This window comes from Rousettus aegyptiacus, unplaced genomic scaffold (genome assembly GCF_014176215.1).
Source record: "Rousettus aegyptiacus isolate mRouAeg1 unplaced genomic scaffold, mRouAeg1.p scaffold_m13_p_5, whole genome shotgun sequence".
NCBI classification, from domain to species: Eukaryota; Metazoa; Chordata; class Mammalia; order Chiroptera; family Pteropodidae; genus Rousettus; species Rousettus aegyptiacus.
In genome coordinates, this window is record NW_023416308.1 from 13231793 (window position 1) to 13457683 (window position 225891).

General features: G+C 49.1%; 11 protein-coding genes, 1 long non-coding RNA gene and 1 gene segment (V, D, J or C); 8 read left to right on the top strand and 5 right to left on the bottom strand.

Annotated features, from left to right (window-relative positions):
• Positions 1–605: 605 nt before the first annotated feature.
• TOP3B (DNA topoisomerase III beta) lies at positions 606–54187 on the bottom strand. 3 transcript variants are annotated; one of them, XM_016127229.2, is made up of 20 exons: positions 54082–54187; positions 22362–22574; positions 17731–17764; positions 16512–16686; positions 15198–15329; positions 13736–13842; positions 12891–12965; positions 11422–11618; positions 10790–10946; positions 9923–10036; positions 8914–9004; positions 7214–7368; positions 6970–7075; positions 6044–6190; positions 5754–5927; positions 3837–3965; positions 3216–3365; positions 2746–2846; positions 1842–2043; positions 606–1190 (listed from the first exon to the last, which is right to left on the bottom strand). In XM_016127229.2, the coding sequence occupies exons 4-20, from the start codon at positions 16579–16581 to the stop codon at positions 709–711; spliced, it is 2589 nt and encodes an 862-aa protein (XP_015982715.1). In that variant the 5' UTR covers positions 16582–16686; positions 17731–17764; positions 22362–22574; positions 54082–54187; the 3' UTR covers positions 606–708. The 3 variants fall into 3 exon arrangements, with proteins under 3 accessions (XP_015982715.1, XP_036076915.1, XP_015982714.1); XM_016127228.2 differs by lacking the exon at positions 17731–17764 and having other exon boundaries at positions 627–1190; XM_036221022.1 differs by lacking the exons at positions 10790–10946; positions 11422–11618.
• On the top strand, positions 53119–54115 carry VPREB1 (V-set pre-B cell surrogate light chain 1). Its single transcript, XM_016127231.2, has 2 exons — positions 53119–53585; positions 53676–54115. Exons 1-2 carry the CDS (start codon positions 53540–53542, stop codon positions 54089–54091), a joined length of 462 nt encoding a protein of 153 aa, XP_015982717.1. The 5' UTR covers positions 53119–53539; the 3' UTR covers positions 54092–54115.
• Positions 54188–66018: 11831 nt separating the features above from the next.
• LOC107501268 lies at positions 66019–69694 on the top strand. The segment is given in 2 exon segments: positions 66019–66479; positions 69250–69694. Coding segments are annotated over 2 exon segments (411 nt in total).
• Positions 69695–80007: 10313 nt separating this feature from the next.
• On the bottom strand, positions 80008–88220 carry ZNF70 (zinc finger protein 70). Of its 2 annotated transcripts, none has more exons than XM_016127239.2 (2): positions 88175–88220; positions 80008–85304 (listed from the first exon to the last, which is right to left on the bottom strand). In XM_016127239.2, the coding sequence occupies exon 2, from the start codon at positions 85223–85225 to the stop codon at positions 83879–83881; it is 1347 nt and encodes a 448-aa protein (XP_015982725.1). In that variant the 5' UTR covers positions 85226–85304; positions 88175–88220; the 3' UTR covers positions 80008–83878. The 2 variants fall into 2 exon arrangements, with proteins under 2 accessions (XP_015982725.1, XP_036077230.1); XM_036221337.1 differs by having other exon boundaries at positions 88199–88218.
• Positions 88221–89479: 1259 nt separating this feature from the next.
• On the bottom strand, positions 89480–91014 carry VPREB3 (V-set pre-B cell surrogate light chain 3). Its single transcript, XM_016127150.2, is given in 4 exon segments — positions 89480–89966; positions 90718–90789; positions 90792–90822; positions 90824–91014. Coding segments are annotated over 4 exon segments (519 nt in total). The 5' UTR covers positions 90923–91014; the 3' UTR covers positions 89480–89649.
• Positions 91015–93521: 2507 nt separating this feature from the next.
• Positions 93522–96069, top strand: CUNH22orf15 (chromosome unknown C22orf15 homolog). Of its 2 annotated transcripts, none has more exons than XM_016127244.2 (6): positions 93522–93810; positions 94391–94477; positions 94570–94704; positions 94937–95011; positions 95100–95256; positions 95927–96069. In XM_016127244.2, exons 1-5 carry the CDS (start codon positions 93786–93788, stop codon positions 95237–95239), a joined length of 462 nt encoding a protein of 153 aa, XP_015982730.1. In that variant the 5' UTR covers positions 93522–93785; the 3' UTR covers positions 95240–95256; positions 95927–96069. The 2 variants fall into 2 exon arrangements, with proteins under 2 accessions (XP_015982730.1, XP_015982729.1); XM_016127243.2 differs by having other exon boundaries at positions 95958–96069.
• CHCHD10 (coiled-coil-helix-coiled-coil-helix domain containing 10) lies at positions 96042–97873 on the bottom strand. The gene is made up of 4 exons (XM_016127245.2): positions 97833–97873; positions 97353–97572; positions 96345–96492; positions 96042–96253 (listed from the first exon to the last, which is right to left on the bottom strand). Exons 1-4 carry the CDS (start codon positions 97871–97873, stop codon positions 96234–96236), a joined length of 429 nt encoding a protein of 142 aa, XP_015982731.1. The 3' UTR covers positions 96042–96233.
• A 2976-nt stretch (positions 97874–100849) lies between these two features.
• MMP11 (matrix metallopeptidase 11) lies at positions 100850–111073 on the top strand. Its single transcript, XM_016127205.2, has 8 exons — positions 100850–100985; positions 106085–106314; positions 107252–107395; positions 107474–107607; positions 107752–107993; positions 108115–108331; positions 109007–109264; positions 110209–111073. The coding sequence occupies exons 1-8, from the start codon at positions 100869–100871 to the stop codon at positions 110340–110342; spliced, it is 1476 nt and encodes a 491-aa protein (XP_015982691.2). The 5' UTR covers positions 100850–100868; the 3' UTR covers positions 110343–111073.
• A 1158-nt stretch (positions 111074–112231) lies between these two features.
• On the top strand, positions 112232–142748 carry SMARCB1 (SWI/SNF related, matrix associated, actin dependent regulator of chromatin, subfamily b, member 1). 2 transcript variants are annotated; one of them, XM_016127197.2, is made up of 9 exons: positions 112232–112507; positions 115758–115896; positions 117599–117728; positions 120375–120512; positions 122107–122234; positions 128824–128990; positions 134517–134707; positions 141806–141937; positions 142419–142748. In XM_016127197.2, exons 1-9 carry the CDS (start codon positions 112415–112417, stop codon positions 142456–142458), a joined length of 1158 nt encoding a protein of 385 aa, XP_015982683.1. In that variant the 5' UTR covers positions 112232–112414; the 3' UTR covers positions 142459–142748. The 2 variants fall into 2 exon arrangements, with proteins under 2 accessions (XP_015982683.1, XP_015982684.1); XM_016127198.2 differs by having other exon boundaries at positions 115758–115869.
• A 123-nt stretch (positions 142749–142871) lies between these two features.
• DERL3 (derlin 3) lies at positions 142872–147342 on the bottom strand. Of its 5 annotated transcripts, none has more exons than XM_016127202.2 (7): positions 147135–147342; positions 146957–146962; positions 146810–146883; positions 146596–146689; positions 145899–146094; positions 145385–145475; positions 142872–145279 (listed from the first exon to the last, which is right to left on the bottom strand). In XM_016127202.2, exons 1-7 carry the CDS (start codon positions 147225–147227, stop codon positions 145198–145200), a joined length of 636 nt encoding a protein of 211 aa, XP_015982688.1. In that variant the 5' UTR covers positions 147228–147342; the 3' UTR covers positions 142872–145197. The 5 variants fall into 5 exon arrangements, with proteins under 5 accessions (XP_015982688.1, XP_015982687.1, XP_015982686.1 ...); XM_016127201.2 differs by having other exon boundaries at positions 146957–146995; XM_016127200.2 differs by having other exon boundaries at positions 146957–147019.
• Positions 147343–147612: 270 nt separating this feature from the next.
• SLC2A11 (solute carrier family 2 member 11) lies at positions 147613–182876 on the top strand. Of its 19 annotated transcripts, none has more exons than XM_036220321.1 (12): positions 147613–147942; positions 158075–158787; positions 161602–161700; positions 163784–163944; positions 168427–168551; positions 170199–170328; positions 170895–171043; positions 173708–173895; positions 174026–174136; positions 174487–174588; positions 174661–174736; positions 174946–175496. In XM_036220321.1, the coding sequence occupies exons 2-12, from the start codon at positions 158746–158748 to the stop codon at positions 175374–175376; spliced, it is 1614 nt and encodes a 537-aa protein (XP_036076214.1). In that variant the 5' UTR covers positions 147613–147942; positions 158075–158745; the 3' UTR covers positions 175377–175496. The 19 variants fall into 19 exon arrangements, with proteins under 19 accessions (XP_036076214.1, XP_036076223.1, XP_036076228.1 ...); XM_016127182.2 differs by lacking the exons at positions 147613–147942; positions 158075–158787 and adding an exon at positions 153756–155794 and having other exon boundaries at positions 174946–175073; positions 175294–182876; XM_036220322.1 differs by lacking the exon at positions 147613–147942 and adding an exon at positions 155687–155794.
• A 57-nt stretch (positions 182877–182933) lies between these two features.
• Positions 182934–183737, top strand: MIF (macrophage migration inhibitory factor). Its single transcript, XM_016127204.2, has 3 exons — positions 182934–183160; positions 183314–183486; positions 183580–183737. Exons 1-3 carry the CDS (start codon positions 183053–183055, stop codon positions 183644–183646), a joined length of 348 nt encoding a protein of 115 aa, XP_015982690.1. The 5' UTR covers positions 182934–183052; the 3' UTR covers positions 183647–183737.
• Positions 183738–199470: 15733 nt separating this feature from the next.
• Positions 199471–204616, top strand: LOC118602989. The gene is made up of 3 exons (XR_004951063.1): positions 199471–199588; positions 201011–201165; positions 204567–204616. It is a non-coding gene; the product is annotated as an uncharacterized LOC118602989 (long non-coding RNA).
• The last annotated feature ends 21275 nt before the right edge of the window (positions 204617–225891 follow it).

The window sequence follows — 225891 nt, forward strand, 5'->3', positions numbered from 1 at the left end:
CTGGTTTACTGAGCTCCTGTTGCAACCCGGCTGGGGGTGGAGTTTCCGAAACTCAGTCAACATATGGCTTCTTAAGGTGGGTGCTCCACCAGGCTGGAGCCTGGAACTCAGGAAGGACAGGTGGGCAGGCAGCCATGGCTCGTACCCCGCCACCACAGGCTGCTGTGGCTGAATGGCTGTTTTCTAAACCTGGCATGTGAATGGCTCACTATGGCACCCTCGCTGAGCTCCCTGCTGTAAGGTATGGGCTGTCTCTGTATGAGATAAGGGCTTGTCTGGGAACGAGAATCAGAGCAGGCCCCCGGAGGCTGCCAGTGGCGCGGACTTGCCCAGAGATGCTGAGCGGGGAGCGTGGGGTCTGACTCTCAACGGTGGGCTGCAGCACTTCTCTCAGCCCTGCCCCCGCCACCAGGCCTCCCTCCTGTGACATCTGCCTGGGGTGACACAGCTGCCACTTCCACACTGGCCTCCCTGAAGGCACCACTGGGGCGTGGGGAGAGCAGGCATTTTAGTGTGTGTAGAACGAAGGGACGTGTAAGGGGACAGGGACGGGAGGTGCAACAAGGAAATGGGTGGGGAGGACACAGTAACCCTCTGACACCAGCAAAAGGTCCCCAGATACTTGCTCTGGAGGAGACAAATGTGTTTTAATGATTTCCATGGCCCAAAGGACAACCACCTGGAGCCAGGGCGAGGATGGCAGGGCCATCATACAAAGTAGGCAGCCAGCGCTGACATCTTGTCCTTCGGCCGCCTGGCACTGGGCTTCCCTGCAGGCCGTCGGCCCCGGGCCCGCCCTCGGCCCTGCCGCCTCCCTGGCCCATTGCGGTGCATGGGGTGGCAGGAGGCTGCGTGCTTCAGCTCCACCAGCTCCTGGAAGACAGGGTCACAAAAGACACAGCCCGTGTGCTGCGTCTCGTCGCCCGGGAGTGGGGACTTGGCCTTGTTGAAGTCCACATCGAGCAGGGCAGCCTCACAGGAGCTGCAGGTCTCAGGGGACACCCGCACACGGTGGGCATTCTCGAAGCAGTGCGCCACCACGTTGCACTTGTTACAGGCCATCTTCCACTTGGGGCCCGAGGTGGGGTCCAGCACCAGCACCCCGTTCTCGCATTCCACACACTGACCGATGCCCAGCATGCTCAGCGAGTGCTGGCAGGTGGGGTGCGTGCACTCGTTGCAGCCCATACCTGGTAAGGGGAGGGCAACCCGTGAGGCACACCTGTCCCACCTACCCAGTGCAGCATCCCCCACCCCACTCCTGGGGCCTCTCCCAGTGCCTCATGGTCAAGGGTCCCTCATCCCAGCAGAAAGTGCTTCTCTGCTTTGTGTGGATCAGCCTTTGGCTCTGGAGCCCCCCATTCTCTGTGTATCTGAAACCTCCTCACGCTTTGGGGCACCCCCTCCCTGAGCACACGTCATTTCCAGAAGGCCTTCTTGCTGGCCTCCAGCCAAGTCCATAAGCCCTTCACTTTGCTTCCGCAGCTTGTTACAGGCAGTTCTGTGTGGCCCTCATTCCAGTGGGCCACATGGGCCACTGGCTACCCTGGAAGCTGCTGGTGGAGGGCAAGGATGGACCTCAATGCCCCCAAAAACACAGAGCAGACTGTGTCTGCCCGATGGGAGAGGCTTGAATCAGGTGGGGTAAACCGAGACCCTTGAGGGCTCCCCAGGTCCCCTGGGAATGTGGGGAGATGCCTCCCTCTTGCTGCATCTCATTCCTGTTTGTAGTATGGGGTCGGGCAGGGGCTAGTGCTGAACAGAGACCATAGATACCCAGGGGGGATAAAGGCAGCCCAGCTTGGGATGGAGCAGCCGAAGCCCAGGGACAAGGTGCTCACCTTTCTTCATATCCCGGAAGGGCGGGTGGTTGTAGCAATAGGGGCACAGCGGGTAGCTCTTGCCTCGAGAGCCTGATGACCACAGGACCAGCTCGAAGTCGTCCAGTGGGCACCGGAGTTCCTTGTAGAGCTTGATGGTACCATTCTGGGGGAGTGTGTAGGTCTCATCACAGTGGGAGCAGTGCAGGCGGCTTGGCTTGGCCTGAAGCAATGCCAGGGGAGAGGCACAGAGTTGCTGGGACCACTCCACTCACCCGCCCTCATTCTCCCCAAAACACAGAATACATAACATGTAAGTTTTAGTATATAACACGTAATATGTGATACATAACACACAGTAAGTCCTATGTAATACATAATATGTAACATGTAATACATATTGTATAATACTAATACATATGCATACATATGTACAGAATATGTAAATACATCTGTAATATGCAGTACATCATATTGAATACATGTAAAGAATATGTAACATGTAATATGTAATACATAATATGCACTACATAATATATGACATACAATATATAATAGGTAATATAGTGCCAGGCAAGGACCTCTCAGGCAAGGATCCCGCCATGAGTCTCAGAACACTTGTTCCACGCATGAAGAAAGGCAATTCTAAACTCCTGGCATGTATGTTAATGCCCACAATAGCGAGGAATGTCCTGCTAGAAACAGTGGATGACATGTGTTTAACTGGCTTAACAGTTTATGTGTTCCTGGGGTCATGGGGACACTGCTTCAGGCTTCCGTTATTCTTGTATGACAACTGGGACAAAGAATATATTCCTGTAAGACTGAGGACAAAGTGGAAGCCTATAGAGGTGAAAAAACTTGCCTGAATCTGTGCACAAAGGCTCTATGGGTCAGAAGTGTTAGCCCTTCAACCCCCGATTACCTGGATGTACTTCATGAACCGGTGGCACTTCCCACAGCGGGAGAGGGGCTTGCCCGTGGCTGCCAGAGGTGAAAAGGACACCTCCATCAATTCATCCATGCCTGAAAGCAAGCGGTGTAGGACAGTCATGGCCTGCAGCAGTCCACCTCCCTGGCAGGTAGCCGGTGTAACCAGGAAGGCTGGATGGGAGGCTACCATGTGAAGTAGGAGATCTGTGGGTGAATATATCCCTCACCCCGAGGGTGATGGGGTTTCCAAGCCAGCAATGGGAACACAGCTGTAGCCCTATTTGTCAGACAAGCCGTGTGCCCTGAGCGTAAATGGCTCAGTGATGACCCATCATCACCCCGTCCTCCCAACAGAGGCCTGGGGCCTGAAGCCCAGATCTGGGGGCTGTTCTCACATGGGAGCCCCTGGCGCCCTGAGCGGTGGCAACCTTGACCTAAGGACAGGGTAGAGGCAGACCTTACCAGCGATGGAGTCAACGAAGTAGTGGAACTTCCTCTTGAAGACGTCCAGGGTGTGGCCCAGGACTTGGCGGTAGTCAGCCTTGCCCTGGGCAATCAGGTTCAGCTGCTTCTCCACGGCGCTGCGGATGGTGGGGAGCACCAGCTCCACATCTGTGGGAGCAGGGATGTTGTTGTGAGTACTCGTACCCGAGGGGCTTTGGTTGCTGGGGCAGCTCTGGCCAGAGTTGGAAGGCACTAGGCTGGCTCCCACACACCCAGTCCTTTCCCTATTTCCATCCAGAAAATCCCATGTGGAGCTGCCAGAAACATCTGTGTCTAGGGCTGCATCACAGATGTGCTCCTGGCAGTCCTTGGGCCATGTCTATGCTCCTCAAGACCTCAAGGGGACGAAACAGCACTGCAGACAGGACCCAGGCCTGGCAGAGAGCTGGTGTGTGGAGAGCCCTCACCTCCCTTTTTGGATCCTTTGCACTTGTAGGTTCACGATACACCATGCCGACCCTCTGCTGGGGGAGGTCCTGGGGTTGCCACTGGTGTGCACCCTTGCAATGGGAGTGGGGGGCTCACCACAGGGCCTGTTGGAGTTGACAGTGCCAGGGAGTGCCAGTCAGCTGGCCTTACCGATCTTGTAGTAGCCGTGCACCAGGACAATGCCAAGGTTGGTGGGCTTGAGCCGGCGCCCGCTCTCCACGACAACGTAGTTGCGCTGGCAGATGTTATTTATGTGCACAGGAATACTGGCATCTGTCCCTGCAATGCACAAGGCCCTGGTGTCCCTCAGCCTGCCCGACACTTCCCATCAGACTGTGGGCTCCCCTTCACCCCCACCTGTCATGGGCCCCTGGTTCTCAGCCCCTCTGGTGCTGCTCCCAGCCAGCGCTATGCGGGCACCACACCAGGGGCTGTTCCTGCACCATCTTATAAACCTGAGGATGATGCTCTCAGTGCCAAGTGTTTATTCCTATTTGACAGAGGCTCAGAGGGGTTAAGGAACTCTGTCAGGGTCACAGAGCTTGTTCGACCTGTCCCTTACAGCTGGTAAGTGTGACCTCCTTGGCCTCTCCTGTCTCCATCCTGTGGAACCCATCCCATTCCAGAGCCAGAGCCCCAGCCCCATGAACATGCTCATTGCCAAACTGCCCCTCTAAAACCTGTCGTATTTTGCCCACTTCTTGGTTATGTGTCTCCAGAGCAGTCTCCTGGTTCCAGAACAGACCTCCCCAAGGTACTTCAAGGTCACTTGGCACTGCCAGATGCTGTCATTATGGTTCCCGTGTGCTAAGGAGCCTCCTTAACTGGTGCTTGGAGGCCAAGAGGCCCCCTGAGGTCCCATACTCGCAGGATGAGGCCAAGACCGGGATCTGAATCTTGTGAGGCAGACTCTGAGTGGTGCTGCTCCTGCTGCTGTTTGTGCCTGCTAGACACCCACGGGGCTGAGCAGGGCTCCCAGCATGCTCCCTACTGCATTCTCACCACAGTCTGAGCGGTAGCTCTTGTCAGGCCCTTTATATAGTACTGGGGGCCCCTGGTGATAGGGCTGCCCCTGACTACTGTCTCGTTCAGGTCACAAGAGCCCTCTCCACCGCTGCAAATCCAATTTGATCATGGGGTCTGGGCTGCTGTCCAGTGTATGGCTGCCAGAAGCCATGGGTGTCCCATCAACAGGAAGGAGCAGAGGATCCTGGGTGGGCAGTGCCTGCACTGCAGAGCAGGCTGAGGACCACCATGGCAGGACCCGCCATAGGTCCCCAGAAGCAGGCTCAGCTCTCCTGCTGAGGTCACTGCTGTCACCAGGACCCCAGACTCAGGTGAACTGCTCCCTGGCAGTCACCTGTAGGACTGTCAGAGATGGAGCCGAGCCCAGGTATAGTAACCTGGTCTGTCTCACAGCTCACCAGAGCCTGTCAACCAGGAGGGGGCTGGTTGGCCAGGACGGTGCATCAGGGACCACGCAGTGGCCATTAGAGGGAACACTGCCTGGGGAGAAGGGTCCAGCAGTGAGGCCAGCCCCAAGTGTAAGGACATTGGTCACAGCCCCTGGGCCTGGGGACTGGCCAAAACCATCTTGCCTGTGGGGTACATGCATCGGCAACTATACTTCTGAGTTGGCAAGCTGCCCTGGGCTGCCCACTCTCACTGGACACCTCTGGTTATTGTGCAGGAGCTTCCAACCCTGTTTGGGCTCTCTGCGTCCCTCACACGGAAGCAGCACTTGCGAATGCCCCATCACTTGATTCCAGGACAATCCCCAGTTAGCCTTCAGGAGGACTCTGATCTGACTTTTGTGTTTTTCCTATAAATGAATCATTCAGCATCCTGGGTGTCAGTGCACATGAGGGAACATCTTGGTCTTTACAGGCAAGGCCAGGTCCTGACATGGACACCTTGGCAAGGTGCAGCCCACTGTGCTAGGCCACACCCTGGACCCCAGTTACCAGGTGCTGGGCACAGAACGGTCACTGGGCAGCTCTGGAATCACTGCCTCTTGGTGCTCAGTCCCAGGATGGGAACCCAAGGGCAGGTGGCAGGTGCACCTACCAATGCCATGCTTCTCCATGAGTGTGATGAGCTCAGCCTCCGTCAGGTAGTCGGGTGGGCTTGTCTGCTTCTCCAGCATCTTCATCTCATCCACGGGGAAGGTGTCACCCTTCTGGCAGGTGGGCAGGCTCTCCTCCAGGGGTATGCTCTGCCAGGGCATGATCTCCGTGAAGCCTGGAGAGACAAGGTGCCACCTGAGACCCTGGGCCTCCTGTCCCCAGGTCCAGTGCAAAATGTTCCATTTATCTATAAGGTGAGGAGAGGAGCGAAGCTGGGCCCCAAAGTTTTACCTGGTGAGATGACAGTCTTCCCAGTGCAGGTGAAGTGCTCGGGCCCAATCCTGAAGGAAATGGTGCTCTGGAGGTACTTGCAGTCATAGCTAACCGTGGCGATGAAGTGCCTGGTGATGTACTCGTAGAGCCACCAGGCCTCGCCTCCTGCAGCAGGCACAGACTCTGGTCACCAGGCGGGTACTCTGGCTCGAAGGCCCCCCTGGCATTCCTGCTCAAGCAGCAGGGCCACAGGATGCCTAGGCTGGCCTGCTCCAAGTCCGAGGAGGAAATGCACAGCAAGGAAAGTGAGTCTCCTGCACCCTGATGGCTCCTTTACAGCTACGGCTCCCACCTCCCACCCTGCTTCCAGGTGAGACTACTCTTCAGATGCCCGGTCTGTCCTTGTCTAGTGACATGCCACCATCACTCCAGATGGGCTGTGCACAAGCAGACAGTCTCCACCCGCACGGTTCTCTCTTCCTCTGCCTTCTCCCAGCATGCAGTCATAAGCACGACCCGGACCAGGTAGGAGATGCGCCCTATGATTGAGCCTTTCACTCTCTGTCTCAGTCTCGTTCCGTCTGTCCACGGCCACTCGCTCACTCTCCTTACCCTCTCACCTCCTGCCTGGCCTTCTCTATTGTACATACAGCTTCCCATGGGCAGCTGCCTGCACCCTGCACTACGGCACACCATCACACACTTGTCATCACCACTTTGCTCCTGCCTCATCCCAGGGTGAGAGAGCACAACTTTCAGGTGACCTTTGCCACAGCCAGGGGGAGGAGGGAGGCCTCATATTGCCCGTGGGGACACCACGCAAAGGTGCCACATTGCTGTAGCTTCTCGCCCTTCCCTACAGGGAAGCATGATGTACATGTATGTGTGTGCGTGTGTGTGTAAGTGTGTGAAAGTGTGAGAATGGTAGGGGAAGCACCTGATACCTAATTCAGCCTCTGTGGCAGACCTCATGGGGGTGATGGGCGGATGGTCACCAGCATCGTGACCTTTCCGTGGGCGGTTGATACCTTCTGATAACAACTGCTTCACCTGAGGGAGAGAAGACAAAACAGCGTGAGTCTGAGCCTGGTTGCGCTCCCATCTGCAGGGAGCCACTACCGGTCCTAGATTTGGCCAGTGCCTGAGCTGATTCCAAGGTCTTGGCAACAAGGGCCCAGCTCTGCTCACCGTGTCGGCCCAGTAGGGGTGATTGGCCTGCTGCCGCAGAAGGCCCTTCAGGTCAAAGTTCTCGGGGTAGTGGGTGGTCTCGGTCCGTGGGTAGCTGATGTAGCCTTGTGTATAGAGCCGCTCGGCAGTCTGCATGGCATGCTGTGGCCCCATGCCTGCGAGAGACATGAGGCTCAGCTGGCCTGGAATGCCAGGGACGGCCAGGTGCTTGTTCACGGGCGCTGACACTTAGGCTCCCTCAAAGGTGGATGAGGCCTTCTGAGGGGGGTGACGGTGACTCTGAGTAGGCATGGCCCAAAGAAGAGCTCCTGGCCAGGTGTTTGTGCCCATACAGCCTTATCCAAGGCTGAGGTCCTCAACCTATGAGGGTAGACCCAGGACAAGTATGCTCCAGTGTCACCCCTATGACCTTGGTAGCTGTATTGACTAAATGTGGCCTTCAGAGCTCCTGCCTCTCACTCTCTGGCATGAAGCCATAACCATGCCTTAGAGTCTGCTGACACTCCACTATGACAGCGGAATTAGCACATGCCCTCTGTTCTGAGCCCCTTGGGTGTTCCTGTCCTCACAATGCTTCAGGGCCGCTGAGGGAGGGCTCATCTTCCTACTCCTCCCTGACCCAGCATAGGCTGGCATTCAATGTCATTGTTGCCCTCAGAGGATCCCTGGACGTGCTGCTCCAAGAGGACACTGCCCATGATTCTCCAAGGCCACCGAAGGGGCCACCAAAGCCTAGAGGCCAATACCATCAGAGACTGCCAACTTTCCAGCCCAACCCCCTCTTGCCTCTGTGAAAACAAGGCTCAGAGGGGCTATGTCGTACCTGTCCTGGGCAGGAGAGATGGGCTTTGAACTCTCCCCTGCACCAAGGAAGCTGCTCCGGAGCACTAATGTCAGGCTGTCTCTCTCGGGCACGGGCAATCATTTCCATTGCTATTGTTAGGATGCGTAGTTTCAGTCATCTAATCCTTACAACCCAGAGAGATGGGTACTATTATCCCTCTCTTTTCCCATGAGGAAACCAAGGCTCTCGGACAAGGAAGGAAGCGGCTGAGCTGGGATTTAAAGCAGACCTGGGCTTTAGAGCTTCAGCTCCACAGTTAAATGCCTCTGAGAGGGCCTGTCTTGTGGGTGGGCCCTGCCAACAGCCTTCCGTGTGTTCAGTCCTGGCAGGGGTTGCTCGGACAGTAATACGCAATGCTCTGCATTTCCCCCATATACATTCAAAGAAGCTGCTGAGTATCAACCAACAACCCCATGACATGGAATGGCCCCTCCAGTTTGATTTTACTTGTTTCCACTCTATAATTTAAGAGAAATGAAATCTGCATGAGGCTCAGATTTCCTCTAAGCCTCAGGTATGGAGAGGGGGTGCATGGCACAGGTGAACACAAAAAGGGGGTACTGGCACAGATGATCAAGGGCAAGTGTTGGGAAAGGGTAGGATGAAAGGGGAGTAAGCAGCACAGGTGAGCCCGGGCTGGGGATGTACTGGTACAGGTGAGCACGGGGGCGGGTGCTGGCAGAGGTGAGCATGGAAAGGGGTGCACGGCACAGGTGAGCATGCAGGGAGAGTGCTTGTAGAGGTGAGAACACTGGCACTGGCCTGTACCCCCAGGTGCTACACTGGGGTTGAACGAGGTTGCCACATGCCTGCCGCAAGAAATCTTTTGGGGGATTTAGAGAAAAGCCCGTCATACCCAGAGAAGAGCTTGCCACACGCAGCATCTCCACAGTGTTCAGGGCCAGGGGCCTCTGCTTGGCCTTCTCTTTCCTGCTTGTGGCCTCCACCTAGAAGACAGACAGATTCAGTGATTTGAGGGGTGGGGGCATGGCGGGAAAGACACCATAATAGAATCACGATGTGTGGGCAAAGGATCTGGTTTCATTCCTTTGGGCTCCCTGCTTCTCAAATTCATTCCTTGCAACGGTCTCCAGATTTAAAGTAATATTGATTCAGGACAAGAAGGAAAAAACAAAAGAAAATCAGTTTCTAGGGAAAGAGAAAAACTAGAGGAATGAGGAAGAGTCAGGAGATAGCAGTGATGGCGTCTTTGCAGGGATGTGATCAAGGATAAAAGCATGGAGCAGTTTCAGAAGAAGTTCTGGAAGCCTGAGTCAACTGTATGGTGGGCAGGAGGGCGCCCAAGGAAGACTCGAGAAAGATAACAGAAGGTGCCTCAGTGGCTCTGGTAGCTGTCACAGCTTCAGTGCATTTGCTGCGATGGCCTCAGGTCTCCCCTACCCCAGGCAGTCAGCCCCTTGCCAGGTTGCACACCTTCTCCCTAATGGCTGAGCAGCATGTCCTTCCAATTCATAAAACCCTGAATAAGAAATATAGCATCATAAAGGCCATGAAAGCTGACTGAACTTGGGGTCCCAGACCCATCTGTGCTAGCTATGTGACCTTGGGCAGGTTCATGCATGGGGTACCATGGAAAAAGGAGCATGGAAGGGGTCTGGTGGGTCACGGAAGTGGGATGGTGCCTGGGACAGAATAGAAATGCAACATCCTGCAGTTACTATGATGGGCGGAACTATCTCAGTAGGAGCAGATGGATGAGTAACTATTCTTTCCAAAAGATATCTGTGTTTCAGAGAGGGGGAGGAAGACATGAATCAGGATCAAAAGCTATTCCTCTAGCTAGAGGCTTCCCATGCCTACCCCCACGCAAGAAAAGATGACAGATGTGGGTATAGTAGGCCCACCTGAGCTTCCTTCTCCATCTTGGTCATGTTTAAAAACATCTGTGCTATTTCCCGGTCAAACACTCGCACTCGGTCCCAGTCCAAAAGGAGAGATCTGTCTTTATCAATGTTAACCTGCAGGAAGAACAAAAGGAGAACACAGGAACGAAGGTATCCAGGTGAGCCTGTTGCCAGGGAAGAGAACTGGGGCAGATGAAGCTTATCCTTGTCTGGGAGCAAAATGGTTCCAGCTCTAAAGTCTTGTAGCTGTACCTGTGAGGGTACACAGGTATGCAGATACCAGATGTGCAAATATACAGCCCCTCCCCAGGCCAGGGCTGTTCTGACAGCTGTCCTCCTGAGATGAGGCAGATGGTCTCATGAGGGGTGCAGAAAGCCAAAACTGATGTGTTCGTAAGGAGCGTCAGAGCCTCCACCTCTCATGCCATCTCTGCCCACCCCTTAATGCCCTTTGTTGACTGGAGCAGCTTGCTACTATGTTCTAAATCTTACCAGAAGCTTCTATGGAGGCTTTTATTTGGAGAAAGGGTTCTAAGACCTTAAAAAAAGTTTTAAAGTCAGTCTTTGGACCTGACTGGCAGCTGCTGGCCCCAAGGGGTGACCTAACCTCATACTACCAAAGCTGAGTTCATTCCCGCTTATCCAAATTCAATGCATCCAGGTCAAGCCTTATTCTGCCTCTCCATGGAGCCTGAGGTCCCTTTCCTGGGCACCCTGCAGATCCCTCTCTGGCCTCCCTCTTCTGTACCAGTGGCCACACTTGTGCGCTTGGCTTTGGAGGCCTATAGCACTATGATGATGAGAAACTCTCAGAATCCATGCCCCAACCAGGAAACACCCAGTGGGAACAGAGAAGGGAAAGCAAACCTTGGCCTGCAGCACCCAGTAGGTCTCTGGTTTGAAGGACTGGATTTTGTCATGTCTCTCCACGCAGAACCCCAGGGTAGGGGTTTGACATGGCCCAAAGGAGATGAGGGAGCTGTCTAAATCACCGTATTTACCCTGGAAATACTTAGTCTGAAACCTGCAAGGAGGGGTGGGGTTGCAGTGGGGGAGAGAAAGATATTTCGGTCATGCATTTGCTCATGATAGCACCATTAACCACCCCTGGGAATCCAGGATGGGCTAGCAGGTGGGTACAGCGAGGAGGCCAAGGCAGCTGCTCCCCACTCGGAAGATAGGATAGGAAGACGTGCTCAGCAGGGAGGGTATGTGTGCTTGTGACAGAGAGAGTGGGAGAGAGGAGCAGAGGTTCTGATCATGCTGGGCCAGGAAGACTTTTTATGATATTCCGTCCCCTCCACTCTCCTCAAGGCCTGCACAGTGTGGATAAACACAGTTTTTCAAGAGGTGGCCTATGTGGTCTATTTTAGCTGAATAGACAGTTTTCTTCAGGGTTTTTAAAATGTTGGCAAACAGGGGGTGCTGATCAGGCCCAGGGGCCACAGATGGAGATCAGTAAGGGCGGGGGGTCTGGCTAAAGGTAGGGTGACCAGCACCTGGTGAAGGCGCAGCCGATGCGCAGGTCCAGCTCCTGCCGGGCATCCACCGAGAGCGCCTCATTGTGGTCAGGCTCGCCCAGGCGGGCCATGGCGTTGCAGATGTCTGTGTCCGTGATGGAGCTGAACCTGGCCCGGAATACTGTCTTCTCACTGCCGTGGGCCGGATTCATGACGGGCAGCACAGCATCTAGGACCTGGGGGAGGCAACTGGCTGTCTCTTGCTGGACCCTCCTCCATCTCCCTTCCCTTCTGGGAGCCTCAGTCTCTCTACATGGCTTTTTTCCCCTTCTATCTACAAATTTATTCAAACACCGTCTTCTTACTACCATCCTGCAGGCTGTCACCCTCTCTCTTATCTTCTTCCATCTCCACCAAAACAGGAAATGATATTGCCATGGATACACAGGAACTCAGAGTCCCCAGATCCACCCCACTTGACCCATTTCTCCTTATTTTAGAGTGGGGAGTATTAGAAAGTGAAGGGGTCTAACTTTTAAGAGGCTGGAGAAAAGGGAGGAGAGAAAAAGAGCGAAGAGGAAAAGAATGAAGAATGGGCAGCAGTGAGAAGGCCTGGGCAACCCCCACTCTGGGGGAACTGGGCAGCTCAGGGCTAAAGGCCAGTGGATGTCCTGGAGCCAGAGTCACTGAGAAGGCCGTGAAGTGGGAGGGAAGCCATGCTGGAGGCTGGCCATGCAGCTTCTCCACAGGAAAAAGTCTTCGAAGGGAGAAAACCCCATGAGCTGCCACTGTTCTCCACCCCCAGCTTCAAAGGCCCCCTGGGGAGGAACAGCCTTATAGGGGAAGAGGACAGAAGAGGTTTGTCTGGGAAGGATAAAGTGAGATCAACTTTGCTGAGGCTGCTACACTAATATGTGGGGTGCCCTGAGTTCCCCTGTAGTGTTAGAAGCATTTCCTGAGCCCTGAGGTGTGCCAGCCTCTGATGAGGGCTAGAGGTACAGAGTCAGGAAAGTGACCTGTACAGAGTCACAGCCTGAGGGGTGCCAGGTGAAACCTATAGTCACACCAGTCCTAGGACACCACAGTGAGGCAGTCGTGGAAGGGTATCCTGGGTGGGGACAGGATGCCTGAAGGCAGAAGGAAAATGAGGCAAGTGAAAGGAGTGAAGAAGATTTCTGGGTGTCATCTAACGTCCCTGAAAGGTGTTGAGTGGGCTGGGATGCTGAAAACCTACTTTCTCCTCAAGATAGCCCCATTCTGAAACCTAATCCATCTGGCAAATTCTGCCTTTACCTTCACTCACACAATGTGCCCCAGCAGATGAAGTAACACACTATTACCTTTAGCAGAGTCTATGCATTGTAAAATGTCTAGGGAATTTCCAAAATAAAGGAGAACGAAAGGCGTATTTGAGCCAGTGTAGCCGACTCCCTACTTTGGCCCCAGGAATGGCTGGGGCAGGTGCCGGGAAGTCCAGGAATGAGGATCACAGTGGGGTCCAGCCTCACCTCAAAGCAGATGTTCTCCCCTTCTTTGTCGCAGTCCAGCCACAGTACGATGTAGTCACAGCCTTTGCCTTCCACCTGCCACACAGGACACAGTGACTTGCACCTGTCACAGCCCGGTCCCCCACTGAAGTGCCCACCCATGGCGTTCCCACCATGCTTGGGAGCAGACCCACCCCCTCCCTGCAGCTGTTTAGGAAAACTGGTGTCCCCTACCGCCCCCCCCCCCCACAACCTAAGCAGAGGAGCTAGTTAGTTAGACTGGCTTAGCCACTTAGAAAATAATTTACTTCAGAACTGCTGTTTTGTGGACAAAAAATGTTAATACAATAAAATCTTAACCCCTAAAAATGTGTAGAAAAAGAACTGAAACAAAATAACCCTAAATGTTAATAGCGGTTTTCACGGGTAGTGTGATTATAAATAATTTTTTCTTCTTTCTATTTATATAGTACAGTTTTACATAATGTGCATGTATTTGTTTTTTTTTTTTAACTTAAAAATGGTTAAGATGGTAAATTTATTTTTTATGGTGACACTGGTTAACGAAATCCACTAAGTTTCAAGTGTGCAATACATATATATTTTACATTGTCAGTTCACTGCTCATAGTTCGGCATTTGTTTTAAATTTAGAAAAACAACGATCACAATCAATTTTAAAAGCAGAATTCAGGTGGCTGACTGTGTAGTGGGGGAGGAACAAGCCTGAAAGGAGCCTCCCGGGCCAGCAGGGGGCAGTGCTCACAGAAAGCTGTGAGGCCAGCCCAGGCTGGGGGCAAATACCTCCTGGGATGGGGGTAAGGGCAAAGAGCCAAGGGCCTTCCTGACTGCCTGTGCCTTGCGCACCTGCAGGAACTTCACCATGTTCAGCTTGGGGTTAGCTTCCTTCTTCTCCGTCGGGGCTTGGCTGAACAGCTCTGCGGGGTCCACCTTATCCCATTTGTTGTACTTTCCTACAAACCACAGGCACAATACAGCTGAATCACATTTCAGAGCTTGGCCTCTGTGATTGTCATAGCCCCAGGAGGACAGTGGTGGTCTCGTCTCACAAATGGGGAGAGGAAGGCTTGGAGAAGGATTGGCCCAGGGTAACCCCGACAGTTGGAAGCGGAGCCCTCCCTCTGCAGCCTTCCTCCTCCTGGCTACTGAGCTGACCCTATACCTCAGCCACCTATGGGAGCCAGCAATGGGCAGGGCTGCAGCTCTAGCCTTGCTTCCAGGACAGTCCCTGTGGCTGGAAGCACCACTCCTGGGCTGGCTCCCTTTGCCACAGCACTGAATCATGCCACTCATGCCTTTGTTTTCTTCCCTGAATTCTGTAACCCTCTCCCCTCGACCTAGCACTTGACCGGGTACACAACAGATGTTCTGTTGATACCCCTGGAAAATCAATCTCTTTCGGCATCGTGTCGGCACATCCACCTCTTTCTCTACTTGGAGCTCAGCGTTCGCATTCTCAATGCTCTGGCTTTCTTGTACGCTCCATTTCTTGTGGCCTGGGAGAATGGGGTCAGATAGAACTCAAGTTCAAATCCTGGCTCCCCACCTGCCAGCTGGTAGTAAAGCTCAGGGTTTGAATGCTCAGCCACATAACTGAGCAACGAGAAGTACTGAGGCTTTGCTGTGGGTCTGGCCTTATGCTAAGCACTCTACCTTCACTGTCACACTGAGTCCACAGACAGTCCTGTGAGGTGGATGGCTGGCATAAGACCCATTTCACACACGAGTGGCAGAAACTCAGTGAGGTCCAGTCACTGCCCCAGTCTCAGCCTGTGAGCCGGTGGAGTGTGGGTCAGAGCTGGGGCTGGATTCTCATCAGTCAAACAGCCCTGCGCCTCACCCCAGTGTATCATCGATCCTGGCCATTCCAAGATGATAGATAACAAAATGAGGATGATGATGACAGCCACTGAGTGACTGTTGGACAACAGTGGCATTCAGCAGGAGCAGCAGCCCTCTCCCAAGGACCTGCTCAGGCCAGGCCCTCCTGGTGGGCAGTACTGCTTCCAGTCTGCATAGGAAGGTGCACAGGGCGTGTAGTGATTAAGGGTGTCTGGCCCTATGCTAAGCACTCTACCTAAGGGTGCTGCTGGGATGGGGATCCATAAGTACTGAGCTTCAAAGCCTGAGTTCTGGGTGTCTCGCCCAGGGACCCCTAGTCACCCTTCCACATCTGCTGGCCTCAGGACTCAGCGGTTCTGGACTTTTCTGTCTGGAGCCCTTCCCTGGCTCCAACTGGACCCTGGGCAACACTGTGGAGGGCTTCCTCAGTGGGGCAGAGGGCGAACAGAGGGGGGGGGGGTCTCACCCAGGAAGTCTAGGGTCATTACATGACCACAGACAGATGTCATCTTGAAGCGGACTGGCTGGCCAGCGAAGGTTCCGGTATACTCATGCACTGAGCAGGTTCCGTTCAGCCCTTTGTGTGAGGACATGCTCCCTGCAAGGAAGCACAGTGATGGCTGCTCCCGGGAGCTGCAGCTGCGGCAGAGGCCCCAGGCCCCAGAGCTGCCTCTTGGAGGGCCAGGGTCCCCCTTCCCCAAGGCAGTCAGTGATAACACTCCTCAGGCCACTGCAGGGAACTGGGTGCCGAGAGGTCTCATGGTTCTCAGGGAAAACACCATCTGTGACCCCCAGCACGGCATGCTTGCCACACAGAGCCTCAGGCTGGCGGGGGGCCAGGAGCGCCCCACTCTGAACTCTCTCAAGAGCAGATACTCTCATGCTTTCTCTGCATTTCTGTGTTCACACTTGAATTTGATGTCTGTCTTGCTTCTGTCAAGCTTTTATCAAAGGTCCCCAGGGATCTCCTAATTATTGGATCCCATGGTGTCTTCTCACGTTCCCTACTACGGGCCCCTCAGCCACACTTTCTTGGCCTCTGGGAATCAGGAACTTCTGGGGTCTCCCCTACCCTCGGACCATGACTTCTCAGCCCACTGTCTCAGGGTCTCTCCTTCCCTTAGCTGTGAGACCGGGGGGAGGTCAAGGTAGACTACTGCCATTTCTGGGTCCCTGGCATCCAAACACCCTTCCTATTTGGAGTGAATTCAGAGACGGGAGGGGAAGCAGCACTCTAGCATCCAGCCCAGTGGCCCAGTGCCCTGGTGTCTCAGGAGGGCCATGGCCAAGGCTCAGCCTAGTGGCTGCTCTTGGTAACACAAATCGTGCGGGCTGCATCTGCAGCAGTCAGGGATCAAGGGCAGTGGCACGGGTCCTGTGGCATGGTCTCGTCAAACTTAGACCAGGGTAGGGTCCTGGCTGTGTCTTCCTCCTTCTAGTGAATTCCCTTTCTGTGTAAGTTACCAGGACTGGTTTCTGCTCCTTGTGACCAACAACCCTGACCGGCTCAGAACTTTCATGTTGGCCTGTCCACACCTGCCACCATGCTGTGAGCAATGCCTGTGTCTTTTGGGAGTCCCACCCCTAGCTCACGCTGGCTATGGCAGTAAGTGCATCCCACAGTGACCAATATCAAGGTGCTTCATGAACACCTGCTGTCCTGAACCGAGTCTACTCCAGGGGGCTGGAGTTGCACTTCAGAAAAAGAAACGATGTATAACATGGGAATGACAATGCTGACAGATCAAAGCCAGAGAGATGCCAGGTTGGTCTTTCCTACCTCGAGAGAGGATTTTGGCAATGGACTGAGCCAAGGATGGCTTTTCTGCAACCATGAGTACGGTCTTCATCTTGTCTTATAGTTGTCCGGGCCCTTGGCCCTTCAGGCTTCAGTGTCAGGGAAATAACAATGAAGATGCTCTTCTGCAGCACAACACTGCTTTCAACGCTGACTCCTAAAAAGAAGAAAAGGCACGAAGAAAATAGCAATGCTTCCAATGGAACCTGTACCGCTCACTAACAAGACCCAAAAAACCCAAGCAAGAAGAAAAATTAGAGAGACTTGAAGACAACTGATAGACAAACAACTGCTCAGGAAACTGATCTAGCTCAGAGATGGCACTGAGAATTGAGCTTCGTTTGGGAGAAGCTGAGATGACCCTATGACTTCAGTTCAATTTTGTCCCCAAATTTGTTAGGATGAACCTCGGGCCTTTGGACCTGGGCTGATGGGCCAGGGCAGGGTGGAAGCCTGGCCTTCCTCCTGGGCTGCAGTTCTGTGTTCTCCCTGGTGCTCAGAGTGGCACCTGCACCTTGGCTGAGCTTCAAGACTATCAAAATGCAGATACCCAGGCTGGGCTCCCCAAGTCCTTCTGACCCACAACCTAACCTGAGACCCACTGGCCAGAGGCTACAGTCCCCAGCAGAGCTCTCGAGGCCCTTCACGACAGGTTCCAATCTAGCTTCTCGCCTTCCCTAACCCCACCTCTTCCATTGCAGACTGTGCTCTGGCCGATTAAATTGGACACCATTATCTAAAGAAAAAAACATATTTTCGAGCTTCTGTTTCTTTTGCTTACAATGCTCCTCCAAGCCTGGAGCACGCTGTTCAACTGTCCGAAGGCCCAATTCAAGCACTAACCCTTCTTTAAAGAATTCTCCTAACATCCACTGGCAGGATGGATCATTTCCTCCTGTCCCAGGTCCCTGATAACACACTGCACATCATGCGACAGTTAGTTACTACTGCCTCATCTCCCTGCTAGCACATGAGTGGCTTGCTGTCTGAATCACTGTTGGCAAATGCAACAGCCAGTTCTGTTCCTGATACAGGACATTTAATACCTGCTGGCAGAGTAAAAGAAACATACAAACCCTTTCTGTCATTTTAATCATTATAAATATGACATCAACATTGATAAATATAACACTATATATAAAAAGACTTGTATTGAGATTACTAGGCAAACTTCTGGGAAGAAAAATAAAGTTAGACTTACTTTATAATTTCCGCCAAAACAGATTCCAGATTAGCTAAGATTTAAGTAAAAGAATAAAATCAGAAAAATACTAGAAAAACAAGAAAAAGAAAAACTCCTAAGTACTTCAAAGCTCTGAAGCACGCCCCTTCACATTTAAAGGCATTTGGTTTCTTTTTCTGTGAACTGTTGATTCAAAGTTTTATCAATTTTGGTCAACTGGATTGCTGTTTCCTTATTTTTAGGAGTTGTCTGTATAATGAAGTTATTAGCCCTTTGTGATATGATGTCCAACAAGACCCATTAAAGCAAATGAGAGCTAGAACGAGCTTGTGTTTATCTCACCAGCAATGACTGTAGGACTGAACACATGTGTGGGTGAGGGTGTGGGGACAGGCGAACTCAAACGTAGGGTGATGGAAGTTCAACTGGAACAACCTCTACGTGGAGTGATTTGACAGTATCTCTCAAATTATGAGTGCGCATCTCCAGCAACTGCACGACCAGGAATAAATTCAATTATCCCACAGGTGTTTACTGAACACTACATGCTCGGCTCAGTCCCGGGTGCAAAGAACATAACACTGGGCAATCCCGGGCCTGTCCTCTGGGATTTATGCCCCGTGTGACAAATGGGGAAAGGAGCGCAGGGCAGGGGAGGCACAGACAGGAGTGAGACATGTGGTGTCTAGTGGGAGAGTCCAGCTGAAGGACCAGGGCAGAGTGGAAGGACACTGAGGAAGCAGGGGTGCTGAGGGGAGCAGGCATGAACGCGGGCCTCAGCCGTGGACTACGGGTTTGCTCTGAGGGAGCCGGGAGGCAGTGCAGGAGCAGGATGGTCTGACTTCACATGTTGAAGGGACCCCTCTGGCTGCCCCACGGAAGGGAGTGACTGGGCTCTGAGTGGCAGTGGCGGAGGTAGGGGAGGTTGTGAGGTGAGTCTGGGCCGATTCTGGAGGCAGAGCCAATAGGACTGAGATGAAGGAAAGGGAGGAGAGTCAAGGATGTCAAGGCTCTTGGCTTAATTGGTTAAAGGATGAGATTCCCACTTGCTGAGATGGGAAATATCAAGGAAGGGGCAGTTCGGGCTGGGGAGGCAGGAGCCATTAGACAGCCAGGAAGGCTGAGGAGGAGGCGGTGGCCTGTGGAGCCAGCAGAGCAGGAAAGGAACCCAGGTGGGGGTCAGGAAGATGAGGTGAGTCAGGAGAGGTCGGGTACCGAAAGCCAAAGAAAAAAAGCACTTCAGGGGGAGACACTGCCCTGTCAAAGGCTACCGGCAGGCTAGGTGAGGTGACAGCTGAGACTGACCACAGGTCTAGCAATTTGAAGGACCCTGGTGACCCTGATGGGAGTTGTTTGATGGCTGTGACAGAGGTGAAGCCTGAGTGGAGTGAACTAAGAAAAGCCTAGAAGAAGGAAGGGGAATGGGTCACTGTTTCATTTCATTTAAGATGGAAGATATGCCAGTGTATTTGCACATGGATGGGACTGGTCCAGTAGAGGGAAAGAGAAGGTGCAGGTGAGAGGTCTCTGGGTGACAGGCAGTGGGTCAGCCAAGGGCTGCCCCTGGATGTGAATATGAAGAGGAGATGGTACTGGGGACAGGCTGATAGCAGGGGAGAGCTGGATTTAGCAGGGATGGATCTGCCAGGTATGTATGAGGGAGAGGGAGAAGTTGAGGGGAATGACTCCCTAAGAAGGATGAGGGGGAGGTGGGGACATAGGAAGGGTCCACACAGGGTATGCTCTAGAGGTTCCTACAACTGGGAGTCAATGGGAGCAAGATCAAAGGGCAAGGTGCTTGATGGGGCTCAGGCAGTGGTGTGGAGCCTGACGAGGGTGAGTGAGGTCACAGGGGGATAGGAGGCCTTGGAAGGGAGCATCAGACACTGCAAGACTGTCTATGTCTATGTGGACACTGAGTCCCAAAGAGGCAGGACATGATGAAAAACACTGCGAGGGAATTTTCTGCAGCATTATCATTCATAATAGAAAATTAGAAACAATCTAATGTTGGTCGATAGAATTGTTAAATAAAAGTATGGTGTGCCTAAACAGTAGAGCACCAGGTGGCATCCACTAGGTAAATACCAACATGGATCAGATCCCCAAGAGAAATGACGTGAAAATAGTTGGGTGCGTGAAGGTGTGTAGAGCGCTGCCATCAGTGGGGACACAAACACATTTAGGAAAACAAATGGTTAAAGCATTTGCCTGGGGTGGGGTTAGGGCCTGAAGGTTGGGGCTGGGGTGGGGCGGCCTCCTGCTCACCACATTGCCTATTCCGCCTTTTACATTTCGTGCTGTGGACAAATGTAACTGGTCAAATGAACTAAGACAATGAATTTAAAACTAAAGACAAAATAAGAGAAAACCAGAAAAATAAAGAAGGGCTGAAAAGGGCAGCCTTCAGAAAGAATGTGAAGGAAACCACCTCCTCCTTGGGCTGCCTCTTGGTGCAAAACACTGGATGACCTCAGTGAAATTGACATTCTTTATGAGAAAGCTGCCCCGAATGAAAGAATAATTTGCATTTTTCCCTCAAAATAAATACTTGGATGCCCCTCCTAAATGAACAACCATCCCAGAGACAAAAAGCTGAGAAGTCCTGGAATGACAGCCTGACAGTGTACAGAAGAGCTTACTGACCCAAGAATTGCTCGGGCCACATGACCTACTGCTCTGCTGTATGCCCCCACTCTCGTCCTCCCAAAAGCTGCTTCTCCCCTCCCTGTGTGTCATGGTTATTCCTGTCCTCGGGTCTCCACCCAGGGTCATTTTTCCTCAGATGTCTACTGGCTCTGACCCTCAGCTTCTCTCCCTGAAAACCACACTGGCATCATTGCTGTGTCCCGCACGCACATGGCTAGCAACTAGTTCACTGTGTATATGTGGCACCCAGCACTCACTAAATGCTTGCTGAATGAATGAATGACCGAGTGTGCCCGGCCCTGTGCTAAGTGCTTCCTTTAAGCATATGGAATCATGGTGATGATCTGGTACAACCACCTCAAGGAGGAAGACTCAGAAAAAGGATTTTCCAAAGGCAACCCAGAAAGTCAGTTGAGTTGGGGGCGGGAAACTCAAATTTCCTTACTTCCAGCTGGGTACATTCTTTTAAAAAACTGCATCAGGTTCTTTCCACCTCTTAAAAAAATTGCAGTCAGAACTGTTATTAATTTTATGATTAATCTTAGGGCATCACAATTTTTCTGTTAAGGCACATCTCCAATTTCAAATGGAAGCCAATGAACACAAAAACTGAAAGCAATGGTTTGCAAAGTTCATTTATATACCATCTTAACGTTTTTGCCCTACCAACACTGTTATTCACTTAAGAGTTGCTTTTTTAAAAGGTTTAAATACATATTAAAAGGAGAAATTGTATAGTCTCATAGAAACTGAAAGCCTGTAATCAATGGCCAGACTAGATTCTTTCTGGTAACCTACATGGTGTGTCAACTTTGATCTTGTTGTCCACCAAAACTGCCACTGAAGTCGGTCCTCTTATCTCAAGATAAGGGGGCCTTGACAGCAAACACTCCAAATTGAGATTGTAATTAGGAGGGCTGAAAGTGAAAGGGAGCAACAGGTTAGCCTGTTATCACACTGTCAGCTTTCACCAGCAATATCACAATAGTATGTGTTCTCTGGGAGATACTGGATTGAGCTTGGCAGTGGAGATCTAGCAGTGGTCTGAACAGTATTTAGAGCCCTAGGATTTCTCACCTTTGTAACTTTACCGAATGCCTGTGGAGCCAGGAAAAGAGGGAAACAACCATTACTTAAGCTCTTCCTCTGTACAAGGCATGCTATAGCTAAAAACACTATTTAATATTGCCCGACAACGCTATAAGGCTGGTGGTGTAATTTTTTAAACTATGAGTAAACTGAGGTTCAGACTAGTGTCAGATGACCTTTGCAAAGGCTCTAGTTAGGAACCCCACGTTGGCCTGACTTCTCACATCCTATTCTCAAAAGCTAGGGGATAAAGATGCAAGACAAGGCCATTATCTTTCTTTTTGCCTCTGTGAGAAATTACTACGCCTGGATTCCAGTTAATTAGTTCACAAAAGTAGCCTCCCTCATCTACACCATCAACTCAGAGAAATACCAGGACGCCCTCATGATTGAGCTGGCACCCAGACAGTTGGGAGTGAAACCTGCCTTAACGTGGAGCCTCGACAATCTGGGCCCAATCCTGGCCCAACTGCTGCACCGTGTCCTTGAATCTCAGTTTCCCTACCCGTGACAAGAGATCCGGACAAAAGGCCAAATCTCAAAGAACTGAGGGAGGATTCGATGAAGAGTATTACCTACAGCCCTTGATGCTTCCAGACACTTAGCTAAGCGCTGGCTCCCTCCACCTCCCTGTACCCCCAACAACAAATCCTAGTGTGTGTGTGTGTGTGTGTGTGTGTGTGTGTGTGTGTGTGTGTGTGTGTGTGTCTGTCGGGGAGTGGGGGTGGGGTCCCATCCCTTCAGGGACCAGGCAGTGAGAATGCAAAGAGCCCAGCCCGGGACCCTCTTCCCCAGTCACGGGGCTGCGGCCCCTCGGGGCTCGGTCAGCATTCTGGAAATGTGCCCGAGAAAGGCCTCCCCTTCCCACATCCCTGAGCCGCCCAGCGCAACACCCGCCGCCTGCCTCTCACCCGCAGCCCCACCGAGGATCGCGATTCAGCTCCCGCTCCCAGGGCGGCCACTGGCAACCCCTACTTCCGGGTCCGGCAGCCGCTGTTGTCACTGCCTCTGCCCTCCGGCACCCTCACGTCTCCCACCACAGGTTCCGCGCCTCGCGCGTTCCGGTAGCGCGGCCCCGAGTCTCCTTGCACGCCGCAATCTGGAGGTGGTACCAATTCTCCACCCTGGAGAGGCAATAATGACAATGATCATTACAATAATTATGAAAAATTGAATGTTAAGCATGAAAACATATATGGTGGTAATAATTAAAATAATTAAAACTACGGATGTATATATAGCAGGCTTTTTTTTAAATGCTATAAAAACATTTGTGGAATGAATGAAATGTAAAATATATCTGGAAGATGAACTGGAAAATAAAAGTAATTTTATTACTATTTTTTTGTGTTAGAGTATTAGTGTTATGGAAGGTTTAAAATAATTTTCATGACCATATTTTAATATCCTTTAAAAGAATACACTTCTTTTGGGCCCTATAGACAATTTCCCAACTTGCTTTTGTTGGAATACTAGCCCTGATCCATGCTCTGGATATAGAGGAGTTCTATGGTCAAACTAAGGCTGGGAAAAGCCAAAACTTTAGAGTCACAGCGAGATTTCATTTTCAAAATGGAATCCCTGATTCCAAACCCACTTACTGGCAGGCTCTCCATCTCCAAATGGTAACTCCATCTTTCTGGTTGCTCAAGCCCAATGCCTTGAAAGTATCCTGACTTCCTTTCTTTCTCTCGCTCATTATCTATTGCTGTCTTCAAAATATATTTAAGATCCAATCAGTCTTTCCTCCTTGCCTGCCATCACACTGATCCAACCCCCATCTCCTCCCTGGCTTCCACCCTCTGCCCTATGGTCTGTTCTTCACACAGCCTTGAGTTGTAGCCACCAGGGCTAAAGTTGGATCTGGGTCGTGTGACCAATTGACAGAGAGGCAGAACCAGAACCCTACTGCTCAATTAATCCAGCTCAGGAGTTCATTCTGCAGAATATGAGGAAGGACCTGAAGCTTGGGCCCAGAAGGGAGTGCTGAGTGCTCTGCTCTGGAGGCCTGGGGTCTAAAGAGGGTTCTCAGCTCTGCTGGTACTTTCTGCCAGAAGAACCCTGCAGCTGAGCCCTCCACATAGATCTACCTGGGAGCTGTGGGTCAGCGCCTACTGTGGACCTGGTTGACAAATGACCTAGATTTAGAGGAACCCTATGACTTCTTCACCCTTCAGAGGAATTCTCTGACTATCCTCACTTAACGCAAAGATGTCTGGTTGTGGTCGATGGAATACCTGAGAGCTCCTGAGTGTCTCTCTTCTCTGGTTGGGCATAACCTGGGCCATGATTTTGCTAATACTGTTAATAACTATTACCCACTCAGTGTTTACTCCATTCTAGGTGCTTTTCTATTATTAACACGTTTAATTCCCATTACAACATTAATAATAATATTAATAATAATTATTATTATTATCATTATTATAATCCTTATTCCACACATAAGAAAACAGGTCACACAGATGTAAATGGAAGAGTTAGGTTTCAAAACTGGGTAGTTTGATTCCAGAATACAAATTCTCAACCACTGGCTATAGGGCTTCTCACTGCTTTCTCATTCTTTATCTTTCCAGGCTCCAGGGTCCAGCCTCAGTGTTAGGTCACTGGGAGATATGGTCACCATATCCTTCACAGGAAGCAGCAGCATCAGGTATGCCCGAACTGGTATAAGCATCTCCCTGGTTTCCAAAGTCCTCATCTACAAAAACAACAGTCTGTACTCAAGGGTTCTGACTCAGTTCCTCGACTCCAAATTGGACAACATGGCTTTCTGGACAAGCCTAGTTGTTATTATCACTCTTATGACACCACAGTTAAGCCTGCATGAATCAGAGTTCCAGACTCCAGAGAAAATGAGACACATATCTCCCAGTTTCCTCTAGCACACCTGTGACGTTGTCTACTGGGTAAATTTTACTCTTTCTTGTTACCGAAATGGTTTATAAATCAATTCTGGCATTTTTGTATTTCTCGGACTCACATATTATTTATGCCAGCTCCCTGCATGTCTTTGTTTTATGGCTGACTATGATGTATTGATAACCATTTATCTGTGGCCCTTATGCTTGGAAGTCAGTTTGGCTGGACCCAAAATCCCTGGCTCTCATTTTCATTCCTTGAATATCTTAAATATGTCACTCCAACTTTTTCTGGTATAAAATATTGCCCTCAAAAAGTCTGATGATAATCTGGTTTTCTTACCTTTGTGAGTGATTCATTTTTTTTTTTGTTTGGCCTGGATGCCTGAAGTATGTATTTTTTTTCTTTTAAATTTAATAATATTACTATATTACATCTTGGTGTTTGAAATTCTGATCAATTTTCCCAGTTTCATAGTTTCTCTCTGAATGTATAGTTTTTCAAATGTTTTTTTTTCTAATTTCAAGAAAGTTTTCTTGCCTCTGTACTATTTGTATGTGAATTCGTACTATTTTCTTGTTTGGATTTTCCTTTTCAGGATCTCTTATTATATGTGTATTTATATTTTTGTCTATCTTCTAAACCTATAACTTTGCTCAATACTGTTTTGCTTATTTATTTTATATACTGGAAAGGAAAGAAAAAGGTTGAAAGGCTTAGATGATATGATCTCAAACCTTCCTATGATGCAGCCATCAAACGATGTGGTGCTGGCGTAAGGAGAAAAAGATCAAAAAAATGTAACAGACCTTCCAGTAAAGGACAGGCATATATAATATCAATTGGTTTTTGACAAAGGCACCATGGGAATTTAATAGGAGAAAGGAAAATCTTTTCAATAAATGATGCTTGAAACAAATAAACCTCAACTTCTAACCTCATACTCTTCTGGCGTCTGCCGCTATCCATTACTTTACCCATTATACCCATTTTGCCTGTACTTCCCATAAATGAGGAGAGAGAATTCCTTAGGCGGCAGGCTCCTTAATGGAACTATGACTTTATTTCTCTACAACTAAAAAATTATTATCATTTTACTAGTTTCTTAGCAGTTTTTTCCCCCTTAAATCAAAATCATATATAACAGTGATTGTAAGCTAAGGCTCCCCAGATTGTCAGAAAACTGAACCCAAAATGTCAATTTTTTCTTCATTTCTCATGCACAAACCCATGGACTGAAAAAAAGTTGATGTGAAACTTATATAAACAGAAACGTGCAGTTATCATAAATATACACTTGCGGATTCCATTCACGTGCAAACACCCATGTTACCATCACCCAGATCAAGACAAGGAACATTTCCAACATACCAGAAGGCTTCCTAGTTGCTCTCCCAGTCATTACTCTCTCCCAAACTCTTCTGTTAAAGGTTGAATGCCTGTGTACTCGCTCTCGTGTGTGTGTGTGTGTGTGTGTGTGTGTGTGTGTGTGCGCGCGCGCGCGCGCGCATGTGTGTGTGTGTAGTGTGGATTCAGGCTGAGTGAAGGCTAGTCAGAGGGCAGCGCCTGTAACATCTCCTCAGAAGCAGCAGAGGGCACTGCCGGCATGTCCCTGAGGGTTGCCGGAGGTGTTGCTGATCCTGTGCCCCTGACATAGCTTTACTGAGAAATAAAGGAAGAGGAGAAATAGCCTCTAGAAGGGGGTCTGGGGTTTTTCCTGGGTACAGCAGGGGCAAGGTTGGGGGAAGTCTTAGAACATGTTAGCCCCACACCTAAAGTTACAAACAGGAAGAAGAAATCGTCTTATCAGAAACAGAAAAAATCAAACAATTGCAGAGCCCAGAAACAGCTTACATGGCCTTGAGTGTAGTAAGGATTTCTAGGATATTTATCTGGCCCAGTCTTGCCCTCATAGCTCAAGATTCTTATTTCTCTTTGTACTTGTACCAGCTACTTCCTGTAGCCTCCACAGCCTTCTCAGGTCAAATGAGGATGCAACCACCTGTCCTCTCTCCAGATGCTTAGTCACTTGCCCAACCCCGCTACTTATTCCCTTTCTCCATCATGGTGGGCGATTATTACAGCTGTACTGATTAGGTATATCACATAATGAAGGTATATACAAAGTCTAAAACTAAACTAGCAAACCAAATCCAATAGTATTAAAAGGACAATATTATGATCAGATTAGGTTCATTCTAGCAATGTATTTTAATAGTATTCTTTCTTCCATTGAATTATCTTGGCAACCTTTTTGAAAATCAATTGATCATGAATGTGAAGATTTATTTCTGGAATCTTAATTCTATCGATTAATCTAAATATGTCTATCCTTATGCCAGTACTATACTGTCTCGATTACTCTAGTTTTGTAGCAAACTTTGAAATCAGGAAGTGAGTCTTCCAGCATTGTTCTTTTTCAAAATTGTTTTGCCTAGTCTGAGTTTTTCGGATTTTAATATGAATTTTGGGATCGGCTTGTCAATTTCTGCAAAGAAGCCAGCTGGGACTTAGATTGACATTGCACTGACTCTGTCGTAGATGAATTTGAGGACAATCGACATCTCTTACTATATACACTGGGTGTTGAATTTTACCAAATGCCTTTTCTACCTCTAATGAGATGATAATATGGTTTTCTTCTTTCATATGCTAATTTGGTAAGTGACATTGATATTAGAGCAATATAAAATTGATGATATTCGACCACTTTTGACCAAACACAATTTCACTTAGTTCAACCTAATGCATTTTCTAATATAGTCATGTGCAGCATAAGGATGTTTCTGTCAATGACAGATGGCATATATGACAGTGGTCCCATAAGATTATAATGAAGCTGAAAACTTTCTATTACCTAGTGACATCATAGCCATTGAAACAAAGTGCAACAGATTACTCACGTGTTTGCGGTGATGCTGGTGTAAAGAAAACATATTTCACTGCCAGTCATATAAAAGTATAGCACATACAATTATGTAAAGTACATAATACTTGATAATGATAATAAATGACTATTAACTGGTTTATATATTTACTATACTTTACCTTTTATTGTTAGAACGTATTCTTTCTACTTAAATTTTTTAAAAAGTTCACTGTAAAACATTATGTTGTGTTACACCAGTAGCAGCATCTCTTGACTGGATCCTTTTCTCTTGTGCTTGATTTAATCTTGTGTTGTTTTGTACAGTAACATGCTATACAGGCTTGTATTGTAGCCCAGGAGCTATAGGCTTTATTGTACTGCCGATGTGTGTAGTAGGCTTACCTAGGCTTGTGTAAGTACACTGTATGATGTTTGCGCAACAACAAAATTGCCTAACAACAAATTTCTCAGAATGTATCCTCATTGCTAAGCAGTGCATGATTGTAGTCTTTTGACCAAATGGTTGGGATAATTAGATATCCATACACAAAAGAATAAAGATGGACCCTCACCATATCAAAATTACCTCAAAATAAATCAAGATCTAAATGTAAAAGTAACAACTATAAAACTCTTAGAAGAAAACAAAAGGAGTAAATTTTTGTGACCTTGAATTAGACAATAATTTCATAGATATGATACTAAAGGTACAAGCAACAAAAGATAACGTACCTTTCTCCAAAGAGGATACACAAATAGAAGCACATAAAAAGATGTTTGGCATCATTAGCCATCAAGGAAATACAAATCAAAACTACATTGAGTAAGTCAGAGAAGGACAAATGCTATATGATTTCACTTATATGTGGAATCTAAAGAACAAAATAAATGAACAAACAAAACAAAAACAAACTCATAGATATGGAGGACGTTTTGATAGTTGTCGGATCAGAGGGGCATTGAGGAGATGGGTGAAAAATGGGAAGGGATTAAGAAGTACAAATTGGTAGTTACAAAATAGTCATGGGGTTGAAAAGTATAGCATAGGGACTAGAGTTAACGATATTGTAATAACTATGTATGGTTTCTGATGGGTACTAGATTTATCAGGGTGATCACTTCATGAGTTCTATAAGTGTCTAATCACTATGTTGTGTACCTGAAACTAATATATTTTATATCTACTGTAATAGAAAAAAAATTATTTAAAAAACTCATTGAGATACTACTTCACACCCGGTGGGATGGCTAGAATCAAAAAGACAGGTGACAAGTATTGACGAGGATGTAAAGAAATTGGAACCTTGTCTACTTCTGGGGGGACTGCGAAATGTTGCAACTACTTTGAAAAACAGGTTGGCAGTTTCTCAAAAGTTTAAACATATAGTTACCATATGACTCAGTAATTCCACACCTAGGAATACACCCAAGGGAAGTGAAAACACATGTCCACACAAAAACTTGTACACAAATGTTCATAGCAACACTATTCATAGTAGCCCCCAAATAGAAACAATTCAAATGCCTATCAACTGATGAATGGATAAATAAAATGCAGTATAGCCATACAATGGAATATTATTTAACTACAAAGAGTACTAATAATCTACAACATAGATGAACCTTGAAAACATTAGGCTAAGTGAGAAAAATCAGATGCAAAAGACCACATTTTGTAGAATTCCATGTATATAATATTCAAGGAGAAGAAAAATAATTAAAGGCATAAGGATTGAAAAGGAGGAAAAGACTGATAATTACTTGTAGATATGATATTCTACTTAGAAGATCAAGAAGAGCCAATTGACAACTCAACAGAAATAACAGGAGAGGTTTACAAGCTGACTAAACATATAATCAACATATGAAAGTCAATTGCATTTCTTTATACTAACAATAATTTTAAAAATGTAATAATAATAATAATAATTTGTTATACCAAAAAAATCATGTAGAATCTAAGGGTAAAGTTACAAAAGTTTTTGAAGATCTATAAGGGAATAATGATAAAACTTTAACAAATTTTTAAAAGCATAAATAGATCGCCCATGTTCATGGGTAAGAAACTTAATATCATAAGGATGCCAATTCTCTTCATGTTAATCTTTAGAAGCCATGCAATTAAAATAAAAAATCTCATAGGGTCTTTTTTGAAACTTAATGAAATGATTCTAAAATTTACAGGAAAGAGTAAAGGGCCAAGACTTGCCCAGGGACTTATAAAGAAGATTATTAGGTTGGAGTTGGTCTCTAGGGAGAGAAAGTTGCCCTATGAGACATTGACCAATGTGAACAGAAAATACAGAAATAGGCCCATGTGTATGTGACTTTGAAATATGACAGAGGTAGCGTGTCAGATCAGTGGAAATTAATGCTGTAATAAATAGCTATTTATGAAAAAAGACATCGTATCCTTACCTCTGACCATACAGAAAAATAAACTCCAGATAGGTTTAAAACTTAAATGCCAAAAGTAAAACTTTAAACTTTTTATTGGAAAATATAGATGCATATCTTTCTGACTTAAGGTAGGAAGTGATTTCTTAAAACATAAAAAGCGATAACTATAAAAGAAAAGATTGGTACATGTGATTATATTACAAATAATTTTCTTTCATATATATGTCTCTGTCCCGGGCCCCTGCTATTTGCGTTTTGACTCCAGATCCTAACATGAGCTCCTACAACCCTTGTAATTTTCTGAGTAATGGGAGTAATAGGAGTATCTTAGACAGAGCTCCTAACAGATAGGCGTGTCTTCTGGTCTGGGGCAGCTGTGGGTGGGCTGCTGGGTGGGGACTCGTCATCAGAAAGACTTGCATAATTAGAAGCTTGGAACTTTCAGCTCCATCTTCTGCCCTCCAATGAGAGGAGAGGGGCTCGAGATTGAGTTAAGAATCATGTTCACATGATGAAGTGTCCATAAAAATCCTCAGGGGTTCAGAGAACCTCCAGGGTGGTGAACAGTCTATACATGCCAGAGGAGTGGCGTACCCCAACTCCATGAGGACAGAAGCTCCTGTGCTTGGGACCCTTTGGGGCTTTACCTTATGTATTTCTTCATCTAGCTGTTCATCTGTACTCTTTATTATATCCTTTGTCATATAATAAATTGGTAAACATGTTTCCCTATGTTCTGTGAGCCATTATAGCATATTATTGAACTGAGGATAGGTTATGGGAACCTAATTTATACCTTATTGGTCAGAAGTACAGGTGACAACCTGGGATCTGTGATTAGCATCTGAAATGGAGGCAGTCCTGTGGGACTGAGCCCTTAACTTGTGGGATCTCACTCTAACTCTGGGTGATGTCAGAACTAAATTGAATTATAGGACATTCAGCTGGTATTGGAGAATTGGGCCAGGGCCAGATTGTCCACTTTCCAAGATACTCCCTGCTTCCAAGTCATCATCACAATTCTATAAGTATTCTCCCTGCTGTGGCTTGAACCTGCCTACAGCTGCTTCCAAACTAGAAGGCCCCCCGCCCCAGAGACTCCAGCTCCCCAGAAACTCATAGCCGAGGAAGCTGGTACAGCCTATGACCAAAGCACCCACCCCAGAACAGCACACACACCATTGCTGCAGAGACTGTGCATCCTGTATCATTAGAGGCTGTAAAGAAAAAATTCCGGCAGTTGTCTACTACTTACACAGAATGCTTCTGTGAGCTGAGGTGTGGGGTTTCCCACGCGGACCGATTCTCTACATGAGAAGAGAAGACGGGCACAAGGACTGTGGCTGCTGCGCCCCAAGCAGAGCCCCTTCCTGCCCTGTGTAGGAATCACATTGGGAAGCTACTGGGTTCAGGGCAGCTGGGCACAGGGGACCAGGACAAACTTCCCTCATTTGGGTGGAAGAAGCACATAGCAAGAGAGCACTGAGACCCTCTCCACCGCGTGTGGCTTCCTAGCTATCCATCTTTGGCTCCAGGGGTTGCGTGGGCAGTGCCAGAATGCTCACAATGGAGCTTCATGAAGGAGAGGAAGACTGGAGGTCACAAACACGCCAGAGGAATGAATTGAAGATGCATTCCTTCCCAGCATACTGGGGAGCAGACTGTGTAGCTGCCCAGCTGTAACTCCCTGGTGCTCTCTGGCCCTGCATGTCAGTGTGACCGGGTCATCTGGTGTTCCTCCTGCATGTGTCTTGGGCACTCATGAGTTCCCCTGTCTTTCTCTCAGGGCTCCATCCCCATCAGCCTTCATTACATTCTACCCATGTGGTGCTGGGGGTCTGGGCACCTCTGACCTCATGTCGTGTTCCCAGCCCCCAGTCCGCTCTGGCCAAGTGCAGGTCCAAAGCTCAGCCACTGCACTTGTACCTTTCCCAGGATGCCTTGCTCCAGATCTTTCAGCAGGTTCCAGCCTTGGCTCAATGTCTCCTACCTGGAGGTACCTCACTGGCTGAAAGAGCTCCACCTGGTTTTTCTCTGACTTTGCCCTGTTGTATGGACTTTCTGAATGGCTGTGTCCCTGCTATCAGTGTGAACTGTATGTTCCTCTGAGGACAGAGGCACCTGGTACCTAGCACACACTCGCTCAGTGACGGAGACATTCCTGGGTTGGGTGCCATGCGTGTGTGCACCTGGTTCCAGTCTCCCAACACACCCCTGAGCTGCTCTGACCCTCAGCACAGAAGAGGAGGCAAAGTTGGGGAGATCAGCCAAAGCCCAATTTCATTCTACTCAGAAACCCAGAGATTCCCCATTCCTTGCCCTAGCTGGTATTAATTCTCCCTCCCTTTCCTCCTGGCTCTCTCCCCGCCTTGGAAGGAAGCATTTCCCTCTGTGCCCCTGCCTTGGTTCCAACATTCCCATTACCTGAGACAAACTCTGTGGGAAGGGAAGGCCTCCAGCCCATCCAGCAGTTTGCAAGCTGTCTTGGTTGGGCCACTGCACTATTAGAGAGCCCAGACGGAGAAAGGGGAAGGGCCAGGCCTGAACCAGGGCCTTGAGAGCCTTCTTGTGACCCTTGGCAAATGCAGCAGTGAGCAGTGGTGGGAAGAGGTTGACTGTGAACTCTTCCAAGGCAAGTATGGGTGAAGCCTCATAGCTCAGTAGGCTGTGGGCTGCAAGTTCTAAGAACTTGCTTACGGCCAGATTGCTCAACCCCATGAACCTGGTGCAGAATAAGGTAGAAATCCTTGGAAGAGCTGTTGCTCAGCATCCCTCCCAGGCCAACATGAAAGCCTCAAGACTTTCATATCCATCACAGGACCAAACATGAATGAGCCAGAGAACTAAGGGGAAGCAGAGTTTGCCACCCTAAAATGTGATTTTTGGAATATTGAATATTTTAAACTGAGCTGGTTATTCTCAAGAAACCTCCTTTTGTTCAGCACCTCCATGCTGTATATACCATCTGCTCCTTAGTCATTTAGTAGCTGTATTGTTTATCAGATTGACTGCTGTGGTTGCCACGGTGCTTGGGTTCAAGAATTATTGTACTAAATAATGGCCCCAAAGCATAAGAGTAGTGATGCTGGCAGTTTGGATATGCCAAAGAGAAGCTGTAAATGCATCCTTTAAGTGAAAAGATGTGTATGTATAGGAAAACCATAGTGCATATAGGGTTTGGTACTATCCACAGTTTCAGGCATGGACTGGGGGTCTTGGGAATGTATCCCCCACAGATAAAGGGGACTACCGTATTGTAGAATAAGAAAGCTGTACTTAGTGAACTTGGCCGGCACTAATTTAAATTTTCTAGTTTATCCATTAATTTTTTGAATTCATTTGCATTAACTTACTAAGGCTGCCATACATAACAAAATACCACAGACTAGGTGGCTTAAATAACAGAATTTTCTCACAGTTCTGGAGGCTAGAAGTCTAAGATCAAGGTGTCAGCAGGGTAGAGGCCTCTCTTCTTGCCTTGCAGGTGGTCGTCTTCTCGTTTTGTCCTCACATGGGTTTTCTCTGTGTGTATACGTGCCCCCCGTGAACCCCATTTCTTATAAAGACACCAGTTATACGAGATCAGTGCCCACACATAGCCATATTCTGAGATGCTAGGGGATGAGGACTTCAACATAGGAATTTTGGAGAGGGGCACAATTGAATCCATAATAGCATTACTTTTTTAAAAAACCTCTTTTTACGGGGACACAAAAGTTGAAAAAAATAGTTCAGTAGACCCCATGTACACATTACTCAGCTTCAGTAATCATCATCTCTTGGCCAATCTCCTTGTATCCACACCCACACCCTTCTCCTGCCTTCTGTATTCCTTGGAAGCAAATTTCAACATCACATTCCTCCACCTGCAAATATTTCAGCATTTATTTCTAAAGTGCAAAATAAAACCACAACACCATTATGCCACATGTAAAACATTTAATAATTCCGAAATGCCATCAAATATCTAGTCCACTCAAATTTCCAGTCATCTCAGATTGTTTATTTAAATCAGGATCCACATGAGGTTCACATTGTGATTGGGTGATATATGTTTCAATCTTTTTTAATCTATAGATTTAGTCTTTTAAAAATGCAAAGTAATTTTAAAAATGCAATGTATAGATTTAGTATTAGTCTACCTCAGACACTATTTCTTCCTCTTTCCCAATTTCCTTCATAATACCTAATGCCTGTCATATTACATATTTATTTGTGTACCCGGTGCACTGTCCCTTCGCCTGCCCATCATTAGGCTAAATCTTCCATAAAAGCAGGGGAAACTCTGCAGGGAGTAATATTGAACGCGTCTGACCAATAATCTCTTCTAACAGGGTTTTTTTTCTCTTGGAACTTTTTCTGCTTGAGATGGGGAGGCTAGGAGAGAGGTATTGCATTGATTTTTAATGGTTCTCTTCTAAGATGAAATAATTTATCCAAGATGATAGGCTTAGCTTAGCAAAAGGGGGCCTTATGACTAGATGGTAATTTTTGTTTGTTCGTTCGAAATAATACCAATTAAAATGCTACCCTCAAGGTCAACTCTGGTAGGATTAGAGACGGGAAATGGAGAAAAATGTGGCAACGGATGAAGAAGGCTGTTTGGAAGGAGGATGTGGAAAATGGTGGCTTTGGCCTGGAGCAGGAGGTAGCTTAGTTTCGAAGACAAAATTACAATGGACAATTAAGGGGAAGATTTTATTCAGGCTATTGCAATAGAGAGAGCACCCCCAACCAAAGATCCGAGTGTCTCAGCAGAGTAGATTGCCTTAGACCTCTATAGTGAGGGGTAAACAAGTCATAGATGAGATTGTTTGTAAGTAGGGGAAGTCTCAGCCAGTTATCTCAAGAGCAAATATTTTTCTCTATGGTTAGCTAGTTTAAGGGGACAAATATTTCTAATCTCAGTCACTCAAAGAATGGGAATTTGAAATGTCTGTGTCTAGCTTTCGTCGGTAGGTTGAGGCCAAATAGTCTGTGTCTGGCCTTGCCACAGGTAAACCAGGGAGTTTTCTTTGGCTTTTCTGGTAGTCATGGAAGAGGACAATGAGTCTTATCTAAGTTACGTGGAAAAAGGTACTTCTCTGAGGTAAGCTGTTTCCTAAAACACAGCTTTTCAGAAAACTAAAGGTTGAGAAGATTTTCTAACTATAGTTGTTTTCTGGGAGCACAAGGCTCAGGTAAAGTTCGACATTGTCACTAGTTTGCCTGTTAGAGGACAAAATAGGAAACTGCTAGAGTTTCATTGCCTTGAAACAAACTATTTGCAAACCTGTACTCTGAACCAGATGTGAATTCAGGTATAAAATCCGGGCAATTCCCTCAGGCCTGGCTTGTGCTGAGCTGAGAACGAGCAGAGACTGATCTCAGGGAAGTTGCTTTCCTGTACTTCTACTTCCAAATACAGAGAGCTGAGTAGTTACAGTCTAAAAGTCTCTTCTAATGTTGCTTCTCCTGAGAGGCAAAAGCTGAAGATTAGACCCGAGTAGTTATTTATTGGGGTGGGAAGTAACTGGCTGTGGTTTTTCCTACCCTAGGGTTCATCCACTCCTCCATCTCCCTCACTTTAGCTAATTGAAGCTGACAGGGTCTCAGTCTGGTCTTCAGCCATTCCTTTGCCCCACAGTGGGAATACGTTGTTTTTACATATGGGAAATAATTTACAATTATATAATGGGTTCGGGAAAACGAATGGGAGAAAATCCACCAAAGCACTAAAACTTTCTTTGGGTAGTGATGTCATAAGTGGTCATTTATTTATATACTTCTAAAATGTCAAATACCGAATAGCATACACATCCCTCTGAGACCAGTTTTCCACAGGCCTTCAGCTCAGGCCTGAAGCAGTGCTCAGGGAGGGACTGGAGAAGGCACTGGGTGAGGGATGAGTTCATAAGAGCAGCTTCTCCTCTGTAGGCCAGTGAAGGGGAAGAAAGGCTTAGGGTAACCGAGTCCCAATGCGTCTCCCACAGCCTGCCTGGTCTCCTCCTGTGCTCCTCTCTCATCACATGGGTAGGGATAGTCTTTGGAAACCTGGGGGCTGCTCCCCAGTATGAGTGAACTCCCTCTGGCTCAGACCCCAGGGCAGATACAACCTGGCCCTGCCCAGTGTTCCGTGTGTCTATTCTCCCAGCCTGTACTAACTCAGCTGCCCTCCTTCACTGTATCCCTGGGCATAACTGCCCACACTCGCCATCACTTCTGGGGCAATGGCTACGCGATGTTCTGGTACAAGTAGAAACCAGGAAGTCCTGTCTCTTTCTTTGGACTCAAGGAAGTCCTAGGTTCTGGGTCCTCAGTTGCTGTTTTGGTCTGAAAGATGCTGATGCCGGGCTTCTGCTCATATCTGACTCCAGCCAGTTCTGGAATAATAATATAACTATAACACAGAGGGACTAGCTTTGCAGGTTCTGAGCACTAGGACTCTTTTGTTTAAAATAACTTTTAAATTGTCATAGGAACAGCCATTGAACATGAATTTGTACTCATTGTCATTGACTTTCCTTCTCCCTTCCCATTAAATATGTTTGAGACCCCAGAAGGTTGACTCTCAAGAGCACCCTGAAATGGAGTCCTCTAGTTAGGGATGAACCATTATTTTCGTACCGGTGGTACTGAAACAAAACTCACCAACACTGGAGACATCGAGCTGTCCCTTGAGAGAAGACCAGTTTCTTGAGAATGACAAGAAGTCAACAGAGCCTGCCTGTCTCCAGCAGATCTGGCTTATATCAGAGGTTCAAATTCTGTTTCCACCAGGAGACTCATGGGAAGTCTCACAACTGGGTGGCTCCTGCCCTTGGAGGAGGCAAGTAGAGAGCTTCCTTCCCGGCTCCCAAACATCTTCCTCAGAGCGTCTGCAGTGCACTGTATTCCAGGAGTAGTGCTTTGTGTAGAATCAGAGAAACACCCCACGGTGACTTTGAGGGGAGGCTGAAACCTTGGGAAGTACTGCTGCTCTGAGAGTCAGAAGGAGGAGCTCGGGGTGGAAGAGAAACAGGAACAGTGCAGACCTTGATGACCCTGATCCCACTGCAGAATGTATTTGTGTCCTAGGTCTCATGCGGGACCAGGGTGCCAGACCAGGAGAGACTATTCAGCTTTGTCAGGGCACAGTGACACTATGTATCCAGACTCTAGTTATCGTCTAAGAGTCACCCATTACCAACTTTTCTTCAAAAACTAAAGGGCAGTGGTTCTTTAAGCTGGCTTTATAAGATCAAATTGTTCTTTTTGATTGACTTAATTCACAAGCCAGATCAGAGACTCTCTAGTTCCGGAAATAATTACCCACGACATACACGTACTTCCTTATACACCAAATGTAGTGTTTACTCCTAGCCACGTGATCTTTCACTCTGGACATCACCTTAAGCTCTTGTTTTCATAGAATCATTTCTTCCTTTCATGGTTCTACATCCTGTTTCTTCTACAAACTGTTCTGTGCTGTTTCTAGCTGCTCTTATTCTGCATGGTCTTTTTAGGAGAATGTGCTGACCTTGAGATGCTCCTGAAATCAAGGTGGTAAGTAATAGCATCAAAAATCTGGTTCGAAGTTCCATGCTATCCCATAATGTCAGAGAGACTGAGGCCTATCTACATGGTGACCTATTTCACAACCCCCATAAGGAGCCCACATTCCATAAAATGCAGGGGATTGGTTATTATCAGGAGATCAGGAATGAGAAGAAAGCTAAAAAATAACCCCATTGACCCAAACAGGATGGGCCTGCCTCTAGTATGTTTTCCTAGTGACTCTCTTAAGATTTAGATCTTATGCATAAGTGAGCATAGCTGGAGGGGTCAGTGGCAACATCAAAGGTCAATGGGGCTCACTGTAGATAGAGTCATCTGTCCTCCACAGTGCTGGGGAGGCCTCTGTGGACATAACATTCCCAATTCATCACAGATGGATGGTCATTTCTAGATCAGGTACTCAAAAATGTTGGTTGGATTAATGCAGTAGAGGGAGAGCTGCTTTCTAGCAATTGAATTCGGCTGTGTCTGTTGAGGGGCAAAGCTTCCAGGGACTGTTCAAAATGAGGAGATGCATGGAGTCAGGAGAAGGTCTGAGGAACGCAATAGAAGAGTCTATATAGTACATAGCACTACAAGGAGAAGGGTTTTGAGATAGGGGAGTGGGGAGGCAGAATCTGAGGATCCTGAACAGGGAAACCAGAATTCTCTGCCTGAGACCTCAGCCAAAGTCACTCCTCCTGACTTCTCCCCATTTTGGGCAGGTAGTGCCAGGAACAATGAGCACAGGACAAGAAAAAAAAGGCAGGAAAGGGAAAGAGGAATAGAAAATTGGAGGGAACAAACAGAAGACAAACAATAAAATGGAAGAATGGGTGGCATTTTCCGATACTACATATATAGTTTTTTTCCTCTGATACAAAATGTATGTTTTCCGCACCAACCAATTCTCTGACACAAATTGGGTATCCCAAAATTCAACATTCAACTCAATAATGACACTATCTACCTAGAGTCAGCATCAGATCCCACAAGTTAAAGGGCTCTGTTCCACAAGACAATGTCCACTTCAGAGGCCAGCCACAAATGGGGTGCCCAAGCGACTCACACTTCTTTCCTACTCCCTATAAATTTTGGGGTTCCCACAACTCCCTCAGGTTTGGTAATGACTCGCAGAACTCAGGACAGCTTTACTTTACTTACAACTGATGCAGGGCAGAGCAAATTGCCCCCAAGTGGGCCTACCCCAGGAGAGAGAGAGAGAGAGAGACAGAGAGAGAGACAGAGAGAGAGAGACAGAGAGACAGAGAGAGAGAAGCGTTCTTTGAGTGCAAGAAAGAATTTAAATACATACTAAAGTTAGAGTCTAAAGGGAAGTTTATTAGAGAAGGAGAAATACTCCATAGACAGAGTGTGGTCTCCTCTCAGAGGCAGAGAGTGAGAGAACCTAAGAGAGACTCAGAAGGACAGAGAGACAGACAGACAGACAATGAGAGGGACAGAGTAAAGACAATGAAAACTGAAAGACACTGAGAGGCACCAAGAGGAAGACACTGAGAGGGACCCTGAGTGCTTGGAGAATTCCGGTTATATATCACTCTTTAGTTTCTTTGAATTACAGTTTAAAGACTTTGCCCATTTTCCTTTGATGATATGAGCACGCAGAGTAAAAGGATGAGAGTATGCAGCATGAAAAGGTATGACTATGTAGCCTGAAAGGCCTGCTGGCAATTCCACCCTCTCCCCCACACACACACACCCTCCCACCTCTGCCCTTTGATTCATAGGTTCCCCATGGTTTTAGCCATAGAGAATAAATGATTTTATTTTGTGTAGGGTGTGACTTAAAGTCTGTTTTCCTGTTTTCCCTTCACAGTGTGGGAAAATGGTACATTACCAATCCCAGCAGAAACCTTCCTTTGTTCTACAGGTTTCCTCCTGGACTGGCTACAGGGCTGATCCACATATTGTAGTCTATGAATATAGTTGATTTAACATTTTAGTTCTCTTGCTTCCTCCCTACATTACAACTATTTTGTTATAAAGGATACAGCCAAATTGAAGAGATGCACAGGACAAGGTATAAAGGGGCGGGGAGTAGAGCTTCTCTGCCCTCTCCAGGCCTACCAGCGCATTAACACAGAAGCTCTCTAAAACCGTTGTTTTAGGGGTTTTTATGGAGATTTTATTAGTCAGGCATGGTTGATTAAATCATCGGTCATTGGTGCTTGAATTTAATCTCTGACCCCTCTCCCCTCCAGGGAGTTTAGGGTGAGGCTGAAAGCTCTAACCTTCCAATCTTATGGTTGTTTTTCTGGCTACCAACTCACATTCTGAAGCTGCCTAGGTACCCCCTGCCCCATGAATCATCTCATTAGCATACAAAAGAGTACAAAAGGTTTTAGGAGCTCTGTGCCAGGGACCCAAAGACTGGATATTTATTTTCTCATTATACTACCACAGACATGAATCCAGCCATACCAATAATTACATTAAATACATATGGCTTAAACCCATCAATTAAGAGGCAGACTCTCAGGCTGTATTTTTAAAAAAGGCTCAACTATATGCCACCTATAAGAAACCTACTTTAAGTATAGAGATATAATATCAAGAAACTTGACCTAACCGACATTTACAGAACTCTCCACCCAACAACAGTAGAATAGCACATTCTTTCCAAGTACATGGAACATTCACTGAGAGAGAGTATATCTTAGGCTGTAAAACTAGCTTTAACAAGTTGAAGGAAATTTAAAAATCATACACGAAATAGGTTTTCGAACAAAATAAAATTAAACTAGAAATCGCTTGAAAAGTATATCTAGAAAATCTCCAAATATTTGAAGATTAAACAAAGCAAAGTCAGAAGAAGTCACAAGGAAAATTTAAAAATATTTTAAGTGGAAAGAAAAACAATACTATATATTGCCATTCATGGGACACAGCTAGACCGGTGCTTAGAAGGGCATTAATAGCATTAAATGCTTATGTAAATATACCATAGATAAAATGATCTAATTGAATGTAGAACAAAAAGATTATGACTCTCTTTATTGTAATACTTGCTTTATTGTGGTGATCTGGAGCAAAACCTGCAATATCTTCGAGGTATGCCTATACTTACTGGTTCATTCTAAGAGGCCAATATTACCCTGGTGCTAAAGCTAGACAAACACACTGCAAGGAGACTAATGACCAATATTCTTTATGAACACTGATGTCAAAATCCTCAACACATAACATCTGCAAGATGGTAGAAGAGGAAGCTCTAAGCCGTCATTCCCCCAAGAGAAACCAACTTAACAACAATATATAAACCAAACTGACTTTGTAAGAAATCCAGAAAGATTCTGAGGTTGAAGCACCTAGGTGAATAAAGCCAGTAAGAGTTGCATCAAAATGGCAGAAAATGTTTAAATAAATTTCTAAGCCAGAAATGGAGCCGCTCCTGCCTAGGGTGTCATGTCAGCAAACCAAACTTTCATGCTCCTGTATATGTTCCATTTGACCAGAAACGAAGTATATCTGGTCAGCCAATTCTCAAACACCAAACCAACTCTGGGCTCTATACTTACCTCTTTGTTCCTTGATCTTTCTAAATAAGGTCAGATATGCAGTCCTAGCCAATCATGTCCTGTTTTCCACATTGCCACATCTAACACTCTATAAAACTTGCTCTTGCCCCAAATCCAGAGCCCTTCACTGTTTATGAAACATTGTATTCCCCCAATCCATGAATTTCTTTCCCTTCAATAAAGGACATCGAACTCATTACTAAGTTGTTTTACTTTTATCATTTGACAAAAAATTTGTTGTATTTTTCCTGCCTTATCCCCTCATCCTCCCAAAAGCACAGTGCTATTGGGAGAAAAATCCCAAGTCTGGGCTTCTCCCTTGGGAGTGAAAGAGGAGTGGATCATGGATACAGTGTTCTGGCTTTTTGTGGAGATGCCCAAAGGACTGGTTTCTGTCTCACATGACTTGGAGCACCGACAAAATCCAACTACGTGCCGTCTAAACAGAGTCACTTTAAGGAGACACATCGGCTGAAAGTGAAAAGATGGAAAAAGATATCCCATGTAAATGGTGACCAAAAAGGAGCAGAGATGGCTACACTTGGACAAAATAGACTTTAAGTCAAAAATTTCACAAGAGAAAAAAAAGGACATTATATAATGATAAGAGGGTCAATTCACCAGGAAGATAGAACAATTATAAGTATATATGCACCTAATAGCAGAGTTCCCAAATACATGAAGCAAGCATTGACAGAATTGAAAGGAGAGAAAGATGGAAACACAATGGTTACTTCAACATCCCACTTTCAATAATAAATGTAATAACCATGAAAAAAGATCAATAAGGAAACAGAACTTGAGCAACACTGTAAACCAATTCTACCTAAAATACATATACAGAGCACTTTAACCAACAACAAAATACACATTCGTCTTCGGTGCATGTGGAATAATATCCAGGATAGACTATAGGTTAGGCCTCAAAACAGGTATTGACAAAATTAGGAAGATTAAAATCATACAAAGGGTTTTTTTTTTTTTTATCACAACGAATGAGAAACTAGAAATCGATAGTAAAAGGAAAACTGGAAAATCTACAAATATGTGAAAATTAAGACTCTCTTAAACAATTCATAGGTCAAAGAAGAAATCACGAGGGAAATCAGAAAATATCTTGAGACAAATGAAAATGAAAAACATAACAACCCAAAACTTACAGGATTAAAAAAAAAGCGGTCCTAAGAGGGAAGTTGCTTATAATGGTAAATGTGTACCTTAAAATAGAAGACTGAAATCAACAACCTATCTTTACACTTCAAAAAACTAGAAAAAGAACAAATTAAACTGAAAGATAGCAGAAGGAAGAAAATAGTAAAGCTTAGAGAAGAGTTAAATGAAATAGAGAATTGAAAAACAATAGAAAAGCAATGAAAGTAAGAGTTGATTTTCTGTAGCAAGATTAAGAAAAGCAAGACTCAAATAATTAAAATCAGAAAGGGAAATTAAACTGATGTCGCAGAAATGAAAGGGATTATATGAGAATGCTATGAACAACTGTACACCAACAAAATTTATAACCTAGGAGAAATGGGTCTATTCAGAGAAACATACAACTCACTAAAACTGAATCATGAAAAAATAAAAAGATTTGAGCAGAACTATAACTAGGAAGGAGACTGAACTAGTAACCAAAAACCTTTCAACAAAGAAAAACCTAGAGTCACATAGCTTCATTGGAGATTTCTAACAAACATTTGAAGAATTAATACCAACTCTCTTCGTGATCTTTCAACAATAATGAAGAGGAAGGATTACTTTCAAACTCATTCTCTGAGGATAGCATTACTGTGACCAAAGCCAGACAAAGACACTGTAAGAAAACTATAGAGTAATATCTGTGATGAATATTGATGCAAAAATCCTCAATGAAATATTAGCACATTGAATCCAACAGGACATGAAAAGCATTACACATCATGAGCAAGTAGGATTTATTCCTGAAATGCAAAGATTGTTGAATATATGAAAATCAATGTAATACACATTAACAGAAAAAAAGTACAAAAATGACACAATGATTTCAATTGTTGCAGAAAAAGTATTTGACAAAACTCAATTTTCTTTCATGATAAAACCCTCAAAAAACTAGGAACACAAAGGAACTATCTGTTTTGGACTGAATATTTGTGTCAGTCTCAAATTCATATGTTCAATCTCTAACCTCCAATGTGATGGTACTTGGAGGTGGGGCCTTAGGGAGGCAATTAAATCATGAAGATGGGACCTTGGTCTGAAAGTAATAGTGTCCTTATAAAAAGAGACTAGAGATCCTCTCCCTGCTCCCTTCTTGCCTCTCTCTCTCCATCTCTACCATGTAAGGACACAATGAGAAGGTGGCAATCTGCAAGCAAGAAAGAGCCCTTACAAACCTGACTACTAGCACCCTGATCTCATATTTCCAGCCTCCAGCACTATGAAAAAATAAATTTCTGCTTACAAACCTGACTACTAGCACCCTGATCTCATATTTCCAGCCTCCAGCACTATGAAAAAATAAATTTCTGTTGTTTTAGCACTCCGTCTATGGCATTTCGTTACGGCAGGCCAAGCAGGCTAAGACACTACCTTAATATAATAAGACCACATATGAAAACTTCACCGCTAATATAATGATCAAGAGTGAAAAACTGAAACTTTTCCTCTAACTTCAGGAATAGGTAAGGATGCCCAACTCTCACCACTTCTATTCAACATAGTACCAGAAGCCTTAGCAAGAGCAATTAAGAAAATTAAAAAAAAAGGCAAATTTGAAAGGAAAAAGTAGAATTACCCATTTGTGGATGGTATGATTTTCTACACAGAAAACCCCAAAGCTTCCACAAAAAACGTTAGAATTAAATTCAGCAAAACTGCAGGTTGAAAACCAACATAAAAAAATCAACTGTATTTCTACATTCTAGCAGTGAACAATCAGAAAATGAAATTAAGAAAACAATTCCATTTACAATAGCATCAAAAAGCATAAAATACGTAGGAATAAATTTTATCAAGGAGGTATAGACTTGTACAATGAAAACCACAAAACACTGCTGAAAGGAGGAACAAACAAATGGAAATATACCTCATACTCATGGATTGGAAGACTTAATATTACTATTAAAATGCCCATACCACACGAAGCAACCTGAAGATTAAATGCAATACCCATCAAAATCTCAACATTTTTTCCCAAAAAGAAGACAACATCCTAAAATTCATATGGGATCTCAAGGGATTTTGAGTAGCCAAAACAATCTTGAAAAAATAAAATAAAATCAGAGGACTCACATTTCTTATTTTCAAAACTTACTACAAAACTACAATAATAAAAACAGTGTGATACTGGCATAAAGACAGAAATATAGACCAAATGGAACAGAACTGAGCCCAGAAATAGACTCTCATGCATATGGTCAAATGATCTTGGATAAGGGTGACAAGACTATTCAGCGGGGAAAGAAAGGACCGTTTTTTAAACAAATGGTGCTGGGGAAAAAATAGTTATCTGCATGCAAAAGAATGAAGTTAGAGCCTTACTTAACCCCATGTACAAAAATTAACTCAGTATGACTCAAAGACCTAAACGTAGAGCTAAAATTATAGAACTGTGACATTTGATTTGGCAATTATTTCTCAGATGTGACACCTAAAGCACAGGCCACAAAATAGACAATTGGATTTCATGATTTTTTTTTTTTAAATTGTGCATCAAAAGATACTATTGATAGAGTAAAAAGGCAATCCACGGAATGGGAGAAAATATTTATAAATCATATATCTGCTAAATGATTAATATTCAGATATGGAGAACTCTTAAAATCCCACGACAAAAAGAAAACAACATGATTAAAAATGGACAAAGGACTTGAATAGACATTTCACCAAAGAAGAAATACAAATGGCCTGTAAGCACATAATAAAATATTCCTAATTAATTATTAGGAAAATGCTAATCAAAACCACAATGAGATATGACCCCACATCCATTTGGACTGCCACTTTAAAACAAACAAACAAACAAATGGAAAATAAGTGTTAGTGAGGTTGGCAAAAATTACAACTCTTGTGCATTGTTGGTTGGATTTTAAAATGTTGGAGCCGCTTTGGAAACTAGTATGGTAATTTCTTGAAAATTAAAAATAAGAGTTACCATATGGATCCAGCATTCCACCCCATGTATATACCCCAAATATTTGAAAGCAAGATTCTAAAGAGATATTGTACACTTTGTGTTCACAGCAGCATTATTTATAACAGTCAGTGGTAGAAGTAACTAAAGTGAATGGATAAGCAAAATATGGCACACACATACGATGAAATATTACTTAACCTTAAAAAGGAAGAAAATTGTGAAATTTTACAATATGGGTAAACCTTGAGGACATTATGCTAAGTGAAATAAGCCAGTCACTAAAAGAGAAATACTGCACAATTTCACTTGCATGAAGTACCTAGAAGAGTCAAATCCATGGAGACAGAATGATGGTTGTCAGGGGCTGGTTGGGAGAAAGAAATATGGTTGACTAATAGGCGTAGAGTTTCAGTTTTGCAAGATGAAAAAGTGTTCTGGAGATGAAAGTTCGTTGCACAATATGAGTGTGTTAATCCACTGAACTGTACAGTTAAAAATGTTTAAGATGGTAAATTTTATGTTATGTGAATTTTAACCTCCCCCAGAGGTGGGGGCGAGGGAAGGAGGGAAGGAGATAGGAAAAAAGCTCCATACTACTCTATACAGAAGATAAAGCAGCCCTTCTTATATCAAAGCCCACTTCTTCAAACAAATGTGAGGACACAATAAAAATACTTTAAAATACTTAAATGAGAGAAATACAGTGACTGCTGCAAGGATAGTGAAGTATCCTCACCACGCTGTGAGGCTAGTGGCCTACATTGCCCCAGTGGCTGCCCAGTACCAACTGAGCAATTGGGACCTGTCCTTCAAAAATTTGGGGATGTACATTTTTGTATATAGTAGTAATTTCCTGAAGGATGGGTACAGCCATCTTCCTATTTGGGGATCTCTCGGCTACAGTGGCTTCCCCCAGCGGCATCCATCAGGAGATTTAAAGGAACAGTATTTTTTTTCTTACTTTTTTGACATTAATGAAAATCTTCGTCAGGTCACTGGCTGACCTCAGAGATGATGGGACAGGAACTTCAGTAACTACATGTAATATGGAATACACCCCTTGCAATAACAGTTTAGAAGTCATAAATGGATGGCTTCGACCCCAAACAAAAATTGACAATCTCTGCACAATGGGAGAATTAGGTCTCCAGAGTTACCACAATTTAATATTTAGGATGTCCAGTTCCCAAGTTTACAAATATGCTCGATGAGCTAGAAAAACCATGAACAAAAACCAAAATAAATCAGAAAAACAATGTATGAAAAAAAATGAATATATCAGTAAAGAGATTGAAATTATAACAAGGAACCAAACAGACGATGACAATTTAGGAAGAAACAAGAATCAGTTGTTCTCCCTAGACAATTATATGTGGGCAGACTCTGTCTCAAGTAACTATTTCAGAACTCAGAAGTCTATTATAAGGCTTGCAGTTTCCAGGGGAAGGAAGGCTTGACTGATAAACTGTGGTTAAAATAATTGAAGAATTGTTATTTATTACATAATTTGAAAGTGAGTGGTGAGTCTGTGACTGCTGATGTGAAGACAGCTGACGAATTTTTAGAAACTCTAGATAAGCTGATTGTGGAGGAAAATTACTTGCCAGAGAAAATATTCAATACAGATGAGACCTCCCTATTCTGGGAATGGAGTCCTAAAAGGACTTTTCATCCAAAGGAAGGCCAAGTCAATGACAGATTTCAAGGCTTTTAAGGACAGGTTAAACATATTGCTTGGGGGCAATGGTGCAACTGCAAATTGAAACCCTTTGTGATCTGGCAGAGATAACCCCAGGGCCTTCAAGCATATCAATAAGCACACGCTGCTGGTGTACTACGGGAACAATAAGAAGTCAGGGTGACCCAGCTCCTCTTCCAAAATGCCCTCTTGAATTGTTATGTCAGCAAAATTGTGTAGTTTGGAGAATAACATACCTTTCAAGATTTTGTGAATTGTTGATAATTCACCTGGACATCCTCTCTTTATTGGTGATCTTCACCCCAATATCAAAGTGGTGTTTCTCCCTCCAAACACTACCTTTTTGATCAAGAAGTTATAGCAGTTTTTAAGGCCTACTACCTGAGGATGACTTTGCCGGCTATGATCCCTTCCGAAAGGATTATAACTCTACGACAGTATCAAGAACCTAGAAGAGAAGGTTATACCATACAGCCTAAGTGTGTAGTAGGCTACACCATGCAAGTTCACATAATCATGAAATCCCCTAATGATGCATTTCTCAGAACATATCTCTGTCGTTAAGTGGCACGACCGTACTTTAGTACAGCCCCCTGAACTAAGAATGCTAGTACAGAGAAACGTAGGTGCTGCAAATACCTAAAATTTTAGGTATTCCACAAATACCTAAAAAGGTGGAAGCAGCTTTGGAACTGGAGAAGGGATAGCGGCTGGAAGAATTTTTAGGTTCATGCTAGAAAAAGCCTGCATTGCTGAGAATGGCCCATTAATAGTGACTCTGGTGAGGAGCCAAAAAAAAAAAAAAAAAAAACGAGACAGAGAGCTGTAGAGAGAGCTTCAAACTTTTAAGAAAATACTTAAGTAGTCCTGAACAGAATAAGGTAGAAATATGGATGGTAAAGGCCATTCTGATGAGGTCTCAAATGGAAATGAGAAACACGTTATCGGACAATAGAGGAAATGCTATCCTTGTTATAAACTGTCGAAGACCGTGGCTGTTTTCCTGTCTGGGTGTTTTGTGGAAGTTAAAACTTGTGAGAAATGAAATTAGTTATTTGACTGATGAAATATCTAACCAAAATGTTGAAGGAGTGGCTTGGTTTCTCTTGACTACTTACATTAAAATGCAAGTAGAATAAAATGACTTAGAAGCAGAACTGTTCATCAGAAAGGAAGTTGAACTTAAATGTTTTGAAAAATTATAGATTATCCGTATTGTAAAGAATGAAGTGGCCTGTTCTGGAGAGAACTTTAAGGATGCTGCCAAACTACCATTTGATGAGGAGATTGCTCAGCCATCTAAACAAAAGCCAGTAACCACTGTTCCAGACAATGGAAGCATGACTCCTCTATCCGGCAAGGCAATCCAGAGATCATCAAAACAATATCAAAAGAAGGCGCACAAGGAGTCAATGCCCCTTGCCCAGAGTTGTGCTCCTTGGCCATGCCAAGCGTGGCTCAGTTGGACCAGTTATGGCACTGGCCACAATGGTTGCCTTTGGCAATATCCACATGGTGCTGCCTCTGCCACTACACAAAGTACAGCAGCCAAAAAAGCTAGAGTAGCAATACTTACACCAGACAAAAGAGAATTTAAAACGAAGGTTATATATAACAAGAGATAAAGAAGGACTCAGTTATCCCCCTTCTAGGTATTTATCCAAAGAAATCCAAAACACTGCTTCAAAGGGACATGTGAATTTATATGTTCATTGCAGCATTATTTACAATAGTCAAGATATAGAGGATACCTGGGTGTCCATTGGTGGATGAATGGATAAAGAAGAGGTGGTACGTATGTACAATGGACTATTACTCAGCTATAAAAAAATATGAAATATTGCCATCTGTACCAACGTGGATAGACATAGAGGGTGCTGAGTGGATTAGGTGAGAGAAAGACGAATGCCATATAATTTCACTTATGTGTGGAATCTAAAGAACAAAATAAACAAACAAGCAGGACAGAAACAAACTCACAGATACAGAAAATGTTTTGATGGTTTCCAGATGGGAAGGGAGTTTGGGGGTGGGTGAAAAAGGGGAAGGGATTAAGAAATACAAATGGGTAGTTACAAACTAGTTATGGGGATGCTAAGTATAGCATAAGGAATACAGCCAGTAATATTGTAATAACTGTGTATACTGTCAGATGGGTACTAGATTTATCAGGGTGATATCTTTGTAAGTAATATAAATGTCTAATCATTATATTGTATACCTGAAACTAATATAATATCACATGCCACCTGCAATTAAAAAAAAAGAAGCCAAGATAGCAAAGAGATATCTTCCCTTCCAGGTTCACTGCAGCATTATTCAAGATATAGAAATAACATAAATGTCTATTGATGGATAAGTGAATATAAAGAAATTCCTTTATACATATACAATGGCTATATATATATATGTGTATATATATATGATGAAATATTAGGCTTACCTATGAAATCCTGCCATTTGCAATATGAATGGAGCTGGGGAATACTATGTTAAGCAAAATAAGCAACACACAGAAAAAGATATATTGAATGATCTCCCTTTTATGTGCAATCTAAAATAGTCAAATTCATAGAATCAGAGAGTAGAATGGTGGTTGCCAGGGACTGGAGGAAGGGGAAAACAGGGCGATGTTAGTCAAAGGTACAAAGTTTTAGTTACACAAAATTAATAATTTCTGGAGATCTAATGTACTTCACGGTGTCAATACTTAACAATACTGTATTTTATACCTATAATTTGTAAGAGGATAGATCTTAAATGTTCTCACCACACCCACACACCCACACACCCACACGTTACCTATGTAGAAGTAATAAATATATTAATTAGCATGATTATGGTCATCATTTCACAATATACACATGTATCAAAACATCAAGCTGTACACCATATATATATATACATATCTAATTTTTATATGTTAACAATATCTCAGTAAAGTTGTTTTTAAAAAAGAAAAATAATGGTAAGAAAATACTACTATGAACAATTATATGCGAACAAATCAGATAACCTAGATAAAATGGGAAAATTCCTAGAAACACAAAACCTAGTAAGACCAAATCACAAAGAATCTGAAATTCTGAATAGACCTCTAATATTTCTAAAAGATTGAAACAGTAAACAAAAAAACTTCCAGCAACAAAAAAAAGCCAGGATAAGATGACTTCACTGGCAAGTTCTACTAAATATTTAAAGAATTAACACCAATGCTTCACAAATGCTTCCAAAAAACTGAAGAAAATGAAGAACTTTCTAACACATGCTATGAGGTAAGCACTCAAGAAAGGAAAACTACAGTCCAATGTCCTTCACGATTATTGATGCTAAAATCCTCAGAAAATACTAGCAAATGCAATTCAATGGCATTTTTAAATGATTATACATCACAACCAAGTGGAGTTTATCCCCAGAATGAGAATGATTCAACATTTGAAAATCAATCAATATATTAGTATTAGCATAACGAAGAAGAAAACCACTTGATCGCCTCAGTTGATCCGGAAAAAGTATTTGACAAAATTCAACACGATTTTATGATTAAAAAAAACAAACAAATAGTTAATACCTAGGAATAGAAACAAACTACCTCAACCTAATAAAGGCCTATAAGAAAATCCCACAGGTAACACTGTACTCAATGGTTAAAGCTTCTCTCCTAAGGTCATGAACAAGACAAGGATGTCCTCTCTCACCACTTCTATTCTAGGCAGAATAATTAGGCAAGTAAAAGAAATAAAAGGCATCCAAATTAGAAAGGAAGAAATAAAATTATACCTGCTCACAAATGACATGATCTTATATATAGGGAACCCTCTAGAATCTACACATACTCAGTAAAGTTGTAGGATATAAAATCAACAAATAAAAATCACTTGTATTTCTATGCACTAGCAACAAACCACCTCCAAAAATTAAAAAAACAATTCCATTTACAAAAGCATAAAAAAAAAGTTACTTATGAAGAAACTGAACCATGTAGATGACAGATCTGTACACTGAAAATCACAAAATTGCAAAACAAAAATAAATTAAAGAAGACCTAAAGAAATAGAAAGGTGTCCCACATTCACGAATTGGAAGACTTTATATTGCTAAGATGACATTTTCTGTTAGGGATTGAATTGTGTCCCCCCAGAATATATGTTGACATTCTTACTCCCAATACATGTAAATATGACCTAATTTGGAAATAGAGTCTTTGCAGATATAATCAAGTTAATATGAGGTCATACTTGATTAGGATGGCCCCTACTCAGATATGGATAGAGTTCTTATAAGAAAAATTTGGACACAGACAGACACAAAGGGAAGACAGCTATGTGAAGATGGAGGTCAAGACCGAAATTTATTGGATTTTGTTAACCAATGTCATCATAAAAAATAATTAATTAAAAAATAAAAAGACATTACTATAAAAAAATACCACGAACTCAATGGCTTAAACAACAAAAATTAATTTTCTATGTTCTATAGGCTAGAAGTTCAAGATCCATTCGCCATCAGGGTTGGTTCAGACACCAGATGTAAGCTCAGAAATTCCCAGGCCACCTGTTCTTCTTATAAAGTGGCCATAAATTTAAGGGATTCCTAAAAATCCCCTCAGGCTCAATGATTTATTAGAATTACACACTGAACTCACAAAAGCTCCATACTTATGATTATACAATTTTACTGTAGAGGATACAAATCAGGACCAGCCAAATGAAGAGATGTATGAGGGGAGGTCTGAAAAGGGAAGTTATCCCAGGTGGGAAGCTTCTGTATCCTCAGGATACATCACTATCCTGGCACAGGGATGTGTTCACCAGCCTTGGAGGTCTCCCTAAATCTCTATGTCCACAGTTTTCACTGGGGTTTCATTATGTAGGCATGATCGATTGAATTATTAGCCACATGACTGAACTCAATCTCCAGCTCCTCTCCCCTCTCTGGAGGTCAGACCCATATCACATGGCTCAAAGCCCCAATTCCCTAATCACATGGTTAGTCTTTCTCCATGCCCAGCCCCCATCTTGAATCATCTCACTAGCATAAACTCAGATGTAGTCCAGGCTCTGCCCATGGATAACGAAGATGCTCCTACCACTTGGGAAATACTAAGGATTTAGAGGCTCCCTCCCAGAAACCAGGGACAAAGAGCAGCCACATTCTTTATTATACAACACGCATGCTCCCTGCACAGTACCTCATTTGCGGTACTGAGGGGGGCTCCACACTAGTCGCTGCTGCAGCTCAGAAGTGTCAGCTGTCACCTAGGAGCCTGGGACAGGGTCTAGCCTCTGGTGGCGATGGGAGTCTTGCTTCCAGATGGAAGATGTTCTCTCCGCGATTGTGGGGTATGGGTGGGTATGTGAATGGTGGGCATGTGACCAGTGGGCAGCCCCTCCTCCTCCCCTTCCTTTCCTGAAATAGGATTTCTTTCACTTGGGCTGGGAGCTCATTGGGTCCTCGCTGTTGGTGACCCAAAGGACCTTCAGCACAGACACCAGAGGAAGCTAGCTGTCAGTCTGCCAGCCCCACAGGGAGACTGAGTCACAGCCAGGTGTTTCCCCATCCTCTGCCCTGGAATTTATTGCAGGTATAGATCTCCTTGCAGCCCATCTAAGATTAAAGATGTTCTCATCTCAATGGCTGCTTCTGCTCATGCCTCAGGAGTAGAAATGGCTCATCCCCCTAATGTGACCTTTTTTTTTTTTTTTTTAAACCTCCGCCTGGAGGGAGGCCTTGCCTTAGAGCCTACTGAAAATTGAGGGCACACTTCACTCCCTGGGCTTTCCTGTGTGACTGCGCTTTGCTGAGAAAGTTCTAGAATGCCATGAGGAGGGAAGAGATGATGGAGTGTGATGGTCAATTTTACATGTCAAGTTGACTGGATCAGAAACATTGTTTCTGAGCATGTTTGTGAGTGTGTTTCCCGATGAGATTAGCATTTGACCAATGGACTCAGTAAAGCAATCGACCCTCTCCCACGTGGAGGGTGTCATCCAATCCACTGAGGGTCTGAGTAGAACAGAAACAGGGAGGAAGGAGGAATTAGGATAAGACATCTCCTCTTATCTTCTCCTGCCCTTGGACCGGGATTCACATCAGCTCCCCTGGTTCCCTAGACTTCAGATTCAAGCTGAATTACACCACCAGCTTTTCTGGGCTCTCCAGCTTGTTGACAGCAGCTTATTGGACTTCTCAGTCCACATAGTCATGTGAAACAATTCTTCATAATAAATCGTGTGTCTACATATAATATCTACATACCTATATATATATATAATGTATATACATAGAGTATATATATCCTATTGGTTCTGTTTCTCTGGCAAGCCCTGTCTGAGCCCCCGGACAGCCTCCAGCTGCACAACCTGTGTGGCCGTGTGGGCAGCACCGAACAGAAAGCAGGCCCTGGGCCTCCTGGAAGTGCTTGCTGATGGGATCAAACCCAGGCAGGGCTGGGGCAGGACGAACAGAACCTCTGTAGGTGCAGAGTCTGGCCAAGGAGTGGGCCCAGGGCTCTGCCACAGCCGCTCTCTGGGAAGACCACTGCGAAGAGGAGTGGTCAGGAGGACTGGGGGTGCTGCTCTAGGTTCGGAGGGAGGGAGTGCTGGGAGTATGGAGGGGGACAGAGTGTCCCACTCACCTCAGGGAGCCGACATTCTCTGCTGCACAAAGCAGGTGTTTTCACCGCCCTCATGATGTATCCTCTATTTCCTGTTCAGCAGGCATGTAAATTTGGACATGAATCTTATTTCTGTGGGTCTCGGCTTCCTCAGGGAGACGTTGAGGTCACTCTCCCTCTGGGACCTGAGCCTGCAGGCTGGTCACCTGGGCACTGGCCCGCAAACTTCCAGCAGGTGCTTCCTCCCAAACACTTCCATGGGGCCAAGGCAAGAGCCGCAAAGGACACCATGGGACCGTTCCCCTAACCGATGCTGTAAACCCAAGAAAGTTCAGGATGGTGGTAGCTGGAACCGGGTGTGCAATGGCCCCACCCCTAGGAGAGGGGAGGAGGATGCTGCCCAGTCCCCCTCCCCTGAGAGAGCTCCAGGAGCTGTGGCTGCACAATTCGGGAGGCAGAGCTCTACATCTGCACCATGTTCTGGGTTCCTGTTCTGCTGGTGTTCCTTGCTCACTGCACAGGTAAGAACACCCCAAATCTTGCTGCCCCTGGCCCCTTCCCTTGCCCTTCCCTGCCCTGCCCCAGGTGCCCATGTGCTTCTGTCTCCCCAGGTTGTGGCCCTCAGCCCGTGCTGAATCAGCCACCGTCCGTGTCCTCGTCCCTTGGAACCACAATCCATCTGGCCTGCACCCTGAGCAGCGACCATGATGTCAGCATTTATAGCATCTACTGGTACCAGCAGAAGCCTGGCCACCCCCCAAGATTCTTGCTGAGATATTTCTCCCAGTCAAATAAGAAACAGGGTCCCAATATCCCCTCGCGCTTCTCTGGGTTCAAAGACGTGACCAAGAATACCGGGTATTTGATCATCTCTGAGCTGCAGCCTGAGGATGAGGCTGTGTATTACTGTGCTGTGGGGAACCAGAGCTTAGGGAAGGAGAAGGAGATGGAGAGGGAGAGGAAAGAAGAAAAGGAGCCTGATGGTTCAGTGTCCCAGGCACCCCCGGACATGCTTACCGTGAACTAAAGACCGAAGGGACGAGCATCCCCGTGGAGGGAGCAAGGACGAGGAGGGATGGTGGGCTGTGCAAAGCAGAGGCGATGCTCCTTGTCTAGCTAGGCCTTGTTGGAGGCTAGATTGGGGGATTAAAGCTGCTTGTATCTTAAGAAGTTGTTTTGCTGTGTTTAGTCTGACTGGTGTGCTGAATTGTACTGAGTAGGCCCCAGCTGCTCAGAATGGGTGGGACGTACCCAAGAACCAACGGAGAACAAAATTCCCAGGAGACTGGCTGGTCATGGTCTGCTTCGCTGGAGCCCTTGCGCTTGTAGGTTATGGAGGGCATGGGGCTGACATAAGCACATTGGGGGACTGCTCTGGCCCAGGACAGGACTCTCCCTCTGCTGTCACTTGATTATTTGCAGGAGTTACAGGGTAAACAAGCAGAGAAATGCCTTTACTGGGCCTCTGGGGAGGAGAGTGGTGCCAAGTAACTGTCTGGAGCAGGTGCTCTACCTTGGTACTACTGACATTTGGAATTAGACAGTTCTTTGTTGCGGGGGCCTGTCCTGTGCATTGTAGGACATTGAGCAGCATCCCTGGCCTCTGTGCACTAAAAGCCAGTACCTGCACATTCTCATCCCTAATTATTACAAGTCGAAATGTCTTCAGGAGTTGCTCGATGTCCTCAGGGAGGCAAAATCACCCCAAATGAAAACTACTAGTCCAGGTGAGAGAAATACATATACTCTTCTGTGCAGGAGAGCAGCAGAACTGGCAATTATATTTTCTGTAAAGGACCAGATTGTAAATAATTTTGGCTTTCCAGGCCATATGATCTTTTTCTCAACTACTGAATTCTGTCTTTATAGCATGAAAGCAGCCATAGATAGACAATATGTAAAGAGATAAGCATGGTTGTTTCTGTTCAACTTCATTTACAGAAACAGAGAAGGCTACGCCAAAAACGGCCACTGTTTGCCAACCCCTGCTCCAGAGACCCCAGTTATGGCCTCCAGGTTTCAACCAAGCCATGCTTGGTGGGCTAATCAAGGTCATCCTCCACTCCTCCTGCCTGACGACCCCAGGTATACTAAACCTCTGCACTCATGGAAAGACCTGGAGGCCAGAGGGGCGTGACTTTACCAATGGGTTTGTTGGGTGAAGAAGGAACAGATGGGTTCCTGCCACCTTGGCCCACAGCACACATTTATCACAGCAGAAAAGACTCCGAGTGGCCCCCCCAGAGAGGGAGACGTGTTCATATTGGCCCTTCCACATGCGGCCTCACTCTCTTGTGAAATAATGATATCAGCTCATGTCATGTTCCAGGTGCCCTCTGAGCTCCCGCTTCCTCAAACGCACAGAGGACACAGTCACTTGTATTTCATTCTAAGATGCATTTTTGTGATGTATGCACAATGCCCAAATTCGTTCGTTCATTATGGGATGCAAAATAGGGATATTTTCATTCTAGCATTCCTTCTTCATTCATTAGCTATAAAACTTCTGTGAAAGAAACGTTCCCTTATCAATGATTTAGTCACCTAAGGGACTATTCGTATAATAAAGGCAGAATAAACATTTATTTTACTCCCCTTTACTTACCAACTATAAAAACGACAGGTCAGTGTGCCAGCATCATCCAATTTTACTGTGTTAGTATCATTAGAAGTTTGTGGGCATAAGCATATTTGAGGTGTTTAAATCCATTGCAATTATTATAACTTTTTCTGTCTTTAGCCAGTACAAACCCATTCGAATTTGTCTCTCACCAAGAGCATATCGATGTGTCAAAAATAGTACATTTAATTTTGATTTCAGTATTTCAAAAATTTAGGCAAAAACACCAGCTAATTCTCAAAAGGATAATGATTAATAGCACACTGAAGGGAGAAAGAGTTTACATCTGGAAAAAGGGTAGTATAATGAGAAAATTATGATTTTGCAGCCCTCAATGTGATACTAGTAATTATTAAGGCAAGGATCATGTATAGATGTGAAAACCATTGGGCGATTGGTGATTGGAGCACAGGGCGTCTGCAAAGTTCCCGAGTGTCATCCCACAAACTGTAGTCTCAGGTCCCACATCCCTCTACCACAGCCCTGACTTTGGTGTCAATCTTGCTGGGGGTGTGAAGTTGATCACCTCATTTTCTCCATTACTCTCCCCCTCAAGATCCTGGCCTGCCCTCCGGCCACAGATTATGAAGGTCTCTAAGCTTTGCCATGGATACCATCTAACTCCCATATCAATTGGATTTCCTGAGCCTGTCATTTTCTTCTTCCAGGCCTCCGTTGACATTTAGCAACAACCAACCCACTTCACAGTTTTATAACAACCATTTCCATCCTATCACTGAAGTGCTAGAGATATTGCATTAGTCAGTGCAACCTCTTCCACTTAAACCCAACATGCCCACTACCTGTGAGGTCTTATTAGGTAAAAGTCATTACTTGGGGTACCCAGCACTCTAGAGCCATCACTACTCTACTTAGTAACACCAGCATTGGGTTCCTTACGTCGATCTGTCTGATGAGCTATCCAATTCCAGTATCTCATGGTGAAGACCTACTCTGCTTTTTATGACCTCTTGTCAGGACCAACTACTTAGTATGGGTTTCTTAAGAATTGAATCCTGAATCAAGTGCAAGCAGTTCATTTGAAGGGAGATCCTAGGAAACATGGAAATGGAAGGGAAGGAGAATGGAAAACAAGTTACCACTTCGGCCAACTGGAATTTAATCCCACTGGGGACCCCTGGGAAATATTCTAGAACACACACTTCAGCGATATCCCTCTGGAAGGGTGAGAGAACCGGGGTGTTTATTCACCAACTCTCATTCGTTATTAGCCAAGAGCTGCTCCTGGGAGGAGTTCGTTTCTTACACTTTTGTCCTACCTTGCACACAGGCACAGATGGAGCTGGTGGCCAGAGGTACCCAGGTGACGGCATCTAAAAGTCAAACAGAAATACAAGTGTCGAAAACATATGGATGGGTCTCTGACAGCGTCTCCTACAATATCCAGTGTCTGAATAAAAGCACAAGCATGGAGACCAAGAGGAATATGTTAATTTGAAAGATGCTAGAGGGAGGCAGAGAGTCCTGATGTGTAGACTGAGGGTTCTAGTGTAGGTGAGTGTCAGATAGAACTGACCAGAGAAGAGCAATAGCTGTGTGTGGGTGCAGAACAAGGGATTATTATAAGGATGGACCTTACAGCGTGGAGCGGGCCGGTGGAGCAGTCTGGGCAGGCTACTGCCTCTCTTCTGGTGTTGAGCCTGCACTCACTCTAGGCCACTCAGATTCATAGCCAAGTATGGACCAGAACATGGACAACCTAAACCCCATCTCTCCCACTTTAACCCTGTGCTGGGGTGACAATGGAAGAAGCTGGCACAGAAACGATGGCTGCAGCATTACATCTACCTTCCAGATCTTACATAATGGTTCTCTTATGCCCCACCCTAGGCAAACCATGCAGGGAAGAGAATTCTGAAAGCATAGCTCAGCTGAGCTCAGGAGAAACATTACAATGCCACCACCACAAAGGGACTGAAGAGAAGAAAGCTATTCTAGAGAAATCTGGTAATAAGTTTATTTCACTTTATATTTTGCAAGGTCGTGAGGCATATAGGGAAGTCAACAGAAACAGGAAAATAACAATCCGAAAAACGTGAACACATAGGTGGTGGCAGCAGCTGTAGGCTGGGAAGAAGGTGAAGCAGAGGAGCATTCGTCGAAATCGGCACTGATTCGGGATACCAGGCTGGCTGGGACAAGGAGGGAGAAGCTGCTGGGAAAATACACAAGTCCACGTGCAGCGGACTCTGCCACTGAGTCTGCTGTCGGTGAATGTGAAGCTCAACCCCCAGAGCAGAAGGCTGCTGTGACCTGTCCCAGGGCAAGCCCACAGCGCCCCCTGCCGGCCACAAGCCAAACTTCCATCTCTCCCTGAGGGGTTTCTTCTGCTACCCAAGACCGGGCATCAGAGTCATGTCTGCTCCCTGCCAATGCTGCTGTTAGAGATGGGGTGACCTGGATGAATTTCTTTCTTAGCTCCTGCATCTTGTTACATAACTCTCCCTAACCCTAGGTTTAATAATGCACTTCTTTTTGTTTCTGTTTATTTTGCTTTGCTTTCAGCTATTCAATATATCTGAAGTATATCTTTGCATACAGAGGAGGTGGGTATTGCATTCTTTTTTAATGTGGCAAGTTCTGGTAAGGCTTAATAACAAAATAATTACATAAATGTTTGTGATCACTGTATATCGTGTTTGGAATTTCATTCTTTCAGGGATTAATGAGTCTTTTCTAATCTTATTTGTTTAGAAAACAATTACATTATTAATGTTCAATCAGATATGCATCCCTTATTGACTGAGATAAATAAAACACTTTCAAGTTATTTTTGCTATTAAGAAGATTAGAATGTATTGACTTCTTACAGCTTAATTAAAGGGCAAAATATTACCACATGTTCTGAGAAAATCAGCCATGCATCTATCATCCAAGAAGTTGGACATCAAGATAAATATAGACATCCAAAAATTAACAGAATCCTGAATTTTATTTTTTAATACTTGAAATATCTTCCCACTTTCTACATTAAAGTATGAAATATTTCCCACTTTTTACATCATACTTCAATGTAGAAAGATAGATACATATAGACAGAGAGATAATTGACATATAACATCGTATAAGTTTCAGGTATATGACATGATGATTTGATATATGTATATATTACAAAATGATCACCATGATAAGTTTAGTTAACATCTATCACCACACATAATTACAATTTTTTTCTTGTGACGAGAACCTTAAAGATCTACTCTCTTAGCAACTCTCAGATATACAACACAATATTATTAACTACAGTCACTCCAGCACCTCCCTAGGATTTATTCATCTTATAGCTGGAAGTTTGCACATTTTGACCACTTCACCCATTTCCCATACTTCCCCACCCCCTTATTATCTTCCCTAATGGACAAGAGCTTTACTCTTTCATGCAACATTGAGCAAGTGTTGGACGACAAGCATGTCCATTCTTGGGGACGCAGCAGTTGTCAGCATACAATTTCTTTTGGGGATCTTTTTTTTTAATAAATTTAATTATTTTTTTTTAATGGTAACACTGGTTGACAAAATCTGATAAGTTTCAGCTGTACATTTTAACGGTATCTCTTGGGGATCTTACATTCTGGTATAAGACAAAAACTGAACAACTAAGTAACTAACGTCATTTGTAATGTGATGATGAAGCTTTGCAGAGAAATATAACAGAGTCAGGACAGAGGGTCGTGGGAGGGCAGTGTCAGAGGGCAGGACGGGCCTTTCTGGAGATGACACTTAAGCTCAAGCCACAGCAGGGCGAATGTGAGCCAGGCAAACTGGGGGAGGAGTATCTAGTGCACATGACCTCGTGACCTCAGGAGGGAGCACACTCAGGATGTGAATGTTCTCTGAGCATCAGTGAGCTCTGAGAGCGGGAAGAAGGAGGTGGTGGGCGGGCTGAGTGGCCTGAGAAGCCACTGTAAGGACTTTGGCCTTTTCCCTGAGTGAGTGGAGGGGCCTCCACAAGGCCTCTGTTTTGTTTGGTTTTTGTTTGTTTATTTGTTTTTGTTTTTAGCGTTCAAATTCTTTCTTTTCTTTTTAAAATTGAAATTGCATTCCAGTTCGAGGTACTACCTATATGAAGTTGGTGGTGGTCAGCCCTGGGGAGAACCCCTGGGGTGCAGGAAAGGGAGGCGATCAGGGAGAGGGGTCCGCACAATCCAAGCCCCCCCCCCACACTTGTTTGCACGTGTCAGGTTTGTATGTGTTCTAGTGGTTTCCGAGATAAATATTTTTAAGAGCTTTGCTCACAGTCTGTATCTTGGAGGAATCTTATTTTTACCACATTGAACACAGATGTCTTTTCAAAGGCTGTCCCTTGGGTACTGTGCTTTTAGTCACAGCCAGCATCTGTCAAGGGCTATTGCCTGGGCAATGGGCTGCATCTGTCTTCCTAATGGAGCTGGCAGGACAGGGAGAAGTGATCAGGGCTGGTCAACTGGGGGCATTTGCCCTTCTGACCCTTTGGGTCGCTAGAGTCCTGCAGAGCTGCTCCCATGGACCCAATCAGCCTCCAAGGAAATCATCTTTGTCCTCCTCCTGAAAAAGCTCTTCCAGAGCTACTGGAAATGGGGGAGGATGAGGGATATGGGATTCAGACGGACTCCTTCAAGTGGGTGGAGGGTGTAGCAATGAGAAAGGGGACAGCAGACAAGAGAGGCCCTTTATCCAGGGACCCTGTTCCCTAAGCTGGGAGGGGACGAGGAGGGCTTGGCCATGGTGGAAGCATTCCCCCCACTTCTCCCCTTTGCTGAATTTATTAATTCTAACATTTTTTTTTTTATGGAATCTTTAAGGTTTTCTATCTACAAGGGCACATCCTCTGTGTACAGAGATAATTTTACTTCTTCCTTTTCAATTTGGATATCTTTTCTTTCTTTTATTTGCCGAATTTCTCTGTGAATCGCCATCTTTCGTTGTTGCTGGTCAGTTTTTAATTAATATGATAACTCTAGTTTGACTCAGGTTAGGGTTTGGACCTGTAGTCAGTATTCCTGATATCCACGTGGTCTCAACCAGGTGAGGACGTCTTTCTCTCCTCTGCCCCCACTGCCATCACTTAAATTACAAGGTATTTTGGGGTAAAGGGAGCCAAACATGGTGAGGGAAGGAAACTACACTTTTGGTGGTGAGTACACAGTGGTGTATATGGAGATCTCCCCCTGGCTAAGGTCCTGATTGAGGACCCCACTTAATGTCCTCAATCCCATGGACCACCCCTCACTCTAAGCTTTGCTGCCCAAGGACATAGAGATGGATGCGATGCTGCCTGTGGCCCCTCTTCCTTGGTTAAACTGTCTGCTGCAAGGACAACATGAAGAAAATTGATTTTGTTTCCTATTAGTCTGTTTAGACCAAGGCTTAAAAAATACCTGAAATGCAAATGACCTTCAATAAATAGGATGACTGTCCCAAAAGAAATGTGATTTGGGGGCCAGATGACAGTGTTGGAGGCATCGAAGGTAAGCAATCTGAAAGATGAGAAGGACTCGTGTTCTTAATTCCGCTCTGGTGGCTCTGAGCCTGGCTGACAGAGGGTGTCCACAGTGGGCAGGTATCTGGATCCCCCAAATCCGACACTTGTCAGAAGTGCTCGGCCCAGCCCTGGGGTCAGGGCGGCTGGAACCAAAGGCAGCGCCATTATTATGGTGGCAATGAAAGTTCTGGGGTCCTGATTTCATCTAAGACCCAAAGACAGAGCCCACCCTCCCTGAGGCAGGAGGGCAGAGGGAGAAGCCCTGTGGCGTGTGGAGAGTCTAGTGAGAAGGTCCCGCTCCTAACTGCTTTGCTTGGAACCAGCCACTCAGATGCACAGGGAGCCCACCGCAAGAGACCGGAGCCAACAATAAGAGGTCCTGGGAGAGCCCTGCCCAGCAGCAGCTCAGGAGGAGGAGCTTAAGGTGTTATCACCATGACCTGGACCCTCTCCTGCTCCCCCTCCTCACTCTCTGCACAGGTGCAGCCCTCCATACTCTGCCTGCAGGCTCAGCCCCACGCACCCTGGCTTGACCTTGGCACAGCCTCAGGTTAAGACCCCTGGGAATGGGACCTTCATCCTCAAGTCCCCTCTCCTCTCTCCTATGACTCGATGCAGAGGCCCTGGAAGAGATGGTCAGGATTAGCCGCACTGCAAATAACCTCAGGGATAGATACGCATTTTGGTACCAGCAGAAGCCCGGCCTGTACCCTCTGCTGGTCATCTATTATGATAACATCCAGTCCTGGGGGATCTCTGACCGATTCTCAAGCTCCAACTCAGGGAACACAGCCACCTTGACCGTCAGTGCGGCCCGGGCTGAGGACACGGCTGACTATGACTGTGCCATCTCCTATAACACTTGGAGGAGCTGTCGGTAACTCATAGTGGCACAGTCAGATGGGGACATGAGGTACAAACCTGCCTGCCCTGGCCTGACGCTCATTACCCCTCCCCCTGCCACCTAACTGCTGGCACTCCACGCTGGACAGAAGGGTCTGGAGCTTTGGGTGAGGATTCTAGTTCTCACCATCCTCAGCTAGGCCTCAGCTTTTGCTCTGTCCCCTGGGGACAGCGACCCCTGGCCTCAAAGCTACATGATGACTAACCGGCATGGTGGCCGCTATGACTGGCTTCAGTATCACAGAGCTCAGTCCAGATCCGAGACGCTCCCAGTCATGAAAATGACTCCATGGACATCAGGGACAGAAGACACACCTCTCTGGCCACCCCCAGGGGCTGAGCTCCTGACACCAGCAAGGGAGACAGTCATAGGAAGAGAAATTCTAATTGTCGCATAGATGTGAGGCCTCAGGGCCTGTATCAGGGATGGGTGACAACACGGTGAACTGACACCCTGTGGTTGCCTTTTCCTTAGGACAGGAGACCCAGGGACCTGTGCTGGAGAACCCTCAATATATGCGTGCCCCACCCCAGCCCAGAGAGCTCTGACACAGAGGGGCCACTGGCATAGAGGAAAGGGAGAGGCTTAGGAGGTAGACAGACCTGGGATGTAATTCTTGGTCCTTCATTCATACGTCCTCTCAAAAGCCTTACTGAGCACCTGCTGTGTGCCAGGTTCAGTGCTAGATACCGGGGATGCAATAGTGAATGGGAGACGCACTGTCCACTCTCTGGGTTTCAAGTCTATTGCATCTATTCTTAACCATGGGGCCCACGAATTATAGGCAACATTGTATATGGTTGGGAAAATGAGCATTTTTCTGGGGAGGAATTCTGTGGCTTTTGCCACATTCTCAGAGATATCCACGGCCCATAAAATACTTCCAATCTTTGGATCTGGAGGGCTCTATACCTTCCCAGCTCTGTGATCTTGGACAAGTCACAGCACCTAAATAAGCCCCTAAAGATCAGTGTTCCCATCTGTGAAATGGGGATCATAATGATCACGCCATGGAGTTATTATAAAGAGACATAGCTAACTGTGTGAGTCAGGGTTCTCCAGAGAAATAGAACCAACAGAATATATATAGGGAGAGAAAGAGAGATTTATTTTAATGAATTGGCTTATGATCGTGGAGGTGTGAGTCCAAAATCTGCAGAGTAGGTGGACAGGACAGATCCCCCAGGAAGAGTTGCAGTTTGAGTCCATATGCTGGCAGAATGGTTTCTAGGTTAGGGGAGGTCTGTCTTTGTTCTATTCAGGCCTTCAGCTGATTGGATGGGGCCTACCCATATTAGGAAGAGCAATCTGCTTTACTCCAAGTGTTGATTTAATGTCAATGAGCCTATTTAAATGTTAATATCATCCAAAAACACCCTCACAGAAACATTCAGATGATGTTTGATCAAACATCTGGGCACTGTGGCCAGCCAAGTCGACACAAAATTAACCATCACAATGACTTTAAATAAACAAAGGCAGTTATATCATCACCCTCGTGTTGAATGAAACCTCTGGGGTTTGGAGAATATTTTGAACCTTCCAAAATAGCAGAGGCCATCTCAGAGTGGGGCTCTGGAGCCATACAGCAAGTCTAATGACCCTGAGAACCTGGGAGTTTTTAGAAAATTTGTACCTAGGACCTCGGGAAAGGGGTCCATCTACCTGTTCTGAAGATGGCCTGGGAGAGAGGAGTCCATGGTAGCTGCAGACAGCCTCCGGGGTATGTGGGATAGAGAATGGAAGGGAGACTGACCAGCAGGGGGCAGAAGTGAGGATCGCCTTTGACAAGGAGCAAGGCAGAAGCCGCTGGACAGGGTCACGCCCCACTCTGCTCGAAGAAGAGAGAAGGGCTGGGGCAGGGCACAGACTGGACCCAGCCCTTTCTAACTCAGCTTGAACCCAGTTTTAGGCATATTTCAGTCTGGGAGTTGGGGGTAGCAGGCCTGAGCAGACCAGAACTTCAGCTGCACCAGCTGGGAAGGCCCAGCCCATCCTTCCAAGGTCCCCAGCATCCAGCCAGACATAGATTTCTGACCGTGGCCACCACAAGAGAATGGGGTCTGTAGTGGCAGGTGTAGAGGCAAAGGTAGGGGAAGTAGCCGGGATCACTGAGTTTAAGGATAGCTCCTTCTCCCCCAAGATCTTGGGGAGTCCCCAGAGGAACCACAGCTTCTAGGCCCTGGGCAGTAGGTAAGTGTCACATCCACACAGGGGTTCTGGGAGGGAGCAGCTTCAGCTTGGACCCCCGGGATGGACCATACTCAAGCCCACAAAGTTTGAGTAACCCAGGCCAGAGGCAGGAGTGGGCCAAGTCCCTCCACAGGGAGAAGCCCCTCCGGGGGCTCCTTCATACCCTGCAATATTTGTAAGTCAGTCTGTCTGTCTGTAAGAGCAACCCATGACCATAGTAAAATAGATACCAACAGGATGTCTGGGATGGCCCGACTCTGCCAAGGTATGTGGCATTCATGAAATTCACTCTGGGGGACCCTAGGGAGAGCCTCACAGAGATGGATGAGCCATTGGGATGGCACTGCCCCAGGACACACTAAGCCTGGGTCAACTGGGACACAGAAGATATAAAGCAAGGGGCGGTTTCAAATATGAACTCCAAGTCAGCCAACTGTGAAGGGTGAGGGTGGATTTGACAATGAACTTTGTCTTATATGCACAACTGGACCAGTGTGCCTCGGGGCATTTGCCAAAGTTTTTTCATGAAAATTCTCAGTGAGAGATATATCTCTTGTCATTATGCAGGGCATAGCTACATATCTAGATAAATGAAGCAAAATCCCATGAACCATTACCATCCCTCCGATTGCAAAATACGCTCTGCATTCTCCTGTCTGCCCCAGGCTACTCAACTATTGCAAAACACTGTTTGCAACTGACTGAATTGACTTCACAGCCTCTATGAGTTGCAACCCAACATTTGAAAAGTGGCAGTAGAAATATTACCAGGGATTCATTTATTTCTTAATGGTTACTGATTTTTCCCAAGCCATGTCAGGTGGGCCAGCTGGTAGTAATAATAATAATAATAAGCTATCTTCCATATGTTTTATACATAGAACACTTCCTAGTTTAAAAAGCACTTTCAAAGGACAAATACTGAATGATTCCACTTACATGAGGTTCTTAGAATAGTCAAATTTGTGGGGACAGAAAATAGAATATAGGTTATCAGGAGCTGGGCAGAGAGAGGAATGGAGAGTTGCTTAATGGGAACAGAGTTTCAGTTTTGCAAGATGAAAAAGTTCTGGAAATGAATGATGGTGATGGCTGCAGTATACTTAAATATGGTTAAGATGGAGGAGTAGGAGGAAAGGAAGCCTGGAGACACGTAGGTGACCAGAGTTGTCACTTGTGGCAGCATTAGTGCAGAGTGAGGCCCCTGCCACCCAATGAGGACACTCGAGTCTCTCCTCATTGCTTACTGCTCACCCTTCACCACAGCACAGGGTCCCTGGGCTAACGGTGTAACTGGACATTGGGGAGGTGGCTGGTTCACGCTGAAGAAAGAGGAAAAAGGGGCCTCTCAGAAGGCACCGCTGTACGCCAGACACTGGGCTTGTGGTGGTGACCTCTGGATAAAATCTAAGAGGGTATGAGAGGGAGGGAGAGAGAGACCCGTTAAGAGCTAAACATGGCGCATTGAATACCATTTTTACTAATTATATCGTGATTCCCCAACTTGAACACTGGCTTCTTGCTAAACCAACACCTGTTTCCTGCCCTGCCGCCACCCCCACCCCAGGGCTGGTCAAAAGAGAAGCCCCAGCCCCAGCTTTACCCCACTGGACTCAGGCGACTCCTGATCCCAGGCCCCAGGGAGATATCTGCTCACAGACTGAGCGCCTTCGGGGGAACTGGGGAAAGAGGGCAAGAGCAGGTGTGACTCACCCCGGGCCCCAGGGGCGGGGCCGGGCTGGCAGCTGTGATGGGAGGCAGTTGAGCCCTGGATCCTGACCACAGCAGGGCGGTTGGCAGATGCTCCACTGGGAGACATGCCCAGGAGTAACGGCCACGGCCCTGGAGAGGGCGGGGCACTGGGACAGGGACCAAAAACAACCCAGGCAGAAAACAGGGCCAATCTGGCCGAAGTGCACTGTGACAGCCATTGACAGCGAGAGGGACCAGAGGTACCTGTTCCCTGCCCCCGCCAAAGAGGGTTTACACCAGCAGGTCAGCCAGAGGTGCCTTTGACTCTGAGGGCAGATGAGGCCCAGGACAGGCCAGGTGGGCTCTAAGAACCAGAGGGGGCGGAGCTCTGGCTGCTGGCCCGTGGTGCTGCTGGTTCTGGCCGTGGGCACTCATGGTCGGCTGCTCCCAACAGCAGCACCTCAGGGCAGGGCCCCGGGCCCTGAAGCCCCGACAAGAAGCAGCCTTTGGAGCCTGTGGGACAGGTAAGGGACTGAGTGAGTCATGCAGGGGACATGAAGGTCCCTGCAGCCCAACCTAGGAGCGGGGAACAGAGTTTCAGTGGCAGGAGGGGAGAGAGAAGCGAGAGTCAGCTGGAGAACAGAGACCTGGGCAGACACTGGCTTTGTTTAAAGAGTTGACATTTTATCTACTGTGGATTTGTTTGCATTGGTTTTTACTTTTTCATATTGTATTAAAATATTATTTATCTTAATTACTGAGTGTTTGGCACCTCTTAAATTTTGCAACCAAGACTAGTGCCTCACCCTAGTCCTCTGGGTAGGGCAGAAACGAAGTCAGGGCAGGATGTCCCATGGGTGGTGAGTGCTGCCCTCCCAGGGTGCTGGGTCCTCCTTCCTTGTGGTGGAGGTGACCTTCTCTGGCGTCCTTGGGTCACCAGATCCCAAACTAAGGACTCTCAGCCAAGGCTGCCTCCTGGGACTGGCCGCCCAGGAGTCTGAGGCCACCCAGGATGCAGGCGCCTCCACGGGAAAGGCCCTGGGCAAGGGTCTCCAGGGGCCATGGCTTGCCGCACCTTGCCGTGTGACCCCAGCTCCTCCTCTCTGTGTGTATGGGAAGTCCTGGACAAAGTGCTGAGCGTCTGAGACCACTTACGATCATCACTGACACAACCACACATTCTTTGCAGGCACTAATCATTTTAGGGGCAGAACCTCCCTCTCAGTGACCCTAAAGTCCCTCTGTCCTCCCTAATTTACATATGGGGATAGAGTCCCAGAGAGGTGAGGCGATCTGCCCAAGGTCACACAGCTGGTGCAGACTCCAGTGCCCAAGTTCAATGGCCTCCAGCCTTCCCCATCTCCATCCTCTAAGCTGGGCTGATGAGTCCACTGCTCTGGGCCTCAGTTTCCCCCTCTGCAAAGTGAGGGGTCCTAGTTGGATGAGGGCCTTGCAGCCTGACACTTGCCCCAGGGGTGCGGGTGTCTCCATGAAGAAGGGCTAGAATGGGGTGAACTGACCCTCTGCTACACCAGTGGTTCAGCATGGAGGTGGGCCAGCACCCATGGGTGTCAGGTCAGCACTATGGCTGTCAGGTCAGGACTAGCATCTCGGCGTCCAGCAGGGATCGGCCCCAGGGATGCCCCAGCCCGGCAACCCCACCCCCCCTTCACCCCAGGACACAGCCCTGCCTGCTGCAGCCCTGTGCCCATCATGTCCATCAGGTCCCTGCTCCGGACTGGCCCCCAGGAGGCAGGCCCCAGGTGTTGGGCCGGTGGGGTTTGGTCCAGTTCTCAGTCACCATGGTATGTCTTCGGCAGTGGGACCCAGCTCACTGTCCTAGGTAAGTGGTTCTAATCACCTTTTCCATCCTGTCCCGCCCCTCTGCGGTCTCTGGAAAGTTACTCTTCTCTCTCTGGGGGCTGCTTCCCCTCTGCCTTCCTAATCTTAAGGACCACCCCCCACTTTTCTCTAAAAGGTCTGGAGGAGGTGGGTTGGTCTCGAGGTTACCAGCAAGAAGAACCCAGCAGCAGGAGCAGCCACCTCCAGAGTCCAACAGTCTGGATGCAACCAGGTCCCAGGGGCCTGGCTGGGGGTTTGGCCCAGGAACGAGGCTCCTGCCAGGGCAGATGCCCACGAGGGAACCAGAGGCTGATCCTGATCAGGGGCATGGGAGCAAGCAGCCTTGGAGACAGTCCTGAGCCCCTGGGGTCTGGGCTGAGGGCTCAATGCCCATCCAAGCAGGGAGGGCCTCACAGGTGGCCAGGGCCAGGGCTATGACCCCAACCTCTAGGGACACAGGGTCAGACCCAGGGGAGGCCCATGAAGAAGTGAGAGAGGGGTCCTGCTCACTCTAAGCTGAAACTCTCAGGGCCTCTGCTGGGCCATGGGGACATGGGGACACAGAGACACAGGTGAGGTGAGTTGAGGTGACCAGAAGCCTGGCCCTCCTAGGACGGTGGTCAAAAAGGAGTAGGTCCTGTGGGGCAGGGATTCATCTGTCCCTAGAACTCCATAACTCGTGGGGCTCAGGCGTCTCACCTGCCTTACTCAAAAGATTGCATTAGAGTCAGGATATAACAAATGGGGAGCTCAGAGCCACACGGCTGCCCCGTGAAGTCGGGAGTCATCAGAGGTGCTGGGGTGGCCGTGGAGCCTTTGTGCCCATCATCTGAGGGAGCAGCCTCAAGGACTCAGCCTGCGGTTAGGGCAGGAGGAATAGAGAGACAGGCAGAGCCACGAGGAGGCCCTCGGCTTTTGGCTGGAGGAACCAGCCCTCACTGGAGAGCTGAGGTCGGGCTGGGGCAGAGCTGGGGGCTCAGAGGGAAGAGGGAACTCCAGGCCACACTGTGCTCTGGACTGAGGCTCAGGGCCTCCCCATACACCATCAGGATTTTCCTGGCAGGCCAGGTCGGGGGCCCCAGGCTCCCGAAGAAAGTGAGGTAGTGTCCTGATGCTGGGCTGGGAACTTAGGACATCAGGGCCAGACTCCACATTCAGACTCTGGAGAGTAGGAGGAGGGAGGATAATCTGCCCTGGTTACACTTGGGGAAACTGAGGCTACAGATGGAGGGGCTTGACCAGGTCACCTGGGAGAGGTGACTCGGAAAGGCTTCTGGGAGAGCTGTCTGTGATCCAGGGACTGAGTGGAGAAGGGGGGACAGAGAAGGAAGAAGGGTCCCTTTGCTGACCAAGCACAGACACTGTGGGGATGGTCACAGAGGCTGTAAATTAGTGGGGGCTGGCCCGACACCCTCACATTTCTGTCTCACATTCTCTCCTCTGTCCACACAGGTCAGCCCAAGTCCACGCCCTTGATCATTCTGTTCCCACCATCCTCTGAGGAGCTCAGAACCAACAAAGCCACACTGGTGTGTCTCATCAGCGACTTCTACCCCAGTGACGTGACGGTGGCCTGGAAAGCGAACGGCAGCCCTGTCACCGAGGGTGTGGAGACCACCGAGCCCTCGAAACAGAGCAACAACAAGTACGTGGCCAGCAGTTACCTGAGCCTGACGCCCGACAAGTGGAAATCCAGCAGTAGCTTCAGCTGCCTGGTCACGCACGAGGGGAGCACCATGGAGAAGACACTGGCTCCCTCACAGTGTTCTTAGGACCTTCCGCCCCCCACCTCAAGGGACTGGAGCAGAAGGAGACCCAAGAGGATCCCCCTCCCAACCCCCAGTCGGCCTCCTCCCTCCTCCTCAAATAACTCTTAATAAAATGTCCTCGTTGTCAATAGAAATCAAGCTCTTTGCTCATTTATTTCGTCTCATATTTAATTTGTGATCTCTCCCGGTTCTTGGGGTAGAGGGAAGGAATCCTTGGCTTGCAGTGGGAAAGTACTCCACAGGGAGAGGCTCACAGTCTCCCTGGGGTGCCTCCCAGGAAACTGGCTAGGACATGAGGAGTCCGGTCACCAATCAGTCCCTGTGCCCTTTCCTTCCCCCGCCTTCCTCCTCCAGTGCATGGCTATGGCCACTATGTCCTTCCTTCCTGGTCATGGTGGCCATGGCCAGTGACCTCCAGATAAACTCTCCCTTCCTGACCTGATTGGGACCCTTTCTGCTCCTGGCCTTCACCCCCTGGAATGCCCTGCTCCCTCCATGCCCAGTGCAGTTCCTGCCCACCTTTGCCCCTCCCTGTCAGTCCGTTAGGCTGGACCCCCTATGGGATCCAGGATACTCTAGCAGCATCAGTTTGATAGGCTCTTAAATCTGGGTCCCACCTTGATTCCTCACCCAATGGCAGATTCAGAGATGTAAGAGGACAGGAAAATAACTGTCATACAAAAGGCCTGCCAGGAGGTTCAGATACTTGACCAATAGGTTCTGAGCTTCCCAGGAACCAAAGCAAAGAGGGAAATTTCTCTGAGATTAAACAAAGGACTTTGCTGGTGGAAAATTGGTGTCTCGATGCTAAGGCCAGACATCTTGTATCACGATTAAAAGTGTCCCAGATCCTCTGAGCTGCTCCCCCACTCACAGCTCAGCTCTGCCCCCTGAGAGCAAAGGGAGGTGGGATATTCTCAGGTATGCAGCATGGAAAGGCTCTTGCCCTCTTCTCAGGGAGGGTGGAGGGTGTGATGCATTAATTGTTGGAGACTATCTCCATCTGCTCATGGACATCAGCAGAAAAACCAGGACCGTATGGGGACTTGGTGAGGCTGTGAGGCTCCCAGGGCCTCTCTGAGGATGAGCATTTCCCAGGAAAGTTGTCTTTAGGGGGTTGGATGGGTTGGGGGCAGTGGCAGTGGGTCAGGCTCGAGTCACCATGGGCGGGGGGCTGTGGAGGGGCCATGCTGAGGTCCCGGGTGAGTCTCTCCCTTAGCTTCTGCATTAGTTTCCTGTGGCTGATGTAACAAATCGCAGCAAACTTAGTGGCTCAAAACGACACACATTTATTCTCTTACAGGTCTGGAGGTCAGAAGCCTGAAATGGGTACTGTAGGCTAAAAGCAAGATGTTGGCGGGGCCACGCTCCTTGCCTTTTCGAAAAGCTTCTCTGGGCTCCCGCATTCGTTGGCCCGTCTCCCGTCTCTCCAACATCAAAGCCGCTCGTAGCATCTTCACATCTCTCTCCCTTCCTCTCTGCCCTCTGCGTCCATCGCCACATCACCTCCTCTCTCACTTGGACCCTCCTGCCTCCTGCTTTTCCTTATGAAGACCCTACGTGGGGCCTCTTGGATCATCTACCCTTCTCAAGGGCCTTAATTCCATCACGTCCGCAAGAGCCCTACTGCCATGTAAAGGAACAGGTTCTGGGGATTAGGATGAGACCCTCTTGGGGCCATAGTCGACTGACACAGTTCCATGTCTCAGTTCCCTTGGGGTCTGAAAGACCTTCTTGCACATTCCTCTCTGTTGCCACATCCGGCCCAGTCACCCGTCTGGGCCGCTCCTGGGGCCTTCCCAGCTCAGGCGCAGCTAGCTCTCCTTTCTCTCTGGTCCCCTGTGGCTCCTTCTTCAACTTCTGGGGTCATGTAGGAAGACATACTGATTTTAGCTTCAGTTTTGGGGCACTTCTTCCCACTGGTCCTGGCTAAATGCTCTCCTGGCCTTACATCCTGATCACCGAACTGCCCTTGGGGGAAGATCCTACCAGCTACTCCAGATCTCAGCTCCTGACCCCAAGTACCCACCGCCCTCAGCACCACTCATCCTAGCCAAGCCCACTGATTAGTCTAGCTACCTCCCTGGAGAGCTCCAAGCCCACCTGGACCCTGGTCCCCCACCCTGGAACCCATGACCTAAGAGGACATAGTTGTTCGGGCTGACGAAGGACCAAGGGGCCTTGGGTCAGAGTGGCTGGCTTCTTCAGCCCCCTTCCCCTTCCTCAGGGTCAGGGTCAGGGGACTTGGGGGAGGAGCCAAGAGAGGGTTGCCTCCGCCTGGGGACCCCGCCTCAGCCCAGATTCTAGGAAGGAAGATCATTGCAGGGCTTACCATGCCTCACCATCGAAAGGGTCAGTCCCTGACAATGCGCCTGCCCCGTCCACTCCCCACGTCTTGAGGATCAAGTCAGTGTCAAGCCCCAAATACGAGGCTGTTCAGTATCTGCCCCTTCCCACTCCAGCTGCATTTTGCGGCCTCCACGGCCCCCAACACTGAAGGACTTACATCCCTAAAGGGCCGCACTGCCTCACGCCTCTGCACCTTCGCTCCTGCTGTTCTTTTTCCTGGGTCTTGCTGTTCCCTCTGCTGACATGCCATTCCATGCCCCCCACCGTTCGCCTCTCTGTAGCTGATCGGGGCCCCTCCAGATAAAAGGAGTGCCTGGGGACTGACAGGAGCTGCTCCAGGCATTTCCCACTCATCCCTGTCCCCTCGTATCTCCTGGAGGCTGTCAGGAGGCAGCTTCTGTCACCACAGGATGGAATGAGGAATGAGGCTTTGTGCCTCAGCTCCTAGGGCACAGCTGCAGCATGAACTGGGCTCCTCACCCATAGGTTTGTCCTCTCTCCTGCTCCTTTGTCCTGCTGTTGCTGTCAGGGCCACAAGGACGCGGTCCCTTGGCTGCTCTTTCTTTCTCTAAGTTCATGAACTTGCTGGATCTAAAATGGGCTCGTTCCTTTACCCGTCCAGTCTCCCAGCCTTGCCTTGGACTTGACAACCAGGGCTGCTGCACAAGCCTGAGTCACCACCAGATGGTGGGCACCCAAGGGCAGGGGCTGCACATCCTTCAGTCCCTCAGAGGATCAGCTGAGCCCTGGGTGGGGTGGAGCTGAGCCCCCGGATGACTGCTGCCCGACTGTGGGGTTGTTCCCAGCTCACCTGCCACACCTCACCTGCCACAAGAACAGTGACGCTGGCCAAGCGCTGCTTGAGGGAAGTTCTGCACTGGTGTTTGATGCGCTCCACCGCCTGTGATACTCTGACCACCCAGGAGCCAGTGCTAACACTCCCGCACTTGACAGATGAGGAAACAGAGTTTCTGGGAGCTGAAGCAGTCTGCCCATCTCTCTCAGGTACTCAGGACTGAAAAAATGGTGGCCACCGGCCCTTCTGATCCAAGGTCAACCCAATGCTACCACATCTTCCCTGATCCCAGACTAAGAAGGCTGTGCTGATTGGGTCTTGCAGGTGTTCAGAGGCATGTAAATGGTGGACACCCGGGCCCCTTGACCTGTGACAGCCCCCAAGGAGGCTGTGCCTATAAAGCCAGAAGAAGGAGCTGAGCACATGGACACCCTGAGCCTCCAGAAATCTGAGGGATCTTAAAGGCTCTGTGGGGTGGGGGGACTAGGTTCCTCAATCTATATTGACTCAGTGGGTCACAGACCCTCTGAGTCCAAGCACAGCAGAGGCAGGTGTTATGTCCCAATTTCACAGATGAGCGTACTGAGGATCTAAGGGTGGAGCTGCTCAGGGTCACATGGTGAGTTGCTGGCTGTCCTGCCCCCCAGGCTCTTGTCATGGCTCTTCAGTCCTGCATGATGTCTCATTCATTCATTTATACATTCACTCATTCAACAACCCTAGGTGAGAATGGCTATAGGTACAAAGAAATGGAGACGAGCTGCCCTGCAAGAGCTCACATGCTGCAGGGGACAGACCACTGCTCACCCCAACCATTGTCATCAAGCTCCCGGGTCAGCTCCCAGCCCAGGGAGCATCTGACGCAGCACGAGCATCTCCCCGCACAGGTAGGACAAGGTTTCATCCACAGAAAGATCTGTGGGATGCCCATAGCCCCATGTGGTGGATGCCATTACTAGGCATCTCTCCAGGCTCATGCAGTCCCTCATGGACCCTCTAAGTCCCTGTTAGGGCTGTCATTGACTTTTTCACAGAGGGTACGCTGACCATGAGGGTTGTGCTGGGGCTCCCTGCTTAGCTTAAAGTCAGGGCAGTCCATAGGAGTGATGACTCCAGGGCACTGGGTGGATACATGCTGAGCAAGCCCCTCATGGAATAGAAGAATGGTAGGCGCAGGGAGGGGTCTTGGCCTGCTCCCAACTTGCCTGTCTGTGTGACCTGAACAGACCCCTCCCTCCTAGGCCTCTTTCCAGCTGGTGGCCAGGGATAAGGAGCCTATTGAGTCAGATGGGAGCAGGGGGATATGGCTTCCTGCTCCTGAAGAACTAGAGCCCAGAATAGTATTTGGCAGATAGGTCTGGGGGAAGAGAGGGGCAGTGATAGTAAAGGGGCGTCTGGCCCCAGTTTATGTTTCAGGAGGACTCAGACTCTTACCAGGAAATAGACAAACCAGACCTGGATGCCCTAAAATGATGCCCACTTCCCAACACTGTGTTCCAAACTCAAGTTTTCAGACACCATGAAAATACAGCTTCCACAATTATCTACAGAACAGTCGAATGTCCACTATAGTGCTCATAGGTTTAGTGACACACGACATAACGTGATGACAGTCACATCTCTCAGAGTGGGCTCTCCTTCACCCCCTCCCTCTGGACACGTCGGCTTCTTCTTGGAGTCTCTGTGACCCCTGACCAGGCTTTGAGTACCTCCGTTCTCCCTGGTTCATCCAAGGCCAGATTGCACATCAAACTCTTCTCTGTGGCTCCTGAGGGGAAAGTGTGGGAGGAACAGGGCCAGGTGGCCCAGGGCCCTGGCTGCACACACAGAGCATCCCAATCCAGCATCCACAGGGCCGGGAGGCTGGGTCCCCTCCAAAACACTGCTGTACCAAGTCCTTGAGAGGTACCTCCTGCAGAAGCCTTTGCAAGGACTCAAGGCCCAGTATGAAGAGACCCCAGTGCAAACACTGCCCAAAGCAAAGTCATTCATCTGACAGCTCTTTTTCGAGCACCTACTATGTGCGAAGATACAGGGGTGGGCAACACAGGCACAGCCTTGTTCAGAGCACTCGCATTTGAGGAACATGGGAGTCAGCCCAATAGATAAGTGAAGGGTATCGTGTAAGAGACAGAATCCATGAGAAGCAATGTCTGAGCTGCTGGAAGTGGCCAAGGGCCAGGAGGACCCCTGACTCAGGGCCAGGTCCCTGCAACAAGGATTGGTGGGTTAGGGCCTCAGTTTCCCTCTGTACAGCTGGGTTGATAATGATGGAACGTCACTCCCTGGAGGGAAGGATGGTCGGATGGAAAGTGGACGTTTGATTGTCTCTGTGGTTGACCATTGTTGCCTTTATTGTTGGGCTGCTCCAGCCCCAGCGGCCTAAGGCAGTGCAGCTGGCCTGGCAAAACTGAGTCCCTTATGCCCAAAATAACCAGAAATCCCAACTGGCACCAGCCCTGGCCTCAGGTGCCTCCTTCTCCCTAGGCTGGGAAGGAGGGAGGTGGCTCCAGTTCTGGAAGCTTTTACTAGCTCAGATAGAGAAGGGGTCCACGTCACTGCACCAAGGCCACCAAGCCCCTCGGCCCAGGTCTGAGCTGGGAAGGGTCTCAAGATCAGTCAATTAATAGTCAGAAGTGACACCTCCTATTTACATGCACCTTGCCCCTTCCTCAGGGACCCCCAGGAACCATTTTAATCTCCAGGCACAGAGCTTTGGCTGACTGTGGGCATAACCAGACACTCAGAGCTCAGAGGAGCCCTGGGTAGTTAGGGTTGGCTGGCCAGGACTGGATGTGGGACACTGTGGGTCACACCTGACCGGTGTGGTTGGGCCAAGTACAGGGAGGAGAAGAGAAATGCAGACCCTAGGATTCCTGCCCTGGAAGTACTAGGGCTTAGAATAAGGAAGAGCCCAGAAGCTTAGCTGTCCCTCAACAGACTGGTCAATCACTTGTCTGACCCTTTGTCCACCCACTCAACCACAAACCCTCCTTGAGGCCTTCTGAGGACTCTTGGCTCCTCGTCTCCCAGGAAAGGCAGGACTAGCCCAGCCGAGGCCACAGTGAGATCCGGAATGTGCTTGTTTCAAAATGGGAGGAGGAGGTGACGGCTCTGGCATATCCTGGGAAGACCTGTCTGTATACATTTGGAACTTATGGCATAAATGAGAGCCTCCTGTGAGAAAGACAAAGGGTGGGGAATACTGTGGGTCCCAGAAAAGATGATACAATGGCAGCAGCAACTTAAGCCACCTCAAACAGGGCCTGGGAGCTGGTCTCCCAGGGCTGAGGAACAAAGAGAGGAAGGATATCCTGGGGGGTCAGCATAAGCAAAGGCAAGAGGGGGCAACTCCAGCACCACTCAGCTGGCACACACAGGTCCCCAGGGAAGCATCCTGACCTCTCCAGCACAATGACCCCAAACTCCTGCCTCCCAGGCTGCATGCCCCACCATGCTGCTCACCACCCTGAAAGCCCTTGCATTCTGTGCCATGTGGCCAGGCCCTGCCCTGGAGAGGAAGGAGAAACAGGCATAGGCAGTGATGCCAGGCTAGGAGTGGACATGCGGAGGATGCAGGGCGAGGCCCCCAGGGGTGGACAGGAGTTCTCCGGGGTGGGTGGTCTGTGCCACGGGCAAAGGCAAATCAGGGCAAGGGCGTGAACACACGCATTGAGCACAGTCAGCAGGCCAGAGTGTCCAGAGCAAGCAGAGGTACAGGATGGGGTACAGGGGAGGAAAGGCCAGGGGTAGAGGTCCTGGAGGCTTCAGCACTGACCAGATCTGTGATTCCAAAAGTTGCTGCACCCTGAGACACTACCGAGTGGCCTATTGTTTCTGTGCCTTTTCCGTTATAAAAGTTGAAGTTGCACAGATGGAAAGTACATTCCTGTTGGTGGAGTCCCAGGTCGGTGAATGGCTCTGGGGGGTGGGGGTGGGGGATGGCATCAGGAAAGTGTTTTCCAGCTATGTTGTTACAATTGGTCTCTAGCATCACAGCGTTGCTATCCAAGAACATAATCTGTACCTCAGGCCTTTGATATCTGTTGCTATGTTCTTCACAGCCCAGCATATGGTGCTTTTTGTCTCATATGTGTTTGAAAAGAATGTGTTCTACACTGGGAGCATGCTTCACTCCATGGATGGCTTTGAGGTTGTCAGCTGTCTTGTTCGAGCCTTGCCTAGCCTTTCTCATTCATGGTCCGCTTATTCCATTTATTACAGACAGAGATGTGTGAAAATCTGGTAGCACTCATGCATCAAATAGGCAGAGTCCCCAAGCTTGGCCACCTGAGGCCCCACATATGAAGCTGGGTTCCCCCAGGGCAGGTCTGGACTCAGGCCTGCACAATGGCTATGGCAAAGGGGACAGAGAGACACTGGATCAGCTTCTGGGGTGAGGCCAGGGGGAGACAGCTGCTGGGCATCCACATGTCTGTGAACATCAGGCAGAGGTGGGGGTCCTGCTCCCCCTCTATCTACCTCAGCAGGCTCACAGCGCCCCCTGGTGGTTTCCACCACCACCACCCCCCCTAAACTCGTCCTCCCCAGCCCATGCCACACATAAACACCTTCAGGGACTGCACTGAGGTCTCACACAAGGAGACCCAGTTGTTCCCCCAGCCTGGTCCTCCATTGTCTCCATAGATCGGTCGGATCGTTTACTCCTCTTTCTCTATGTACTATCGGAGGCTGGCTCCTGCCAGCATCCTCACCACGGGTGTCTGAGAACATGAAATGACAACGTCACCAGCTGTAATCTTGAAACTGACCCTCTTCACTCTTACATGAACCAGACTTCCTTCAAATTTCTGTTGAGCCCCGGCTCCCATCGAACAGAGATAAAATCAAGGATGAGATGAGCTTTAGCCATTGTGAGGCTCTGCACAAGGCCTGGGGTGCCCTGGTCAGGAGTTAGGCTGTAGTAGATGAGAGCTCAGGCAAAACCATAGCTGGGGTGCTTGTGAAATCACTGTTTTTAAGAGATATGCGAATGGGTCAGGTGTTAAGATGCTGTGAAAGTGTAACAGTGGACTTTCTTTAACCTCTTATTCTCCATAAACCAAAGGGCTGGTCCTGATGCTAAACTTGGCCTTCTTCCCTGTTTGAACTGCACCTAACACCCAGAATACAGCACAGGACTGGGGAAGGGCATGGTGGGGTGCCTGGCATTAGAATAGCTAACCCGGGAAGAGAACTCCCCCTCTTGGGCCCATGCTCCTTCCGTGGATGGAAAAGGGGTGTCCCAGAGGGATGTCCTTCCGACCAGAGAAAGGCATGTTCGGGGAATGAGCTCCTCAATGTGGTTGGAGCAGGGAGGCCCTGGCTCAGAGAATTGGTGTCAGATCAGGAAGGGCCAGCGGGCTGGCTTTGACATAGCCGTAGATAGAAAACAAGGTGAGTGTTTGAGGAAGAGCGTGAGCCCATCAGACTGCAGGTTAGAAAAATCACTCTGGCTACTGAGGGAATAAAGGCTGGAGGCAAAATCAGGCCAGGAGTGGGAGGCCAGGAAGTAGTCGGTGCAGTAGGGGCCCACTGTAGCCCCAGGTGGGTATGAACAGACAAGCGGAGGCGGTTGCATTAAATGATATTAAGTATAAGACTTGTGCGGATCGACGAATGAAAGGTAGATGAGGAGGTGGCATCAGATTCCTGGCTTTGAGATGAGCAGATTAAAGGTAAAAACAGGCAATAGAAAGAGGGCCGACGCCACAGGAGGAGCTGCTCCCTTTTCCAGGAGACAAGGTAACGGACGTGAAGATTATGGAGGGAGCACATTACTCCATGGCTGCTTTTGACTCCCTCTCACTTCTGGGGTTCCGGGAGCTGGAAGCCTAAGTGACGCCCAGAAGGGAGAAAAAAAGGTGCTTCCCGTTACCTCTTGGGGGAGGAAGAGATAGCTTGGCTGAGGGCAGTAGCACAGGCAGTAGGGGTTGAAAGCCAACAAGACACTTCTGGGTTTGAGACCTAAGAGCCTTTCAAGTGTTTGCTGGCCACCAGCAGAGGGCGCTCTAGACCAACAGGGACGGGGAGCAGGTGTGACTGCAGTGATGGATACCTGCAAGGTCAGACCGGGTGTGGCGGCAAACATTGGGGCGTCTCCAGCCCGCACCACCCCCCACCAGCACTCCGATGACCTGTGCTGCAGGAGGGATGGCCCACCTCACCAAGCTCCAATTCCACACCCACGTGGCAACCTTCTGACTTGGTTTCCTGGGCTATCAGATGAAGTTAGGGTTCCCCCCAGAAGGAAAGAATTTCTTTCTCCACCCCCAGTAAATCAATGCATCAGCATTCTGGCAAATAAAATCCCCTCATGTGACGTTGGCGACTGTCCACGCATCCCCGAGAACTGAGCAACTATGAGCCGATTGAGGCCATTTGGTTTTCACCTTGGCCGGTGCCTAAATCATTTGCCACCCTGAGAAGCCCTGGCAGCAAATGGCCGGGGCAGCAGCATGACATCCAGAACTGTCATTCCCCACGCTGCAGGGTAGATATGACACTAAATCACCTTTGCTAAGTCGTTGGCCTGTTTCCCTACCTGCAACAGGAGTGGTCAGAAGTGACCATCTTCTGGAGCCTTTGCAATTGTGACAGTGCTGTCACCCTACCATGGGAAGAGGGTACGGGAGAAATGGGAAAGTTGAGCGGGGCCCGCGCCTGGGACAGTCAGGTGATGGGGATAGAGGGTACAAGATAAGGGTCCCCATCACTATTCAAATGACTGTAGATTCACTCTGAGAGGGTGGGATGGATCCATGATGTCTAATTTTTTGCTACATTTAATAGAATTTTTAAAAAGTAAAGCACAATGTAATATTCTGCTATGTTGAAAGAACTTTGGGAGTAAGAACAGAAAATTAAATATTTCGAAATATTAATAGTGTATTAATCATCTATGTCCTCAGTTGGCCACACAGGTTTGTATTCTTTAGTCCTTTGAGCTCCATGAGGCTATGAGGTGGCATCATTTCTCCATGTTACAGCCAAGGATGCTGAAGCCAGAGGCTGTGACTTAAAGAGTGGGCTCAGGACAGAGCCTGGCACGGATGAAGGCAGGGAGGATTGGGTGAGCCCAATGGCAGACCTGTGGTCTACCCAGAAATGATACTCCACACATGGTTAATAACTCATAGGGAAGGAGGGGAGCAAATGAGCATGCCCTTCTTGGGTTGAATTAGTTAATAGAAATTAAAATATTAAGGTGAACATAAATTATGCCTTACTTTAAACAATAATGTTAATGATAGAACTTACACAGCAAGGAAAAGAATTACAGAAAGAATCAGAAAACAAAATCCAACAATTTGGTGTTTATAAGTTACGGATATACAGCAAAATATATACACAAATTTCAAATAAAATGCTGAGCTAAATAAACTCTCATGCAAATGCAAATTCAAGAAAAGCAAGGGCTTCAATTATATTTTTTTAAAGAGAAGTTTAAGCTAAGAGCATTAAAAGAGGCAAAGAGGGCACTAAAAGGCACAGTTTTCAATATATCACTATTAAATATATATATACCCCAAATATCATGGTATTTACTTATTGACAATTTATACCCTGCCTATTTCTCAAAAAGGAGTTGAGATAATTGCACAACTAACATAGCAACATACATAAAAGAGGAACAGTAATTAAAGGTAAACAGAAATATATAAAGAAAACACAAAATCAGACTACAATTAGATCAGGTAAATGAGTGTTCTTAACAATTTTGGGGTCACCGAGCCCTTCCAAAATGTGTGGACTGCTACAGACACCCCTTCCCATAACAATTCCTTCATGCACATAACCAAACAGCTTTGTCCAGTCCCTAGGGGTCCACAACCTTTAAAAAACCCTGCATGCTCTCAGACTCCTAGGCAGTATATGGACCCCAGGTTCAGAACTCTGAAGTAAATGAAGGTAAGAGAAAGTATGGATTTGAATAAAACAATTTAAAACCTGGTTAACAAACTTCATGAAGTAAAAACATATTTCTTGAGAGTACACAAACGCTTTATAAAACTATTCAGGCCCAAAGAAGTTCTATGGTTACTTAGAAATGTTGACACCACAATACAATAAGAAATGACAGCAATGACTTAAGCATTCATCACTTGGAAATATATAAAAAGTAATAACACTTGGGCTAAAAGGAAATTCCTAATAACAAAAAAGCTGATGGAGTGCAGAAAAAGTTCTAAGAAGAAATTGTAGATCAAAGTACCCACATTTACTAGAAATATTAAAAATGTAATTAATAATTAATCTTAGAAATGTAAAATATTAAGGGGAAAAAAAGAAAGAGTGGAATACATATGCTTTGATGCAACAATTCGTTTACTAAACAAAATTGAGCTGGAGATTTAAAACACTCAATGGCGTCTGCCATGAAGAAAAAAAGGTAAGACAACAAAAACAAAAGCAAATAACTAAATTCAAGGACGATTATACTATTACCAGGGTGATCTCTTACAAGATTCCACTGAGAACCTAAAGAAAATGAAAGGAATCTCAATACATAATAAAACAGTAAAAGAAATAGAACAGAAAGAATTACGTTCTGTTCACACTTCCAAAAAAAGAGAAGTACCTGGTCTTACCATGCTTATGTGAGACTCTTCAACCCTTCAGAAAGGGATCTTAATTTCATGTTACATAAATTGTGAAGGGGAAGAAAAGAGACGGGGTTAGGGGGAAGAGAAAGTGCATATTCCAAAATATGAGAACAGCGTAATATCAGTTGAGAGAAGATGAAACTGAGTGGAGAGGACATCTGGGTAGGGGCTGGAATGAACCTCATGTGGCTATAAAGAGGGTAAACTAGATCAGCTGAAGTGAGGGTTTGTGTGCAGAAAAGCCCCCAGAGGTTGGTTTTAAGGAGAGTGGTGACATGTGCAAAGTGATGCTTAAAAAAAAAAAAATCAATTTGGCTGGAGTGTGCAGAAGTCCACGGAGGGAGACATTAAAGATAGGAAACACGACTGCCCAACAGAGACAGGCACGGCCAGAGCTAAGATGGAATGGGGCGGGGCTGGGCTGCCAAGGAGGTAGATCTTAGAGGGAACCTGCTGTCCCACCCATGCCAAGCAGGAGTCTCAGCATTCTCGCTCCCACTCCTGGTAAATGCATGAAGACCCCAGGTGCAGGCCACCTGCCAACAATGCGTGGGTGCCACCTGGTCGGGCCAGGACGTGGTGGTGCAACAGGTTCTGGTTAAATGTTTCACTCACACAGCAAAGAGAGGAACTGGACAGAGGTGATCTCTCCAGTCTATCAGACCTATCATTTTAAAATCTCTAGCTATCAAGCCCCACTTGCTCAGTAACAGTTATGGCTATCCTATTTTCATTCATCAAAACTACATATAAGTGCCAAGCTGAGCTTCTGATTAAGTGAAATAACCAGCATTACCATCAAGGGTTCATGGGATTCCAGCCATAAACTTTTGGAAAACTTCAAAATAGCTCAGACTGCCTCCTCCCACACTAGCTCTGAGGGGTCCAGGTTAAAGCCAGTACTAAAGATCCTCATGGCTGCATGAAGGCCTGAAGACCTGGGACAAACACTTATTAACCAACCAGACACGTCACTGCCAGTGTCCATTCCTGGGGGATTGAAACAGAGTGGCTGCCTTCAAGCTCTGCTTAGTCAGGGCTGGCAGCCTGATATTTGGGAGATGCTGGAACTGTATGGGTACCTAGCACAGGGCTCACAGCCTATGTGCTGGGACAATTATAACCACCTGGAGAGCTTTAAAACCACGCCACTGTGCCCACCTGTGGGGATGCCTGTTGAATTGGTTCACGTGGGATGTGAGCTTATTACTTTTTAATTAATCCTGGGGTGAACACCAGTTGGCAGGGTGGTAGTGGGCGGGGGGCAGACAGAATTACAGGAACATGGACCACATTGCTGCCACAGGGATGCTCAGGATGGCCTCCAGGAAACATCGCAGGGCACCTGCAGCCCGGATGCAAGCCTGAGGAAATGAGGGATAGCCTGGTATAATAAGGGCCTGCTCTAAGCCCTGCCATTTTGGGAAGGCCTCTCTGGTCTGCGAGGACAGTGTCCCTGGGTGAGGCATGGATCATCCTTGGTGTCCATCCTCAAATGTCAGTTGCCAAAACACTTTCACGTGTGGGCTCATTGTGAATGGGAGCCTTGCACCAACGTTTAGAGGTATGTGGCCAGGTCCCACTATTCCCATTTCATGATGGGAAAACAGAGCCTCGGGGCTTCCTCAAAGTCACACAGGTAGGAGGGTCAGAACGGAGACTCAAACCTGAACCTCTGAGCAAATCACTCTGCTTCCAACACCCCCTGGCACTGGAGGGTAGAGATGAGGCTGTATAGCTCCCAGACCAGAAACAGGCCCTGCTGACGTCCAAGGAATTCCATGGTCTCGGGGGCCTGGGTCTTGCAGAGGGGTTACTCATAGAAGGCACTAATGCCTTAGATGCGGGCTGAGTCAGTCAGGCATCAAATGTCCTCTGGCCTGCAGGACCCAATCTCTACCCTCCTGTCAAAGAGACCACCCTCACTCTAATGCAGAACAGGATTAAGAGACCATGCCAGGGACTTGCATCCTCACTCCTGATCCTAGAACTAATTCCCTCAACCCCTCCCTTTGCACTGTAACCTGTTTTGGTTGTCCCCACCAGTACCCAAGCCAAGCAGATTCCACTTTGTGGCTGAGGTATCTACATTTTTGGATTCATTTTTCTTTAGCTCACTTGGGCTGTGAGCATGGGTACTTCTTCTAAAAGCACCACACTTCACCGTGATGTTAAAGAGTTCATCTGTCATCTTCACGGGTTCAACTCAACTCTCTCCCTCTTATGTGTCTTCCTCTTCTGGATTCGGGAATAGAGGACAAAACTAAACCTCATAGGCTTGAAAGTCAAATGTGAGAATGAGAAAAGTGAAGGCCAGCTCTCTTTCAGGTGCACCTCCATTCCGGTGGCCTTCCTATCGCCCCACCCTCACCCTCAGTAAACCTGCTGAGCTCAGGGCAACTGGCTGGGGCCATAACAGGGCCTTGCTGCTGGTGTGAGTGCTCAGAGGCACCTAGGTTCAGCCCTGTTATCAGAGAGGTGGGCCGGGCCTTGTAGACAAAGTGATCAGGTGCAGGCTCCATCTGGGACAGGCTTGTAAGCTTTGATGTAAGCTCCTTCTTCTAGAGCTTCTCCCCAGCATGGATTTTCTGATGCCGAATGAGGTGTGAGCTCCCCCTGAAAGACTTGCCACATTTGTTACATTCATAGGGTTTCTCTCTGGTGTGGGTTTTATAATGCTCAATAAGAGCCGACCTGTGCCGAAATGCTTTGCCACACTCATTGCACGCATAGGGTTTCTTCCCGGTATGGATTCTCTGATGCTGAATCAGTGCAGAGCTGTGGCAGAAGGCCTTCCCACACTGGCCACACTCGTAGGGCTTCTCCCCGGTGTGGATCCGCTGGTGCTCGATGAGGGAGGAGCTCTGGCTGAAGGCCTTCCCACACTTGTGGCATTTGTAGGGTTTCTCACCGGTGTGGGTCTTCCGATGTTCGATGAGGTTAGAGCTCTGGCTGAAGGCCTTCCCACACTCTTCACATTTGTACGGTTTCTTCCCAGTGTGAATCCTCTGGTGCCGAATGAGGTGGGACCTGTGACAAAAGGCTTTCCCACAGAGATCACATTCATGAGGTTTCTTTAGGGTGTGAATTTTTCGATGCTGGCTCAGGCCTGAACTCTGGTTGAAGGATTTCCCACACTCTTTACACTGATAAGGTTTTTCTCCCGTATGAATTCTCTCATGTTTTCTGAGACTTGAGCTCCGACTGAAATCTTTCCCGCATTCCCTACACTCATAAGGTCTCTTCCCAGTGTGGGTTTTCTGATGTTGTGTGAGAGCTGAGCTCTGACGAAAAGCTTTTCCGCATTCTGGGCATTCGTAGGGCTTCTCCCCCGTATGGATTATCTGATGTCTGAGAAGGTGTGAGCTCTGGCTGAAAGCCTTCCCACACTCACAACACTCATAGGGCTTCTCCCCAGTGTGAATCACCAGGTGTCTGAGGAGGTGTGAGCTCTGGCTGAAGGCCTTCCCACATTCCCGACACGCATAGGGTTTTGCTGGTTGTGCAGTTCTGTGAGGTTCATTAGGTCCTGTGTCCCCCCTTGCCAGTATGTCACAATTATGATCACTGGGTTCTTCTCCACCATGGATTAACGGACACATACTAAGGTCTGATTTCTGGAAGAAGGTTGGGGCGAATATTTCATCATCCTGAGGTCTGTTTACTGGGGGGATACTCTGATGCTGAACAGGGCTTGAGCACAGACTGAAATTCCTCTCATAATCATCATGTTCCTCGTTTTGCTCCCCAAGAGGGATCTCCTTGTAGATAACAGACATTTGCTCTAAACCTCTTTCCTGAAGAAAAGAGTCCCCCAGGTCCTCCTCTGGGAAAAGTTCTTGCTGCATCTCTAACTCATCTTCAAACACAAAGGTCTCACCAAGCTTGGATGCTGGGGGAACCTCCATTGTGGACCTATTATTACCCCCAATGACTGTATTTCTTGAAAGATATTTTTCATTGACATACACTTACTGTTCTGACAATCTGAAAAGAAAACAAGGGATATTGTCAAGCCAGCAAGTCAAGCACCTAGACTCTATGCCAGAATCTATGGTAGATATAACAAAATAAGTATGAGATGCAATCTTGCTCTTAAGATGATCCTGACTAGTTAGAGACAAGTTTGATTTATCAAAAACAGCTGCAAAATAAGAAAGAATCGAAAACCATACCGTGGTGTCTAGATTTTAAAGGCTGAAGATGTTCTGAAAGGTGGGCCAGAACAGGAAGTGGAGCCACATAGAAAATGGGCATTACTCCACCTACTGGAGGATGTTGGGGAGGGGGTTTTGTTGGGAAAGAGAGAGAGCATACTTTCCTCCTACATTAGTTAGCTGTACCCCCTCAAGCCAGCAGGGTGCCCCAGCCAGAACCCTGAGAATCAGTCTAGACCTTCTCCCTCTATCACCTGCAGGTCCTGTCCTGTCCATTTCCCGAGGCTTAATTGAAGAGTCTCTACCTCTCTGTCCTTGCTGCCATTCTGCAGCTTAAGCCACAGTGTGACTCCCCTAGATTATTTCAATACTCACCTCCCAACTGGCCACCTACCTCCAGCTTTTATTCCTCCCTCTGGTCTATTCTCTACATCGACACCAGAGTCAAATACCAAAAACGCATTTCTCTTCCTAGGATCTTGCGACAGCCCAACTCTTTCACGAGGCCCTTCACACACAGCCTGTCCAGTACTACCTGTCCAGCCCCATCTCCCACCTCTCCTTCCACACACACCCAACCTTCCAGCTTAAGAACATGTGCACTGCTATTTTCCTCACCTACCAGGTCCCTCCACCTTCTCAGACTGCATATCCTTCTAGACTCAGTCCAAATGTCCTCTCTTCTCTCCACCCTCAGACTAAGGATCTCAGGCACGCCCCCTTAGTGACCCACGGAGCATGGTGCACATGTTGATCACAGAACTCATCACCCTGGATGACAGGACTGTCCCCACCACTGCCTGCAAGCTCCCTAAGGGCAAGTACTATATGCCTTTATTTTGGAACCCCCAGCCTCCAGCACAACAGAATCATCTCTACAAACACATTTGTTGAATCAATACATGATTGAATGGAGGAAAATTCATTTGATTTTGTGCTAGAACTGATTGTCACACCTGGACTTGTCACTCAAAAAATTTATTCTGTGGGCGATGTAAACGAATAAAACAGACAAAAGCATGGTTGCACCGGTTGAAGTGTTTTGTTTTTGTTTTTGTTTTCTGTAGGAACAAGGAAGGAGGCTAGAACACCCCACTCAGTCCCCCAATCCCACTGTGGTGGCCCCAAAAGACCTCATTCAGAAACTTGGGTGTAAGCTAAAGAGAAACTCCTCAAGTACCATAATAACGAGAGAGTGTATTTATTGAGCATCTACTCTGTGCTAGGCACTACTAGAGGTTTTATAAGCATATCTCATCTAATCCTCAGAACTCTATACAAAGTTACTATTATTCTTACCCTGAAGCTTAGAGAGTAACTGGCTCAAAAAACATAATAAACTAATCAGAATAGTCATGATGGAGCTCATTTCTATTTGGGAATCTTTTTAAATGAATTTTCAGCCAGTAGGAAGACCAGGTGTGAAAAAAGTCATGTATTCTCAAAACTTCTTTGCTCTCTTCAACTCCTCTTACCTTCCTCTCCAGTCCATAATCTCCAATCCTTCCAGTTCTCTTGCTGAACCTCATCACCATCCCCTCATTTTCACCCCATCTTCTTCTTCTAGATCCACTCCTCCCCTGTCTAGCTTAGACCCTCTCTATCTAGTCAGTTTAACTATAGATGTCACTTCAACTAACTCTCTGACTAGCATCACGTTCTTTACCTTCTGCCCTGTTGCGACTAGCTGCTAATTCTTTCTCTAATTCCTCCCCAAATATTACATGTTGCCAAGGAAAATCATATGACTGTGTATGGCACTGAGACAGATTTCAAGTTTCCACTTTCAGCTGGGACTTCAACATTCAGCTCTAGCATCTAATGACCTCCTTACTGCCAATCCTTCTCTTCTCAGTCCTCATTTCCCCACCCTTTCTGGCACTGTCACCAATACCTCCTTCTCAAACCCTTCATTTCAGAGGTTGCAAATTGGCAGCCTGGGGATCCTGCCACAGACATGTTTTTGTCTGGCTCTCAAAAGAGTTGGGCTTTTCCTTTTTTGTTTGACTAAGCTGCCAATATGGAACACTCAGGGGGTTTCTGGCTTTTCTCTTAAGCTGTGACAGTATGGGCCCACCCCTTTACTAAACCCACCTTGCCTACCTGGACGCCTCAAGGTTTTGAGCTCGCTGGACAAATCGCCCCCACTGCCATGCCCCACTTTATTCCCCTTGTTTCTGAAAGTTCCCCGTTCCCCGCAAATTTCATGCCCTTGGATCCCTCCTTCTTGGTATCTGTGGACTACAACTCTTCCTCTGTTCACCTGTTAAGTCATGGTGTTTCCAAGTTTCCCTCATTAGGAGTTTTCCATTCTCCCCATGTACCACCTACACGTTGAAGTCTCCACTGTGTTTAAAAAGTTGGCAATCCTTTATCTGTCGCAAAACAATGTTTTAAACGTTTTTGAACCGAAAAACCAAAGGTCTGGAACCCCATGCTTCCGACTGCTCTCAGGCCTTCCATGGCTCCTTCTGTATCCGTCACCCCATCCTCCAGCGAGCCTATTGAGCCTGGGCACCCAGCGGACCTTCAGTCCAGTCAGGGTTTACTGCCCGGAGGGCCGCGAGCGACCGCGGACCCGCACATGCCGCCCGGACGGCGACGCCAGTGCCCCAACATGCTTCCCACCGATGGGGGACGTCTACACCCGCGGCCAATAGAGGGACAGGTGGGAACATTGGCTGACTCGAAGCCACTCACCTGGGCCGGGGCGGGGCCGCTCACCTGGGCCGGGGCGGGGCCGCGGGCAGGCGGGGCGGGGCCGCACCTGAGCCGCTCCAACCCGCGGCCGACGCGGCCTCGCTCTACCGCGGCTGCTGACGCGGAGCCCGCGGCGGCCTGAACGCCCGGAGCCCCTCCCCTCGCCTGCGGGCACTTCCGGGACCGCTCTAGGCTGCGCGGAGGTCCCGGAGTCTCGGTGGTCCCGCCGTGTGGGTGGTTGCAGTGCGAGGCCTACGCGCTCGGGGTCTCAAGAACACATAGCTATGAGGCCCTTCAGTCGGCGCAGTGGCTCTACACTGCAAAGGGTTTCCCATCTGGGGGAAGAACAGCTGGGCAGACGTTGGCGGGAGTGCAGGGAACTGAGGCCGGGAAAGGCGAGCCAGCCTAGAGCCGCGGGCCTAGTTCCAGCAGCACTTGCTCTGGGGGTGGAGACAAGCCCCGGGCCGCTGGGGAACCTGGAGTCTTCAGAAGAAGGAGAAGGGGATCCTAGAGCGGAGCCCGTCACCCCGCACAGGCCTAGTGGTCCTGCTTGCCTGCCCTGCCCCCACAAAAACGGAGATTAACAGTCCGCTGAGGGCCCAGGAGATGGCTGCAAGTGTAGGCGGGACCCTCTCTGGACCCTGGAGATTCCCAACTCTTCATTTGAGGGATGATCTGTAGGCATGAGGCTTCTTTTAGGGGAACCAGGAGGGAAAAGGGGTGTATACTTGAACCTTCACCCCTAGCTCACTCCAAGACGCTCAGCTCTGCTTTTGATTGCAAGACTTCCCTTTCCCCCAATGTCCTCCCATCTCCCCCGCCCCATCACATTCCGCACAGGCCCATCTGCCTGTGGCAGAAACTCCCTCAGGGGACCACAGCCTTCTCACAGGAGACCTGTAGAAGACACAGATGGTGCCTGCTCTGCCCCTGCCTTCTGCCCACCTGCCTTCAGCACCCTCCACCCTGGCCCTCAGGTGCCTCTGAGTGTCCCCCCCACACACACACACACAATCACACCTGCCTCCCTGTCCATCAAGTAGTAATCAGGGGGTGTCCCTTCCCTAGCTAGCAGCATGAGCTCCATGGGTACCGGGTGAGTGTTGCACCACAACCAGCCATGCAGAGCCAGGAGCGACCAAGACTGGTTCCTTTTTTCTTCCTCTACCTCCTCCAGTCACAGGAAGGCCACACCACCAGTCTGAGCTCCCTGGGGGCCAGTGGAGAGGCTGGGCCCCACCCCAAGGGTCTCAGGTGCTTCCTCTGTTGCACCAAGCCCCAGAATCCCTACCCCACACCCTCCCAGACCAACCATAGTCACTAGCAGCAGGAATCTCATGGTCCTCAAAATAATTATTGTTAATATGCTGAATATTATTAACTCGTTTTATAGAGGAGGAAAATCAAGGCTCAGAGAGCCTAAAGCCAGGGACAGAAGTAGACGAAGGTAGGAGACACTCATCCCACATTCCACCCTAGGGTAGGTAGTCCACAGAGCAATAATAATCCGCATCGTCCTCAGGCTGCACAGGGCTGATGGTTAGGATACAGGCATTGTGAGCTTTATCCGTGGCTGCTGAGAACCGGTCAGGAATGTCCGGGGCCTGGTAGTGGTCCTCCTCTGAACGGTAGTAAAGAAGGTAGCGGGGGGCACTCCCTGCCCGTTGCTGGTACCAAGACACGCCGTAGTCCCCGATGGTCATGTGGCGGGGGCTGAGCATACAGGAGAGTTGGGCTACTTGGCCTGGGAAGACCAGTATTGCGTCTGGCTGGATCCGGGCTGTCTGGGAGACTGAGAGAAGACAGATCCACTCAGGCCTGGCCTGGGTCCCTTCCATCCTGCCTTTGTCCCATGAAGGCTTGGTCAGACTCCCAAAAGACGTCTATCCCTAAAGGACTCACGGCTTGGTGCCATGGGATTGGCATTGGATGGGGCACAGAGTTGGCGATTCCTAAGCCACCATTAGTACCATGCTCTCAAGGTTCTGTGTTCAGATGAGAGCTCAGAGTTCAGAGGGTGGGACTGGTGGCTTCTGGGCCCTCCTGTTACCCACTCGCACCCCTGCCCTGAAAACTGCTATCCCTGTGGTCACATTGGCTCTTCCAAACTCTTGGTATAGACTAACCACCCCCTGGGAAGCCGCCTGGGCTATACCATCCATCAGCTCAGCCTTAGGCAACTGGACACTGGGGACCTCCTTGGGGTTAGGTTGTTCCTGAGGCCCTGTGAGGTAGGAACCAGCCCACCTGAGCTTCTCCTGTGAAAAACTCAAAAAGTGATCAGTTTCAGACCTTAAAGAGTCTAAGTTCAAAGGGACCCTAGATATCTGGTCATTCAGAAATGGAGAAACTGAGTCCTACACAGAGAAGTAACTTGCCTCAGGACTAGGGCAGAGCTACCTGTAGCCAGTTCACCCTTCCACCTCAGTGCCCTTTCCAGAACCCTCCCACTGTTCACATCGATCTGCTTCCTTTCAGGGGCCTTCTGGAACTGATACAATCCCACCCCACCCTTGAGTGATCTAGGCTCAGGGATGGCTCACCTGCGAGGAGGGCCCCAGTCAGGAGGACCAAGCGCCAGCAGGCCATGGCCAGAGGTGGGAAGGCAGGCGGCAGCTGTTCTGTTGGGTGTGCTCCAGGTGCTTCAGAGCAGGGGCAGGGGAGGCCACTGGACCACAACAGGGCATGCAAATCAGCCCATTGATTGGGGGCGGGCACAGTGTCTGGGGCCCAACTGCCAGGCCCCATCTTCCCAAATGAGAGAGTCCTGGCTCCTCAGGACCGTCTGAAAACAGGAGCCAGAAATCCACACATGCATTATAGCAGGGGGCTGCTTTCGAATTGAGGTATAACTCAGATGTGGTGAAGTGCACCAATCTTAAGTGTATAACTCAATGATTTTATATGTAAGAAATTTATTCATGTATGTATATGGCTGTGGGTGCGCGCGCGCGCGCGCACACACACACACACACACACACATACACACACATCTGCAGCCTCTACCCAGAGAGAGATATAGGACATTTCCATGCCCTCAGAAGTCTTCCTCATCCTCCCACCCTTCTCCACCCCAAAGGGTAACCAGATAGAAGGGTAAGTGACTTCTATCACTTAGATCAGTTTTGCCTGCTGTAGAACTTCCAATGTGAATGGAATGATAGTGTGTCCTCTTTTGTTCCTGCTTCTTTTTATCAACATTGCTCCATGAGTGTGGAGCAATGTTTAATTCATTCTTCATAGCTGTGCGTAATCCAGTGTGTGAATACACCAGAATTAGTTGGTCCATTCTCCTGTTATCAGACATTCGGGAGCTTTCCAGTCCTTGGCCATTACTAACAAAACTGCTGTGAATGCTCTTGTCGGTGCCTTTGGTACACCCGTATTTTCATTTCTCTAGACACCTAGGACTGGAATTGCCAGGGGTTATGGAACGTACACATTTAGCTGTAGGAGATATTGCCAACATTCCATCATACTTGTACCTATCTGCATTCCCACCAGTGCATAAGAGAATTCCACTGACTTATCCTCACCAGCTCTTGAGGTGGTCAGTTCCTTTAATTTGCTAGATGGAGGGGAACTGGCTTTGGTTCAGATTCAGTTTCCTCATCTGGAAAATAAAGGTAAGCATAGTGCTAGCCCAAGGGTTGTGAAGATGCAAAGATGCAAAGGACTTATGTCAGGCACAGTGTGTATATTAACCATGCCTTTTATTTTCTGTATTCTGATGCTTCGACATCTGGGGCCTTGCTGACCTTGGAGGACTGACCCTCCTAGGGTTAGCTAGCACGTAGAGATATTTTCTAAATATTTTCTAAATGCAAATCAACCAATCCTGAGCCTACACTCCCAATGCAAATCAATCAATCCTGAGCCTACACTCCCAACCACCGCCTTTATGGGGCCCTCACAATTGGGGCCACTGTCTACCTACCCTAATCATCCAGGGCCAGGTGCCAGACAACCAGGGAAGCCCTTATGCCCCTGAGCCCACTGAAATTACTCAAACTTAGCCAATCTTGAGCCTGAGTCCCCTGCCTTGCAGTTCTCCACACCCCTCCCACCCCATGCCTCTTGATGGACCCCAGTGCTTCTCCCTGTGACCCCCTCCCCCATGGCATGGTGTGCCCCCTCTTCTTGGGAAATGTAATAAACTATCTTCTCAATGGCAATCACCTCCTGATCTGTTGACCTTACCAGACATAAATAATAATAAATTAAAATAGTGCACTCTCATTAACTAGCAGCCTGAGAGCTCCCTTGGGGGCAGTTAAAAACCACTCCCCAGGGTCCTACTCCTTTCCTAACACCTCCTTAAGATATCTCAGCAGCCATCAAGATAAGAAGACTCCCTCCGGGGCATCGCTGAAGACCACAGAGGAACAGAGCTGAGGCTCTGGGACCCAGAGTGGCCATTTCTTCCAGAATCTGGCTGCAACCACTTCTACAGGACTCAGGTTCTCAGATACACTGGTATCCCTAGAAGAAAGTGCCCTATGTTCAAATAAGTTTGGAAAATGCTTCCTGTTTCCACAGTACCGATTCTAAACACTCGCTACTGTTGAGCACAGATATAACACTTTAAAGTGTCATCACATTTCATCCTCACGACTCTGCTAAGTCCTGTTCTTACTCCCTTTTACAGGTGGAAGCATTGAGGTAAGTGCTGGGTGAATCTCAAGTGCATCATGCTAAGCGAAGGAAACAAGACTCAAAGGGCTCCATACTGTATGATTCCCATTATAGGGCATTCTGGAAAACACAGTGGTTGTCAACGGCTGAGATAGAATACAGAGGGGCATAAAGGAATTTTGGGAAGTGATGGAAATGTTCTGTATCCCAACTGTAGTAGTGGTTATATAAGATTTATAAGATTTGTCAAAACTCAAAATACTAAAAAGGGTGAATTTTACTGTATGTAAAGTTTACCTCAATAAACTTACCTGAAAAAGAAAAGAAACAAGAACAGAAGAGAGAGGAGGCTGGGAGTGAGAAGGAAGGCAGAGGGAAAAGAAAGAATGTAAGCACAGGCAAGGGGACTTTGAGCTGGTAGAGAGCAAGATTGGTGAGGATCCCATGCTTTGGTGAGGACCTATCAGCTCACAGTGGGGATTTTCTCAAGAGCAGCACCCCACCCCCAGGAACCTCGTCCACTTTTAGTTTGGTAGTCCGGTCTCTACTGGTGGAGGGATGTGCACATCCCTGGTTCCCAATGCTCCAGCCCTAACTATAGTGCTGCCTCAGAAAGTCCACATACACACACTCCCTCAGATCCTGTTACCAGGATACTGGTGGGAAGGCATTTCCTGCCTAGAAGTCTTAGCAGCTCCCACTGCCATGGAGACCAGCTTGGAAGCTAGGAGGGCCTATTTCCACCAGCTGCTCTGACCCAGCAAACAGGAAGAAGAGGAGCCCCAGGGTCCTGGACAACTGCAGGAGCCAAGCCCCAAGGGCGGCCGAGCAGGAACCTCAGCCTTGGCCCATCCACCCATCATCCGCCCATCCCTCCATCCACACATACATCTCCCAGCAGCGCCCCACCCGGAATAGATCTCAGCCCCAACTCCTTACTTAGTCGGCAAGTCGGAGTATCCTCTCCCCTACAACCATGTTTATCACAGTGATGTTTGGAGGTAAGTGGCGACCCTGTCCCAGCAGATGGGTTGGGGAATAGTACACTCGGCTTGCTTCCCTCTGCCATGGAAGGGGAAAGGCAGTGTGGGAAAGGGGGGGGGTGCACATGTGGAAGAGGGTGGGGGGTTTGGGGGAAGCAGCTCTGTGAGAAGGCAGAGCCAGTGCCTGGAGTCAGTCACTAAAGGGAAAAACTCTGTCTGGGTACTGGACAATTCACAAGGGCTCCTCTTGGAGAACACCCACCAGGTAACCATGAGCGTGTTTTTAAACTGCACATTCTCTTGGCTATTCAGTCAGTGGTCCTCAGGCTTCAGGGTGCATTAGGCAAGCACTTGAAGCTCTAGCCATAGTTGCAGATTCCAGACTCCCTAGTGGGAGGGGGTCCATTTTTGGAGCAGGAGGCATGAGTTGTGTACATCCCTCGCTGACATCTCAGAAGATGGGTGGCGATGGGTATAGACCTAGTTTTGTAGCCCTAATCACTGCTCTGGTTAGGAAGAGATGGGAGAGGCAGAGAAGAGAGTCTAAGATTGGGGGAAATAGAGGGTCCCTTTCACTCACCTCTGCTCTCCCCTACAGCAGGCCGCTGGGAGCTGGTGAACCCCTGGTGCAACCTGGTAACTCTCACTGCCCACCTGAAGCAGATGGGGCAGGTGCCCCAAGATGGTGAGGGGATAGGGAGGGGTTGTAGGGTGGGGATGCCCAGGGTCGCAGGAAGGAGGACCAGCTTTGCCTTGCCTCCCTCCCTGCCCTCCCAGCGACCATTGCCCTCCTGGCTGAGGATGGACACCTGGTGAGCCTGGAAGAGGGCCTGGAGGGGGCTTCCCAGGCCCCCTCCACAGGCAGCTCCCTGTTGCAGGAGCGTGGAACCTACGTCCTCGTGCAGATCATCAGTAAGTGGGGCCCGAGACACATCTCCTGCTGTTAGGTCAGAATGTAAGAAGGGGTAGAGCAGTCCATAGACCACCCAAGGCCTTTCCCAGCCCCCACTTTGGCCAGGACCCAGCCGTGACCCTTCCATCCAATGCACTGTCCTGCTCCCAGCCTGAGCCAACAAAGTCCAGCATGAGAGGTAGGGGTAGGGACCACCAGGCCAGCCAGGAGTCATTCTTATTCTGAACACAGATGAGGATGGCGGGGCTCCCACCCGCTATGTGTCCCTACTAGAGAACTTGGATGACTGGTGTCCAGAGCTTGCAGGTGAGTGTCATGGTAGAGCCTTGGGGCAGGGAGGGAAGGCAGCACCTTCTCCCCAGCCCTGACAGGCAGGCCTTCCTGGGCCTTCTAGAAGAGCTGCGCTGGCTGTCAGGCCTACCCCGCACAGGCAATAGCCGAAGGAGGCACCCAGGTACTCGTCGTGGCCACCAAGAGCAAGGCCCTTCTTCAAGGCCCCAAAGGCTGGGCTCCCTGCTGTCCAGGACCCGCTAGCTGGCACCAGGAGCCAGGTAAGGAGATGTAGGGACACACACTCAGAAGTGGGACTCCTTCCCAGATACCTGAGGGGTGGGTCCCCAATGTCAGCCCCTATCACACACACACACATACGCCCACAAAGATGGAACACACTGTACCCAGAGACAGGTCCCCACCACCCTTCTGGAGTGTAAATGCCCAAAGGTAGTGCCCAGATGTGGCACAGGGCCTGGCTCTCAGTAGGTGCTCAATGAAGAGCTGCTAAAGGAACCCCATGAAGGCAGTAGCATAGCACGTGTGGTGTCAGGGTTTGCACTTGGGTCGAGGGACCTGATCCTCTGTTCTGGAAGGCCCCGTGACTGAGTACCATAGCCAAGTGGCTGAGCTGGACTCAGGTCCAAAAGGGCTGGCCATGACCTCTGCCTTGTGTAATCCGGCCCCAAAAGAGAGTGGCCCAGCAGCATTTCTCTTACGAAATCTGGAATTACTGAGAAGTTGTATTAGCAAGAGGGGAAAGGTCACAGACAAAATATGAGGCTGCTGGAGGCCGCTAAGATGTGGGTGCAGAGAAGGAGCTCCAGAGGCAGAGACAAGCAAGGTGGAGGGCATCCCTGAGAGGGAAGGCGACCAGGATTCTAGCTCTCAGAGTCAGACGCCCTTGAGGTCACCTGCTAATGCCTCATCATCCGCTTTGACTGCCAGATTACAACAGGGCTCCTCCCTCCCCACCTAGGAGGCCAGCTTATGGTGAATCATCCTCACCCACCTCATCAACCAGGGTGCTCCTGGCAGGCCAGTAAGAGAGCACACAGCAAGCTCTAATCTAAAATAAACTTTTAATTGCACGTTTGTGTCTCGGGTCATTGGTAGGATGAGAAATCCCCTCCTCACTACCAATCCCAGCTACGTGGGTACAATCTGAGTCAATGTCTTGGTCTGGCTGTCAGTGAAGCAGTGGAGGTGAGAGCAGGGCTGGCCCACGAATATGCTCCAGTCTGCCCTGTTCTCTTCAGGGCAGGGAGCTCAGACCTGTAGAGGGAGGAGTGGCACAGGTCAGCCCAAAGGTATAGAAAGGCGGCCGCCCCTCCCACCCCCACCTGGGCCGGGGCTACTTTCTCACCATGGTTGTACTTGCACTGCTTCAGGGCCTCGCTGAAGCCTTCACACAAGGACAGGTCACTCTGAGTGGTGGAGCAGTCCAGGAACTGCCTGATCTCATAGGCACAGGGCCCCATCTGCAGCGGCTGTGGGGCAGCACGAGCTGGGGCCTGGGGTGGTGCAGACGTTAGCAAGGTCATCTTGAGGTTGGCACCCAGAAGTGGGTTCCAAAGCTGGAGGCTGCCTACCTCTCCCCGCAACCCCAGCCCGGGGGATCTCAAGGGTTCCAGGGAGGCTGAGTGACCTAGACTCAGCTGCTCCATCTGTGAAGCAGGGTGAATGAGTCCACAGCCTTCTCAAAGCTACTCAGCTGATGCTAGTGAGGGGTGTAGACAGCGTTTCCCTGCTGCTTCATAATGGACATGTTGGGCAGGTGGGAGGGGTGTGAGAAGAATCTAGAAAAGCCCAATGCTTTGCTAGTATTTGAAGTATGAGCCCCACCCCCATGAGTTCTAGCACCTTCCTGGCTCGGCAACATCCTGATCCCCGTAACCCCTGACCTTGCCACTAAGCATGCATTTGGCTCAGGTGGGATGCCCAGTGGTAACAGGCCAGCAGGAAGCAGGCCCCGGAGTCACCAGCTGCCCTTTGTCCTTGGGCCCAGGCACTACAGTGCCTGACCTGGGAGTGAGGAGACAGGAGAGTCAGGAACTTGAACATCCCTCCCTCTACTGGGGTTAGGTGACCTTGGGCCAGTCTCTGAGTCCTAAAGGCCTGCGTTTCCCCATCTCTAAAGGGCTGGTTAGCATCTGTCCCTGGGAGTCTAGGGACCTTGGCCTCAGGGGAGGGGCCGGGAGAGCTCCCCTGTGAGTGAGTTACAGGAGGGCAATGGGATCCTAAGTTGGCAAAGGGCTGGGCCTGAGGAAGCGCTGGATATTCCCAGTCACAACTCCCTGGACATTCCAGCTGGGCTCCCTGTTCTATGGTGTTCAGAGAAGTCGGTCTCAGTTTCTCCAAGCTCGTTGCTCACCTGCTGAGCAGCAGGCTGGGCGGGCTCTGAGCTTCCCCCGCTGAAGGCTCCAGTCAGAGCGCTGCCCACGACGTGTCCCACAGCTGAGCCCACGGCTACCCCAGCGGCGGTGGACGCCATCTGCGCCATCAGGCCTGGCTGGCCCGAAGGAGACGGGGCTGGGGCAGCGGCCGAGGGCGGTGGGTGCGCGGGTGGGTGGGCAGAAGGCGCAGCGGTACGGCTGCGGAGAGCGGGGGAACACGGGGTTAATCCTAGCTGGACCCCAAGTCAGAGGCCCGAAGGGCCCGCAGTCCCAGGAAATGCCCCCCTTTCCTCCTTCTGTAGGGTGGGCGAGCACCGTCTTAGACACATGGTTGTGGCACCCCCGACCCTCCCCCCTACAAGATGGCGCAGTAGTCGCCAAGGTCAGACTCTCACGCCCTTGGGGGAATGCCCTGGCTTCCCGAACTCCTCCCCGCGGGACCACTGTCCTTTTCACACCTGGCTGGCCGTGCGGCCATGCTGCGGCTCCCCCGGGGCATGGTCGTAGCGATGGGACTTGGCTGAAATGAGTCAGAGACGGCGACAGTGGCAGCAGTCTTGTCTCGGGGACGAATGTGGGACGGGTTGTCACTGCCGGCACAAGGGGCGGGGCCTCTGGAACACGCCCCTAGAGGGAGGTACCAGGCGTGCGGCGGTAGTTCCTTCCCTCAGGTCCCCATGATTTTTATCCTTTTCAGCATCCTCTCGGTTCGGCGGCCGTCTCAGCTGGCAATGTGACCCTGCGCCCTCCCTGCGCCTGGCCCGAGCTGTATGGACCCTGAGATATGGCCCAATGTCGCAGAGCGCGGAGGGTTTACGCAGGAGAGAGAGGCCTTCACAGACTGAGTTTAGGGAGTGGAGTTGGGTGCTGTCCAGTGGTCCAGGGCAGAAGGGACGGAGGCGATCGGTTGAGACTGCCCGAGGAAGGGACTCGAGGCTCCAGGCGGAGCTGTGCTCCTCCCCCTCCTGTCGGGGTTTGCAAATTACTGCGTGATCTCAGGGTCGCGGGGCTGGGGACTAGATTCGGAAAGAGGTGTTCTGGGGAAGGCCTGGCGCGACCCATCTCCAGAACTTTCGCTAGGGGGCGTCCGGAACCCTTCTTCGACTCCTTCATGGCCAAAATGCGCGGCAGGCATGGGCAGCCTTGGGCAGCACCGCCAGGGCTGCGATGAGGGCCCCTGAGTGGCCCTCCGCAACGCCTGATACACGTGTGCCACGGAGCAGCGCCGGACACCGACAGTGTTTACACGATATTCGAGCAGCGTGGTCCATCCCAAAGGCCATTCCTGAGTGCCTAGAGGCGTTTGCACGTGTTTGAATTTTATGGCCTCGTGATTTTACCACCTCGGTACCAGACCTAGAGGTAGGCGGAGGTGCGGATTTAGGATGCTTCCCAGTCCTTCGGGGACTTGAGGTTTTCATGGCCTCTTCTGAGTGACTTCACAGGGCTCATACTATTGCCGTTGGGGGAAGAGGCCCTGACTTCTTTTATCACGCCCTCCATCACTCTCCGTAGTGCCTGCGTAGTGCGGTAGTGCGTAGTGCAGTAGTAGTGCAGTAGTGCCGCTAGAGGACTGGTGGGACAGGGATTATGGGGAGGATGGAATCACCCAAAGCAAAAGCATGGCGGGGTGGCGGGGGGAGGTAGGGGGTGCTGGTCCAAATGGGGAAAGGAGGTTCCTCTGTGAGGAAGGGAAAGAGAGGGGGGCAAGGAGCCACATCCGGCACACTCAGTTATGTGTGTGAGGAGGGCTTTCAGGCCATGCAGATCTGCAAGTCATGTGCAGTAATGTGTTCTTACCACACGATCCTCTCAGCCAGCCTGTGAAGCAGGGCTCTCCGCTGACCCCTTTCTTGGCCTTAGTTTTTTACTCTCTCAAGTGAGGGCGACCACCCACCTCGAGGTAAGGTGAGCATGTTAAGGGTAGGCCATTCTCTTCACAGACATGCCAGGCCCGGTCCAGCCTCTACTCCTTTGCTCGTGCAGCCCCTGCCCACCTGGTTCTTATTGGCCAAATTGGCCTATCCTTCTAGGCTTATCAGGGTCCTCCTCTTGCAGGAAGCCCTCTGTGACCAGCCTACCTTGCTGGGTGTACGACTGGCTTGTAATCATGGCCCTCCACCTTGATCTGTACTGTGGGTGGCTGTTACTTTAACTTCCATGACTGGTGGACTGCAGATTCCCCAAAGACCACCCATGCACCCCTGTGGGCACTCAAGACCACTGAAGGAATGTTTTTATTTAAATAATTCTATATTTTCATGTATATCAGAAAAAATGTATAATTAACTAATCAAATCCATGATTTTTTGACCAACATCGCTAGGAATGAGGCTGAGGTATGCACTTCAATTTTTAAAAGTGAGTCGCTTTAAAGAAAAAAATTGCTAACAGTCCAGGTAGTAAAAATCACTGCTGTCTGCCCTCTAGGAGTCTCTGTGGAACCTTCCTGGAGAAAGCGGGAAGGATCCTGGCTGGGCTGGGACCTAGAGGGAAGGTTGAATAAGCCTGATTGTCCTCTCCTCCCTCCCAGCCTCCCCCTTTTCCCAGGCCAAGGCTGGGTGCCCACAGCCTCATCTTGCTGCAGTTCAGGACCCCACCCACCAAGAAGGGAGCCACTACTTGCTTTTTGGTTCAGCAGTGTTACCCATCATGGGGGAGATTGCCTAGTGAGGTGGTAAGGAATGTATGAGACTGGAGGACGCCTTTCCCGCATGGGATCACCACCCCTTACTTTGATTCTTGCCTCGTTTTTCCTTCAGGTCTCAGGAGGATGGCTCTGAGGAGCCCTGAGGAACCTATTCATCCTTGTCCCCCACTCAAACACTGTCCCCCATGGTCTCTGACAGCACCCTGACCAGCTAGAGGGCCTCCTGATCCCTCCATTGGCTGTGTATAGAAAAGCCTGATCTGAAGCCTTAGTTTCCCCATCTATAATTTATCTATGGTTCCGTTCCAAGCTGGGAAGCTAGCGAGCTTCCTCTACACGCCCTTTTCTCACAGGAGATATAGTGCCATCTTCCAGATGGATCAGCAAGGCTGAGGAGTGGGGGAAGTTGCCCATGGGCAAGACCACCTGTCATAGGCTAACAGGAGGCCAGAGGTCAGGCCACCAGGGAGACCATCTGCAGATGCACTTTCCAAAGGTGGGGGTAGGAACCAGGGGGAGTGAAACCTGACTCCTCTCAGACTCCCAATCGCACACTGGGGAAACTGAGGCCCGGAGCAGCATCAGCTGGCCAGGGTCACACGGTATCAGGTCTCAGACCTCAGGCTCGTCCCGCCCCCGGGGAGGACGGGAGTCTCCGGGTCCCCATCTCCTGTCCGGTCAGCAGGTCCTGGTCCACCTCCCCCACTCCAGTCTCCGACGCCACCGCGGGGAAAGTTTAGAACAAAAGACGCAGGGGGCGGGGCCGGGGCGGGACGGGGGCGGAACGGAGGCTATAAGGGGCGGTGGCCCGCGCGGCCCAGCAGGCCCAGCAGCCCCGGGGCGGATGGCTCCGGCCGCCGGGCTCCGCGGCGCGGTCCCGCGCGCCCTCCTGCTCCCGCTGTTGATGCTGCTGCTGCTGCTCCCGCCGCCGCCGCTGCTGGCCCGGGCCACGCGGCCGCCGGTGAGTGCCCGCCGCCGGCCGGCCGCTCCTTGCCCAGGGGGCGCCGGGCACGCGGGCTGGGCCCAGTGGCAGAGCTGGACCCACGGGGGCGCCCGGGGTTGGCCTGGAGCCGCCCGTGACCTAAAACTTTCTGGGTCCCTGTAGGTGTGATAGATAGAGAGCAACTCGTCTCTAGAGGTGTGCAAGTGGAGCCTGCGCGGGGATCGCCGCTAGACGCACGCCCCCTCCCAGCATGAGGAGCTGCTCCTCGGTGCCCCAGGCGCAGATGCTGGGGTGTGTGCTGGGGAAGTTAGCGGAGGGAGTGGTTAAAGGGCCCTCTATTCATCGCTAGGACAAAGCAGAGCTAGTGTCAGCCTTCAGGTGTGTGGCCGCAGCGAGCACATCTCCAGGTGTGCAGTGGGCTGGAGAATTAAGTAAGAGCTGGGGAGGGCAGCAGCTGTGCTGGAGGAGGTGCCACCACCTGGGCACCTGCAAGTGGCAAGTTCGAGAGGCTTGGAACGGGTACAGCATGAGCTAGAGAGCTACAGTGTGTGTGTGACAGAAAACGAGAGAGAAACGGCGCCAAGGGTGGGCAATTGAGACCCTCAGAGAACAAGGGACATCAAGGAAAGGGAGGAGAATGTTGGATCCAGAGAGAAGAAGAGAGTCCATGTGAGAGAGCAGCAAAATGAAGAGAGGAGGGAAGATCCTGGGGTGTGTGTGACAGCCTGTGAGTGCCAGGAAGGCTGCATGTTCCTCTTGATTTGGCTTTAATGGACCAGTCACAGAGGTGACCAGGCAGGGCCTGGGGTAAGAGCCTGGGCAACTGCAGGTCCACAGGCCCCTGGGAGCCCGTACCACCTCACCTCAACTGGCAGCTGAGGCTTCCAGATAGCTCAGGCAGGGTTGGGACCAGTAGGAAGTGTGACAGGCAGGAGTCATTGGACTGGTCCATGCGGAAGGAGGTCTGACCAGCTAGGTGCCTCTGTCCACCCACCCCAGCTCTGCCTTGGCCCGCTTGTCCTGCACTGGCTATGGGAACGGGAGGGGATAGGATGAGTTGGGGGCACCTCAGCCTTTCCTCTTCCCCAGCCCCTCCTAGCCCCCTAGGACTTGGGGCAGAGTCGGAAACTACTGTAGGTAGCAGTTGAACCTATGGCCTCGGGAATTGGAGAAATCTGAATTTGAACAATGTGACCCTAGGTGAGCACCTTTTGTACCGCAAAACCTTACCCTCTCAGTCTTATCAGGACTAGGTGGGAAATAACAGTGCCCACTGCTGGGCGCTGAGGATTAAATAAGGTAATTTGAGGAGAGGTGCAGGCAGGCACGCTGGAGACATTTCGTCACCTGTAGCTACCACTTTGATGCTTGTGTACCGTCAATTGGGGCTGGGTCTGAGCTGGGTTGTCTGTCTCTCTGCAGATATGCAGAGAGCATTTGGGGTCACCTCAGATGTGTTTTTCCCTGGCTGCCATTGGCAGGGCCAGGAAAGCTCTGTAAATATTTATCCATCCCAGTTTGCAGCTTTCAGGAATGATGAAAGCCCTGCAGCCCTTGGGACCGGTAGGGGAGGGGAGGAAAGGAGAAGGTTAGGCCACATGTGGGGGAGAAGATGGACCTGCCTGCCAACTGGCTGTGGATGACTCGGTCAGGTTGCTTGGCCTCTCAGCCTCAGAGGGGCTTGATGCTGTGTAGAATGGGATGGTGATTCTCCCCTGTCTTCCTCACAGCCTAAGAAAGTGCCCCGCCATCAGGGTCGTCTCCTGCCGACGACAGAAAGCGTAACTATGATTAATTATCCCTCTTGGAATAACAGCAAACTGAGGCTCAGGGAAGGGTACAACTACCCTGGCCTTACCCAGCAGTTACCTATCCCGGGGTCCTCTTTTAGCTCCCTTCTTCCAGGTACTTCCATTTTCTTGATTGGAATTTGTCCCAGAGGCTGATCTTGAGCCTCTAGCTCAGCCAGGAGATTGAGTCAGCTGAGAAATTCTTCGAGGATATTTGAAGCTGTGGTTTGGTGCCCGCCAGAGGAGGGTGGGGGTGACTGAGCTGGACACACACCACACGGCAGGCCCAAGGAGGCTCCTGGTTGAGGAGTAGGAGGGAGTGCACCAGAAGAAACTCTTCTCAGCAATATGGGTTTTGGAGATAGGCCAAGAACTGAGAGGATGCGGGAGAGCTCTGGGTGGGGAGGTATAAGCCCCAGGTCTAGGTAGAACTCTTGCCTGACTTGCTGTGTGCCTCTGGGCAATGTCCTTGACCTCTCTGGGAAATGCCTGTTCCCTGATCCCCTGGGGCTGTAGATGAGGCCACCACCGCACCTCACTGAATTCCAGCAAACCCTAGAAAGCACCAGTGAGCCATCTTAGAAATCAGCAAGCTGCCTTGTGTCAGGCTTTGCAGCTAGGGCATCTGGCCCCAGGCAAAGATTAATGGGGGTCAGTGGGGCAGAGAGCCTGTGTCTCATCCCTGTAATGGGAAAACTGAGGCCAAACACCATTAAGTGATAGGCTTCCCCAAAAAGGACCCCATTGTCTGGAGGCCTTCATTCTAGTGCCTTCTGCTCAATCTCTCTCCAAGACAGGGAGCAAGAGGCTACTGGCTTGTAAGGAGACCCTGCATGAGTCACTCTCCTCTTGATTTGCAAGCTCCCTTCTGGGACTCCTGTTTTACAATTTAAAGTGGAGACTTTAGGGGAGCTATAGAGAATTTGGTGAGGGCAGATTCCCAGGCGTGGGAGGAGAGGGCCCATGGGGTGAGGAGCTGGGCCAGGGAAGAGGCTCTGCCAGGTGCTGCAGCAGACATTACAGAAGGAGAACATTTAGTTCTTTGCTGTGGCATCATCTCCATCTGACAGATGGGGAGGTCGAAGCTAAGAGAGGACAGTGACTTGCCCAGGGTCACTTGGTCCAGAGTTGCCATTGCATAGAACTGGGTCTTCTGAATCTCAGACTGTGGCTCTTTCTACTGCATTGAGAGTGTTATGATCCAGGGGTCTGGGCATAGACTTGGTGCCTTATGGGGGGCAGGAGAGGAAGGGACAGTATATATGTCCATTATCCACCCTCCTTCCCAAGCTGGCTGCTCCAGACCTCTCTAGTGGGCAGAAGAGAGATTTCTACCCACGGGCATAAACAGAGCTGACAGGCTGGGCTCTGGGTAGTTTGGAACTCCCAGGGGATGACACAGTCCTGCCCTTCCTAGGGAGGGTGCTTGTACCCCTGCCAGGGTTGGGGTAAAAACCTGTTTATCCTGGAAGTGTGCAGAGGGGAAGGAGCAGGCTCTCATTGCTGGTCACACAGACCTGGGGTCCACATCCTCAATGTGAAACCTTGCAATGTATGGTCCCTACCTTAGGGGAGGAGTGGAGAGGTTCAATGAGCCAGCCTGCAAAGTGCCTGGGAAATAATAGGTGCTTAATAATTTTCTGTTCTTTGGTCACCAAAGTGAGGCCAGCCTGCAGCCCTCCCTCAATGGAAGGGTGACTCCAGCCCAAGGAACAGAGGTAGCAGGTAAGGTGGGCCGTGAGCGCAGGCAGCCTGCCACCTGCCAGCTGTTACCTGGGCAGTTGTTTAATTTCTCTGGGCTTTGTTTCCTCATCTGAGACATGGGCATGATGAAGGTAGAGTTGGTGATAGATCTCATCACAGGCTAAGAACATGTCTGTAGAGCTGTTGGCAGGGCCCTAGCCTAATAGCAATAGTGATAAGTATTTATTAGCAGTAAGCCTGGTATCAGCTGGAACCCACAACCCAGTGAGGGTGGGCTCTGCCAGGTAACTAATCATTCAATAAGGCAGGCTCTGAAACTGAGGGAAAACTAGTCCAGGACCCCACATCCCAAGTAGCTGGAGTTCAGAAGCTCCAGGTATTCAGAAGACCCCCTCATAGTGGGGCATTCTTGGGGGTTGAGTCTGGGCGCTTCTTGGTGGTGCCATAATCAGGAGCTTGGTGAGATTGGGACACTGATCAGAGCCCTGGAGCACATGGGGCCTGGGACAGCTGCCAGAGGCTGAAGCTGAAGGTGGGGCTGGGCTGCCCAGCTGCCACCCCAAATATGGCAGTGGGGAGGCCACAGCTGTCCAGACCAGACAGGCCCAGACCAGACAGGCGCTGAGCCTCTCAGCAAACAGCACTGCTCCATGCCTCTCTTCCAGCTTTGTATAATGTCCACAGCTAAGGCTTTGCTTCTGGCCATCAGAGTCCTCACCTAGCTCCTGCCAAGACCTTGCTGGGTGACCTCGCAAGGTCTCCCAAACTCTTTGAGCTTCTGCTTTTTTCATGCCTGAGAATGGTGACCCCCACCCTGGGACTTGGGAGCTCCACATCAGAGTCACCATTGGTGGTGCTTGGACTCCAGCAGGGCAGGGCTAGGTGAGGCCAGGCAGCAGGTAATTGCTCCCCACCACACCTGCATGCACGCTCGCATGGATGGAGGGGCCAGACAGACCACATCTAGCCCTATTGTGTGCCCAGCCCTGGTGGGGTGTGAGCAAAACTACCCTCAAAAGTCAGACTTCAGTTCTAGTTACCCTTACCAGGTTCCTGGCCCCCAGGCTAAGTGCTTTACATGTACTGCCTTGGGTCATCTTCAAATCAACACTATGGGGAGATACCATCCCCATTTTGTCTGGTGAGCAAATTGAGGCTGGGCTCCAGCCCCTCCACACTGGGGAGGGTCCTAGGTGGATGTCCTGGGCAGTAGTAGCTCACGTGACTTGGTGGGGGTGGGCGGTGGGGGGAGCAGGAGGAACTGTCTGGCTTTACCTCGCAAGCTTTGTGGGGCCCATTCCTGAGTGTATGTAGAATACAGTCAGTCTACTCTCATCTAGAGCTCACCAGGCCAAATGGCTGGAGTAGGTGACAGGCAGGCTGGGGCTGCTCCAGGAAGGAGTGACAGGCAGTAGGAGGCCTTGGAGTGAGTCGTCAGCAAACCAGTCATATTCTGCCAGTGGGCCTGTGGTGTGACAGTAGGCAAACTTTCTCTGGCTTTCTGCTTGCCTAGTGACATATGGGCTGGGGCTGAGCATGAGTGTGCTGACAGCCCACACCTCTAACATCGGGACACAAAGACTTGAGGCCTGACCAGGTCTCCATATCCTCTCTCCTGCTCAGATTGCCCACCGCCATCACCCGGTGAGGAGGGGGCCACAGCCCTGGCGCGAAGCTCCTTCAAGCAGCCTGGCATCTGCCTCTGTCACCCAGGAGGTCCCCCAGCCTGCTGGAGGCCCCAGACCTCCCCGCTGTGGCGTACCTGACCCACCTGATGGGCTGAGTGCCCGCAACCGACAAAAGCGGTTTGTGCTGTCAGGCGGGCGCTGGGAGAAGACAGACCTTACCTACAGGTAGGGCCCGTGGCCATGAACAGGCTCTAGACCCCTGCGTCCAAGTATATGCCTTCTACCTTCACACCTGCTTCTCGAGACACATGCCAGGGCTAGGTCTCCATGGTTAACAGACCTGTGTGTCCACTGACCCTTGAGCCACCCATGGACCAACATCTCTGAACCCCAAGTTAGATGCACACATGGGCAGCATCTCCTCCACACCCATGCCCTCCCACGACGGAGGAGCAGTGCTTCTGTAAGCACACATCTGGTCACCCCGTAGGCATGTCAGGGCACAGCCTTCAGTCCCACAGGCAGCTTCCATGGGGACCTACTAAGGGCCAGGCCCCGGGACTCCATGACCTGTCCTCTTGGGGAACGGGGCATTAACCATGTCATTGTTTAGATCTAGCATCACGATTCAGGATCCATGCAGGTGAGAAACAGTAGTGAGCAGGACAAGAAATAGCTCAGGTAACCTGAGGCTCCTGGGAGTGATGCAGGAGCTGAAACTTAAAATATCCCACAGTGGGGGGGACTCTGCTTGGGAGAGAAGGTACATGAAGACCTTTGTGGTATCATTGGCATTGGAGCTGAGACTGCTGGGGGACTCAGAAATGTCCTGCGTTGGGAACTGGGAACCAAGAGTGGGCAGGTCAAGGGGTTAAGGTCTCCCTACAGTGAGCAATACAGTCAGGTCTAGAAGGTGGGTCTTGGGGCTCCTGGTCCTGTGTTCTTCCTTCCAAATGCAGACACCTGTATGTACTTAAGGACACAAATCCACAAAAAGATGTGCCCATGTGGCAAAGGGATCAGTGCCCCACACCTGAGGTTCACCTGGCCTGCGTCGACATGCATGCACCCCACTGAACATCCAGGGGCAACTCCTGGCTCAACAGCCATTAGGGACTGGCCTTGCCCTGAATGAGGCCCGGGCTGCTCCTCCTACCCCTAGGATCCTTCGGTTCCCATGGCAGCTGGTGCGGGAGCAGGTGCGGAAGACGGTGGCAGAGGCCCTACAGGTGTGGAGTGAGGTGACACCACTCACCTTTACTGAGGTGCATGAGGGCCATGCTGACATCATGATCGACTTCACCAGGTGAAACGGTGGCCTGGGACCCCTCTGGGAACAAGCCCCAGCTGTCAGCAGCCACTGACCACCCCCACCCACCCACAGGTACTGGCATGGGGACAACTTACCATTTGATGGACCTGGGGGCATCCTGGCCCACGCCTTCTTTCCTAAGACCCACCGAGAAGGGGATGTCCACTTCGACTATGATGAGACCTGGACTATTGGGGACAACCAGGGTATGGGCTGGGGACCAATTTTCCAGATGGGCAACTGAAGATCATAAAGAATGGGGACTTGCCAAGGTCCCTGAGCTGGGGTCTAGAACTTGGGTATTGTGCTACAGGAGTCTCAGGGATTGCTGGGCTATTTCCCTTTTCCAGGTACAGACCTCTTACAGGTGGCAGCCCACGAATTTGGCCATGTGCTCGGGCTACAGCACACCACGGCTGCTAAGGCCCTTATGTCCCCTTTCTACACCTTCCGCTACCCACTGAGCCTCAGCCCAGATGACCGAAGGGGCATCCAGCACCTATATGGCCGGTCCCAGCCAGACCCCACCTCTAGGCCTCCGGCCCTGGAACCCCAGGCAGGGGTGGACACCAATGAGATTGCACCTCTGGAGGTGAGGCACAGGAGGGTGGGAGGACAGGAGTTGAGGCCCTGTCCCAGCTTTCCTCACCCCGCTGGCCTCTGTGGATCCAATGTGGGCTCTTTCCTGGCCCTCCTCCCTCCCCCTGCCTCAGCCGGAAGCCCCACCAGATGCCTGCGAGGTCTCCTTTGATGCAGCCTCCACCATCCGAGGCGAGCTCTTCTTCTTCAAGGCAGGCTTTGTATGGCGGCTGCGTGGGGGCCACCTGCAGCCTGGCTACCCTGCGCTGGCCTCTCGCCACTGGCAGGGACTACCCAGCCCCATCGATGCAGCCTTCGAGGATGCCCAGGGCCATATCTGGTTCTTCCAGGGTGAGTGGGGGCTGGGGAGTCGCACTCGAGATTTCCAGGAGCTGGGAATGTCATGGTCAAGGACAGGGACAGACAGACAAATATGATGGGCAGGTGCCCTGAAGCCTTGGGGCCAAGGGAGAATAAGTCTTACTCCTCTGGGCATAGCTGGGTGATTCCTGGAGGTGGCAGCACTCAAGGTAGGTGTAGAATAGAAGGTATTAAACAGTGGGTCACGCATTGGCCTCCAGCCCAGAGGTGGTAGTGACTCACCTGAGGGCAAAGCTTAGACAAGGCAGAACAGACATTTGATTTAGGTCTAATGACCCTAAAGCATGAGCTGTTAACTTTCAACTGGTAGAGGGGAAAGCCTGGAGCATTCCAGGTGGCAGGGGCTTCATAAACAGAGGCCCAGCCAGGACTTGCTTGGGCAGGGCCCATGGCTGAGGCCCAGGGGGTGGTGAGTGGTTAAACACCAGGGGAAGGAGTGGGACCTCAGGCACCTCTCTGCTGCTTAAAATGAGCTTTCCCATGTACCTCCAAGAGCCTATACCATCCCGGCACATCCCCGCTGGCTCCAAGCAGGACACAGAAATGGAGGCTAGGAAAGTCCGTGGCAGTGGTGGCAGCTGGGCAGGTTCGTGGTGGCTGGGCATGGCAGTTGGGCAGTTCCACTGCAGCCTCTCCTCTCCATAGGTTCTCAATACTGGGTGTACGATGGTGAGAAGCCAGTCCTAGGCCCGGCACCCCTCTCTGAATTGGGCCTGCTGGTGTCCCCGGTCCATGCAGCCTTGGTCTGGGGCCCTGAGAAGAACAAGATCTACTTCTTCCGAGGCGGAGACTACTGGCGCTTCCACCCCAGCACCCGCCGTGTGGATAGCCCTGTGCCCCGCCGGGCCACCGACTGGCGAGGGGTACCTTCTGAGATCGACGCTGCCTTCCAGGATGCTGATGGTGCGTTGCGGATGGGGCAGCTGGTGGAAGTGGTGCAGCAGCCACATCTCCCACCCTGTGGTGGCTGGACGTCAGCTCTTCTGTCCTTTGTCCAGCACCCTCCCCATCTGGCCTCCTCCTTGTGCTAGGGTAGTGCTATACCCCCCATGTTGTAGATGAGGAGATTGAGGGCTAGGGAGGTGCAAGGACTTGTACAGGTCCCTGTCATGGCTGGTGAAATAGAAACCACTGCTCACTGAAGACTGATGATGCTCCAGGCATCTAAGCTCCCTACATGTCTTATGTAATTTCAGATGTAACACCTGTTACGAACCCAGTTACCAGAAGAGCAAATAGAGGTTTAGGTGTTCTCTAACTGGGACCACCCAAGTGGACAGTGGACAGCCAGGACCCTCCCCCCGCCCCCCATCTGAGGCAGTCCCTGCTGAGCCACTAGACTCCTGCATCTCCAAGGATTAGACTGGGGACTCACAGTCCAACGTTCACCCCATGGCCCCTGCCACTTTGCTTTTGTGGTTTCCCAAATGGGTACCTGCCAGGAAATCTGTCCTGTGGTGACTGTATAGGTTCTGGGGCTCCAGGTTGCTTGTGTCACCCACCATAACTCAAGATGCCCATCTGTTCTCTGGCTGGTGGGTGCAGTAGAGTGAGTTGGAGGGAGCGGTGGTGAGGAAAGTGGGACTTGCTTTCCTGAGGTAGGAGCTGGGTCTCTGAGTCTCCCGGTGTCTATAAGGCTGGGTGGTAACCCAGACCAGACTCTGGGCACCTCCAAGGGAAAGGAGGCTCTGGAAGGGCCACCTTGAGGCCCACAGGTTTTAAGGAGCTCAGCAGTGGCCAAGGCCTTCCTACCCAGAACTCCCCCTGTGCCCATCCCTGGGTACAGCCTGACAAGCAGGTGTGAGGCTTAGTGTCCACTCACCCAGAGCTCATTCCTCTCTTCTCAGGTTATGCCTACTTCCTGCGTGGCCGCCTCTATTGGAAGTTTGACCCTGTGAAGGTGAAGGCCCTGGAGGGCTTTCCTCGCCTCCTGGGCCCTGACTTCTTCAGCTGTACAGAGCCTGCCAATACTTTCCGCTAACTACTGCTTGAATGCCCTCAGGGACCCTGACCCCTGCCAGGGCACTGACATTGCCTAGAGACCCATGGCCATCTTTGTGACTGTGGGTACCAGGCACAGAACAGAACCTATGTCTCCTCAGGGGGATGGGGAGGGGGCGCTGCCACTATGACAAGTGCAGGGAAGGCCATGCAGGTCGTGGTCACCTGCCAGCAACTGTTTTAGACTGGGCTGGGAGGTTTGGCATTAAGGGTGAGGGTGGTCTTGGGCTGGCTCTGCCCCACCTGTGCAGGTCACAGTCAAACCTGCTGCCCTTGCTCTCCATCCCTGTCCCTCAGGAAAGGACCTCAGCAGGGCTGGGGGAGTTGGAGTCCTTGCCGTCCCTGCTGTGGGGTTCCTGCAGGGTGCAGGCACATGGATCTTGGGCCCCTGTGGCTTTCTGCCCTTTCCCGAGAAGTCAGTTCTGGGTAGGCGCTTGGAACTGGCTCCCTTCCATTTGGTGATCCTGGAGATGTTCCCCCAAGATCCGGGCCAGAAGGTTCAGAGTCAACTGGGGAGAGGGGTGCTTCCTGCTGGAGACCCGGGGCCATGGAGGCCCCAACATACCTCAATCCTGTCATGTGCTAGATCTCCCCAGCCCTCATCCGAGCACTGAGACCTTCCAAAGCCATGTAAATGTGTGTATAGTGTGTACAAAGATTTTTTTTTTTCTTTTTTTACTGAGGACTATCATTAAACACAGTCATTTTCTACCTGCCTGCCTGGGGTCTCTCCGACTATGTTGATAGAATGGGGAAAGAGCAGGGCTTGCTTGGGACCTGCTCTGTTGTGGAAGCCAGAGTAGCAGCCTACGCCACCCTTGAGCCTCTGGTCCTTGGGGCTGGGTACAATGTTTAGGGCCCCTCCTGCTCCATTCCTCCATATTATCTCACTGGACTCCCTTAGTGGCTTCATAATTGGCTCTCTGCTTCCCCTACTTGCCCCTCATATCATCTTCCACTAAGTGGTGGTCACTTTATTTGTTCTTGCCATGCCCCAGCCTCCGTCCCTCCATCGTCAGGACACAGAACAAAACTCATGTTTACCACAGCCGACCCTTCCTAACTCTCAGGTGTCTCCTTGTCTGCCATCCAGCTCCATCTCCTTCTATAGTAACACCGACTACCGCTGCAATTTTTATCAGACTTAACCATATGAAATTGTCAGCAGTGGGCCATTTTTGGCCCACTGCATTGTTCAAGGGGATACATGGAAACTTTGATGCTTTTGTTAATCTCAGTTTCCACTCCCAGCTATAAGCCTCGCAGGACAGAGCTGTCAAGTTTCACCACAGGGCTCAGCTTGTTGCCAGCACAAAGCACAGACTTAAGGAATGGAAAAGGTTCTCACCCTTCCAATGCTCATCTGATGCACTAGCCAAACCAAATACCACCTGGGCTTTAGAATCCTGCCAAGTTGGGGAGCCTTTGCCCACGCTACCACCACCCAGTGTAGTCATTCTGCCCATTCCCACAGCCGCAGGAACTCAAGATGCCCATCTGTGGGCCCACAACTGGGATATCTGTTCCTAGGAGCCCTCTTATCCGCTCAGCTGAACTTCATTTTCCGCGTGGGGAAACTGAGGCATGGGTACTTCTGGCCTCCTCCCCATGTTCACGTCTCAGTTTGTTCCTCTTCCACTAGACTGTTTCAGTCCCAGCTGTAAGACTGGGAAAGCCACCACCTGAGTCAGGACCTCAGTTGCTATTTCCATCTGCGGGAAGTTTTCCTCAGTAACTGGCTTTGGGAGAGAGTCTGGGAGTAAAAAAAAACGGGTCTAGGCTCCTTTAAGGGACCCACGGGAGCGCGCCTCGGCTTTTTGTTTGGGCGGCGGCAGCGCGCGCGTCAGCGTCAACGCCTGCGCGTGCGCACTGAGGGCGGCCTGGTCGTCGTCTGCTGCAGCGGCTGAGGAACCCGGCCGCCGCGCGAGCACTTGGCCCGGCCCGCTCTTCGCCTCTCGACTTCGGCTCCCCTCGATTCGGCGCGTCCCGGCGCCGCTTTAGCCCTCCCTATCCCACGCAGCCCGGCCTTGGCCACCCGCCTCCACCGCCACAATGATGATGATGGCCCTGAGCAAGACCTTCGGGCAAAAGCCCGTCAAGTTCCAGCTGGAGGACGACGGCGAGTTCTACATGATCGGCTCAGAGGTAGCCCGCGGCGCGTCCTCGCTCTCCCAGGCCCGGCCCCCGCGGGAGCCTCGAGGCGGGTCTGCGCGCCCGGAACGCGCGTCTCCATTCATCGTAGCGGGCGGGTGCGCGCGCACACGCGGCGAGGCCCCGCAGGGCGCGGCCCAGCGAAGTGTGGCAGAGTAGACCCCGCCCCGCGCTCCTCTGTGATTCTGAATGTACTTACCCATATCATCGCGGTCGGGAACGCATCCTGCTGCCAGGGCTAGGGCTCAACGAGGGACCGCTGGTTTCACGCTGAGTTGGTACAGTTCCAGGAAGACACAAAAGAACGGGGTGTTTTGATATCCCCTGCAACTCTTGAGGCGATCTCATATACACCCCCTCCCCCATTGCTACATTTGGGATCCTTGAAATCGCAGGTTGTAAACACCGGTTTAGGGAGGGCTCATTCACATTGTGTTCGTTGCCTTTGAGGTGGGCTGGGAGGTGTTTTGACAGACAGTGTTTTGAGCTTCATTTACCTGGGAAGAAATAGGTTGGGAGGAGGATGATTGCTGTTGGGTGGATAGGACCTTCCTAGTTCATTTGGTAGATAAGGCCCCAGTCCCTGAGCTTGGTCTATCAACAATTCAAAAGCAGTTGACGCTTTGGATATCTTGGACTAACTGAATTATTACAGCGGAAACATCCTAAAGGTCTTTAACCCAGAATCAGCTGGTCCTTTAATCCTACAGCTGGTCTTTCAATGGTAGTTTGTACTAAGTACATGACTTTTTTTTTTTTAGATTGCCTCAGACTAGCCCTTCTTGGTCTAAAGGCAGCCCTTAGATAGTGTATATTCATTTTTTTAATGGATATACAATTCATATGTACATATACCAAGCAGTAGAATCTTTCTCATATAATGAAATAAGTGCTAACCTTGCTAAGCTAAAGCCGTTACAAAATGCCAAGGGTCACCTTTCCTTGGAGGAGTTTCCAGTATCATCTGCCAACATTTCATTCCTGTTTTTACAATTTTTGTTGTTTTTCTTCACAATTGAACATAGTGTCAATGAATTAAGCCTCATGATGGTCACTCCGAGGCTACCTATGATTCTAGGTTTGTCTTAGGTGTGTTGAATAATGAGACCTATGTTCTCAGCATCAGAATTTTAGTGTCACCGTTTTTCATCTTTTGTTGTTGTTGTTGTTGTTGTTAAACAAAAGGCAGGATGCAATAAAAATTTCCATATCACATAAATGCTGCTCTTCAAAGATAGCTGTGCTGGGGAAATGGAGCCAGTGCCTGTCCATCTGCCAAGGCTTAGAATAGTCCTCATAGGCTTAAATGCAGGATACAAAAGGCAGTTGAGTTTCAGTATGTGATAATGGCAGGTTGTTTAAAGAAACCTTTACCTTATCTAATTGGCAAGAAAAGCAATCAGTTTGGTCTTGACTCTGAGTGGGTGGTACTTTTGAAATGCAACTTTTATTTATTAGGTGGAGCAAACTGAGAAGAAGCATGTGGGAAGAAAGTCAGGAGGCCTGGTTCCAGCTTTGTTCTGTCTCTGTATCACTTTTCTCATAGAGATACTTAGTCTAGATGGCCTCCAAGTTCTTTTCTATAACACATTTTAGTTTCTAGAAAGTTAATGGCGCTCTTCTCTTTCAGCCTTGTTGAATGAGAACGTTAGATCCAGATGGGAGAAGAAAGAGGAAGTTTACTCTCTGGGCCTGGCTTAACAATCGTTAGACCTTTCGGGGTCTGGGAAAGGTTCAAGATCAGAATGCTGTCTGTTGATCTTCAGTAGCCCCTGTGACTGCATTGGGTGGATGGCCCCCAATTCCCTTCCCCTTGAGAAACAGGTACCATATTCAGGGAGGTGGGCTGGCCATAGCATCACACCCAGTGCCTCCATGCCATATCCATGGAGTGGTTTTGGGAAGGCATCTGCAGTTGCAGTGAGTATATGTTACTATTCTGCTATCTGTAGGTAGCTGTATTCAAGCTAGGGTCACAGACCTGAGAAGACCCTTGGATATCCCCAAGTCAACACCTTCATTTCACAGGCAAAAGCTGGTTTAGAGAAAACCCAGGAAGGCAAGCCCTGATCTCCTATGTTCTGAAAGGGCCTTGGAAAGGGTCGAGAAGTCCTGGAGCTCTGTAGGACCTATAAGGTAGTGGGGGACATTATTGTCGATGTCTTTTCAAAAACCTAATGAAACTATACATTTACCCTTGAATGATAATGGCACTCAAGCCAAATAATGTGCAGTAGGTCTGTGGCTGCTGTATAGAGGATGAGTGACTCACTGTGGTCACCTTCCTTCACACTGTTCAAATCTGGTTGTTAATCATCAAAATCTTTAATTCATGAAAAATAGAGAAATGTTTTTATTTAATAGGTATATACTATGCTGGGTAGGTAAATAGGAAAATTATAGAAGTGGTGCTTTGTGGAGTGAACTTCAGAGTTGTTGAACATTTGACAAATGAGTAAGGAGACCCAGAAAGGGGAAGAAATTACTGGTCACAGGTGGAGCCGCCATCTGGCATCCAGTCCACTGGCCATCCTCTGCCATGTAATTCACATGATCATTTTGGAAACGTCAGTGAAACAATGGGATTTCTTTTTAAAAACTTTGGGACTAGATTTTTTCCTTTCATTAAGGAAGCCATACTTTGAGTATTTGGTACAAAGCAAACTGAAGCGATTATTTGGAGAAGTAATGATTTATATAGCAATCTGGTGATTGCCGATAAGTCCTTTTTAAATTCTTCGGAAAATTCTTTTGGTATGCCTGGTTTGAGTTTTATTACTAAACAAAGCAACAAGGCCACGGGGGAAATTATCCTGCATCTGTCTAAAATTAAAAGACCTTTTTGGTGTTTATTACATCTTAAAAATATCAAAGTCTAGTCTTTAAGATAAAAGAAAGTCAGAGCGGCCTTACATTTTTGGAAAGTGCCAGAGATCTTAGTCCGAAATCAAAATCACTGCAGGCTTGTTGGTGAGTTCTGGGGGCCTGCCTCACAAGGCTTGGTCCTGTCGTCAGGTTGCAGATGTTGTTGCCCCTGCCTAGAGGGGCAGATGCAAGCCAGATGTGCACTGCTGTTGAACCCTTGATGTCAGCAGAATGTGTTTTATCGCTGGTGAAAGTCTGGTGCCTGATAGCCAACTCATCTGATTGTCCATCACCTGATCCAGCGGAGCCTCTGTGCCAGGACCCTTCCCTCTGTGTGGAGATGCGACCCTCATAATGAGCCTTCTTGCTTTACCCATAGGTGGGAAACTACCTCCGTATGTTCCGAGGTTCTCTGTACAAGAGATACCCCTCACTCTGGAGGCGACTAGCCACTGTGGAAGAGAGGAAGAAAATAGTTGCATCGTCACATGGTAAAAAAACAAAACCTAACACTAAGGGTGCGTCTTCACGAGGGTTTGTAAACCTGTTTCAAAACCACTCGCTTATGTCATGAAGATAAAACGTTTTCACTCCAGTGTCTTCACTGCAGCCTTGACCTCAGTGTGGCAGGGAGCATCCTAGGGGTGGGGCACACATGCAGCTCAGGCGTAAAAGCGGCTCCAGATAGCCACTGGTGGTTCTTTGTCAGGCATTTTCAACAGGGCCACGGGGTGTGTGGGGAGGGCAGGGCTGGGATCGTGGGTGCTGTGAAGACATGTTGGTCTCAAAACGTTTTAGGAATGCTGTGATGCTCTGCCATCTGCCGTGGGCGTATTGCCATGATCACCCTTCATACAGCCCAAGTGGCGGGTGGTGGCCCCAGCTCCCACTCCCCTCTGGGGCTTTCACCGCTTCGCTTCCCAGAGCACATCCATCCCATAGCACTTCATTCTGGCAGCCAGTGTGCTAGAGCCCATGTGCATGTCCCTGCTTGTGTCTGAGGTGTGCCTGGGGCTTGATAGGTGAGCCGCCTGACACTAGTGACAGTAGAGACAGTAGCGTGCTTCAGCCGTGGCAGCTCTGTGCAGGGCGAAAGGTTACTCTCAGACACTCTGGGGACTTCATCAGGAAAGTCTCATGGTCCATTTGGGTTTGAACACAGCACAATGTTTGGCAGGAAGCGAAACTGTCTCCCACTTGGCAGTGGCGCCTTGTAGAGAGCTGCCCGGGGCCTGGGTGAAGACCCGCCCTGAAGCCCTGTGTATGTGTGCCTGTCTGTGTGTGCGAGTGTGCGCTTTGCAGTCTATCCTGTTTGGTTGTGTTTATAGGTGCTACTGTGGTCTTGTCTACTGTGGGCAAAGTAGTGGTTCTTTTAATGCAGGAGCCGGAGCTTCTTTTTATCTGCTGCTATAACATTTCCACTCACTCATTTTTTAAAATCTCCTTTTTGTCCTCCCTCTGCCCTCCAGTAGGCACCAGTCATTAACGCAGTGAGTTCCCAGCTTTGCTTTCCCCTCTGCAAGCCTCAGGTGAAGTCTCGGTGACTCTTCTGCCTTGTGCTTTGGAGGCACTTCCCCCGTAACTGATTTGTTTCTCCAGGAGAAGCCAGGCTGGACCTGCAGACAGGTAGCAGCTCTTGACCAAGCTTCCCTAGAAGAGCTGTGGGTCGAGTTGCCTAGTATCTGTCCTGTTTCCTAGACAGCACATGTTGACTGGCGCAGGGCCAGGAGTTCATGTTCAGTGTGAAGCAGCTCTTTCCAACTCTCTGGGCTCTTGTTTTAAAAGAAAAGTATTTTTCATCTTCCATTCCATCTTTCCACTTTGCTTGATGTTGTGGATTGCAGTGATGTCAGACCTCTTCCCACTGGTGGTATAACTCTGGAATCTTCCTTTTCTCCTGAGAGCCCTCGTTGGCTGTGCTGCACTGTAGCTGCTTCTGCTGCCGTTGTCCTGTGTACTTCCTTTGTGCCCTGAGCTGGTGCTCCTGGGACAAATGAGTCCAAGGAAATCCTCAGGGACTGTTTACCCAGTAGGACCTCTAATAAAGTGCTCAATCCAGATTGCCCTTTTGGAAGAGGCCAGCATTCAGCAGTAGTAAAGTTGACACCTGCTTTTCCTACCTCCTGCATGTGAGGACTTTGATGTGCTGCATCTACTGGCTGCTGCTGCTCGCTGTGCCCCCCACCAGCAGGGTGACCGCAGCGGTGTCTCTGTTTACAGATCATGGATACACGACCCTGGCCACCAGCGTGACTCTGTTAAAAGCCTCAGAGGTGGAAGAGATTCTGGATGGCAATGATGAGAAGTACAAGGCTGTGTCCATCAGCACAGAGCCCCCTACCTACCTCAGGTAACACACCCTGGCAAGGACAAGCTCTTGGGACACCCATGGGCATTTTTCTCATATTCCAGAACTGGTGGGGGTTAAGTTGAACTGACATACTTTTCAGCACTTCACACACTGTGCTTACAAATTGTTTTAGCTGGGTTTCTAAGTTTCTTTGTCCTTGGAATTTCTAAGAAACACAAGCCAAGTCTTGGGTTCTGGAGAGTGGTTAGAAATGTTTTGAAAGTGGGACTAATCCGTCAGAAAAATTAGTAGCCCAGATCGAGTCACAAAAAACAATAGATTTCAATGTATAAATTTAGAACCTTTAAATGTGTCTATAGTAACAAGCAGGCAAGTAGTTGGGAAGCTATATTGTAGAAAGTCTGTTAATTTAGATTTATAAGAAAAACTTGGATACCCCAATAGATAACTAGGTAAAGGGTGATCTACGCTAGAAAGAGTGAACAAACACACGGAATGATGTTTGTCCCTATATAGAACATAAAAAATTCAAAGTAAAAAAAAGTAAATAGCAACACGAGGAATAGGGGAAGGTGTGACGGAGCTGCACTCGTGAATGCCGCAGCGGCCTGTATGTGGGCGTCATCTTTTTGTAAAGTATTATGACAGCAACGTTTTTTTGTTCTCTGGCCCATTAATTTCACCCCTGGAAGTTTGTCCCAGAGAAATAATTAAAAAAAAAAAACACCACTACCAACAAAAACCATTGTATGTACAGGGATACCCTTGAGAGCACTGTGACTAATAATGGAAAATACAGATCCACTTGAGTGTTCAGGTCTAGGGAGAGGCTGATTGAGTGAAAAGTGCACCCACTGGAAGGGACGAGGTTGTAACTCTATATGTCGTAATTAAGTAGACTTGCAGTAACCAAAAACGTGGTGTACGTGAGTGAGACCTGCGGAATATCTTCTTTACTCTTTCAATTCTCAAGAATACATGCATTTATATGCAAAAAACCCTGGGAACATTAAGTGGGGTAGAGAGGGGTATTGTTTCTAGTGGTGTAGTCACGAAAAATCATTTCTTTTCAGATTTTCTCTCAACTTGACTTTTGGATTGTTTCTATAATCTACCCCCCGCCCTGAAAAAGGTGGCACAGATCCAACCTGGCCAGCGTTAATAGATGTGTGCTCTACAGATTTCTTTTTTTCTCTGAGGGATACAGTAAAAACATAAGGATGACTAGACTTTCTCAGGGGAGTGGCAGAAGGAAATTAGGTACATATGGATGGGACTTTCAAGTCTGCACATGTCAGCTGGGAACCTTTTATGGGGCAGTAAACACTTTCTTAACGATCATGTCATATGAGGAACAGCTGAGAGGAGTAGAGTCCTGTTACCCCTGAGGTCGGAACTACTGGGGGGGAGGGGTAAAGGTATGAAGGAAGCTGCTTCGATGGGCTTTATGCTCAGGAAGCACCTTCCCACTGCCAGTCAGCTCCACAAGAGGACTGGCACCTTCCCTCCTCCTCACTGGGCAGCTGGAGCAGAGGCCGGCTGCCCCCACTTGCAGACGTCCTGGCAGTGGAAGGGAGTTGAATTATATGACTCAGATTCTCAGATTCATGTATGGTGTGTATTCACACTCACTATGTCTGTTGCATAACTTGCATTGTCTATTTGTGACAGCTACCAGACAGGAGGGGTCGGTAGAGCAGCCCAGACCTGGAATTGAGCCAGATTGCTACTGAGTTGGGGCAGAATTTGGGGGAAGAGGGAACCTCAGTGACTTCAGTGCAGGCTCTAGGAGGCTCAGAAAATAGGTGATGGGCTAGACCCTCGGTTCCCTAGCATAGGCCCAGTGCACTGGCATCACCCATGGAAGCTGTAAAGAAACTGTAAGTCCCAGGCGCTCCCCAGCAACTGGAGTCACTTGACCTGGTTGGGGGCTCAGGAATGTACCACTTAAAATTTTGTGCTCTAAATGAGTCTAGCCAGGATTAGAAACCACTGGCCCAGATAGGCTGTGGCAGGGACCCCTGGTCTCACTCTGGTCTGGAAGCCTGGAGGCCAGCTGTCTTGCCTAGGCTATCTCAGGCTGGACTGCATGTCTAAAATAGTCCAATCATGTGTCTCCCTGCTTTAAACCCCTGGGGACTCCCAGCCATCTGCTGAGTGCAGTCAGCTTTTCTCAGAACACACCAACCCCTGTAATCAGGACCCCTTTCTGTGTCCCATATCTCCAGCCTCAGCTGAACCCGCAACCTACTGCCTCCTCTCTGCTGCTATCTGTGCTCCTCCTGAAATGCCTTCTCTCCCGCCCCCGACTTCAGTGAACCCCGACTGAGTGTTAAGGCTCCGCTCCTCTCGGAAGCCTCCCCCTTGTGCTGCTCTCCTGCAAAGAGCCTGTACTTCCGTGCATCCATGCCCAGCACATACCATGTTATGTGGCTCATGCACTGGGCTGAGGGCTTCGCTGACTTGTCTGGGGCCCCTTTGCACCCTTCCCCTAGCTTGGGTGCCTCTGAGCTGGTGTGGGTGAGAGCCTAGGGAAGAGACATCTGAAGAGTTTAGGGTGCACAGAGATCCCCCACCAGGGCCTGGAGTCCAGTAGGGGCACAGTGGGCATCCACTAACTATGACTTTATACCTGGTGGGTGGTATCAGGTAGACTGAGTGGAGGGATTTCTCATGTCTTCTTAGGGAACAGAAGGCCAAGAGGAATAGCCAGTGGGTGCCCACCCTGCCCAACAGCTCCCACCATCTGGACGCTGTGCCGTGCTCTACGACCATCAACAGGAACCGCATGGGCCGGGACAAGAAGAGAACCTTCCCTCTCTGGTGAGTGCACCTTGCCCTCTGCACTGATGCCACCTCAGTCTTTGAACGCATTTTAGTCTCCTCCCCAGAAAAGTGCTCTGGTTTGACCTCATGTCCCCCTATGAAATTGTTTTCCCTTGGCTTTCAGGATGCCCGTCTCTGGCTTGCTCCGGCTCTGCCTTTTTTAGTTTCGCCATTGTTTCCTCATTTTCCAAGTACCTAGAGTGGAGTTCCCGGTTTCAGACGCCATCCACATGACTCCTGGTGTGTTATTTTGGCTGTTGGAACAAATCACAACAAAATGGGTGGTTTAATACAACACAAATTTATTCTCTCACAGTTTTGGAGGCCAGGTGTTTCACTGAGCCAAAATCAAGGTGTTCTCTAGGCCATACTCCCCCTCCAGGCTCTGGGGGGGATTCTGTTCCTTCCTCTTCCAGCTTCTGGTGGCTGCTTTTATTCCATGGTTTGTAGCCACATCACCAGTCTCAGCCTCTGTGGTCACATGGAAGTCTCTCTGTGTGTGAAGTCTCCTGCGTCTCTCTTGTATAGGGACACCTGTCATATAATTTAGGGCCCACTTGGATAATCTTGCAAGATTCTTAATCACATCTGCAAAGTACTCCCCTCCCCGCCTTTTTTTTTTTGCCATATAAGGTAATGGTCACAGGTTCCAAGGATTAGGACATAGCTTCTTTTTAGGGGGCATTTTTCAAGCTCCCACTCCCACATGGCCTCGCTCATTTCTTGCCAATATATGTATGGCTCACTCTCTTCCTATTTCCATCTCTTCCTTCCTCCTTTCTCCTTCTTTCTTCCCTCCTTTTTCTTCCTTCCATTCTCTATTTGAATGTCGCTTTCTCAGGGCTGCCCTCTTTAGAATGGCCACTCCTGCTCTTTTCCTTGTTTGTACTTCCCAGAGCATGAGTCTAGCATGTGATGTACTTTCATTTTTTTGTTTGTCATTTGTGCCCCAAGCTCTTAAGAGGAGTTCTTAGCCCTCTCCTTATTCCACAGATACCCTTAAGTTTCCCATGCTCTCCAAAATCCCCCCACTCTTCCCTCTTTGTCTCCCTAAAACCCAGATGTGACCCATGTATAAAGCCCTTGCTCAGAGTCCTCCTGGGGTTCCCTCAGGATAGAGCTGGATTCCGCAGTCTGAGATAGAGAACTTTTGGTACCTTGACCCCGTGACTTCCCAGCATCTCCCACCTAATCTGCACCTCGCCTTTGGTGCTCTGGCTGCTGCCCCCCCAGTATCTCCCCCGTTCTCCCTGCCCTTCAGTCTTTGCTCAAGTATTTTCTCTTCTGGAAATACCTTTCCTTTCCCACAGTTTTTTAGTGAAAATCCTGCCTGCTTTAGGACTTAAACCTCCCTTCAGAACATGTCTAGGTCTTGTTCCACTGCCCAAGTCAGCAGTTTCCTCTCCCTTTCCCATGTGTCCATGAAATGTTGACCCCTACTGACCTCATCTTTGCCGACTCAGCCCTTAGTCAGCAAGTCCCTGTGAGGAGTGGGCTTTCCCCATCTGGCCAGGTTTATAGGGACCAGTGGTACAGAGAACATGGGGATCCACAGCACCCCTTGATGACTTTCCTGCCACTTTACTTCTAGCTTTGATGATCACGACCCAGCAGTGATCCATGAGAATGCGTCCCAGCCTGAGGTGCTGGTCCCCATCCGGCTGGACATGGAGATCGATGGACAGAAGCTGAGGGATGCCTTTACCTGGAACATGAATGGTATGTGGGGCTCTGTGCAGCCCCGACTATCCACCATGTGAACACTCCCCTTTGCTACCTGCTGCCCATCAGGCGGGTTCTAGATACTTAACGTGACATTCAGAGCATTGTGACCTAACTGTAGAGGGTGTGGACTCTGGGTTCAAATCCTGCTTTTGCCACTGTTTGTTGTGAGCTGGGCATTTGAGTGTGGGTAGTTCAAGGGCCTGGCATACAGGCTACCAGGACACAGAGATCGATGATGACTTTGATGCTGCTTCCTGGCCCTTCATGCACCTCCACTTTAGCCATGTCCCCTGCCCTGCCCCTCTGTACTTTTAGATGCTACATGTTCATGCCTGTGCCTCTGTCATTCCATTGGCCGGGAGTCCCGCCCTCACCCTCTTCATTCTTTTTTCCATCCTCACTCTTTAAGTCCTGAGTCAGATGGAGGCTCTTGGCTCTCTTCACTGGCTCCCAAAGTCCAAATGTGACTTTGTGCAAATATAGGAGGGTTAGGAGGAGACATCCACTAGAGTAGTTAGAGCCCTTATCACATCTCGGAAGGAGAATTAGCCATGTTTACACATGTGTTGATTTTCTTTCTTTTTTTCCCCTGAATCAGACTTTTTACAACAGACATTTGTATTCAGACAAAACAAAAACAATGTTATTTTTAAGTGAATAAAAGTTTAGAGTCACCAGAATCTCACCACCCAAATAGTTTGTTTTATATTTTCCCTTCCAGTCACTTCTATATACAAACATATTCAACAAAGTTGTTATTATAATGCGAGTATAATTTTATTTTTCTTCACTTAATAAGTATCTTCCTGGTTTCTTTGGTCTTTATAGTTGGTACAGAATTTTCTGATGAGTCGTGGTGCCTTAGTTTGCTAAAACTTCCCCTGCTATTTTGTGTTTCCATGACATAACAGCTTACAACATTTTTCTCCCAGAGGGGATTTCCTCCGGGAGGAATGTTTGTGGTTGTTGATATGCCGTGGCCTTAAACATTCTGGAAGGATTAGGCTGCTTCCTTTGGTCATCCCCTGGCAATTGGTGTGCTGGGCCTAGTCCAAGGCCCTGCCCCACCCTAGGAGCAAGGCCTGAGAGCTAGGGTGCCTGTCTTCCAGGGCCCACAGACTAGCTGGCGAGAGAGGATGTTGGCAAAGGAGTGACGTGGCCAAGGGGAGACATGGGTGAGGGGAGACATCAATAAGGAGTTCCAGGAGGTTGTAATGAGTATAGACAGGGGCAGGTGTTGTGCACTGGTGAAGACTCAGCATGGGGATGGGGTAGCTCACAGGTTCCAGGCCACCATCAGTGCTGTGCATTACCTGTCATAACATTCCCCATTAATCTCACCTGGCCTGCATTATAGTTACTTGTTAATTCATCTCTCTCCCTCTTCATTTCAACACCTTGAGGTCAGGGACTATGGGTATGTGTGTGCGTGTGTGTGTGCGCATGCGTGCTGTTTTTCCTGTAGCGCTTAGCATAGAACCTGGCCAAACACAGAAACTTCGTTCCTGTACATGTATTGCCTTGTTACTCTTCTTTTAACAACACATTGAAAGTTCCTACTTTTTATATCCCTGCCCTGTTTCAGAAGGGATGTAAGGCAGCTTATATAATGGATTCTCAGTATAAAAGAAAAAAGCAAATGAAAAAGAAGTGGTTAGGAAAAACTGGATAAAGGGTAAAATGAAACTAGGAGGTATAAAATGAAGCCAGCGCTCTGGCTCATACTTATAAATTAGTAGGTATCGTTATTTCAAAGATGGGCATGGCCCTCAGCCTTTTAGAACCAGGTAGAGAGAGACATGGTGATTAGTTTTACAGTCCTTAGTGTGGCTAAGATTAGCAGCAGCTGATGGCTCAGAAGAAGCAGAACTGCATGTGATACTTAATTCTGAGAGAACCTCTTCCCATGGCCTTCATGAAGAGGACACAGTATAATGCAATGAAGACCAGCATCTGTCCATGAATTCTACCACGGTTCCTCCAGGCTGTTCCTCATAGAAGTCCTCATGTAATATATCATAGTACAGACACTTGGAGGACCAAAATAGTGTTGTTCTGTGAACTCTTCCTCAGCCTAGAGTGGTAGTTAGTGTGTCTGAGAGCTATGATTCTTAACTGGTGGTTACTCCACACTCCTGCATGGTAGTTGAAAGAGCATATTCAAAAGTGCTGTTGACATGCTGTTTTTTTAAGTTATATTCAACTTACTAATTTAAATTTCAAATAACCTTAAAGGTGGGCTTGAGAGTGTTTATCAAAGGGATTAAAAATGTAAAGCAGTATTAGCTGAGCAGCATGAGTGTATGTTGTTCAGGCCATCCCTTCTAACCAAAATTTGTCTCCTGCAAGCTCTTGGTAGATGTCAGTTAACAATGAGTTCGAGGTTATCTTCTTTGAGAAGGAATTGAAAGGGAGCTTGTCTGAGTTGCTGGTGAAGTGTAGCATCATATGCCTCAACATTCAGCCTCCTAAGGGAGTGTTAAAGTCCTCCAGAAAGGATGAGCAGCTGAACGAGAGTACATATCTACATAGATGCCACCTTGGCCCCAAAGGAGGATGGAGGAGTCCCAGGGAAGGACCATGAACTGTCTCAGGAAAAATATAGACTCTGCTCCTGCACACAGGCCAGGGGTAATTAGAGTCCTGAGGGTCTATACCACAGAGTATGGCTACAGGAAGCCCTTTATAGAAATTTGTTTCCACATGATTTCCTTGGATGCTTAAAAAAACACAAATGACAGATTCAAGAAATTGAATGAACCTGAACAGGATAAACACAAATTTATGCCAGGACACATTATAATTAAACTTCTGAAAATTAAACACAAAGAAAAACCTTGAGCAGACAGGGAAAAATGACACCTTATGTACAGAGAAAAACTTAGACTGACAGCAGATTTCTCTTCACAAACCATGGAAACTGGAGGAAATGACACAGTGTTTTTCAAGCAGTGAAAGAAAAGTACTGCCAATCTAGAATCCTATACCCAGTGAAAATATCCTTCAGGAATGAGGGGGGAGTTCTCAGATAAAGGAAAGCTATTGCTTGTAGACCTAACCAAAAAAGAATGGCTGAAAGAAAGGAAATGAGAAAAGATGAAACTTTAGAACACGGGAAGGAAGAAGATGATAAGCAAAAATATGGGTAAATCCAATAGGCTTTTCTTTTCTTTAGTTTTCTGAATTATGTTTGATAGTTGAAGCAAAAATTGTAACACTCTCTTATGTGGTTCTAAATGTATGTAAAGGAAATCTTTAAGGCAATTCCGTTATACGTAGGGGAGAGCAAAGGGACATAAAGAGAAGTTAAGGTTTCTATACGTCACTTGAATTGGTAAAATAAATCAGTTGACTAAGTTATGTGTGTATAATGTAATAAATACACAGAGGGCCACTTAGAAGAAATGCTATACAAAGAGTTATACTCAAAAACACTATAGATAAATAAAAATGTAATTCTAAAAAATGTTTAAGTAACCCACAGGAAGGCAGGAAAAAGAAAACAGGAAAAACAAAATGAAAATAAAAAGACAGACTTAAGCCCTAATATGTCAGTAATTACTAGTTAAAAATTAGAGATTGGCAGAGTGGATTTAAAATAGACCCAATGACATGAGCTACAAAAAACTCATTTCACATATAATGGTTATAGGTATGTTGAAAGTGAAAGGATAGAAAAAGGATAGATCATGTAAACATTAATCAAAGGGAAGCAGTTGTAATATTTGTATCAGATAAAGCAGACTTAAGAGCAAAGAAAATTACCAGAGTTAGAGAGAGACTTTAAACAATGATAAAAAGGTCAATCCACCAAGAAGACAGAAATCCTAGATGTGAACATACTAAACAACAGAGCTGGAAAAAATACGAAGCAAAAACTGATAGAATGAAAAGAGAAAGACATCCACAATTATATTGGAGACCTTGACATTTCTCTTTCAACAACTAGTAGAACAACTAGACAGAAAATCAGCAAGGTGATAGAAAGACCCAATAGCACCATCAACCAGCAGAGTCTAATTGGCATTTATAGAACACTCCATCCAACACAGCAGAATACCCATTCTTTTTAAGTCCCTATGGAACATGTACCATAAAAACTATATTATGGTTCATAAAACAAACCTCGACTCAGTTAAAAAAATAACACATGAACCTGAGTGAAAATACAATATGTAAAAATCTGTAAGATATAGCTGCTGTAGTGCTGAAATGGTAATTTATAGCACCTGACACAATAATTTATAGCACCATTATACATAGAAGAAAAGCCTTAAACCAATAATATAAGCTCCCATCTCAAGAACCAAGCAAATGAAGTGCAAAATGAAGTCAAAGCAACAAGAAGTCAAGATATAATAAAGAGAAGAATAGAAATCAATGAAATAGAAAACAGAACAATAGAGAAAATTAATGAAACTCAGCTGGTACTTCAAAAAGATCAGTAAAATTGACAAACATAGCAAGACTAACCACAAAAGAACAAAATATAAATCACCAAATTGAGTAATGAAACAGAGACTATCACTACAGACCCCACAGGTATGACAAGGAAGGGAGTACTACAAATAACTCTACACATATAATTTTATAAGGAATATCTACAAAAAAATCCTGTAGCTAACATATTTAGTGATGAAAGGCCGATCACTTGTTAAGATCAGGGACAAGGCAAAGATGTTTACTTCTACCACTTGTTCAACATAGTGCTGGAAATACTAGCCAGTACAATAAACAAGAAAGTGAAATAAAAGACATCATGGATCAGGAAGGAAAACATAAAACTGCCCTTATTTTGTAGATGACATGATTGTCTCATAGAAAATCCCAAGCAATCTCCAAAAAATAAAAATAAAAAATAAAAAATAATTGAATTCAGTAAGGTCACAAGATAAAAGATAAACATACAAAAATCAATTGTATTTCTGTATACTATCAGTGGACAAAAATGCATTATGATTTACAATCACAATAAAAAAATGGAATACTTAGGTGTGAATCTAACAAACATGTATAGGACTCATAGGCCGAAAACTACATAAAATAATTAAGGATCTAAATGAATGGACAGACAACTATACTCATGGATTAGAAGATTCAAGATGTCAGTTCTCCCTAAATTGATATGCCAGTTTAATGTAATTCCTATGAAAATCCCAGCAAGGTTTTTTATAGATATAGACAAAACTGTTCTAAAACTTAACATGGAAGCACAAGGGAACAAAAGTAGCTAAAGCAATTTTGAAAAAAGAATAAAGTGGGAGGAAGCAGTCTTCAGCCTTACTATGTTGCAGTAATCAAGACTGCATATGAATCTCCAGTTACCACAAACTAAAAAGGCTCATTTTAAAAAATGTTGTGGACAGTGTACTCATAGGGTGCTTAGCCTAGGGCGCTAGAGCTTCTTGCTGTAATCTTGAAAATAAACTACATTTGCTTGCTATGTATGAGTTATTGAACATAAGCTGGCTGAGTATATGGGGGTCTGTCTCGATGGTGCTGTTAAGATGGCTGGTCATCTTCTGGGCTTGTGAGGAAATAGCGGGATTGAATATCTGTTAAGCAGACCTAGTTCTTGATAATGTGCTCATGAGGGAATTCATTCTTTGCTTTCCCTTGCCTGTTGCTCATCTCAGAGTAGCACATGGTTGTTAAGGTCTGAATTACAAGAACAGGGCAAAACGGGGAGAAAGCATTTGATCACACAGTACTTTGCTGTAGTCTGGCCAGTCACAGACAGTTCCTCTGAGCTCACTTCTGATATAGTTACGTTTTCAGGATCTGGGACTGATTACACACCTCCATGTTTGTCATTTCGTTGAGTGCCGGGGCCCCCTAGAGTTAGAAACTGAGTGAAGGTCTGTAAAAAGCCACAAGCAGCCTAATTTTATCTCTTAGAGATTTTTCTACTGGTGAGGAAGTGGTGGACAGACCTGCATCTGCTCAATTCTCCAGTTGGATACTGGCCTCAAAGTGGCGTATCCAGAAGAAACCTATGTTAGTTTGCTAGGGCTGCCATAACAAAGTCCCACACATGGGAGCTTAAACAACAGAAATTTATTCTCCCAGTTCTGAAGGCCAGAAGTCCAAGATCAAGGTGTTGGTAGCATTGGTTTCCTCTGAGGCCTCTCTCCTTGGTCTTTAGGTGGCTGCCTTCTCCCTCTGTCTTCCAACCTCTGCCTGGGTCAGGAAAGGCGAGTAGAGTGTAGACATGGCCCATCAACTCGAAAATGCCTTTGCCTCCCCTTCCCCCAGACTTCTCATTGGTTAGAACTAATCGAGTGGTGTAGTTCTATGTGTGGGAGTGGAAAGAACCTGGTATGGGGGAGCACTTAGGGCCTCGGCCACCCCCCGTGGGTGTGGCGGAGGAGGTTTGTGTAGAATGATGGCCAGAAGGGTGGTATGCATCCTTTGCTTCCTCTTTCTGCCATATCTGGGAACCCACCCTCAGTTCCCCTGTCATTCTCATCTTCGTATAAGAGGTTTGGCAGAGGAAGAAGGTGTAGGGGGGAGGTCAGGGCCAGACATGGTGTTATTAGGCCCTGCAATCATCAGTGATCCCTGCCCTCTCTCCTAATTTCAGAGAAGCTGATGACCCCTGAAATGTTTTCGGAAATCCTCTGTGATGACCTGGATTTGAACCCATTGACATTTGTGCCAGCTATCGCCTCTGCCATCAGACAGCAGATCGAGTCCTACCCAACGGATAGCATCTTAGAGGACCAGTCGGACCAACGAGTCATTATCAAGGTAGGTAGTCCCTCTCTGTGTGCCGAGGCCTTCCTTGTCTTGGGGGGCTCATAGGACACTCAGGATACATGGAATCTTCCATGGAAGCCTGTTTTCAGAGTCCATGCTATGAGACAGGGCTCCTGAGAACCTGTCTTTCACACAGCATGTGGTTCTGCTTACTCCCCTAAGAAGGGCAATGCTGACTTCTCTGGGTAAGGCATTGCGTTCTGGGAGCATTCAAACGAGATGAAGTCAGCCGAAGGGCAGATGGGGGAAGCCCACAGTAAGATGAGCACACTGCCAAACTCTTCCCGTAGGCCAGCTGGGCTGAGCACATCCCATACTTTAACCTGCTGCAATGCTGGGATAGATGCTGCCTTGCCTATCGTGTTACAGGTGAAGAGGTGGGAAAGCGAGACCACCTGCCCCAAACTGCCCAGCTGAGAAGTGGTAGAACTGGGATTTGGGCCCAGGCCTGCCTGCTACAGATACTGCTCGGTGTGATGTTATCTCATTGTGGTTTTGATTTGCATTTCCTTGTTGATTAGTAACAGTTGAATATCTTTTCATGTGCTTGTTGGCTGTATGTATGTCTTCTTTAGAGAAATGTCTACTCAAGTTTTTTTTTTTTGCCAATTTTTGAATCAGGTTTTTATTCTTTTATTGTTGTTTGAAAAATTCTTTATATCTTCTAGATATCAGTCCCTTATCAGACATGATTTGTGAGTATTTTCTCCCATTCTGTGGGTTGCCTTTTTATTTTGTTGATAGTGTCTTTTGATGCATATGTTTTTTAATTTTGATAAACTCTAGTTTTCCTATTTTTTCATTTGTTGCCCGTGCCTTTGGTGTCATAGCCAAGAAATCATTGCCACATCCAATATCATAAAGTTTTTCATCTATGTTTTTTTCTGAGAGTTTTATAGTTTTAGCTCTTACGTTTATGTCTTTCATCCTTTTTGAGTTAATTTTTGTATATGATGTTAGGTAAGGGTCCAACTTCATTCTTTTGCATGTGGATATCCTGTTTTCCCAGCACCATTTGTTGAAAAGACTGTCTTTTCTCCCATTCAGTGGTTTTGGCACTCTTGTTGAAAATTATTTGACTGTTTCTAGGCTCTGTATTCCATTGGTCTGTATGTCTTGTCTCTCTGTCAGTACCACACTGTTTTGCTTACTGTAGCTTTGATGTAAGTTTTGAGATTAGGAAGTGTGAGTCTTCCAACTTTGTTGTTCTTTTTTCAGGATTGTTTTGGCTGTTCAGGGTTCCTTAGATTCCATATGAATTTTAGGATGGATTTTTTTTTCTATTTCTGCAAAAATATTATTGGGATTTTGATAGGGATTACATTGAATTTGTAGATCTCTTTGAGTAGTCTTAGCCTCTTAACAATATCAAGTCTCCCAATCCATCAGCATGGGATGTCTTTTCATTTATTTATGCCTTTTTAAATTTCTTTCAGCATTGTTTCGTAGTTTTCATTGTATAAGTCTTTCAACTCCGTGGTTAATCCCTAAGTATTTTATTCTTTTTGATGCTATTGTAAATGGAATTATTTTTTTAATTTCCTTTTCAAATTGTTCATTGTTAGTGTATAGAAATGTTGATTTTTGTATATTGACTTTGAATTTGCTACTTTGCTGAATTCATTTATTAGATTTAACAGTTTTTAAATGTAATCTTTAGGGTTTTTTACATAGATGATCATATCATCTGTGAACAGAGATAAACTTCTTCCTTTCCAATTTGGATGCCTTTTTCTTTTTCTTGCCTAATTGCTCTGTCTAGAAATTTCAGTACAGGATTATGGTGAATAGAAATTGCAAGAGCAGGCATCCCTGTCTAGTTCCTGATTTTAGAGGAAAAGCTTTTAGTCTTTTACTACTCAGTACCATATTCACTGTGGGTTTTTCATATATGCATTTGTTATGTTGAAGTAGTTTTCTTCTATTCCTAGTTTGTTGAATATTTTTATTGTCAAAGGCTGTCGAATTTTGCCAAACTCTTTTTCTGCATCAATTGAGATGATCATGTGGTTTTTAATCCTTTATTCTATTAATGTGATATATTCACATTGATTAGTTTTTGTACTGAACCATTTTTGCATTGCAGGGATAAATCCCACTTGGTGGTGGTGTGTAATTCTTTCAATATGCTACTGAATTCAGTTGGCTAGTATTTTGTTGAGGATTATTAATTACATCAGTGTTTATAAGGAATATTGGTCTGTGGTTTTCCTTTCTTGTAATGTCTGGCTTTGAATTATGAAGTGTTGTCTCCTTTTAAATTTTTGGCAGAATTTGAGGATCGGTGTTATTCTTGTGTAAATGTTTGGTAGAATTCTCCAGTGAAGCCATTAGGTCCAGGGCTTTTCTTTGTCAGAAGATTTTGATACTGATTTAGTCTCCTTACTTGTTAATTACTTTTGAGAGAAGTGTGAATTTGTTTCTCTTAGCCTGTTTCAATTTTGCCAACTCTCAGAAAAAGGGCATGATTGAGAAAGAAGGGGGACGTCATGGGAGAGAATTGGGGGTGTGTTGGATGCAGCAGTGGATGCCTCACCTGTGTCCCCATGTGCAGCCTATTACCTCTGGAGCCTGGCCCTGAGGACTTTGCTCTGTGCTACATCTTTTTCCTATAACTTTGATGAGGACATGCATGGCCTTATAGGGTTAGCCACACCCAACCACATGGTTCCCAGTGGCCAGGGTCAGCCCCATGCAGGGTCCTCATGAGTCTAACCAGCTGGTTTCCCTGATATTTTTTCTCAGAATTGAGTGCCCTTTTTTTTTTTTTCTTTCTCTGTTATCCTGATGGGGCTTGTGGGCAGCCCTATAGAAAGTTGTCAGGCAGTTCAAACTCTGCCTGGGGCTGCCACCTGCTCCCCTGACCAGAGGCTTTCTTGGTGACTGTTCAGTTGTTAGCGGTGGGTCCCCTTTAGGTCCTCTAATCCACCTATAATCCCTACCCATGGGAAGACATTGGCTGGTAGGCTGTTGGGAGACTGTCCCCAGTTGGGTTTCCTGCCTGGCTCAGTGGCATGAGGTTTTAGGTGCTCTGTGGGAAAGCCCGGCTGCTGTGGGACAGCGCTGTGTTTATTAGGCCAAAGGCTTGTGGGCACTGTGACTTAGGGGACATTGTCCCATCTGATAGGCGAGGAAACAGAAGATCACACCCAAGGTTTCCCATGTGTAACTGGGGCTTCAGGAGAGCCAGGTGCTTCTTTGAGGATGTTCACCTGGCTCCTGGGACATGGTGGAAGACAGGAACCTTGGGAGCAATAGCACCCGAGGGGTCTCTCTTCTCACAAAGCAGTGCCTTAGTTTGGAGGCGGCCACTTAACAGGTGTTCCCAGTGATACTGAGACCAAACCCAGGCCTGGCCACCTTAACCAGTGCATCTGGTCCGGTTTGGCTCTGCTTAGTTCCAGGGACCTGAGGGCTCAGTGCTCTTGAGAGTTAAAGCATCAGACTTTGTAGGGGTGGTAGGGCCCTTTCTAGAGAGTGAAAAGGTACATGGGGTTTTACAGGTTGAGGCTGGGAAGACAGGTGAGAACCTGGCACCAGTGCTATGTGCTTGCTCAGGGGTCCTGGCTCTGCCTTGTCTGTAGGAACCCACCAGGAGTCCCCTACTCCTTAGCACTACACTGCTGCCACCAGGCGGCTTCCTCCAGCAGAGCTCTCCATGACAGCCAGTGTCTCTCCTCTGCTCAAAACACTCCGCAAGCTTCCTAGATCCCCCTGTGGAAGCTGGGGCCCTTATGACAACCTCAGGCCCTACTCTGCTGGGGACCCTTCCTGCCAGGGAGCCACACGTCTGCTCTCTTGGCCCATTTAGTTCTTCCTAAAACGCACCTCCCCTGGGAAGCCTTTCTTGGGCCTCCTGCACCTTCTGTCCTTTTTCTCCTTTAGCACTTGGCACCATCTGATATATATTCACGTGTTTAACTTATGTCTGACTTTTGCCCGACTGATATCTACCCATGAAGTCAGCTTTTTATATGTTTTACCCTCCATTGCCTCTCCTGTGCCTCTCCTTGGTTGGCACACAGTCTATGTTATTTAATAAATGAAAGCATTAATGGCCAGTTAGTGGAGGATAGCAACCCAGTCCGCATAGCACAGACTGGTGGCCCAAAAGACTAATGATGTTGTACCCGGGCAGGGCTTGCTGGGTGTGAACTGCTGTACTGGCTGGTTGTGTTTGGTCCCATTAGGTGCTGTCTGATGCGTTTCTGTGGGCTGGCTGCCACTTCATGTTCTTTCCGGTCCCAGCATGCCAATGTGGTTCACTGAGCATTCGGGTCCTGTTAGGGGAAGGGGCATTCGGGTCCTGTTAGGGGCAGCTCTTCTGATTCCATTCTGCAAAACTGAGACAGTCCCCTGGTGTGGCGTAACATGGAGATAGGAAAGAACTAAGGGCTCAGCTGCAGTGAGTGGAACTTAATACACAGAGCCCAGAGGTGCAGGGCTTTGTGAACAGATTCGGGATGGGAAGGTGTCCCATGTTTCTCTGAAGATGAAGGAGAAGTCCCTGTTTGGGCAGGGCCCTGAGCAGTGGCCAGTTTACTGCCTGCACTAATCCTTGTCTTAAAAGCCGAGCTGAGGACTGAAGGACAGTGGGGCAAAAGGGCAGGTATACTGTGGCTTGCTGACATGGCAGAGTAGTACTAGACAGCAGTGATAGTCCCAGCCTCACACAGGCATGGAAGAAGTCTTGTGGACATGATGCCTAGTCAACACAGCTGGACCCCGAAGAGTCCTTCCTGTATGATTCCGTGATACCCAGTTTTAGAACAGGCATAGTCATGTGGGGTGATAGTCCTTGGGGGCAGGCTTAGTTGGGGCACTCCTGGGGTACAGGCTCTGTCTTGGTCTAGGTGCTGCACACGCAGGGCCTGAACGCTTTGCTTGACTACAGGCTGCACCTCAGCAGGGTGCTGCTGGCAGTGTGGTGGAGAAGCAGCCACGAGCCTCTGCTCCCCTCCCAGGCTTTGCCTGCGCCTTGTGAACTGGTACAGGTGGGGTGTGCATCTGCGAGCATACTTATTTAACAAGGTGATTTCTGAGCAGGGCACACTCTCTAAAGAGATGGAGTTAGGGGGGTAGATGGTGCCTCAGGCAAGGGCTCAGGGATGTGCCTGATGAGTGACAGTCAAACTGAACCCTCCCTGACTGATATCAAGATCAAGACCAGCAGAGACAAAGGACAGAAAAGAGAGCACTAGCCAGGTTGGAGAGCAAGGGGACAGGAGGTGGGACTCAGGTGCCCTGAGACCACTTCAGGGTCTTCTCCCAGGGTGACCATGCTGGGCCCTGAGCCAGAACCCCTGAGGCCACCCTGGTTACTTTGCGGAATCAGCCCTATTTTGCTGACGGTGAACTGCAGCCGGAAGGACAAGGGCCAGACCCGGTTCTCAGTAAGTCATCGGCAGGGTCCAGCCTGGCTTGGCGGCTCCAGGACAAGCCATTCCTCCTCCTCACAGCCCCTGGGTTGGATGGGTTCTGACTGCTCTAACTTGGGTTCTTTGGTTCTGGCCCCAGCTTAACATCCACGTGGGGAACATCTCTCTGGTGGACCAGTTCGAGTGGGACATGTCAGAGAAGGAGAACTCACCGGAGAAGTTCGCCCTGAAGCTGTGCTCAGAGCTGGGGCTGGGTGGGGAGTTTGTCACCACCATCGCCTACAGCATTCGGGGACAGCTAAGCTGGCATCAGAAGACTTATGCCTTCAGGTAGGATCATGGAGGAGTCCCTCCCTCATTCCGCTGCAAACCGTTTTGGGGAGAAGGCTTCTCCCTTTGCATGGTGATTCCTCTGGGACTTTCATGAGCCTCGCAGTGTGATCTGGCTGTGGGCAGCCTGGTTGCTCCTGCCTCATGTGTCCCAGCAGCAAGGCTCCCTGTCCCCCATCATTGTGAGGGTAGGTCTAAGGAGCTCGTATATTTGTGCCCTTTGTCCTTCACCCACGTCACGCTGCCCTGGGCAGCACTCTGCAGCCCTCACACCCCTCTGTTCTCTTCTCTCTGCACTGTTGCCCAGACTTTGCCTCTGTCAGGTCACCCACCCCAGCATTCATTATCTTATAGACTGGTGTTTTGTCTCAAACAAGGCCTACTTCATACAGCCCTCTCAGGCTCACAAGAGTCAGGGAGACCTCCAGCAGCTTTTTGTCACATCTTGCCATGGTCAGTCAGAGACCAGTTAGTGACCACCTGTGGCTGGACCCCCTGTGGAAGATAAAGAATTCAGGCTACCTATGAAGGTGGAAATGTCAACAGGACATTCTGGTCCAGTGCCTGTATGCTGGGGTAGGGGATGGACTGGGGACAGGGGCTCTTTGATAGGCAGACGTGCTTCCTGTTGGTGGTCGGCACAGAATTCGAGGCATAGCCTAGCAAGAGATAGTGTTAACTGAGTTATGGTGCCCATTTGCCTCAGAACTGTTCCATCATATTCAGCTCTGACCCCTGAGCTCCTCTTCCACATTTGGATAGTGTGTGTGTGTGTGTATCCTGGGAGGAGGTTGCTAAGTATCCTTGCATCAAAACAGGATGTTAGGATTTATTCTGCTCATGAAACTGTCATCGTCTACATGTGGTGGTCATTACTTAGGGACTGAAGCTTAAAATGGTGCATGAGGAGCAAGTATGAAGGTCTTTTGCAAAGGCATAACAATTAATGGGGCTCGTGAGTATGTGTGTCTCATCTGGTTCTCCCAGAATTCCCAAGAGACGGCCTACTTATGGCTTTCTGTAAATCTGAGCAAGAGAGAAGGAATGACTGTACACCCTGCAGGGCTTGAGGTTCCGCACCTGGGAGACTGCTGAGCCCTGTGGGGATCTGTGCGCCTGGCATCTGGGCTGAGATGGCACATCTGTCACCTCCTGTAACCCACCAGCAGCCCAGCAGATGGGTCCCTGCTTCATAGACAGGAGTCTAGGCCCAGAGAAGGGAAGGATGTCTGGCCCATGTCTCTTACTTCCTGTGGGAGGCCCGCTCGAGATATGTCAGTGTGTGTTTGTTAACTGCACTGGAGCCAAGGCTGATGGGCCTGAGACCAGTCTGGGGTGGCCTTGCTTTTGGGAGCTGATCTTGAAGTCCTGGGAGGCAGAGACGTTGTACAGGTCTTGGGAGTAACATTGACACCAAGTACTTCATCCCCCAGATACCAGCTGAGTCAGAACCCATGTTCTCCCTGGCAGGTATGAGAATTGGGGGTGGGGGGGGCGGTCATCCTGCTCTCAGCAGTGGGGCCCTTAGGGTGTTGACACAAAGGGCACCATCCCTCCTGCTCTGACCTCCAGGTGACCTAAGCCATTGCCTAAAGCCCTTGTCAAGCCTTGGGACATCTGCATTTTGCCAAGTAGCTCTAGAGCAGGTCCCCCTCGGGAGCCCCTGGTGATGACAGGTCAGGACTTACAGATGGATCTCCCCCTTATCTCAGCAGCCAGTTAATGAATTCCAGTTGTGTGGACAGGGAGTGTCACAGACCTCCCTTTCACCACTGTGTCTAGTGCTGAGTGTGCAGGTTTCTACATCCTCGTGATCAAAGACAGAGCTCCCACACTGGGGACCAAGGGGAGCACACATCTCCTCTGCAGCAGCCTGGGTCAGCCTGCCTGGGGGTCTGGGAAGTGTCCCAAGAGCCTCTTTTAGCATCAGGAGGGCTGCTTCTGTTTTCCCAGCTGATGAGGCCTTGTGAACTCTTCATGCAGGCCTGGCCTATTATGTGTACTCTGTCTGGTCCAGGCAGGCAGATGTTCTGGAGAGACCTGGCAAAGACAGGAAGGGGAGCCTTGAATCAGGGCCATCTTATCACAGGCTTCATTGACCGGGGAACAGAACTGCAGTGAGCTACAGGAGTTCTTTCCTCCCCCCGGCCCGAGACCAGTGCCTGATTGCAGTGCCCTTCTCAGCAATGGCATTGAGTTGCATCAGTGGTGGAGCAGAGCAAGCTGCTGGTCACATGTGTGAGCAGGGGCAAGATGCCCACAGACAGGGGAACCAGGGCAGAGAACATGCTGTTCCCCTCAGCAAGTAGGACAAACGGGCCGATGTAGGTGAGCATTGAGGGGAGGGAATGGCAAAGGCACGTTACGGGTGGGTTGTGGGTTGTAAGCCCCAGAGGATGGAGCTGAGCCAGAGTGGCATATAACTGTCTTAGAACCAGTGGAATGGGGACAGAGAGACAGTGGGTAACAGGAGAGAGACAGGGCTCCAGCAAGGGAGGGGACTGGGCTGAGCAGAGCTGGTGAGGGTGTTAGACATTCACTGAGACATGTGAGCCACTACGTATGAGGAGAGTTGCATCTAGCAGTTATTGGCACCTTCTCCCTGTGTCTTAGGTTGGGTGCCACCAAAGGCACCAGAGGCGGCAGGCACAGGGATGGGGGTAGTGGATGGGGTGCATAGAACCTGAGGTGAAGTGGCCAGGGTGAGATGCTGGCCAGGAGGAAGCTGGGACAGGCAAAGAGTCAGAGGACCTGGCAGTTGGGCCTGATGGGGGACAGCGAGGCAATGTTACGGGTGCAGCATCAGAGTTGGTACATGCCAGGGTCACTTAGGACTGGTTGACCATGAGCCACTAAAATTACTCCTGGAGTTCTCCCCTCCTGCCCTGGTGGCAGGGTTTGCCTGCTTATTTGTTTCGTAATAGGTTTATTGAGGTATAATTCACACACCATACAATTCACCCATCGAATGTGTCAGATTTGGTATATTTGTAGAGTGTTCAACCATCACAGTCAGTTTTAGAACATTTTCATCACCCCAAAAGGAAGCCCCACACCCTTTTAGCAGTTACCCTCCTAGAGTCTTCTGGCCCTGGGCAACCATTATTCTACTGTCTGTGTATAGATGTGCCTGCTCTGTACACTTAATATAAATAGACCCATATAGTATACAGTAGTCCCCCCCCCCCCCCGTTATTCACTGTGATACATTCTGAGTCCCCCAGCGGATGCCTGAAACTGGATAGTACCGAGCCCTATATGTATTATATTGTTTCCTATACGTGTATGCCTTTTTCACTTAAAGGGAGTATTAATGGCATTTCTTGTGCTTTGAGGCCATTGTCGAATTAAATGAGGGTTACTTAAATGCAAGCACTGCGATAATGCAGCAGTTGATCTGATCACCAAGACAGCTACTGACTAGTGCGGGCTGGTAGCACATACAGTGTGGAGACACTAGGCAAAGGGATGATTCACATCTGGTCAGCATGGAAAGGGATGGCGTGAGATTTCATCACGCTGCTCAGAACAGCTTGCAATTGAAAAGTTATGTATTGTTATTTCTGAACTTTTCCACTTAATATTTTCAGACCATGATTGATTATAGGTAACGGAAACTAGAAAGCAAGACCATAAATAAGGGTGGATTACTGTGTGGTCTTCTGTGGCTGACTTCTTGGCATGTTTTCAAGGTTCACCTGTGTGGTAACCTGCCTGTATCAGAACTTCATTCCTTTTTATGGCTGAATAATAGTCCATCTATTGACATTTTGTTTATCCAGTCATCAGTTGATGGACATTTGGGTTGTTTCCACTTTTTGTGCTGTTGTGATCATTCACGTACAGGTTTTTGTTTGAACACCCATTTTCCGTTCTCTTGGGTGTGTGCTAGGAGTGGAATGGCTGGGTCATGTGGTAACTATGTTTGGCATTTGGAGGAACTGCCAGACTGCTTTCTAAAATAGCTGTACCATTTTACTTTCCCACCAGCAGTGTGAGGGTTCGGTTTTTCTCCCTGCCGTCACCAACATTTATCTGACTTTTTGATCCTAGTCATCTTAGTGGGAGTGAAAGTGATATCTTATTGTAGTTTTGATTTACATTGCCCTACTGACTAACAATATTGAACATTTTTTTTCATATGCTATTGATCATTTGCATATTTTGGAAAAATGGTTATTCAGATCCTTTATCTATGTTTAATTTTTTTATGATTGAGTTTTCAGAGTTCTTTACATATCCTAGGTACAGGTTCCTAGAGCTGTCCCTGGCTCCCCTGCAAATGTGGGATTCACCTCTTGTTGTGATATTTGCAATATTTGCAAATCATATATCAGATATGTGATTTCCAGATATTTTCTCCCATTTTGTGGGTTGCGTTTTTATTTTAGTGAAAAAGTTTTAATTTTGATATAGTCCAGTGTATCTCTTTTTCCATATGTTGCTTATGTTTTCATTTTAGTGAAAAAGTTTTAATTTTGATACAGTCCAGTTTATCTTTCCTTTTGTTGCTTATGCTTTTAATGTCAGACCTAAGAAACCATTGCCTAATCCAAGTTCTTCTTGTCCCAGCACCATTTGTTGGAAAGACTCCTCTTTCCTTGTTAAGTGGACTTGGCACCATGTCGAAAGTCAGTTGATCTTGAATAGGAGGGTGATGTCAAGTTTTGTCTCCTCCTCCTAGCTGAGTGGCCGTGGGCAGGTCATTTCGCTTATAGTCTCCATTCTCTCATTTAAACAGTGGACATAGTAGTGCTTCTGAGCCAGTCTCTTGTATCATGCGTGGTCATAAAAGTGAGATCACATTAAAAATTAACTTCAACATACTCTACAAGCATTGGTCCCAGTCCCTCTGTCGCCTCAGAGACGGCTCACCCTGCCTGGGCTCTGGGTCCCCACCTGGACACGGAGGGCAGGTGGTAGGGGCCTTGAGGCCCGTGAATCAGAATTACCTTATAGTGGTTCTCTGCCTGTCTGTCCCCCTCAAACTGGAGTCAGGCCTGCTGGCTCCAGTCCCATTCATGATTTGAACAGTTCTTATTTTATAACAAACCCACTGGAGTGGAATCTTCCCAGAGCCCAGGGGAGGTAAACAAAGGGGCCTCCAGGACCCACTCATCCGCTCTTGTTTAAATTAAAAGGAAAACATGTTTCTTCCCCACGGCATGGGCTTGGCGCCTTTCATGTCTGCCCTTCTGTGAAAAGCGGTTAGGAGCCCTCGAGGTGAGCAATGATGTTTGGGTCTGTGGCTGGGTGGTTCCTGGATTGTCAGACTACCACATTGGCTGGAGAGCAGCTGTCAGGAGCTGCTTGGGAGGGGTCGGCTCAAGGGTGCCACAGGGTAGGGGCTGGCACTGCTCAGTCATTGGCTTCTGAGTCATCAGCATGAGCTCAGGCTTCCAGACCTTGTTTGTGTGGATCCCATGGGCCAAGCCTTAGCAAAAAGAGGTGAATCCCACATCTGCAGGGGAGCCAGGGATAGCTCTAGGCTATGTGGTACCAGCCTCAGCCTGCCCGCTAGGCTGTGTCCTGTGTGCTCATGGTACCTGAGATCCCAGACCAGGAGAGCAGCATAGGGAGACTGGAACAAGCTCTTCGCTGTCCTGTGCTGGCTGGTGTCTTGAGTATCAGGGGCTCTACAGTCAGGCCTGGGTAGATGCTGCTCACTAGCCAGCCACTCATGTGACCTTGGGCACAGGATTCAGGGAGGCTGTGTGAGAAGGTCTTAGACCCTAGGAAGCTCCCTCAATGGATGTATGCTGTCTGCTTTAATAATGCTCTGAATAGCCCTAAGGGCAATAATGTTGTTCCTATTTTCTGGATGAGGTGTTAAAACCAAGGCCGCCCTACTAGGGTCCTAGCCTCTTTTTATTCCAATAACGTCTACCAGGTGCCTATCCTGGGCCTCGCCTTCCCCTGCTCCTTCCAGAGCTGAAAGTGCTTTGCAGGGCTCCAAGTTGTGGTGGGCAGACTCCTGACAGGCTGCAGTAAAGAGCAGGGCAAGCCTTCAGTGGTGCTGAGCTTCGGGAGAGGCACAGCCACCTAGCTAGAAGAGAGGGAAAAGGGCCTGGGAAGACTGAAGTGGTGACATTGGGAAGAATGGGAAAGGATCACAGTTAGGGCCACACTCTGAAGCTTGTGTGCCAGGCTGTGGGTTTTGGCTGTCTGCCCTGAAAGTGGGAGGCACACGGGCTCTCGTGGCAGTATGGCCTCCATGCCTCTTTAGGCTCCGGTCCCACAGACTTGGAAGCCAAGGCCCAGAGAGACTGCAGCTCAACCTTGTCCTCCCTCCCCTGTGTTCCTGTCCGCCCTCGCCCCCTACCCCTATCTCCGTGCTTTCATAGTCTTCGCCCAGGCTGATCCCCCTATTCCCCGACTGTATCCATTTGGCAAGAGGATGCGCAGATGACCTCAGGGTGAAGGACCACAGGGTATGTGGGTTCAGGGCCCAGCTCTCTGCTCTCAGCAAATAATCCAACCACTCTGGAGTTTATTTCAGCCCCAGTGAAGTGACCAAGTGCGTCAAACGTTCAGGAGCAGACCGGCCCAGAGGCCCACAGTGAGGAGCATCCAGGACTCTTGGGTGGCCTCCTCCTTTTGTTCTCCTTTCACCCTCCATGTCTCTCTGATCAGTGGGTCTTGGCTCTGGACACTAAGTGGGGCATACAGTCCTCCCCTGCTTCCCAGCCCCAATGATAATGCCTGGACCAGCCAGCCACACCGTTCTGTCAAGGGAACCACCTCCGTAGCAAACACCACTAATCAAGGCTGCAGCGAAGGGCTTATTGCTTTGGAGAGAAGCCTGGAGTCATGGAGGCAGTGCTGTTGTGATCAGAAGAGGTCTTGGTATCTCCAGGCAGCTCCGCCTTGAGACTCAGGTGACAGGAACATTCCCTGCTGCCCCTACCAGGAGTGTTGCTCTGAGGAGCTGGGCATAGAAATAGGCTCAGTGGAGAAGAGGTGGATGGAAGAGGAGGCAGGAAAGGCCTGGCTCCAGCGTTCGTTCCATCTGCCGGTGGTCAAGGGGTTAATAGTGGTTTCTGGGGCCTTTCCAGCTGCTGCTCTGTGAACTAGTACTTTCTCTTCTCCCCATCCCAGTGAGAACCCCCTGCCCACGGTGGAGATTGCCATCCGGAACACAGGTGATGCTGACCAGTGGTGCCCGCTGCTGGAGACCCTAACAGATGCCGAGATGGAAAAGAAGATCCGTGACCAGGACAGGAACACAAGGTACCTGCCCCCATCCCCCACCCGCTTTCCCCACCAGGCCCCTTGCAGCTGGCTCTGCTCACAGACACTGTCTTCCAGGAAGGTGCAGAACCAGTGCTTTTCTTTCCCCAGTGAGCCAGTTTATAGGAGGGGGACCTAGGTGGCCAGGGGCAGGCCCCAGGATGAAGAGTCCAAGTCTAGCTTCCAGGATGCAGGTTTCAAACCTTAAAGGGTACAGAAGCCCTCTTATTGGGTTTGACTGCATCCCAGACCCAGGTTTTAGGACCCCTGGAGAAGTGGGCAGGACCTGAGCAGGCAGGTGAGAGGGCAGCTTCAGGGAGCACACAGGTTGAGGCTGGGAGAAGAGATGGGCTGGGGATCCCACCTGCCATGTCCTGTCTCTGTCTCCACTTCCCTGGCTGCCCTATAGACCCCCGGGGCACGTAGCAGCTGCCCAAGGCTGGGAATTGGCTGTGGGTCACTGCCCTCTCTTCTCCTGCAGGCGTATGAGGCGTCTCGCCAATACTGCCCCGGCCTGGTAACCAGCCCACCAGCGCTTGGCTCCCACGGAGCGTTCAGAAGACCAGCCTGCCTCTCCTTCATCTTCTGGCAAAGCAGGAGGCAAGGGGGCAGCCCAGGGCTGTCCTGAGGAGCACAGACAGGGAGGCCTTCCAGGTCATCGTCCTCTGGGCACACATTCCATTTGCTGAGCCCCAGTCCCCACCACTTGTCTCTGGCCAGGAAGAGGCTTCGTTCGGGTTGTGTTTGTTTTTGTTATAGGAGCCCCAGGAAGGGCTAGCAACACTTTTTAAATAAAAGGCAACAAGTCATATTCCATTTCTTCCAAGTGGTAGCATAAAACTAAGTGTGGAAGAGAACAAGGAGTGGGGTGGTACCTGGCCAAGGTTGACGGTTGGCCGGGCCTTTCACCTTGTTCTATGTCAGATCCCCAGCTGGGTAGGTTGGCATTGACGGGGCTCCAGGGCTCCACCCTCAGCCACCTGCAAGGCTTGAGGCAGAGTGTGATCTTTGCTTTTCCTTGGGCCCTCCAGTTTCCCCACCATCGCATGTATGTGGATGTCATTGCAGAGTGGGAGAAATGACAAATGTGGTCGTGAGGCTCAGAGGACAGGGGTCCACTTGTCTTTCAGTGGCAGCCCTACCACATCCCCTTTGCTTGGCCTTGTGAAGCAGCCGCTGGCTCTCTCCTTGGCCTCTGCTGCATCCAGGTGATCAAGCTATCCCTGCCGGGAGCATTTCTTCTCTAGAGATCCTTGCAAAGGCCCCATCCTGTGCAGACACCACAGGGGTGTCACCAGCGTGGGTGCCTGTGCCTCGCCATTCCAGCTCCAGCAGGTGTGCAGCACTCTAGCCACACTTCTCAGTAGCACACACATAACAGGTGGACTGGGGCCCATCTCCACCACTGGCTAGTGCCGTGACCCTGGCTAGTTTCTCCCTTAAGGCTGGTTGTGAGAAAGAATGCATATGGAGTAGCATGCTTGGCCTGGTGCTGGCTTGTGGGGCTGGGTTCTATGTAGAGAAGGAGGCACAGCCCTGGGCCTCTTCTCAGCTGTCTTCAATGAGCATTTCATCCTCTCTGTATCTTTACCTCATCTGTTAGTGTGGAAGTATCCCCATTCTACAGAAGGGATGAGGGATCCCTGAGTGCGAATATGGGTCTTGCTAAGCCAAACACTGCTTGGTGAACTGGGCATGCAGCTACACTTACTGAAGGTGGGCACAGACCCCCAGCACTGAGCTGGTACCATCTTCAGTTGCTGGCAGGTCCTTCCCCGACCAGGGCAGAGCTGAGGGTCAGGACTGCTTTGCTCCCTGGTAGTGTGGCTGGGGTCCCGTGAGCATGTATGTCTTAGGACATGACAACTGCCTGGGGTTTTGTACCCAAGCTCCTGTCTTTCATTCAGGAGTGGAATTTGCTAGACCAAAGGTCCAGCTGGGCTTCACTGGAAGCCCCTGACAAAGAAGATTCTAGGCCCAGGAAACAGTAGGCCTTGGAAACAAGTAGGCTCCATTAACAAGGTGTTTGCTTGGTCTATGGGACAGGAAGCAGTCCTGTGGCTCCACAGCTGGTGGGTGGAATGAACCCTACCTCTTTGAACCCTGCTGGGGGCAGGTCAGCACACCTGCCTGAGAGGCCTGGGGAAGGGCTGGTGCACCAGCACGGCCCTCATTGCTAGCCTACATTGCTAAGGGCCAGATGTTGCTCCACAAGGTTTTGCTATAAAATTAAGGTCAAGTCTATGGCAGATATTTTTATCATCCATGAAAGTGACAGTCCCTGTGCTGTTGATCATCCAGAAATAAACCATAATGCAGATTCAACAAGGAAAGCTGGACAGGTCATCTGATGCCCACTTTACAGAAAAATGAGCTGTGGGGTCAGATAAGGCTCCCATGGTCCTCAGCTAAAAAAGGCGGGGACAGGACTTCCAGAGGTCTCGGCCTCAGCCAGTGCAGGACTCTGCCAAGGTGAAAACTTCTCAAGGCTTTGGAGCCACAGAAATGGCAGAGGACCCGGTCTTGGCTCCCCTTTGCACGTGACTCCATGGGTCCTTGGCCACTTCTTTTAGTTGCTCAGCTGGAAAATGGGGCAAAGTTCCACTTGTTGGTTGCTGGTGCAGGATGGGAGGGGCTGAGTGAGGCATCAACCTAAGGGCACTGCAGACAGGAGTCCGTGCAGACCAGTCTTGGTACAACTGGGGACAGCCTGGCACCTGTCCTTCACATCAAGATCTGGCAAACCCCCTCACCGACTGGCAGGGAACAGAGGCCCAGCACGAGTGGAATTCGCCCAAGGCTCCATTGAGGCACTGAAGGGACTGGGATGAGAACCCCTACATCTGTCATCTGTGAGCTCAAAGCTCTATTAGGAAACTGTGGGCATGTTCTTGACCCTCTCTAGGCTTTCCATCCAACTACCTACACCTGGTATGAGAGGACAGTCCAGGCTTGATGGGAATAGAGCTGTACCTTGGGCCAGGCCCACTCCCAGGGCAGAAAGTAAACACAGGGTGGCCCAGGCTTGGTAGCCCTAGGTCAAGGCCAGCAGCACCTGCCCAGCATAGAAGGGTATGGCCAGGTGAGGCAGGGGGAGCCAGTGCTGTGGACGAAGAGGCTGCAGGTCATTCTATTTATTTGGGTAGGCCTTGGGCACAGGCCGAACCTCTAAGGCAGGTTGCTCTGCTGCAAGTAGGGGTTAGGGGTGGGATGGAGGCTTGCCAGAGGCCAGGGAAGCAGGCCCATGGCCCTAGGTAGGGTCACTGCTGCAGGGGTCCTGGCTGCTCCTCAGGGAGGGGCAGGTAATTCGGATCTTCTTCTGGGGCATCCAGTAGTAGCTTCCTGTGGAGGAGGGGCCCATGCTGAGCTGAGGCCAGCACAGGTCCCCCAGGGGGTTGGGAGCCATCTGAAGGAAGTAGGGGCAGGGTGGTCATCTTCAGCACTCACAGGAAGCTGGGAGTCAGCAGCAGTCTCTTCCCTCCAGGCTGGTTGGGAAAGACATCCTCCAGGAAGTAGTAGATGTGGCCCACAGCAATCCCTGTAGGAGAGCTGTGAACTGCTAAGGCCACCCTCCCTCCACCATCCAGAGCCCAGGGTCACCACATCCTGCTTTGGGCCTCCATGCACAGCCTTGGGCAGGGCTGAGGTTGGCCCAGAAAGACACTCTTACAGGGCCTAGAAGTGGGCAGGACCTGGGGAGGAGAGGGCCTGAGAACAGGAGTGGGAGCCATGGCTGGAACACTGACCCACCTATCCCCACCCTGGTCAGGACCCACACAAGCATCAACAAGTGAGCTGAGAACATGTGAAGTCTGTAGCTTGGCTGGCTTGTTCAAGGGGCTATAAGACTAGAGATGCTGGGAGGGCAGGAAGAGGAGTTGGGGAGGTCCAGTGCAGGTGGGAGGGAGGGCTCTGGTGGAGCAGCCAGCCTGGGGTGGTCTGGGTAGAAAGGTAGGCTCACCCAGCAGGTCCACAAGGATGGAGTTGCCCAGCAGCAGTGAGAAGCCCATGAGCGCCCAGGGCAGGAATGGTGCCTGGAAGGTGAGGAGGCCAAAGAAGTTGACCCTCACTTGAGGGCTGCGGCGGCTCCATACGTACACAAGCATGGCTACAAGGGCCTGGCCCAGGAAGAACAGGCTGCCCAGGAACCCCAGCAGCTGGGCCAGAGTCAAGGTGCTTGGAGGCCCTCCCCTGGTACAGGCCTCAGCCCCTGCCCAGGTCCCCTCTGACTTGCTAAACCTCTGCAATCCTGTTGCTGGTTTCAGTTTGATCCTCATCACCCCTATGTGTCCTTCCCCCATCAAGATGTCTCTTCCCAATCTAAGGCCCCACATGAAGAATCTGTCTTGTCTCTCTACCTCACCCTAGCCTCCCACTACTGTCTGTTCTTGCCCCAGTTTCTCCTGCTGTTGACAGTAGGGCTCAACCCTGAGGCACCCAACATGGCTCTCCTGTGCATCACCCTGTGGTAGTTTTTGTACAGCCCTGAAGACCTAGTCCTGGCATATGAAGCTGAGCACATGATACACGCTCAATACATCCTAAGCTGGAGTGAACGACTGTCCCTCCCTGGCCTGGGTGCTCATTTGGGGCCCAGGGCTAACAGGCTGGACCCAGAAGGCGCTGCGGCCTGAGGTTCCATAGCAGGGGAAGGATACGGTCATGAGGATGCCCCCGAAAAGAAACATGAAGACGAAGTCAGCCGTTCGGCCGCGGAAGGAGCCCTCTTCTAGCATACGGCAGTAGCGGAACCTGCGGCGTCAGTATAGGAAGTGCCACCTGGCGGGGCATCAGTTTTCCCGCTCCCGGCCGCCTCCGCCCCGCCCCGCAGGCTGGCCCCCTTTCCGCCTCGGTTTGCGCGGCGCAGGATACACAAACAGCATGTTGAAGAAGAAGCTGAATCCCAGGGGCCCGAAGAAGAGGAAGTTGGTGACGAGCCTCCAGACCTGCGAGGGGCGGGCGGTCAGGTGCTGGGTGGACGGGGCCTGGCCATCAGGTGCAAGGGCGGGGCGGCCTCACCTGGAACTTCCGGAACACGAGGTGCGGGTTGAAGTAGAGCTGGAAGGGGGTTAGGAGCTCCAGCTGCTGCGGAACCAGGAACGCGTCAGGGTCTAGCCCCGGGATTTATCCGTAACCATGGCGACACCTCCACCCGACCTGCAATCACGGCAATGCCCCACCCTCCCAGTCGGCTCACCACGGCGGCGGTCGTGAGGATGCAGGCCGCGGTGTAAGCCCGCGTTACCGTCGGCACCTGCAGGAACTCGGCTGCCAGCCCCTCCCACGCCATTGAACCGTCTAAGGCACGCGTGGCCAGAACGCCTGCACGCTCTTTAACCCGATTCCAAACCCCGCCTTCCCGCCAATCCGCTATGGAGACGTAGTACGCCCAGGCTCAGGGGAGGGGTCTAAGGTCAGGTAACCAATAGGAGGAAGAAGCGAGAGGCAGGGGCGGGGCGGCGACGTGGGCGGGTCGAGACTTAGGGCCAATGAGCAGGTCCATGGCTAAGCACGTGGCGGTTGTTGTGATGGATGTGGCGGCGCGGGAGAATGTGCAGCCAATGAGAAACTGGCCGCTTCGAGACAAGCGACGGGAGGACCAATAGTGAGGACCCACGGGGCCACTCCGGGGGCTGGGCTAAAATTGTTAGTGGAGAAAAGACCGGATCCCAGCACAGCGAGACAGAAAGGGGCGGGGACATCGGGGTGGGACGCAAGAGTGGCGGTGAGGTTCTGTGGGTCCACATAGTGGCCCGCGGCCTGTCCTCCACCCCTCAGAACCAGAGACGGTGTCACTTCACCTACGGTAAAGGAGGCTCTCAGCAGCATGTACAAATACCCCCGCACGTCCAGGGACCCGCCAGAACATGTCAGTTCTTGTTGGAAGTCTTCTGGGGGCTCGCCAGAGGAGGGGCCAGGCTGAGGACTTGCAAACCTCGTGGGACTCCAGGGTGCCGAGGTGGACCAGAACAAGTGGATAGGCTGGAGAGGGCCTCATTATTTTGGTGAGAAATTTCATTAATTCATTCTAATGAAGAAAGTCAACCGTTTATTGAGCACCAACTGTGTGCTGGGCACTTTTCTGGATGCTGTTTACACAGCAGCTAACAAAAGACACTATCTCTCATTGTGTAACCTAGGAGATGTATAGTAATATGCCTATGCTAATATGGGAGCTACTGTTCACAGGACAGTGCACTGACAGAAATAACAGCTAAGTGGGACGTGGAAGATCAGGTAGTGGGCTCCATGCTAGGACGGGGTGATCTAGGAAGCCTGTGTGAAATGATAATCCTTGATTGTCACTTTAAATTATCCATGTGGCTGCTGTGAGGACAGTAGGCTGCCAGAGTAATCAGTGAGCAGAGGGAGGCTGCAAGAGACATTGGTGGCTTGGGTAGAGTGGATCCTGGAGGGCAAGGAGAGGTTGGATGTGAGTTTGCTGACAGACTTGACAGAGCTGTGACAGAGGTGTTAAGGGCAACTTCGAGACCTGAACCACAGGGTGGATGGAAGTTTAACAGCCTTTTACGAGATGGAGAACGCTTGGGGAAAAGGCAATCTGATGCGGAATCCTGTTCTGGCCTCATTGAGCTTGGGGGATCTGTGTGACATCTGCCTGGAAAAATCCAAATGTAGTGTTGGTTGGGAGAAGTCAGGCAAGTGATCTAAATGTGGGTGTCAATTATTAGTAGATCAATGACATTTGTAGCCTTGGGCCTTTGTGAAATGTCCAAGGCTAGACTGAGAAAAGAAGAGGCCAGGCCTGGGCAGCTTGACCTTCATCGGTCAGAGTGAGAAGGCAGACCCAGCCAGGGATGCTGAGAGAGACTGGGGGGAGAGGTTGGGCAGGAGCCAAGCCAGAAAATGGCTTCGGGAGCAAGGCAGTGAGAAGCCCTGGGAGATGAGGCCTGGGAAGGGATTGTGGGGTGCAGCCATGCCAAAGTTCCGGGTGGCCAGTGTAATAGTGGGCATGAGGTAAAGGAAGATGTCCAGATGGATGTGCCCTTACCAGTGTAGCCTTGTGTGTATGTATGGAAGATGAGGGATGCTCAGGACAGGGCCCCGAGGTCCTCCAGGAGACTGGATTGGGGGAGAACCTCCAAGAAATAGATGGATCCCAAGAGAATGAGAGACTCACACGGGTTCTAAGAGAGGTCCCCTGGGGAGAGGCCCAAGGGCCCCCAACTCCAGAGGGGAGTAGAAGGGAGAGAGGCCGGGAACACTGAAGGAGGTTGTGCATTGGGTTCAGGAGTGAGGAGGTCTGGTACAGCAAGAGTTGGACCAAGGTGCTGGAAGCTTGGGCAGTGGGAGCAGGCTAAGGGAGCCCCCCTCAGCCAGTCTCCTTTTTTCAGTGAAGTAGGCCAAGGTCATGTTCAAGGTAGAGTAGATGCCATCCAGGTGGAGGTTTGGCAGAAGGTGGGGATCTAGGGCCACAGACGCCAGGGCGGGCGCCTGACTGTCATGAAGGAGCCAGCTAGGGAGGTTGGGTTTCTTGTCTGCTGGGGAAAGGGTGGTATTCCTTCCTCCAGGCACTTAGCAGGTGCTGGCAAGCCTTCCACTCAGGGTCAAGCCGGGGCTAATAGGAGGGGCTGTCATTGTCAACAGGGGCAGTGACTTGACTGATGATAAGGCAGGCGCCTGGTTTGGGGGTGGAGAAGCACATTCCTGGGAGGCTGGGCGCCCAGGGTGGGGGCAGCCAGCTGGGCCAGACATCCAGGGGAGCAACAGTGGGTTATACTGCAGATTCTCCTTTCTCAGAGCCCTAGGGGATCCTCAGATTGAGAAAACAAGGCCTATGGGAGGCAGAATGAGGCCTGGGGTCCAGTCCAGGCTTTTCCTGTTCAGTCTCAGGCCCAGGAGAGGCCATGATGGAGACACCAGGTTCACTTCTCCTCTGATCCTCGGGTACCATAAGACATTTATGGAGAGAAGCTCTGAGCACTACACATTGCAAAGGGCCTAAAGACACAGGCAGGCAGTGTGCTAGCAGCTAACATCTATTTAGCTGTCTGCCCTAAGCCCTGATGGCTAGGCCCTCCTCCCCTGTGCTGAGGGATGTAGCAGAAGGAGGGCCTATGTTCCTTTGTCAAAGTGACAATGGGCCTTGCTTCCAGTCTACCTCTCTGGCCTTCTGACCCTGTTTGCTGCTGCAGAGCAAGGAGCTCTGGGATCCCCAGGTCTGGAGACACCCAGAGTACCCCCAAATCCTCTGTCCTACAGGCAGGACAGCATCCCCTGAGTCCCCACCAAGCCTCCCCTCCTCTTCACTGGCCTCACACTAGGAGAGACCCTTACCAGCCTGTGACAGTCCTGAAAACTGGGGTCACCCCTGCCCACGTCGAAGCTGATGCTCCCACAGAACTCTCCAGTTCTTTCCCTCCATTTCAACACACCTCGTGACCGCCACCACCTCTTATTCAGGCCTCAGTTTCTCACCTCTGGGACTGCCCTGAATCGTATTCATTCATTTTCTTCCCTACCAGCCTAGATGTTCTGTTAAAAGAGGAGAGGAAGGGAGGGTTCCCCCTACTCCAGGAAGCCCTTCCTGAAGGGACCAGAGCTCACCTATCTTTATTATTATTATTATTATTATTATTATTATTATCATTATTATTGAATTGTTGCAGGTTTATTTGAGCCAAACTGATGACCTATGCTGGGGAGAATGTACGCAGAATGTACTTTATTCCAAAGGCAACATGTGCCTGTGGTAACAAACTGGAAGAATCAGAAACAAGGTGAATGTTTTTGTGTGCATGTTGGAGGCAGCTACATTTTAACAATACATGATGGCCTCTTCCTGGCCTTGAGCATCCTTGGTTGGGAGTCTTTCCTCAGGGGCTATAAGCCCAGTGCTCACCCCCTTCTAGCACATGGACCACCTCCCCAAACCTTGGTGGGTGGGCCTGCACTGCAGCTCTAGTGAGCTCCTCCCAGAGCAGCTGTGTCCCCACTGGCCCTTCCTGTCTGGGTCATGGGGTATTTTTAGCACTGAATCCGGAACCCACACTGTAGCAGCTGCTCATGGCCAGAGCGCAAGAATAACAATCATCCAGGTGGGCTGTGTCAGGCCTGGGCAGCAGAGGGAGTGACCTGGGCCAGGCCTTCTGGATAGCAGAATCTGGATTTGCAAGGAATTAATGGGTCTCTGGGTAGAATGGGCAGGAAGGAGGCTATGCAAGACAGAGGTGGAGTAGGTGTTAGCCAGACCTGACAGGGGAATACCCTGTGCAAAGGCCTTGAGTTGGCAGGGACAAGGAGGAGGAGCTGCATGAGAAGCGAGGCTGGGGAGGGCTGGGGCCAGGCCAGTCTGGGCCACATGGGATGTGGTTTCTGTCCCAAGGGCAGTGGGGAGCCACAGGAGAGTTTTCAGCATGGTGGCGAGGTTAGGATCAGATGGTGGCTCTTTGGAAGAAGTGGACAAGAGTATAAGCAGTGGTCGGAGTGGAGAAGGATAGAAGTGGCCTGCAGTGGCAGGCACGTGACAGAGAGGGAGTGAATGGGTCGAGGAGGTGGAAGCCACAGACCCTAGTGTGCACTTGGCTGAGGGCTGAGATGGGAGAGGGCCAGATGTGAGAGGGAGACCACTCATTGGTTTGGGACAGGCTCAGTTTGGGGTGCTATGGGGATATGGCCACCTCAGGGAAGCTTTCCCTGGCCACGCCAGCCTAGTCCTCCCAGCTCCTTGTTCTCTGTAGCTTTCGTCACACCCACAGAAGCTCTTCAGCATTTTCTTTCTATCCCTGGTGTCTGCTGCAGTGCTGGGCACGGGCAGGCCCCAGACCTGGACTCCATTACTGGACCTGCAGCTTAGGCTGGTGGTGGGACCTGGCCACTCCCCGCCCCCCTCTTCCTCACCAATGTCTTTGTTTCCTCCAGCTCAAAGGCCATATCCTGGTATATGGTGGGTACATCTGAGATTTCTGGGCAGGGACACCAGCCATGTGACAGTCATGCTGGCCTCCCTCTCCAAGGCCAGTCCCTGCTGTTAACCAGTGATTGCCTGTGAGCAAGAACGGGCTATGGAAGGACTCTCTCCCCTAGGCCTGTGTCCTTGCCTGCCTCCTCCTGATCCAGAGCTCTCACACGCCTGTGGCCAGCAACATCCACTAAAGTCTGAAGGGCATGGGGAGCAGGGAACAGGTCCTCCGTCCCCCAGAAGTTCTTTTTCTGACCAGGAAGACTCGGATTCTAACACTAAGCCAGGCGGGGAGCTTGACTGGTGAGCAGTCCAAGGACAAAGAGCCCCGGGCCCTCTGAGAGGCTGCCAGGCAAGAGGGCTCTTGACAAAAACAGTGGTGGAATGGAAAGAGGAGAGAATGTGTTAGGGAGAATGGCTTGCACAAAGGTGCAGAGTCTGGAATGAACTCGAACTCATGTCTCACGGGGGAGGTTGGGCCACTGTGGAGAGGGGCTGCTCACAGCCCAGGTTGGAACCAGTCCCCTACAGTGATAACAGCTGCTCAGTGACCTCTCACCAGACTCTGCACCACAAATTTTACTAACCTCATTTTAGTTTCTTCACCACCTTACAAATGAGGAAACAGGCTCAGAGAGGTTAAGGAACACACTTGAGGACACACCGATAAAGAGGTACCAAGACACCAGTGTGCCAGTCCTGGCTTCACCACTGTGATGTGTGATAGCAGGGGCCGGTGGGGCGGTAGGGAGCTGCCTTCACCTTATCGTTGGGGCACAGAAGGGGTTCGCCGCAGAGAGTGAGGGGCATCACCCACCTGAGCCCATGGAGAGTGTCACCAACCAGTCAGCACCACGTAGCCTCAGACCTTTCTCCAGCCGTGGTTGGGAGGCAAAGCTTCTCTGCCTTCTCTGGACTCCTGGAGTGTCTCTGACATGAGACCCTCCTCTCCTGATGCTCCCCTGTTGAGCAGCTTGGGCACGTGGCTCCCTGCCTGGGACTCAGTTTCACTGTCTCTCACTCTCAGTGGCTGAACGAGATGACTCCTTCTTGCCGGTCCAGCTTGAGCCTGTGCCTGGCTCTCACGGCCCCCAGCAACTGCCCCTAATTCATACTTCCCGTTGTGGCCACTGCTGGAATGTCGAAACCACTTTGGCCTGTCCCCAGAGCCCCAGAGTGTCTGGCAGGCCTCCTTCTTCCCCACCACAGCTATTTTTGGGCTCAGCACTGTGGGCCGTGTTTTGGGAGAAGCAGATTATCTGCTTGGCAGACTGAACCAAATGGCAGGGCCAGGATGAGAGTTTATGGAGACGGTAGAACTTTGAGACACGGTGAAAAGACTGTGAGTCTGTGCTGCCTGTCTGCACACCTAGGAGGCTACATAATGGGGTCTGGGCTGTGTGGCCCTGGGGTGCACGTGTGGAACCTGAGGCCATACTGCCCTACAGTCTTCCTACTCATCACCTGCTGGCCAGATCATCAGGCAGTTCTGGTCTGTGGCCTGGCAGGGGCCTGGAGCGACAGGGGCCACCTCTCTGGGAGCCCCTGCTCAGGACTGGTGATTCAGAGTTCTGGGCAGATAGATGGAGAGACTCAGGAAGGCCCAGGGTTCACTGACCTGCCACCCGGCACACACCACTGACATCCCCACCAAGCAGCCCAGGCTCTGCTCACTTACATCTGGGGTAGGTGCTCCCCATGCTAAGTGTTTCTGCAGCCACTGGAATAGAAAGCTCATACCTGTGGGCTAGAACAAGAACCTAGGCATCCTTGTCCTCCCCTGCTCATACAACCAGAATTCCTGCCTCCACGTTTTGCTCAAGATGTTTTCCCAGCCCTCATGTGCCCTGCAATTTCGTGAGGTACTGAGGACCTCTTTAAGAAAACAAATGTAGATGCAAGACTAGGCACAAAAGTGAATATTAGCTTAGAATGAGACTGCAACCCAAACAAATGACAAGTTCATAAAAGCGGGCAAATATTACCCCAAATCATAAAATCCAGAAAAAAATTCCCTCTCTGGTCAGAAGCCTGTGGCTGGACTCCCGCTGTGCCGAGGTCAGGCAAGGGTTGGCAAAAGAACCAGGGTGCATTAACCAGGCCCTTGTGTATCCTCTCTGCACGGCTGAGGAAACTGAGGCTGGGGTGTGGGGAGGGATGGGGGAAGGAGTGAAGGTGGACCCAGAAGGGATCCATTGCCTGTTCAGCTCCATCCCAAAGCTGCACCAAGCGGCCCAGCCACAGGGGACTGGCTGCCTTGGTGTCCTCCCCTCTCCTCTAACACGGGCCCTGCTGGGAGAGGCCTCCCCCTACGCGGAATGCATGCATCAGCGCTTCAGACTCTGGTTTAACCGCCACCCTCTACACTCACCTCCCACCCTTCCCCTCCAGATGCGGGTGCAGCTGTATTTTTGGAACAGTTAACCACGAGGACATTCTTTCTAATTAAGAAGGTTTCAAGTCTTCTATCCGCAATCAGCCTCATTGTTCAGTCCTCAAATATCAAAGGGTAGTCAGGAGGAGCCGCCTCAGCTGGTTGTAGATTGTTTTTTTTTTTCTTCCTTGTGAATCATTAAGTTGGAAATATAACCCAGAACTGGAGTGAACGCCAGCTCTGAGATTGGGGGGCAAAGCAGGATTTTGGGTGAAGCCTGCAGGAATTGCCCCAGGGCCTTGCCCTCTGCACCCTGTCCAGGCTGGGAATGTGCAGCCAGGTGGTAGCTCTCCATGTTCACCCACACAAGGGTAGTATCTGTCTGAGGATCAAGAAAAGGCCAGTGCCTGCCTTCACGTTTCCCAGTACAGGGAGGGTCAGCAAGCAAACATGGGTACCCAAGGGCATAGCACCTGGTGGTGAGCAGGTCAGCTGTTATGATGTCCTCATTTTCCAGGTGATCAAATGGAGGCTTGGAGAGAGAACATAACTGATAGAACTGCAGGAGCCCCTTTGGCATTGGCTCTAGCCTGCTGTACTTGATGGAATCTCACTGCCCACCCTGGCAGCCTTGTGTCCAAGGTTAGCAGGCCTCCTGATCTCCCCCCAGATGCCCTTCAGGAGGATCCTGGTGTTGGGCAGAGATGCCACTCCAAGCGGGAGGAATAAGGCTGCAAGGAGAAAGAAACTTTGAACAGCCCTGGACCACATGGAGCAGCAGGCTGCTCCCACTCTGCAGCACTTCCTCCAAACCGCAGCTGACAGATGAAGAAACTGAGGCTCAGAGAGGCAGAAAGGCAGGCCCAGAGCAGCTCAGCCTACTGGTGGTCAAGTGCTAGGTACCCCAAGTTGCCATAGGGGCCCACCCACCAGTCACCCCGGTGATGGACAGGCCTACTGTTGAGCTGAGCCTGGAGGAGAAGCCAGGGGCCTTGGGGTCCAGCCTTAGCCCTGGCTCCAGGGTGAAGGCATCTGCCCAGACCCCTGACCCACTCCTCATGGAGCAGGAAAGGAGGCTCAGTGTGGTAGAGGCATGGTATCTCTAGACGCCAGGCCTCCCAGCTCCTGTACAAAGCTCCCCACCCCCATCCCCCACCTCCACCTGGCGCCTAACTGGTTGGCTGCACAGAACAGAGGAAGTGAAATCACCCAGGGGCGGATGGAGCAGGGGGCACCTGGGCCGGGAGACACGGTTCAGGACTCGGGTGCCCAGGGGCTGTAGGGGTAGTAGCCCTCGCATGCACCTGAGGCAGCAATGGCTCAGGCCTCTTTGTTCCCCAGCCTCCGGAGGCGGCAGCGCTCGGCCGCACAGAATCCTTCAGAGTCAGGGCTTTGTCGTCCCCTCATGGCCGGAGCGGGTCATGACAGCGTCAGGCAAATGCCAGGAAACCCGCTAGGACCTTGCTATGGGCCTGGGGAGGGCTGCATGGAACACTGGAAGGTCTGGAGGCCGAATCCCCAGGACGCCCTTCACGCCGCCGGCCCGGGTCCTCAGGCTCAGGTAACGGCAGAGGCATTTTCTGGAATGGGCCCGGGTCGAGGAGGCAGCCCTGCCGCTTTTGCGGAGGTAGGGAGAAGATCCCGCCCGCCCGGGGATTTGTTGGGGGAGCCCACGCGGTGGGCGTCAGCGCCAGCTGCTTTGCTGTATTGTTTTTTAGTGGGAGCCGCGCTCCTCCCTGCTTCCTGCTGAGTGCCAGGGACAGATCACCGCCGCTCTGGGCCTCAGTTTCCCCATCTGCAGAGTGATATAGTTTGGCTTTAAGGAAGCGTGAGGGCATGGGCTCCCAAGGTGAGGGAGGGGGATCACCACCCACGACTGGCCACAGGCCCTGCAGTCCCTGAGCAGCTTGTGGCCGTGAGCAGGTCACCCCACCTCTCCTGCCTGTCACCTCTGCCTTTTCACTGGAGAAATAGACTAGATGAGAATCAAACCCGTGAAGTCCAGGGCTGGAAGAGTCAGGCGATGTTCTTTCCATATTCTCCCAACTCATGACTGGTTTGGAAGTGCTGTTGGGGCTAGGCGGGCGTAGACCCCCATCCTGTAAGGTCTGCTGGCTGGACTTAGAGATCTGATAAAAACCAGCTTTGACTACAGCAGGGTTCTTGCAAGCAGGTTGACAGGGACACATACTTGACCTGTAGAGTCTCCAGGACTCCTTTGTAAAGAAGGCTGAAGCCATCCATGTGTGCGTTGAGAGAATTAGCAACCAGCACCAGACCCACAAATACAACCATGACTTTCATATGCCCAAGGGTAAAATCCAGGTTAATGTTTCCTGAGGAGAAACCTCAAGCTTCCTGGCTTAAGGATAATAATTAACAGCTGGGGAACCCATGCACTAGGGGTGCTAATCCATTCAGGTGTCCTGGTGACATTTCAGGAAGAACCAAGGGTAGGGTAGGCAACCTGGTATGATCACAGCAGTAGTCCTCGGCAGGGTGCAGCCTCATGGGACCCTGGACTCAAAAAGTGAAACCCAGTTCTGAATATGGTATTTATCATCCTATGCCCACCCTCAAGGTTTTACTACATATGCTTATATTCCCACCTGATATAAGAGTGTGGTTTTGTATATTTCCAAACTTAATATAAAGCTTTACAGTCTATGCAGTTTTCTGCATCTTTATTCACATAGCACGATTCACCTGTGTTGATGCCTGAACAGGGACTCGGAACCTGGACCCTCAGGTTAGAAGCCTGGTGCTCTGCCAACTGAGCTATCAAGATCCCTGATTCACCTGTGTTCACCTCTAGTTCATTGTTTTTCATTGGTAACAGCGTTCTAATGTATACCACAATTTATTTCTCGAACTTCCTGATGATTAACACTTGGGTTGTTAATAGTTTTCCGGTAGAAACAATGCTGCATTTGTAGACAGAAGTTGTTGAGTGTGGGATTAAGCGTTTCTTCAAGATGAACCCAAGAGTAGAACTGTGGTAACTGCTGGGTTGCCAGGTGTTCGCAACTTCAGTTTACTAGACATGCCCAAATTGCTCTCCAGAGTTGAAGCTTTTAGCTTCACCTTGTTATGGTCTTTTAACACATATTTTTAATTTCAATAATTTTAAATTCTCACAAGAAACCTGTGAGGCTTATCCTTATTTATCCTAAGGTTATAAAAGTATTCTTTATTTTCTTCTAAAATATTTAAAGTTTGCTTTTTGCAGTAGGTTTGTGTGTACCTGGATGATTTTTATATATGGGGTGAGGTAGAAAATTTCATTTTTTCCCAGATAATCAATTGTCCTGCCACCATCGATTAGCCCATTGCTTCTCTAATTTTGCAAGGAGGAAAAAAAAAAAAAAAGTTGTTGTTTTGAAAAAAAATAAATCTACCTAAATAAAATATTAGCAACTGAAACTAACAATGATTTAATAGCAACAATTACAACATTATGAGCAAGTTGTGTGTACCCCAAGAATTCAAAGATGCTTTACCATTAGAAACTCTATTGATGTAATTGAACTCATAAAGTAGAAACCCATATGAAAATCTCAATAAATTCAGGGAAAGCATGCAATTAGCAACTGTTAATATTTTATTTATTGAATTTTTCCTTAAAATGGTGTTTTTAGAAATGTTTAAAAGTTCAAAACAGCAAAATCAAACAAAAACGAAGCACAAGCAATAGAGATACTGCAGTATCCATTCTGGTGTATGTCTAGCACAGTCTTTGCACAGATAAATTCTTAAGGTCACTTTCAGGTCTAAGTTTCTGTGTCTACAAATAGCATTTTTGGCAAGTTTGGTTTCAGTTTGGCTGTTATTCAACTCCTAGATTCCATGCAGGGCCTGAGAAGCCCAATGAAATAAAAGATAACTCAGTCCAGTGGACCCTATGATTCCTCACCTCTGAGCACAACAGGATCGTAGACCCAGCCGGCCCCTCACGCAGTGGATCCCCTAGCATTAACCCAAGACCGGTTCTCTGCATTCGAAGTCGCCTGCTCTGCCAGAACGAGCAGATAAGAGTGCTCCAGAGACTGGTGGGTCTGCCTATCCTCCCTCCTAATTCTGCCTTTCCTCTGGGGAAAAGGTGGAGGAGACACTTGAACTTGGGGAGGGTGGGGATGCCTGTGCCGAATCAAGGGCTCGGGTTTTAGAGAGTGCCTGGGGACGGACCTCCCGGGCCCTGGTGGCAGGCAGGGGCGTCAGATGAGGGTTAAAGGAGGACAGCCAGAGAGGCTGGAAGGGGAGGCGGAGGAGGGTCGAGGGGGAGCGAGAAAGCGACCCGCAGCGATACACGTTAGAGGCAGCGGCAGGGGAGGGTACCAAGGACCAGGACCGGAATTTCCGGTGCGTCTGAAGTGCGGTAATCACAGCCACCGGCTGCTGCTACCTGAGAGGGTGGATGTAAGGGGTTGGCCGGGGTGACCTCAAACCAGAGCTCCCTTCAGGTCTGCAGGCTTGGCCAATTCAGGAGTGAGCCTCAGTGCTGCAGAAAGAGGAATGGAGGATGAACAGGAGCCGCCCTTACGCCCTCAGACTCAGGTGACCTGCTCGCGGCACCCGCCCTTAACACCTAATGCGCCTTCACGTGTGCCTCGGCCGCGCTCTCTGGCTGCAGATAATGTTTTGCGCGAGCCTTACGCTGACCATTTCAATACCTACCCGGCTTGCGCGTCCCCTTTAGCCAGGACTTGGAGCTGCTCGAAGACCCACTGCGCATGCGCCTTCTTCTTCTCCGGCTCAGATGTACTTCTGGCAGGCGTCCCATTGAAATGACTGCACATCTTCCCCTCAGCGCGCATGCTCTTCCACCTGCGCCTCGACCGCGGCCGCTGCCCCATGGGGCAAAGCTGGACCGCACAGGCCCCTTTTCCTCGGAATGCTGGAGAAATGTATAAATGCTAGATCCGTCCTGCGATCTGGAGAGGTCTGAATTACGAAACCTGTCCAGCCCTTGCGTTTCGGATGAAGTACTGCAGCCTGGCGTGAACCGCATAGGCATAGGCACTCTGGAAGGCTTAACGAAGGCATCAGGTGTACAAAAATATCTGGTGCTTTTTTGTACAGTGGAGTTAGATGCTAGGCTCAGAAGAGAATAGGCAGGTGTTTACACTCGGGGATGGCCTGGGTGCAATGCAGGGTTGTGTGAGGTCACACTTCTGTCCTGCGGACCCGCGGCTTCCCAGGCTAGCATCCCTCACGATGCTCCCACGGTCCTGGGGTCCTTTTTCAGCTAGATACTCCCCGATCCTGGCTGTCTCACCCCTTCCTGTGACAGTTTCCCACTCTTACCTCTTTCCCCAACCTTCATCTCCTCCATGCTCCTTCTAAGCTCTGTCCTGATGTCGTGCCTCACCAAAGGAATGGGGACAGCCCACACTGCTCATCTTATCTCTGGGTTTGCTCCCCCTACCCCAGTCAGTTATCTCCGTGGCACTTTCCCTGATCTTCGAGTCTTCCTGCAGATGTCACCTCAGGGCATATCCCTGATCATCCTCTCCAAACACATCCTCTCACCCTGTTTTCTGTCTCCATTGCATCAGCCAACATATTATATATATTTTCTTTGTTTCTTTTGTTATTGCCTGACCCCTGCCACCAACCTCCACCCCCTGCCAGAATGAAAGCTCTGTGAGGTCATGGATTTCATCTCTTGTCCCCTAGAACAGGTTTTTGCTTGTAGTATGGAGGTAAGCAGTATTTGTTCACTGAATTAATAATCGCCATCATAGCTAATGTCTGTAGCTTTTCATGACAAGTCATGAGACTAGGCAATCTCCATGCACAATCTCAATGAATTCAATAATTTCCTGCTGTCTTGGAGACCTGCCGGCATCCGTCGCCACCAGGGCTCACATGTCATCAGGCACTATGTCTCTTGCTGCTTCCTGCAGATCTGCTATCTTAGAATTCTCATCTCCACACAGGCTGCATGGAGCTTTGACATGATTCCAGTGAAACCAAACCCCAGGATTCTCGCCTGGCTTCCTCCTATGGCTTTTGGCTTGGGAGGAAGTTACACAGGCCTTATAGGAACTGTGGCCGACAGGGTGCCTGTCAGGACCTGTCTCCAGACCTGTGGCAATATCTTTGGCAGAATCCTGCCCTCTGGAGCCTTGTTCTCTGCCTTCTCACCCCTGGCACAGTATCTCACCAAATGGTGAATGTACTTCTGTCTTTTCCCTGGCTTTATCTGTCCCCAGCACAGTTCCTGGCTGGGACAGGCGCTTGATATTTGACCGACGAATGAATAAATAGTCCTCAAGTTCTGGAAATTCTTCAGAAAATCTTTAGCCAAATATATTTCTGCCATGAAACTTGTATTTAAGTATTGAGAAGATAATAAATTTGACTTGCAGCTTTTTAAATTTGCAGGCCTATTTGCAAGAACAAGAAAGACAATATGATTTACTGGAAAAAAGATCACTAATTTAATTTTTGTATAGTTGCTTAAATTGTGAATGCCTAGGAAAATATCTGAGTTAAGCAGTTGACTGTTGTACCTTCGAAGGAGTGAAGAACTTTCAGCACATACTGAATTTTTAAAAATTTTAACGAGCATGTTATTTTGTAATTAAAATTATAAAAGGAAAAATATAAATAAGATTGTGAATCCTCATGGCTGGATGCCTTGGGGAGTTCTCCTCCATCTGTAAGGGTGTTGCGCTAGGATGAAAAGCTGTCCTTTACTGTACCAGGTATGTGTGGCACACATGAACCTTGGCTGTTCCACAGCCTGGAGGTAGGCATTATCATCTCCAGGTCCAGGTGAGGAAGTGACTTGGAGAGGACAAGGGAGTAAGGGCAGAACTAGTGGGGACCCAGGTACTGTTCCAGCTGCAGCTGCTCCCTCTTGCTCCATGTGCCCCCCAAAACCCCACACATGGCCTCTTTTGTTAGCCTCTCTGCAGAACAGACTGGGAGGTCAGAGAATGAGGCCTAACCACTCTGCTGGAGAATATTCCTCCAGGGTGAGTCCCTGGGGTTTAAGGGCTGCTACCAGGGGCAGAGCTTTACTCCACTGGCCCCCAGCTCAGGGCATTGTCCTCCAGAACCACAGCAGGCATGCCCAGGGAGAGCTTGACAAGCAGAGCCAGGAACTGCTGTTCATCTCAGAAGAATGCTGGTGGGGTGAGGAGCTTGAGAAGCATCGGGGTCCTGGACTCAGAGCAGAAGGCTGGGGTTCTTTTCCTACGTGCCACGCATGTGACCTAGGTAACTCTTTTCCTCTGTGCCTCGATTTCCTCTCATTGCCTGGTTCAAACAGATTGCAATGATGAGATTGGTAGGTTCTGATCCTGGGAGGGAGGTGGAGACTGTTATCAATCCCTCTGTGTTCCCCCCGTCTCTCCTTAGATTCCGGGCAGGGTCCTGTTTCTGACTATCTGTGCAGCTGGCATTGGTGGGACTTTTCAATTTGGCTACAACCTTTCCATCATCAATGCCCCGATATTGGTATGTACCCTCTGTGCCCACTGTCATCAGCTGAGTGGGCGCTGCATGGTGAAGGCTGACAGCTGCCTGCTGCGGGGCTTCCGGCCAGCGTCCACTTGGTGGCACTTTCTCCCACGCATTCACCTCTGCTGGGATGTCTCACAGGTCCTGCACGTTCAAATCCAGCTCTGCATCCTTTCCTGAACCCACATTCTTCCCGAGTTTCTGATGTCAATGGATGACTCCATTGTCCACCCAGTGACTGAGAGTCAGCCTTGACTCAGCCTTGACTCAGCCCTCCGTTCCTCAGACACCAGGTCCTTCCTAACCACCTCTAGCATCCAGCCATTTCTCCCCATGTCTCTGCCACAACACTAGTTCAGGCCCCATCTCTCCCGTCTGGATTGCTGGTCCAGCCTCCTCACTGGCCTCCCTGCCTTTACCCTCACCCCTTCTAGATCCTCTCAAGTTTGATCAAGCCAATTCCTTGCTAGAAACATTCTGTGGCTTACCACTGCTTATTGGAAGAAGGCCAGACACATCCATCTGTATAGTCCAACGCCTCCTGGGATCAGATCCTGTTTATCTGTCTCCCACCTTCATTTCCCCAACTGCACTACCGAAGCAGATTATGTGGTTCCCTAATTACACACAGCCCTTCCTCAAACCCTCCTTCCGCTGGGAAATTCCCTCTGCCCTACCTACAGAAGCCACTCAAGAACTACCCAAATGCCATCACTTTCCTGAAACCTTCCTTCAACAATCCCTCAGCTGGAAGTCACCTCTCCCTCTCCCCAGCCCTTGGTGCAGGCTGTCACCACTCAGGTTGTATGTGAATTGTTTTGGGCCCATCTCATCATCCTGCTGGTTTGCTATCAATGTAGTCATCTGTGAATCCCCAGCAACTGACACTGGCCTGGCCCTTGTCACTGTTCAGTGGGGGCCTATGGAAAGAATGAATGGTCAAGCCCTAGTGATAGAAGCTGCCTCTCTATATTGCTTAAGAAGGGCAAGTATCCTGTTATGGAGCCGGGAGGGATGTGGGGCTGTGCTCCTCTGGACAGGTCGTTTCCCCACAGGGACCTAGTGGGCACCTGTCCCGAGCCAGAGAGAGCTGGCCTAACGTCTAAACCCACTGCCCCCCTAACGTCCTTCCTCATATCCAGCTGGGAAGCCTGAGACTAGCCAGATACTGACATTTCATTTCTAACAAAGGGGAGGGGAGTATCTGGGCCTTTCTCCTGCATAGTCACCCCGAATCGTATGTTTTTCATTCACTTCCTGAGTGGCAGTTCTGGGGGGTGGAGTTCCAGGTGTGGCCGAGGTGGTGGGCAAGTCATTTTACCTCTCTGGGCCCAATTCCCAGTGTTAACAATAACTAGGTTAATTGTGTGTCTAACAGGTGAGTACTTCCCAGGGCTTTTCACAGTTGGGGTCCCAAGGAAACATGCGGCACACTCCAGATAATTCTAGTAGGTTTAGATGCCACAAAGGATGGTTTTCAAAGGATCGAGTGGGGCATCGAGAATGCACAAGGCCAGTGGGAGTGTAGTAATAGTAATGCAGACTTAGTAGCACTGGAGTCATTACCACCCCTACCCCCAAAGGGACAGGTGGAAGGCCATGTGTCATAGGCCCCCTTGAGAGAAGCAGTGACCTTTGGTTGACTGTTGCAGCCAGCCTCAGGTGACCTCCAGAGAGGGAGGCCCGGGAACAAATGCCCCTCCTGCCTCCCTCTGATGTCCTCTCCTGGCTCTCGTGATACCCTACTGGTGCTCACCAATGGCCAGTTCCAACAGAAAGCCACTCGGCAAGGGCCATGCAAGTGGCTTTATGGGCCATAAGCCGAGGGGACATGGGTGATAGTGGACTCATAGGGGTAAACAGAGACTGTTTGCTAGGCTCTAATACTAGGCTCTAGGATACACTGTGTATAAAGGTGACCAGTACAGTGCCTTGCACATGATAGGTGCTCAAGGCAAGTTTGTCCTGCCCACAGCAGGGGAGTAGCATTACTCAGGAGACCTGGCGTCTGCTCAGCAGAGACAGAGCCCCGAGGGAGAGAGGCCTATCCTGTGGAGCTGACTGGCATCTCTGTCCACAGCACATTCAAGAATTCACCAATGAGACATGGTGGGCCCGGACTGGCTGGCCACTGCCCGACCACCTGGTTCTGCTTGTGTGGTCCCTCATGGTGTCTCTGTACCCCCTGGGGGGACTCTTTGGAGCGCTGCTTGCAGGGCCTCTGGCCATCAGGCTGGGAAGGTAAGTGCTTCCTGTGCACCCCTGAATACCCTTCAATGAGGGGTGCCACTGTCTACAAGCTGAAGAATGTGGGAGAAGGATGATGGCTGGCAGACCCCAGGCCCCAACCCAGATCAGCCCCTCACCCAGCATCCTACTCCGCCTGTAGTGTTACCCTGAGGGTCATAGTTCCAAACAGATTTGGTAGAGAGAAGAGTCCTGTGCTGTGAGGGAGAAAGGACTCTAGTTTCTAGTTCCACGTCATATTGTTTGACTGTAAACAACTGTTTTCTCCCTGGGCCTCATTTCCTCCTTTGCATTCAACTGATGCAGTTCTTGGGTTGCAAACAGGACAGAGCGACTCTGACTTAATCGAAAATTGTAATAACTGGAAGGGTTCTGGAGCAGCTCACAAAATGAAAGGAAGTGCTCGAAGCCAGGCCTTGAGAAGGGTAGGATGCAAGGTGGTGCTGGAGATCTCAACAGCCAGATCTTTGGATTTTCCTCCTGGGGAGGAGGCCTTCAGTGCATCAGCTCCGATCACATTTTATCTCCACTGTTTTCATTCAAGATTTAGAATCCAGGGAGATGGGTTGTTATGGGCCGCCCTATTGTGTCACATGCCTACACTTGGGAAGGAAGAGAGATAAGCAATGGCAGGCAGGAAAACAAATGGTTACCACAGTCTACCCCTTTGATGGGTGCCTAGCATGCATAGACACCTTTCTCCCATGTAGTCAGCTACAAACATGCCCCCCCCCATCATTACTCAAGCATCCCATCATATATACCAGCATATGTATTGATCTCTTCCTGAGCGAGACCACTTGAAGCATTGTCTTGTCACAGCCACCAGGCCTGATATAAAGGGGTATCCTTTTTGAGTGTAGGATTTCCACGTGATAACCATTCTGCCAGCCCTGCAGTTAATCTCTTGGTATTCAGCAATCTACACACTTTATGGTAAATTTAACTGCCATCAAGACACTAATAGGAGGAGGAAAGAAGAAAGAGCAGGGGAAAACTAATCAAGGAAAAGAAAAATAGTTGGTGAATTTATTTTAAAGCATATGACACAGAAGGCCCAGAAACACAAGTAGAGGTTCAACTTGTTGGTTTTGGAACCAGTCATGGGCCGTCACCTGCATCCTTCCAGGTGACTTCCATTATCCAGTTTTCCGCTCTTGTCTTGGGCTAGCACATCCACTAGTTGAGGTTCTTGGCCCATCGGGGTGACTCAAATCATCTTTCTTGAGTGGGCTTGCTGGTCCTGATGGTCCTGATGGGATCTTCAGCAGGTTATTACACTCTGAGGTCATCTGCTTCTGGATGAAGGGATTCCTGATGCAATAATGAGTTCCCTGAGGTCCCATCCTTCCTCTTTCACTGATGCAACTTCCTTTGTTCAATGCAAAATTGCATGGTGTCATATTTGTACATTTATTAGGTGTATCTCTTAGGATATCTTCAACTGCAGATAACAAAACCGGGACTCAGTTGGCCAAAACAATAAGAGAGCCTTTGTCTCGCACAAGCAGTCTGTAGATGGGTGACTTCAAGGCTAGTTCAGTGCCCAAGATTCGCTCCTCTGAGATTCCCTTGGGTGCCAATTTCACTGTGTATTGGTTTGATCCCCTGGCTTGTAGCTAGAAAGCTACAGCAGTGCCTGACTCAGATGCAACACCACCCAGCAGAAGGGGGATGTCTTCCTGCTGATGCTTTAAATCAGAAAGAAGAAGACTTTTCAATGAGTTACCATGTTTCATTGTCAGCACTGGGTCACTAGCATAGAGAATAGGATCACCAAACTGGGTTAGATTATTGGGTTCATTGCTCAACCATAAGGGGTAGGGGCATGTTCCCATACAAACTGAGGCTCTTGCTGCAAAGAAGAAGGAGGTAATAATAGCTGCTGCCCAAATATTTAAAGATACCTGGTGTAGTACCCCTAGATGATAGCACTGGCAAAGCACGAAGGGAAGGAACTGAAGATTCAAACTCAGCACATAAGCCTGTTCCAGTGATAACCAATTACTGCCCCACCGCCATGGCAGGGATCCAATGGAGTTCATCTCCCACCCAGTAGCTGACTGGAGCCCTGACATGTGTTGCCATTTGTGAAAGTCAGGGTTGGCAAGGTGTTTGGTCAGCTTGATTTTATGTACATTTTCTGTCCTTGCAAACCTACCTGCTTTGTTATGAGCCAAGGGAGTGAGTGCTGGCCTGGCTGAGGAAACAGCTGAATGCCATCATAGAGGTGGCCGTCCTGTCCTCCTGATTATGAATAGCCTCCTCTGCAGTGACAAAGGGCTTCTGGCAAGCAGAAACATGACCATGTAGATGTTCAGGTTTTGGGCCAGTTCTGTGTGATCCATATATTTACCCTTCCTTGGACCTCCTTGAAACCAGTCTTCAAATTCTGCTCTAAGACTTTGACTATCCAACCAAACCCTTCAGAAAAGGGACAAAATTCCGTGCTCAAGATTCTATCAAAAAAAAAAAAAAAAAAGATTCTGTCTACAGGAAGGGTTTAACTCTTTCAAAAATTGTTTAGGGTTATTTTTGAGTGGGCTTTAATGCCATAGCTTTACCTTTCTGACAGAACCAGCCTATATGCTTGCCATCTGCAAAGCAGGGTCAAGCTTTGTCTTGTTTCGTTTTAAACTAAAGGCAAGGCATGGGTGTACCTTGAGAGCAGGGCGGCAGCATGGTCAAGTAGGCCTGCTGATGTGACCCAGTTGTGGGACTCTTTGGGGCCCACATGGGGCAAGTTTGGGGTTTACCACTTCTGTCTAGTGATGGAATGCTGTAGGTACACCCAGCCTTAGCATAGGAGTGTCATATGGCACCCAGTTCACAATGGGCACATGGCCCATCAGGTGTCCCTGGAGGGTGTTTAGTTACCACCAGGGCCTTGTGACAAGCCAGGAGCATTTTCTTATTCAGAGGATAGCAGTTTGCTGAATTAGAGTAGTTATACTCACAAATCCTAGGTCTTGCTTGTGGTTCTCCCTTTCGACAACTGCGACAGACACTTTGAGTACCACAGAATCTCCTGAGTCACAGAGTTAAGCAGCAGAACTCTTTGCACCTGATTGGACCCACTAAGGATACTCCTCTTGCTTAGCTCCATTCAGAACTGCCAGGTTTTCAAATCACCTGGGAATGCGTCTGACCATGACACCAGATGTATTACGCGCAGCCTCTGAAATGAAAAGAAGCCCTCAGATGTGCCCATCCTTCTTAGAGGAAGGGCAGCAACTTGTCATCAATTTGTCATGCACCCTGAAGGGAATATACTGATATATCTTAGTCCATTGGAATTCAGGAACGTCATCGATGTGGCAGCACCCTCATTTTTAAGCTTCCACTCTTTGTCATGCTTGTACCTTACCAAGAAATCTAGTGTGTTTGCTGCTTTCTCTTCTCCAGGTCCTTTTAATATCAAGTTATCAGAGTAGTAGGGCCAGCATGATGCCCCGTGGAACAGATTGTGGCCAGAGCTAGAGAGCTGCTCTGTCCTCTAAGCAGGTCGGTAAAGATGTAATACTGTCCCTGCCAGGTAAAAGCTAAGTGTTTCTGTATTGACATGCAGCAAAATTCATTCACCAGATAAATAGCTGCAATCAAAGTACTTTGCTAATCTATACCAGCGAGGAAGCCAGATATGATGTTATTAGTTACAATTGGAGTTACCACTGGATCCAGTTTGTTATAATCTACCGTCGTTCTCTGTTCCCTAGACATAGGAGATCTAAGCTCTGGCTCATATTCTGTCACCACTGTTCTGTTGACTTTGAGCAGAGTGCTGGCCTCCTCTGGGCTCCAGTTTCCCTATCAGTACAGTGAGCTGTGTGGTCTACACTGGGCTGTCCTGGGTGACCTGCATGACAGCATGTCTGAGCTCAGTGTGCGGAGCTGAGAGCCGATTCTTCATTATAGTGGAGCAGTGGACATTTCCAGTGCCCCTGTCCTGGCTCGCAGTCTGTCCCACTGAACTAGGCAATGGCATCCAGCCATTCCGAAGGTTCTGAGAAGTGACGCTGTGACACATGGAGGAAAATGTAAGGGGACTTTACATGTGTCCCTTGCCTCACTCTGAAAGTCCCTGTTCTTCCTCCCTAGGTCTTCATCGAGTCTGAGAAATCAGATATTAGACCCTTCATTTTACAAAGGAGTTTAAGCAGAGTAATGCTTAGTCTGCAGGGATAAAGCCATAAAACCTAAGTTCTGCCATTTCAAGCTGTGGTACAGGCAGAAAGGAGAGTGATTTGGGGTATGTCGGGGAGGGAAGTAGGCGTATGCTCCTCAAGGCATACCACAGGTGACCCCAGGTACGATGGCCAGTGGTCATTTCCATTCACGTAGCTTAGACCCCTTGTCACAGTTCACGCACACACACAGGTCTGATCAGGGCTGGCTGGAGTTGCAGAGAGGGGTCCCCATGGGATAGTCCCTCCAGACTAACCTGAGCCTCCCTTTCCCTGTTCCACTTTCCCCAAGGAAGAAGTCCCTCCTGGTGAACAACACATTGGTGGTGGCCGCAGCAGTCCTGTTTGGCTTCAGCCGCAGAGCAGGCTCCTTTGAGATGATCATGCTGGGACGACTGCTCATAGGCATCAGTGCAGGTATGGGGGCAGGATGCCTCTCTTTTCCTACTCATTCATTGATTCCCTTTATGCCCTTCATTCATGTATTCTCTTTATTTACTGATTTACTTTTCATTCATGCCCACCTTTTTTTTCTTTTTGGCAAAATTATTAAATGTGTTTTATCTTAAAAGGCTCATATAATGAGACATCTGAAGTAGATTTTTAAAAAAATGCAGTAGTTGTACAAGAGTGTGAGAACCAGCCTCTCCAAACCTATACTAACAGAGGTCCTGTGTTTGAGCAGCACTTTAAGTCATGAGCTTCCTGGCAGCCAAGGTGTAAAGGCATCTAGGATGAGTTCTCAGATCTTCCCTACAGAGTCAGAATAGCCTGTTAAGGACTCCTCCATTTTTGGAGCTTGTTATATAGCCACGTGTCAATGTCTGTATTAGTTATCTATTCCTGTGAAACAAAGTATCTCAAAACTTAGTGGCTTAAAACAGCCAATATTTATTACCCACGGTTTCTGTGGGTCAGGACCTGGCGATGTCTCAGCCGGCTGGTTCTGGTGTGATGTTTTTCCTGAGGCTGTGATCAAGCTGTCAGCAGGGCTGCCATCCTTTGAAGGTTTGAGGATCTGCTTCTAAGATGGCACCCTCATGTACTGCTGGCAGAGGGCCTCAGCTCCTCAGCCTGCGGGGCTCCCTCTCAACATGGTGGCTGGTTTCCTCCAGAGTAAGTTATCAGGGAGAGAGAAAGAGCACAGGTGTCTGTGCACAAAAAGAGTCCCAATGCTTTTTGTGCCCTCATCTCAGAAGTCATACACCTTCAGTTCTGCCTCAATCTACTCGTAATAAGTGAGTCACTAAGAACAGCCCACACTCCAAGAAAAAGGAACTAGGTCAGACTTTGTCCTCGTGTCCCGAGGGCCTCGCACAGAAGGGGTCCCTCCCTACATGTTTGTAGGAAGAGCTGGAGTGACTCTCAGACTTTTTGGCAATCAATGCACAGTCCTTCGTGCCAGCTCCCTCCACCCAGTACTTAGAGAGAGACGATTTTGATGAGAGCTGTTTCTTGACCCCAGGTCAGGGAGTGGGGAGCAGCTCTCCCTACAGTTTTCTCCAGTGGATGATTCACAAATACTGTGGCCTCCTAGCTTTTGCCAGCTGTCACCATCTGGCCTGGGCAGTAGGGGTGCTGCCCAGTTCTGTTTCCCCACTGGCTGCCTAGGTACCAGATGCCTCCCTGGAGAAGCGGGATGAGGTGAGCAGCTAAAGCAGTAGTGGTCAATGAAAGTGTTGATGTGAGAGCTGGGACAGCTGGTAGGCCTCCCGACAACACCCTGCCCTTCTCCTCCCGCCTGCCACTCAGAGCCCTTCACACTCATCCTAGCAACGGGGTCTGGAAAGATTCAATGACCATGGCGGGACCGTGGTGAGGGAACAGGATGGGAGCCGATCTGAGAAAGACTTCTCTTTCCTAAGTACTGGGGGTGGACCTTGAGTCTTGCTGGCCCTACAGCAGGTGAGGAGGGACCCCTCCAAGCGTACAGGGTGAGGGAGCAGCACTCAGTGCCAGGATCCAGCAGATGAAGTGCCAAGGAGGCAGGAAACAGGGAGCCGGCCCGGGCATTGTGGGGGGTCCAGCCTGATGGCTGACTATCTCTCCTGTGCACCTGTCCAGGTGTGGGCATGAACATCCAGCCCATGTACCTGGGAGAGAGTGCACCCAAGGAGCTCCGAGGAGCCGTGGCCATGACCTCAGCCATCTTCACTGCCCTGGGGATCATGATAGGTCAGGTGGTCGGACTAAGGTAAGCCCCCTCCCCCACAATATGTGCACTAAGTGGTTTGAGGAATGCCCGTGAAAGCCCTTCTTTTCCTAATTTCCCCCCCTGCCTACTAGGTAGATTAAGGCATTGAAATCTGCCCACTTCCATCTGGTCAATACACAAAACAGGTATCAGTCAGCCACATTTCAGTGTGAATCATACTTTTCCATTTTCTCCAGATCAGGGAGCGGAAAGCAGGTCTTGACAGAGAAGAGGGTAAAGGTTTGGGCTTTTAAAGGGGAGCGTGTCCTGGTCATCCCAGAAAAGAGAGGAGAAGGCAAAGCCTGGAGCCCTAGAAAGAGGAGTTGCTAGGGATGAGGTGGGGCCACATCCCTGCCCTATCTTGGGTCCCCACCTGGGTGGGAGGATCTTGGTGTCCAGATCCAGAGCTGATTAGGAAGAGGCACAGAGCAATGCAGACTGTCTGCTCTCAGGAGAGCAGCAGGCAAGAGGCTGGGGGTGGGGGGCAGGAGGACAGGGGCAGGCAGGCAGGGAGGCAAGGCTCTGACAAGGAGGCTTCCGACTCATTTTCTACTCTGCCTCTCCAGGGAGCTCCTGGGCGGCCCACAGGCCTGGCCCCTGCTGCTGGCCAGCTGCCTGGTGCCCGGGGTGTTCCAGCTGACCTCCTTGCCCCTGCTCCCTGAGAGCCCGCGCTACCTCCTCATTGACCGTGGAGACGCCGAGACCTGCCTGGTAGGTGAGTCTCTGACCTCAGGTCACCAGACCAGCCTTGACCAAGGGGCACATCTGCCCAGAGCTTGGTCCCATTTCTTGGGTTTCATTTATCAGGGAAAGTTATCCCTCTCTTTGTGCCATCCATCGATCCCTTCCAAACTCTATCAAAGGGCTGTCCTGAGTGCCAGGGCAGTGAGATGGAGCAGACCCAGCCCCTGCCATCCAGGAACCCCAAGGTGGTGCAGAGAAAGAGCCACCCACACACATGCAAGATGAAACACTATGTCAGAAGAGCTCATGGTCCCCATGCCAACGGGATGCCGATGGTCTTATCCGTTAGCTATGAGCACAATAATGATACCCAATAAACATTCCCCAAAGCTTAAAACAATAATCATTTAGCGTATCTTCTAGTCTTCTACTTTCCGGGCTGGGTGCATGGCTCTGCCGATTCCAGCGGGCGGTTGGCCAATCCAACCTGGTCTGGGCTGGAGCGGTCCAGTTCCGCCGCGTATGCCTGCCCTCTCACTCTCGGTCCCAGCCGACTAGCCAAAGAATGTTCTTATTACAGCAATGGGCAGAGACACAAAAAAGCAAATCTGATTGTACAAGCACTTTCCAAACCTTTGGGCTCTCATGTCCATTAATATCCCATTGACCCAAGAGAGTCACGTTACTGGGCCTAGTTAAGGAATAGGAAAATCGATGGCACGTCCTCTCACATGGCAAGGGGCGTAGATTTAGGGATGGCGAAAACAGGGCCCACTAATGGACTCTTCTCAGTTTGCCATCGTAGCCCCAATTATTATTTATGTCCCTCCCAGCCAGGACCCCCAAAAGTCTCATCTACTCATGGCACCAGGTTTGCAGTCCGGGATCTTAAGATCACATGAAGTCTATATGCGCCTTCTTTTGATCCGGAGACATAGGAGCTAAAAACACGAGTCTTCTGCCCTTCCCATACTTATTGGTGAAAGGGGGACGGCATAACCAGAACTTACCCTCATTTCAAAGAAGAGGAGGGTAAGGAAGCTGACAGCTTCCGCAGCAACGCCCGAGTGCTCCTGGGAAAACACTGACGGATTCCCCTCCTTGAGGCGTGCGGACTGGTCCTTGATCAAGCCCCGGAATGTTCCTCTGCCCCCTGGGAGGGCCTCCCCAGGCCGTGGTTTGCCCAGGTTTTTGCTTCTGCCCTCCAAGATGCCCTTTTCCATCACCTTCCTTGACACCTTCTGAAGAGGGCAATTGGAATGTACCTATAGCAAATTGGGGCACAGAAGTCTCTACATTTCAAACTATCTAGGTGTCTTTTCATCCAGGCTGGCAGAACTGTCATCAATACAATTTTCTCAATAATACTGTGAATTTTTTACAAATTTGCTTTATGTGCCAAAAAGCCACATCCATACTTCTTTTTGAGATATGCTTCTCTCCTGAGACTTAGTTATTGGAATTTGGGGCATGTGAGGTAGCTGTGGACCAACACACGTACGTCTCAATAATGCCCGTTTTTCCAGCCATGAGGGTTTCCGAGGCCCTACCTTAAGTGACATCCTGATTTGTTCTTTACCCTGAGCCTGTGACTTCCTGGCAGGCTTTGGATCTACTCTTTGCTCTCAGGCTGTAACTTAATTTGTGACCCTTTGCTACCTGGAGAGGCTAAAGTGAGAAGCCGGTTCGTTTTTGTTTTCGCATTAAACCAACTTAGCAAGTTTAAAATAAGTTAAATTAAATTAAATTAAATTCTGTTCCCTCTGAAGGTCTTTTTTTTTGTACTCATGCCTTGTTTTATAGTAAGCTTAGAATATTCAGATAAAAGCAGCCAGTTCATGCTTTCGACACTTGGGAGATCTCTTCGCCCAAGTCCAGAAGTTCATTAGGTCTGTTTTCTTCCTTCCACGCTGCTGCCCTCAGTACATGGCTTGTCGTTTTTCCAGACTCCCCACCACATTCTGCCTGGTTTTGGGAACAAATACCATAGGTCACAGGTCCTAGTTATGGTAGCACCTATTCCCAGTACCAATTTACTGATCAGTTTTATATTGCTACCTAACAATCACAGCATCTCGGTGGCCAACGAAAGAAGCAATTGCTTAGCTCAAGCCTCTGTGAGTTCTTTGGGGCTGGCGGATATAGACTGGGTCTGGCTGGTGGCTCTGCTCCTCTTGGTCACTCGTGCAAGTCAGATGAGCATCGGTTGATCTTGGAGGGTACTAGCTGGGCCATCTTTGCTTCTCTTGGGAGCAGGGGCTAGCCCAGCAAGTTTCAATGATGATGTCAGAAGAGGAAAATAGAAATGAGCAAGGTCCTGTAAGGCCTGGGCTGAACGGGTGGCATGCCCTTCCTACAGACTCATCCTATTGGTCAAAGCAAGTCACATGGCTAGCCCAGCACCGAGGGATGTATGCTTGCCACTTTAGTGGAATCTACTGCAAAATCACATAGCAAAGGACATGGATACAGGAAGAGGTGAGGAACTGGGGACGATGATGACAATCTGCCACAATTGCCCTGCCCTGTCTTATGGGTCCACAGAAACCCAAGGTTCTAGAGCCCTTTCTGGTCCATGAACTGTGAAATGACAGGGCCAGGAAGATCGCCCCATCTGACCCTGGGGGCCCAGAGAGAGAGAGAAGGGAGTTGGGGGTGGGCAAAGGAGAGCTCAGCACCTCCTCTTGTGCCCCAGCGCTGCAGCGGTTGCGGGGCACCGCGGACGTAGCGGCGGAGCTGGCGGAGCTGGAGGAGGAACGCGCTGCCTGCCAGGGCCTTCGCGCTAGGCGGCTCTGGGAGCTGTTCCAGGATGGCGCCCTGCGGAGGCAGGTGACGAGCCTGGTGGTGCTGGGCAGTGCCATGGAACTCTGCGGGAACGACTCGGTGAGGGCCCTGCCCCACCCCACACCCTGGTTCTGGGGGCTGTGTGCCGCAGGCCCCTGGGACATGGGAGGTTGCGGGAAGTCAGCCGCCCAGAGGCAGCTCAGAGCCAGCCCCGCACCCCCCTCCCCAGATGTACGCCTATTCCTCCTCCGTGTTCCTGGAGGCGGGAGTTCCCCAGGAGAAGGTCCACTACGCCATCATCGGGACCGGGTGCTGTGAGCTGTTCACCGCATTCGTCGGTGTGAGTATGACTCTGGGCTGCTCCTCCTCCAGCCCGGACACCCTGAGGACTTCAGTCCCCTTCCTTAAGCCATTTCCCATTCCAAGTCACTCTGATAAAACACAGCGAGTTAGCAAGCATTTATTGAGCATCTACTCTTTGCTGGGCACTCCGACCACCATTCTGAGATGAGGAGACTGCATGAAGTTGCGTGACCTCTGGAAAATTAATATCTTAATCTCCTGAAGTCATAAACTGCTCCTTACCCCACCAGCTTCCTCACAAAGCCCCTCCTTGCTGCCCACCCCCAAACCAAGGGGTCCGTGGCCCGGTGGCCGGGCCCAGTGACTGAGGGCCCCTTTCCTTTGCAGTGTGTGGCCATTGAGAGAGTGGGCAGGCGGGTGCTGCTCATAGGGGGATACTGCCTGATGACCTTCTGGGGGAGTGTCTTCACAGTGGCACTGTGCCTGCAGGTAGCTGGGCCAGGGGAGGGGTGGGCGGCGGCTGCTGGCTGATCTCCGCCTCACCCCACCTCTCTGCTGCAGAGCTCCTTGTCCTGGATGCCTTACCTGGCTATGTCCTGCATCTTTGCTTTCATCCTTAGCTTTGGCATCGGCCCTGGTGAGTGGGCCCAGGGGCTCTGGGATGTCTGGGTGAAGGATGGGTAGATGTGAAATGCAGTGTCACCTGCATGCCCCCACCCCCACCTGTACAAGGCTTCTGGAAGGAGAACGCCAAGGGACCCCTACTCCCGCATCTGGGGCAAGGTCGGGGAAAGGCAGGGCGGAGAGTCGTGGCTGGCAGTCCGCTGTTCCTGCTCCTCCTTCCAGCCGGAGTGACAGGGATCCTGGCCATGGAGTTGTTTGACCAGACGGCCCGGCCTGCTGCCTACATGGTCTGCGGGGCGCTCATGTGGACCATGCTCTTCCTGGTGGGGCTGGGGTTCCCCTTCATCCTGGTAGGTCTGCCCCTCCCCCGAGGAGCCTGCCTTAGGTTTTATCCCTGTCAGAATGAGAACCCCAGTGGGAGGCCTCCATCCAAGGAGACTGAGACTAAAGAGGGTGGGGGTTATCTAAGCAAAGAGGGACAAATCCCTCTCATCACTACCTGTTATGGGGTCTTCCATCTAGGGGCTGAATGGGGCCTCACTAGGTCTCAGGGTCTCTTTCATTCTACAGAAGGGATTGTCACACTTCTTCTATGTGCCTTTCCTCATCGTCTGTGTCTGTGGGGCACTCTACACTGGCTTCTTCCTCCCTGAGACCAAAGGCAAGACCTTCCTGGAGATCTCCAAGGAATTGCACAGACTCAACTTTCCCAGGCGGAACCAGGGCCCCGCATGGAGGGGCCCAGAGATCGTCAGGTCCACAGAGCTGTAGCTCCACAGGTGTGGCTGAGGCCCAGTTCCAGCTGCTGCTCTTCCCTTTGCTTCCTCTTCATTCACTGGTGCCTGCATTTGTTTTTTTAATGAGTGTTTATTAAATGAGCGCCTACTGTGTGTAGGCATAGTGCCAGGTGCTTAGCAATAGCATTGAGCCAGAGAGATGGAATCCGGGACCATTTGGTGCTCCCCATCTAGAGGCAGTTAACACGAAACCAATAAAAACTAACTGTAAACTTGGGGACATGCAGTAGAAAAAAAATACAGGTTGTGAAGGGTGTGTATACTGGGGGGAAGGACCCAGTTTGATGGGGACGTGGTCAGAAAAGGATTTTCTAAGGAATTGATTTTTAAAAATCAACTTCATTGAGGTATAATTTACATACAATAAAATGTATCCATATTAAGTATTTATGAAAAATATTTTCTTAAGGATTTCATTTTCCTAGAGCAGTTTTAGGTTCACAGTAAAATTGAAAGGTAGGTACAGAGATTTCCCGTATCCCCATGTCCCCACACATGCACAGTCTCCTCCATTATCAACGTCTCCCACCAGAGTAGGACGTTTGTTACAATCAATGAACCTATAGTGACGCATCATTATCACCCTAAGTCCACAGTTTACATTAGGGTTCACTCTTGGCATTGTATTCTATAGGTTTAGACAAGTTTATACATGTATTCATCACTATAGTATCATACACAGTAGTTTCACTGCCCTAAAAATCCTGTGCTCTGCACATGGTAGAGGGTTTAGAAGGAAGGTGCCAGCCTCAGAGCCTGGTTGTCTCAAGACAGGGAGAACCTGGGTCTAGGCCCTTGGGGAAACAGTGCTGTCGCCATGAGAGAGAAGCTCCGCCCTCTTTTGGGTCTCCATCTGTGCCGACATCCTGACCCAGACCTGGTTGGGAAGAGGTATAGAGCAAGGCAGAGCCTCTGTCCTCAGGAAGACAGGGAGGCAGGGGACATGGCTCTGTCCAGGAGGAGTCAGGCCTGGCCTCTGCCTTCCCAAAGAACTCCACAGGCCTGGCCCCTACTGCTGGCCAGCTGCCTGGTGTCCAGGGTGCTCCAGCTTGCTCCTGCTTCCCTAGAGCCAGCACTGTTTCATCACTGACAGTGGAGACCCTCAGGCCTGCCTGGCAGGTAAGTCCCTGACCTTGGGTCTCAAGACCAGGCTGGAGGGTTTTCCACAAGCCTATGCACCTAGCCAGAGACCCTTTATGTCCTTGTTCGCTGGTTTCTGCCAAGCCCCAAATTCTCCTGAAATACTTTCCACCCCCATACCAAAATGCTCCCAGCTTGGCCCACCTATCCAGACCCCAGATCCCAGGTGGACCCTCCCCACCACCCAGAGCACTCGGTCAGCTCCCTGCATCCCTCCTTCCCTTGCTTGCTGGTTACCTAGGCCGTGAATTTCTGCTTCTCAGGGCCTCCCGCCAGGGGTCTAGCCTCTTCTACTAGACCAGCAGATAGTGGTCCATTGGGTGGGGTGTGGAGTGGCTGCCTGGCTGTCGGGCTCCACATGGCGCTGAGGGTCAGGTTGTACAGCTTCCAATGGCTGCCTTCTGTTCTCCCACATTTGCTTCCCTCCCCTCCTCTCTTGGACCCTTGAGACTCTGGTTCCTCCTTGTTGAGACACAGGTCACTCTCTTCATGCCTCAGCTGAAGCATTCATTGACCCTTTGGCTTACACATCTTCTCTCAGGCCCACTGCATCCTGAGGTGGCCACCCCAGTCCCTGTCCTCGGCTGTGCCCAAGGTTGTGAGGAGGCAGGCAGTGACCCTCAGCTCGCAGAAAGTGAACCAGTCTCTCAACACCACCACCACCATTCAGAGCTGATGTCTGTGGACGGTTTTCTGCCTGTCAGGCAGTTCTGAGTACTTCACCAGTGTTGGCCTCTTTAATCCTAACAGGAACCCCATTTAATAAGAACTTTTATAATCCCATTTTTACACAAGAGAAGCAGAGGCACGTGAAGGCAGTGGCTCATCCAGGGTCACACCACTAGGTGGCAGGGCCAGGACTGGGCCTGGTGGTCTTAACCACTGCACCATACTGCCTCCTCTGTTTTGGCCGTTCTGCAACCTGATGCCCATTCTGCCCGGGAGCCCCAGAGGCCACCCTGAAAGGTCCAAGGTGACACAGTGGATTAGGATGCAGCTGGGGCTTGAGCCAGTGTTCCCTGAGGGCAGGGCCAGGACAGGGGCGTGAAGGACGTGGAGGCTGAGTGGCCACAGTTCAGGCTCAGCAGAGGCAGGTGGGAGCCCATAGGTGGCCCTGGCAACAGAGCCTGTGGGAGGTGAGGTTGTGTCCCACTGATTTCCTAGCTCCGTTCTGTAGGCAGCAGGGAACCACTAAAGATTAGAGAGAACCAGACACCCAGAAAGACAAAGACACCAGGTCCTATCCTCATGGTCTTGGAAGTGAGTGACATCCCAGGGGCAGATCCCGACTTTTTGCCTACTCAGTCCTATTTGGCTCCTGGCAGCTAGGAAAGAAGGCTGAGAGCCAGGAGAGGGTGGACACAGAGGGGAAGAAGACAGAGCCCCAGGCCTGGCGCATACACACACACACACGTGCACACACATACGTGCACGCATATGCTTCTTTAGAGGCAGACTATGAAAATGTATCCATGGAAACCCAGAGATGGGTGGATTTTTAGCTGGGAAGGCTTCCTGGGGGCCATGAGTGCTATAAGTGGGGATGGTAAAGGCTGAGCACAGAGGGCAGGTACAGGAGGGGAAGGCCAGCATCTACCTGGATTGCATGGGGGAAAGAGGCTCTGAGATGGGGGTGGGTGAAAGCCATTCTGGAGAATTTATTCTGTAATCACGGGAGCCAGGCCCTCCAACGGGTCTCTTCCCATGTCACTTCGATGAGCCCCCACCCTCGACCAAAGTGCATGCTTACACCTCAGTGTTCCAGGAGGCGAGGATATCTGAGACAGTCAGTACGCCACCTTTGGGGACAGGTCGCTGTGAGCTGCTTGTGGCTTTTGTCCATGTTGAGTCTGAACTGAGCTGCACCACCGTCGTCATCTGTGCAGCAGTTGGAGCAGGCCCATTCCCTGGGGTCTCCCGAGCAGCCTGGCCTCAGTATTGGTGGGGCCCCTCGAGGGGAGGGGCAGGTGGGGACAGGACCTGGACCCAGGGAAGGAAAGCACAGTTGCCTGCTCTGCCTAGATGCCCACCTTAGAGTTCAATCCTGTTCTCCCGTTTCCTGCTCTAGGACACTTGGCTGTAATGCGGTACTATCAGGTAGTGTTTATTGAGCACCTATTGTATGCCAGGAACTTTGTGCTTATCTCCTTTGATCCTCACACAAGGCTCTGGATAAGGAATCACCGCTGCCATCTTGAGATGATGAAAATGAGGCTCAGAGAGCTTGAGTGACTCAGTCCTGATCACCCTGCTGGCCACGATCCCTGGCTCCCCACTGAGCCTAGGCCCTTCCTCTACAGTGTGGTGTTCTCCTGGCAGACACCCCTCTTTGCAGTCTTGTACCTTTAGGTATGGCCGGGTGGGTGGCACCAGTAGGGGTGATGACCCCAAGGTCTTCTTCCACTATGACTAGAGGGGAATGGGGTATCTTTGTCTTTGCTGTGACTTTTCCCACATTCAGTAAACAAGGGCACAGGGACTGGTGAGTGAGGGACAGTTGGAGGTTAGGGCCAGCTGGGTTCTTGGGGCAAGAGGGAGATATGAACTGTGTATGGCTGGGGTACGATACTGAGGTACATGAGGCTGGTGAGGGGGCAGTGGGAGCAGCGGGAGGGTGGACTATCCACAGACATGGACAGATGACCTTGTCCATGTCAGGGAGAAGCAGCGAGGGGAAGAGCAGGTCGGCCCTCAGGGGGACCTGGCAGGCCCTTTCCCACCATGCCCTCCATCTGGCATGGGAAATTCAAGTTCTGCCCTTGCAGTTGTTCAACCCAGGGGCTGGCTACCGACTTCCAGGGCCTGCCAGGTGCTCAGTGCGGACCACGGTCCTCCTCATTTTGCTAACGATTCCTTACATTGTGAGGTTTTCTTCCACCCCCTTTCTCTGCCTGACAGCCCTTACTCACAGGATGTGTTGCTCAAGAAGTCCTCTACAAGCCAGGAGTTACACTAGAGCTGAACTCTAACAAACAGTGTTTTGATTGTCTTCTTTAACTCAATGACAGCTGGATGGGGCTGGGCAGAGCTGTCAGAGCCCCAGGCACCCCTAGGTTTCCATTTCCCAATCCTTTGCCTGTCTTTTTCCAGCTCACGGTTGTCCAACAGCTCATGCACAACCAGGGGTTATATGTCCAAGTTCCAGGAGGAGGAAGGAGAAAGTGGGTAGGATGGCGTCTCTGTCAGCAAAGCAGCTGCTTCCCCATAAACCCTGTCCATCGCATGCCGTAGCTTCCTCAAATGGCCACATCTGGTTGCCAGGGGCTCTGGGGCAGCAAATGTTCTAACCAAACAGAACTGGGATTCTGTCAGTGAGGAAGAAGAGGAAAAGGATCTCGGGCAGGGCTGCAGCCATGTCTGCCAACACTGCCGAGAGCAGATGTCCTGTCGTTCAGCAGATAACTATTGAACTCTATTAATGCCAGGGTATCACTTTCTATTGCTCCTAGAACAAATTACCACAAATTTACCAGCTTAAAACAAAACAACACACATTTATTATCTCTCCGTTTCTATGGGTCAGATGTCCAGCATGGCATGACTGGGTCTTCTGCTTACAGTCTCACACAGCTGAAGTCAAGGTGTCTCAGGTTGACTAGGGAAGAATCTATTTCCACATTCATTCAGGCCGTTGACAGAATTCAGTTCCTTGCAGTTGTACAACTGAGGCTCCTGGCCCTCTTCATCTTCAAAGCCAGTAATGGCCCATGGATTCCTTTTCCTGCTTCAAGTCTCTCTGACCTCCCCTTCTGCCACATCGCTCTGACTAGCAGGAGAAAATTCTCTGCTTTTAAGGACTCCCGTGATTACATTGGACCCACCCAGATAATCCATGATAATCTCCCTAATTATACCCCATAACCTTAATTACATCTGAGAGATGCCTTTTGCCATGTAACGTAACATATTCAGAGTTTCCAGGGATTAGAGCGTGGACATCTTTGGGGGCCATATGCTTACCACCGAGGTACAGGTCAGGAGGTAGTCAGACAGTAATGGCCAAAAAGAGACAGTCTCCACTCCCTTGGAGCTTACCCTCTACAAAGGAAGGTTAACTCACCAATAGAAGTGTGATGGCCCTTGAAGGACAAGATGGATGCTGGGCACATTACGGGACCCGACAGAGCCAGGAGCTCTGGGGGCCTTCCTAACGAACTGAGCCCAAGTCAGATGAGAAAAAGTGCGGGCAAACAATCTCGAGACCAATGACCAAGCTGGGAGCCAGGAGCATGGCACTAAAGGGCAGGGCACAAGACCCAGAGAACAAGAGTGTGGTGCAAGATGCGGGGTGCGGAGGTCACCCAGGGCTTTGTGACAGCACTGCCAGAGAGACTATCACCAGTATTGAGGCCACTGGATCCTCACAATGTGCCTTTGTAAGGTGAACACTGCTGTCATCCCCAAATTATAGGTGGGGAAATGGAGGCTCAGAGAGGTTAGCCAAGTGTCCAAGCTAGTAAGAGGGGAGACTGGGAATCATCACCTCCTCAGAAAATTGGTGCTCACTGTTACAGAAACAGGTTGGGGGATGGTAAGAGCAGATGGCAAATGGCTCAAGTCACATGGCCAGATGTCACGGGCTCCTCTCTGAATTCACATTGCTAGATGAAACGTGCTCCTCTCTGATAAGTGGAGGCTCCCGTATGCTACAGTTATAATCTGAAAATGGCAGTGGTTTAACTACAGGGGCATTGCAGGTGTTTGCTGGCCCGGCTTCACCTTGTCACCTACTTCCACTAACTCAGAGAGCCGCAAACCAGGTGCTGGCTCTTAAATTTTCTGCCTGGAGTCATGTCACTTCTGTTCACCTTCACTCAGCAAGGCCAAGTCACAAGGCCAGATCTGCTGTCAGGATCAGGGAAATGGGCTCCTTCCCCAGGAGTTCAGGCTAGGCCAAAGGTGATGTCACCTATCTTAGACGGAGGTGGTGGTAGTGAGGTGGGTGGAGAGAAGTGAGGGTGAATAAAGAGGGCCAATGGATGGAGGCACATTTCACAGCCAGGCAATCAGGTGTGGGAGGAAAAGTAATGCACTTGGATTTGAACATAACAGAAAGTACTACATTGGTGGCTGGGGCTCAGAATGGGACCCTAGGCCAAAGACATGTCACAGAGTCCATCATCAAGGCCAATTGGTGCTGTGCCACCTTAACCGATTACACCTGCCGGAGACCTAGGACAAGACCTTCCTGGAGAGCTCTGAGGACTTGGTCAAACACAACATGCTTCCTCCAGCACCTGAGAGAGATCCATTCCCCAGTGTGGCACTCTGACCAGGGGACTCTTCAGAGCACAGTGAGAGTGGCCACTTAGCCACAGGCCCTCCTGCCCAGTGATGACAGGGTCTGTAGGTTCATCCTCGGCCCTCCCTTTGGTCAGGGTCCTAATCCAGTTGCTCCCTGGCCTTTTCCTGCCTTGTCATGGCTATCTTCATTCACCCATTAATTCATTTAGCCGGTATATTAGTCTTGTATGCTTCGCACCCACTTAGATGCCTGCTGAGCTGAGTTAGTGGAAGAGACAAAGAATTCAGGAGGAGCTAAGAGGGCACCCTAGAGGGTGGGACTAGGATAGAGCTTCCCTGAGGAGCTGAAGTTCCCAAACTTGCAGAGAAGTTGCCCAGGGGACCTCAAGTTTAGGGGTGGGCTCTGAGGCTGAGTTGCCGATAGCCTTTGGCCTATGGAGCTCCGTCTGGCCTCATCTACTCCCCGCCTGTAGGCGCCTCCCAGCATCCTCACCCACCCTGAAAAGGGGTCGTGCAGGGAAGGCAACTAGATGTTAACACTGTGTTGCTGCCCTCCTCCCACCTGCAGCAATGACTACCACTCGCTAACGCCCTCGCGCGCACACACACACGCACACAGATACACACAGGACTGTAGCCCTTACAGATTTATGGCCCCTGAGACTCAGGACGCACAAGGGCTCAGTGTGTGTGATTGATGAACTGGGACTTCATCTACCTGGCCAGCTCTGAGCCCCTGGAGGGCCAGGAGCCATCTGTGCTTACTATCTGCTGTACCCCCAGCTCCCACTACAAAGACGTCACTGAGTAAGCATCATTAAACGAAAGGAGAAAAGAACAGGCAGATGTCTGGCCGCCTAGCGGAGGAAAGTTTTGAGGGGGCGTGCGGGGTTAGGTGGCCCTAGAGGAAGTACAGGCGGGTGGACGCTCCCCGCAATCCAGCTCACTGCTTCCGGCGGCGTTACCAATCGGGAGGGAGCCGCGGTCCCGTGGGGGCGGGGCCTCCGCCGGTCGCAGCGTCACGGGAGGCGGAGCCGCTGCCGCACAGGGGCAGCACTGGGCGGCGGTCACGTAGCTCAGGTTTCCCGGCTGCAGCGGTGCACGTTGATCTGTTCCTGTGCCACAGTCTTCGGCGTCCCTCCGCCATCATGCCGATGTTCGTGGTGAATACCAACGTGCCCCGCGCCTCGGTGCCAGACGGGCTGCTCTCCGACCTCACCCAGCAGCTGGCGCAGGCCACTGGCAAGCCGGCCCAGGTTTGCCGGGAGGGAACAGGAAGAGGGGGGTGCCCGCCGGTCGAGGTAGCCGCGGGTCGGGGCGGCGGCTCAGGGAAGGGAAGGGGCGGGTGGGGGCGCCCCAGGCCGGGTGAGGTCTCTAGAGCCCTCAGACTGCGTCCCCTCCCTCCGCAGTACATCGCGGTGCACGTGGTCCCGGACCAGCTCATGGCCTTCGGTGGTTCCAGCGAGCCATGTGCGCTCTGCAGCCTGCACAGCATCGGCAAGATCGGCGGTCCGCAGAACCGCTCCTACAGCAAGCTGCTGTGTGGCCTGCTGGCCCAGCACCTGCGGATCAGCCCGGACAGGTGAGGGGAACGCGGGGGGTCAGGGAGCAAGGGGCGTGCAGTCGATAGGCCGCGAACGTGCAGCCAGCTCAGCCCGGCTTCCGTCCTCCACAGGATCTACATCAACTACTACGACATGAACGCGGCCTTTGTGGGCTGGAACGGTTCCACCTTCGCCTGAGGCCAGCCCGGACCCTTCCTCAGTATTTTGCCTGCCATGCCCCCAGCGACCTCCACCTCCCGGTCGGTAGAAATAAACGGTTTGGAGATCGCGGCTGTCTCAGACTTCTGGGCTTATGGAGGAATCTGGGCGGGAACAGTGACTGGGGAACCAAGGCCTGGAGAGGTGCCTCGGAATCTGCTGCCCGGTGCCTTTTGCTCAGTATTAATGGCAATCCTGCCTTTGGCCATAGACCCAAGAATGAAACTCAAATGAAAGCCCGTCAAGGCAGGTTTATGGCTGTGTTGGGCCAGTGTGGAGTTATTCCCACCTGCAGGGGCAAGGCCACCACATGGGCTAGGGCTGGCAGGGAAGAGGAGGAGGGAGGGTTGAGGATTCAAACCTGATTGGCCTGAGAGGTTCGGGGATCAGCTGGGCCTGGATCTTTCTCTCAGCCCCACTTTCCTCCATCTACCAGATGCGCAAAACGGTACCCTAGGGAAAGAAAGCCTCCTCTGCACCACGACCCCAGGTCACTTTCTGCTAGGCTGGTGCCCCAGTTTCTTGACCTGGAAAATCCCATTGTTTTAGAACTTCGGGGATCAGTATCAGGGTCCAATGTGATTGGGGTCTCCTGGCCCAGGATCTCTCCAGCCAAGTGCAGGGTCTCCTTTGTCGGGGTGGTAATAGGCCAGTGGACAATTTTAGTGCCTAAACCTGGACCACAGGGGCCTTGGCTGCTCTTCTGCCCATCCTCTCTGCTAGAGAGCAATGCTTGTCTAGGCCAGTGGCCTGCCAGAATGCCTCACCACCCGGCAGAATGAGAGCCTTTCTGTGCTCTGGCAGCAGATGCCAAGCAAGGGCCAACCACTGTCACTGGGGATTCACCTGCCTGGAGCTGGCACTAGTCAGCCAAGGCCAGCACTGGTGTCTTTGCCAAAGTGAAAGTCTAGCTTGACCCTACCTGCACGACCTGCTCTGTAGGAGAAGTCGAGTTTATTTCCGTTTGCACAGAGAGGAATCTCCTTGGACCACCCCGTGAATACCAGGTAGGGAGGGCCTCACCTCTGGACCCCTGTTGGCCCAGCTCTTTCTCAGTCTCAAGGCAAAAACATCCTAGACGGATGGTGATTTTTAAACTTCAATCAAATTTAAGCGAATTTGTGTTTGGAAGTTGAGGGGCAATAGGGAATGGGGTACTGCCTGAGCCAAGACTGGAGCCCATTACTTCCCTTCTGACATTGGGAGCGAGGAGCAGGCCTGACTCTGGGCCACAGGCAGTGATACACACCTTCCTTAGGATAGCTGCCAGTGATGCAGCTCAGACCTGAATATGACAACTTCAGTACAACCCAGGCCCAGGGCTGCTAAGCCCAGTCAGTTGGTGCTTTCCACGTGGATCTACATCCTCCCTCTCTTCCATCAGAGCATTCTTGGCAGTTTGTCCTTGGGGGCAGCCCACCATCACCAGCTTGCTAATGAAGATGCCTGAGAATTGCTGCTTTCAGTCCAGATGCCAGGGGTGCTCGCTCTGCTCAGCCCTGGGCAGCAAGGATTTATTTCCAGAAAAGCGGTGAGGGGGGTGGGGGGAAGTCTGGAAGGGTGTGGCCCATTTTGGGGGGTGGGATGCTCCTTTTCCACAAAGGTCTCTGAGGGGCTTGCTTTAGCTCACCTCTGACTCATTCTGTTTTCAATGAAAAGGCCATGGAACCCAAGACCTGTCTCTGTTGGGTGGGGAGCATGGCGCCAGCTGCAGCCAAAGGCCCCACTCATCCCAGCCTAGCTTTCGGGCTGAGGCCTCCCTCATGGATCTGAGTGCCTGCTGAATAACAGGCTCCCATCTTGGTCCTGGCCTTTGTCACATCACCTCAGCTTCTGTGTGCCCTGAGCCTACCAGTTCCTAACACAGAACCTTTCCTCGGCTTGTGGCCCCACTCCACCTGGCCCTTAGCTTTTACCTTTCAGGGCTGCACCATACATGATCATGAGGGATTAGGGGTGTGGGTCTCTGTATCTAGTCAAATTCCCTCATTTTACAGATGACACTCACCCTGGGTCCCCTGGGTGTGCCACTACCCAGAGCTCAGCCACACATTCACCCTCAGTATCCACCCCCCCACCCTCCCCGCCGCTCTCCCCTCCCCAGTAGCACTCTTTTCCTCTGGCCACAACAGTGGTCTAACCAGCTAAAGTTGCAGGCAGGGCAGCCTGGGCCCCTGCTGTGTTGGAGATGGCTGGAGGGGCTTGCAGGAGCCAGGAGAGCAAAGCCCGCCTCCCCTCAGTAATCCTGGAGCATCAAGCTCTGGCCTGCTGGGGCACCTTGGGAAGGAAAAAGGGACCCATGTTCTCGGCCATTCTCGTCTTACTCCTTCCCAAGTCCCCTGGAGCTATTAGCCGGACCAGACCTCCTCCCTATGCTCAAGGCATGTCCTCCCCCACGTGGCCCCCAACCCCTACCCCCACCTCCCGCCCATCACCCCCTGGCCAGTTCCATTTTCTCCAAAGCTTGGGCTCCCCAATGCCTGCCCCGGGCCCACAGGGGTGTGGTCAGCCTTCAGAATAGCAGCAGAAACTCATTTCCAAATAACATCTCAAACTGAGGCGTGGAACAGATGGATTGGGGCACAGACTGCCACCTGCTCTCCATCATCACTCAAGTGGTATCATGTCATCTGATGAAGGCCCTGGCCTATAGGACGATAAGACTGTCCACTCATCGTTTTCAAGAGACAGCAGGCCTGACAGCCTCACACCTCTCCTTTCGGGAACTGTTCCTTCTATATGGAGTGCCTTCCCTACCTGCCCACTGTGAGCCCCATGCGCTTTCCTAATAAGGAGACTTCCCTGAGGCCGCCAAGCCTAGGAGGACACCAAGGCCCTTCTACTCTGGCTCAGGTCCTATGAGTTGGGGTTTCTATTCCTGTGTCCCCCAGGAGCCCACTGGTGTCAAGAAGCAGCTGCACCTAGCTCTGTGATCTCTGCACTGGCGGCCTGGGGGTGTCTCGGGGCTCGTCTACTCTGGTAAGCCCAGCAGTGCAGGCTCATCCAGGGGCCTGTGAAATGAAGGGATTCATCAGATACCCTTCCTACATATTGCTGCAACCATCGAGCATGCAGACTATCTCAGTCACAGGGGCATGGAGGGTGGGGAAGGAGCAAGCAAGCGGCCTGTGCCTGTACTCAGGTCTTGATGAATTTTGAAACCCCTTCCTTGGGCAATGAGGGAATGTGGGCAGGTATCTTCGAAGCTGGCTGCACCCAGATCTGGGAGGTGCTGGAAGCTGATGAGGGAGGCGGGCACATGGCCCCTGTGGGAATGCAGCAGAAACATTGCTGTGGACCCTGGCCCACACCAAAGGGCCCGCCAATCACAGGAGATGGAGGGTCAGGGCTTGGGGTTACCCTGCTGCCTCTAGAGCAGTAGATAAAAATAGTGCAGAGCAACTCAGTTTTCTGGGGGAGGTCAGCTGATCCCAGGAGCTTAGGCAGTTTCCAGTGTTTCTGGGCCACCAGCATCTTCCTTCACTCCTTGCTCACTGGGCAACTAAGTGTTGGCGCCAAAACTGTGTTTCTGTGAAGCCCTCTACTGCCAGCCCAAGCCCCAGTTCTGAGCCGAGCAGTTGCAAAGCCAGGTCCCAGCTCTCTGGGCCTTCCAATGAGAATTCCAGAACCAAGGAGGGGTTGAGGGGTGTGAGGGAGCATAATGCAAACCCACCAGCCACCCCCCCCACCAGGCTTCCTTCCCCCCCTGGCTAAGTGAGCAAACCCTCTCACTTCTGTGTTTGAAGCCCACATAAAATAGACAAAAATTGTCAGTTTTCAGAAATTGGCTCTGTTCCCTCCTGAAACCTCAGCTACCATCTGGGGACAATAGGGGCTGGATTCCATATTCTCATGGTTGCATCCTCCAAAACACCTAGACAGAGCTCCAAGTCCAAAAGTTACGAATAAGCCTTATCCCCCACCCCCATGTACCCTGTGACTGTGCCTCCCTGCGACCTGGTTTCTTGAGCACCTAATTTTATTCTCATTTTAATAGGTAATATATTTATGTGCTCAATTCAAAGCATTCTAAGAGCCCCCTCCTAACACCAACCTCTACAAGGTGACCCTCTCTCAAATCCCTCCAGAGGCATTTTGTGCTTATACAATATGTATAACCTCACCTCCTGCTTCCCCCTACGCCCCACCCAAAGGTAGCATATTCTAGACAAGTTTCGTATTTTGCTTTTTTTTTTTTTAACTTTAAAGTCATACATAGTACCCGAAGAGTCTCCAATATTACCTTTCTAGGACAATCCAGGATTCCATTTAACCAGCCCCATCACAAATGTTTAGGCTGTCTCCCATCTTCAGCTCTTACCTCTGCCATACTTAATTCCACACATAGGTGAGTATATCTGTAGGATAGGTCCCTAGAAGGAGAACTGCTTGGTCAAAGGCCATGATGCCATTTTAATATGGCCAGATGTCCATCTTAGAGGCGGTTAGGTCTATGACATCACCCAGCTGGGCACAAGAAGTTGTCCCAACCCGGGTTTTGACTTTTGACTCTCTGATAGGGAAAATGTTTTTCTCTCAAACTGAAAAGGTTTTAATTTGCATTTCCTTTATGAGCTTGAGCATCTTTTCATTTGGGAACAACCATTCCCTTTTACTATTTTAGGAATTAAGTCAAATCCTCAAGCCCATTTTCCCACTGGATTTTTTGTTTTAAAGTTTTATATAGATTAGAGAAATTAACCCTTTGCTCTGAGTTACAACTATGTTTCCCAGTTTGTCATCTGGCTTTTGACTTTGTGGACAGGCTATGGAGACACACTTACCAAACTCTTCTTCAGGATTTGTGTCATTCTTGGGCTCTCCCTAGTCCATGGTTATCAAACTATTTCCCATGGTTTCTTCCAGGACTTCATGTGATTTTGTTTTGACAGTTACATTTTTGCTCAGTCTAGAATTCCCCTGTGTCAGGTCTGAGGTGTAGCTCCATCGCTTATTGTAGATGCCACCCACCCGTTCCCTCACCATCTGGTAAAGCATCCATCTTACCCCTCTGTTGAAATGCCACTTTTATTCCAAATTAAATCCTATCTTGTATTTGTTCTACTTCAGAGCTCCTGATTCTGTTCCCCTGGAGGGTCCAGTGAATTTCATTTGTAACAGACAAGCATGCTGTCAGACTGTCCCAGCACTGGGGAAGGCAGGGACCCTTTCCCACACCACTCTGGAGACCTTTCAGGCCTCGTCCTGGCCCCAGCTCAAGCCCTCCTCCCCTCCCCCGCAGCTGCTTCCTTCTGCCCTGTTTACCCTACTGCCCACCTCCCAACTTGCCAAATATCAACCCTTCTTGTCTTGCTCTCTTGAAGGAACTTGCCCACTGTGCCCATCAGGCAGCCTGCAAACACAGGGGTCTCAGAGGTCTCAAGTGTCATGTGGATGACATACTCTCACACTTTGTTGATGCTCTCAGCAGTGAAAAAGCAGCAATTTCCAACTTGGCTTATAAATCAGGACCTCTTGTTGGTGCCAGGCTTCTCCTCCCTGAGAAGTTTGTGCCCCCACACCAGTCACTTTGCTGTGCAGTTGCTATGTCGCCCATAGCAACTGTTACTTTAACATATGCTCTTCAAAGACGGTGTAAATTTCAAAGTGTCTTGACCCTTCCTGAAAATAAATTTGGCCAGTCAAGAAAAGCAATATGATGTCAATACCTCCACACAGAAGAAAATCGAGTGGACCTCTGTTGGAGCCTTTCAATTTTTCTAAAAGAGAAAACTCGACCCTTTGGGTAATGAGTCACCTCACACATTTGCTCTCTGATAATTCAGAGGATAATATTCTTGTTTATAAAATAAGCCCATTTTTTTTTCTTGTTCTGAGAGAAGTGAAAAGACCCTCTGGATTTAATTCCTTTTGACTGTTCTTTAAATTCTGGTGAATACTCACACTTCAACAACAGGTCTGGAGGGAAAGAGAACCAGGGGCCAGACCTCTTCCAATGAACACATGGCTTTGAAGAAGAATAGAAATGATTTTGTCAGACCTCAGGGCTCATGATGCCCCAGTGACAATGCTCCTGGGTGTCCTATTTGGGCAGTCAGACTGAAGAGAAAAAACCAAGAGGAAACAGCCAGCTAAGAGGTGGGAGAAGCTCCCCCTCCACCCTCTCCATTCGGACAATGTAACTGGTAACCCCAGCCCCTCCGACAACGGCCAGGCAAGACAATGATGCCTGATAACAAGAGGGGAGTGACTGTATCTTTGAACCCCATCGACCCATAGGGCTCTTCCTCTAACATCAAACCCTGGATGAGAGCTGCGTGCTAAGAAAAGTTCTGGAAAGAAGCCCTGTTTCCAAGAATGAATCCTTCAATAATGGGGTAACTCCTTAGTGAGTTGCAGCCAGTCAAAATAAAACACAGCTACAAAGCAGAGAAGTTCAGCCTTTACTCTCCCTCTATTGCCATTTAAAGGTGTAGAGAAGGATCATTTTTGTTTTGACACTAAGGATAATGGTGATCATGAGTATATACAAAAGCCAAAGAAGGATATGAAGGGTGTGAATTTATACAAGTTTAACATTTACGCCCACATAGTGTCACTACAGTAACATATCTACCAGACAAGCAAGGCAGAGATTAGTTAGAATACATGCACTGAGTATCAATGCAGAAACAGACATTTTCCAGAATAACATATGACTACAGATACCATAAAGAATATGACTTCATACATTCAAATAAGAGAACTTGGTGGGCGGAGGAAAATAAACGAGCAATTACAGAATAAGTTGCCCTGTACCTAGGAATAAATCCAAGATGTGCAGAACTCCACAGCGAAAACGAGTACCCTGAGGATCCCTGAAGAACTAACAGAACAAACAGATCTACAGATGGGAGGCAATACTATAACGATGTTGCTTCTCCCCAGTTCGGTTTATGACAACACAGACCCAGAAGGTCCAACAGATTTTTTCGATGGAATTTGACAACCAAAATTCTAACAAACATTCATGTGAGAACCCAAAGGACTAAGAGGAGCCGGAAGGTTTTCTTGAAGAAGACTCACTTTTCCAATGTCAAGATCCATTATCAAGCTGTGTAACTGAGGCAAAATGGAATCAGCACAGGGGCAGATAAGAGACCAGTGGAATGAAGGGAAATCCACACACACGTAGGACATGATACGCAATGGGGCCGCAGTGAAGTCTGTGTGAAGTCCTGGCCAGCTGGCTACAATGGGAAGCTGGCTATTGCATGGGGAGAAAGATCAAGCTGGATTCCTATTCCCACCTACACAAAAATCAGTTCTGCATGAATTAAATCCATAAAGAACAGACCATGAAGATCCTAAAAGGTCATATAAGAGAATATCATCTTAAAGATTTCATGAATGAGATGCAAAAACACACATGACTCGGGGAAAGATGTGCCCACTTGACCTTGTTTTGGTGAGACACCATAAAAAGAGTGAAAAGATTTGCTGAAGCATTTGCAACTCATGATTGACAAGGGACTCATCATATCCAGATTAGTAACTCATACAGATTAGTAATACACAACCCAATAAAAAATTAGCAAAGGACTTTAGAAGCCACTTCACGAAAGAGAATATCCAGATAGAAAAGGTTATTTGACCTCAGTAGAAATCAGGGGAATGCAATTAAAGTTTTCGCACGATACCATTACCAGCCTTGGTATCGGCTATAATTAACATGCCTGCAAAACCACTCCTAGGCATGTACCCTAAAGAAACTTGTATCTGGAAACAACCAAACGTCCATCAATAATAGAATGGATAAATAAATTGCAGCATATTCATGTCACGGCATACTACACAGCAGTGAAATGAACGAGCTATAGGTATGCGTATCGCCGTGCATAAATCTTACTTGCATAAAATGCTGAGCAAAAGGTACAACATACAGATAGTGCAATCATTTAATTACAGTTCAAAAACAGGGAACCCCAAACTGCATTATTCAGAGGTCCAGGCCTAGGTGGTAAAACTGATGAAAGCCAGGAAACAATTTTCCTCACAGTCAGAATAGTCCCACTGGGAGGAGGGAGGGCCGTGACTGGGGCAGGACCCGTGGGAGTTGGTGGGTCGCTGTAACGGTTTTCTTTTCATCTCTGTCCTTACAAGTGTCTGTGTTATATTTGTTAAACCGTTCTGCATTTTTCTGTGTGTGTGTGTTATACTCCACGATACGAGTGAAGACACGCCCATGTAGGATGAAGGGGAGACCACCACCAGCGTGCCAACCCCCCCAACCCTCTAAGAACTTGTCACCACTTCTGTCCATGCCCAGGGCTGAGCCCACTTCGCTGCCCTCTCCTCAGCTCACCCCCCCACCTCCCTGAGTTTCCTGCCACTAGTGTTCCTGCTGGGCTTGGGGGGCCCTTACCCTCACTCCCTCACATTTTCCTATGTGGTGCTTCCACCCCTGGAGGAACTCTCCCAGACCCCATCCGCACCCTAACTGCCTGGCTCGGCCCCTGTGCCTGTGCTGCCTTGTGGCATATGCTATGACACGTGCCACAACTGTGGCGGAGGCCCTGAGACTGGAACTGGAAGAAAACTGTTTTCTATTTAGGCCTCCTCAAACCCAAAATATTCTTGCGCAATGGCTTCGAGCTTTGAGTCCACACCAGTCACCCCCCCACCCCCGCCCCAGGGAAGGTCGGAGAGAGGCCCGGCATGTGTGCGGGGGCTTCTTGGGATGTTGGTGGCTCCCCACGGTGCTTTGGTTCTATGATCTGATGATTATGGTTGTGTACTTGGCTTTTAACTAGTGGCCCTGGTGACAAGCTGCATCCTGCTGTGCAAGCAGGGTCCACATGGAGGTTTGACCTCAGCAGCTCAGGGTAGTGCTTCGGGGGTGGTCATAAACTCACAGTAGTGTTCTTTCTTTAATACGGGAGGCCTCAGCAAGCGCTAGCCACTGGGGTTTTGTGGGCAGTGGGGGGTGGGGGTGGGGGTGGGGGTGGGGGTCTCAAGTGGGCCTTGACCTGTGAGGGAAGAGCGGGTCGGAGGCAGCTCCAGAGAGCTTGTGTCTTCTTAGGCAGTGCAGGGGTAGGGGTTCTCAGCCAGGTCCAATGTAGGTATTTTCAATTGCAAAGGCAGCGAGGGGCTGGAGTGCACCTGGTGGGAATCGTGTGCCACCATAGTGGGGCGGTGACCGGTGACTTCCCGCCAGAGTAAAGGCTGTGGATGGTCCCTCCTGCACCCTGGAAATACATCCTAGGCTCTTGAGAGTTTGTCTCCTGAGTTGGGAGACTGAGGCCCAGCTCGCCCACAAAAGGGCGATAGCTTGTTAATGGATAATAGGATTCAAAGGAATGGAGGCCCTTTAGAGAATATGCCATTTTCTTGGGTTGAGATATAAAACCAAAGCTAGCAAGGCCATGCAGATGCTTGTGCTGGGAGCCATCTGTCCCAAGGAGTCAGGTTTACTTGGGAGATTCAGAAAGGACTGGAATGGTTTGAAAAATATGCCACAGCCTTACTCTCAGAACATGAGCAATTGAAAGGGAGGAAGAGAGACGAACTGTGGAAAAGGAATGTCCTTAAGAGAATGTGAGGCGTCAGGAGACAGGCTGGACAGAGATGAAGGTGTCAATGAGAGCTGGAAGGGACAAGACTGCACAGACCAACTCAGGGGGACAGGCAAAGAAGATGGCAAAGGTTTGGGAAAGAAGCAAGGCCCTCCCTGAGAAGCCAAGTGACCCAGAACATTCTTGAACCCAGGGACTCCGAAAGAACCAGAAGCGTTCTATGAGCTTAGCAACTCTCAGAAGCTATAGATGATCTGGGCAAATTCAGAAACAGAAGATGAGCATCAAATACTGAGAAGATTTGGGGGTGCTTTTTTAGGTTGGCACAGTTACTGTGGGTGGGGGTCCAGGGAATTGCTCAGGCCCCATGGGAATATGTTCTAAGATGTATGGATTAGGTCTTAAAAAGGCTCAGCGGAGCCCAACCAGAGGAGAGTGGGGCCAGGTGCTGGGAGGGGAGCTGGCCACAGGTCCTGGAGCCATGGGGACTGTTTCAACAATGGATGTTTGTCATGGACCTGGAATTGACTGGTTTTTATTTCTCTTGCTATGGGACACCCCAAAAGACAAAATCTAGAGGAATAGGTCAGAAAAAGTAAATGTTTAAGCCAGAAAGCAAAGAGAAAATAAAAGGAGGAAGGGTACTGGAATCCAATTAAAATGGCTAGCCCTCTGTGTGGTGAAGAAAAAGGATATAACGTCAGCATCAGGAGCCCGCATAGCACAACTGCTAAAGGCTCAGCTGAGCTGTCCTGGAGCCTTAAGCCAACTGCAGTGTAAGAAAACAGACCTTCCCCAAGGGGAACTATGTTGCAGAAACGAATACCACTCAAGGCTGGGAGCATCCCCAGAGGAGGACAGCCAGTGTCTTGAGAAACACACAGCTAGCTGCTGCTCGCTGGCCCTTGGCTGGGGAACCTGCTCCAGGCAGGAAGTGCTGATGGGGTGAGGAGTCACAGCACGGAGGGTGCCACCCACTGGGCAGAGGCCAGACTTAGTTGCCCTGTCACTAGGCAGAGCCTGGCAACGGACAAATGGCAATTACGAGGTTTTGAACACACTGGAAGCTATCATAAATGAGACCCAACGACCGGGCGGGCCCCCGGGCAGGTGATGCCTGTTCTCACCAGGAGTGGCACAGATGTGCTCAGAGAGGAGAGGGAATGTAAGAGTTGCTCCTTGCTCCACCCAACGCGGCGGAACTGGGCTCAAGCTGACCCTGCATGGGGTCAGACTCCCAGTGTGTGGGGTCTGGGCTATCACTCTCTTCCCTGTCCACTCTCCTTCTGTCAGCTGCCAGGGGTGTTCTGCTGGGGCCTGGAGGCAATAAGAAGAGGGCTCTACATGGGGCTGCTGAGCACTGGATTCTAGGGGTACCCGGTAGCCCTAGACTTTGAGCGTGGATCTAAGATAGAAAAGAGAAGAGACAGAATTCTTTGGGGTCCAACATGCCCTTGCTGTTTAATAACACCAGGTTCTGACCTATCCCAAGGCCTAGGCATGGGGATCTAAACTGCCTGTGGGGCCCCAACCTGTGAAGGTCTCCCGCATCACCCCAGACCCCCAACAGGCTGTGGAGGAGCAGCTCTCCCACTCAGCCGCATTTCTTCCCTCCCTTCCCCTCTGGCTTCCTGCTCTTCATCCTTAATGCTGCAGCCAGCTTCATTTTGGCTTCCCTGACTTTAGCCGGCCTGTCCCCAGAACCTGCCACCCGTTTTCTCTGCTGGAAGCGAACCCCAAACTATCATTTCAAGTAAGCTTTTCGTTTTTTAAAGGGCTCACTCTGTACACATTGGAGAGACAGAATATGTTCAGATACTAAAGGCAGTGGAGAGTGAGAAGGGGGTGAGGAGAGCAAGCCCTGGGTATCATTGGGAAGAAAATCAACCAGTAAAGCAAGCGGGCCCATACGCTCCAGGAGGCTGTCTGCCCTGCAGCTGGGGCCTCGAGCACTGGCGGCGCCCTGATTCTGGGCCCAGAGACTTAGGTGAACCTTTGGCTTTGTAGTCCCTGTTCAGTCAGACCCCTTGCTCTTCCCTGCCTGACCCAGGCCCTGGAGCCACCCTGTCACCACCTCTGTTGACCGGTCTCCCACATGCACTTTCTTCGAGCCCTGTAGGGGGGCCCTCATCTGGGACCCAGCCTCCACTGGTTCTCTTCCCTGCAGCCCTCTGGAGGGGTAGGCTGGGCTACCCCCCGCAGCCAGGGCCTGCTGGAATAGAACACCAAATCCTCTGTATTCCAGGCTGCTCCCATGGGCCAGGCTCTGGGGTGCCTACCAGGCAAGCTCAGAGTTTCTCTGTGATGGCGCCTGCATGTGTCAGGGTGAGGCAGGTTGTCTGGAGCAGGGCTGCTCCACCGAAGGCAGGGTCAGCTTTGAGTGAAGACCCAGGCTAGGGTCCAAGGCCTCTGAATCTACTTCTCCCCTTTGGCCAAAAGGATTCCAAAGGGGTCCTGTATGAGTGATCTTTCCCAATTTCCCAAGCAATCGCCCCAGACATTACCCCGTGTTATCCTCACAACAACCCTGAGAGGTAAGTATTGGCAGCCCTACTTTAAAGGGGAAGCCGAGGCCCAGAGAGGTAAATAGGAGGCTTCTCCCAGTCACACAGCAAGTTAACAGCAGTACCAGCCTCAGGCACAGCAGCACAGAGAGCCGCCCTTATCCCACTGCCCTCCCTGCCAAGCTGGGGCCTTTTCTCTTCTCTTCCAGTTCTGCATTTTTTCCTCCCTTGTTTCCCCTCCCCTGCCGACATGTATTTTTTTATACTTGTAGACTTGTTGAAAACAGCCGTATTACAGGACAGGCAGGTTAAAGGGGAGCCTTTAGGGCTTTTAGAAGTTCTGAATCAGCTTTTCCGGGTCCTACTCATTGCCCTTTCAGGAAGCGTGCCTATGGGTCAAAATTCGGCCTCACCAACTCTGTGTGTGCGAGAGAGGGCAGGGCAGGTTCAGCAGAGAACTCTGCTCAGGTCCAAGGGCCGGCTTTCGGGGTGGGCACAAATCTCAGGAACCTCCCTTGCGTGTATGTTTGCGGGAATAGCGTGTCAGGGAGAGGGGAGGAAGTGGGTAGGTGGGAGAGCTTGTGTATCAACACAAAATTAGCCAAAATTAAGAGTAAACCAGCCCCCTGGATTGTTCAAAGGCTTACACTAGCTTCCACTGAACTCTCCAGGGGCTAACCTTGAGCCCTGCATAGTTGCAAATGTTCCGAGGTGGATTTACAGTGAAGGTAGTCAGTGGAGCTTAAGCTTCAGGGCCTCTCCTCTGTCCTGGGAGAAGCATCAGCAATACTTTCAATTGTCAGACGCTTTTGGAAAATTTGCCTGAGCTATTTTTACGAGTTGGTTCAGGCCCACTGTCTCTTTCTGTTGCAAATTTTGTGTCACACATCTGTGAGAGTAACTATGGGCATTTTGGATGTGGCTAAAAGGGAAGGTAAAATTGGGGGATCACTAATGTATGGGTGGAATGGGAAATATTTATATGCTTTGAAATATTTCTGTGCCCATTTAAATTATTATCGCTGTTTTTGGTGCATAAATGGCTTGCAGGGATGTGTTTACTGCCAAAGCAAAGGTGACAGAATTATCTATTCTCTCTATAGAAAATATTACACAATCATGGTCACATAAAAAGGTAATCGAAGAGTCTGTAGGTAAAATATATGGAAAGGCAGGGGGAGTATTTTAAAGGTGAAAGTATGTCCAGCAGTTAAATTTTACAAAGGAAAAAAAAGTCGGGATTTTTTTTTTTTTATGATCTTTTGTGTGTTTGTAAAATTCATAATTTCTTAATCTAAATAATCGCTTTATAAGAAAAGGATTTATCATCTTGAGTGTGTTAACAATGACCTGGTTTTCTGTTTAGCCTCCTTTTCCAACCAACGCTTCGCTGCTCCCCAGCCCTCCCCCTTCTACGGGTCAGATTCTAATCAGCTGTCGACAGGGACCCTAATGTTCTGCTTGGCTCTGTTCTCATGCCATCTGCTGAGCCCTAGAACTGAACGTCCCACTACTGCATTTAAGCTGTGATGTGACTTATAGCTTCCTTATCTTAAGCTTACTGATTCCTACAGGAATCATCCCCAAATCACACATGAGGAAACTGAGGCCAAGGCCCATGCTAAGGCTAAAGATGGTGATGGTGTTGAAGATGATAGCATAACATAAGAGATGAGGACAAAGGAACTGATGAGGTCAAGATAGCTTTAGTCCTTTGTCCCAAGGCCATTCCAGTTGGTGACAGAGTAACTAACAGATTCCCAGCCAGAGCTCCTCCCCCCACAGCAGCTGCCTCCCTCTGGAGCCAGAAATGCTTTGGTTTATATGGTTCCGTTCACAAGCCATCTTAGTTCTACTTAAGCAGGAAAGCTGAAATGATTTGCCCAAGGCATTTAATAAGTGACAGATCTAGATTTCGAATCCAGGTCTTTGGACTCAGAGCGGGGTCAGGCAAAAAGAAGGCAAACGGACTGGCAGTGAGCTAAGCTGACTTGGCCCTCCTTGGAAATGGGGCAGCAAGGAAAACGTGGCAGTAGCAGGCTGCGGCCCGAACAGGTTGGCTCCAGCTCCTTCTTCCCCCAGCAATTCCCCAAGCCTCATGGACTGGGTTTTCTTATAACCCGTCCTTGCCTTTGAGGGCCCTGTACCCTTAATTTAAAAGGACTTTGTGTCCTTTTCTCACTAGGTCTCTAGAACAACCTTAGAAGAACCCAGAGCAGTAGTTATTTTACAGATGACAAAATGGCTTCAGAAAACTTTGGGAGCTCAATAACCTCCCCATAGATGTAATCGGCAGTAATGTTCCCTAAAGGCACAGAGTCCATTTGCCTTATGCCATAGGGGGACCACCAATCTCCTCCCTGAGGGATGTGGCCTGAAACCCCAGGGCTCTCTGGCAAATAATAAACAAAGCATGAATAAGATGGGGGTGAGGGGTGGGGTGTCAAGCCCAAGAAGTGGATCCCACATGAATTCTCCCTATTGACAAAGATTACTGAAAGAGGTCTTTTCCAAACCTCCTAGTCTCACACTTGGTCCACCGCACCCTGAAATTGGATTGGGGTGCTTATGACACAGACTTCTCTGAAAAGCGGCGTCTAGTCCTCAGCAGGCTGGACCTCAGCGCTGTTCTCTCCCTCACCTCCCACTGACATTTTCCCTTCGTATCTGCCCCTTCCTCTTCCCCCTCCTTAACCCAAAAGTAATTCCTCCAAGAGGTAAAGGTCTCAGAGTGGTTAAGAGGGAGCTTTAGGCACCAATGAGCACTGTGGTCAGACTCCTAACTACCTGCACAAAAGCACCCTGAGGTCCCTTCCTGCTCCAGGACTGGGCTCTTAAAGGTCAAGAGCTTTTCTTTTCTTTCCTGCTATATGCCTTGCCCCACCCCACCCTGCTTTTTCCTGATCCTACTTTCCCTGCCCTATCTTGTACATAAAAAGTCCTGACTTTACAAAAATTAGTAGCTGTCTATCATGGTTTGCTCAATGATTTGACTTCCTTTTCCCCAGTTCTTTCCCTGCCTATCTCATACATAAAAAATACTGACCTTCCAAAAATTAGTACGGTTATATCATGGTTTGCTGTGATTTGGTTTATAAGGCTGGGAAATGATGTCATAGACTCAACTTTGCCAGGAGGCCGCCCAGCTTTTTCTTCCATCTCCATTTCCCCCCGCACCCCCCTCCACTTTTTGAGTCCACCCCTCTTCACGGCTTTGTCTTCCCTTCTCCTTCTCTCCCTCTGGGACCCTGCACAGTTCCTTCCACTTGACGCGGCCTGACACTCAACTCCCGCTGAAGGCCTGGAGGCGCTTCCTTCTCTCGCTCTGCGGGCACAGCCAAAGTCTCTAACCCTTGCCTTCTGCCCAGGATCCAAAACAATCTGAGACCCGCCCCGCTGCCAGACCCTTCATTTTTCGCCTCCGAGGCCCAAACACTTTCTACCCTCCACACTGCCGAGAGATTTTTCCACCTCTTCCCTTCTGCTTCGGAGGCCGCGTGGCAATGGAGCCAGCCGGCGCCCTCAGGAGCCCTGGGCACAGTGGCCGCTCTGGTCACCGGACCGTAACGGACCAGCGCGCGCCCAGCGACTCGTTTCCCTCGCTGAGTGTTACCAGGGTAACCTGCCCATTAACCCCCACCTCCTTCCAGCGAGCTCCGCGCGCAGGGCGGGACCGCAGTTGAGGAGCTGGTGAAAAAGTGAGTCCACCCACCCCCTACTCCACCCCCAGCAGGCTCCGCGCGTTGGGCGGGGCCGGGGCGGGCCCAACTGGGTCTGCGATCCCAGCAGACCCGGGAAACGTGTATTAGCAGCGTCTTCCTTGGGCACAAGTGAGGGTTGAAATGAATCCTCTAGGAGTTTCCATCCCCGCCTCCACAGAGGAAATCACCCTCAGGAATCTGGTATTTAAAGTTGTGGATGTGTTTGTAATTGAAGGAGTTTAGAACATGCCACCCCCAAATAGGCCGCTCAGGCATATTGACTATTTTGAGTTAAAGATGTTATCGGAACAACAAAAAAAGAGGGGGTCAGCCTACGGGATCCCCTGAGCCAAAGAAGAGATAGTCACGTGCAGGTTTTACAACACAGTAAGATTTATTAGAGTTCCAAGTCCCAGAGGCACAGGCAAGCTGAGGCACAGGCAAGCTATCGCTCAGAAGGAGTACAGATTATATATGGAAAAGTCAGTTGTCATGGAAACTAAGAGAGTTAGGGTCCTGGGTGCTACTGATTGGACAATTGGAGGGGGATAAGGTCATTGTGTCTGGTCCTGGAATCGGCCAGGCACCGTCCCATCTGGCGCCTTTGCCTGGTCCTGTGCCCAGTGGTGGTGCTGTTCTGCCTTGATAGGCCTGAAACTCAAAGACAGGCCAAGATGTTATCCTTAAAGTCCAACCAAAACCTCAGTTAATCTTATCCTCAGGCTTAATGAGTAAAGGATTAGGCATAGAGAGGATTGAGGGAGGAGAGAATCAAAGGCAAGTGAGTCACAATGCCATTATCTTGGGCAAAAGCAGCTTGAATCAGAGAAAAAAACTATTAAAGAACTGAAGTTTATGTGCAGTTACAAAGACACTAGAAAACAGCAAATGCAAGAAAAACACTTTGATTTGCCCTCTTTTCCTTAAATGCAAGAGATGAAATTACCATGTGAAAGATGTCTTCCCTATACCAGGAGGAAAGTTTTATCAACAAGGAGGAAAAAGAATTCTGTAGATTGTTTAAAATATTGTCTTCCTTTATCCATCCCCCATAGTTTCTTTACTTTTTCACAATTGCCTCTGTCAAGATTCATAAATAGCCAAAATAAAATCAGTGAATCATTGATGTAGTAATTAAAAATTTAAAATAAATAAAGAATTTATAGTGCACATACCAAAAAGACAGTTTGTGTGCTGGCTGGGAAAATCACTGTTTGACTATTGGTATGGGAACATGGGCTATTACTTATGGGAACATAAAATTCTAACAATAAGCTTTCTGCTTCTGTACCCCTGCTTGCACACCTGACCTGTGGGTCGATAGGTAATGAATAGAAGAAAAATAGACCTTTATGTTTAGACAGAATGAAGAATGGGATTTTGGGCTTAAAAACCCTGTACCTCTACATTTTGGGGCTGCTTAATTTGGGGTCTGTGTACCCCTGGCAGACCCAGCTGGCTGAATAAAGAGTGTATTTTCTATAACTCACTGAGTTCCGGTGGTCCGTATGTCTTTCGGGGACTGGCAGCTACAACATTTGGAGGCTCCAGCGAGATCTCAGGTAGTGGCCCTGGGATCTAAGACCAGACCAGCCTCCAAAGTGGTTGCTGTCCCTGTTACAGATTCAAAGGGGTGGCCAACCTGAGACGTTCCAGGGTCCTTGAATGCCGTGATGGGGTTAATGCAATTGTGGAGGACGCAACTTTCAGAACACACTCTTTGTTCCTGGTCCCGACAGGAATCTGGAATCTCCGAGGCCTCAGCATCTGGATAAAAGGTACCTTACAGGTTCTGTTGATCAGTCCTTGGGGGGGTCCGTGGAGAGACTGGACGCAGTCATATCTCCTGGATCGTGGCCAGGCCACGGGACGCCACCTTCTGTGCCCTGTTGTCTAGTTCTGTTTATTGTCTCTGGTCTTATCTAGGTTGTGGGTGGTGGACTTCTCTGGGTCCACCCACACCTCAGTAATTGTTCTTGTCTGAGTGTCTGTTTTCTGTGCAAGTGATGGGGGGAAGCCCGAGTTCACAGAAGACACCCTTGGGGTGTCTCCTGTGACATTTCAAAGAAGGGTTTGTAGAAGGAGCTGACTATGGCATAAAGTTTTCTCCAGGTAGACTAAGGACATTGTATGAAGTTGAGTGGCCATCTTTTGGTGTAAACTGGCCTGTGAAGGGTTCCTTTGACAAGGGTTTGGTGAGGGATGTTTGGAAGATTGTCACAGGAGATCCGGGACATCCCGATCAGTTTCCCTACATTGATCAATGGTTAAACCTTGTTCAGAAACCCCCTCCTTGGCTCTGCCGGTGTGCCCTTTTTATCTAGGGTTGCGAGTTTTAGTTGTGGGCACCCCGAAACATGGAGCGCCTGAATCTCCAAGACAGCCCAGTCCCCCAGCCCTCCAATCTCCACCGGAGGACAGTGACCTTCCCCCACCCTATAATCCAGGACAACAGAGGCCAAACAGCACCACCTCACCTCCTCGGATGGCCAGCGGGTAACCCCTATGGGCCTCCTGCTCCCGCTCTGGGCAGGGCACCAGCCAATACCACCACCCCGACCATCCTCCCCTTGCGAGAAGCACCACTCCAGGGACATCACACAGACAGGCCCTTTATGGTTTACGTGCCTTTCTCGACTAGGGACCTGTACAACTGGAAGGCAAAGAGTCAACCTTTCTCTGAGAAACCCCAGGCATTAATGGGACTCTTAGTGTCTTTCAGACTCACTGCCCCACCTGGGATGATTGCCAACAGCTTTTAATTACCCCCTTGACCTCAGGAGAATGTGGACACATTCGGACTGAAACACAAAAGATAACTGTGGGAGGGAGGAGAGTTGAGGAAGCAGGGGAACAGATTGAGGAGGAATTTCCCTCCACCTGCCCAGACTGGGGACACAGTTCTCAGGCAGGGAGAGTGGCATTAGATCGGTACCACCAGATTCTAATTGGGGGAATTAGGATGGCTGCTCGTCAGCCAACTAACATTTCTAAGGTAACTGAAGTTATACAGGGAAGGACCTCAGGAATCCCCTGGAGCGTCTCTTGAATGAGGCATACCGGGTATACACCTTCATTGATCCTGAGGCCCTTGAGAACCAGCAGGAAGTTAATATAGCCTTTGCTACTCAGGCAGCCCCTGATATCCAGTGTAAATTGCAAAAATTAGAAGGTTTTGCAGGGATGAACCTGTCCCAACTTGTTGAGATAGCCCAGAAGGTGTTCAACAACAGGGAGGCACCGGATGACCCCAAACGTGTGGCTAAAATCCAAAGCTACTCTCGTCACCCCAGTCCATCTGTTGCCAGACCCAGACCCCAAGAACCCCGTTAATGACTGCACAGATTTCACTGATGCTGTGTGTTCCTCGCGGCCAGACCTCAAAGACTCCCCTCTGCCTGAGGCTGACGAAGTTCTGTTCACGGACAGGAGCAACTTCATGCAGGAAGGAAGGAGGTGTGCTGGGGTAGCGGTCGTAACTCTAACAGGCACCATCTAGTCACAAGCTCTTCCCCATACGACTTCTGCTCAAAAGGGAGAACGCATGGCCTTCAGTGAGGCACTAAGATGGGGAAAGGATAAGGCAGTCACGATATACACTGACGGCCGATACGCCTTTGCCACTGCACATGTACTCGGAGCCATCTACAAGGAGAGAGGGCTTCTGACTTCAGCTGGGAAGGACATTAAGAACAAGGAGGAGATCTTAGCCTTACTTGAAGCCATATGGATGCCTAAGGCTCTGGCTATTGTTATTTGTAAAGGGCATCAAAAAGGGAATAGTCCTGAGCTAAGGAAGATGGAAGAGCCAATGCAGAGGCAGGAGCAGCGGCCACAAGGCAAGTGGGGCCCCCACCACATCTACTGACTGTTGTCCCTTACCCAGAACTGCCTCTGTCTCTGACCTATACGGTGAAAGAGGACATATATTTTCAAGATAAGGGAGCTACTAGGAACCAACAGGGTTGGTGGACAACCCCAGATGAAAAAATCGGGCTATCACGGGCCCTTGGAAGGACTCTCCTCCACCAGCTACACCAGACCACACACCTAGGACAGACTAAGATGCTCCAGAAGGGAGAAGAACCGCAGAGGAGATTGCCTGACAATGCTCGGCTTGTGCCCAAGTTAATCCAAAGAAGGGGGAGATAGAAGAACCTAGGCATATGGAAAGAGGAACTTATCCGGGAGACCACTGGGAAGTCGATTTCACTGAGGTAACCCTGACTGTGGGGGGCTGTGTGGGGAGCCATGGTTACAGGTAATTCAGAGCCTTACAGACTGGCTCGGTTATTGCTTAACCTGTTTCTGCTCCTAAGGCGTTGTCTTTGCCTGCACCTGGAGGGTGCTTACAAGTTGCCGAGGTATGTGGTGAGAACGGCCAGTTCCCGGACACAGAGGATCGATGGCTATTGGGGTAATTGATAGATTCTGTCACGGGACAATTACTTTTGGGAGTTTCAGTGATTTTGTAGTTTCTATGTACAAGTTAAAGATTTACTTTCACTAAGGTAATGCATATTTTTCATTGTTAAACTGCATGTACTCAAACTGCATATATTGGTGATGGGAAATAAACTCGGGGCTTCAGCATCACTGAAGACCGGCCACATGAGCAGTCGTGTGAGTGTCTCTTTATTCATTCCCATTGCCCCCTTCAGGTACTGATCGACTTGTGGTGGCTGGCCCGCCATAGGGCTGCAAATATTTACTTGTTTTTATGGACACCTTTTCAGGATGCGTAGAGGCCTTCCCCACCAGGAAAGAAACTGCCTTAGTAGTTACCAAGAAACTAGTACAAGAAATCCTCCCTCAATTTGGTCTCCTTGGAACTTTAGGGTTGGATAACGGGCCAGCCTTCATAGCAAAGGTATCACAGCAATTGGCTATCTACCTAAATTTGCGATGGAAACTCCACTGCGCCTGCCGGCCCCAAAGTTTGGGCCAGGTAGAGTGGATGAATCGGACCCTAAAAGAGACATTAGTCAAGTTAGGATTAAAAACTTGTGGGACCTGGGGAGAACTTCTCCCCTTCGCTCTTCTCCGAGCCAGATGTACTCCACATATTAATGAATTCACCCCATTCGAAAGTTTCTCTGAAAGACCTCCACCTTTAGTACCTAAATAGAAGATGAGGAAAAGGCATAACTGCATAACCTTGTCTTATTTGTCTTTACAGGCCCTTCAAAGTGTGCAGAAGGAGATTTGGTCCTGAGTTCGTGCTGTCCACTCAGCCACCGGGGACAGACTTCCCCATCAGTTTCAGCCTGGGGACTCTGTGTGGATCCGGAAGTTCACTTCTAAGGGACTAGAACCCAAATGGAAAGGGCTCTTTACTGTCTACCTAATGACGCCCAGTGCAGTTAAAGTAGACGGCATCCCATCATGGATTCATCACTCCCACGTGAAGGCGGCACGAGCGTGGACAGCTCCGGAAGACGGGCCCTTAAGACTAAGACTCAAGTGCACATAAGTATAACCCTCTGTTTCTTCCTCTTTTCCTCTTTAGCCCAGGCATTCGACCAGCCACAACCAGAACCAGAAAGAGCATTAATAACTTTGCTAATGACAATATACAAGGTCTTAAATAAGACCACCCCAGACATAAGACAAGATTGCTGCTGGTTGTGCCTAAACCCAAAACCCCTTTACTATGTCAGTGTAAAAACTCTCCTTAATTTAACTGAGCTCAGCAGGCTAGAATTTCAAGTCAATTCGCTAGCAGAAGTAGTTCTCTAAAATAGAAGAGGTTTAAATTTATTGTTCTTAGAACAAAATGGATTATGTATGGCTCTAAGTGAAACCTGTTGCTTCTATGCCAATAACTCTGAAATAATTAGAAAAAGTTTACTACTAGTACAGAAAAATTTAGCTACCAGGGAAAAACAGAGACTAGAATCAAATAACTGGTTTCATAGGATGTTCAATTAATTAGTCACCATAGCTAACAACACTTCTCTTTGCTGTAGCTAACCTTTAATCCTCCTCTTCCTCTTGTTAACTTTTCGCCCATGTTTTCTCAATTTCTTGTTTGCATATATAAGGAAGAAAATTAATTCTATTTGACTTTTAGTATTACAGAATAGAGGCTATGAACAAATTCCACATAAAGAATCAAAGATTTGATTGTTGGCTAAGGGCAGTGGGAAATGTGGTGGCTGAAAAATGACTGCTGGAAATTTATTGCTTGCAGGAAATTACTGTTTAACTCTGTTTAACTATTGCCATAGAAACATAGACTTTTTAATTAAAAGAACATAACATTCTAATAACATGCTTTCTGGTTATGTACTCTTGCTTGCATACCTGACCTGTGGGTCGACAGGTAATGAATAGAAGTAGGATAGATCTTTGTGTTTAGACAGAATGAAAAATAGGATTTGGGGCTTAAAAACCCTGTACTTCTGCATTTGGCTGCTGCTTAATTTGGGGTCTGCGTACCCCTGGCAGACCCAGCTGGCTGAATAAAGAGTGTGTTTCCTATGACTCACTGAGTTCCAGTGGTCCGTGTGTCTTTTGGGGGCTGGTAGCCACAACAGTCTGAGACGTCAGACTTACTTCGGGTTTTTGGGTGCATTAGCGCTTTGTGTTACTTGTAGTTTGTCTTGTGTCTGTCTGTCCGGACTGGTTTATCTTAGTCTGTTACTGTTCTTGTCTGTCTGTATTGTGTCTGTCTATCTGGACTGGTCAAAATGTACTGTTACCCTCTTATTGCCTTGGTTTTCATAAGCTTACTCCATATATTGATGTGTGGTATTTTAATTCTTTCTTTAGATCTGGCCTCCGTGGCCCCTTCCGACTAGACGCTAGGTCAGAAGCTGATTCTAGCCTTGGTTTATTTGGCTCTTGAGGGGATCTCGCTTGTTTTTACTAACATGGGTCAGGCTTTTTCCTCGAATCGTCCTACCCACGCTTCAGTGCCTCATTAATCATTTTAAGGATTTCAGGAGATGAACCCACGCCTATGGAGCCAGTGTCACTCCCTTTGACCTTCAGAGGTTCTGCCAGTTAGATAGATTGGCCCACATTTGCAACGGGGTGGCCATCAGAGGGATCACTTGACCTGCAAACAGCCTTTTAGGTGCAGAATATTATCTACAGAAATCCTGGCCACCCTGATCAGGCTCCATATATCGATGTGTGGATCGATATTGTTTCTGATGCTCACAAATACTTAAAAGACTGCTGCCGTGGAAAAAAAATCAAAGACGACTCCCAAGTCTGTCCTCTCCACATCGAAGAGGCAAAAAGAGAAACCGTCCAGACAGACACCTAACCCTCTTTATCCTTACAGGCACCCCCTGAGGACCCCGAGATCACTAATCCTCCCCCTTACGCCCCTTGTGACCCGGTCCTGTCTCCATCTACCAGAGAGGCAGAACCCCTCCAGAGTCCTCTGCACACCCGCACTGGGATTGTATACTGGCCCCCACAAGACCCTGATCCTGTCCCTGACTCGTCGAATCAGGCAGCAGTCCTGGCCCCACTCTGGCAATTGGCTCCCCTGGTTGGGGGAGAAACCCAGAGGCCATTCATGGTCCATGTCCCTTTCTCCACCAGTGATCTGTACAATTGGAAATGCCAGAACCACTCATTCTCAGAGAAACCCCAGGGATTAACCTCTCTCCTAGAGACTATTTTCTTTACCCAATAGCCAACCTGGGACGACTGTCAGCAACTCCTCCAGGTCCTGTTTACCTCAGAGGAGCAGGAGCAGATCCTGAGGGTGGCTGAAAAGCAGTATTAGAGCCCAACGGGCAGCCTTCCACTGATCCGGCCCGCGTCCAATATGTTCTCCCGAACACCTGTCCGCCTTGGGACCCCGACACCGACCAAAGTAAGGAGGGTCTCCAACAGTATCGCTAGCTACTGCTCCAGGGCCTCCGGTCTGCCGCCAGACGACCCACTAACCCATCTAAGGTAAGCGAGGTCATTCGAACTAAGGATGAGCCACCGGTGACGTTCCTGGAATGACTCTCAGAGTCGTATTGGTTATATACCCCTATTGACCCGGAGGACCCTAATAATAAGAGGGCTGTGAATTTAGCCTTTGTCAGTCAGTCAGCCCCAGATATTAGAAAGAAACTGCAGAGGATGGAAGGGTTTGAAGGAAAGAACCTGTCTGAGCTGGTTGAGATAGCCCAATGAGGTAGATATAGCATAGAATGACCAAGGTCCTGCTTGCAACCACACAAGAAGCCCTAGCCAAAGGGACTGCCAGGAAAAGGCAGAGGGTGAGAACAGGCACCCCAGGTGAACAATAGACCCAGGAGAGTCGGGTTAGAAAAGGACAAATACGCATATTGCAAGAAAAAGGGACATTGGAAGAATAAGTGCCCTGAAAAGGACAAAGCCCCCAAAAGAAGGCCCCCCTCATCCTCTTCGAGGACGCAGAATAAGGAGGTCAGGGCTCTGACATTACGAGCCCCTGGCAGCCCAGGGTAATTTTACAGGTGAGGGGCAAGCCTGTGAACTTCTTGGTGGACATAGGAGATTTGCAGTCCACCAGACCGGTGGATTTCCAATGCTCGAATCACCCAGTATCAGGTCCTGCTTCTCAACCCACCTCACATACAGTTCCTGAAAACTACATCCAACCCAGCTACCCTACTGGCTGACAGTGACCCTTGCCAACCCCTATATGACTGTCTTGAGGTCCTAGAGAATGTCATCAGCACCAGACCAGACCTGACAGACAGCTGTTGGCCGAATCTGGTAACTTCGTCTCAAAAGCAGTCAGGTATGCTGGGGTTGTAGTGGTTACCATCAGGACACAAGCCCTAAGCCATAGAACTCCAGCTCAGCGGGCTGAACTAGTAGCAGTGACTCAACCTCTGTGGTGGGGTGAAAACAAGACTGTGACAGACAGCAAAGGAGGCTGCCAGAAGACCAATGGGGCCAATTGACATCCTGCCGGCCCTACAGCCCAGGGTGCCAGTGGACACCCCTACCTACCCTTCAGGAGAAGTTGAACTATGCAATAAGCTGAGAGACAAAGAGGAATCTACTGGGTGGGTTAGGCTACCGGATGGCCACATTATAGTACCTGAGGCCTTAAGCCGAGACCTTATAACCCAGGTTCACCAGAGAATTCACTTGAGAGAAACCCAGTTAATTAAACTGTTAAAAAGAGACTATTACATTCTGTGGCTGCAACGAATGGCCAAAGAGGTATCAGCCCAGTGCCACATCTGCGTGGACAGGCACTGGGGGAACACTGAGAGTTGGATTTCACTGAGGTCAGCCTGGGAAACTTCGGATTCAAGTACTTGCTTGTGTTCATAAACCTAATCGGGATGGACTGAAGCCTTCCCTACAAAACAGGAGACAGCTCAGGTAGTGTTGTGGCGCGTTCAAATCTAAGACCCACGGAGCCAATTGAGATTAATTATGAGCCTTTATTAGCCAGCCAGAGACTGATTCTCCCACTAGAGAATCAGCCCCGAACTTTCAGAGGAGGCAGCTTATAAAGCCCCAAAACTACATGAAACAAGCAAGCAGGTTTACAGAAGCAAAAGTTAGCCATTAGCATATCTTTGCACAGGATAACTACACCCTTAACATTAGCATATCCTTGCACAGGATTATCTCCTAGAACTATACCCTGGTTAAACATTACACAAGCAAGCAAAAGTAAATCCTTAATGCTGGCTTACTGGAAAATTTTCTACCCTTAACATTCCCCACTGGTTTTCTAGGGGAATTCAAATCATTGAATTTTCAACCTGGAGTGACCAGTAGTTTGTTCTGAGGACCATGAGTTTTACTGCCTGTACACGCTTTTTAAGATAGGCAATTATCCAATTAATTATACAGGGCCCAATCAGAAGGCCCAGGAAGACTAGGATAAGAGGGCCTGTAATGGATGTCAGGAGCGTTGTTAACCAAGGGGTGTTGTTAAAAAGTTCTTCATACCAAGATTCTCCACGCTTAAGCTGTTCTTCTCTGTCTTTAACCTTCTGTCTTATTAGTGCCAGGCTGTCTTCGTATAATTCCAGAGTGGTTAGCACAAAAACAGCAAGTCTTACCTAAAGCTTTACAATTAAAGCAAGATCTATGCTTGATGAACAAATTAGTCTTACATGTATGAATTAATATACAAAATTCTTAGTTCATTTTACAGATTCTGAATGTATCAAACCAAAAAGATGTCTTTCAAACATGATTTCAGATGGAGCGAGGCTTTGAATGTAAGGGGTTAAAGTTTCTTTTAATGTCCTGTTCATTCTTTCTACCTGGCCTGAACTCTCAGGTCTATATATACAGTGTAGTTTCCAATCAACACCTAACATTTTGGCTAAGGTCTGACTTGTTTTGGCAATGAACACCAGGCCATTGTCGGACCCCAGTGTTAATGGCAAGCCGAATCGAGGTACTATTTCTGAGACTAATTTCTTAGCTACTACCTGAGCTGTCTTCTGTTTGGTGGGGAACGCTTCAGTCCATCTTGAAGAGGTGTCAATGAACACAAGCAAGTACTTGAATTTGAAGGTACCCGGGCTGACCTCAGTGAAATCTAACTCCTAATGGTCCCCGGTGCCTGTCCACGAAGTTTCGTTTCTTGTTGTATATACTCCCTTGGAGGGCCCTGGATTCACTTGTGTGCAGATGTGGTACTGGGCCGATACCTGCTTGGCCATTCATTGTAGCCCCGGAATGTAATAGTCTCTTTTCAACAGTTCAATCGAACTGGTCTCTCCTAAATGAGTGCTCTGGTGAACCTGGGCTATGAGGTCTTGGCTTAAGGCCTCAGGTGCTACAATGTAGTTGTCCTGGAGCCTAACCCACCCAGCAGATTTTTTTCTTTTTCTCCCAGCTTGTTGCATAGTTTAACTTTTTCTGGAGTGTAGGTAGGGGTGTCCGCTGGCACCCTGGGCTGTAGGGCCAGCAGAATGTCAATTGACACTGGTTTTCAGGCAGCTTCCTTTGGGGTCTGGTTGACAAAGGAGTTGCCCCGGGCTATCTCAGACTCAGTGTTTTTTTGTTTTTTGTTATTTTATTTTTATTTTTTTTGTGACCTGGGCAGTGTATGATGACGACTATCTTAGGCAGCCAGATGGCTTCCGGGAGAGCTAGGATCTCTTCTCTGTTCCTGATTCCCCCACCTCCCCCGCCCCGAGGTGAGTGATCCTCTCTCTTTATATAGTGCCCCATGAATATGTGCAGTAGCAAAAGCATACCTGCTGTCTGTATAGATGTAGACTGTCTTCTCCTTACCCCATCGGAGCACTTGGGGCACAGCAATGAGTTAGGCTCACTGGGCTGATGTTCCGTGGCTCCGGGCCTGAGCCCAGATGACAGTCCCTCTGGTAACTACTGCCGCCCCATCATACCCGACTCCTTCTGAGACGAAACTGCTCCCATCAGTGTACAGGGTGGCATCCGGTTGTGGCCACGGGATGTCCATCAGGTCTGGTCTGAGGCAGGTGATGCTATCCAAGAACTTGAGACAATCATGTAATGGCTGCTGAGGGTCATCATCAGGCAAAAGGGTGGCTGGGTTGAGAGCAGAAGTTTTCATGAATTGTACTTGTGGGGGTTTAAGGAGAAGAACCTGGTATTGAGTGATCCGTGCATTTGAAATCCAACGATCGGGGGGCTGCGGAGCATAGTTTCTACCGCATGGGGGGCTATAATCTGGATAGTCTGTCCTAAAGTCAGCTTCAGTGCTTCTTTGGTGAGGATAGCCATGGCCGCAATGGCCCTCAAGCAGTTAGGCCACCCTGCTGCAACATAGTCCAGTCTTTTGGAGAGGTATGCAACAGGTCTCTTCCATGGTCCTAGAGTCTGGGTGAGGACCCCCTTCGCTATACCTCTAGTCTCAGTCACAAAGAGTTGGAACGGCTTGTCTAAAGTAGGCAGAGCCAAAGGCGGGGCTGTAATCAAGGCTGTTTTTAGGGCTCCAAAAGCCTCTTATTCTTCTTTTCCCCAGTTTAAGTCCTCGTACTTTCCCCCAGTGCTGTTATACAGGGGCTTGGCTAACTCCGCAAACCCTGGAATCCAGAGCCTACAGCAGCCTACGGCTCTGAGGAACTCTCGGACCTGCTGCTTAGTTGTGGGTTGGGGTATCCTTAAAATGGCCTCAGCTCTGTTTGATGACAGAGCCCAGTGACCGCCTTGCAGCTTATACCCTAGATACGTTGCCTGGGAAGTGCAAAGTTGAGCCTTCTTAGCAGACACCCTGTAGCCCTTAGAGTCTAATTCTTGTAATAAGTCTTCAGTGGTCTGTTTACATTTTATATCTGTTGTGGCAGCTAAGAGTAAATCATCTACGTATTGTAGAAGAACAGTCTCTGGGTGTCTTTGGCAAATATCAACGAGGTCCCGGCTCAGGGCCTCATCAAACAATGTAGAGGAGTTCTTGAATCCCTGTGGCAGCCTAGTCCAAGACAATTCTCCAGAGCACAGTCTATCAGGGTCTTCCCATTCAAAGGCAAATATTGATTGGCTCGCCTTTGCTAGGGGAAGGGTGAAGAAAGCGTCCTTTAAATCGAGGACAGTGTATACCCAGTGACTGGGCGGCAGCTGACTCAGGAGGGTGTATGGGTTGGGAACAGTGGGGTGTATAGTCTCAACCCGCTTGTTTACTTCTCTGAGGTCCTGTACTGGCCTGTAGTCTTGGGTACCCAGTTTCTGAACTAGGAGCAGTGGGGTGTTCCAAGGTGAATGGCAAGGGACCAAGATCCCTTCGTTCAGGAGCCTCTGAATATGCACTGCTATGCCGGACCTAGCCTTCTGACTGATGGGGTACTGTCTTACCCTGACAGGCTCGGCAGAACTCAGCAGGGTCACTACAATAGGTGGCTGATGTACTGCCAGTCCGGGTGGGTTAGTCTCAGCCCACACCCGAGGGATCCTGTGCTGCAGTTCCTTTAATAGTGATGTATCAGCGGAAGGATTGGGAACAGGCTTCTCTAATCAAAGATATTCTTCAGAGAGAGGACAAGTGAGCATTATTGCAGATGGAGGGGCCCACAGAGTCAATTCAGTGTGTCCTTCCTTAAAAGAGATGGTAGCCCTTAATTTTTGTAGTAAGTCTCTCCCCAGTAAGGGGTACAGGCATTTAGGCATAACCAGGAACGGGTAGGTGATGGTTCCTTTTCCCAGGTCAGTAATTCTGGCTAGAGTCCAAGGGTAAGATTTCCCTTGTCCCGTGGCTCCTTGTAGTAAAGTCTTTTCTTTAGACAGGGAGCCTTGGGCATTCTGTAAAACTGAGTAAGTAGCCCCCATATCCACTAAGAAGTTTACAGGTTTGCCCCCAACTTGTAATGTTACCCTGGGCTCCCGGGAGCTTATAATGTAGGAGCCCTGACCTCCTCATTCTGCATCCTCAAACAGCACAAGAGGGGCCCTTTTCTCCTGTGTTTTTCCTTTCTCGGGACATTCATTTTTCTAATGTCCTTTCTTCTTACAATGGGCGCACTGATCCTCTTCAAGTTTAAATCTTTCTCTAGTCTTAGCTTTAACATCTGGTCTGTGGCATTGTCCTCTGCTTCGGCCCCGACCTAGAGGGCCCCGGGGCCTTGGTCTGCGGGGTTCTTCTAACATAACTTTCATGACATTTTCCCGATTGTTAAACACATGCTGGGCCACCTCTAATAGCTTGGACAAATTGGATCCCTCAAACCCTTCCATTTTCTGCAACTTCTTTCTTATACCTGAGCCGACTGGCTAACAAAGGCCAAATTAATAGCCCTCTGATTGTTGGGGTCCTCCGGATCAATGGAAGTATACAGCCTATATGACTCTAATAGTCTCTCTAAAAATACAGCTCATCTTTGGCCTGAATGACCTCGTTTACATTAGACAGGTTGATCGGTCAATGAGCCATGGACCGGAGACCCTGGAGTAGAAGCTGGCGGTACCTTTGGAGAACCTCCTTAACTTGGTCTGTGTTGGGGTCCCAGGATGGACGGGTATTTGGGAACACATGCTGAATACGAGCTGGGTCTGTAGTGGGCTGCCCATTTGGCTCTAACACAGCCTTGGCGCTCTCGCAGGATTCGCTCCTTTTTCTCCAGCGTGAATAAAACCTGCAAGAACTGTTGGCAGTCATCCCAAGTGGGCTGATGAGTGAAGAAAATGGTCTCTAACAGGGAGGTCAAGCCCTGTGGCTTTTCTGACAATGAAGGGTTCCGAAATTTCCAATAGTACAGATCACTAGTAGAGAAGGGAACATAAACCACGAAGGGCTTCTGGGAACCCCCCGAGGAGGGGCAACCTGCCAGACAGGTGCCAGGACTGCTGCCGGCTGCGACAAGTCTGGGGCCGGGTCTGGGTCCTGAGGAGGACAATAGACAGTCCCTGTCCAGGTGTGCAGTGGACTCTGGAGAGCTTCCGCCTCACCGTGGGCAGGGGTCCGGAATGAGTTTCCCGGAGAATAGCAGGGAGGGGCATTCAAAACCTCGGGGTGTTCAGGGGGAGCCCGTAAAATAGGGTAAAGAGGATGAGGGAGAAGCTTTGGGGTTTTTTCTTCTGGACATTTGGGGTCAGCCAGGAGGATAGGAAAGGCAGAAAGCTCCTTGTCAGATTTACGTTGACATCCTTTCAAACATTTTGGAACATCAGAAGCAATGTCAATCCAGACGTCAATGTAGGGGACCTGATAAGGGTGTCCCGGAATGCCATAGATAACCTTTCGAACCCGGAAGGCAACCTGTAGGTCAAGAGAACCCACAGATGGCCACATTACACCAAAGGTGGGCCAGTCCAGCTGGCAGAATCTCTGAAGATCGAAGGGAGTGACACAGAACCCATAACCTTGAGACCGCCGCCTAAAGTCATTGAAATGACTGAGGAGACACTGCGGAGGAGTGGGTCTCTTCGGAGGCATGGGTCTGGAGGAAGCTTGACCCATGGTGGTCTGAAGAGTGGTGAAAGGAAATATGATACCTGTAAAAGTTAAATAAGTTAGAGCAAGAGCCACGCGCTGTCCCGAGGACCAGTCTGACGGGGCAGCAGCAGCTATACCGAAGGGAAAGAAGGATTAATAAGCCTATGAGGATAAGAAGGATAAAGACATAAAGATGTGTAACATTCAGAGAGACTACAAATTAAAAAAAAACAGACCCCCAAAACACAGAGATGACAGACCGACACAAGACAGGTGCCAGCACAAACAAGACAAAATCAACCAACCAGGGTCAGGATCTGACGTCTCAGTCCTGACCAGACTAAGGAAGTTATACCGCGTCCAGCCTTCCACTAGTTCCCAGGGCTCAACCAACCAACCAACCAGGTACCCAGAAACCTGGATGCCTGTAGTGCAGTCTGAATCACCGATGAAGCTGCTCCGGATGGCTCGTGCCCAATTGTTACAGAATTGAGTGGTTCTCCCCACTAAGGAATCAGAATTGTCTACCTGCTCTCCTGAGCGAGTCCGCCTGGCGTCTGGGGCTGAGGAACATCACTCAGCGGCCATACCCTGTACGGGGTAGGACCTCGACTAAGGTGGCCGGGGCCACGGGTCTTAGGAGTTCTCCCCTCACTGGGGAAATCTCACTGGGGCCTCCAAATGTTGTGGTGTATTCAAATCTAAGACCCACAGAGCCAGTTGAGATTAATTATGAGCCTTTATTGGCCGGCTGACGACTGACTCTCTACATGCAGGGTTAGAGGAGATCAGCCCCAGGTCTTTGTTTTAGGCAGTTTATGAAGCCTCTGACTACATCTGAGAACAAAGAGAGAGAGAGAGTAAGGAAAGTACAGAAAGCAAAAGTTAACCGTTAATGTCCTTTACAAAGATAAATGTATCTGGGGAATTGCTAGATCAAACATAGCCTGGTAGACAATCTTGTTACCTGTATCTTGGAATGTTGTGACTCTTCCTGGGACTTTGGTGCCTCGAGGAATCACCTCCTTGTTACTGATTTACTGGGAAGTCTTCAATCTTACAATTTCAAAAGAGGCAGCTGGCAAAGCCCTAAACTACATTAAACAAGTAAGCAGTTTACAGAAGCAGAAGTCGACCATTAATGCAATACAAATACATCACCTGGTACTACACTCTGGTTAACAAGTGAGCACATTACAGAAGCAGACACTGGCCATCTTCACATCCTATACAATACATTTCCTAAACCCACACCCAAGCAAGCAGGACAACTTCTGGTAGGTAGCTCTAGATCTTTCTTCCCTGTAGCTGACTTAGCTAGTTGGCTCACTTTGAGAATTTTCCACCCTTAACAATGGGATTTTCAGGAAAGGTAAACCCAGTCTCTTGCCGCCCTTGCGTAGAGCCTTCCACATGTAGAGAAGTCCTACCTCAAACTCTGGACAGTTGCGTTGAGGGACACTTCCTAAAATTCAGGCACGAATGTTCCCAAAACACCGCAAAAGAAGTCTTCAAAGTACGTATGACAGATGTGTTCCCGCGCAAGGCTCAGCCCCAGCTCCTTTAGGAAACCTATTGCCTGGCTCACAGGATTTCTCGTGAATACTGTGTCAGAATATCTATGCGAAGGGTCTGCGAAGATAACATCTAGCAGCAGATGACCTACCAAAGGCCAGCGAGGGTCACCTGGATTGCCTGGGATCACAAAATACATAGTAGTCGCAGGTCTGAAACTAGAGTCCACACCTGCTTTGTCCAGCGACCGGTGGTTTTCAGAGGCACCATTTGAAGAAGATGTGTTTTGCACGCAGGTGGCTCAGTGGCATCAAAGATGTTTGTCAGGAAAGGGGGAGCCTCTGGCATTCTGCGTTGGCACTGCCACAGAGTAATCGCTGTCCTTTTCTATTGCTTCAGGTCGCTCACTGGTAATTTAAAGAAATAAACGGTCCACCGTGAATAACAGCGATGGTGCAATCACTTGCACAACAGCTTTTAAATCTAGTAGCAAAAACATTTAAACATTGAACAGACTGTTCACTTTCAAATAAATCTCTCTTCCTGCGTTACCTCTGCAGACTGCCCTTTCCATATCCGTGTAGCTTCATCACCTAACAATAGAGCTGATTTTTGCTGTGAGTAGTACTACATTTCCCAGCTCTATTTTGGCAATGATGTTTATGACCCCACGTACCCGTTACCTCAAACGTTATATAAATCCTTTAGTATTAATAGTATTATTTTCTAAATCACTACCACCCCCAGTGCCTTTTTGGGTCCAAACTGAAAATTTCCATCCCCGAAGAAAGAATTTTAAGAAAAGAATGGATAAACAAAATGGCAGGATTGTAAATAAATCGGAACCTTTCTGCTGTCTATATTTGTAAAGGAACTAAACCTCCTGGCTCGAAAAGGATGCTAATATTCTCACCACTTGTGGGTAACTTGCCAAGTAATCCTGACAAAAGTCTTTCGATTCTTTGTGCTAATTTCTTATATTCCCGATAGAAACGATGACCTCCTACAACTCAAGAACACCAACCAAATAGAAAGATAGGCAACAATATATGAACAAATAATGCATAAAAAAGAAATGCGGCTGATTCTCACACATAGCCAAAGTCCAACTTCACTCATAAGCAAAAGGTGAATTTAAACTATACTCAATTCTCTGTGTGTGTGTGTGTGTGTGTGTGTGTGTGTGTGTGAGTGACATACTCTATTTTTTTCTGTCAAATCAGTAAAGGTCAAAAACTTTGAAAATTGTGTTGGTAAGGGTATGAGGAGGACAACTTGATGACATTTAGGCACATACACTTTAGGATTTAGGATACTGAGGGTATCCTACAGTTACTCTTGCAGACCTTCACCCTACAAATAAACTTCCAAGGAAAGTGAGCAGCTCATGGTAAAAACAAAACAAAACATCCAAAACAAAAACAGAATTCTCTCACGGAAATAAAGCACCACAGGAGAGAACTAGGAGAACCAAGAAGCAGATACAGACCAAGATTGATAGAGACAAAGGTAGAAAGATGATGAAATTATCACAGACTTTAAATTACTATATTTAATATGTTTAAAGAGCTAAATATCAAGCTTAAAAGTACATGTGGGTGAACAAATACCTGCAGGAAACCTGAAACTATAAAGAATAGCCAAGCAGATTTAAAAATGGACCAAAGAGAAACTCTACAAATGCAAAGTATGATAAAATACAGTAAGGTCTCGGCATAACATTTTAAATGGGTCCAAAATATCAGTAATGTTGTTGTGAGATAAATGAAACGAGAAGAGGAAGGACAAGGATGGGAACTGTATCAGTAAGAATCCAGTCAGGAGACAGAAACCACACCAGTTATTTGAACAGAGGGAATGGATTATAAACACTAGTTAACATGAAATAAATTTATTAACTAAGATGGAAGGGTCAATTGAGACCCCAAGTTGTTATATCTCCATTTACTTTTGTCTCAGGTGTCTTTAAATACAGTCATATAATTTTCTTCACGTTAAAAATAATATCCCCAGAGGGCTTCCGTTTCCAGAAAGCATCAGAAAACTAACAGAGCAGTGAATAATTATAGGGCCAGTAGCCAGAAGAAGAGGAAGTAAGAGCAAGTTAGCCTGGCATTTGGGATGCTTTTAAACATTTCTTTGTTCGTTTGTTTTTTGAGGGATATCTGCCCATTTCAGAAGAGTATCAGAGAAACTAGGGTCCTGAGCAGCACTTCTAACACCCTCATAGACCTACGAGGACAAAGTTTGAAGTCTGGGAACCACCAAGGAGGTAGGTATCCTAATGTTTTATTTTGGGAGCACAAATTGTTGAGGACTGCATTCGAATCACGCCAGTCCTTGCCAACATCAAACATAAATTATCTTGGGAGAGCGATAACCTCATGATAGGCCTCAAATCATTTCCTATGCGGTGACCAGCACTCAATCAGAAATAAGTAGGAATCCAAGGAGATAAGACAAATGATTGTAAACCAAGACAGATAACAAATAGACATAGAGGATCCAGATCATGGAGTTTTCCCCAAGACTTGTAAAGGGCTCTGTTTAATATGGCTGAGGGGATAAAAGATACAACTGAGGATTTTATCAAACCATAAGAACAATGAAAATTCTGGAACTGAAACAAATAACTGAACTTAAAAATTCAATAGATAGTATTTGTTAGCAGGTTATACACAGCTGAAAGAAGAAAACTAATGAAATTAGAGTTAGGTCAGAAGAATATGTCTATAGTAAGCACAGAAAAAGAAGTTTAGGAAATAGAGACTATAAATAACTATAGAAGATACAAGAAGAAAATCTAACATATGTGTAATCAGAGTTCTAGATGTGGAGAGAATGAGATCGAAGCAGTGTCTAAAGAGCTAATGGCTTAAAGGTTTTGAAAAGAGATCAAGCCTCAGGTTCTAGAAGCATTACTTCAATCGAATTCATAATAAGCAAACCACACTTAGGCATAGCATAGTAAAACTGCTGAAAAAGACATTACTTTCTAAGGAGAAATAATTAATCTGAGAACTGACTTTGCAAACAACAGAATCTAGAATACAGAAGCATCGTGTCTTAAAAGTGTGGGGAGAAAAACCCTGTGAGCCTAGATTTTATATCTAGTCTACCACCGCCACCAAAAATCCTTTAGGATTAAAAGGGGAATGACGTCCTTTGCACGAATGAGATCTGAGGACATTCGTTACCAGAAGACTTGAACCAAAAGAAACACTAATGGATTTTCTTCAGCAAAAATAAAATGATCTCACATGGAAGATGAGCTATGTAGGAAGCATAAAATTCGATGAGAAGAGTGTGTTGGTAAATCGAAATGAAAGTTGACTATATAACACAAAATACTAAAAATATCTCTTGGGATTAAAAATATACCAGAGTTAAACTATATGAAAACTATAGTATGTGAATCATAGTAGTGGGATGAATAGATTTAAGGTATTCTAGAGTAAACCTGTAAATATCAGCTAAGAAAGGGAACGAAAAGGTTAAACTTGTAGTAGATTTGCATTACTGATCCTACACCTTAGTCCCCAATAGCTGTTTGTCTTCATCCATCTTCAGAATCTTTTCCTCTTGCAAGACTGAAACTCTATATTCATTAAACAGTAACTCCCCCGATTTCTCCTCTCTCCAGTCCCTGACAACCGCCGATCTTTGTCTCTATGATTTTGACTACTCTTAATTACCTGATATAAGCGGAATCATACAGTATTGGTCTTTTTATTTCATTTAGTATGATGTCTTTCTTTAGCTCTTCTAACCTTTTTGATTTAAGGTTTACTTTGTCTGATATTAACTACTCCTGCTTTCTGTTGCTTACTATTTGCATGGAATATCTTTTTGCATCCTTTCACTTTCCAGCTATTTGTGCCTTTGGATCTCAAGTGAGTCTCTTGTAGACAGCATACGGTTGGATCGTGTGTGTTTATCCATGCCACGAATCTCTGTCTTTTGATCGGAGAGTTTGATCCATTTATGTTTAAAGTAATTACTAATACAGACTTACTTCTGTCATACTATTTGTTTTCCATGAACCTTATAGATATTTTTGCTCCTCATTTCCTACTTTCTTGTCTTCTCTTATGTTTAGATAATGTTTTATAGTGAAATGTTTCCATCCCTTTCTCATTTCCTTTTGGATATATTCTATAGCTCTTGTGGTTACCATGGAGATGACCTTTAATATCCTAAAGTTAAAACACTAACTGGAGTTTATACAAGGTTAACTTCAATAACATTCGAGTTTACGAAGCTAACAGATCACTCTAGTACCTCAATGCAAAAAGGCCTTCTTCGAGATACATTAGAATGAAATTGTCAAAAATCAAGACAGAATTCTCAAAGCAGGCATGGAAAAAAAGACTGTGACCTATAGAAGAACCCACATTAGGCTATCAATGGATTTCTCAGCAGAAACCCTCTAGACCGGAAGAGGGTAGAATGACACATTCAAAGTTTGAAAAAAACAATTTGCCAGCCCCAAATCCTCCATGCACAAAGTTATCCTTCAGATCTGAAAAAATTAATATTTCCCTAGGCAAACAAAAACTGAGAGAATTCATCACCGTTAGACCTGCCTTGTAAGAAATGCTGGAAGGAGTTCTTCAACTCGAAATGAAACGACACCAATCAGTGACATGACAACATATGAAAGTACATAGGACACAGGTAAAGGTAAATATATAATCAGATGCAGAACATTCCAAACCTGTAACAGGACAGTGTGTTAACCACTTAAATATAGTACTGGCAGCCCTCAGAGATGTTGTGGCTAAAGTTCCAGACCCCCACAATAAGTTGAATATCACAATGAAAGGGGTCGCATGGATTTTTTAGTTTCCTAGTGCATATGTTTGCACTATCCTATAGCCTATTAAGTGCGCATAGTCATTATGTCCAGTTTAAAATTCCTTAATTAAAAATACACTATTTCCAAAAAATGGTAAAAATGATTAGAGCCTTCGACGAGTTTTCATCTTTGTGCCGGCAGAAGGTCTTGCTTCAGTGTTGACGGCTGATGGCCGATGAGAGTGGTGGTTGCTGAAGGTCGGGGTGGCTGTGGCAATTTCTCAAAGTGAGGCAGCAGTGAAGTTTGCCACATCAATGGACTTTTCCTTTTAAGAGTGATTTCTCTGTGGCATGTGGTGCTGTTTGATAACATGTTACCCACAGTAAAACCTTCTTTCAAAATTGGAGTCATCTTCTCAAACCCTGCCACTGTTTGATAAACTAGTTTTACGTGGTGTACCAAATCCTTTATTGTCATTTCAACAATCTTCACAGCACCTTCACCAGGAGTACATTCCATCGTAAGAAATTACTTTGTTTGCTCACCATAAAAAGCAACTCCTTATCCGTTAAAAGTTTGCTCATAATTCAGTCATATCTTCAGGCTCGACTTCTAATTCTAATTCTCTTACTGTTTCTCTCACATTTGCAGTTACTTTCACCACTGAAGTCTTAGACTCCTCAAAGTCATCCAAGAGGGTTAGAGTCGACTTCTTCTAAACTCTTGTTAATGTTGCGAGAATAGTGTTGTGTTAGGAGGCACGAAAACTTGAATCTCTTTGTACTTCTCCATCAGAGCCCTTGGGTGAGCAGCTGCATTGTCAGTGGGCAGTACTATCTTGAAAAAACTTTTTTCCTGAGCCGTTGGTCTCAACAGTGGGCTTAACATATTCAGTAAACCATGTCATAATCAGATATGCTGTCATCTGGGCTTTGTTATTCCATCGTAGAGCACAAGCAGAGTCGATTTAGCATAGTTCTTAGGGGCCCTAGGGTTTTTTGAAGGGTAAATGATCATTGGCTTCAATTTAAAGTCACCAGCTGTATTCGCCCCTACCAAGAGTCAACCTTCAAGACGTTTTCCTTTGCAGTCACAACTTATGAAGTGTTTGGAACAAGAGGCCTAGCTTTCAGCCTACCTCAGCTTTCAGACATATCTTTGCCTCTAAGTTGAATCATTTCTATCTTTGACTTTAAAGTGAGAGATGTGTGACTCTTCCTTTCCCTTGAAAACTTAGAAGCCATTGCAGGGTTCTTAATTGGCCTGATTTCAATATTGTTGTGTCTCAGGGAATAAGGAGGCTCAAGGATAGTATGAGAGATGGGGAACAATCACTCCTGGAACAGTCAGAACACATACAGCATGTATCAGTTAATTTCCCATCTTGTCGGGGCATGGTTCTTGGTTCGCCAAAACAATTACAATAGTAACATCAGAGATTACCATAAAAATCTATTAATGAAAAAGTTTAAAATTTTGCAATAATTACAATTTTGCAATGTGACACAGAAACACAGATTAAGACAGTGCTATTGGACAAAATGGTGCCAATAGACTTGTAGGGTTGCCATAAACTTTAAATTTGTAAGAAAACCTCCAATATGTTCAGAACGAAATAGAGCAAAGTGCAACCAAACGAGCTATGTGTATATGCGATCCAGTGTTCTCAACTATGAATTTGACTATTTTAGATTCCTTGTGTAAGTGGAATCATGCAATATTGGTCTGCTGACTGGCTTATTTCACTTAGCACACTCCAGCAGTCCCGCTTTTTAGGAGATATCCAAAGGGATCGACATAATGATCTCAAAGAGATATCTGTACTTCCATGTATTATGAATCACAGTAGCCACGATATGGAAATAATTTAATGTCTAGCGATAGATGAATGGATAAAGAAAATGTGGTATATTCTTACAACGGAATAGTATCCAAGCAGAAAAAGACTATCATGCTATTTACAACAACATAAATACAGTTATTGTAAAAATGACTGTAGACTTCTGGTTGGGCCAAGATGGAGTAAGCCCCATGCAACCCTTCTTTCTTTCACAGATTACAAATGAAATTCTGCAAAGTGGACAAAAAGCGTGTACTTGAAAACACTAAGAGTAATAAATAACAGCCACACCTGAATAACAACCCGTAATAGAGTGTTTGTGGTGGTTTTTTTTGCCACCTCTGTGTCTCAGCTTACCAAAGGCAGGGGAAGTCTGGCAGCCTCTGACGGTAAAAACTCTGGGATCAACCCTTATTTCTAACCAGACTAGTAAGAAAGCAGGCCTTGTTTATTGAGAAGTGAGGAGATCATCCTTATTTGTTTTGTTTTTCTCTCCCCAGTTACGAAGTCTCCCCTGCAGCTTCGGTGATGGCAGAGGCACCTAAAACCTTGAGAAATTACTTACATCTCTGGACCAAGGAACAGGTAAAAAGAGTCCTGTGGTCTGAAGAGTGTAGGAAAATACGTATTATTATCTTCTTTCTTTTCTCTTGCTGTTGCTGTCTCCCCTACAAATTTGACCTAGTTGTGTGGAACCACATAACAGCACAGGGGCTAAAACACTGAGAGAGGAACACGTAAGAGGAGCCCTTGAAGCCCGAGAATGTGGGGAGAGTCCTGATGAGGAGGAGGTCGGAGAAGGGGGTTATTTAAGTCTGTGTACGAATCAGCATTAGTCCTGGGCTCACCCTGAGCCACACATACAAATAGACCCAAAGAAGGGGAGTGAAGGCTTGGAGAACTGAACTACAAAAGAAACCACCACTCAGCGCCCAGATGAACCCCTGAGTGGTGCGTGGACCCCGTGGACCGAAACAGTACAGCCAAAGCACTGTGGGTGGAACAGTGCCACAGAAGGCACGAAGCGACATGCAGTTCGACCTCAACGGCGTCGATCGCTTAATGAAACAACAGAAATAGAAACATTAACAAACTTCGGGGGATTTTAAGAGGAATCAGAGCATCACAACGTAATAAGCCACCTGTCCCGGATACCATCCAAAATCACACAACAAAACAAAGAATCAGGAACATCTCACCAGTTCTCAGAGGGAAAGACATTCAACAGACCCAGCCACGATATCACCCACATGAAGGAATTATCAGACCAAGTATCTATTATAACCTGCTCAATGAGGTAAAGGTCAATTCTCTGGAAAGTAATTGGAAGGAACACATTCTCGGCAGAGAAATAAAAACTATGGGGGAACAAGAGCAAATGTAAATTTTAGAACTTCACATACAATTTCCAAAATCAAAAATTCACTGGACAGCCTCACTAACAGAATGGAAGAAACAGAGGACAGAGTCAGAAAATGGAGACTGACAGAAATGACAAATCCAAAGAAGAGAAAGAAAGATCGAACAAAAAGTAAGAGGCCTTCAGAGATGCGCAAAACAAGACCCAAAGTTCTAACTCTTGAGTCAACAAAGTATCTGAAGGAGAGGTGAGAGAGGTTGGTGCAGAAGAAAATATATGGGGAAAAGGGTGGTTGAAAATTTCACCAATTTATTACACACGGATCTAAGCTCAGAAAGCCTCGCCCCGACATAATTAATCCCATAAAGAAAGCAAAGATGAAGAAGAATCTTAAAAGCAGTCAAGGAAAATGATATGTTTGTTATATATGGGAATATCAATTTGAAGGGCTGTGATTACTCATCAGAAAACATAAAGACCAGTAGAGAGTGGAGTAACATGTTGAAAGTGCCGAAAGATAAGATCAACCCAGGATGTTATATGGAACAAAGATATTCTGAAGGATCGAAAGCCAGAAAAAAACAAAACCCAAATGAAGGCAAACAGACATGAAAGAAAACCAAAGGAAAAAAAAAATTGCCACCAGACAACTTGCTATAAAATATGTGAAAGGAACTTCTTTGGACCGAAGAGAAATGGGACGAGAGGGAATCTTGGAACTTCGGGAACAAAGAGCAACAGAAATGGTCAGTATCTAGGTGACTGTGTAACCTATTTTCCTCTTCTTAAATTATTTCATATATGCATGACTCGGATGAAGAAAGAATACTGTGCTATTCCGTGGTATTCTCAGAGGGGAAGGATAATGCATATGACAGCTGTAACGGTGGAAAGGAAAAGAATCTGGGTGGTGTGAGGCTTCTACATTTTATTTAGCTGATAAAATACAACCTCTAATTGGACTGTGAAATGATCGGTATACATAGTGTTATTCCCAAAACAACTACAAAATAATGACAAATTCACTCCAGACAAATTAGACTTCATTAGTCCTATGTCTAGCAGTTTTGCACAAACAAATAAATAAGTAAATATACTAGAATATTCACATACAGGTTTTCGTGAGAACATAATTTTTATTTCTCTTGGTAAATTGCCTAGAAGTGGCATTGTGAGGTCCCGTGTTAAGTATGTCTCTCCCGACCTGCCCAGGCTGCCACTCCAGGCATGATTCCAGCAGGGGCTGGGTGACGTGGGCACTTCGGTGCTTAGCGCCTCTCCCCTCCAGTGTCCCCAGAGGAAAGGGCAGAAGGACACACAGGTGCAGATCTTAAAGCTGCCACTTTGTACAATGGCAGCTGGGCCAGAAACGCTATTCCCCCAGGCTTCCCCCTCTGCCGAGTGGAACCCTATGCGGTACAGTTCGATCCCCGAAAGCTGCTGGGCCCGGCCAGCGGAGAAGCCGCTGCCTGTTAATACGCTCATACTCGGATCGCCCTCAAGCAAACGCTTCCACCTCTCAGCAGATGTGGAAGTGCCTGAGCATGAGCGTCCGGGACACATCCGCATCTTTGCTCATCCCTGGTCGCGTGTGGTCCTCGTGCCCCCGTTCCCCCAGAATCTTCGCGCGCACTCTTCCTCGCGACCCTGAGGACGCGCGCCCATTCTTCGCTAGCACGTTCCAAGCGCATCCAGGCAACAGACCTGGCAGTGGGCGCTTTGCCTTCGGCAGTGGGCGCTTTGCCTTCGGCAGTGTTGGCGTCTGAAGGAGCTCACTTGGAGCCCGCTCTTTAGCCAAAGACTGACCTAACCCAGTTGCCCCATGGGTGGTTACCTGGGCACGCTCTGCCCCCCACCCCCACCCCAGGCACCGGACGGCCGGTGCCATGCTCACCGCGCCCACCACCTTCCCTTGGCGCACCGGAGTCACCCAGGTGTCCACGTACCTCCGTGCAAGCCGAACCGCAAGTCTCCGAGGACTTTGCCTCTGAGCTCTATGAGAGCGTCGCCGAGACGGTCTTCCAGGTGGCCACAGTCCCTGCGCCTTTTTCTGGAGACCGTTACCTCCGTGTGCAGGCGTGGCCATCAGAGAAAGGCGGCGCTGTCTGCCCCCAACTCAAAGATGGCCTGCAGCTCAGTGTCTCCAGTGGACAGAGAC

Coding starts and splice junctions, on each gene's coding strand:
- TOP3B (XM_016127229.2), bottom strand. CDS start 16,581: ATGAAGACCGTACTCATGGTTGCAGAAAAGCCATCCTTGGCTCAGTCC. Junction 3,966..5,753: donor CATGGAGAAGCATGGCATTG/GTAGGTGCACCT, acceptor TGTGCATTGCAG/GGACAGATGCCAGTATTCCT. Junction 1,191..1,841: donor CTTCCGGGATATGAAGAAAG/GTGAGCACCTTG, acceptor TCCCCTTACCAG/GTATGGGCTGCAACGAGTGC.
- VPREB1 (XM_016127231.2), top strand. CDS start 53,540: ATGTTCTGGGTTCCTGTTCTGCTGGTGTTCCTTGCTCACTGCACAG. Junction 53,586..53,675: donor GTTCCTTGCTCACTGCACAG/GTAAGAACACCC, acceptor CTGTCTCCCCAG/GTTGTGGCCCTCAGCCCGTG.
- ZNF70 (XM_016127239.2), bottom strand. CDS start 85,225: ATGGAGGTTCCCCCAGCATCCAAGCTTGGTGAGACCTTTGTGTTTGAA.
- CUNH22orf15 (XM_016127244.2), top strand. CDS start 93,786: ATGTTTATCACAGTGATGTTTGGAG. Junction 93,811..94,390: donor TATCACAGTGATGTTTGGAG/GTAAGTGGCGAC, acceptor TCTCCCCTACAG/CAGGCCGCTGGGAGCTGGTG. Junction 94,478..94,569: donor GGGGCAGGTGCCCCAAGATG/GTGAGGGGATAG, acceptor CTGCCCTCCCAG/CGACCATTGCCCTCCTGGCT.
- CHCHD10 (XM_016127245.2), bottom strand. CDS start 97,873: ATGCCCCGGGGGAGCCGCAGCATGGCCGCACGGCCAGCCAG. Junction 96,493..97,352: donor CCCAGCCTGCTGCTCAGCAG/GTGAGCAACGAG, acceptor GCACCACCCCAG/GCCCCAGCTCGTGCTGCCCC. Junction 96,254..96,344: donor GCAGTGCAAGTACAACCATG/GTGAGAAAGTAG, acceptor CTCCCTCTACAG/GTCTGAGCTCCCTGCCCTGA.
- MMP11 (XM_016127205.2), top strand. CDS start 100,869: ATGGCTCCGGCCGCCGGGCTCCGCGGCGCGGTCCCGCGCGCCCTCCTG. Junction 107,608..107,751: donor GACTATTGGGGACAACCAGG/GTATGGGCTGGG, acceptor TCCCTTTTCCAG/GTACAGACCTCTTACAGGTG. Junction 109,265..110,208: donor TGCCTTCCAGGATGCTGATG/GTGCGTTGCGGA, acceptor CTCTCTTCTCAG/GTTATGCCTACTTCCTGCGT.
- SMARCB1 (XM_016127197.2), top strand. CDS start 112,415: ATGATGATGATGGCCCTGAGCAAGACCTTCGGGCAAAAGCCCGTCAAG. Junction 120,513..122,106: donor AAGAGAACCTTCCCTCTCTG/GTGAGTGCACCT, acceptor CTTTACTTCTAG/CTTTGATGATCACGACCCAG. Junction 122,235..128,823: donor CTTTACCTGGAACATGAATG/GTATGTGGGGCT, acceptor TCCTAATTTCAG/AGAAGCTGATGACCCCTGAA.
- DERL3 (XM_016127199.2), bottom strand. CDS start 147,227: ATGGCGTGGGAGGGGCTGGCAGCCGAGTTCCTGCAGGTGCCGACGGTA. Junction 146,690..146,809: donor TTCTTCAACATGCTGTTTGT/GTATCCTGCGCC, acceptor CTGACGCCGCAG/GTTCCGCTACTGCCGTATGC. Junction 145,476..145,898: donor CATCCTTGTGGACCTGCTGG/GTGAGCCTACCT, acceptor GCTCTCCTACAG/GGATTGCTGTGGGCCACATC.
- SLC2A11 (XM_036220317.1), top strand. CDS start 155,549: ATGGCTCAGGCCTCTTTGTTCCCCAGCCTCCGGAGGCGGCAGCGCTCG. Junction 161,701..163,783: donor TCATCAATGCCCCGATATTG/GTATGTACCCTC, acceptor CTCTGTCCACAG/CACATTCAAGAATTCACCAA. Junction 174,737..174,945: donor TAGCTTTGGCATCGGCCCTG/GTGAGTGGGCCC, acceptor TCCTCCTTCCAG/CCGGAGTGACAGGGATCCTG.
- MIF (XM_016127204.2), top strand. CDS start 183,053: ATGCCGATGTTCGTGGTGAATACCAACGTGCCCCGCGCCTCGGTGCCA. Junction 183,161..183,313: donor CCACTGGCAAGCCGGCCCAG/GTTTGCCGGGAG, acceptor CTCCCTCCGCAG/TACATCGCGGTGCACGTGGT. Junction 183,487..183,579: donor CTGCGGATCAGCCCGGACAG/GTGAGGGGAACG, acceptor CGTCCTCCACAG/GATCTACATCAACTACTACG.